The sequence below is a fragment of the Heteronotia binoei genome, chromosome 1 (genome assembly GCF_032191835.1).
Source record: "Heteronotia binoei isolate CCM8104 ecotype False Entrance Well chromosome 1, APGP_CSIRO_Hbin_v1, whole genome shotgun sequence".
In the NCBI taxonomy this organism is placed as follows: Eukaryota; Metazoa; Chordata; class Lepidosauria; order Squamata; family Gekkonidae; genus Heteronotia; species Heteronotia binoei.
Window position 1 is genome coordinate 612,430 of NC_083223.1, and position 275,782 is coordinate 888,211.

Consider the following 275,782-nt stretch of genomic DNA (forward strand, 5'->3'; position numbering starts at 1 on the left):
AATACATCAGTTCTGTGTGCAAAAGATCTCAGACTATTACGTAGACGCTAACTGGGACAGAAAAATCTGTTGGAAGCTAACAGTTAGCAGAATCTGTCGCACTTTGGAAAATAAGAAAACTCTTGTATGACAGGGAACCAAAGTGAAGAAAAATGTGGTAGATCAGGGGTGGCCAAACTGCGGCTCGGGGGCCACATGTGGCTCTTTCACACCTATTGTGTGGCTCTTGAAGCCCCCACTCTCCCCTCCACCCTAGTGGCCACACCCTAGTGGCCAGTTTGGAGAAGGCATTTGTCTCTTTAAATTCCTTCACCAAGCCAGCCAGCAGCTTGGAGAATTCATTTAAAGTTTGCTGTCTTTCCACCTCTTCCTCCCACCCACCATCTACTTATCTTCCTTCCTTCCTTCCTTCCTTCCTTCCTTCCTTCCTTCCTTCCTTCCTTCCTTCCTTCCTTCCTCCCTCCTTACCTCCCTCGCTTCCTTCCTTCCCTCCCTCACTTCCTTCCTTCCTTCCTTCCTTCCTTCCTTCCTTCCTTCCTTCCTTCCTTCCTCCCTCCTTCCCTCCCTCGCTTCCTTCCCTCCCTCACTTCCTTCCTTCCTTCCTTCCTTCCTTCTTTCCTTCCTTCCTTCCTCCCTCCTTCCCTCCCTCGCTTCCTTCCTTCCCTCCCTCACTTCCTTCCTTCCTTCCTTCCTTCCTCCCTCCTTCCCTCCCTCGCTTCCTTCCCTCCCTCCCTCACTTCCTTCCTTCCTTCCTTCCTTCCTTCCTTCCTTCCTTCCTTCCTCCTTCCCTCCCTCCCTCGCTTCCTTCCCTCCCTCACTTCCTTCCTTCCTTCCTTCCTTCCTTCCTTCTTTCCTTCCTTCCTTCCTCCCTCCTTCCCTCCCTCGCTTCCTTCCTTCCCTCCCTCACTTCCTTCCTTCCTTCCTTCCTTCCTTCCTCCCTCCTTCCCTCCCTCGCTTCCTTCCCTCCCTCACTTCCTTCCTTCCTTCCTTCCTTCCTTCCTTCCTTCCTTCCTTCCTCCTTCCCTCCCTCCCTCGCTTCCTTCCTTCCCTCACTTCCTTCCTTCCTTCCTTCCTTCCTTCCTTCCTTCCTTCCTTCCTTCCTTCCTTCCTTCCTTCCTTCCTTCCTTCATCTTGTGGCTCTTAAACATCTGATGTTTATTCTATGTGGCTCTTATGTTAAGTAAGTTTGGCCACCCAAACTATTAGCCAAGCTGGGGATTCCTTTTAGAAGCTACAGCAACTGTATAAAATGAGGCCATATCACTTTGTGGCTAAGGTCTGCATGTTTTCCACTCTCCCCTGAGGTTTTCCCATGGCCTTAGGAGATCCGAATGTCACATAGTTCTGGAACATTCTCTTCCTCCATCTCCAGAATTCTTCTCTTAGATGGCTGTTAGCGATTCCCCAAAGTTAAACAGTAGCAAACCACAGAAACGTAATACTTAAGGCAAATGTGCAATCTTTTGAGTTACACCAAAGTCAACCTTTGGCTAGATATTATAGTCTGAGCTGAGTTTAGTCTGAGCTGGTTCTGTTTTTTTGTTTGAAACCACACAAACTTTGAAATCTGCTTCAGCCCCCGCGATCTTGTGCCAGGCGTTTCTAATGTAAGTTCCTTGTAGCAAAGACAGGGTGCTGAAATAAACAATGGTGGAGTGGTACGGTGGCTGTGCACCTGCCAGAATGGAAACCGCTGCAGGCACGCACGGAGGACATCTTCACACATGACACTATATCTAGGTCAGAAGCAGTTTGTAATGCAAATGGGAGACCTAAGTTTGCTGGAATGTCACATTTGAAATGGGGGAGCATGTTCTGTATCCCAGCATTACACCAGCCATTCCCACATGGCACAAGGAGCAAAAACGCTTATTAATGAGGGTTGTGATGGTCTCTGTTCCTCTCCAGCAGGTCTGGGGTTTTAATTGGCACTTGGACAGGATGGAAAAGGAATAGAAGGAGGCTTCCTTTCTTCAGGAGAACTTGGGGGGGGGGGGGAGCCATCAATCCCCTTAGTTGACAGCACAAGAATCGAGGCCTGCTCTGTCTGTTCCGCCTCCTCTTTGCTTTTGTCAGGGGAAAAAATGAGACAGCACTACTGCAGCAATTCATTGTATACTGGCGAATCAATACTTAGCGGTGTTTATGTATGTTCTTTGGCTTGTCTTCTTTCTTCTGTGGAGTGGAGTTAATCACTGTAATCAAAGAGGTTTAATGTGCATTCATCTACAACATAAACAGTCTTTGTTTGGCCTTGGACTTCAGTGTTCCGCTGTGATGTAAGCACAAAACCAGGAGTGGAGCAGGGCCATCTTGAGTTGAGTTATCCACTTCTGAACCTGTTGGATACAATCGGTGCATGCCACTTTTGTAAGGGTCTATCTGGGAGGGCGCAGAGCACCCACCCCCGACCCCATCTTCCTTCTCAGCAAGTACCTTTTACCTGTGACCGAAGAGATGTGCAGACCCAGGCAGTATAACAAAAATAAGTTTATTGTAAGTGCACAAGAACAAACAAGTGGATTGTGACTTGGAATGCAATAGGGAACGTGGAAGCAGTAAAGGTGGTTCAAAGCAAAATAAAAAGTCCTGATGCAACTAACTATATGTTCCCTTCCTCCAATTCCAGCTGACTCACCACTCTTTGGATGAGGGAGCTCTCTTGACTGGAGCCTTCTCTGCAGTCCAGCCTTTTCAGAAAGACAACCCTCCCTCTCTAGCTGGGCCTTTTATTTCCTTCCTTCCAAGTCCAACCCCTCTGGTCTCCACTGGGCAAGTTTCCCCTCCAAACTGCTGCCTACCCAATCAGAGGGACAGAGGGCATCCTGGGAAATGTAGGCACTGTAGCTACCTTTCCCTGAAGCCTGCAGGCCTCACTAGACCTAGGATCATTACAGTGTAGAAAGATGTAATTTTGCTTCCGAGGGCTGGCGTAAAGGTGCTTGCTCGGGAGCATTTTCTAGTGAATTAAACGGGACTTCTTGATTAAATTTGGCCCTTTTCAGTTGGTTTCGGTGCACCACCCATGTGTGATGGGAGTCTCAATGAGATGCAGTCTTCAAAAGATGTGTGGTTGCCATTTTGTGTGAATTGAGCAACACGGATATTTCTTCCATGCACTTCCCCTCGAAAATCCAGCCTCCCATTCGCACGTTCCCAAAATGGAAACTATGTGCATGCTCGCAATAACACAAAATGGTGACACTGCATGTCAGAAGGATTGTGGGTAGCCAGGCTCCTCTTACGTGCAGTCTAGGCACTGGAGGCCTAGGGAAGTCTTGCTTTTCCATGGATAAGATTAAGGCAGCTGGCAAAAACTGAAGGAATCTGAGAGCTGGCAACTTCCCTCAGGGGCAGGCAACTGGTGCAGTGTCCAGAGATTGCTGGAGAGATGAAAAGGCTCTCCTTGTTTCTTACGATGTGTATGACGAAGTCCAAGGCCAAACAGATTGTTTATGTTGTAGATGAATCCCTCGGCAGCATCAGTGATGGTTATGATGGTCAACGGAGGGCCACTCTTTCGCTCTCCAATTGTCAAGGCAGTTGGTGTTCACTCTGCCAGCGTCAGTGATGGTTGATGGACAAGCTTGGGCAGTTTGGTGTCGTGGTGAAGTGTGCAGGCTCTTATCTGGGAGAACCAGTTTTGATTCCCCACTCCTCTACTGGCACCTGCCAGAATGGCCTTGGGTCAGCCATAGCTCTGGCAGAGTTGTCCTTGAAAGGGCAGCTGCTGGGAGAGCTCTCTCAGCCCCACCCTCCTCACAGGGTGTCTGTTGTGGAGGAAGAAGATAAAGAAGATTGTGACCGATCTGAGATCTGAAGTGGAGAGCGGGATATAAACCCAATATCATCATCTTCTTCTCTCTTCCAAGGCAGTTGACGTTCACTTTGTCAGTGCCGATGATGGTTGATGTACCATTCAGTTGCCATATCTTCTGGCAAGTGTGGCATTCTGGCACTCAGTCCAGGCATAGATGACCCAGGGAGATCTTTGCATGCTGCAGTGGGATAGTTCCAGCTAATGGCCCTCTTGCAAGATCCCCTAATCAGATCGTAATGAGGAGCAGAGGTGACTCGCCTGATTGCTGAAGGGGCTCTTTGCTCTGTTGGAGTCCTTAAAGCCTGCTTTAAATTCCAAGTTCTCAATTAATCATCTCTTTTTATAAAGAATATCAAAAGGTTGGGTACTCTTCTCAAGAAGTCCAAATTTGATCCTTAGCTGAAGGGTGAAATTTTTTTTTTTAAATATCACGTTACTTACACGTGGCATTTGGTTTCCTTTCAAATTCTGGCAAGGAGCAGCTAAAGCTAAAGAAGCAGGTGCAAAAGTGGGGGGAAAGCTGTGGGGGTGTGGGGCCATCAAGTTTTCTCTTGGCTCCCCAATCCTCTTGTTTGACCTGCCTGTAGACCATTTCTCTGGGGCAGCCAGCAGGAGATGAGGATTTTCTTCCTGCATCTAATAATAAAGCAGAAAAGGGGATGGGGTTTGCTGCAGATCATGAAAGCAACACGCAGAAACAAGGTCGAGTGTAGTTATGTAGGAGGGCTCTCTAGAATAGTATGGCTGTGTAAAGCAACTACAAGAAAAGAAGAACCGTATAATTCCCCCACCTCTCCTTCCAGATTGATAGCACTGAGAGTGGCTTACTCAGGTTTCAGAGAGTGGCTTACTCAGGTACCAGATGCAAAGATTTGTGTGTGTGCATTTCTAAATAGCTTGGGTTTCCCTCCCATACAGAGCAATTCTTACTCTGCTCTGGTGAGACCTCACCTGGAGTCTTGTGCTTAGTTTTGGGCACCACATTTTAAGAAGGATGTAGACAAGCTGGAAGGGGTCCAGAGGAGGGCAACAAAGATGGTGAGGGGTCTGGAGACCAAGTCCTATGAGGAAAGGTTGAAGGAGCTGGGCACGTTTAGCCTGGAGAGGAGGCGGCTGAGAGGTGATCTGATCACCAACTTCAAGTCCTTGAAGGGCTGTCAGAGAGAGGATGGTGTGGAATTGTTTTCTGTGGCCCCAGAAAGTAGGACCAGAACCAATGGGTTGAAATTAAATCAAAAGAGTTTCCGGCTCAACATTAGGAAGAACTTCCTGACTGTTAGAGCGATTCCTCAGTGGAACAGGCTTCCTTGGGAGATGGTGGGCTCTCCTTCCATGGAGGTTTTTAAACAAAGGCTAGATGGCCATCTGACAGCAATGAAGATCCTGTGAATTGAGGGGGAGGGGTTTGTGAGTTTAGAGCGGTTCCTCAGTGGAACAGGCTTCCTCAAAAGGTGGTGGGCTCTCCTTCCTTGGAGGTTTTAAAACAGAGGCTAGATGGCCATCTGACAGCAATGAGGATCCTGTGAATTTAGGGGGATGTGTTTGTGAGTTTCCTGCATTGTGCAGGGGGTTGGACTAGATGACCCTGGAGGTCCCTTCCAACTCTTCTATGATTCTACTTGTTCCCTGGGATAGCAAGACGCATGGCTGAGTGGCTACCCTGAAGGCTGCCTGGCCTCATCAGATGTGCAGAAAAAGCATCCATTTCAATTTTTTTAAACTGCCCATTGAAGATGGAGCGTAATCCTTGCCCTCAGAATGCTGACAGCTGCTCAGAACCTGAATATCTCAAGAGAAAGAAGAAGAAGAAAAACTAGAGGGAGATGAAGAAACTGACCCACTTCAAGCCTTACAAGCTGGGGTTTGGGGAGATTTGAGCTCAGATTCCTTCCACAGCTGGAGAGGACTGAATGACTACATAAAACTAGGGTTGCCAAGTCCAATTCAAGAAATATCTGGGGAATTTGGGGGTGGAGCCAGGAGACTTTGGGGGTGGAGCCAGGAGGCATTGAGGGTGGAGCCAGAAGCAAGGTTGTGACAAGTATAATTGAACTCCAAAGGGAGCGCTGGTCATCGTGTATAAAGGAAGTGTGTGCCTTCCCTCCATTGGAAATAATGAAAGATGGGGGCACCTACTCCGGGACACATAGAATAGGACCCCCGGTCCAAACTTTTTGAAACTTGATGGGTCTTTTGGGGAGAGGCACTGGATACTATGCTGAAATGTTGGTGACTCTACCTCAAAAAACAGTGCCCCCCCCCAGAGCCCCAGATACCCCCAGATACCCGTGGAGGGAATCAGTCTCCATAGGGAATAATGGAGTGCCCAGCAGGCAGTTCCCCCCCCCCACACTTTCCAATTACCGTGAAGCGGGGGAAAGGCCTCCAAACCGGGTGATCCCCTGCCCCCACCTGGAGATTGGCAACCCTAGATAAAACTGAAGCTCAGGCTCTCTTAGCCACTCAGAGTTTAACTTCAAGAATTGTTCTCGGGGATGGAAAGAGAATGTGTTCTTTAATGCATGACTGGAGACTCATTTCTTTGGAGGGGACATGAGATTAATAATTTATTGTGCAATATGCAAGAGTGTGTGTGTGCGGGGGGCATCCTGGTTCTCTTTGTGTTGCTGCCCTGCCAAATGGCTGAAGGTAGCTTTGCACATTCATATTGCTGCAAGGAACCCTGATGCGTTCTCTTTTCCAAAGACAGGACATTACAGGCACTACAGGAGGGGGTGGCGGCTACAAGCATAGCCAGCTTCAAGAGGGGATTGGATAAAAATATGGAGCAGAGGTCCATCAGTGGCTATTTTATATATATATATATGTGTGTGTGTGTGTGTGTGTGTACACACACAAACATATATATTGCCCACTGTGTGACACAGAGTGTTGGACTGGATGGGCCACTGGCCTGATCTAACATGACTCCTCTTATGTTCTTATGTGACACAGAGTGTTGGACTGGATGGGCCACTGGCCTGATCCAACATGACTCCTCTTATGTTCTTATGTGACACAGAGTGTTGGACTGGATGGGCCACTGGCCTGATCCAACATGACTCCTCTTATGTGACACAGAGTGTTGGACTGGATGGGCCACTGGCCTGATCCAACATGACTCTTCTTATGTTCTTATGTGACACAGAGTGTTGGACTGGAGGGGCCACTGGCCTGATTCAACAGGGCTTCTCTTATGTTCTTATGTGACACAGAGTGTTGGACTGGATGAGCCACTGGCCTGATCCAACAGGGCTTCTCTTATGTTCTTATGTGACACAGAGTGTTGGACTGGATGGGCCACTGGCCTGATCCAACAGGGCTTCTCTTATGTTCTTATGTGACACAGAGTGTTGGACTGGAGGGGCCACTGGCCTGATCCAACATGGCTTCTCATGTTCTTATGTGACACAGAGTGTTGGACTGGATGGGCCATTGGCCTGATCCAACATGGCTTCTCTTATGTTCTTATGTGACACAGAGTGTTGGACTGGATGGGCCATTGGCCTGATCCAACAGGGCTTCTCTTATGTTCTTCTGTGACACAGAGTGTTGGACTGGATGGGCCATTGGCCTGATCCAACAGGGCTTCTCTTATGTTCTTATGTGACACAGAGTGTTGGACTGGAGGGGCCACTGGCCTGATCCAACAGGGCTTCTCTTCTGTTCTTATTAGGCACAGAAATCCATGCATCGTTAAACACCTGTGTATGTGCCTCTGGGAATAACCTGAGCTCATCTATTCCCTACAGTGCACATATATGTTTTTTTAAGGTGGGTGCATGTATTTTTTCTCGTAACACTGGAATTCCCAACAACGATTGTAGCTTGCTGGTATGGCCTTGGTTTCCATCTCAACATCCCCTTTGTGGAACAACGGCAGTGCCACTGAAGAGGCAGGGATGCGGAGAAGGAAATGACTGCACCCAAAAGCAAACGGATGCAGGTGAAGATGCCCTGTTTAGGTCCTGTAGATGGCCACTCTTGCAAAATACAACTGGGCCAGGTGCTTATTACTAATCATCAATCCCAGCACAGAAGTGAGCAGGAGGCGCAGCCTCCTCGCTACCGCAGGGAAAGCAAAGAGGCTGATGAGAGTTGTGGGTTTAAATGCATGGAGTGGTCTTATTGTGAACCAGACAGACGGTTTGCCTCCCAAGGGCAGTATTGCCTGCTCTGACAGGCAGCAGCTCATCGGGGTCTAGGGCTGCTGGAGGGATGGAGGGAATGGGGGTGCCAGAGCCAGGTGAGGAAATTTTTAGAGATTTGGGGGTGGAGCCTGGGAAAGACAGGGACTCCCGTGGGGTACAGGGGCACAGAGTCCACCCTCCAAAGCAGCCCTTTGCTCCAGGCCAGGGAACTGATCTCTGAAGCCTGGAGAGGAACTATAGTCTTGGGGGGCCCCCAGCCCCCCGCCCCAGAGGCTGGCGTCCCTACCAGGGTCTCAGATACACAATTTGTCCCACAGTCCTTTAAACTGAAGGCACCTGGGGTTGAACCAGGGGTCTTCTGCATGCAAAGCAGAGGCTCTTCCACTGAGCCAGGGTCTCAGGTCAAGGTCTTTCCCATCCCCTCCTGCCTGGTCCTTTGAACTGGAGATGCCAGAGATTGAACCGGGGACCTTCTGCAGGCCAAGCAGAGACTCTGCCACTGAACCAGGGTCTCAGGTCAAGGTCTTTCCCATCCCCTCCTGCCTGGTCCTTTGAACTGGAGATACTGGGGATTGAACCAGGGGCCTTCTGCATGCAAACCAGAGGCTGTGCCACTGAGCCAGGGTCTCAGGTCAAGTTCTTTCCCATCCCTTCCTGCCTGATCCTTTGAACTGGAGATGCTGGGGATTGAACTGGGGACCTTCTGCAGGCCAAGCAGAGGCTCTGCCACTGAGCTAGGGTCTCAGGTCAAGGTCTTTCCCATTCCCTCCTGCCTGGTCCTTTGAAATGGAGATGCTGAGGATTGAACCAGGGGCCTTCTGCATGCAAACCAGAGGCTCTTCCACTGAGCCAGGGTCTCAGGTCAAGGTCTTTCCCATCCCCTCCTGCCTGGTCCTTTGAACTGGAGATGTTGGGGTTTGAACCAGGGGCCTTCTGCATGCAAAGCAGAGGCTCTGCCACTGAGCCACCAGGGCCCCTCAGCTACAGGGGAGTCAATCTCATGTGTTATGAAGACCGGATCAGACATAAGTGAGACCTTGCAGGGCCGGGCTAGGCAATGTCGGGCTGGGCCACAAGTGTACCCATTTAAGATTAGGTAGCTGAGATATAAACTTTATAAAGAACGCGCAAACACAATGAAAGGATTTTTTTTAAAAAAACCTTAAAATAAAACATGCTTAAAACATGAGCACTCATTGGTCTTAAAGGTGCTTCCTTTGTATCTCTCCCATGGGGTCCAGGGAACTGGGCAAAGGAAGCTCTGACTCTTTCCTTCCTTCCCCAGGGGACCAGGAGGTGGAGGAGCCTCAGCCAATAGAAGGTAGAGAGGCTTGGATCAGTAGCTCTGCAGTGCGATTGAGAGAGCCTGGCAAAGCAAGCTCTCTCTCCCCCCTTCCTCCTCAAGGGAGGAGCCTCAGTCAATGGAGAAAATAGAGGCTCTGCTGTGTGATTGTGCAAGCCTTGCAAAGCAAGCTATGATGTAGAAGGAAGCAAGAGAGAGGGAGAAGGAAGCAGAGAACAGCCAATTGCTCAGGGGCCTGATAGGAGCCCTCGGGGGTCCTGATGTGGCTCTTGGGAGGCATGTTTGACACCCCTGCCCTGGAGCAACAAAAGAGTCCTCAAAGTATGACCAAGACAGGGACCATGAGCAGAGTAGAGGAAGACTTTTGAAGCACAACTCTCGATCGTAGGTGACCTCTTGGTCCAGAAGGGTCAGTTGTCTCGTGATGCAGTTGTGGCTGAGTGGTCCACGCGGGAGGCAGGAGTAGATCAGGAGCCCCCCATCTCCTAGTCTTGCAGCCTCCGTGGTGGGCGGGGCTTGTATGTGTGGATGGCCCAGGAGGAAGTGAGGCCCGCACCAAAAGCCTTCTGGTCGTGCCTTGCCATGTCCTCAGGCGGAGCGATCTGTGTAGCCCTGGGGTCACTGCTTGGTCCCGGGGGCAGGATCCTACCATAAACTTCCCCATGAGTTAACCAGTGAACCTGCCTCTGGATGCAAGAATCACCCAGGCTTTGGAATTAACAAGCACTGCAAACGAAGGAGAGCAACTCAAAGCAGGGCTTCTTTTTGTAGCTGGAATCCCTTTGCATATTAAGCCACACCTCCCCTGTTGTAGCCAATCCTCCTGGAGCTTGCAGTAGGCCCTGTAAGAAGAGCACTGTAAGCTCTTGGAGGATAGGCTACATCAGGGGTGTGTGGCCTCATAGGCGATGGAGTTCCTGCTACAAAAAAAGCTGTGGTTGAAAGGATTCTGGTTGGTCTGATGCTGAACTCACTGAAATATTGTCAACTTTTCTGATGGGAATAGCTTTCACAAAGTTTGATATCTTGCTAATTGTCTCTTAATCAGTGGCAGTTTTCTTTCCTCAATTTTTGGAGGAAGATATTTCATAAGAACATAAGAGAAGCCCTGTTGGATCAGGCCAATGGCCCATCCAGTCCAACACTCTGTGTCACATAAGAACATAAGAGAAGCCCTGTTGGATCAGGCCAATGGCCCCTCCAGTCCAACACTCTGTGTCACACAGTAGCCAAAAAACCCAGGTGCCCTCAGGAGGTCCACCAGTGGGGCCAGAACTCCAGAAGCCCTCCCACTGTGCCCCCCCCACCCCAAGCACCAAGAATACAGAGCATCCCTGCCCCAGACAGAGAGTTCCAACAATACGCTGTGGCTGATAGCCACTGATGCACCTCTGCTCCAGATGTTTATCCAAACCCCTCTTGAAGCTGTCTATGCTTGCAGCCGCCACCACCTCCTTTGGGTGATTTATCCATTCTAACCCGACTGCTCAACAATTTCATGGAGTGCCCACAAGTTCTTGTATTGTGAGAAAGGGAGAAAAGGACTTCTTTGTCTACCTCCAAGTTCTGATGGGAAACATTGCTCAAGCTGGGAGGAGGAGGCCCAGAGAGAGAGACAGAGACAGAGGGGGAGGCAGAGAAAATAGAGAGTTTCGAGGCTGAGTTCTCTGGAACTGTGTTGACCTAGGCTTGGGGTGGGCTTGATCCGTGGGCATCTGTTGCCGCCTCTTGAAAGAGTGCCTGTTTGCTCCCATTGTGTTCTGTTTGTATGCTGAGTCATAAAGTGAACATTACAAAGACAAGGTAAGTTCTTGTTGCACTTTAATCCAAAGAAAAATAAACCTGGCCACATCCCCCGCACACACCCCCGGCACTCTCTGCAACAGAAGAAGATATTGCATTTCTATCCCGCCCTCTCCTCCGAAGAGTCTCAGAGCGGCTCACAATCTCCTTTCCCTTCCTCCCCCACAACAGACACCCTGTGAGGTGGGTGGGGCTGAGAGAGCTCTCACAGCAGCTGCCCTTTCAAGGACAACCTCTGACAGAGCTATGGCTGACCCAAGGCCATGCTAGCAGGTGCAAGTGGAGGAGTGGGGAATCAAACCCGGTTCTCCAAGATAAGAGTCCGCTCACTTAGCCACTATGGCTGACCCAAGGCCATTCCAGCAGGTGCAAGTGGAGGAGTGGGGAATCATACCCGGTTCTCCCAGATAAGAGTCCACGCACTTAACCTCTACACCAAACTGGCTCTCCAGTGGGGAACAGACAAGATTCACAATACAAAAACTTTCTGTTAAGCTTTCTCTCTGCTCTTCCCCACCTTACTGACTTGTTGCTTTTTTAAATTTAATGACATTACTTTCTGTTGAGAGGGAAGACAAAACTGTAAGTGAAAGGAGTATCCTTGTTAGTGGAGTCCTTTCCTGTCACCAGATTAGGAAAAATCTCTCATGCTTTGCTTGAAGCGACAAAAATGCCAGAATCTTTGTAAAACGAAGTTAAATCACCCTTTAGGATCTGTCTTAAGATCTAGCGAGCGCTGCAAAGTGAATCCTACAGCATCAGTCTCACTCTGTTGTTCAGGAGGGGAAGGAGAATTTGGATCTTTCTGTGCTCATTTGGATTTGGGCAAAGATCAGAAAGGCAGAGACATAACATGGCCAAAGCCAAGTAAATGGCCTGACAAAGTCAGCCAAGCTTCAACTTGGTGGGTGCCAATCGCTCAAAAGAAAGGCAGCCCACCCCAAGTAGAAACCAACTGTTGAAACAAACGGGGACTAACAATGGCTCTTGCGGGCAGGGGGATACAAACGAAAGAATTAAAAACAAATAAACACTTTGGAAATCCCCCCCCCCCCAACTGTCCATGCTTGGATTCTGTCAGTTTTCAGACTGATTCGCTCCCCCCCTGCTTTCCCCCCTCTTGCTTTTATCTGCTCTGAATATTCTGGGCTTCCAGGACTATTCCCAGTTCTTCTCAGTCTCTTATCCCGCCCCCCCCCCCTTTTCCTTTTCACTGATTTTAAAAATCATTTCTCCTGCTAAGATGGGAAGTCAGTGGAGGGGGCAAAATCCCCTGCCATGTTTGTGATTGGACTGGGCGTGCTATGCTTTTGTGTCTGGCCCAGTTTGCTGTTAGATACAGTGAGGCTGATGGTTTGTTGTAATCAGAAGAGCCCTGCTGGGTCAGACCAGGGAGGGGCCATCTAGTCCAGCCTCCTGTCTCACACAGTGGTCACCCAGTTCCTCTGGACAGCCCACAAAAGGGCAGAGAGGCTGAGGCCTTCCCCTGAGAAAAGCACCAGAAGAGCCCTGCTGGATCAGACCAGTGAGGGTCCATCTAATCCAGCCTCCTGTCTCACACAGTGGCCACCCAGTTCCTTTGGGGGGCCAACAACAGGGTAGAGAGGCCAAGGCCTTCCCCTGAGAAGAGCATCAGAAGAGCCCTCCTGGATCAGACCAGTGAGGGTTCATCTAGTCCAGCCTCCTGTCTCACTCAGTGGTCACCCAGTTCCTCCAGAGGGCCAACAACAGGGCAGAGAGGCTGAGGCCTTCCCCTGAGAAGAGCATCAGAAGAACCCTGCTGGGTCAGACCAGTGAGGGTCCATCTAGTCCAGCCTCCTGTCTCACACAGTGGCCACCCAGTTCCTTTGGAGGGCCAACAACAGGGCAGAGAGGCCAAGGCTTTCCCCTGAGGAGAACCTCAGAAGAGCCCTGTTGGTTCAGACCAGGGAGGGTCCATCTAGTCCAGCCTCCTGTCTCACACAGTGGCCAACCAGTTCCTCTGGAGGGCCAACAACAGGGCAGAGAGGCTGAGGCCTTCCCCTGAGAAGAGCATCAGAAGAGCCCTGCTGGATCAGACCAGTGAGGGTTCATCTAGTCCAGCCTCCTGTCTCACACAGTGGCCACCCAGTTCCTTTGGAGGGCCAACAACAGGACAGAGAGGCCAAGGCCTTCCCCTGAGGAGAACCTCAGAAGAGCCCTGTTGGTTCAGACCAGGGAGGGTCCATCTAGTCCAGCCTCCTGTCTCACACAGTGGCCAACCAGTGCCTCTGGAGGGCCAACAACAGGGCAGAGAGGCTGAGGCCTTCCCCTGAGAAGAGCATCAGAAGAACCCTGCTGGGTCAGACCAGTGAGGGTCCATCTAGTCCAGCCTCCTGTCTCACACAGTGGCCAACCAGTTCCTCTGGAGGGCCAACAACAGGGCAGAGAGGCCAAGGCCTTCCCCTGAGAAGAGCATCAGAAGAGCCCTGCTGGATCAGACCAGTGAGGATTCATCTAGTCCAGCCTCCTGTCTCACTCAGTGGCCACCCAGTTCCTCCAGAGGGCCAACAACAGGGCAGAGAAGCTGAGGCCTTCCTCTGAGAAGAACATCAGAAGAGCCCTGTTGGATCAGACCAGGGAGGGTCCATCTAGTCCAGCCTCCTGTCTCACACAGTGGCCACCCAGTTCCTTTGGAGGGCCAACAACAGGGCAGAGAGGCCAAGGCCTTCCCCTGAGGAGAACCTCAGAAGAGCCCTGCTGGATCAGACCAGTGAGAGTCCATCTAGTCCAGCTTCCTGTCTCACACAGTGACCAGCCTGTTCCTTTGGAGGGCTAATAACAGGGCTGAGAGGCCGCGCCCTTCTCTGATGTTGCCTCCTGGCTCTGGGATTCAGACTGCCTCTAAATGTGGAAGTTCCCATCAGTCACTGTGGCCAGTAGCCATTGAGTAGGGTTGCCAGGTCTCTTGGGCCCAATGGCAAGGGATTGGGGGAGGGATCTTCTGGGATCCCACCAGGTCTCCAGACTGCAGAGATCAGCTCCCCTGGAGAGCCTGTCTCCTTTGGAGGGGGCCCTGCGTGGCATCATGCCCTGCTGAAGTCCTTCCCTTTGCCAGCCTCTGCCCCCAAATCTCCAGGGATTCCCCAACTCCTCTCAGTTCAGTCTGGCCTTAAAGGTCTTTAAGGCGGAGGTTGCAAGTCAGTTCTGGAGCTAGAGAGGCTTGTTTTGAGGACCCTCTCCAGAACCAGTGAGCCCATGATGGTCTGTCACCTCCAAATCTGGCCCTGAAAGCTCCAGTGGTGCCTCCTGAGGGGAAAGTATCCCTAAAACCCCGGGCCCAGGCCAGTCTGTCTCTGTGTGTGCGTGCCTGTGAGCTTGGGATACTCATAGCCAGACCTGTAGCTAACCAGGGACCCATGGGCCTGGCCCCCTGACACTTTTTTGGGGGGGCTCACCCCCAGACTGCCCCTGTCCCTCCTGCACGATTTAAATTGCATGGGCAGCTGCTGCCCCTCCCATGCCACTTAAAGGGTCCACAAATCAGCTAAAGGGTCCACAACTCACGCAGGAGGGGCAGCAGGAGCAATCACCAGCCTCCTGCAGGATTTAAAAGGTCCCCTCCCACCATGCCCCCCCCCACCCGTGGTCCCTAGCTCCGCGGCTGCTCATAGCTCCTGGCTCTCTTGATCAGAGTACTTGGGAAAAGAGCGGCAGAAGTGCCAACGTAATTACCTGACAGTTGGGCTAGCACCCTGACAAAGAGAATTCTCTCTCTCTGAATCTGAAGGGAGATGTTGGCACAACCAGGTGCTAAAAAAAGGAGAACTCGCTGAACCATTTTTCTTTCTTTGTTTTTAGCCAGCCAGTTTCCTTCCCTGCCACAGCCTCCCCCCCCCCCACTCCCTTTGCTCCGTTTGCAGAAGGCTCCGAGAATTCAGCTGGGTGGTCTTTGGGTTTGGCTGCACTGAGAGGTGACATTAGCACATTAGAAGCACAGGAGCCTTCACGCTTCCTGCCCGGAACCCGCCCTCTCCACTAGGACTTACCAGCACTCGGGCACCTATTTCTCTTTTTAAAAAATCTATTTCTAAGGTTGCCAGACTTACATCTTATCTCCAGATTACAGAGGTCAGTTCCTCTGAATGAAATAGCTGCTTTGGAAGGAGCTCTCTGTGCGCACCCTCCATCCCCAAATATCCAGGAATTCCCCAACTACAGCCCATACTGTCCTTCCAGAAATGCTAAATTATGCAGGCTTCTTGGGAGAACATTTGCCTACTCAATTCGTGGTTCTAGTATGCAAATTCAGTTTAACCATCCGGAAACTGCTTGCAGTGATTGAGGGGAAAGGGCTGCGTGTTTCTGGAGGTGAGAGAGAGCTCACCTTCATGTATGTTCCTTCCCCAGTCTAAGGGATAGCGCACAGACTGAGTTATCAAGACATTCAATAAAGGGACTTCAGGGAACCTGAAAATCCTGTTGCTGTGGCGTGGAGCCCAGAAGAAGCGTGGCAACAATTGCTTCAGCGTGAATTCCTCTTGGCAAACTTAATTGACCCTTTCAATTGCAGGGGGTCAGTAATACTGGCCCTGCCTTCCTGCACGTTCCGAAAGGCCGTGCACCTTTGGCTGTTACGTCATCCAACGTTTCTAAGCAATGATTGCTTTGATGATAAGGTTTGTGCTACTCGACTGCACAGGGTTTGTAGAAGATTCCTGCAAGCTGTGTTCAGACGGAGGGCTTCCAGAAAACCTCTGTACATTTAATTGGCTTTGCCAGCAGGCTTAATTGTTAATTGAGGGGACTGGCTTGGGTCCTCTGGAGTATTCCTGCCCACAGAGCACAAATTTCTTGCCTACTTTATCCTACTGCAGCCCCATACCCCCCCCCCCTGTAGTTCCAGGAACATGTTCTGTCTCCCGCGAACAGTTTTTGGGGATATTTTGGACTGCAGTGAGAAGAGGAGGAAGCATTATGATGATGAATGGTCACAGTCAGTTATTTGACTAGTAGGTGGTGTTCTGCAGTTTGAGATCTAGCCAAGTTCTTGGGAATTGCAGATTTATCTTCTCAGGATTCTTGCTTGTAGTGTATCGAGATAACGATACAACGCAATAACGCAATGACATAAAACCAGCCAGCGTGACCTTGCGCGGAGCGACCGGGCTGTCCCCGGGCGGCTCAGCGCAGGGCGCGAACACCCAGCCAATCACCAGCTGTGGCGGGAAGTTCAACAGGCCAGGATTGGACTGGCCTGTCTGGAAGGAGGTTCCCGGAGTTGTATATAAGCGGGACCCGGCCCGCGTGTTCGCTCTCTTGTAACGTGCCTCATTAAAGCATGTTGCCCTACCCACGTCTCCTGTCTCAGTACGTTACATTGCTGTCCCAAGCAACTCTGTCTTCTGGAGCTGAGCTGGTCTTTGCTCAATGCCCAGAATGCCCAAGTGTCTCTTGAGACTTCTAGGAACCTGCTCCAAGGGCTCCAAGGACCACTGGCATGATGGTCACCTTCTTCTCCTGAAGACGTTTTAACTCTGTCTGAAGGTCTCGGTATTTTGCGATCTTCTCCTGTTCTTTCTTTCTTATTCTGCCATTTCCTGGGATTGCAGCGTCAATGATCCAAACCCTATTTATCATTCCCCACCCTCCTACAATTGTGTTATTGAATCTATATATATATGTGGACAATCAACAGAAAAACAACCTTTGATTCATTCTTCTAAACCTACGCTTAATTCAAGGACCATTGTCTTTCTTGGTCGAGTATACTGCAAACTTTGTATGTTTCATACAGAAGTGATTGCTGTTTAAACTTGGCAAACCTTGCATGTTCTTCTTAGAAGTATTGTTGTTAAAAAGTTGATTGTGGTGTTTTCCCTTTAAACGCTGTTAGCATAAATACTCAATATATTGCAGAGTGCAATTAAGCTCTGATATAACATTTGTGGAGAGTGTGTCATTCTTGTAATACGCTGTGTTACACGAGTTGTAATTGTTCTTTGCACAGTAATTTTTCACGCCCTCCTACTTTTCCCCCCATCTGGAGGGTGGCAACCCATGTTCCCTCTCAGCTGCAGAGTCTTGTGAGCAAAAATTCTACTTTGTGAGCTACTGGCATGGAAGTGGAGAGCTACTGCATCAATTGGTGTGCTCTGGGCTCAGCCTTCCTGAGCTAAGACCAAAATGTGTGAGCTGGAGGCTAAAAATATGTGAGCTAGCTCACGCTCACTCAGCTTAGAGGGAACCCTGGTGGCAACCGTAGCTTGGAAACCTCCTGCAGTTGGCAAGTGGAGTCTGCGTTGTGGATGGTTGCCAGGAAGGACCAAGAGGAAAAGCTTCATGTCAGAACTGAGAAACGCTGGTGCGTTTATCAAGCAAATCCTTGAGAAAATAATTGGACTTAGAAAACAAAGAAGGCATCCAGTAGCAATGCTATGCAATGAAGGCAGCCTCCAAGGGCACCTTACAGACCAGCACTGTTTATTTCCCTATAATCGTTTGGTGAGTGAGAGCTCATGTTGGTGGTGCCAGGAATCTTTCCTGCAAGAAGGTATCTGAGGCACAGTTTTCAGCTGTGTTTGTTCTATAACTAATGCGTTCCTTGGAGACACTCATTCCACAAATTATTTCAGGCCTGATATCCATCTATTAGGATAACCATCCGGTCGGAGCGTTATGGGAGGTCTTACAATAGACATACAGGGGTGGGAGGGGATGTTTAGCTAACATTCTTATACAGAAAAGTATGATAATAATTTCCGGATTGAACTGAAAACAATAACTTTGTTTTCTTAGAAGTGATCTGAGTACCTGTTGTATATCCAGTAGGCTTTTTTTTTTTTTTGGAGGGGAGGGTTGTATTTATATCTGTGTGCATGTGTAGGTGTGTGAATGTGTGTCTGTTTGCACCTGGAAGTCATGTTGACCTCTGGCAACTGACCTCTGCTGGGTCCATGAAGGATATTCGGGGAGGGGCTGAATAAAGCCTGCCCCGGCTTCCCACTGCTGGTATTCCAAGGAGGTCTCCTGGCCAAGTCGTCGCCAGTGTCGATCCTGATTAGCTTCTGAGATCTGACAAGTTGTACACAGAGCACATGTTGTACAAGTTGTACACAGAGCACATGAAATCTGCCCCCATGGCTGCCCTGCTGTGTGAAAGGAAGGACAACAGCCAGTCACATATAATTAAACATAGTGTCAACTTTTAGAAGTCTTATGGCTTAATATACAGCTGAGACCAATTTCCCACTACCCTTATGCTGCTCTCATGCTCCCCGGGGCTTCGGTCGGATTTTGCATTATCTGCCCTGGGCTGCAACTCACTCTGCCTCTTTCGCACAGTAAACAAGATCCTCTAAAAACCGGTTTCTGTTTGCTGCGTGAAAAAGGCGAAGGAAGTTGCAGCCCTGGGCAGAGAGTGTGAAATCCGACAGAAGCCCCACAGAGAAGAGGAGGGTGAGAGCGGCAGAAGGCGAGTGGGGAATCGGTCTCAGTGTTTCTAATATGCATTAGCAACAAAGGCTGCTGGTCTCCAGGCTCCCACTTGCAGGTTGTCACACTGAAGCCATCAGTGTCCAGCCGCCCCCCTCCCCCTCGGCCTTTGAATTATTTTACAAAACCATGAAGGGGGGTGTGTGGATTTTGCCTACTCTACAGGTGGGAAAGTGGCTACAAGGCGGAAGAGCATCAAACACCCCTATAATCACACCTCAAGGCCGGTGGCTGAGTTAGTCTCTCTGCAGGAGCAGAAAAGAGCCAGAGATCAGGGGTGGCCAAACTGTGGCTCGGAGCCACATGGCTCTTTCACACAAATTGTGTGGCTCTCAAAGCCCCCACCATCCTGTCAGCCAGCTAGGAGGGGGCATTTGTCTCTTTAAATCCCCAAGCCAACCTGCAGTTTGGAAAATGCATTTAAGATGGCTTTCTTTCCACCTCTCCCTCTCTTCCTCCATCTATTTTCCTTCCTTCCTTCCTTCCTTCCCTCACACCCTCCCTCCCTCCTTCCTCCCTAATTCCCTCCCTCCCTCCCTCCCTTCCTTCCTTCCCTCCCACCTCCTTCCTTCCTCCCTCCCTCCCTCCCTTCCTCCCTCCCTCCCTCCCTCCCTTCCTTCCTTCCTTCCTTCCTTCCTTCCTTCCTCCCTCCCTCCCTCCCTCCCTCCCTTCCTTCCTTCCTTCCTTCTTTCCTTCCTTCCTTCCTTCCTTCCTTCCCTCACACCCTCCCTCCTTCCTCCCTAATTCCCTCCCTCCCTCCCTTCCTTCCTTCCCTCCCACCTCCTTCCTTCCTCCCTCCCTCCCTCCTTCCTTCCTCCCTCCCTCCTCCCTCCCTTCCTTCCTTCCTTCCTTCCTTCCTTCCTCCCTCCCTCCCTCCCTCCCTTCCTTCCTTCCTTCCTTCCTTCCTTCCTCCCTTCCTCCCTCCCTCCCTTCCTTCCTTCCTTCCTTCCTCCCTCACACCCTCCCTCCCTCCTTCCTCCCTAATTCCCTCCCTCCCTCCCTTCCTTCCTTCCCTCCCACCTCCTTCCTTCCTCCCTCCCTCCCTCCCTCCCTCCCTTCCTCCCTCCCTCCCTCCCTCCCTCCCTCCCTCCCTCCCTCCCTTCTTTCCTTCCTTCCTTCCTTCCTTCCTTCCTTCCTTCCTCCCTCCCTCCCTCCCTTCCTTCCTTCCTCCCTCCCTCCCTCCCTCCCTCCCTTCCTTCCTTCTTTCCTTCCTTCCTTCCTTCCTTCCTTCCTTCCTCCCTCCCTCCCTCCCTTCCTTCCTTCCTTCCTTCCTTCCTCCCTCCCTCCCTCCCTTCCTTCCTTCCTTCCTCCCTTCCTCCCTCCCTCCCTCCCTCTCTCCCTCCCTCCCTCCCTCCCTTCCTTCCTCCCTTCCTCCCTTCCTCCCTCCCTCCCTTCCTCCCTCCCTCCCTTCCTCCCTCCCTCCCTTCCTTCCTCCCTCCCTCCCTCCCTCCCTCCCTCCCTTCCTTCCTTCCTTCCTTCCTTCCTCCCTCCCTCCCTCCCTCCCTTCCTTCCTTCCTTCCTTCCTCCCTTCCTCCCTTCCTCCCTTCCTTCCTCCCTCTCTCCCTCCCTCCCTTCCTTCCTTCCTTCCTTCCTTCCTTCCTTCCTTCCTTCCTTCCTTCCTTCCTCCCTCCCTCCCTCCCTCCCTCCCTTCCTTCCTTCCTTCCTTCCTTCCTTCCTTCCTTCCTTCCTTCCTCCCTCCCTCCCTCCCTTCCTTCCTTCTCTCAAACATCTTAAATTCATGTTTTGTGGCTCTCAAACTTCTGACATTTATTCTATGTGGCTCTTCCGTTAAGCATGTTTGGCCACCCCGACCTGGACCTTAAAAGACCGGCCATATCTGTGGCTTCTGGGAGGCAGTGCAGTCACTTCTTCAGAAAGATCCAGGTGGGTGGCCGTGTCAGTCTGTCTGGAGCAGCAGAAAAGGGCCAGAGTCCAGGAGCACCTCAAAAATAGGGCTTTTTTTGCAGCAGGAACTCCTCTGCATATTAGGCCACACCCACTGATGTAGCCAATCCTCCTGGAGCTTCCAGTAGACCCTGTACGAAGAGCCCTGTAAGCTCATGAAGGATTGGCTACATCAGAGAGGTGTGGCCCAGGGGTGGAATTCTAGCAGGAGCTCCTTTGCCTATTAGACCACACACCCCTGATGAAGCCAATCCTCCTGGAGCTTGCAGTAGGCCCTGGAAGAAGAGCCCTGTAAGCTCTTGGAGGATTGGCTACAGGGGTGGAATTCTAGCAGGAGTTCCTTGGCATATCAGGCCACACACCCCTGATGTAGCCAATCCTCCTGGAGCTTGCAGTAGGCCCTGTATGAAGAGCCCTGTAAGCTCTTGGAGGATACCTCAGGAGGGTGGGGTCTAATATGCAAAGGAGCTCCTGCTACAAAAAAAGCCCTGCACCTCAGGCCACACCCTCTGATGAAGCCAGTCCTCCTGGAGCTTCCAGTAGGCCCTGTACGAAGAGCCCTGTAAGCTCTTGAAGGATTGGCTACAGGGGTGGAATTTTAGCATGAGTTCCTTTGCATATTAGGCCACACCCACTGATGTAGCCAATCCTCCTGGAGCTTACAGTAGGCCCTGTGCAAAGAGCCCTGTAAGCTCTTAGAGAATTGGCTACATCAGAGAGGCGTGGCCCAGGGGTGGAATTCTAGCAGGAGCTCCTTTGCCTATTAGACCACACACCCCTGATGTAGCCAATCCTCCTGGAGCTTGCAGTAGGCCCTGTATGAAGAGCCCTGTAAGCTCTTGGAGGATTGGCTACCTCAGGAGGGTGGGGTCTAATATGCAAAGGAGCTCCTGCTACAAAAAAGCCCTGCACCTCAGGCCACACACACCTGATGAAGCCAGTCCTCCTGGAGCTTGCAGTAGGCCCTGTGCAAAGAGCCCTGAAAGCTCTTGGAGGATTGGCTGCATCAGGGAGGTGTGGCCTAATATGCAAAGGAGTTCCTGCTCCCCCCAAAAAGCCCTAAGACTAACCAATATGTGGCAGGGGAGAAGTTCTCGTGAGTCACGACTCACTGCTTCGGATACAGCCAGACTGTGAGTCCATCTGCCCTGATATCTTGGAGAGCGGAGTGATTTCCTGTCCAGCTTGGGGTGTGATGACCAGAGCTGTGCACAGCTGAAATTTCAAGCTCAGAGGCTGCGTGGCATGAAAGAGGCAGAGCCCAGGAACACGGTTGCAGCCCAGCCCCACGCTTGGAATGGCTGCACCGCTTTCTGTCTCCTTCTCTCTCTCTGCACGTGTAGATTCCTCCCCCTCCAGATGCCCGGGTTTCACTTGAGCAGGTGAGCAGCTTTGTCAACATCCTATAAAAACCAGGGCAGGGCCTAAAATTAGGCATCTGTTGCAGCAGTGCCATTTGGAAGAGGGTTGTTTTGCTGAATGCGGAGGGAGGCCGTTTCTAGGCCACGGAGCTTCTGGTATTCAAATTCTGTGGTTGTTTGATGCACTTCAGCCCCCATCCTATTTCAAGCAAGAGATCTAGTTCAAGTAGCACATCCCAGCATACTGAAAGCTGAAGAGAGAGAGAGAGAGAAACAAACATGTTTGCATCTTTTCCGTGGGGCTGAAGAGGTGTGCACCTACATGAGGGGGTGGCAATAGCAAGTCCAAAAGACAAATGAACGGAGCCCTGTCTTCTTTCTTCTGGGAGCTCAACATCCCCTTTCCAATATATTCGGGAGTGATTCTGGGCTTGGCTCAATATCCCAGCATCTCGTTCCTTCTTGTCTTGGTTGCTTCCCCCTCCCTCTACCCCAGAAGAGGCGTGTTGACTGTTTGGAAGGTGGGAGTCCATCCATTTGTCTCTCCGAGCCCTCTGTGAGTGCCGGGCTTCCTCTCCTGCCCTGAATTCTGGGGCTGAGCTGGCGGAGAGTCCTTCCTTCCCCCACAACTGTGTTCTCAGGTGAACAAAGCAGGAGTCAAGTGGGCAGCTTTAAGGCCAAACAAGTTTTATTGAGAACGTCAGCTTTCGTGTGCTCTTAAGCACACTTTATCAGATGAGGAATCCAGCACAGTGAGCAAAGCCATACATCAGCTCCTCAGATGACTTCCTGGCTGCAGCCAAGTCTATAGGTGGCAACACTAAACTTGTGTAGTTTTTAAGGTGCCAGAAGACAGTGTGTGTTCTATCTGTGGGGTTCTGTGTGGTTGCGCCTTTCTCTTGACGAGATCTTGCTTATCTTGGGAGGGGTTCGTTTGTGCTTGGACTGGGTCTTTGGTCACTGCGTTTGTTGGCTGGGTCCGTGCGTGTCTGTAACCTGATCCCTTTCATGTGGCTTGGGGGTTTAGGGCAGGGATGAAAGCTCCCTGCTCAGGCTTCTTCCTGTACGTCCTTTTCTTATGAGACCAAATGAAAACTTTTTGTTGCTATGGGTGAGGTTCAGAGACGGTGTGAATGCCCTGCATGTCTGCTGACTGAAGAGGGGTAAAAATAATTGCACAACCGGTACATTTTTATGCTCCTGATTTTATTGCTGGTATTCTGCATGATTGAATCCGGTGGGGGGGCAGGCCTCGTTTTGGGCAGGAGCTCACAGGAGTGGAGCTGTGGAACTTCTGAATTTTATTGTGCTTTTTCTTTCTCACCCCCCCACCCCGCCCAAATACTTGCTTCTGGACTCCATTGTTCAAATTGGGAGAATTTGACTGAACTCTAAGATCTGACAAACTTTCTCATATTTCCCCCCACAAAAAAAGGGCGGGGAAAGAACCAAAACCTATCAAGCAGACAGATGGAAATCTTCCTCATACCCCTTTGGCCACAGGAGAAATAATTTTAAAAAGCATGATGGGAGTCAGGATTTCTTAAGACAGTTCTAATTCAAGAAGCATTTAATGGTAGTGCTGAACTGATATAACTTAGCCCACATTCCAGTGGTGTCGGGTGTGTGGCAGATGCACGTGAGTTGTGCTAATGAGCTCCAGCACCTCTTTTTATATGAAATGACCCCTGGAGGGTATCCTTGTGTGAAAACTTTTGCTGGGATGTTCTTGTGCCTGAAGAACGTCAGGGGCTTCTCTCTTGGCCAGACTTCTTTCTGTCCTTGGAGTTTTCTCCAGAACAGGGAAAGGCCAGATGGAGTGTGTGTGTGTGTGTGTGTGTGTGAATGAGTGAGTGAGGCACAGTCCTTGCTGGTCTCATCCTGAGAAGTACCGGGAGGAAAGGGCTGTTAAACCCGCAATGTGAACTTCATCCGGGAGAGCCAAAGCCTCAAAGGTGCCACACAGAACACATGTGAGGGGTATAACTCTTAAGCAGAGTTATACCCCTCTTAGGTCACTGAAGTGTAGCTGGGGGTTTAGCTTAGATGGGGGTAAAACTGCACAGAGAGACAGTTTGGTGTAGTGGTTACGTGCGTGGACTCTTATCTGGGGGAACTGGGTTTGATTCCCCACTCCTCCACTTGCAGCTGCTGGAATGGCCTTGGGTCAGCCATAGCTCTGGCAGAGGTTGTCCTTGAAAGAGCAGCTGCTGTGAGAGCCCTCTTCAGCCCCACCCACCACACAGGGTGTCTGTTGTGGGGGAGGGAGAGAGCCAGTTTGGTGTAGTGGTTAAGTGTGCGGACTCTTATCTGGGGGAACTGGGTTTGATTCCCCACTCCCCCACTTGCAGCTGCTGGAATGACCTTGGGTCAGCCAGAGCTCTCTTATCTGGGAGAACCGGGTTCGCTTCCCCACTCCTCCACTTGCACCTGCTGGAATGGCCTTGGGTCAGCCAGAGCTCTGGCAGAGGTTGTCCTTGAAAGGGCAGCTGCTGTGAGAGCCCTCTCAGCCCCATCCACCTCACAGGGTGTCTGTTGTGGGGGAGGGAGAGAGCCAGTTTGGTGTAGTGGTTGTGCGTGGACTCTTATCTGGGAGAACCGGGTTCGCTTCCCCACTCCTCCACTTGCACCTGCTGGAATGGCCTTGGGTCCGCCAGAGCTCTGGTAGAGGTTGTCCTTGAAAGGGCAGCTGCTGTGAGAGCCCTCTCGACCCCACCCACCTCACAGGGTGTCTGTTGTGGGGGAGGAAGATTGTAAGCCGCTCTGAGTCTCTGATTCAGGGAGAAGGGCAGGGTATAAATCTGTAATCTTCTTCTTATTATTGTGATGTGTACCTGCATGCCTGCACACAGACCGACACACAGGTTGGGAGTCCGGGTGGATTCAGCTACTCTTTGGCTGGCCGACTTTCAGCCTGAAACAAGGAAATGCAACAATGCCGATTTCTTTTTTATCTTGCCGATAATCCTGTCCCTCCAAACAGGGAAGGCGGCTCTTTTGTCCTTTCTCCCTTTGTGCACTTCAAACCACCTTGTGAAGCTGCCCAGTTTGTGTTTCAGCGGTCAGGATGAGGCCTTGTTCTCTGCTGCTGCCGCCCAGAAGCGGCCTTTTGAGGACCGCCTCTCCTGCCAGCACAGAAGTGCAGTCAGGCCACGGGGTCACTGGGGAAGGGCGTGGAGGTCCACTACAAAGCCCTCCCTCCACTGTGGGGCCTCTTGCTCAGAGTTTTGCTTCACTCTTCCGCTAAGTGCTTTGCCGGATCTCTCTGCCTGGAAAGCTGAAGGGAGAAGAAAACGCTCTGCAATGGCGTTAGGGCTGCAATCCTCATGGCAGTTATTGTGCACTGAGCCCCATGGAGCTCAGCTAGAAAGAACCAAAAGCCCCCTGTGCAAGTCATTTTCAACTCCGGGGTGACATTGCTTTTCACAGTGTTTTCACGGCAAACTTTTTACGGGGTGGTTTGCCATTGCCTTCCCCAGTCATCTACACTTCCCCCCCAGCAAGCTGGGGATTCATTTGACCAACCTCAGAAGGATGGAAGGCTGAGTCAACCTTGAGCCGGCTATCTGAACCCAGCTTCCACCGGGATGGAACTCAGGTCGTGAGCAGAGGGCTCAGACTGCAGTACTGCAGCTTTACCACTCTGCACTGATGCTATTTGCAAAATATTTCCAATGGTCAAAGTCCTTCATGTGCACATGAATCCCTACACCAGCCCTGTAAGGTAGGGCAATTATAATTATTCCCTTTTGGAGAGCTGCAAAGGGAGGGGGGTCAGTGGAGAGTTCATCGTGGCATTTTCTCTGTAAAGTAGGTCATTGCATTCAGTTGCTAAATTTGGAGCTGGACGTAGTTGTTGAAACAAGAACCTGCCCTTAGCGCTGCCTGGACTACTGCAATAATGAAGGTAATCATAGGGACCGCCCAGTTATTTACTGTATACTGTATTTACTGTCCCACGGTATTATATTAACATTAGAGCACCTTTCTGTGTTTTTATTGTTTTATAATGATTTATGTTTTTGTATTGCTATTGAGCTGTTAGCCGCCCCGTCCTGCCTCAGTGGAGATGGCAGGGTACAAATCTAATGGTGGAAATATTTGGAAAATCCTTGATTTCATTGACTGCTTGTACAGAGTGGTAAAACTGCAGTCCAAGCTTTCTGCTCACAACCTGAGTTTGGTCCCGGTGGAAGCTGGGTTCAGGTCGCCGGCTCAAGGTTGACTCAGCCTTCCATCTTTCTGAGGTCGGTAAAATGAGTACCCAGCTTGCGGGGGGGGGGGGGGAGTGAAGATGACTGAGGAAGGCAATGGCAATTTGTGAGAAACCCGACACTTAGGCAAAAATATCCTAATACTAACTATATTATGAAATAATTGAGTCCAACGCAATTATAGCCTAGTCCCAAATGAAGGTCCTAGGTATTTTTTTACTTCGTTTCAATTTTTTCTTCCACAGTGGTTAGGACTCTTCAATCCATTTATATCCGGGATGTCAATTGTATGCAACTTAAGTGGTGATATTCTGCTGTTGTGCAGTATATACTACTTTTATTTGAGGTATGCTTCTCTATCTCCTACCTATTTTTTGCATGAACTAAGGAATCAAGCCTCTTTTTTTCTCTGACTTGATTCCTTAAGTTGCATACAATTGACATCCTGGACATAAATGGATTGAAGAATCCTAACCACTGTGGAAGAAAAAATTGAAACGAAGTAAAAAAAATACCTAGGACCTTCATTTGGAACTGGGCTATAAGACCACCGCGTTGGACTCAATTATTTCATAATATAATTGATAGTAGAATATTTTTGCCTAAGTCTCGGGTTTCTCACAAATTGTTTTAAGCCATCACTCCCATTTATTATTGGTTGAAGGCAATGGCAAACCACCCCGTAAAAAGTCGGTAACAACTCAGTGCTTGCACAGGGGACTACCTTTATCTCTTGTTTGCATCCCTTTTTCTTTGTACTGGTCTTTGACCATAATAAATATTGAATGAATGAATGTATGAAATCTAATAAAATAAATAAATAAGAATCATTCCCATTTGGGGAGCTACAACATGGAGCGGAGCCCCGTAAGGTAGGGGAAGAGGAATGGTTTCCATTTGGGGGACTGCGACAGCTTGTAGCTGAGAGAAAATTATTTACTTATTCAAAACATTTTCATGCCGCCTTTGTAGCCCAGAAGAGTCTGCATAAGGGTGGACATTTAAAAAAAACAACGTTTAAACATTTAAACAATTAAATACAATTAAGATTATAAACTAATTAAATTAAAAAAAAACATAAACACCACCAGAAGGAGGACCAATAAGTGTTACTGGGGTTATGCCAGATGGAACAAAAAAGTCTCCACTTGCTGTCAAAAGATACCAAATGAGGGAGACAGAATTTCTTTGGGATGGAGTTCAGAAATCCGGGTGCAACGCCAGAAAAGGCCCTTTCTCAAGTTGCCTCCTGTCTCGCTTCAGAGGAGGGGTAACCAGAGAAGAAAAAGAAGAATTGCAGATTTATACCCCACCCTTCTCTTTGAATCAGAGACTCAGAGGGGATTACAATCTCCTATATCTTCTCCCACCACAACAGACACCCTGTGAGGTGGGTGGGGCTGAGAGGGCTCTCACCCCTAACCCTAACCCTTTCAAGGACAACCTCTGCCAGAGCTATGGCTGACCATGCTAGCAGGTGCAAGTGGAGGAGTGGGGAAGCGAACCCGGTTCTCCCAGATAAGAGTCTGCACACTCACCACCATACCAAACCGGGGGGGGGGGGAGAGTGGGAGGGCTTCTGAAATTCTGGCCCAGCTAGTGGACCTGGGTTTTTTGGACCCTGTGTGACACAGAGTGTTGGACTGGGTGGGCCATTGGCCTGATCCAACATGGCTCATCTTCTATTCTTATACCTGGGGCAGTGATGCTCTGTCTTCTTGGGGCTTGGGGGACAACAGTGGCAGGGGGGCTTTGGAATTCTGGCCCCACTGGTGGACCTCCTGAGGGCTCCTGGGTTTTGGCCACTGTGTGACGCAGAGTGTTGGACTGGATGAGCTATTGGCCTGATCCAACATGGCTTCTCTTATGTTCTTATGTGACACAGAGTGTTGGGCTGGATGGGCCATTGGCCTGATGCAACATGGTTTCTCTTATGTTCTTATGAGACACAGAGTGTTGGACTGGATGGGCCATTGGCCTGATCCAACATGGCTTCTCTTATGTTCTTATGTGACACAGAGTGTTGGGCTGGATGGGCCATTGGCCTGATGCAACATGGCTTCTCTTATGTTCTTATGAGACACAGAGTGTTGGACTGGATGGGCCATTGGCCTGATCCAACATGGCTTCTCTTATGTTCTTATGTGACACAGAGTGTTGGACTGGATGGGCCACTGGCCTGATCCAACATGACTCCTCTTATGTTCTTATGTGACACAGAGTGTTGGACTGGAGGGGCCACTGGCCTGATCCAACATGGCTTCTCTTATGTTCTTATGAGACACAGAGTGTTGGACTGGATGGGCCTCTGGCCTAATCCAACATGGCTTCTCTCATGTTCTTATCTCTGGATTGAGTGGAGATTCACACCTTGCTCTCCCAGATCCAAGTCCAATATTCCAGCCACCACAGCACATTGCTTCACCATCCTTGCCCCCCACTCTACCCCCAGTCTGAAGGGCAGACCTCTGAGCGTAGCCCCACAGGATTAGGCTGCCTGCATTTGAGGCAGTTCAAAAACGGTGTGGATTGCACAAAGTGATTGTTTTCTCATTTCTGGTGAAAAGGCCGTTGGTTTCTTTATAATAGTTTTGGCCACTGGAGTTCGGTACGGAGCAGCTCTTTGATTTGCTGGAGTCTTGACTGCTTTAGCAGAAGGCTGGGAACAGAGCAGTGGTGTCTGATCTCTCGTGAGCACTGCAGATCCTTTGCCCCCCTCCTGCAGGGAAGGACTGGCACAAAAGGGGACAGGAGTTGGCATCCAGTGTTCAAACACTATGTCAGTCAGCTAGTGGCACTGGCGGCCAGCTGCATGGATTGGCAAGCAGAGCTCCTTGGCAGCGAACGCACCACGTGAGTTCTCTCCTGCCCGCCCTCTTCCAGCTCGAAATGAAACACCTTAACCTTTCTAACTCTGTGAAGTGGAGGCTGCCTCTATTAATCTGCCCTGTACGTGGTGACATTTGTGGTTGCCGTCTCCAGGATCACGTTTCAGGAACTGGAGACTTCGGCGTGATTGGCAACTGGACGGCCACCAACAAAAACTAAAGAGGGAAGCCAAGGAATTGTTCCTGTTGTTGGCAGGATCCAGCTACTCCTTGGGTGTGGGGCATTTCCACCCCGTCCCTTGTCCATGCCTGATAACACTGGCTTTGCATCCCAGGGGTAAAGCTCTTCGGCTGTGACCCCCCCCCCCCCCAGCATTACACAACAGCCAGTTTAGATTTTCTTTTGGCTGCCTTTGCAGAAAGGGCACCGCTGTGTCTCCTGTCTCTGGGCTCACCCTGTCCCCAATGAGGTATATTTATTATATGCATTAGAATGGAACGGTCTGGTATCCCTCTGGCACACGCTGAGTTTCTTTCGTTTCTGCTTATCCAAGAGTAGAGACTGTGTGCGTGGCCTTCTTCTGAAACCAGTCTTCCCCCTCCCTGTAGCTCCTTGTCAGGGCTTTTTATTTTTTTGTAGCAGGACCTCCTTTGCATATCAGGCCACACACCCCTAATCTAGCCAATCCTTGTGGAGGGCCTACTGTAAGCTCCTGGAGGATTGGCTACATCAGGGAGGGTGCGGCCTAATATGCAAAGGAGGTCCTGCTACAAAAAAAGGCCCTGTTTCTTGTTGATCAAAAAATGCTGTTTGGAACACCCCTGCTGTAAGAACCTGAGAGCAGGAGAACATCCCATTTCTGTCCTATAAGGGGACATTTCACGGTGTCAGAAGCGGTCCTGTTTCTCCACTGCTGTACAGGGACACTCCAGTCTACTCTTTTGGGACAATAATGTAGCATTTCAGTAGCAGCAGCACCATGAGGAGTCTTTCTGAGAGCCAGTCTGGCGTAGTGGTGAAGTGTGTGGACTCTTATCTGGGAGAGCCAGGTCTGATTCTGCACTCCTCCACTTGCAGCTGCTGGAATGGCCTTCGGTTAGCCATAGCTATTCCAGGAGCTGTCCTTGAAAGGGCAGCTTCTGTCAGAGCTCTCTCAGCCTCACCCACCTCACAGGGTGTCTGTTGTGGGGGGAGACGATAGGAGATTGTGAGCCGCTCTGAGTCTCTGTCCTTGGAAAGGTAGCTTCTGTCAGAGCTCTCTCAGTCCCACCCACCTCACAAGGTGTCTGTTGTGGGGGGGACGATATGATAGGAGATTGTGAGCTGCTCTGAGTCTCTGTCCATGGAAAGGTAGCTTCTGTCAGAGCTCTCTCAGTCCCACCCACCTCACAGGGTGTCTGTTGTGGGGGGGACGATATGATAGGAGATTGTGAGCCGCTCTGAGTCTCTGTCCTTGGAAAGGTAGCTTCTGTCAGAGCTCTCTCAGTCCCACCCACCTCACAAGGTGTCTGTTGTGGGGGGGACGATATGATAGGAGATTGTGAGCCGCTCTGAGTCTCTGTCCTTGGAAAGGTAGCTTCTGTCAGAGCTCTCTCAGTCCCACCCACCTCACAAGGTGTCTGTTGTGGGGGGGACGATATGATAGGAGATTGTGAGCCGCTCTGAGTCTCTGTCCTTGGAAAGGTAGCTTCTGTCAGAGCTCTCTCAGTCCCACCCACCTCACAAGGTGTCTGTTGTGGGGGGGACGATATGATAGGAGATTGTGAGCTGCTCTGAGTCTCTGTCCTTGAAAAGGCAGCTTCTGGGAGAGCTCTCTCAGCCCCATCCACCTCACAGGGTGTCTGCTGTGGGGGAGAAGATATAATAAGAGATTGTAAGCCGCTCTGAGTCTCTGTCCTTGAAAAGGCAGCTTCTGTCAGAGCTCTCTCATCGCCATCCACAGATAGCGCCTGCCTCCCGGGAAGCCTGGAGGGGGGTCGGGCCAGGGGGGCAAGGGAGGCTGCTGAAGAAGCTCCGGCCGCCGGCATCGTTGAGGCTGAGTCACTGTTGTGGCTGTTGCAGCAGCTGTTGCTGTTGTTCCCGGTGGAACCAAAGAGGGGACCCAGCCTGGCTTCATTGGGAAGCGCTGCTCTCGCGTGCCGCAGGCCCCCTCCTTCCCACGGGGCAGGAGCCACAGCAAGCAGAGGCGCGGAGGGCAGAAGAGGCAAATTTGAGCGGGCTCGCCTTGGCGGGGGCCACCACAAAGCAGCCGCAGGGCCCCCGACGGGGCTGCCGCCGCCGCCCCCCCCCCCCGCCTCTGCCCAGCGCCTGCTGCTGCTGCTGCTCGCCCCGCCGGGGCCGAGGGGGAGGGGGAGGGGCGGGGCCGCCGGCCAGAAGCCCCCGCAGCGGGGGGGGGGGGGCGCGCTCCCTCCCTCCCTCCCTCCAGCCGGGCGTCCAGCGCCGAGAGGAGGCGGCCAATGGGAGAGGAGGAGGAGGGGAGGGGAGGGGAGAGCGCCGCCCTCCCGCCGCCGGCCGAGCATCCTCCTCCTCCGCCTCCTCCTGCTGCCGCTGCTGCAGCTGCAAAGGCCGGCCGGCAGGCAGGCAGGGAGGCGGCGGCGGCGGCGGCTCGTGTTCCTCTCCGCTCCTCCTCGAAGCGGCGGCGGCGGCGGGCAGCGGGCAGGTAAGGGCGGCGGGAGGCCCCGCAGGCACGGAGGGAAGCCCCTCTCCCCCGCGCCCACCTGTGGGGGGAGGGCAGGAGCCCCCCGGGGAAGCGCGCCGAGGAGAGGCGGCAGCTGGCCTGAGCCCGGGCGGGGGGGGAGGGAGAGGGGGCCGCTCTGGCGCCCCAAGGCCTGGCCAGCAGGAGGGCAGAGGAGAGGGCCAGGAGCAGAGGGGCCGCCCAGCAGGACGCTTCACACACTCCACCCCCCCCCCCCCCCCAATGACCTCTTCATTCATAGAAGCCTAGAGTGGGAAGGGACCTCCAGAGTCAGCCAGTCCAGCCCCCTGCACAATGCAGGACACTCACAAACACCTCCCCCTAAATCCACAGGATCCTCATTGCTGTCAGAGGGCCATCTAGCCTCTGCTTAAAAACCTCCAAGGAAGGAGAGCCCACCACCTCCTGAGTTGGAAGGGACCTCCAGGGTCATCCAGTCCAACCCCCTGCACAATGCAGGAAACTCACAAACACCTCCCCCTAAATTCACAGGATCTTCATTGCTGTCAGATGGCCATCTAGCCTCTGCTTAAAAACCTCCAAGGAAGGAGAGCCCACCACCTCCCAAGGGGGAAGCCTGTTCCACTGAGGAACCGCTCTAACGGTCAGGAAGTTCATAGAAGCCTAGAGTTGGAAGGGACCCCCAAGGTCATCTAGTCCAACCCCCTGCACAATGCAGGACACTCACAAACACCTCCCCCTAAATTCACAGGGTCCTCATTGCTGTCAGATAGCCTCTGTTGAAAAACCTCCAAGGAAGGAGAGCTCACCTCCTCCCAAGAGAGCCTGTTCCACTGAGGAACTGCTCTTAACACTTAGGAAGTTAATTATTGCCTGCCCAGTTGCCAGCCGGCCTGCTCTGGCTGGGCCCTTCTGCTTCCTAAGGCAAAGAAGAGGCTGGTCTTCTCTGGGGGAGTCCCCAGACCTGGCCTGGGTGGGGAGGGGGAGCCCTGGGCCCGGCAGGTGTGCCCCCTCCACAGCATCCCCTTGCTGCTTGTGCCCAGTGGGCAGGGGCCAGGAGGGGGTGTGGCTGGGAGCAGAGGAGGGCCTTGAGGGAGGGGAGGGGGAAGCTGAGTGTGGGTCAGTCTTGGGGAGGTGGAGGAAGCGCTGGCCCTCACAGGGCATGTTGCCGTGTAAACATGTTGGCAGCTGGGTGAGAGAGTTGTGCCATGCGCACTTGGAAAAGATGGCCCCATTTCCAGTGAGGCAGGCAGCGGAAATCTGGGTTTAGTGAACCAAACACCGTCAAATCGCCCTGGCGGGAAGCACTCAAGACTTCCGGAAGCCCCCTTGCAGCCCCCCCCCCCCCCCAGGGCCAGTGGAGGGTGTCGTGGGCCCTCAAGAATTGAGGCTCTCCAGATCCCAGGGACACCAGGACAAATAGCCGCAGGAGGCCCAAGCAGTGTTGGCTGTCTGCTCTGCTGAAAATTGGCTGGTGGAATCCGTTGCTCCTCTCTGCTGGTCTGGCAGCCCATCCCTCTAAAGCGCTTCTGTGTGTGTTGTGAAAGGCTGCTTTGAGGACTGTGGACAGCAAGCGCTTCGTGTCCAGGCGATCTCAGCTGTGGCTCCAGCGTGGACACCTTAGGTTCAGATCCCTGCCACTCTGCTGTGGGGGACCGACTCACCGGGGCTGGCCCCAGCGGTGGCCACGCTTGCTTAACAGAAGAGCCACACAGAACAGACCTCAGATGCTTGAGAGCCGTAAGACATGGATGTCAGATGTTTGAGAGAAGGAAGGACGGCTGGTTGACTGGGGAGGGAGAGGTGCAAAGCACCTTTAAAATCGATTGGAGGAGGGAGAGGTGGAAAGAAAGCAACATTAACGTTAAATGCATTCTCCAAGCTGCCAGCTGGTTTGGCTTGGAGAAGTGATTTGAAGAAAGAAATGCCTTTTCCGGGCCAGCTGACCAGGCGGTGGGAGCTTCAAGAGCCACCTAATATGTGTGAGAGAGCCTCATGTGCCCCCCCCCCGCCCCAGAGCCCTTTGAAAGGAAGAGGGAGTCAGAGGGAGTCGGGAAACATCCTCTGAGAGCTCCCAGGCAGCTGCAGAGAGGGAGCAGGATTTGGGAATGCTGTTTTTTAAAAAGGCAACGCGTCCATTTCCAAACTGGATGAGATTTCGGAGAGCCACAACGGAGTGAGTTTCCTCCCGCCTCCCCGTGGGATGGATGGTGGCCCTTCCCTCTGCCTCCAGAGCTGCCCCTGATGAAAAATAGATCTGTGCCGGCGTCTGTCAAAACAGTCGGGGAGCCTTCCTTGATCACTCCACGGGTGGGGGGGGGGGGGATTCATATCTGCTTGCATAACAATGTGCTTGCTTTACAGCCGCCCTCCCACGCACACACAGGAGCCCTCGCCTTTCCTCCTTTGAAACAAAAATACAGGTTCTTTTTTTTTAAAAAATGAATCCAAAAATATTGAAGCTGTAATCCAAACAATCAGCGGGAGCGTCTGAAAATGGGAAAACCCTCTCTAGGTGGCAGGCGGGGGCGGGGGGGGGAGCTCATGACTTCCCTCCGGCTTCTTCCCTGGTTAGGCTCGTCTCAGTGCCCCCTGCCGCCCCACATCTCTGGGATGACCGCCTCGCAGGGTGTTTGCGGCCTTTTTAGCAAATGACTCCAGCATCTCCTGGACTTGACATTTACCGGTAGGTCCTGCCTTTCCCTTTGCCCTGTGTTTTGGCACCGTGGCATTGGAGCCCTTCTGGGAGCCCACCACATTCATTGGCCTCCTCCCTTGAGGACTTTCAGAGGAGTTAAAATATTTTGCTGCTTGGTGTGTCCTCGGGCGAGGACATGCACAGACACCGTCTCCTCTTCTGAAATAGTTTCGCTGCTGTGGGTGCGAGTGGGGGGGGGGGCTCGCTCGGGTGGAGAGACCATGCAGTGCTGGGGTTAGGGTGTCACCTAGGATTTGGGAGGGGGGCCGGGCTGGAAATGCCCCTTGTGGCAGAGAAGCTCCTCAGGCTGATGTTGGGCCCATTGTGCCCTTTCATGGGGGGAAAAACAGCATATAAATGTCTAAATAGGGACCATTGTGGCTTTAGAGGTTGCATCCAGCTCTCATTGGGGTTGAACTGGCCCAAAGGAGAACAGATTCGCAGCTTAGTCTCAAAAGGAGGAAACTGAATTTTCCTGTTCCTGGCTGAATGTTTTGGGGAGCTGGAAATGTTTCCGCTGGGGCCAGAAATGGCGCTTTGCTTCCTGTGCTTCTCCGAGGCTGGAGCTTCTGTTTGGCACCGGAGGCCCAAAGGCTGCCTTCAGCTCCCACCCAGGATTTCCTGCATCTCAAGGCCCGTGCCTTGGATCTGATCCGATGTGCTCTGTGCCCTCTCCTCAGAGTTCCCTCAGGCTGCAGTCCACACACACTTTCCGTCCACTTTCCAACTGGACGATACTGGATGAAGTGGCAAAACCCAGTTGGGAAGTGGGCTGAAAGGGCATTCTTGAGTGTGTGTTTGTGTGTCTCTGTGAGATCACAGCCCAGGGGGAGCGCAGGCGCTGCCGCTTCGATTCCCTTTGCTGTGTGTGGAGGAAGAGGGACTCTGTTCACTTCAAAACTGCTTTTTGTCCCCGTGAGCATGTATTCTGGGTCCCCCTCTCCCCCAAACTATATTCTTGGTTGCCCCTTTTTGAAAAACAAACGCACGTTCTGGTCATTCCCCCCCTCCTCTTTTGAAAACATTATTTATGATGCTTTGGGAAAAGCAGCTTAGAAGCGTTTCCAAGAAATAGATGCGGATGGCTGGGAAAGGTGACTTGAAAATGAACTCCATTCACATCCCAAACTTCCTCAGAGGCACTCCAGGCTGTGAGGCCAGGCTCTCCCATCCGCTGTGGCAGGGGTGGCCGGACGGTGGCTCCTTCAGACACATTGTGTGGCTCTTGAAACCCTCACTGCCTCATTGGCCAGCTTGGAGAAGGCATTGGTCTCTTTAAATTACTTCTCCAAGCCAAGCCAGCCAGCAGCTTGGAGAATGCATGCAAAGTTAAAGTTGCTTTATTTCCACCTCTCCCTCCTCCATATATTTTCTTCCCTCCCTCCCTGTGGCTCTCAAACCTCTGGCGTTCATGTCTTGAGGCTCTCAAACACCTGACAGTTATTCTATGTGTTAAGCAAGTTTGGCCACCTCTGCTCTACGGTATCTTCATGGCAGCTCTGGGAGGTGGGTTAGGCTGTAAGTGGTTCTAGTTGCCTTCACATCTCCTAGTGGGTCTCCTTGCAAGGAAGCATTTGAACCCAGACCCCTCCAAGTCCGAACCCAGTACCCTCTACTGACTCTCAGAATGGGTACAGGGCTCTGCCTGCTTGGACTGCGTATTTCTCTCGACAGGTAGAAAGGTGGACGACTTGTCCAGTTGGCTGGGAAAGCTCCAAAGGAGGGCTCGTTGGCTCCCACCGTCAAAAGGAGGCCGGCTTGTTTTTAGATTTCAGGGGACGCCTTGGAAAATGTGAAAGCTCCCCAGGAACTTGTGCTTGCACAGAGATGGCAACTGCTGTGTGGAATTAGACACCACAAATGCAGGATGCCAGTTTTGATGCCAGACTCCCTGCGTGCCCACGGTCAGGGCTTGCTTTTTGGAGTCCTTCCTGCCCCCAGGGCTAGCCCACCTGCCTCTCCCAGCAGAGACCCATGTTTTGGCCAGCTCTGCCCCCTGGGCTTCAGCTTCACCCCACTTCTGTTTGCCGCCACTTTGCAGAACAGCCTCTCTGAACATATGGAGACGGCATCGTTTCGTTGCTCTTTTGGAAAATGAGGAAGATGGAACAGCTTGACAGGGATTTTTCCAGCAAGCGGGTTGGTGGGTAGCTGGTGTTTCTTGGCAGTTCCTTCGCTTGTGGTGACCGTTTTGAATTTTAGTCTGTGTCGGTGTTGCTGTTTCAAAACAACTCTTGCCTGGAAGTCTGCCCGAGTCTGTTTGAAGAGAAAGGTGGGCGAAACAGGACCTCAGATAAATAAACGCAGACTTGCAGGAAGCATCCTAGATGTCACCCTGGAAATCCCCAGCAACATCACTAGATTTCAGGTGCACTGCAGTGGGATTTATACATCGTTCCCTGGCCCTGCTTTTAAAGCCAATGAGGCTGGTGCTCACTCGATTGTCCTGGAAAACAACAGCCAGGGCATCACCTTGCCTGCCTTCTCCTGGGGCAGCCTCCTTTGGGGCAGAAAGGACGCCTCCTTCAGGCTCTTCACAGAACAGGTGTGGCAGAGCTTTCTCCACTGTAGACGGGTGGTGAGCGGCTTGCTATTTTGCTGGGTGGGTACAGTTGCCAGGATCCGTGCTGCGTGTTTGCTGACTGTGTTTTATGGGCCCTGCAACTTGCGATTTTGTAGGAGGCACCTGTGGCTTTGGGTGTAAACCAGATGCACAATTGTGGGCTGGCTGGGTGCCTTTGGAGACCAGTCACCTTAGTGACGCCCCCCCCATCCCAGAGACAGCTGGGGCTCTCCAGGCAGCAGGATTAACTGTGGGGCTCTTGCTGCACTTGAAGGCGCAAGAACCCAGAGAGGAACAATCTGCCTGCTTGATTGATATGCGGGTTCTTTAACGACAGAGAAAGCCCGTCTATTAGCAGTATTAGAGCTGCGAATTTGGCTTATTTGCATGTCTGCTGGCTTATTTGCATGATTCTGATTGGGATGGAAACTGTGTCAACCACAGAAGCCTCTTTAATTCATTTCAAGAGATTGTTATCATACATTTGCTGCCCTCCACCCGTTTTTCTGTCCACGGATTGCATAACGTCTAAACCCGGCGCTTGGCACGAGGGCCCTCTTCGATTCTCTCCTCCTGCTCCTCTGTCTTTCTCTTAGGTCTGTTTATAGTTGCGAGCGTTTGCAGCAATTAGTGGAAGGGAATTCTCTTTCCATGCATTGAAATCGGTGAAAAGGACCTTCTGGTGGTGAGGAGATTTTTGCCTCAGCCTTGCCGGCAGCAGGGAATGTAGACTCCCTTCACAGATTTGTACGTTTGTTTTAAAACCCTTGCCCAGACTTGTACTTTCCTAATCCGGCGTAGCGGTCAAATAGAGCCCGAATAAAACTAACAACAACAGTAAAAAGCACCTTTGGCGTTGCCATGAGCTGGCCACCGACTCCCTAGGAAGGGGAGAAACCCACCAACAGTTCCATCCAGTTAGATGCAGGGAGGTGCCGTGTTAGTCTGAAGCAGGGGTGGTCAAACTTGTTTAACAAAAGAGCCGCATAGAATAAATGTCAGATGTTTGAGAGCCACAAGACAGGAAGGGAAGGGAAGGGAAGGGAAGGGAAGGGAAGGAAGGAAGGAAGGAAGGAAGGAAGGAAGGAAGGAAGGAAGGAAGGAAGGAAGGAAGGAAAATAGATGAGGAGGGGGAGGATAGCGAGGTGGAAAGAAAGCAACTTTAATTTTAAATGCTCCTCCAAGCTGGCTGACGGGGCATTTGGGGCTTCAAGAGCTGCATAATATGTGTGAAAGAGCCAGTTTGGCCACCCCTGACTTGAAGCAACAGAACAAAGTTCGAGTCCAGCCAGCCATGATGAAGTGTGCCTGGCTGGCTGTGGTGTTGTGGTTAAAAGGGGCAGAGCCTAATCTGGGGGACTGGGTTCGATTCTCCCCACTCCTCCTCCACGTGAAGCCAGCTGCGTGATCTTGAGCCAGTCACAGTTCTCAGAGCTCTCTCAGCCCCACTGACCTCATAGGGTGGCTTCTGACTACTACCTGGACTGTCAGGGCAGGGCTCATTTTGTAGAAAAATAGGTGGCAGAGCTCATTAGCATAACTCATTAGCATATGCCGCCTCCCCCCTCAGCCAAAAGCAACCCAATGTGAGAAAGGAGAGCCCCGGGCGAGCGAGGCCTGCTTGGGCTGGCTAGAGATCCAGCCAACCTAAGCAGGCCTCGCTCACCTGGGGCTCTCCTGGGTCACATTCCCCCAGTCAAAAGGCCAGCAAGCCACCTGCTGCCCAGAATCACATCAGAAGTGGAGAAAGGGTGGCGTGGCCTTCTCCAGGGGTTAGTGAGGGCTGCTGGGGGTGTGGCGAAGCCCCTGGTGACTGGCTGGCTGCTTGCTCTCCTCATCCAGGGATTGTTATGCAGCTGCACCTCCTATTAAATGGACAAGGTAGGTAGGTGGTGCGGAGGAGGGGGAACCCTCAAAAAGGTTCAGGAGCTGTGCTTTTGTGAGCTCCTGCTGCATCCGAGGCCTGGCCAGAGGTCTCTGCATGTAGAGATGGGATGTTGGCGCCTGGGGCTTCTGGGGAGGGATTGAACTGCAAGGCCTTTCCTGCTCCTTCTGGGACTGGGTTCAGGTGGTCCCCTGGACTGTGGTTTGGAGGGCCCACGGAGGACTCAGAGGCTCCAGGGCTCTTCTTCGTCCTCTGGAGGTGCCACTTCCCTCTCCCTTCCCTGCTTCACGCTGATCATCAGTGGTCAGACATTTCGGTTTTGCTGCAGATGGCGTGCATTCATAGGGTTGCCGTGTCTGACTCAGGAAATACCTGGGGACTTTGGGGGTGGAGCCAGGAGACTTTGGGGTGGAGCCAGGAGCAGGGGTGTGACGAGCACGATTGAACTCTGAAGGGAGTTCTGGCCATCCCATTTAAAAGGCTCACACTACCTTTAAATGCCTTCCCTTCGTTGGAAATAATGGCGGATGTGGGCACCTTCTTTGGGGGTTCATAGAATTGGACCCCCTGGGCCAATCTTTTTGAAACTTGGAGGGTGTTTTGAGGAGAGGCATCGGATGCTATGCTGCAAATTTGGTGCCTCTATCTCAAAAAACAGACACCCCCCTCCGAACTCCAGATACCCACAGATCTATTATTCATTATACTCAATGGGGACTGATCTCCATAGAGTATAATGCAGTGCCCAGCGGACATCCCTCCCCCCATGCTTTCTGATGACCCTGAAGCAGGGGGAGGGTCTCTAAACCAGGGGATTCCGTGCCCCCAACTGGTATGTTGCAACCAGCTAGATGGGAAATAGAGAACAGAAGCCACATATGTGTTACATGGGACCTATGGACATCTGAAGCTGCCTTCTACTGAATCAGACCCTCCTGGGTCCATCAAAGTCAGTCTTGTCTACTCAGACTGGCAGCGGCTCTCCAAGGTCTCAAGCTGAGGTTTTTCACACCTATTTGCCTGGACCCTTTTGAGTTGGAGATGCCGGGGATTGAACCTGGGACCTTCTGCTTCCCAAGCAGATGCTCTACCACTGAGCCACCGTCCCTCCCCTGCTCTCCAGGGTCTCCAGCTGAGGTTTTTCATGCCTATTTGCCTGGACCCTTTTTAGTTGGAGATGCCAGGGATTGAACCTGGGACCTTCTGCTTACCAAGCAGATGCTCTACCACTGAGCCACCGTCCCTCAGGCAGAGGGGTGTGTGTTTCTGATCCACAAGACCGTAGTTTGGAATATGACCTGCATTGTTGTTGTAAGTCTGGGTGACACGTTGTTGCTATGCAGAAAGTTGATTCAGTTAACACAACCCATAATAGTTGCAGGCTTGCACAGACATACAAGTGGTTTATTTTTGGCCTTTTGAGAAGCACTGAGCACCGGGGTCCTAACCTCTGATGTGAAAGACCCTTGATGGGAGGGGGGGGGGAATATTTTGAAACAGCCCTAATATGAAAAGATTGCAAATGTTGGTAAGTGGTCGGAAGGAGAGACCTTCATATGATATCCTCCCTTTCACAATTACCATGAGAATGAGGTTACTTGTCTTATAGTGATTTTAGTCCTTGGCATTTTCTCTAGGAAGTTACTTGATTGTCTTGCTTCAGTGTGGCACTTTCACACACGCTGAACAACGTACTTTCAGTCCATTTACCACCCACTTGGCAACTGGATTTGACTCTGTGAATTGGCAAAATTCATTCGCAAACGTTCATTGAAGTGGATTGAAACTGCGTTATTTGGGATGTGTGAAAGCAGACACGAGTGGAATTGGCAGAAACATTCCATAATGATAAGGAAACGTTGTGCAAACAAGACTGAATGAATGAGACATCCTGAAGTACGAATGTAGACTTTTGGCACTACTTACCTACTGCATGCTGTATTGGAGAAGACGGGCCTTGGAAGAAGGGCTTGGAGGCCTGAAACGACTTTTGGGCTGCTTATCTTGGTCGTCGGACTTAATTTACTGTTATTAATGGATCTGGACATGGGTCACAGAAGAATCAGTAGGAATCAGCGTATTGTGGATGGAGAACTTTATGTATGATCTCTCATAGTTTGTATATTTTGTACTGTCTTGTACTACTTTGACTTATTACAGAATACAGATGTTGTTACAATTAGTAATAAGTTGTTATATAATTTCCACACGGAGTGAGGTTGGGTGTTTGTTGTGTCCCCACTGGATCAGAGCAGAACACTTCAATGGTTTTTCTGACCCCGTGGATGAAAGGAGATGGGGATGCTTCATGCAGTGAGGCAAAGAGGAGTTTGACACTATGGGGCAAGGGGTGCAGTACAGATGTGGGTTGCAGATTCTGCATTTACCACTTGCGCTCGCTCTGTGCGGGGCTCCTCGCAATGACTCCTTTTCCCGGATCCTGCCCTGGCATCTCTGGGGAAGGGCTGCGTGTTCCCCGGTTGCTCCTTGCCCCACACAGTCTCGGGAGCCCAGAACAAGACGGGGCCAAGGCAAATGTGGGATTGGTCAGTGAAACATCTCTTAAATGCTGCCCTCCCAGGGACCTGTGTTGTGATGTGATGGTTGTGTTCCCTTCTCCCAGGACAGTGGCTGAGGCTATTCTATTGTCGCGTTGGCCTTGTGTTGTTTTTCAATGCTGTTCTTAGCCAAATTGTAAAACAGCCCCTTCATCTCCACTTTCATTTTTTTAAGCATCTGTTTAATAGGCGATGTGGATAAGAAGCATATTCTTTTAGGAATGATCCCGAATCCGGCGTGGTGTTTGAAAGAGAATTCAGTGGCTTTCCAACATTGGTCCACTGCCTTCTAAATTAATTCTGCCGGATGCTCAAGGGACTCCATGCCAATGTCTTTCTAATTGATTAATTCATGGAGATGGATGCAAGCAGAAATACGGGGCCCTCCAAGGAATCGAGACGGGACTTTTCCTCTCTGCATGTTTTGGTCCCTCCTGAGAATCCAGCGCCCTCAAGAATTCCTTGTGAGGATCCTCGGTCCACTGGGGGTGGGGGGTAGCATATTTTTATGCTTAGAGTCTGTTAATAGAAAAAAAAAGCCTTCAATGAGTTATTTGTTCTGTTTGTTGGTGTTGTAAAAATATAAACATTTAAATGCTTCTGGGAATAGTTGCAGACAGGGGTGGGATTCTAGCAGGAGCTCCTTTGCATATTAGGCCACACACCCCTGATGTAGCCAAGCCTCCAAGAGCTTACAAAAAAACAGCCTTATAAGGTCTTGGAGGATGGGCTGCATCAGGGGGTGTGGCCTAATATGCAAAGGAGCTCCTGCTAGAATCCCACCCCTGGTTGCAGGAACTAAAGGGAGGACAAGAGTCCTGCCTGTGTGTCCCATTATGCGCCTGGTGGCCATCTTGGATCCTGGTAGAATCCTCATCCTCCTTCATAGCTGTCTGGATCTTGCCTGGATCCATTCCTCCAGAGCTTTGGAAAGCCCCCACGAAGATGTGAGGAGAGCTGCTCCAGTGAGCAGCGAGTGCTGTGGCCAGTTTTGTGGATGCGAGCGTGATTTATTGACTGTGTGCTTCTCAGGATTGTGTATGGGTTTAATTGTTGTGTGGTCCATCAGGCAGGTCTCTGTGAGCCACCAGGACCCACAGTGGTCAGTAGCAAGGGCAGGTTATCAATAGCTTCCTGGAAATAAACAGGACTGGGTGACCGTGACATCATTCTAGAACAGGGGTGGCCAAACTGTGGCTCTTTCATACATATTATGTGGCTCTTGAAGCCCCAACCGCCCCATCAGCCAGCTTGGAGGAGGCATTTAAAATTAAAGTTGCTTTCTTTCCACCTCTCCCTCCCCATCTATTTTCCTCCCTTCTCTTCCCTTCCCCCCTCCCTCCAACATCTGACATTCATGTCTTACAGCAGGGGTGGCCAACGGTAGCTCTCCAGATGTTTTCTGCCTACAACTCCCATCAGCCCCAGCAATTGGCCATGCTGGCTGGGGCTGATGGGAGTTGTAGGCAAAAAAAAAACATCTGGAGAGCTACCGTTGGCCGCCACTGTCTTATAGCTCTCAAACATCTGACATTTATTCTATGTGGCTCTTTTGTTAAACCAGTTTGGCCACACGTGTTCTAGAAGATAGATCTAGGTGAGCTGAGCAGCTGTGTTGGTCTGAAGCAACCCTTTGAGACCAAACAAGTTGAATTCCGGGTAGAGCCGTTTGTGTGCCCTCCCACTTCTTCAGATACATGCCTGCCCATGAAAGCTTCTTCCCAGAATCCAGCTGTGTTGGTCTTCAAGGTGCCTGACTGAACTCAACCTTTCTGGTGTCATTCTAGCAGCTCCTTTTTTGCACTCAGGGAGAAGTAGTGCAGTGACTGTGATGTCATTTCCTCCAGGCGCTTGGGGGGGGGGGGGCGTGTGACTGGCTCATGTTTTACCAGTGAGCCTCCTCTTCCACTTGTGGTAGGCTTCCCAATCCCCAGGTCCCAGCAGGGGATCCCCTGGTTTTACAGGCTTCCTCCGCCCCCACAGTCACCATGTTCCTCTAGAGCTCCGGCGGGTTTAGAAACCTGCAAACAGGTCCGTTTTTAAAATGGGTGCCTTTAAAGTTGAGCAGGAAACAGGAAGTGCTTCATGGGGAAGGGTCAGAAGCAGTTTCCTCAGAGCACAGACCCTCCGTTTGTTTTGCTTTCGTTTTCAGAGCAAGTAAAGTTGTGGAGGAACCAGACCCAGCAAGTGTGTGTGTGTGAGAGAGGGAGGGGGCGGGGGATTCCCTGGTTTGGAGGCCCTCTAAAGCGGTGTGGGGGGGAGGGAAATGTCTACTGAGCACTCTGTTATTCCCTATGAAGAACGATTCCCATAGGGAATAATGGGGTATTGTTCCATGGGTATCTGGGGCTCTGTGGGGGGATGGTCTTTGAGGTAGAGGCACCAAATTTTCAGCATAGCATCTGATGCCTTTCCTCAAAACACCCTCCAGGTTTCAAAAGGATTGGACCGAGGGGCCAATTCTATGAGCCCCCAAAGAAGGTGCCCCTATCCTTCATTATTTCCAGTGGAGAGAAGGCATTGAAAAGGTGTGCAGTCCCTTTCAATGTGATGGCCAGAACTCCCTTTAGAGTTCAATTATGATTGTCACACCCTTGCTCCAGGCTCTGCCCCAATGTCTCCTGGCCCCACCCCCAAAGTCTCCTGGCTCCACCCCCAAAGTCCCCAGCTATTTCTTGACTTGGACTTGGCAACCCCAACTGGCGAAGGCCTTCCTCGACCAGCAGGACGCCTCAGGCTTGGCAGGTTGTCATAGCAGAGAGCAAACTGGTGTTTTGGAGACTGATTAGTCTGTGGAGATGAAGGTGGATATTTAGAATCCATCTTTCTCATGGCAACTTCAGGAGGCTTGTTATGATTCTCCCTGTTCCTTAAAGCCTGCTAGTTTGTTCGCGGTTCTGCCCTGTTCCCATCTCACATGGGCAGTCGAAGGGCATGGCCTGTCTGTTTCTTCCCATGAATGCCGTGTGCTGAGGGCAAGAGCTGAGCCTTCCCTTCTTGTTTCCTGGTTGCATAAAATGCTCCTCCCACCTGGATTTGGGGCAGATGCATCCAGAACCAGCCCAGCCGTGTCTGTGACATCTAATATGGCTCTCAGAGTGCTTTGTCAGTGCCTGGAACTGACCCTGGTTGATGCCATGATTGTATCGGAGACATCAGGATCTCGTTTGAGCTGGCCGGGTTTGCCTGGAGTTCTGCAGCTGGGGCTCATGACGCACATGCATTTTACGGCAGATTTTCAGAGCCTCGACTTCAGGTTCTGTGCCTGCCTCGTGTACCATTCTTTCCCCTCCAGTGTATTTATTCTGCAGCTACAATTTTAAAAACACACTTTTCTAAATTGGGGTGAGAATGTCACTTGTGATGTGTGGGGATTGCATCCAAAGGTTTTTTTTTTTAAATTGCACAATTGCTCTACTATAGCTGTGCAGTAAGAACGTAAGGGCATAAGAACATAAAAGCCATGCTGGATCAGGCCAGTGGCCCATCCAGTCACACAGTGGCCAAAAAAACCAGGTGCCATCAGGAGGTCTATCAGTGGGACCAAGACGCTAGAAACCCTCCCATTGTGCCCCCGCCCTCGCACCAAGAATATAGAGCATCACTGCCCCAGACAGAAGAACATAAGAGAAGCCATGTTGGATCAGGCCAGTGGCCCATCCAGTCCAGCACTCTGTGTCACACAGTGGCCAAAAAAACCAGGTGCCATCAGGAGGTCCATCAGTGGGACCAAGACACTAGAAACCCTCCCATTGTGCCCCCCCCCCCCGCACCAAGAATATAGAGCATCACTGCCCCAGACAGAAGAACATAAGAGAAGCCATGTTGGATCAGGCCAATGGCCCATCCAGTCCAGCACTCTGTGTCACATAAGAACATAAGAGAAGCCAAGTTGGATCAGGCCAATGGCCCATCCAGTCCAGCACTCTGTGTCACACAGTGGCCAGAAAAACCAGGTGCCATCAGAAGGTCCATCAGTGGGGCCAGGACACCAGAAGTTTTCACCCTGTTGTCCCTCCCAAGCACCAAGAATACAGAGCATCTCTGCCCCAGACAAAGAGTTCTAACAATACGCTGTGGCTAATAGCCACTGATGGACCTCTGCTCCAGATGTTGTTCCAATCCCTTCTTGAAGCTCTCAATGCTTGTAGCTGCCACCACCTCCTGCGGCAGTGAATTCCATGTGTTAATCACCCTTTGGGTGAAGGACTTCCTTTTATCAGTTCTAACCCGACTGCTCAGGGATTTCATTGACCGCCCACGAGTGCTCGTATTGTGAGAAAGGGAGAAAAGTACTTCTTTGCCTTCTCTATCCCATGCATAATCTTGTAAACCTCTATCATGTCACCCCTCAGCTGACGTCCAACAAGTGCCTTCCATTTACATCCTTGTGATTCAGGATTTGCACATGCATTTTGGCATGAGGGGGAACAGAAAGGAAGATGGGGGCAAAGGGGGGAACCCAATGCTGCAACGGACAAGACTTTTTTTTTAATTGACAGGCAGCCGCAAAGCCCTGTTCTCTGTATCGCCCAGTTCCAGGGGCTTCTCTGCTGTGTTATTGGCCACTGTGAAAAACGGGAAAGGGTCACATGATCTCATGATATGGGGGAACAGGTTGAGTGTACAGTGTATGTGGGCCCCTGTGTAAAGGTGGCTGCAACTCCACAGTGCTTTGCCCAGGGCTGCAGTTTGTATGGGGGAGGAGTCCTCTGGCAGAGGCTCTGGCGAGATTTTGGAGGATGGGGCCACTAAGTGGGGAAAAAATGGGGATATTTCCACCAATGTCACGAGGATATTTCCACCGCATAGTAACGCTGATTTCCTGCCCTTCCTTGCAAGTATACGTGGTTTCGTCTTTGTGATTCTCCAGTCCTGCACACTGGCCATGATCTTGGCAGTTTTTAAAAGCGTCTCCTGGGCCGATTTCACTCTGTCCTCCAAATGGATCCATCTCAAGCTATTCTTGACACTTTGCAGCAGGACCATGTGGCTTAGCCACCATTTTAATGTTTGGCTTCTGGAGACTGCCAGAATGGTTAAAAAAAACCCCAGCTTTGTTCACCAAAGCATTAAAGGGGAAAATCTTTTCAAAGCTTTAGGTATGCCATCCTAATCTCTCTTCTTTTAAAAGCTCTTGTTAATTTCATTCCATGCTAATGATTCCTCCCCCCCCCCTTTATTTTCTTTGCATCCAGCACTGAAATCCTTTTTGTCTTTGCACTGATTATACTGCCATTTGTCTCCTCTTCAATCCGCCTTTTAAGTCAATGTCAGCAGGGGACTAAAGCTTGTGTGTCTTTTAAAAAATCATTTTCATTTTTTAAATTCAGTGTTCTGAGACTTCTGGATGTGGAGCAGATGTCAGTGTGTGTGCAGAGGGGAAGGTATTTGTGAAGTTCCTACATTATGTAGGAGATTGGACTAGATGACCCTGGAGGTCACGTCCAATTCTGTGATTCTACGATTCTATTCTATGAGTAGTGATGGTCTTATGCCGCTTGTGAGAAAAATAAGCATTTTAAAACAAGGGGGGAAATGGAGCTCATATACCAGTGATAGGGGGAAGGTGGCAGAAATTGCAGAGATTGGATTTATACCCTGCCCTTTACTACCCAAAGGAATTTCAGAGCGGCTTACAGGTATCCTTTCCCTTCCCCTCCCTACAGCAGACACCCTGTGAAGTATCTGGAGCTGAGAGAGCTCTGACAGAAACTGCTCATGGGAGGAACAGCTCTGCAAGAACTTGTGACTCACTCAAGGTCATTCCAGCAGGTGCAAGTGGAGGAGGAGTGGGGAATCAAACCCAGTTCTCCCAGATAAGAGTCCACACACTAAACCACTTCACCAAACTGGCTCTCTCAATGTGGGCAGGGAAGTGACCGTGGCGGGGTGGCAAAAGGGCATGTGGGTGGGTGGGGGGTCTGTGCTTTGAATTACCTTTGGCTTGGAAGCGAAACAAGAGAGAAATTGGCAGAAAAGCCCTGTTGGAAAACCCAGAGAACCAGTGAGCAGAAAGTGACGTGAGCGTGGGAGGGAAAGCCTAGAACATGCAGGGTGAAAGCGAGGGGAAACACCCACCCATAATAAGCGTGTGCGATTTGTGTGTTTGCTAAGGAAACAGGCCTGCTCTCGGCCGGCTGCCCCGATCCATTTGCTGGCCTAATCAGGAGACAGCTGGGAAATCCCACTGTGTATCTAAGCACAGCCTATAATTTCGTTTTAAAAGGCTGGCTTTTATCTGTCCCAGCCATGGCAGAGTTTATGAACGAAGCATTGTTTCGTTGTTTGAACAATGTTTAAATTTTAATCCACTTCCTGTATTTTTTTAAAACGTGGGAATAAGTCACAAAGTAGCAATGCCATAATTTGAGGAGTTTAAGTGAGGTCAGCTGCTGTTGAATATTTTTTTGTTTGTTTGAATGAGCGTCCAAGACGTCTCTTCTTCCTTTCTGCCTTTAGGGTCTTTGGGCCTTTAACAGCCTGGCAGCAAAATACTTCCTGGTCTGTCAGAGGGAAATGTCATAACTGCAGAGGGCAACACACGAGACACAACGAGTCAACAAGATATGAACAGGGGCAGGTTGTAGACGTTGCTACGTAGGACAACAGAGATAGCAAGGATTTATGTAAATGATGGGGACACGCTTTCGGGATCGGTTTTCTCTGCTTAGACGGGGGTTAGGCTGCTGGTTCTTGGTCCACCAAAACCTCAGATTGATTATTTTAATTTTTTTTAGTGTGTGATATTAAATGGATGAGTGGGCGGGCAAAAACACTGAAGAGAGGGGGCTGCTGTTGACCTTCGAAGGGTCCCAGGAACAGCTGCTGGTTGCCTCTAAGGTTGTTGACTCCAGGCAGTGGGGTTGGAAGAGATACTGCCGGGGCTTCTTTTGCAGAAAACCCCCTGCATGAACTTATTTGCATATTAGGCCGCACCCCTGACATCAGCATTGTTTCACACAGGGCTTTTTTTGCAGAAAAATCCCTGCATGAACTTATTTGCATATTAGGCCACACCCCTGACATCAGCATTGTTTCGCACAGGGCTTCTTTTGCAGAAAACCCCTGGCAGGAACATATTTGCATATTAGGCCACACCCCCTTACATCACCATTGTTTCGCACAGGGCTTCTTTTGCAGAAAACCCCTGGCAGGAACTTATTTGCATATTAGGCCACACCCCCTTACATCACCATTGTTTCGCGCAGGGCTTCTTTTGCAGAAACCCCCCGGCAGGAACTTATTTGCATGTTCAGCTACACCCCTTACATAGCCATTGTTTCACGCAGGGCCTTTTTGTTGAAAAAGCCCAGCAGGAACTTATTTGCATATTAGGCCACACCCCCTCACATCACCATTGTTTCGCACAGGGCTTCTTTTGCAGAAAACCCCTGGCAGGAACTTATTTGCATATTAGGCCACACCCCCTCACATCACCATTGTTTCGCACAGGGCTTCTTTTGCAGAAAACCCCTGGCAGGAACTTATTTGCATGTTAGGCTACACCCCTTACATAGCCATTGTTCCACACAGGGCTTCTTTGCAGAAAACCCCTGGCAGGAACTTATTTGCATATTAGGCCACACCCCCTCACATCACCATTGTTTCGCACAGGGCTTCTTTTGCAGAAAACCCCCGGCAGGAACTTATTTGCATGTTCGGCTACACCCCTTACATAGCCATTGTTCCACACAGGGCTTCTTTTGCAGAAAGAAACTCAGGAACTTATTTGCATATTAGGCCACACCCCCTCACATCACCATTGTTTCGCACAGGGCTTCTTTTGCAGAAAACCCCCGGCAGGAACTTATTTGCATGTTAGGCTACACCCCTTACATAGCCATTGTCTCACACAGGGCTTCTTTTGCAGAAAACGCCCAGCAGGAACTCATTTACGTATTAGACCACACCCCCTGTGCGTTCCTGCTCCAGAAAAGCCCAGGGTACTTTCTGTCCCCACTCTGGGCTTGGCAAGGTAATCCCATTGGATTCAGTGGCAGCCTCCTGTAGGGCAGCTTCGTTTGCGTGACCTTAGCAGAGGGGATGGTTTAGCAAACCCGGAATGGGCACCTGCTCTTTAACTGTATGCAGCAGGGATCTCTGTCTAATACAGCTGCGCCCAGCTTAGATACTGGAACCAGAAAGACCAGATTGTGGAAGCGCTGCTGTTCGGTGTTCCTTGGAATGACGTAATAATATCCTGTTTGAAACATGGCAGCCGTTGCAGGGAGCATTAAGAGGAAAATGCTGCTTAATCCCTTAAAAAAACCACTCATTGATTCTTGCTAAACTGTGGGTTAGAGCAGGGCGAACGGATCCCTGATCTCTTTTATAATAGTGGCTGCAAGACCATCTTTCAGAATCCAAGCCAGGATGTGAATTTGGGGAGAATACAACCATCCCCAAGGACTGCGACCGTTATCTCATTGCTGCAGCCACACAGAAGAGGATAACAATGCATTGCCCGGTTGGTTCCCCTTTCTGGCTGGCAGCCCCTTACGGAAACATGGCCTTGGGGCTCTTTCACACACCCTTAATAATGGCCCTTCAGGGTGCTTAGCAATGGCATGTCGTCGTGTGAAGTGGGGAAATCCACTTGCAAGGGCATGGAGAGTGGGCTGCTCAGCATGTGGAAGAAGCACCCTTTCTGTCCACGAGGATCCAGCAGCCCCAGGCAGGGCCTTTCCGGGGGTCAGGAGCAGCTTCTGGGGGGGTGGAGCTTCTGCCTGCTTGTGGGGTCTGTTTAACGCAGCAGAAGTCATAGGGCTGACAGGTCCTTCATGGAGACTGGTGAGGAATGGGACCTTGGGGGGGGGGGATGCAGCCCTCTTAAGCAGGGGTGGAGAACCTCCGTCCCAAGGGCCGTATATGGCCCTCAAGGTCACTTGGTATGGGCCTCGGGGATTGCTGGACCAAACCAAGCCATGTGGCAGCCGCCCTGGGGCCTGGCTGGCCAGCGAGGATCGTGGGGCCCAGCTGCGCTGTGCAGCAGCCTCCCCAGGGCCAGGCAGGGATCACGGGGCCCAGATGTACTGTGCAGCAGCCTCCCTGGGGCCTGGCTGGCCAGTCAGAATTGCTGCAGGGCCTGGAAAAGTTACTGTCCCAGTTCAGTTTTCACTTGATTATCCCAGAGGGTGTGGCCTAATATGCTAATGATGTGTGACCTTATATGCTAATATTAGGGGATGTGGTCTAATATGCTACTGAGTTCGTGCTGGGCTTTTTCTACAATTAAGCCCTGGACCCATGCATTCGCCTAGGGTGGCGGGCCGTGTGTGTGCGCGTGCCAGATTAGGCTCTCCCCACATGACTTCAAATAGAAAAACAATTCTTTCCATTAATTCTGATGGCCTGAATCGTTCTCACTCGGCAGAGCACTGTTTTTTAAGTTGATAATTTTTTTATGGCCCGCGAATGATGTTCTAAATATCTATAGGGCCCTTGGCAGAAAAAAGGTTCCCCCACCCCTGCTCTAAAGTCTTCATTTTCTCCAGGGGGACTGGTCTCTGTAGTTTGGAGGTGAGTTGTGATTCTGGAGGATCCCCAGATCTCACCTGGAGGCTGCTGGGATCCATAAATCAGGCAGGACTGCTTCCACACGGAATACTTGGCCCACCTTGGTTCCCTGCCGCTCTTCCTCCACAGAGGGAAAGGGAGACCACCCCGGAAGCCCAGGGTGCAAATCACCTCTGTTTGGAAAACCTCATGAGGCATTGCTAGAAGTTGGCGTCTGCGTCTTGGTGGCAAGATGACCAGAACAAAATGTCATTTACTAGCAGAGTGGATTGCTTGAACTCTCTGTGGTGCCCAGTGATTTAAATCCATTTTCTAGTTCATATATTTCCCCAGCAAAAATACATATCGATTGTCTGCTGAAGCGGTGAATTGGAATCAATTGGGTGAAGATCGGTAGAGGCACTGGTCAGTTTTAACACTGACATCCTGATGACCGGAGATGCATTTTAATTATTTGATGGCTTGACGTGTGATTTCATGATGCCCGCCCCCCCAAGCCTGTTTGTCGGGAGGCCGGGATATAAATGGGACAAAACAAAAAAACAAGCGTTTGCTTGCAATCCGTGGGGCATAATAGTGACATTAATGAGGAACAAAACTGGAAACCTCTTGAATGCCAGAACAAAAAGGGGTGGTGTTAATAAAAAAAAAAAGGAGAATTGGGGCCACAAATTGTGGCCAGACAGGGTAATTTCTTATTGCTTGTAAACCTAGTGTGATGAGAGGTCTTCATTCTTTTTTCGTCCCATATCCCAGCTGAAACTGTTCATTTTCCTGGATGAGCTTTGGCTGTTGGTGCCCCGGTCTTTCCAGGAGGAAAGGCTGATAGATTTAGCTGGGTTGTGCTGGTCTGAAGCTTGGCATGCGAGAGGTAGCGGGAAGGGGAGCGACGATGGCTCAGTGGTAGAGCATCTGCTTGGTAAGCAGAAGGTCCCAGGTTCGATCTTCGGCATCTCCAACTGAAAAGGGTCCAGGCAAATAGGTGTGAAAAGCCTCCGCTGGAGACCCTGGAGAGCTGCTGCCAGTCTGAGTAGACAAGACTGACTTTGATGGACCCAGGAGGGTCTGATTCAGTAGAAGGCAGCTTCATATGTTCAACAGAGCAAGGTTGGAATCCAGTGTGGCACCTTCAAGACCAACAACGTTTAGTTCTGGGTAGAAGCTTCTACCCAGAATGAAACTGGTTGGTCCAATTGGTGCCACTGGACTCCAACTTTGTTCTAAGGACTGATCGACTGATTGCCCTTCCTAGAGAAACTCTGCTCTCCCAATGGCTGTGCTGTTTGGATTGACAGAATAAAGCTATTCAAGAGCTGATGCACTGATAAATAATGCATTGGACTTGGAAAATTGTATTTTTGCTTTTGTTTTGGTCTTTTTTACACGGATAAGAAGGGGTGTGAGCTCTCCTGCGTTTGATGCAGAGCGGTGGGTTCAGTTTGGAGAGGTTCCAGCCTGGGCTGAAAAGTCTGGATGTGGATTACCCAATTTCTCCTGTCTGAGGATCTTTTTGCTCCTCCAAATCAGAGAAGATCCTCCACAAGGGTGTGGAGAAAAGGAAAAGGGAAGGGAGGAGGCGTTTCCCCCACGCCCAGCTGCATGGCAGGAGCTTCAGGTCAAAGTCCCTCGGTAGATTTTAATGCTTGTTTATATGGAATTGCTCCGTGGTGCAGAGTGTTAAAGCTGCAGTACTGCAGTCCTAAACTCTGCTCACAACCTGAGTTCCATCCCCGGTGGAAGCTGGGTTCAGGTAGCCGGCTCAAGGTTGACTCAGCCTTCCATCCTTCCGAGGTTGGTCAAAGGAGTCCCCAGCTTGCTGGGGGGAAAGTGGAGAGGACTGTGGAAGGCAATGGCAAACCACCCCGTAAAAAGTCTGCTGTGAAAACGTTGTGAAAGCAACGTCACCCCAGAGTCGGAAACGACTGGTGCTTGCACAGGGGACCTTTCCTTTCCCCCCTTATATGGAAGGAGTATTTGGAACAAAGGGTTTTAAAGGGAATACAATGGGAATTAAAAATATGGTCATTTTTACCAGCAGACCAGGTCTTGTTTTGAGCAGGAACGTACAGTTCCGGCTGGCTTGGGGTCAGGGCTGTGGCCTGATATGCAAATGAGTCCCTGCTGGACTTTTTATACAAAAAAGCCCTGTGTGAAACACTGGCGAGGTCAGAGGGTGTGGCTTAATATGCAAATAAGTTCCTGCTGGGCCTTTTCTACAAAAAAAAATTGTGAAAGCCATTTTAATTTCGAGGGGATATTATGTGGTCCTTCCGCAAACTGAGTGGCCAAAAATGAAAGCGGAGTAAGGGCATATGGCAACGTGCTGGAGAAAGATACAGTCTGTGGTTTAGTTTTAAAAAAAGAAAGAAGCCCACATGGAAAACCTCTGTGGACATAAATAACATTTGGGTATCCCTTCAGAGTTGTGTATTTGAGAATTTATGACACCAGCAGCATCTCTCGGAGCCCACAAAGTGCTTCAGCAAAGTAATTAACTGTTGGTTAGAATGCAAAGAGGAAATGGAAGGCGGGTTGTTCCCTTATCTCTAGTCCCGGAGGACAGGAGCTTTAATTATTGTTCTCTTTATTTACATTAACTGTCCCGGAGATGTTTTACAATGCATTGATATTCTGCATTTTGTGTGTGTGGAGCACTACCCTTTGTTTGGAAGGTGGGTGTGGCTTTCTGCCTTCATGAGGTTTGTGTGCGGAGGTTGCGATACCAGGGACAACGTTTTCTGAGTATGTCTGCAGCAGCTGTGTGGTTTCTTAGGGGATTCTAAAACTGGAGCAGAAGGTGAAGTTGTGGAGAAAGAGAATCTCCGTTGCTGCTTGGAAGAAGAAGGAAACCCTTAAATTCAGGCGAGGGACTGAGCTTTCTGTATTCCTTCCTGTGAGACGGCTCAGTGCTTAGGGCATGCAGAGGGGTCAAATTAAACGGAGTGAAATTTCAGTAAAACTTGATGCTTCTATTCAACATAATATGGAATTGAAAACCATGCTTGTATGTAGGGTTGCCAAGTCCAATTCAAGAAATATCTGGGGACTTTGGGGGTGGAGCCAGGAGGCATTAGGGGTGGAGCCAAGGTCAAGGCTGTGACGAGCATAGTTGAACTCCAAAGGGAGTTCTGGCCATCACATTTAAAGGAACCGCACACCTTTTTAAATGCCTTCCTTCCACAGGAAATAATGAATGATATGGGGCACCTTCCTTTGGGGCTCATAGAATTGGACCCCCCGGTCCAATATTTTTGAAACTTGGGGGGTATTTTGGGGAGAGGCACTAGATGCTATACTGAAAATTTGGTGCCTCTATCCCAAAAAACAGCCCCCCCCAGAGCCCCAGATACCTACAGATCAAGGGGTGGATCTGAGAGATGATGGGGTTTGGGAAGGGGAGCGGCTTCAGCATGGGACACTGCCAGAGAGTCCACTCTGCCAAGCACCCGTTTTCTCCAGGGGAGCTGATCTCTGTCACTGGAGGTTAGTTGTGAAAGTGGGAGATCTCCAGGTCTTTCCGGAGCAAGAGGCCTGGCAGCCATGGAATGTATCCTCTGTGGTGGATGAAGGTAATTGGAGGGGAAATGAAATATATGACCCAAGCCAGTCAAGGAGACATTAATCTATGGTGAAATGAAATAAAACTGGAATAGCAACTGAGCTTCTGTTTTTTGTCTTTTAGTTATTTCATTTGTATCTTGCCTGTCTCCGCGGCAGGAGGCCTTGAGTGGCGTGCGTCCTTCTCCTTTCTTGTGTCCTCACAATCACAACCACCTCGTGAGAGAGGCGGGGCTGAGGGCGGGGCGGCAGGCCCAGGCTCCCCCAGCTGATCTTCATGGCACAAGCGGGGATGTGAACCTCTCCGGGTCAGCCACGACACCACACTGGCTGCTGGTGGGCGCAGATAGGAGAAGGAGTCGTTTGGAGTACGGGTGGGAGGATGGAGAGGGGGAAAGGCAGATGGGAAGGCCGTGGAATTTCTGTGCTTGTTCTAAGTGCAGCAAGAATTGCGTTCTGAAGTGCTCGTTAAAGTCTGGGGGGGAAGATTGTGCGGAGGTCTCCCTGCTGACTTTGGATGAGATTTAAATGCATGTTAGACTTCTGTGGAAATCTGTGGGGCTTAGAAGTGTTTACTTTTCTTTTCTTTTTTGCTGTTGGTAATATAATGAAAGCAGCCCCCTGGCTCAGAGTGGTAAAGCTGCAGTACTGCAGTCCTGCTCACGGCCAGAGTTTGAACCCGGCGGAAGCTGGGTTCAGATAGCTGGCTCAAGGTTGACTCAGCCTTCCCTCCTTCCGAGGTCGGTAAAAGGAGTCCCCAGCTTGCTGGGAGGAAAGCGTAGATGACTGGGGAAGGCAATGGCAAACCACCCTGTAAAAAGGTCTGCTGTGAAAACGTTATGAAAGCAACATCACCCCAGAGTCAGAAACGAGTGGTGCTTGCACAGGGGACCTCTCCTTCCTCTAGACTCAGACTTCCATCCTTTCGAGGTCAGTAAAATGAGTACCCAGCTTGCTGGGGGGAAAGCATAGATGACTGGGGAAGGCAATGGCAAACCACCCCGTAAAAAGTCTGCCGTGAAAACGTTGTGAAAGCAATGTCCCCCAGAGTCGGAAAAGACTGGTGCTTGCACAGGGGACTACCTTTACCTTTTAAATATAATTAATGGAGGGATATCTGTGTAGTGGCCTCACCATACATCGCAGTGCGCTGATTCAGTTGCAGTGTTGTAGCTGAGAATGTGAAGGTTCCACCTTTTCATTGCTTTTGATCCTCCTTTCTTTCTTCTTTTTTTGCAGGAAAGGGTTCAGCCGTTGACATCGGGAATCTTTAGGATGTGATCTTTATTCCAAAGGTAGGTATATCCCCTCTTTATTTTGATGTGTGAATTTAATCCCCAGTGAGACAAACCAGTCTTTCCTTGCTCATGGGAATGGAAAGAAAGAAACCCTGTTGTTCTCTTTTCCGTGTAATGAACACAATTAGGCCGGCATCCAATGTAAATGCTCTCCTTCCCCCTCGTTCCTTCGCGTTTTCAGTGTGTTGCAATTTCTAGCGATGGAGAAGTCTGCTTGCAAACCCAAATCTATATTTTTCTCCACTGATATCCGGTAGACTGTTTGTCGTATCAGAGTTGTTTCTACTGTTTCCTTGGAGTTTTACCTATCAGGCCACTGACTTTTTTTTTTTTTTACGGGGAACGGAAGATGCTTTAGCAGGTTTTCATTTTTTTAAGAAGGGTTATTTTTGCAACACACGAGTAGAAAGTCACCTAGTGGGAACACAATCCACCTTCCTGATTATTCAGTAGGGACAGACACCTACAAAACATGGCAAACGTACCTGTCCATTTGGAGCAAGGGAGGGAAATATTGCCCTCGCTCTGATTTGACTTGGTGATGCATAGGCAAAGTTAGTGGGTTGCATGCTTTGATAACATCATCATTATCTTTGTGAGTGCTGCATAAAACATGCAGAAGTTGTACCCTGGGGATAGAAGCAGCTGCAGATAGTTTGGTAATGTGCAAGAAAAGTTAAAGGGAGTGTCTTGAATCTGTTGGCCTCCCCTCCCCAGTTTTGCCCTGACTTTTTATTGGCCACAATTCAGTGCAGTAAATTATTTAGCACACACATGTTAGCAGGGACTCCCTTGTGTTAGTCATGAAAACATACTCTGGACTTTGTACAGACTGGAGTAAATTGCTTTGTACTGGTGTCTTGACACTGTATTTGGGCAGACTTCATGTTGAATGCGCAAACTGGCACCACCCATTTGCCAAAAGGACTCAGAGGCTACAATTTCAAAAGCAGCCTTAGGGGATGTTGAGGCTGGGCATTTTGGGTAAAAACAGAATCCAGGATCAGCACGGAAAACGGTACCCCCAGTTTCTCTCAGCAGCTGAAAATGCAGCATTGTTTTTTAAAAAGTTTGAGTCTTGGCCAGTCAGGATGCCTGCAAATTCCTGTCGGGGGAAAAAAAAAAAGATTGGGGGTATCTAGATTGGGGCACTGTTCCCTCTAAGCTGAGTTAGCATGAGGAAGCTCACACATTTTTGTTCTAGCTCAGGAACAGTGCCCCCAAAGCACAATAATTGCTGCAGGAGCTCACCACTTCAATACCAGTAGCTCACAAAGTAGAGTTTTTGCTCACACGACTCTGCAGCTTAGAGGGAACATTGGATTGGGGTGTGGTTATCCACTCGTTTTTCACTGGCATTTCTATGACCATTTTCAGGGGTAGATTTGGGTGGTGGTGGGGGGGGGGTGGCTGTGTTGGGCTGAAGCAGCAGATCACAGTTTGGAGTCCAGTCAGGTGCCTTAGAGATCAACCAGGTTTTTGTTCCTGGTGTCAGTGTTTATGTGCACACACAGTGTACATGCACACAAAAGCTTATACCTCGAATAAAACTTTGTTGGTCTTTGAGGTTCCCAACTGGACTCTGACTTTGTTCTGCTTTTCAGCAGTGTGATGAAGCTAATGAGAGCCAGTTTGTTGTAGTGGTTAATTGCGTGGACTCTTATCTGGGAGAACTGGGTTTGATTCCCCACTCCTCCACTTGCTCCTGCTGGAATGGCCTTGGGTCAGCCATAGCTCTGGCAGAGGTTGTCCTTGAAAGGGCAGCTTCTGAGAGAGCTCTCTCAGCCCCACCTACCTCACAGGGTGTCTGTTGTGGGGGAGAAAGGTAAAGGAGATTGTAAGCTGCTCTGAGACTCTGAGATTTAGAGTGAAGGGCAGGGTATAAATCCAATCTCTTCTTCTTAGCTGCAAGGACTCTTATCTGGGAGAACGGGGTTTGATTCCCCAGCTGCTGGAATGGCCTTGGGTCAGCCATAGCTCTTGCAGGAGTTGTCCTTGAAAGGGCAGCTGCTGTAAGAACTCTCTCAGCCCCACCCACCTCACAGGGTGTCTGTTGTGTGGGGGGGGGAAGATAGAGGAGATTGTGAGCCACTCTGAGTGGAGGGCGGGATATAAATCCAATATCATCTTCTTCCTTCTTCTAACCCTAGTGCTCAGCTGCTGCAAGATGTCTTTACACTCCATTTTTTGCGGGCAGAGACCCAAAGGTTTGTTCTGGGAGGAGGAGAAAGGCTCTTTGTCAGGCTGGCTGTTGTAGCGGTGGGGTGTCCTGTCAGGTCTGTGTTGTCTCCAGCGCTCCTTACCATAGGGAAGAGAGAGAGAGAGAGACGGTCAGCAACACAGGAGTGCTGGGAGTGTACGTGTGTGTACATTCCCTTCACAAAACATCCAGGAGTTTCTGTCTCTGTCTTCAATCAGGCTTGGGAGGCTGCGGCTGGGTGGACGAGAGCCAATCCACGGGAGCCGGCTTGCTGCTCTTGAATCACTGACTGTTTTATGATTGGCTTTAAAGACTGGCTGGCTGGGCCCGTTCGGTTGCACTGCAGGTTGCTGGGGAGGTTATAGCATTTCCCTGGGAGCTCTCCAGAGCCGTCTTGAAGTTTGCCGTGAAGCAGAAATATTAATTTGTGACATCCGTAAGAGCCTGATGAAAGAACTTCCCTGTCATACGGCAATGCACATCAGCTTGCTGAGAGAGAGCTCTGTGGTGTAGCCTTTATTTTAAAGTTCACTCCTGTTGCTAAAGAGCACCGCTATAAATAGTTGGATATTAAGGGATGCTGAAGCAGTACATTTTGTGGCTGCAATTTAGAAGAAGAAGAAGAAGACCACAGATAAGTGTCTCCACACTTAATCACTATGGCTGACCCAAGGCCATGCTAGCAGGTGCAAGTGGAGGAGTGGGGAATCAAACCCGCTTCTCCCAGATAAGAGTCTTCACACTTAACCACTATGGCTGACCCAAGGCCATTCCAGCAGCTGCAAGGGGAGGAGTGGAGAATCAAACCCGCTTCTCCCAGATAAGAGTCTTCACACTTAACCACTATGGCTGCCCCGAGGCCATTCCAGCAGCTACAAGGGGAGGAGTGGGGAATCAAACCCGCTTCTCCCAGAAGAGTCTTCACACTTAACCACTATGGCTGACCCAAGGCCATTCCAGCAGCTGCAAGGGGAGGAGTGGGGAATCAAACCTGGTTCTCCCAGATAAGAGTCTGCACACTTAAGCACTATGGCTGACCCAAGGCCATTCCAGCAGGTGCAAGTGGAGGAGTGGGGGATCAAACCCGGCTCTCCCAGATAAGAGTCCACACACTTAACCATGACACCAAACTGGCTAAGTCAAGATCTCTGGAGTGCCAAGAACCCCGACTGCAGTGTGGTTTGGAGGTGAGGCTGTCAGGACTCAGATGTGGGAGACCTTGGCTGGATTCGATTCCCCCCTCTTCCCCGGAGGTTTGCCAGGTGACCTTGGGTCAGTCACATGCAGGCTGCTGCCAAGAGCCACAGGGAAAATGCCTCCCCCAGATTCAGAGGGTGACCAGCCCCTCCCCTTTCTTTGTCATTTCTACAAGTTCTTTCCAACTTGCAGGGATCTGAAGTCTTCCTGTAATAAAGCGGAGATCATTCAGGAGCTCCGCTCTCTCAGATCTCACAGAAAAAGGGGGGAAGCAAGTCAAGGGCTGGGGTGGGGTGGGGGTTCTAGTCCATCATCCGTGTGGGCTTCTCACACCCTGCATCATGCTGAGCTGTCTCTTGGCTTTGGGGCTTCCAGTTGCTGAGATCAACAAAACTAAGCACACAGCACAGTCACGTTTGCTCTTTGTGTGCAGAAGATCCCTGTGTGTTTGTACCCTTTTTGTGTGGCCCTCCTCAGGGACACGGGTTCAGCCGTTGAGTGAAAGAGGGTGCTGAACTAGAGGGACCCCTGCTCTGCTCCTGTAGGCCTCCTCTCATGTTTGTTTTATTTTATTTTATTTCTATCCCGCCCTCTCCGCCGAAGCAGGGCTCAGAGCGGCTCACAAACATAATAGAATAACAATAAAAACAGTTAAATTAAACATTGAAATAAAAAATTTAAAACAGTTTAAACGACTTGGTGCTAATTCCGTATGATTTAGGATGGCTTTCAGTGTTCTTGGACATCCAGTTGGATCTAATGTCGCGGCGGTGGTCTTCGGTCCGTTAAAAGCTAATTGGGATAGTAATTGTCTTGCAAACCTTGCGGAACTAAAAATGCGGTGATGTGGTGGCAAATGCCATTTTGGGCTGTATCAACAGAAGTGTAGTGTCCAGATCACGTGATGTGATGGTATCGCTTTACTCTGCTCTGGTAAGACCTCACCTGGAGTATTGTGTTTGGTTTTCGACACCACATTTTAAGAAGGATATAGACAAGCTGGAACGGGTCCAGAGGAGAGCGACGAAGGTGGTGAGGGGTCTGGAGACCAAGTCCTATGAGGAAAGGTTGAAGGAGCTGGGGATGTTTAGCCTAGAGAGGAGGCGGCTGAGAGCTGATGTGATCACCATTTTCAAGTCCTTGAAGGGCTGTCCTATAGAGGATGGTGTGGAATTGTTTTCTGTGACCCCGGAAGGTAGGACCAGAACCAATGGGTTGAAATTAAATAAAAAAGTTTCTGGTTCAACATTAGGAAGAACTTCCTGACCGTTAGAACGGTTCCTCAATGGAACAGGCTTCCTCCTCGGGAGGTGGTGGGCTCTCCTTCCTTGGAGGTTTTTCAACAGAGGCTAGATGGCCATCTGAGAGCAATGAGGATCCTGTGAATTTAGGGGGAGGTGTTTGTGAGTTTAGAGCGGTTCCTCAATGGAACAGGCTTCCTCCTCGGGAGGTGGTGGGCTCTCCTTCCTTGGAGGTTTCTAAACAGAGGCTAGATGGCCACCTGACAGCAATGAAGATCCTGTGAATTTAGGGGGAGGTGTTTGTGGGTTTCCTGCATTGTGCAGGGGTTGGACTAGAGGACCCTGGAGGTCCCTTCCACTCTAGGATTCTATGATTCTGTGAACTGGGCCAGGTTCCGCAAGGCTCTGACCACCATTGGGGAGTAGCAATGGAAAAGGCTCTTTCTTGCGTTGTTTTCAGTCTTGCTTCCCTTGGCCCGGGGATTTTGTTTTCCTGATCTAAGTCCCCTCTGGGGAACATGTGGGGAAAGATAGTCCCTAAGGTAAACAGGTCCATGGCCATATGTTCTCATCATAAACATTCTGTTGAAAGTGTGCCTGAATATTAGGTGGAGAATGACCTAAAAAGGATGCACTTAAATCAAAATAATGTTGTTTCCTTTTGGTTAGAACAAATGGACCACTGGCTGATTTTTGAATTCAAGGTTACCCTGGTTAGGAACTGTGCTCTGTTTCCCAATATACAGATATCTCTGATAACGTGCTTTTTTCCTTCCAACATATAATTGGTGCTTTCCCCCAGGAAAGGAGGGTTATTGGAATGGGGAGTGAGGGGGGGGGAAGCAATTTTGTATCCATCCCTTTTGGGAAATGAGGGCTTTCGCAAAGGTTACAGTAAAATATGCTCCCAATTATGCTAATGACAGCGACTACAATGATCCACGTTTCAGCTTAATGGTTCAGAATTCATCTTCCTGTTCCTTTATGTAGTGAGTTATGAGCGATGCGTTGTTGTCAGCAAACGATGCAAAAGCCTGCACTTTTCTCCAACGATTCGTAATTCGGGTTGTAATGCAGAATTTTAAAGGCAGTTCAGGTTGATATTAATGGCAAGGAATCAACACACTGAATGCCACGTTTCTGTCATCTGCTTTCCTTCAATTGTCTTACTGTGAATATGTATCCTTGAGGTACAGCTGATTAATGTTGCCCTGTAATATATCCAGCCATTTAAATTTTTGACGGCTTGAAGTTGATGGGTGTCACTCGGTCGATGTCGCCAGGTCGCTCTGGGACTTCGTTTCTTAGCTGTCCTGCAAGGGGATAAATAACCGAAACCCAATCCCCGTGCAATGCAGAATGGCCTTAATTGGAATTTCTTCACAGCTTTGTTTCTGTGGCTCGGCAATTTTTTCTTTTCTGTTTCTTCTGCGTGGGTTTCAACATCTGGTTTGCAAGTGTGGGTTTCTGACCTGTCAAGGAAATGTGCTGTGTGGACCTGCATGTGTGTGATTTTGGAAGGTCTAACCCAGGGGTGTCAAACTAATTTATTATGAGGGCCGGATCTGACATAAATGAGACCTTGTTGGGCTGGGCCATTGTGTGCCTATTTAAGATTAGGTCGCAGAGATATAAATTTCATAAAGAACACAGAAAAACACCAATATATATTTTTTAAAAAACTTAAAACATGCTTAAAACGTTAACACTCATTGGTTTTAGAGATGCTGTCTTTGTATTTCTCCCATGGGATCCAGGGAACTGGGGAAAGGAACCTCTGGCTCTGGGGGGAGGAGCCTCAGCCAATAGAAGGAAGAGAAGCTTGGCTCAGTAGCTCTGCTGTATGATTGAGAGAACCTGGCAAAGCAAGCTCTCCCTTCCCCTTTCCTCCCCAAAGGAGGAGCCTCAGCCAATGGAGAAAACAGGTTTTGCTCTGTAGCTCCTGTGCGATTGAGCAAGCCTAGCAAAACAAGCTGTGATGCAGAAGGAAGCAAGAGAGAGGGAGAAGGAAGCAGATGACAGCCAGTTGCTCGGGGGCCTGATAGGAGCCCTCCGGGGGCCTGATTCAGTCCTCAAATTGCATGTATTACACCCCTGGTCTAACCTTACAACCAGTTTGGTTTGCACACCTTGGAATCAGTTCACACCCCAGTCAGGAACCTAGAAGGCTGAGCAGCAAATATGTAGAGCAAAATACATCTATTTATTGCAAGTGCACAGGAACTACAAATTAAAAACAAACACCCATAGAATGTAGATAAAAACAAAGAGGTAGTGGGTATTGCATCACACCCATAAAGACATCGTATATTCAGCAACAAGTATAACTTACGCATGCAATAAGCACTAAACCAAAATATTGGTTTTGGATACAATAACCACTAGACCCAACACATTTTGGCCCTGAGGGCCTTCTTCGGTGGTCTAAATAATAACAACACACACTGAAAGTATAACACCCCTGTTCCAGGCAAGGCAGAGAGTAAATGAGTCAAGGGAATCGTGGAGCTCCAGATAATAGTTATAAAGATTTGCTGTCTATCAGTCTTGAGTGTATTGGGGAGATCTCACCTGACAGAGGATAATTTTGTGCACCCACCCTGTTCTTGGCACCTACTCCGTTCACAGTGTGTGCCCATGCGTCATCGCACACAAGGTCCTCCAAGTGCAGAGAATCAGAGAATTTGGGTCTGCCACACACTATGTACAGGAGAACCTGGAAATCTAACAGACGTGTTCTGAACCTTGTTGGTGTCCTGTGAATGTACTGTAAAGATTGGGTTCCAGTGATAAATGACTGAGGAAAGATGGATGAAACGTCTTGATATCTAGAACAGACGTCTTTGGAAGGGCTTCTTTTAGTTCCACGAACTAAATACTGGAATATTGTTACTTCTTCGAAAGACTGTTTTTGAACTGTCTTCTGTGAATGTGTTTTTGCTACATGCTCTTGTCTATTTGAAGTTCTACGTGCAGGCTTTGTCAGAACACCACTCTACGTCACACTATGTACAGGCTGGCACAGGTGTGTACATCCACATTTGTGCACAAGCAGGGGTCATTTCATAGAAAAAGAGGTGCCAGAGCTCATTAGCACAACTCCTTTGCATATGCCCTACACCCCTGCCATCACCAGAAGGTGGACTCAATTCTATCAGCTCAGCATCTACCTTAAAATGCTTCTTGAATTAGAATGGTCATCAAAAAACCTCATTCCCATCATACTTTTAAAATTACTTTCTCCTCTGTGGCCGCACTGGCATAAGGAAGATTTCCATCTGTCTGCTTAATATGTTTTGGGTATTTTCCCATTTTTGTGGGGAAAAATATTACAAAGTTTGTCAAATAACAGAGTTAGCAAAATTCTCACAGGGGGGTTGAACAATGGAGCCCAGAAGCAAGTATTTGGAGGGGGGGGGAAGAAAGAAAGAGCACAATAAAACGTAGAGGTTCCGGAGCACCGCTCCTGTGAGCTCCTGCCCAAAATGAGGCCTTTGCACTAGGAATACATAGAATCCTAGAGTTGGAAGGGACCTCCAGGGTCATCTAGCCCAAGCCCCTGCACAATGCAGGAAACCCACAAACACCTCCCCCTAAATTCACAGGATCTTCATTGCTGTCAGGTGGCCATCTAGCCTCTGCTGAAAAACCTCCCAGGAAGGAGAGCCCACCACCTCCCGAGGAAGCCTGTTCCACTGAGGAACCACTCTAACGGTCAGGAAGTTCTTCCTAACGTTGAGTCGGAAACTCTTTTGTTTTAATTTCAACCCATTGGTTCTGATCCTACCTTCCAGGGCCACAGAAAACAATTCCACACCATCCTCTAGAGGACAGCCCTTCAGGTCCTTGAAGATGGTGATCATATCCCAGCAGAGGGGAGGGATGGTTGCTCAGTGGTAGAGCATCTGCTTGGTAAGCAGAAGGTCCCAGGTTCAATCCTCGACATCTCCAACTAAAAAGGGTCCAGGCAAATAGGTGTGAAAAACCTCAGCTTGAGACCCTGGGGAGCCGCTGCCCGTCTGAGTAGACAGTACTGACTTTGATGGGTCAAGGATCTGATTCAGTAGAAGGCAGCTTCATATGTATATGTATATGTAGCAGTCACATTCCAGCAACCTTTCTTTCTCTCTCACGCTGCTCTAAGCCAAGTAACTTTGTGTATGTAGGGAGATTATGGCCCCAGTGCTCATGACAACGTAAGAATGGGATCAGTGATTTGGTGCGCATCTCTCCCTTGGGCCTCTGGGAGTGCTGTGCAAGTTTGCTTATAGCCATGCTAGCTGGAACCCCCCCCCCCACTTCCCCCCTCCACAGTCTACGTTGACTGCCGTGGAATCCACGTCTAGAAGACTCAGCCTGCAGCCTGCCTTTTCCCGGCTCTTGAGGACGTCTGGATCAGAGCAGCCGTTGATTCATCTACGCTTGCCGGACTCTCTTTATTCTGAGCTCACCCCTCCCTCCTGGCAGCGAGGGCGAAATCTCCCAGAGGGGGCAGGCTGGACTGTATCATTTCACACTGCCCATGCCTGTGTTTCTCAGTTCTTCCTAATAAGAAACTACAGGGTGGGAGGAAAAGGTTTTCACGTTGCCCTCTCTCTCCGCCCCCGTTGAACTGAGCCCTTGTATGAATGAGCTCGTTATGAACAGGGACGAAATGAAATCCGCTTAATCTACACAGCAATGTCCTGATAAATACGAACAGACTCCCGGCTTCTTTTTGTTTTAATGACCCCCGTTCCAGGCAGCCATTTCTGCCCTTTTACGGTGTGTCCTTTATAATATTGCACTCGGTTTGGGGGCAGCAGCCAGCTCCTGCTCACCTAATCTTCCATGTGAGAAATGTGCTGTACTTTCGGGTAGAGACGCGAACATCTTGCTCTCTCTATTAGCTTTCAAGGGCTACTTGAGTTTTCTCCAGTTGGCTCTGGCTGTCCTGTTGGCGGGAGGTGTGTCCAACTGCAAACGGCCGACAACAGAAGGCGTCAACTCCAGACTCCGCTGAACAAGAATGTAGAACAAACTCCGACGGTCGAGCCAGGCACCTTTAAGACCAACAGAAGTTTTATTCTGGGCGTAGGTTTTTCATCTGCATGCACACCTCTTTAGATATTCTGAAGCAGAAGTCGCCAAATAATATCTAACAACATCATTGTATGTAGTGCTAAATAAAAACCAACAATGGCACCATCTTGGATTTTAGGGATTGTAATCTGATACTGTAGAAAACTATGCAATGATTTTATTGTGGTTTGCTATTAATACTGTGTTGCTTGAACTGTTGTTAGTCTGCCCTGAGCTCATCAGGGGAGGGCAGGATACAAATATAATATAATAAAATAAAATAAGTTAAGGAGAGAGAGAGAGAGAGAGAGAGAGATGGTGTTCTGAGGTTGGAGCCATCTCTAAAAACTTTGTCTGGAAATTGGTAACTGAGTGACTCTCCAAGTGTGATGTGTTGTGTAGGCTTTATAGATATCCTGTTCAAAACCAGGATCCACCTGACCCCAAGTGATGTAACCAAGCTGCAGGGCTTCGTGACAGGTTGCATGAACATGGCTAAGAAGGAGATGCAGAGAGAGGTCATTGTTCATTCCACATGCCCTCTGTTTGCCAGGGCTGAGTTGGAAAAGACCTGGAGACTTTGGGGGTGGATCTGGGAGAGGGTGTGGTTTGGGGAGGGGCGGGGCCTCGGCATGGTGCGATGCCACGGGGGTCCACCCTCCAAAGCAGCCATTTTCTCCAGAAATGTATACACACGGATAGTGCGAAGGTATTATTATTACCCAGTGATTATTTTTGTTGATTTTCTCCAGGGGAGCTGATCTCTGCCAGCTGGAGACCAGTTGTCAAAGTGGGAGATCTCCAGGCCCCACCGGGAGGCTGGCAACCCTATTTGTAAAGTGCTACCCAGTCACAACTGACTTACAGTGGCCCTGGAGGGTTGTCAAGGCAAGAGACAGAGAGAGTATCTTACAAGAACGAGGTTTAGAGTCCACATTTCGCCATGCAGGGGCCGTGGCTCAACGGTAGAGCATCTGCTTGGCGTGCAGAAGTCCCAGGTTCCGTCCCCAGCATCTCCAGTTATTGTTTTATTTTATGTTTATTTTATTTCTTTGATTCATTGCATACAACGGGGAGCTGTGACTTGAGAAAGCCCCACAAGCGGTCGAAGGTATCTGGCAGGGGTTGATGCGAAAGACCCTTTTCTGCCTCAGACCCCAGAGGCTGAGCTGAATGGACAGGTTTGGAACAGATGGAGAAGGCAGCTTCCTGGGCTCATGGAGGCCAGCCTTACCCTCCCTCAAAGGTTTGTTGTGAAAATAAAATGGAGGCGAGGATGTAATCTGTGTTATAAACTGCACTGGGTGGCCGTGGGGGAGAGGTAATGAATGAACACGTAGAAACACACAGCGTTTCTGTCAAAGGGCTGCTCTTTGTTGTAAAATGAAGCTGGCGGAGAAACATTTGTCTTCATGTGTTCTAGGCCAATTTTAAAATGGTGTCGTTCCCCCCACCCCCAATCTTTGGAGGCAAATGATTTGTGAGAACAGGCATAATCTTTTTTTTTTCCCTTTCCTTTTTAATGCCTGAGGCTTATTAACCTAATATGTTCTCTGATTCTGTACATCTGGTTTGCTGCTAAACAAGGCAGCGTGAAGTTGTCGTTAGGGGCGGAGATGCTACTGGGCAGGTTTCTGGATCTGAGTCGTTGTCCTTGCTGCAATTATGTGGAACGTTTGCGGTTTGTGGCTATTTCTCCGTTTGCTTCTTGCATCCAGAGTCCATCTTGAAAGGGGTAAAAGCCCACTCTCTGCTAATGTCTGTCTCATGCGACGATATGTGGAGGGGGTCCTTCTTGGCTTCTGAATGGCCGAACACAAGACAATGCACCTCAGTAGTCACACCAGAGTTCTGTCCTGTTTCTCTTGTGACCATCCAGATGCCCACAAAGGCTCAAGCAAGGCATCCAGGCCTTTGCTATCGCTGGCTGTTGCTCCCCTCCATGCACTGGTACTCAGAGGTATACTGTCTCTGAACATGGAGTTTCTATTCGGCCGATCACTATTCTCTGTGAATTGGTCCAGTCCAAAAGCCACCTATGGTGGGGCCAGCATCCCATAAATGAATTCTGTGTCATATGTAGGAGGGTGTGCATGAAGCAAAGCGGTGCATGAAGCAATGTTTAGTACTATGAATAACCATAAACAGGCTTCCTCCATGGGAGGTGGTGGGCTCTCCTTCCTTGGAGGTTTTTAAGCAGAGGCTAGATGGCCATCTGACAGCAATGAAGATCCTGTGAATTTAGGGGGAGGTCTTTGTGAGTTTCCTACACTGTGCAGGGGGTTGGACTAGATGACCCTGGAAGCCCCTTCCAACTCTATGACTCTATGATTAACTTCCTGACTGCGAGAGCAGTTCCTCAGAGAAGCAGGCTTCCTTGGGAGGTGGTGGGCTCTCCTTCCTTGGAGGTTTTTAAGCAGAGGCTGGATGGCCATCTGACAGCAATGAAGATCCTGTGAATTTAGGGGGAGGGGTTTGTGAGTGTCCTGCATTGTGCAGGGGGTTGGACTAGATGACTCTGGAGGTCCCTTCCAACTCAGGAGGTGGTGGGCTCTCCTTCCTTAGAGGTTTTTAAACAGAGGCTAGATGGCCCTCTGACAGCAATGACGATCCAGTGGATTTTTTTTGGGGGGGGGGGGAGGTGTTTGTGAGTTTCCTGCATTGTGCAGGGGGTTGGACTAGATGACCCTGGAGGTCCCTTCCAACTCTCTATGATTCCTCGACAGGCTTCCTCCTTGGGAGGTGGTGGGCTCTCCTTCCTTGGAGGTTTCTAAACAGAGGCTAGACAAGCATCTGACAGCAATGTGGATCCTGTGAATTAGGCAGATCATGAGGAGGGCAGGAAGGGCTGCATCGGTGCTAAGTGGTTGTTGGTTTTGTTGTTGTTGTTGTTTTTGCCATCTTCTGGGCAAGTATAACTGGGGGTTTAGGGGAGAGGTATTTGTGAATTTCTTGCATCGCACAGGGGGTGGGACTAGATGACCCTGGAGGTCCCTTCCAACTCTGTCAGTTCTAAATTGACTTGCGATTCTGCATTGACTTGGTCCTGATGAGCTTGAGCAGCCGTGTCTGTAGCCATCTGTGGGAAGACCTGCTTTCCCTTCCTCCTGGGCCATTTGCAGTTGGCACCTCAGCTCTCAATGATGGAGTCGGAACTACACATTGCCGATTTCACCTGGGTTTTAAGCCAGCAGCGGCCATGCCTTCTGAAGTGACCTGGGAGGAAAGGGATCCAGGTGGGGAGGTGTGCTGGCTTGAAGCAGCAGAACCAAGTTTGAGTCCGGTGGCACCTTTAAAACCAACAGGTATAAGCTTTCATGTGTGTGTGCACACTTTTTCAGATACTGAAGATGATGATATTGGATTTATATCCCGCCCTCCACTCCAGATCTCAGAGTCTCAGAGTGGCTCACAATCTCCTTTATCTTCCTCCTCCACAACAGACACCCTGTGAGGTGGGTGGGGCTGCGAGAGCTCTCACAGCAGCTGCCCATTCAAGGACAACTCTTCCAGAGCTCTGGCTGACTCAAGGCCATTCCAGCAGGTGCAAGTGGAGGAGTGGGGAATCAAACCCAGTTCTCCCAGATAAGAGTCTGCGCACTTAACCACTACACCAAACTGCATGCACACAAAAGCTTATACCATGAATAAAATCTGGTTAGTTTTAAAGGTGCCTGACTGGATTCAAATTTTGTTATGAATAAATAGTAATCCGCAGAGCTTTTTGTGAGGAATTCCGTTCCGGCTGGCTTGGTGTCAGGGGGTGTGGCCTAATATGCAAATATGTTCCTGCTGGGCTTTTCTACAAAAAAAAGACCTGTGTGAAACAATGGTGACATCAGGAGGTGTGGCCTAATATGCATATTTATTTAGTGAATTTATATTCCGCCCTTTCCCATAACAGGCTCTGGGCGGATCACAGCGTAAATCAGACAATAAAAACCAACAAGTCGAATTTAAAACGATGCAATAAAACCAAAACAACAGAACAATACAACGAATCACTGGCGGAAAGGGCACATTTCACAAAGTACAGGTTTTGGCCCAGGAAGAAGTGACGGTGTTAAAATCAGATTCAGCCCCTCAACAAGGCTATAAAGCATGATGACACAACAAGAGTTGTGGAACAGGTGGTGGAATAGGATGCTCACTGCCTGAACCAAAAGCCCAGGAGAATAGAAGTCACAAATGAGTTCCTGCTGGAGTTTTTCTACAAAAAAGGCCCTGGTAGTCAGATAGCAGTTTTGGTGTCGCATTTTGCTTTGCTGTCGAATAGAAGATCATCTGTTTTGCGGGTGTTATCACTGCTTCTGGCTGTTGTGCTAATTTTTCACTTTGTGTCTTCAGTCAGTCTCCCATGCATGAAGACAGCCGTTGAACTTGCTGTGGATGAGTGAGTGGTGTTAGACACGGGGGAAGAAGGTGATCCATTTCCCATACTTTTCTCAATCAGTTGTGGGTCTTGGCTAAGTAAACAAAGGCTGGAGTCCTCACTGAGGTTTCTGTGCTAATTTTCAATTTTAATTGATACTCTTAGAATACTTAATTTCAAGAACTCATTATCCCCAGATCAGAGTATGTTAAACTGTACACCTTTTATCCAGGGATACCAGTTCTATTAACTTAGTTCCAAATCAAATTTAGGCCTTATGCCCTCTTTATGCTCTAATTATCTCAGGGACCTTGTGGAATCCAGACGTGGTTGTGAGATGCATACAGAAGGTCTCTGCTCTCTCAGGACGGAGTCGTAGTGCTGTTGAGTTTCAGGTGGGCAAGGAGGAAGCAGAGAGATGAAATATCTCGGTTTCACCATGATGTAGGGCCATAGAGGAAAAACGTCCCTATTTTGGACTTACAAAACAATATCTTAGCTCTCTTATATACGATAAAGCCACAGAGCTGGTGAAACAGAGAATATCAGTTATTGCCAGACAGAATGATCTTAATAGCACCTCAAAATGGCGATCCCTTGTAGAACCGGTCAGTAGAATAGCACCTATACCATACTTATACCAGCTGGAAAATTATGAGTACAGGTGAATTTTTACCCTCATGAGGTGAGGCACCTTCCCTTCTGCAGTCTTGGAGGGGAGATATAACAAAATACCTTTGGAAGATCATAAATGCCCTGACCGTAATGAAGGGATAGAATCTTTAGTGCATGTCCTGTATGACTGCAAGGTGTACAACATTCACCGTAAAATCCTTTCTTTTCCTTTTCCTACCATCTTGCGTACCACTCTTGCGTACCAGTTTGGTGTTGGAGAGCCAGTTTGGTGTAGTGGTTAAGGGTGCGGACTCTTATCTGGGAGAACCGGGTTTGATTCCCCACTCCTCCACTTGCACCTGCTAGCATGGCCTTGGGTCAGCCATAGCTCTGGCAGAGGTTGTCCTTGAAAGGGCAGCTGCTGTGAGAGCCCTCTCCAGCCCCACCCACCTCACAGGGCGTCTGTTGTGGGGGAGGACGGTAAAGGAGATTGTGAGCCGCTCTGAGACTCTTTGGAGTGTAGGGCGGGATATAAATCCAATATCTTCATCTACCTCACAGGGTGTCTGTTGTGGGGGAGGAAGGTAAAGGAGATTGTGAGCCGCTCTGAGACTCTTCGGAGTGGAGGGCGGGATATAAATCCAATATCTTCATCTCCCTCACAGGGTGTGTGTTGTGGGGGAGGAAGGGAAAGGAGATTGTGAGCTGCTCTGAGACTCTTCAGAGTGGAGGGCGGGATATAAATCCAATATCTTCATCTACCTCACAGGGTGTCTGTTGTGGGGGAGGAAGGGAAAGGAGATTGTGAGCTGCTCTGAGACTCTTCGGAGTGGAGGGTAGGATATAAATCCAATATCTTCATCTACCTCACAGGGTGTCTGTTGTGGGGGAGGAAGGGAAAGGAGATTGTGAGCTGCTCTGAGACTCTTCGGAGTGGAGGGCGGGATATAAATCCAATATCTTCTTCATCTTCTTCATCTTCATCAAAATATGCAACAGCTGAAGGATCTTCTGAATGATAGGAACTCTATGGTTACACTCAAATTAGCTAAATTTGGCTGGCTTGCCATCAGAAATCGAAAGTAGCTCAGAAGCTATGCACTTTCTCTCTGTCTTTCTCTCTCAATTGGTAGCTTTTAAAATGTTTAATCCCATTATAAACTGTATGTATGTCTTACAGCTTTACCTCTGTCCTCAGCATAATGTATATGAGCTACTGTAACCAACACTGGTTTTATCTGTATAGTTTTTGCTGGCTTCTGCTGTGAATAAACTTGATTGAAACTTGATTGATCGAAGTATTGAACCTGAAAGCATTGTAAGGCTGGCCTGGAGTTTTGTGGGTCACACATCCCCTTTTATGCCAGGTTGCGGCCTGAAGTGGGTGGAGGTAGAGAGAAATGAGAGAATTCCTCACACTGGTTTGCAGGTTTGGTGATCCGATGGTTTGCTTTTTTTCTCACCTGCTTCCTGGTTTAACTTGACTATTTTCAAATTTTAGTTCCAAACTTAATTTGCAGTTGGCACATACGCTGCAGGACTCAGTTTGCACCTTTCGCACAAGGCTGCCCAGGCGTGGCGATGAAATCCCACTAGGCAAAGGGATTTGGATGTGATCATATCCCTTTGGGTGCATCGGTGCGTTGCCAAGAGAGCAAAAGACTTGCCTACAGAACACGGCCGCACAAATAGGATGCAAAATGTTCTTGGGAAGGAGGCGAAAACAGTGGCAGGTCATGCTGGAGACACTCTGGAAAAGAGTTCGGGTAAACTGTAGAGAAATGTGAGTGGGGAGAAATTCTGCACGGTCCCTTGCGGAAGTGGAATCTCTGAGTGTCGTTTCCTCTCTTGCTTAGTGCTTGGGCACGGCCTGGAGTGCAGCCCTTCTGCGCGTGGATGAGGCATTTTGACTGTGCAAAGGGCACCTTTGGGATGCATGCATGGGGCGTCAGCCTTCAGGCTCCATCTGCACATTGCAAAGTTGGAAAATAACGTGAGGACTTCGTGTTACACATTCAATGGTTTTCTGTTCACAACTGCAGCATTCCGGGAACTTTGGGGCAAAAAACTGTAGCTTTCTCAATCCCCTCGCCATGGAGTCACTGTGTGCATCGTTGTGAACATATGAAGCTGCCTTCTACTGAATCAGACCTTTGGTCCATCAAAGTCAGTCTTGTCTTCTCAGACTGGCAGCGGCTCTCCAGGGTCTCAAGCTGAGGTTTTTCACACCTATTTGCCTGGACCCTTTTTTGGAGATGCCGGGGATTGAACCTGGGACCTTCTGCTTCCCAAGCAGATGCTCTACCACTGAGCCACCGTCCCTCCCCTAAAACCACATGACTTATGTGCTGTCTCTAAGATTCCCTTTGGATCCACTTTCCCGAGTGCTGTGGCTGTAAGAAACCTGGGGTGCATCTTGGAGGCATAGAAGTCCCCATGTGCTATATCTGGGCCAGTGATGCTCTGTCTTCTTGGTGCTTGGGGGGCAAGAGTGGGAGGGCTTCTGGAGTTCTGGCCCTGCTGGTGGACCTCCTGATAGCTCCTGGGTTTTGGCCACTGTGTGACAAAGTGTTGGACCGGATGGTCCAATGGCCTGATCCAAAATGGCTCTCTCATGTTAATATGGATTAGCATATGGAGCACAGATCAATCAGTTGCTATTAGCCACAAGGTATAGATGGAACTCTCGGTGGCATTGATGCTCTGACTTCTTGGTGCTTGGGGGGCAAGAATGGGAGGGCTTCCGGAGTTCTGGCCCTGCTGGTGGACCTCCTGATGGCACCGGGGTTTTGGCCACTGTATGACACAGAGCGTTGGACTGGATGGGCTACTGGCCTGATCCAGCATGGCTTATTTTATGTTCTTAAGTAATGCAAAGTCCTGTGGTTCCCCCACAAAAAGAAAGCCTTGTAATATGCAAATAGACCAAGAGGGGAAAAACAATAAAATTCTCTCTCTCCCCCCTCTTTTCTCTCCAGTGTCTGTTTGTGTGTGTGTGTGTGTGTGTGTGTGTGTGTGTGAAGACACTGTCAGCTTCTTATTTGACCTTAAGTATTTTAGCTGGGCTGCTGGCTTTAGCCTTTCCCTTGTGCTTAAACCTGAGATACTTGGCAAACAACAGTTAAAAGGATGTGTTTTAAAGCTTCCTCCTTTGCATCATATTTTATTTGTTTCTACTTTCCTTTCTTCTCATAATGTGTTGGGGTTTTTTATGTCTAATAGGATGGTCTGTAAAACCAGTTAAGATGAAATAGAGGACTTTGTTTAAGGCCGCCTCTGTGCAATTGTTGTTTGTGGAAAGGATTTTGTTAACCTCTTGATAGAATGGGTTCTTCTTGCCTAGTTGTTTTCTAACAGGGCATGTGTTGTTTCCAGTTGTTTTGTATGCAGTGTTTTCTTCTTTTTGCAATTGACTACCTTTCTTCCATCTGAGGTGGTGCTTCAAATGCTCCCTGAAGCTCTTCTGAGAAACTGAAGGAACTGAAGGCGTAGAGAGAGATTCAGAGGGGTGCAGTGATTAGGGTGCTGGTTTTGCACGGGCTGGCCAAACTGCACCTTAGGGGCCACACGTGGCTCTTTCACACATATTCTGTGGCTCTTCAAGCCCCCACTGCCCCACTGGCTGACAGAGAAGGCATTTAACTCTTTAAATGACTGCTCCAAGCCAGCCAGCAGCTTGGAGAATGCATTTCAAGTTAAAGTTGCTTTCTTTCCACTTCTCTGTCCCTCCTCCATCCCCCATCTTCTTTCTTTCTTCCTTCTTTCCTTCCTTCCTTCCTTCCTTCCTTATTTCCTTCCTTCCTTCCTTCCTTCCTTCCTTCCTTCCTTCCTTCCTTCCTTCCTTCCTTCCTTCCTTCCTTCCTTCCTTCCTTCCTTCCTTCCTTCCTCCCTCCCTCCCTCACACACACACACTGTGGCTAATAGCCACTGATGGACCTCTGCTCTATATTTTTATCTAAACCCCTCTTGAAGCTGGCTATGCTTGTGGCCGCCGCCACCTTCTGTGGCAGTGAATTCCACATGTGGAGAGCCAGTTTGGTGTAGTGGTTAAGTGTGCGGACTCTTATCTGGGAGAACCGGGTTTGATTCCCCACTCCTCCACTTGCACCTGCTGGAATGGCCTTGGGTCAACCATAGCTCTGGCAGAGGTTGTCCTTGAAAGGGCAGCTGCTGTGAGAGCCCTCTCCAGCCCCACCCACCTCACAGGGTGTCTGTTGTGGGGGAGGAAGATAAAGAAGATTGTGAGCCGCTCTGAGACTCTTTGGAGTGTAGGGTGGGATATAAATCCAATATCTTCTTCTTCTCCTTCCTTCCTTCCTTCCTTCCTTCCTTCCTTCCTTCCTTCCTTCCTTCCTTCCTTCCTTCCTTCCTTCCTTCCTTCCTTCCTTCCTTCCTTCCTTCCTTCCTTCCTCCCTCCCTCCCTCCCTCCCTCCCTCCCTCCCTCCCTCCTTCCCTCCTCTCAAGACATTCATGTCCTGTGGCTTTCAGACATCTGACATTTATTCTATGGCTCTTACGTTAAGCAAGTTCAGCCACCTCTGGTCTAGTATCTGGGAGACCCAGGTTCGAATCCATACTCTGCCTGCCATGTAAGCTCACTGAGGGACTTAAGGCAAGTCGCACAACCCTAGCCTAACCTACCTCCCAAGGTTGTTGTGAAGATAAAGTGTAGGAGACGAGAACAATGTAACATGCTTTGAGTCCCCATTGAGTTGGAGTGCGAATGAAGCAAAATAACACGCCCTGCTTTTCCTGCCAAGCGGGACAGGGGTGTCTCCCTCCTGTCTTGTCCTGTTTGTATGCCAGGCCAGCCGTTTGTTCGCAAGGGGTGTGGTTTGAAGAGTCACCTCTTGGCTTCACGCTTATGGAAGTCAACAGGGAGAGCAAAGGGTTTTTAGTCCCCCCCACGTTTCCAGTGTGGGAGTGCTTCTGGCAGCCCGCCCCCCCCCCCCATGGCCTGGGCCTTCGCTGGCAAACACAAGTTGCTGGGTGAGGAAGGGACGGGAAGGGCACTGCGGTATTTCTGGCCCCGCCTTTGTTCGTTCGTCAGCTGGAAGCCAGAGAAGTCCGTGAATTTTAGCTGGGCTTCTTTAGACAACCAAGGTCTGCTGTCCCTGAGGCTGGTCTTTACCTGGTTCAGGTCATTCATGGGCTCCTCAATAGTTTTAAGAGTTGGCCTCGGAAAATATTGCTCCAGTACACAAGTTTGAGTATTCACAGGAATCTGTTAGCAATAAGAAGGAGCGTGAGGGTGGCAACTGCGTCTTTGTGCCACTATCACAAGTTGGGGAAGAACTTGGCTGGACCCCGCCCCCTCCTCCTGAAGGCTTTGGATGAGAGGACCCCCCACCCCCAAAGGGATAAAATGTGTCTCCCTCTAAAGGTGCATGTTCTCCCTCGGCCTGCCCCAAACATACCTTCTCCGGCTCCCCCCCCCCCATATCATCTGTGGTTCTAGTCATGTGCCTTTTGGGAGTCTCTAATGAAAATGTTTCCAATATCACAGGGCCAAGGGTAGCTCTCCAGATGTTTTTTGCTACAACTCCCATCAGCCCCAGCTAGCATGGCCAATGGCTGGGGCTGATGGGAGTTGTAGTCAAAAAACATCTGGAGAGCTACCCTTGGCCACCCCTGCGATATTTTGTTGGACAAAGAACTAAAAGTGGCATTCGTTTCTATTCAGAAACATTCGGAGTATGGGGACTTCAAGGAGAATAGCTTCTTAAGATCTGAAGAAGCACGTTTGCACACAAAAGCCCATTCCTTGAAGGAAACTTTGTCGGTTTCCAGGGTGCCCCTGGACTCAGACTTTGTTCTGCTGCTTCAGACCGCCACGGCTACCCTCCCAAAAGTATTGTATAAAACAAAGCTGAGGGTTACCAGGTCTGACTCAGGAAATATCTGGGGACTTTGGGGGAGGAGCCAGGAGCAAGGTTGAGACAAGCTCCATTGAACTCCAGAGGGAGTTTTGGCCTTCCCGTGCCTTTTTAATACCGTCCTTCAATTGGAAGTAGTGGGGGATGTTACTTTTGGTGCTCCCTTGGGGGCTTTTTTGAGAGGAACAGGTGTTGTGCTGAAAATCTGATGCCTCTGCCCCAACAAACAGCCCTTCCAGCAATGTTCCCTGTAAGCAGCAGAGTCTCGTGAGCAGAAATTCTGCTTTGTGAGCTCCTAGCATTAAAGCTGTGAGCTCCTGCATAAAATTAGTGTGCTCCGGGGTCAGCCTTCTTGAGCTGGAGAGTAAGGCTCATGCTAACCCAGCTTAGAGGGAACACTGCCCCCCAGAGCCCCAGATATTCACAGACCAGTTCCCCACAGGGTATAACGGGGTGCCCACCAGACATGAACCTTGCCCCCCGCTTTCTGATGAGCCTGAAGCAGAGGGGAGGGAGCCCCTGCCCCCACCTCAATGAAGCCCTTCTGCTGGCGAGAGTCATCCTTGCTTCCTTTCCTCGCTCTAAAGCGCCAAATCCGAGGGTTAATTGAGTTTTGGCACTAATGTGAATTTCACATTTTGACTGCAAGAGGATTCCGTTTCTGAGCAGGCAGTGGCGACTGACCCACAATTTTCTGTGCAGAATTCCCTGCTTTGGGGCTTTCCCTCCCACCCATTCTGCTGTGCAGAATTCCCTGCTTTGGGGCTTTCCCTCCCACCCATTCTGCTGTGCAGAATTCCCTGCTTCGGGGCTTTCCCTCCCACCCATTCTGCTGTGCAGAATTCCCTGCTTCGGGGCTTTCCCTCCCACCCATTCTGCTGTGCGTCTGACGGGGAGGCTGGCTTTGCACCGAATGACTACGTCTGGGGGGGACTCTTCCAGATAAGACTTGCACTTCCTGGTGAAAGGGCACAAGGCCTTTCTCAAGAACAAGAATGTTGGTGTATTTGCAAAGGGGGGGGGGAGAGGAATGTGTTCTTGTTGCTGAGGTAACCAAACCACCACTTGCTTGTGTTGGAATGCCTGTCCAAATATGCAGCAGGGAAGGGGGGGGGGTTATTGTAAAGAGCAGCTATGAGTATTTTCTGATTTCAAATATGGCACCATGGCCTTTAGGGGCTCGTAGTGGCCCTTACAGAAGCCCAGACAGCAGCGGCTGCCAAAAACTCAACATGCTGTTTAGAAAGTGCCAGCAATGAAATAGCGCTCTCCAAGACTGTAGTTGCTAGGCAGAAGAGACTGTCTGAATGCATCGTGGCAATACCCTAATATAGGGCTGTCAGACATGTGGCCCGAGGGCTGGATCAGGCCCTCAGAGAAGTCCTGTGAGGCCCTCAAGCAACTGACTGTCCTCCGCCTCTTTCTCCCTCTCTCTTGCTTCCTTCTGCATCACAGTTGCTTTGCCAGGCTTGCTCAATCGCACAGGAGCTACAGAGCAAAGCCTCTGTTTTCTCCATTGGCTCAGGCTCCTCCCTTGGAGAGGAAGGGGGGAGGGAGAGCTTGCTTTACCAGGCTTGCTCAATCGCACAGGAGCTACAGAGCAAAGCCTCTATTTTCTCCATTGGCTGAGGCTCCTCCCTTGGAGAGGAAGGGGGGAGGGAGAGCTTGCTTTGCCAGGCTTGCTCAATCACACAGGAGCCACAGAGCAAAGCCTCTGTTTTCTCCATTGGTTCAGGCTCCTCCCTTGGAGAGGAAGAGGCGGAGGGAGAGCTTGCTTTGCCAGGCTTGCTCAATTGCACAGGAGCTACAGAGCAAAGCCTCTATTTTCTCCATTGGCTGAGGCTCCTCCCTTGGAGAGGAAGGGGGGGAGAGCTTGCTTTCCCAGGCTTGCTCAATCGCACAGGAGCTACAGAGCAAAGCCTCTGTTTTCTCCATTGGCTGAGGCTCCTCCCTTGGAGAGGAAGGGAGGGAGGGAGAGCTTGCTTTGCCAGGCTTGCTCAACCGCACAGGAGCTACAGAGCAAAGCCTCTGTTTTCTCTATTGGCTGAGGCTCCTCCCATGGAGAGGAAGGAAGGGAGGAAGAGCTTGCTTTGCCAGGCTTGCTCAATTGCACAGGAGCTACAGAGCAAAGCCTCTGTTTTCTCCATTGGCTGAGGCTCCTCCCTTGGAGAGGAAGGGGGGAGGGAGAGCTTGCTTTGCCAGGCTTGCTCAATCGCACAGGAGCTACAGAGCAAAGCCTCTGTTTTCTCTATTGGCTGGGGCTCCTCCCTTGGAGAGGAAGGGCGGAGGGAGAGCTTGCTTTGCCAGGCTCTCTCAATCACACAGCAGAGCCTCTCTTTCTTTTATTGGCTGAACAAGAACTGTCAGTTATCAGAGACTGTTAAATAAACAAAATATTACAAGAGTGCAAATGTTTCAAGCATGTTTTAAGTTTTTAAAAAATATTTAATTCTATTTGTGTCCTTTATAAAGTTATATCTCTTCCACCTGGCATTACATTATATAGCATGCCTGGTCTGGCCTTACAAGGTATCAATTATGTCAGATGCGGCCCTCCGAACAAATGGGTTTGACACCCCTGACATAAAGCACGAGTATTAATTGAAGCTTTGGAGATGTGCTTCATGTAGTCGTAGTACCAGCAGCAGTAGCAGCAAGCTAGTTATGTGAATGCCACTTGCAGCAGGGGTGTCAAACTCATTTGTAATGAGGGCCGGATCTGGCCTAAATGAGGCCTTGCCGGGCTGGGCTCTATCAAGCCAGGCCATGCGTGGACCTATTTAAGGTTAGATAGCAGAGATATGTATTTTATTTTATTATATCAGATTTATATCCCGCCCTCCCCTAATGAGCTCAGGGCGGCTTATATAAACTTTATAAAGGACACAGACAAACACAATTAAATTAAAAAAAAAATTTAAAACATGCTTAAAGCATTAGCACTCGTTGGTCTTAAAGCTGCTTTCTTTGTATCTCTCCCATGGGATCCAGGGAACTGGGCAAAGGAAGCCCTGGCTCTTTCCTTCCCCAGGGGACCAGGGGGGAGGAACCTCAGCCAATAGAAGGAAGAGAGGCTTGGCTCAGTAGCTCTGCTGTGCGATTGAGGGAGCCTGGCAAAGCAAGCTCTCTCCCCACCCTTCCTCCCCAAGGGAGGAGCCTCAGCCAATGGAGAAAACAGAGGTTTTGCTCTGTAGCTCCTGTGCGATTGAGCAAGCCTGGCAAAGCAAGCTGAGATGCAGAAGGAAGCAAGAGAGAGGGAGAAGGAAGCAGAGGACAGCCGATCGCTCAGGGGTCTGATAGGAGCACTCTGGGGGCCTGATTCAGCCACCAGAGAGCTCCTATCAAGCTTCTGAGCAACTGGCTGTTTGACGCTCCTGGCTTAGAGCATGATCCAGCAACAGCAAAGGCTGCAAGGTTGTCTCTGGATGCTTGAATGCTAAATAAGATGGGATTGTATGTTTTCTTGGGTCCCTCTTGCAGTCTAGAATGTTGCCCATCCGACAGGCGTTCCTCCAGCTGGCAACCCTTTCCCCCCCCAAATTTAAGAGAGATGACCCATAATTGCTCTATTTGCATACCTCATCAGCTGCAGTAATTGAAATCTGAGCTGTTCCTTGGCTCAAGTGATTTGTGATTACTTGAGTTTAGCCTGTAATCTCTGTTTGTGTCCTCGTTTAAGGATGATTTATTTGAGATGGACGATGGACCCAATCAATGTCCTCTAGCTGCAGGATTGTTGATTTTCGACCTCTGGTTTTCATTGGTTCCTGCTAGTTCAGACCTTAAAACGCACTGGAGAAAGGTCGTTAAAGACCCCATCAGCAGATGTCTGTTTCCCTGCAGGACTTCTCAGCTTGATGAAGCTCTCTGCTTAATATGCAAGCTGCTGCGTGTTTAGAAAAGGAATTAGTAAACTGTAAATGCAATAGTATGAGAAACTGATGAATAATATCATTAGAGCTGGGGGGGGGGGGGGGGGTGGGATGCATGCAGAAACAAAAGCAACAAAAATATGGGGAGTTGGAGAGATGAACTCTTAGGGAGTGAGCCAGATCTCTCTCTCTCACACACACACACACAGGCAGCAGCTTTAGCCATGTGATACAGCCCAGGGACAAATTGGCAACTCGGTCAATTCATGAGGCCTCTTCCCACTGACAACAGGGATATTTTCCAACAATGCTTGCGTGTGCGGCTTCCTGACAAGGCCTTTCTTTCCTCTGGTGTGTGGCGAATGGATAAACTGATCCTACAGCAGGAGGAGAGCAGGACAAGGTAAAATGCAGGACCTTTTTGCAATGCTGCAATTGATTTTTTTTCTTTCTTTTTTTTTAAAAGAGCAGACTTTCTAATTGTTTGAAAGATGGCATTTTGGTGTTATTAATGCTGCTGGTCTCTGTAAGGAAATCAGGTATCCTTGAGGGAAGGAGGGAAATTAAATTTTACGTGTGGTCTGAGCATGTTGATTCCTTTCGATTTGGTTCTAATGAAACATTTTTTTCCCCCGGCCTGTTCTGTAAAGATTCAGAATCAGACAGCTTTGATGGGAGAACGCAGAATGGCAGCGTGTCTCACACCGAGGGCTGAGGAGGTCTCTGTGAGTCTTCTTCCCTGCCACAACTATTCCACACTGGCAAATGCTCTTCTTCTCTTGCTTTGCGTTTAGTAATCTTTAGTGCCGTGGCCCCAGTAAACATGCCTTATGAAGAAGGATGTGCTGGCACACTGGCTGTGATTTTTCCTTTTAAAAAATAACCTTTCAATGCTAAAATCTGGTTGTACACGCAGACAGAGAGGCAGTGGCATCAGCCATGGGATATAGCCTGGGGATGAATTATTATAGTTATATCTTAAATGCATCCAACCATTTTTATTGTCTGGTTGAGGCAGCTGTGGTTGCTGCTGGTGGAGAAGAGATGGGTAAAGGTTACTCTTGCATTTAGGCAACCAAGGCAGATAAGATTTAACCATTGCGCCTATCTAGCCTCATAATTTAATTGCAGAAGATGGTGTGTGTTGTTGTGTTCCTGGTGAGGTTAGGAGAATACGTCTGTCCAGGGGCTGTTTTGTAGAAAAATAGGTAGTGGAGCTCATCCAGGGATTGTTATGCAGCTGCACCTCCTATTCAGTAGACAATGTAGACAGGTGGGTAGGGAGGAGGGGGACCCCTCAGAAAGGTTCAGGAGCTTGACACCTAAGAAATTGGCAAAAATAAACAATCGAGATGTTGGAAATGTAAATGCCATGTAGGATCTTTCTACCATATGTGGTGGACTTGTGAAAAGGCGAAATGATTTTGGCAAATGATTCAGCAGGAGATTTAGAAAATTTTGGGATATAATATTAAAAAGACACCAGACATCTTTTTGTTGGGATTACAAATGGAAACATTTCCAAAACGAGATAGAATGATAATCTGGTATATGCTTTCAGCTGCACGGACATTATATGCGCAAATGTGGAAACAAGACAAAATACCAGAAATGTGGGAATGGACTTTGAAAGTTATGCATTGGAGTGAAATGGACAAACTTACAAGAATCTTAAAAGAACAAGATCTAGAGAAGTTTAAAAATGAATGGGGAAAGTTTCAAAAGTATATTGAAAAACAATGGAACGTTAAAGGACATTTGGTGATCTTTGCCAATGGTTAACTTTTAATGAGACTATATATGGATTACAGTTTTAAAAAAATGGGACTATTGGATTATACTTTTTCGTTTCTTTGTGAATGAATAAGCAGGACTATCATGGACTACAATTATAGTTTTTGGTATATTTTATGCTTTTCTATGAAGAAAGATTCTTTAATAGATAGAATTTATTACCTTACAGCAAATTAAATAAAATAGTAATAGGGAGTCGTTTGTTAAAGGGGTCGGCGCTGCCGGGGGTCATCAAAAGGGGGGGTGGGGTGGAGAAAATGTTATATATGTGTATTAACGTTTAATGACAAATGATAATATGCTACTACATTATAATAAAATTGTTTTAAGACAGAAAGGTTCAGGAGCTGAGCTCCTGCTGAACCCGAGGCCTGCGTCTGTCCTGAGTTTTAAAGTTTTATTAAGAAGAAATAATACAAGTAAAAGAAAAGACAAAGAAATAAAATGAAAAATAGACATAGAATACATAAACAATCATCTCTCGCAAACCACAAACAAGATAGATACAAACAATCAACTGTAATCTAACATCTAACAACTGACATCTACCCAACCATACACACTGGGAGATGGAGAGAGTTAAGCATCAAAAAAGACAAAGGGGGAAAAACCCCATGGTTACTCCGATCCGACACCTCTGCTTTTAACCCATTTATAAATAGGGTCCCATTCCTCTTGACATTTTTGCACATTGCCGTTTCTTAATCTTGTGGACATTAGGTCAGATTCTGCGGCTACCGGCCTGCGTCTGTCCTACTGTATGTTCCCATACGTAGAAGTTCATAACGGAGGGGCAAAGTGATGCAAAGCCCCAGTTTAGATGGAACATCCAAAATCAGTATTTCAGAGTATAGAATAAAGTCGCCATGGCCTGGTTAGAGTAGTGAAACTGTAAAGATCTCACAGAAGGGAAGATGATGCAGGTTGTAGATGGAGGGGGATAGATGAGAAACATCACCAGTTCTCTTTGGCCTATTATGCACCGGTGTTTTGCATGTCTGTCAGGTTTTCTTCGCCGCTTTACATTCCCACCACTTTCACTGTGCATGTCCATCCCCTCCCCTGCCCCCTTCTGCATTATTTCCCACCCTTCTGTCCTCAGGTCACTTTCCGTTGACTGTTTCCCTGGTTTTTTTAAGAGTTCCCTTGTGGTGGTCTTTCCCCCTGCTTCGCTTCCAAGCTGAAAGTAATTCAAAAGCACACTGATTCCCTCAGATTTTTGCCCCCTGCCCTTTTCCAGCCCTCAGAGGCCACTTTTCCGCCCACACTGAGTTGGTTCTTCCCACTCCTTATTGGTCAGTTTTGCACTGGACATGGTTTTTGAAACAGGAGATTCTTGCTAGCCATCTTAGCAGAATGTGAGGGGCTCTCCCCTTCAGCAGTATGCAAGTCCCACTGTCGCCTAGGTTTTCCATCTCTTGTTAACAAGCTGGCTTATTCTTTTTCTGCGTTCTTTGCTAATCTCATCCCACTGGAGAAATAAAGGAAGGGATTGAGCGGGCAGGTGGGCAAGTCTCGCTTGGCTTGCTTGAGTCCAAAGAAACTGTTGGCTTTCAGCAGGGACCTGCTTTTGGCACACTCAGCCCAGGGTGAAGTGGCCTAGCAGCAGCCACTGAGGGAATCCAGTTCTTGGGAGGGGGGGTTGTATTTGTGTGTGTGTCTGCACCTGGAGGTCATGGCAACTTCTGGTGACTGGCCTGTATTGAGGACTTGGAGGATATTCAGAGAGGTGGCTGAATAAAAGCTGCCTCACCTCCCGACTGCTGGTATTCTCTGGTCTATACTTCTTACCATTCTTTTAATTCTCGCTTCCTAAGGACTGCAGCTACAATACACATTTTCTTTTGCTTGTCTGTGCAGACCTTTTCCACTGTGTCCAGCTTCACAAAATGATTAAGAACCAGGTTAGTACAGAAGAGAAGCCATCTTGGATCAAGCCAGCCGTTCCTCCAGTCCAGCACTCTGAGACACACAGTGGCCAAATGAGAAGCAATATCCAATTGCAGGAATATGTGGAAATGTATTTGCTATCATTTCCCCTGCTACTTTCATATTAATTTCATATTGTCAATCACCAAAGCAAATATTTTATCACTCACAACCCTTTCTATGACTTTCTATGAATATAATAATATTTTATTAGTAATGATTTCTTCAGTGTCTCTGTTCTGTCCTGTTTCAGTACTTTTGTACTAGTTGGAAGTGTTATCACAAAATGTATAATTCCTTTTCCCTGAATGCTTGTCCATCCATCTGTAGGTACTGCAAGACACAAGAGTTCATTAGGGTTTGTAGAGTCTTCCGGGATCAAGTGCCGTGTTCTACTGGAGAAAGTTTTCCTTCCAGACGTTTCGTTCTCAGCTGCGGAGAACATCCTCAGTGGCGTTGCAGCCGGAGCAGGCGCTCTGACCTTCTTGGCTGCTGTGCATTGAGTATAGTTCATTGATTTTTTTCTCCTGCCAGACTTCATTACATGTTTATATTCACTTTCTAAAAGAGATTTGCTCAGAGAATATCTACTGACAAACAATATGATGGTCTTTATAATTCGAAATATTTCCTGCCAATTCATGTTCTCCAAGATCCGTAAAGGTGTCCCAGAGACATGGATTGTTCTTTCAAGAGCTTGGCCCTTTCCCCCCTTGGTCTTCTGCTATAAGTGAAGTTTTTCATGGAAGTTTTTTGCATGCAGTTAATGGGAGGAATCAACTCACCATCAGCAGATGAAGTTGGCTCACCAGCGCTTTGTGATAGAGACGTCACAGAAGAAACGGGGCTTCTGCCTCAACACCATTTGGTGCTAATTTCACTGATAAAAGAACATAAGAGAAGCCATGTTGGATCAGGCCAATGGCCCCTCCAGTCCAACACTCTGTGTCACATAAGAACAGAAGAGAAGCCCTGTTGGATCAGGCCAGTGGCCCATCCAGTCCAACACTCTGTGTCTCATAAGAACATAAGAGAAGCCATGTTGGATCAGGCCATTGGCCCCTCCAGTCCAACACTCTGTGTCACATAAGAACAGAAGAGAAGCCCTGTTGGATCAGGCCAGTGGCCCATCCAGTCCAACACTCTGTGTCTCATAAGAACATAAGAGAAGCCATGTTGGATCAGGCCAATGGCCCCTCCAGTCCAACACTCTGTGTCACATAAGAACATAAGAGAAGCCATGTTGGATCAGGCCAATAGCCCCTCCAGTCCAACACTCTGTGTCACATAAGAACATCAGAGAAGCCCTGTTGGATCAGGCCAGTGGCCCCTCCAGTCCAACACTCTGTGTCACATAAGAACATAAGAGAAGCCCTGTTGGATCAGGCCAGTGGCCCCTCCAGTCCAACACTCTGTGTCACATAAGAACATAAGAGAAGCCATGTTGGATCAAGCCAGTAGCCCCTCCAGTCCAACACTCTGTGTCACATAAGAACATAAGAGAAGCCGTGTTGGATCAGGCCAGTGGCCCCTCCAGTCCAACACTCTGTGTCACATAAGAACATAAGAGAAGCCCTGTTGGATCAGGCCAGTGGCCCATCCAGTCCAACACTCTGTGTCACATAAGAACAGAAGAGAAGCCCTGTTGGATCAGGCCAATGGCCCATCCAATCCAACACTCTGTGTCACATAAGAACATAAGAGAAGCCATGTTGGATCAGGCCGGTGGTCCATCCAGTCCAACACTCTGTGTCACACAGTAGCCAAAATATACATACACACACACACTGTGGCTAATAGCCACTGATGGACCTCTGCTCCATATTTTTATCCAATCCCCTCTTGAAGCTGGCTATGCTTGTAGCCGCCACCACCTCCTGTGGCAGTGAATTCCACATGTTAATCACCCTTTGGGTGAAGAAGTACTTCCTTTTATCCGTTTTAACCTGACTGCTCAGCAATTTCACTGAATGCCCACGAGTTCTTGTATTGTGAGAAAGGGAGAAAAGGACTTCTTTCTCTACTTTCTCCATCCCATGCATAATCTTGTAAATATCTACCACCTCTGCTCATGAATTTTTTTTTTTAAATTTCTGAAGAGCATTTTCTACATGTAAGGACATGTCTGGCCATCCTAGTAGAATCTGGAAATCCATTATTTCATCGGGCACTGTTTGCAGAGGACACTTTCTCCTGAGATGGACTTGAAATGTGGAGATGTTAGAAAATGGTTGGACCATTTTGCTGAAGAAGGCAGAGAGAAAGGATATTTAGTGATGCTCAGACGCACAAAACACTATAGAGTGGATGCAGCATGTAACAGGGACCTCCCCAGTAAGGCTGACTATAAACCCCTTTTCTCAGACAGCGCTGCTAAAATTAGAGTGACTTGTTTCAGAAACTATTACAGCGGTAGAAATGAACTGAATTACAAATTACATAAAACATATCAAACCACAGCGATTAAACTGTGAATACAGCTTTATATCAAACTGACAATTAATTGAAACTCTTACCTTTCACTAATCATATCTGCACAGCGAGGTGCTGTCTTCATCCTTCTGTTGGAAAGAGCTCAGTTTTCAAGGAAACTTCAGAGTTTTCCTCTGAGGCTTTGAAAAGGTCTCTTGAATTGCTCTGCTTTGCAGACTTTCCTGAACCAAGAGCCAAGACGATGCAACTCTTACTTGGTTGGGTGGTCCATTTGCTGACACAACCGCAGAATGAGGCCTGGTTAAGGCTGACAGAACTCACGAAAGGGAGGAAGAACAGGCCCTGCAGAGAGAAATAAAAGGATCGTTTGGGGCTTGTATAGACAGAGCTGTCTTCCCTCCTCCTGAGAAAAAACACACCAAAGTTTGGGTGGAAATTATAAGCCTGCTTCGGTGGGGATATAAGTCCAATAAAATAAATAATATATGCAATACTTGCTTTCCCATAAGCCTCCACCTGCTTTAATAAGAACACAGAAATGCATCTTTTGTAACTCTAGAACACATGAGAAGCCATACTGTATGAAGCCAAAGGCTCATCCAATCCAACACTCTGTGTTACACAGTGGCCAAAACACAGGGTCCATCGGGAGGTCCATCAGTGGGGCCAGAAGCCTTCCCACTGTTGCCCCCCAAGCACCAAGAAGACAGAGCATCACTGCCCCAGATATAGAACATAAGAGAAGCCATGTTGGATCAGGCCAATGGCCCATCCAGTCCAACACTCTGTGTCACATAAGAACATAAGAGAAGCCATGTTGGATCAGGCCAATGGCCCCTCCAGTCCAACACTCTGTATCACATAAGAACATAAGAGAAGCCATGTTGGATCAGGCCAATGGCCCATCCAGTCCAACACTCTGTGTCACAGAAGAACATAAGAGAAGCCCTGTTGGATCAGGCCAATGGCCCATCCAGTCCAACACTCTGTGTCACATAAGAACATAAGAGAAGCCCTGTTGGATCAGGCCAATGGCCCATCCAGTCCAACACTCTGTCACACAGTGGCCAAAACCCAGGGGCCCTTAGGAGGTCCACCAGCAGGACCAGAACTCCAGAAGCCCTCCCACTGTAGCCTCCCAAGCACCAAGAAGACAGAGCAACACTGCCCCAGACATAAGGACATAAGAGAAGCCATGTTGGGTCAGGCCAATGGCCCATCCAGTCCAACACTCTTGTGTCACACAGTGGCCAAAACCCAGGGGCCATCAGGAGGTCCACCAGCAGGGCCAGAACTTTAGAAGCCCCCCAAGCACCAAGAATACAGAGCATAAGGACATAAGAAAAGCCGTGTTGGATCAGGCCATTTGCCCATCCAGTCCAACAATCTGTGTCACACAGTGGCCAGAACCCAGGTGGTGAATGAGATATCAGACTTAGCATATCAGATCGCACTACTTGGCATATTTATAGGTATTATTTAGAAATACAAATATCTTAGTTTTCTACATGTTGAACTGCAGATATACCCAATACATAAAGATGTAAGAGAGAGAATGATGCAACGTTCCGTCTGCTATCTTAGCACGTTTCACTTGTTTCAAAAGAAATCAAAACTATTTTATAGGAATTCTTCCTAGCGCACCTGTTTTCCCCCCTAAACTTACACATCCTACGTTCCTCTTAAACTTTTTTTTAATGTAGATATCCTGGAACTTGAATTAATTTCATATCTAAACTAATTCTCACATAGGCTCATAAAGAAACGGAGCAGCTTTTCAGGAGAACTGGCCCCTTAGAGGGGAGAGCCTTTGAATTGTCTGTTTTTCTACAGAATGTTTAATATATAAAAATTGCCTTTTAAAAATGGTGGGCCAGAGAATGCTGTTATAGATATTCTCCCCCCCACCCCAAATTGCTTAGTAAGAGGCCACAGACCTTAGTTAACGATCCCCCCACCCCTTAGTAAGCTGAACTCAATGATGACAGAAATTGCTCTTCTCAGACCTTTAGTGCAAGTAATTTTCTTCATCCTGATTTTGTGACTCCTTATTAGATTCATTGCTGAAAAATTACTGCTGCTGTTGAATGTTCATTAGCTTGAGAGGTACACGGAATAAATGTTCTCCCCTCAATATCATTGGGTAGACCAGTTGCTGAATACGTTCTATGTAAAATGGAACAGAAAAGCAATCTTCTTTCTTTCTAGGTCAAGAGTCCTTTTTTGTCAGGAAATTTTTTAATGCTGCGGGTTTGGATCCTCCAGTAATTTGCCCAGATGGAACTGAGTTTCTGTCGGTGGGAGTGCCTGGATGCTCTCTGAAATACTGCCCCTGTGGGACAAAACACTGGCGGGGGGGAGTGTGTATCTCCCACCCACCAGTGGACAGCTGCTTATGGATCCAAATTATAGATGGATTGATGTCTGCAGATTGAATGTAGGTCCTGAAACCAGGACCAGAAGATACCTCTGAACTGGCACGTCCCATGTGTGTAGCATTCTACACATGATTGCCTAACCAGATCTTTAGACAGTTTCTCACAGGACACTCCATGCAGCATTACTGCAATCTAAACTTGTGGGTTTCAGTGGGCTTAGATGTAAGAATATAAGAACGTAAGAGAAGCCATGTTGGATCAGGCCAGTGGCCCATCCAGTCCAACACACTGAGCCACACAGTGGTCAAAACCCAGGGGTCATCAGGAGGTCCAACAACTGGGCCAGAACTTCCAGAAGTTCCCCCGTTGTTGCTTTCTGAGCACCAAGGAGACAGAGCATCACGGCCCCAGACATAAGAACGTAAGAGAAGCCCTGTTGGATCAGGCCAACGGCCAATCCAGTCCAACTCTCTGTGTCACACAGTGACCAAAACCCAGGGGCCATCAGGAGGTCCATCAGTGGGGCCAGAACTCCAGAAGCTCTCCCATTGTTGCCCCCCAACACCAAGAAGTCAGAGCATCAGTGCCCCAGAGAGAATGTTCCATTTGTGGCTAGGAGCCACAGATGGACCTCTGCTCCACAGATGTAGCCAGGTCTTGCATAGGTTTGCAATAGCAAAACTGAATTGATCCTTAAAGGTGGAATAACAACATTGTAGAAACAGGGTCAAGTTTTGGAGTGTTCCTGTTAGGAACACATGAAGCACAAATACTGGATATTCTAAGAAGATATTTTAATTTCTGTTTGCCTGACTTGTGTAGCTGGTTGTGTGCTGGTTAATTGCTTCGCTTCCTAATGTCTTATGTGGTTGACTTTTATAAAGGAGGTTTACGTATCTTGATATGTGGAAGCTTGCCAAGCTCTGTAAACAAGCATGGGGAGTTACCTTGTTGCCCTGTAGTGTAGATGTTATTATTAGGGGAGGTAGAGATGATAAGGAACTTTGAACCATTGTTGTTTTGATAAATAATACTGACTTCTGAGACTTAAATTTCTTAGAATTGCCCGATTCTTAACAGCACCACAAACGTGAACAGTCTTATTTGTTATTGTTGTGGTTCGTTGTAACAGCGTGTTTCGTTCTTGAACACCGGTAGCACTTTCTTAGTACTTTAGCTCTTGTTATGCATTTCTTACATCAGCTTGGGAGCCTTTTGAATGAAAGGAAGTATTAAAAGATGGGAAATAAATATTTAATCTTAGAGCCCTCATTTCTGATATGTTGAACATTTCAGCAGCACTGATAAATCAGTGTGTGTGTAAAAACCTTTTGTTTCTTTATAACAGACTGTTAGACTTGTGGCAAAATGCACTGTATTCAACAAGGGTGTTATGGATTTTGTAATAACACCAGTTTGATTTGAAAATGAATGCTTCTTTTGTGGCCACTCCGTACATCAGGCAAAACTACACCATTATTTTTCTTAACAAACACAATGAAATTCGCTGGGTTATGCCAAGGTCTTATATGGAAAGAGAAGGAGGAACAACAGGTTTGCCTGTTTCTGTGCTCAGTGCTGGATTAACAATTACGCCAAATAGACACTGGCCTATGGAACCCCAAGCCTTTAGGGGCCTCAGGGTGGCTTCACCCCCCCCCCCCGTTTCCCCCCTGCTTGCAGCCCTCCCAGCCTGCACACACAGCCAGCAACTGAGCTGTTCTTTGCCCAGGTTTGCCTCTCTGCCTGTCCCTCCGCAGCTTTGTCAAATGCTTTTGAGAAGAAGAAGAACTGCAGATTTATACCCTGACCTTCTCTCTGAATCAGAGACTCAGAGCTGCTCACAATCTCCTTTCCATTCCTCCCCCACAACAGACACCCTGTGAGGTGGGTGGGGCTGAGAGGGCTTTCCCAGCAGCTGCCCTTTCTAGGACAACCTCTGCCAGAGCTCTGGCTGACCCAAGGCCATTCCAGCAGCTGCAAGTGGAGGAGTGGGGAATCAAACCCTGTTCTCCCAATAAGAGAGCTCTGGCTGACCCAAGGCCATTCCAGCAGGTGCAAGTGGAGGAGTGGGGAATCAAACCCGGTTCTCCCAGATAAGAGAGCTCTGGGTGACCCAAGGTCATTCCTGCAGCTGCAAGGGGAGGAGGGGGGAATCAAACCCGGTTCTCCCAGATAAGAGAGCTATGGTTGACTCAAGGCCATTCCAGCAGCTGCAAGTGGAGGAGTGGGGAATCATACCTGGTTCTCCCAGATAAGAGTCCGCACACTTAACCGCTACACCAAACTGGCTCTCAAGGGGGCTGCAGCCTTCAGAAGGGGCCACAGGTGGTGAGGTGGGCGCTCTGACTCAGAGGCCCTTTGAGGTTTCAGCTGTCTGTGAGGGGCCTCCACAGGGTTCAGTCCAGCCCTGTCTGTGCCCTGTAATGAGCAGCACTTTATAAACCTCTCTTGTGTCTCTAGAGCTGTACAGGAGGTTCCCAACCCACCACCCCACACTGGGCCAGCAGGGGGAACCTCTGCGATGTCACCAGCGCGATGTCTCCTGTGAGTGATGTCATCATGCCAGCAACATTGTGCAAAGACCGCTCTAGGCGTTTCTGGGAAAACTCTATGGTTTTCTCAGACACTCTAGCAAGTTGGAAGGGAAAACTCTATGGTACAATAGGTACCACAGAGTTTTCCCCTCTCAAAATGCTAGAGTGTCTGGGAAAACCATAGAGTTTCCCTGGAACCACTTAGAGCAGCCGGCACGATGACATCACTGGCGGGTGACGTCATTGCGCTGCATGCACTTTGCACATGTGAAACAAGTGTCCCCCCACCCCGGAGGCTGTGGGGGACTTGGCCACCCTATGCGTCTCTCATGGCAGCTTTCCCCTCTGCAAATGAAACGGTCCCAAACCCAGCCGCCTGTCCTCATAAGGGAAGCCCCCAGCCACTCATTCGCACCGGAAACCCGGCTCGGGAGCAGTCTGGGGCCACGCAGGGCCTTGCACGGCCCCTTGTCCATTTCAAGATCACAGCAGTTAAAATTCTGCTCAGGATGTGATCTGTTCCCCGCAGTTTGGGGGTGTGGGGGGGGAGAGAATTAGAAGGAACGTTAAATCCAGCTCCTTAGTCATTTTATTTCCCCCTTCCCTAATAATTCTGGACACAGCAAATGTGGGACCCCTCACGCTGCAGCGTTTGCGTATGTTGCCCTTGGTTTTCCACTCCCCCAATGGCAGCAGGACCATTAGCCACCTGACAGCATCTGCGGGCACAGGCTGGTCCCAAAAAGGTGTATCCACACCCCCTGCAGGGCTTTCCGTTAAAGGAGAAGGTTGTGCCGCCACAGACGTTTCCCTTCTAGCTGGAATCCGAGACAACAGATCTTTCAGCCACCCAGTATTTATTTCACAGGCGGAAGGGATTTGAGAGCAAATTCGGCACTGGAATGGGAATGGCTATGATTCATTCAAAACAGGTCTTCTGCCCTTAGAATCAGAGAACCGTAGAGTTGGAAATGACCTCCAGGGTCATCTAGTCCAACCCCCTGCACAATGCAGGAAGCTCACAAACACCTCCCCCCACACACAACCCAGTGCCCCCTGCAGGCTCCATGCCAAGAAGATGGCAGAAAACAAGAATCTCCAGGATCCCTGGCCAAACTGGCCTGGACAAAAATGGCTGCCTGACCCCCCAACATGACAAACAGACATCCCCCGGCTGTGGTCCAGATCTCCTGTGGACATTTGCTGGTGCCCCTCATACCCCTCCAGTTTCTTAACTGATGCAAACCTAACTGGCATTTTTGCATGGCTGGCATTCATTATTAACAGATATCACAGGAAACTGCGCTTCTTAATTAATATTCTCATCAACAAAAGCATTGTGCTGTGATGAGGTGAACTTCAGAAACATGTTGGGGCAGAAGGTGTTTCAGATTGGAATCCGGACTAAATGTACGTAAAACAGGCCTGTCCCTCCCAACACATTCACTCAAACTTATGTATTTGGCTTATTTATTACATGTACTTCACGTATCCCCTGCTTTCCCCCCAGTATGGACAAAACCCCCGGCTCCCCCCACACACGGTTCCCCCCCTGCTTGCAGCCCTCCCAGCCTGTACACACAGCCAGCAACTGAGCCGGTCTTTGCACGACTTGCCTGGTGCGGCTGCTGCTGGCGTTGTCGCCAAGTTTACCTCTCTCTGCCTCTCCCCTGCAGCTTAGTCAAAGGGGCTTTTGAGAAGGTGCCTGCAGGTTGCAGTGGGGTGAGCACTCAGAGATAATTTGCAAGGGGTCCCTCCCCAGGGGTCTCCACAGGGTTTAATCCGGCACTGACAGTTGTTCCTCTCAAGTGGATATGTTGAACCCCCAAAAGTTCAGTTAAAACCTGTTTGGAACAAAATGTTAGTTGCCTGGTTCTGGAAAAGGTCCAGAGAAAGTGGCAGGCCAAAGGGGAGGGCATTTGAAAGGTAAGGGGGCAACCTCTGAAAAGGCCCTGCCCTCACGTCACCCACTTTGCTTTCACAGGGAGGAGGGCTGTGAATCTGAACTCAGGGACCAGGTAGGCCTGAGTGGGAATAAGGATTCCTCCAAGTACCTGGTGCCAAGCTGTGTAACACTTCGCATAGGTTGAAGCCAGCATCTTGGACGTGGGACTGGAAATGAACATGCAGCCAGTGCAGAACTTTCAGTCATCGATGTGAGATGTTGTTTGTAGCTCACTTCAACTAGCAATCTTGTTGATGCATTTTGGGTCAGCTGAAGTATCCGAGCAGCCTTCAAGGGCAGCCCCTGAAGAGACCGTGGCAATAAACCCTGCTTGCAGGACTTGGCTGCTTCAAGAACTTTGGACTTCAGCTTCCTCTTAAGTTTTGAAGGACGTCTGTGGGCCGGTCATGAGGACAGATGAGCGGGAGAGAAGTTTGTGCCACCTTTAACTTGGTTCAGCTCCCTACGAATTCCAGCAGAGAAGCAGCTTAAAAAAACCTCCCCTCTCAAGTGCATATTTAGGTCCCGTATGTGGGCACTGCCGTGTAGGGTTGCCAAGTCCAATTCAAGAAATATCTGGGGACTTTGGGGGTGGAGCCAGGAGAGTTTGGGGGTGCAGCCAGGAGACATTGGGGTGGAGCCAGGAGCAAGGTTGTGACAAGCATAATTGAACTCCAAAGGAAGTTCTGTCCATCACATTGAAAAGGACCACACACCTTTTCAATGCCTTCCCTCCTTGGAATTAATAAAAGATAGGGGCACCTTATTTGGGGGCTCATAGCATTGGACTCCGCGGTCAGATCTTTTTGAATCTTGGAGGGTCTTTTGAGGAGAGGCATCAGATGCTATGCTGAAAATCTGGTGCCTCTACCTCAAAAAACAGCCCCCCCCCCAGAGTACCAGATACCCGCTGATCAATTCTCCATTATTCCCTTTGGGAATCGGTTTCCATAGGGAATAATGAATGCCCAGCAGTCAGTTTCCTCCCCAGTCTGGTAAGTCACATGCTCTCTCTCGCTAGGGAGGCAGTCTTGCCTGGCTGGTTGCGATGCCTTACTGGCCTTTTTTTCCACCGCATAATGTGCTTTTAAAATTATTTACCCAGACCTTGCGTATTTGAGGTGTGCGTGCCGTGCACACGAAAGCTCATACCTTGAATAGCACTTTGCTGGTCTTAAAGGAGCCGCTGGACTCTCTAACTTTACCCGGACCTTGCAAGCGTTAAGAAAGTGGACGGCTTCCTTCTCACTCAGGAAGAAAGCAAAGAGTGCAGGCAGGCGCGGGCTTCCTCATGCCGGTTTTAGCTTTTCTTCGGGGTCGAGTTGGAAAACGGCCTGTAATTGGCAGCCTCAGACGGGGGTGGGGCTTGCATGGGGTTGTTGTTTCTCTGTTTTACCTTTCCTCCCTTTGACTTTTCTGATCGCTCCTTCCCAGCTACAGCCGCTCCTCGGACGGAAGGGCAATTGGTATTTATTGTAAAAAAAAATCTCGCAAGTCCCTCCCAGAAGGAAGGATCAAAGGGGGGGGGGAGAGGAGACCCTCTGCCGCTCTCCTCAGGCACTGGCAGCCTGTAGCTCGGGCCGCAGCCGCGGTGATGGGCCTGGGCCAGCAGCGCTTGTGGTGGCGGCGCTGCGCTGGTGTTGCTGCGGCGGCCCGGCGCTGTGAGGGGGAAGCATCGTCCCCCCCTCCCGCTTCCGAATATTTGCAGACCGGGGGAGGAGGCTCAAAATCCAGTGTTCTCCCGCCAGGGCGGGAGATTTGGGACGCCTACTGCCGTGTTTGTCTGAAGCAACAGGACATAGCCTGAGTTAAGTCAGGCACCTGGAAGACCAACATTTAATTCTGGGTAGAAACTCTGCCGCAGATAAAAAATGTAGAAATTGGTGGGCCTGCACACAAAAGCTTTATACCCACAATTAAACCTTGCTGGTCTTAAAGGTACCCCTGGACTTAAACTGGTGACATCATGCGCCAGCCGCTCTAGGTGTTTCCAGGAAAATGCTATGATATTCCCGGATGCTCTAGCAATTTGGGAGGGAAAACTCTATGGTACAATAGGTATCATAGAGTTTTGCCTCACGAATTGCTAGAATGTCTGGGAAAACCATAGAGTTTCCCCAAAAATGCCTAAAGCAGCCAACGCATGACGTCGCCAGTGCAATGACATCACTTGTGGGTGATGTCACCACGTCACATGCACAAAAAGTCCTCCACCGGAGGATGCAGGGGACTTGGGAACCCTAGTCTATAGTTAGCCCCCAGCAGAGTATAAACAACTTCTAAAATATTCTAGGCAGGGCTTTTTATATAGCACGAACTCCTTTGCATATTAAGCCACACACACACACCCCGATGTAGCCAATCCTGCAAGAGCTTACAGGGCTCTTCTTACAGGGCCTACTGCAAGCTCCAGGAGGATTGGCTTCATCAGGTGTGTGTGGCCTAAAATGCAGGGCTTTTTGTAGCAGGAACTCCTTTGAATATTAGGCCACACACCCCTGATGTAGCCCATCCTCCAAGAGCTTCCAGGGCTGCTCTTACAGGGTCTACTGTAAGCTCCAGGAGGATTGGCTACAGCAGGGGGGCGTGGCCTAATATGCAAAGGAGTTCCTGCTACAAAAAAAGCCCTGGTTCTAGGCATATGTGCATTATGAAACAAGATGGTAATACTGAAGATACCTGCTCACAGAGCATTTGGGGGTCACATAACTCTAAAACACTGGATTGCTGTGTGTGTAAATGTTTATTGAGGTGAACAGACAAAAAAATACACAAAAGCTATACCTAGAAGTCAAGTTCAAGGAATAACTCAGCTTCCTGTGGAGAGTTAACAGACCTCCACATCCTTCGTTATGTAGCGGTTATTTCCTGGCAGCTGAATACTTGCTGAGTTTCCATCAGTGGCCATCTGTGGGGGGTGGCAGCAACCCCAGGTGTGTTTGGTGATATGCTTCCACCTGGGCAGGATTGCATCTTCAAGGATGCTTTTGCTTATGGAGAGGCTGTAAAGTTGCCTGAGCAGAGGCCATTCGGAGAAATAAAGTTTTAGTTTTGATTTCTGTTGCTTGCCCAAGTGCCGTCGTTTTCTCCCAGGGAGTGCAGGAGGATTGTTCATAGCTCATTTATTTTTTTTGTAAGGGATTTTAATTGGCAGTCAGTACACATTGAAGCGCTGGCAAATGTTGCGTTGAGAATAGGAGAAAGGAGTAGTCCCAATCAGGTTGGCTTGTTTTCGGCTGGTGAAGTGAGTGTGAAATGAGGGAGCAGCCGCTGGGAGAGAAAAGAGCGCAGATTATATGGATCAGCTCTTCTTCGCTGCCCATGTGCAATCTGAAGGGGGGTGCATACACACGGAAGCTTATTATTCCTTGAATGAAACTTGGTTGTTCTTAAAGGTCTGGACTTAGACTTTGTTGAGGTGATCTGTTAAAATGGGCTTTAGAAACTGATGGGGGGGGGGAATAAGCTTCAGCCGTACTTTTGAGGGGTGAGTGTCTGTGTTGCATGGGTTGAAGACTGTTGCTGAGAGAGTGTTTGTTCATTTAGGTGCCTCATTTGCACGCCTTTGGCACAGCAGTGAATTGGATTACAGGGGTGTAGATCCAGAGGAGTTAGACTGTTGCTGCAAAATAATAAAGAGTCCAGAAACACAGCTCTCCTTGTCAGATGCATGGAGGGTCTGTAGAAACTGGCCAGAGGTATAGAGGTGGTCAGAGGAGGGAGGAGTGGATGTAGGAATGCGAATATAATATAAATGTGAAGCAGTTGCAGAAGTCATGAAGAAGGCAGAATGTGCAATCCAGGCTGAGTGTGGCCATCCTTCTAATGATGAATCTGAGTAGAGTACCTGAAAGGGAAAGACAGTGACTTCTGGTAATGAGAGAACCACCCAAAGTCTCTAGTCAGTCCAAATCTGACTGTGTCAAATTTACATCTGAATTCTGATTTCAGCGACTTCCCCTTGGATTTTGTTTTTGAAACGTTTCTGTTGCTACTGGACTGTTTACTAAATTACAGGGGGGGAACCCAAATGAAATGAGGCTTTTTCCACTTTAAAAACTAAAATTTCGCTCTGTACATGGACTCAACTAGATTAATGAGTTGCAAACCATTTTGTTCATATTGTAATTCTATAAGAAAAATGGGTCTGAAAATGGCAGGGATTGGAGCAGTAAATCAATTGCTGGTAATCCCCCATTAATTCATACGTAAGGCTACTTTGGTCACCGTCTGATTTCTGGCAGAAGAAAATATGCTGCATTGAGGAGACATCTTTCATTTGCCTCGGTTTTGTTCAGATATCAGAGAGTAAGTAAAGTGTGGAGTCTTGCAGTGCGGAGGACTGGATCCTCGCTTTTATCCTTCCACTCCTTCCAGCCAAGAGGCTTTCTTCTTTGGGGAGGGATGGTGGCTCAGTGGTAGAGCATCTGCTTGGTATGCAGAAGGCCCCAGGTTCAATCTCCGGCATCTCCAACTAAAAAGGGTCCAGGCAAGTAGGCATGAAAAACCTCTGCTGGAGACCCTGGAGAGCCGCTGCCAGTCTGAGTAGACAAGACTGATGGTGGCTCAGTGGTAGAGCATCTGCTTGGGAAGCAGAAGAGTCCCAGGTTCAATCCCCGGCATCTCCAACTAAAAAGGGTCCAGGCAAGTAGGCGTGAAAAACCTCACCTTGAGACCCTGGGGAGCTGCTGCCCGTCTGAGTAGACAAGACTGACTTTGATGGGCCGAAGCTCTGATTCAGTAGAAGGCAGCTTCATATGTTCACGTGTTCTGAGGCATCCCAAGGCCTCTCCTGCCAGCCTTAGCTCTCTCCAGCTGGAGTAAAGGGGGGGGGGGGGTTCAATAGCTGGGCTTTAGGAGGAATCTCTCCCTCCCCCTCCCCCCCTCTTTCTCTCTGCATTTGTATGTGTGTGGCTTGATACAGCCTGCCCCTGCCTCCCAGCCATGGTATTCCTTGGAGGTCTCCCATTCAGATACTTGCAAGGGTCTGCCAAGATCACTGGGCTTGAGGTGTTTGTGGGAGGACAGTCCCTCTTTGGTGGGCCCTTTCTGAGGCTCTCTTACAGACACGGACCCCTCCTTCCATGTCACTTGCATGGAATACGCTCACACCACTTTCCCTTTATAATCGCCACAAAAGAGCGGGTAGTCTGTTGTGTGTTGTGTTGTGTACGTGGAGTTCATGCTTGTGGTAGGGTTGCCAATCCCCAGGTGGGGGCGGGGGGCCCTCCCCCCACTTCAGGGTCGTCAGAAAGCAGGGGGAGGGGAGGGAAATGTCTTTTGGGAACTCTAATATCCCCTATGGAGACTTATTCCCATAGGAAATAATGGAGACTTGATCCGCGGGTATCTGGGGCTCTTGCGGGGGGGCTGTTTTTTGAGGTAGAGGCACCAAATTTTCAGTATAGCATCCAGTGCCTCTCCCCAAAATACCCCCCGGGTTTCAAAACGATTGGACCAGAAAGTCCAATTCTATGAGCCCCAAAAGAAGGTGCCCCTATCTTTCATTCTTTCCTATGGAAGGAAGCCATTTTAAAAGGTATGCGGTCCCTTTCATTGTGGTGGCCAGAACTCCCTTTGGAGTTCAACGATGCTTGCCACAACCTTGTTCCTGACTTCACCCCCAAAGTTCCCAGATATTTCTTGAATTGGACTGGGCAACTCTAGTGGGTGTTGTGGGGATTCCAGATGGGCTACTGATCCACAGGGTGTTTTGGGGTTCCTGGACCTTTTGAGGTCTTCCCCGAAGCCTCTGCCAAGTGATGAGGTCAGACCGATCTAATTTGCAGCACAATTGTTCCTTGCCTTGACGTTCAAGTTGCCTTTCAAGCAGTAATATCGGCAATTTTAATACCCTTTATTCTCCTCAGTATATTGGCAAATGACCAGAAACTAATTAACCAAGATAGTGTTCTGCAGTTACGCTACACATGAAACCATTTACATCTGTAAAGAGAAGAGGCTTGCGAATATCTTAATCCTTCCTTCCACAGATGAGGAGGGTCTGTAGCTGTCTCCAGACGGATACAAAAATATGTAAATAGTTCTGCCTTTGCTTGTGCCATTGGTACTCCTTGCATAAGAAGGGCTTCCAGTGTTTCTTCCCAGATTTAGTCGTCTCTGTTTACCTTGCATTTAGGACTATTGATGCATCTGGGTTTTTCCCTACTGCTTTTCCAGCTTATTTTTCTGGGATTGGTGAAGACCGATCTATGTGCACGGCTTGCTGTTTCCCCAGCTTTCTGCATTTTGGATTATGTTTCCATTTGGCACATGAGCAATCGTGCACATTAAAAAACAAACATAAGTAGAAAGTCATTATTTTTGCAGCGTTCAATGTTCTGTTCAAATGCATCAACATCCCTTCTGGATGTTAACTTGTATGATGGTACACATCCTATTGTGTATTGTTCCTAGGGTTGCCAATCTCCAGGTGGGGGCAGGGGATCCCCCAGTTTGGAGGCCCTCCCCCTGCTTCAGGGTCATCAGAAAGTGGGGGGATGGGGAGAGGGAAATCTCTCCTGGGCACTCCGTTATTCCCTATGGAGGCCAATTCCCATAGCATATAACGGAGAATTGATCTGTGGGTATCAGCTGCTCTGGGGGGGCTGTTTTTGGAGGTAGAGGCACCACATTTTCAGCATAGAATCCAGTGCTTCTCCCCAAAATACCCTCCAAGTTTCAAAACGATTGAACCAGGGGGTCCAATTCTGTGAGCCCTTGTCCTTCATTATTTCCAATGGAGGGAAGGCATTTAAAAGGTGTGCGGTCCCTTTAAATGTGATGGCCAGAACTCCCTTTGGAGTTCTATTATGCTTGTCACAACCTTGCTCCTGGCTCCACCTCCAACGTCTCCTGGCTCCACCCCCAAAGCCCCCAGATATTTCTTGAATTGGACTTGGCAACCCTAATTGTTCCCTTTCAAGGAGAAATTAAAACTGTTCTGGTGAACGGGGAAGAAGTTGCTTTTCCATTCTATTCTGGCTTTCTAGTGTTCATCTAGTTGTGATAGGTGTGTAGTACCGCCCCCCCCCCCCCCCAAAAAAAATAAGTTGTCATTGAAAATAGCTCAGAATCTCTATCCGCCAACTCTGGAGGTACATTGTAATGACATTTGCCTCTTAAATCAGCATTTGTGAGATCTGGTTTTATATTGTCTCATATTTCCCCCCAAGATGAATCTTTTGTGCAGTTGAGACGTTTTTAACGTTCATCATCAGAACTCAGTATTGCTAATGTAATTTCAGGCTTGGTCTCAAACGTTGCTTGAGTTTTCAGGACTGCTGCTCATTGAATCTGCCGTTGTTTCTGCCCATCTGCTCCCATGAAATAATGAAGTTTGGGAAGCTCGGCAAAGTTTGGAAAGGCCTCCCGCATTAACTGAAATGGAAGATTGCATGAAAAACGTTGCCAAAATTGCAGCAAGCAAAAAAGGGATGCAGAGGATCAGTAGAAAAAGAGGCACCGGAGCTCATTAACACAACTCCTTTGCATATGCCACACCCCCTGACACCACCGGAAAGTGGACTCAATTATATCAGCTCAGCATCTACTTTCAAATGCTTCTTGAATTACAATCGTCATAACGAAACCTGATTCCCATCATACTTTTTAACTGACTTTCTCCTCTGTGGCCACAGTGGCGGGATGAAGATTTCCATCTGTCTGCTTTATAGGTTTTGGTTCTTTACCCCTTTTTTTGTGGAGGGAAATATTAGAAAGTTTGTCAAATCTTAAGAGTCCAGCAAAATTCTCACTGGGGGTTTGAACAATGGAGCCCAGAAGCAAGTATTTTTGGGCTTGTTTGGAGGTTCTAGCAGGGGAGTGCAGTTATTGTATACCCTTGACCGAAGAATGGGACACTCCTTCTCTCTGGGATGGTCATCCTCTTCCACCGAGCGCGCAGCTTTGAGAGGGATGCACATGGAGCGGTGAGGGAGGGGACACCTGCCTAGCCAACCAGATCAGCCGAATGGGGTGACAGATGTCGCAGCCAGATCTCCCTCACATCCATATTTTACCAGATGGTGTACTTAGACAACACTTGAAGAGTCCTGGATTCAAATCCTTGGGGGGGGGGGGTTTCCATGAAGCTCACTGAGTGACTATGGGATGCTTACCCCACCCCTGCCCCACCACCTGTCTGCCTTTCTTTCTTAGAGGATGCAGCGAAGGAAAGAGCTTGCTGACCTGAGCTCCTTAGACAGAAATGCAATAAAGGCTTTCCCCAAAGCGTCATCAACCACCAGATCACCTCTGACACCAACTCATCTTCAGTGCATGCAGTTCTCATGCAGCTCTGTCCGGTTTACCCATTTTAGCATCTGGCCAATGCACATCCAATGCGGTCTTTATTGGCCCACCGTGGCAACTGGTCGGCTGCCGTGTGAAACAGCCTGCTGGACTAGAAGGACCACTGGTCTGACCCTTTTCCGGTCTGTTCTTTTTTTAGCAGTTTCACCTGTATGTTAAACTGAGTTAGATGCGGTCTAGTTGCGTGCGGCTGCTTTTTAGTCACTGCTGAGAAATCCAGGCTGTTGTCTTTGCCCCCCCCCCCCCCAAGTGGTTTTCAGATATCACAAGAGTGGTTCCTAGGCTCACACTTAGATTAAGAAGCCGCAAATAGTTGAAATAAAAATTTCTGCAAACCTGGGGCTTTCCCCTGATTTTTAGAAAGATCCATCTTTCCAGGCCTCAGATTCAGCAGGAGCTCACAGGAGCACAGCTCCTGAACCTTTCTGAGCATTCCCCCTCTTCCTCCCCACCTACCTACCTACCTTGTCGCTTGAATAGGAGGTGCAGCTGCATAACAATCCCTGGATGAGGAGAGCGGGCAGCCAGTCAGTCACCAACTAGGGGCTTTGCAAGCAGCCCTCATTAACCCCTGGAGACACCCACACCACCCTTTCTCCACTTCTTATGTGATTTTGGGCTTACTGGACTTTTGACCCACACATGGATCTCTAGCCAGCCCAAACAGGCCTCGCTCACCCGGGGCTCTCCTTCTTGCATTGGGTTGCTTTTGGCTGGTGGAGGGTATATGTTAATGAGTTATGCTAATGAGCTCCACCACCTATTTTCCTACAAAACGGCTTCTGATCTTGTCTATTCATGACTCCAGTTTAGAGACTGAAGTATCCACATGTTTGGCCACATTGCGGATTAGATCTACTGCTGCAGTGAATGTATACTAGAAAGTTGTTTATATGTGGTGTGTGACCCCCTAGGTCACGAAATCCTGTCCCCTTACTTGGCCTTTTCAGTACAGAGTTTTAGCTGCCTTGTCTCAATGCAAGGATGGGTGGCAGTCAATAAAATACCAGAAATATAAATAACTTTGAGCGTCTCTGTGGATCAAGCCCAACCAATATCCCTCTAAAGGACCATTTCCCAGAACCGTGGTGTGGTTAATCGATCTACTAGAATGTTTCAGAAAGTGTGCTCAAAAAGACTAAAAAAACATTAAAGTATCTTTGCAAAACTTTTAAAAATAGTTTTTATCCGTCTGCTTAATCCTCTGAGTTGCTAGACATGCATAAGAAACAATTTCACAAGAAGCCCTTGAAAAGCCCATACAGAGCTAGAAGTAAATTCTAGAAACTAGACCAAGTCAAACAAGACTTGTGGTGGAGGGGGGTAGGCACAGTCCCTATAGCAACAGAGTTCCAGTGGACAAAACTTTAAATAAAATCCCTCCTCCCTGAAGGTGTCCAAGGGAAGGGACTGATGGACATGTGCCTTTCAAGTAGCCCACTGAGCCAGAGACGACCTTTTGGGGAAATTATGCCTCGAAGTACAGACACGCTTTGCAAGATCAGCACATTTGTGTTCTGAGTTAGGGAACTCGGGATTCTGGCTGTGTCACTAGTTGGGAAAGGCAGACTAGTTGTGTGTGGGGAGATCTCTGAAGGCTCCTTCCAGCTGTCTGGCCCAACAAGCAAAGCGCTGCAAAAGATTTGTGGATTTTCTTGTTTCTTGCCTTTCCTTGCACTCCTGGAACAGAGAGGGCAACAACCCATCCCCGGATCAAAAGCAGCTCTGTGTAGGACTGCCAGACCCCTGGTGCGGGTGGGGGGTCCCTATCCTGGGATAGTGCTGTGTACTTCCTGGAAGTAACAAAGGGGTAGCTCTAGGAATCACCAGAATCCCTATGGTTTCACCGTAGAGTTTCCAGCTATTCCTAGAGCTACTCTGTGTCATTTCTGGTAAGCACACAAGGGTGGATGTTTGGTTTCTTTTTAATTCTCTTAATGCAGTGGGCAGCAAGGAAGATTTTGTTGTCTCGTGCACAGGATTCAGTGTGTGAAGGAACTGTTGCCATAGCCCTGTTAGACTTCTCAAACGGTTCCACCACAACTGTGCTGGGTGCTGGTGTCTTTACAGGGACCTCTTTTGTGTGCTGCCTGGAATTCCGTTGCACAAAATAAATCCTTCCGTTGTTTGCTCAGTAACTGTACATTACCAGCATACAATATAACCATAGTGCTCAGGGCGTGCACAATAGGGAATTGGAGAGAGATTGTCGTGTTGGCTTTGGCAGTGGGAAACATAAATGTTGCTCCGCTCTGATTACTGTTTTCCTTTGCCGTAATTTAATACTCAGACCTTCAGAACTATGTCAGGAAATATATACTCTTGTTTTTGCCTTTTTTGGTTTATTACTCCAAGGGCTTTGATCGTTTTAATGTTCTCGTTTGGAAGCGGGTGCGTGAGTCAAATGAGTCTGCAGCTTACAGACATTTCGTCCGACTGGTGTTGCCAGCCTCTTTTATAGAAATCTGTGGATTTGGAGTCCTGGCTACAGTCCTGAGGGTCCTTTCTCAGAAAGGCTGTCCTGGAGCTGCGAAAAACCTGCTCAAAACAATGAAGTTCCTACCTAGGAGGAAAGGTTAAAGCATCTGCAACTTTTTAGGCCAGGGGGTGATAAAGGAGTCATGGCAGAGAGCCAGTTTGGTGTAGCGGTTAAGTGTGCGGACTCTTATCTGGGAGAACTGGATTTGATTCCCCACTCCTCCACTTGCACCTGCTGGAATGGCCTTGGGTCAGCCAGAGCTCTCTTATCTGGGAGAACCGGGTTTGATTCCCCACTCCTCCACTTGCAGCTGCTGGAATGGCCTTGGGTCAGCCAGAGCTCTCTTATCTGGGAGAACCGGGTTTGATTCCCCACTCCTCCACTTGCACCTGCTGGAATGGCCTTGGGTCAGCCAGAGCTCTTGCAGATGTTGTCTTTGAAAGGGCAGCTTCCGGGAGAGCTCTCTCTGCCCCACCCACCTCACAGGGTTTGATTTCCCACTCCTCCACTTGCAGCTGCTGGAATGGCCTGAGGTCAGCCACAGCTCTCGCAGGAGTTGTCCTTGAAAGGGCAGCTTCTGGGAGAGCTCTCTCAGCCCCCCCACCTCACTGGATGTCTGAGTGGGGGGAGAAGATATAGGCCAGGGGTGGCCAAACTGGCTCGGGAGCCACATGTGGCTCTTCCACACACATTGTGTGGTTCTCAAAGCCCCCACTACCCTGTCGGCCAGCTTGGAGAAGGCATCTGTCTCTTTAAACCACTTCTCCAAGCTAAGCCAGCTGGTGGCTTGGAGGATGCATTTAAAGTTGCTTTCTTCCCACTTCTCCCTCCACCATCTATTTGCTTTCCTTCCTTCCTTGTGGCTCTCAAACATCTGAAGTTCATGTCTTGAGGCTCTCAGACATCTGACAAAACCCCGTCTGCTGCCCAAGGCCTGAGTGCTTCCCTGGGCCCCAGAAGGGCTCTAGCCAGCCCCTGAGGAGCCAGCCAGCTCCCAGCAGGAGCCGGGGAAGGAAAGCAAAGGCCGTCTGGGGCTGCTCAGGTCTTTGGGCTCCCTCTGGCCGCAGCCCAGGACAGGAACAAGTCAGGGAGACCTGGAGGGGGGAGGAGAAAATCCTTTCCCCCTTGCTGCCTTTCTCCCCTGGGAGAAACGGGTGCTTTGGAAGGTGGGCTGTACCCCAATTAAGTCCCTCCCCTCCCCCAAACCCCCCAGACTCCACCCCCAACCTCCCCCCCTCGGAATTTCCCTCCCAGGTGCTGGAAACCCCAAGGAAACGGGGGATCTGGTTAGGCCCGTGACACAACTGCAGCCCTGCGGCCGAGAGAGGTCAGACAGACGCCAGCCCTGCTGTGTTTTCAGTCCTGGACTCCACTGTTTGCACAGCTGAGCTGCTTTTTCATTGAAAGCCTCTGTTTGCATCAGACGACAAGCATCCATCACCTCCAGCCAAACCTGCCCTGCGATTATAATAGGGGAGGAAACAAAACTCCACCTAAGTAGTTGACATTGGCATATATAAGGGGAAGAACAGCATGCAATGGAATGGCCAATGGCTGGGGCTGGGGAGTTGTAGGCAAAAAAATGTCTGGAGAGCTGCCGTTGGCCACCCCTGGAATAGGTAATGGGGAAGGGAGGAAAGATGAGCAGGGGGAAAGAGAGAAGAGGAGACCCAAGGCGGAGGGAGGAGAACAAAACAGGCATTCAAGGAAAGCTGGAGGGGAGAGAAAAACAAGGGGGGAGAAAGGGAGGAAATATCTCTCTCTCTCTCTCTTTCTCTCTCTCTCTCTCTCTCTCTCTCTCTCTCTCTCTCTCTCTCTCTCTCTCACACACACACACACACACACACACACACACACACAATAAAAGCCCAAGGGGGGAAAGGTTGAAGGAGCTGGGGATGTTTAGAAGATTTTGGATTTATATCCCGCCCTATACTCTGAATCTCAGAGTCTCAGAGCGGTCACAATCTCCTCTACCTTCCCTCCCCCGCCACAACAGACACCCTGTGAGGTGGGTGGGGCTGAGAGTGCTTTTAGAGCAGCTGCCCTTTCAAAGACAACTCCTGCGAGAGCTATGGCTAACCCAAGGCCATTCTGGCAGGTGCAAGTGAAGGAGTGGGGAATCAAACCTGGTTCTCCCAGATACTCTCTCACATTTAACCGCTACAGCAAACTGGCTCTGGAGAGGAGGCGGCTGAGAGGTGATAGGATCACCATCTTCAAGTCTTTGAAAGGCTATCGTAAAGAGGGTGGTGTGGAATTGTTTTCTGTGGCCCCAGAAGGTAGGACCAGAACCAATGGGTTGAAATTAAATCAAGAGTTTCCAGCTCAACATTAGGAGGAACTTCCTGACCATTAAAGCGATTCCTCAGTGGAACAGGCTTCCTCGGGAGGTGGTGGGCTCTCCCTCTTTGGAGGTTTTTCAACAGAGGCTAGATGGCCATCTGACAGCAATGAAGATCCTGTGAATTTAGGGGGAGGTGTTTGTGGGTTTCCTGCATTGTGCAGGGGGTTGGACTAGATGTCCCTGGAGGTCCCTTTCAACTCTAGGCTTCAATTATTCCTCAGTGGGACAGGCTTCCTCCTTGGGAAGTGATGGGCTCTCTTTCCTTGGAGGTTTTTAAAGAGAGGCTAGATGGCCATCTGACAGCAATGAAGATCCTGTGAATTTAGGGGGAGGTGTTTGTGAGTTTCCTGCATTGTGCAGGGGGTTGGACTAGACGACCCTGGATGTCCCTTCCAACTCTAGGACTCTATGATCCCTAGCTTTGTTCTGTGTCTGTTTTGGTCTGCAGTTTGGGCTCTGTGTTCAGGATTAGATGTCTGCCTATTAGGAATGGTCCCAATCGGATGCTTTCCTCTGATTGATATGAAAGCGAAAAGGTTTGGGTTGTGCCTTCCGCATGTTCCCAAGACAGAAAGTCATACCTGATGGGTGAGAACACTGCACTTAGCTATGGATGGGCTATCTCTGGACCCATTCACTCCCTGTTGTCTGTGATAGAAAGTGTGGCACGTCCAGGAATTTCCCAAGTACACATCTGTGTCATATTCGTAATTGCAGATGTTGCTTTTAATGGGGACAGGGAAATGAGCGGGTGATGCTCTTCAGGGAGCAAATTTGGTCACTCCAGATGGGACCGGACTTCAGCTCTAGCCTGCCCAGTTCTAACAGCCCCGGCAGGTGCTGGTTTTATCCCCACCCCACCCCTGGGCTGGGATGTTGGGCTGCCTCATGCCCCTTCACACTTCCCTTAAACAAAGATTTCAGGTTTTCACGGCTGGCATCATCATTAGGGTTTGTAGAATCTTTCGGGCTCAAGTGCCGTGTTCTACTGGAGAAAGTTTTCCTTCCAGACATTTCGTTCTCAGCTGCGGAGAACATCCTCAGTGGCGTTGCAGCCGGAGCAGGCGTTCAGACCTTCTTGGCTGCTGTGCATTGAGTGGATCCGCACTCTTTTGAACTCTGTCCGTGTGTATTCCCTTTGTTATGCAGCTTTTAATTTTGATCCTATTGTCTTCTGGTTGTATCTTCCTCTTGAACTTCGCCTGTCCGAATCTGATCCTAGGATAATGGCATAGATGTGTTCTTATAGGTTTTTGTCTGGGGGGGAGGGGGGATTTAAAGGGTTCAGTATTTTGTGAATATTTGCACTGGTTATATATCATTTTTAAAAGTGTAGTTTTTTAAAAAGAAGATGTAAAAAAAAAAAAAGATCCTGTTTCTAAAGTGATTGTGCGATGAGCTTTGCACATTGGGAGTTTGTGAAGGTATCTTGCAGGAATTTGCAAAAATGATGTTTTGTGATGACTCTTGCTTTTTTGCAGAAAGAGAAGTGCCCCCCCCCTCCCGGCACCCGGAGAATTTATCTATCCAGATAAGGGCCGCTTGGTGAGTTTCCTGTTTCTGGGTCCTGCCTGGAACTTTTGCATTGACAAAAATACATTGTTTGGGGGTGGGGTGGGGGGGTGGGTGAGGGTTGGTTGTCTCCGTCTCCCTCAGCCTCTGCACAGACACTTTGTGCACTCAGGGGCAGCAATTACTGTCCCAGCGCCTGAACGGCTGGAGGCCAAGGGCTCCTTCCAGCTCATTTCCCCGTTTCCAAGATATCGAAGTCAGCTCACTTCAGACTTCAAGGTTGCCGAGAACAAAAGGTGTTGAGGTTTGCACCACAGGTCTTGGCCACCTTTGGGGGAAACCTCATGAGGCTGTTTTGTTTTAGCACTAATCGAGCGTACAGAGAGTTTCAAGAACTTTTCTTCTCTCCCGGTACCTCTTGGAGGAACTGTGCTTGTATACTGCAAAATCAAAAGCCAGCTGAAAAGAAGGGTCGCTTTTAGAGGGGGGTGCTCTTCTTCTTTATCAAAGGATTATCGAAAAGGAGTGTTGAGGCTAGTGATGGTTCCTGAGGTTTTTGAAATGTGGGTTCTTGGGGGGGGGGTGCGTTTCTGGTGAATCTAAAAGGGCTTTTGTTGTTAGATCCAGACGGGCAGCCGTGTTGGTCTGGAGCAGTAGAACAAAGTAGGAGTCAAGTGGCACCTTTAAGACCAACAAAGTTTTATTCAGAATGTCAGCTTTCGTGTGTGCATGCACACTTCTTCAGACGAGGAATCAGGTACAGTGAGCAGAGCTACATATAGCTGGTGGGCAGTGGTTTAGAATGCAAAATGGTACAAAGTTAAAATCCAAAGTGAGGGCATTTTGGCCTAGGCTTATAACAATAGAGTGATTAGCAGACATTTTCACATTTTGACATGTTACTGTTTTATTGGTTTCTCACGCTACCCAGACCAAACATTTGCTCAATTTGTTAATTTTACTATTCTATCATTGGATTTTAAATTTGTACCATTTTGCACCAGACTGGGAGCCAGTTTGGTGTCGTGGTGAAGTGTGCAGACTCTTATCTGGGAGAACCAGATTTGATTCCCCACTCCTCCACTTGCACCTGCTGGAATGGCCTTGGGTCAGCCAGAGCTCTCTTATCTGGGAGAAGCGGGTTTGATTCCCCACTCCTCCACTTGCACCTGCTGGAATGGCCTTGGGTCAGCCAGAGCTCTCTTATCTGGGAGAAGCGGGTTTGATTCCCCACTCCTCCACTTGCACCTGCTGGAATGGCCTTGGGTCAGCCAGAGCTCTCTTATCTGGGAGAAGCGGGTTTGATTCCCCACTCCTCCACTTGCAGCTGCTGGAATGGCCTTGGGTCAGCCATAGCTCTGGCAAAGGTTGTCCTTGAAAGGACAGCTGCTGTGAGAGCCCTCTCAGCCCCACCCACCTCACAGGGTGTCTGTTGTGGGGGGAGAAGATATAGGAGATTGTAAGCCACTGTTGTGGGGGGAGAAGATATAGGAGATTGTAAGTCTCTGATTCAGAGAGAAGGACGGGGTATAAATCTGCCGTCTCCTTCTAAACCACTGCCCACCAGCTATATGTAGCTCTGCTCACTGTACCTAATTCTTCATCTGAAGAAGTGTGCATGCACACACGAAAACTGACATTCTGAATAAAACTTTGTTGGTCTTAAAGGTGCCACTTGACTCCTACTTGGTTTTTGTTGTTGTCGTTGTTGTTGATTATGATGATGGTCTCACACTCTGCATTGTTGTTTGACTTTGTTGCTTCTGAATATCTAAAGCAGCCATGGTGTTCAGTCCTCCCAGAAGCACTAATTTAATATACTGAGAATTGCAGGAACTTCTCTCCCGGTACCTCTTGGAGGAACCAAAAGCCAGCTGAAAAGAAGGATCGTTTTTAGAGAGGATTGTTCTTCCTTATCAAAGGATTATCGAAAAGGAGTGTTGAGGTTATTGATGGTTCCTGAGGTTTTTGAAATGTGAGTTCTTGGTGTGCGGGGGTGTTCTGTTTTTCCCCCCGGTTGTTGATCTCACACTCTGCATTGTTGTTTGACTTTGTTGTTTCTGGATATCTAAAACAGCTGTGGTGTTCAGCCGTGGAGAGCCAGTTTGGTGTAGTGGTGAAGTGTGTGGACTTTTATCTGAGAGAACCAGGTTTGATTCCCCACTCCTCTACTTGCACTTGCTAGCATGGCCTTGGGTCAGCCAGAGCTCTGGCAGAGGTTGTCCTTGAAAGGGCAGCTGCTGTGAGAGCCCTCTCAGCCCCACCTACCTCACAGGGTGTCTGTTGTGGGGGAGGGAGAGAGCCAGTTTGGTTCAGTGGTTAAGTGTGTGGACTCTTATCTGGGAGAACGGGGTTTGATTCCCCACTCCACCACTTGCACCTGCTGGAATGACCTAGGTCAGCCATAGCTCTGGCAGAGGTTGTCCATGAAAGGGCAGCTGCTGTGAGAGCCCTCTCCAGCCCCACCCACCTCACAGGGTGTCTGTTGTGGGGGGGAAGGTAAAGGAGATTGTCAGCCGCTCTGAGACTCTTCAGAGTGGAGGGTGGGATATAAATCCAATATCTTCATCTACCTCACAGGGTGTCTGTTGTGGGGGAGGAAGGGAAAGGAGATTGTGAGCCGCTCTGAGACTCTTCAGAGTGGAGGGCGGGATATAAATCCAATATCATCTTCTTCTTCCTCCCAGAAGCCTGTAGGCTGGCTATTGCAAATCCATATGTGGCATTGCCCTTTCCCCCTGTCCAACACTTAACCGCGAGCGTGCCTTCTCTTCCCTTTCTCACCAGTTCCCTGTAGTCCATCTTGTCCAACACCTTTGCCCACTCGTTGTAAGAACAGAGCAAAATGCTCCTGAGACTTGGCCCAAGAAGGAGACTTTGCCAGTGGCCCATTTGAGAAAACATGATTAGCTTCTCTGGAAGTTCAGTTCACAGTGTGGGATCCCGAGACCCCTTCTCTTTCCCTTGGGAGAGCCACAGAAATTGGCAGGAAGAACTTCTGCAGCTGTTCCTCTTGAAGCTGGCTGGGAACCCCTTTTGAACAAAAACCCTGTGAAGGACAGTGCATGTGAGGAAGGACCTTGCCAGATCAAGCAGCTGTTGTTGATTTTAATGCACATCCGAAAGGATCACGGGGGACACTATTGTCTGATGGACTGAGACAGAGGGTCTGAATCAGTATGTTCTTCATATGTTCAGAATCATGGGCTAGAGAAGGCAGAAACTGAAGGACTTTCCCCCCCTTTTCAGAATGGAGGAACTTATGGGCACTCAATGAAATGAACGAGCAGTACGCTTTGAACAGATCAAAGGAAGTACTTCTTCACCCAAAGGGCGATGAACACGTGGAATTCACTGCCACAGGAAGTGGTGGCGGCTACAAGCACAGACAGCTTCAAGAGGGGGTTAGATAAACATTTGGCTCAGGGCTCCATCAGTGGCTCTTAGCCACAAGGTATAGATGGGACACTCTGTCTGGGGCAGTGATGCTCTTTATTCTTGGGGGGCAATAGTGGGAGGGCTTCTGGAGTTCTGGCCCTGCTGCTGGACCTCCTGATGACCCATGGGTTTTGGCTGCTGTGTGGCACAGAGTGTTGGGCTAGATGGACCATTGGCCTGATCCATCATGGCTTCTCTTATGTACTTCTGTCTGGGGCAGGGATGCTCTGTATTCTTGGTGCTTGGGGGGCCACAGTGGGAGGGCTTCTGGAGTTCTGGCCCTGCTGGTAGATAGACCTCCTGATGGCCCCTGGGTTTTGTCCACTGTGTGGCACAGAGTGTTGGGCTAGATGGGCCATTGGCCTGATCCACATGGCTTCTCTTATGTCCTTATGTTTGGGGCAATGATGCTCTGTATTCTTGGTGCTTGGGGGGCCACAGTGGGAGGGCTTCTGGAGTTCTGGCCCTGCTGGTAGATAGACCTCCTGATGGCCCCTGGGTTTTGTCCACTGTGTGGCACAGAGTGTTGGACTAGATGGGTCATTGGCCTGATCCAACATGGCTTCTTTTATGACCTTATGTCTGTGGCAGTGATGCTGTGTACCCCGTCTGAGCTGATTTACTTCAGCTGGCTGGGAAAGGTGTGACTCTGCTTAGCATTTCACAACTAAGGGATGTGTTGCTGGGGATGCAGCCATATCGTCTGTGTGGGTCGCGTCTCCTTTGGCATGAAGCCTCACAGTAGAGTGCCAGTGTTTCTTGGGGGTGTAAGATACTCTTGCTCTTCTGCATGTACAGCTACATCTTTTTCACAAGGTTGGGCTCAGTGGACTGCAGTGGATCTGTTTTAAAAAATAGGCTACCAGTTGGTATTTTTAAAGACATTAATCTGGCGTATGATTTTTGGGGGGCAGAATATATCTCTTGGTTTGCTGCTTGGATATATCTCCATGAGGTTTCATGGTGCGTAATGTTTCCGCCTTGCTAACTGAACTAGTTGCCACGATGGAACTCTGTGATCTGCAATGAAAGAACCTTCTTGAACTGAGCCGTGGCATCTTTCAAAGAGATCTTGGTTCTTAAATCGTAATGCTCCAGCATGCTGCTTGTGCTCCTTGAACATGGGTGTTCTGTCTGAAGACCTACATCGGTTGGTTCTTTAAGGTACTCCTGGACTCCAATTCTTTTCTGCTGCTACAGACATGGCTGTAAGGGTTGTCAAGTCTGCTACTTCCTGTAGTGGGGGATATCCTCCACAGCCGCTCTAGGCGTTTCCGGGAAAACTCTACAGTTGTCCCGGACGCTTTAGCGATTTAGGAGGTAAAAACTCTATGGTACCTATTGTACCATAGAGTTTTCCCTCCCAAATGACTAGAGCGTCTGGGAAAACCATAGAGTTTCCCTGGAAATGCCTGGAGTGGCTGCATGGCGATGTCACCAGTGTGATGACATCACTTCCAGGTGACGTCATCGTGCCAGCGACGTAGGGGGAGGTTCCCCCCGCCAGCCCAACATGGGCCATTGGATTGGGAACCTCCCGGGGGGGGGGGAATCTCCGCCTGGACCAGGGACTTGGCAGCTCTTATGGTTACCCACATTGATTTGTAACACTGATGTTTGAGAGGTTTGCTCTGAGAATTGACGTTTGGACTTGGTGCATAAAAAACCGAAGAGAATCTTGTTTCATGACCGATTTTTTAGTTGCATTAAGAGCGTCAATGTTTTTTTATAATTGGTGTTGAGGAATGCTGAAGCAAGCGTTATAGTTGTATGTGTATTTCTGTGCTTCTCCATGCATCCACACTTTATTTGATCTCTTTGTTTCCTTGATCGTGGTGGGCTTTGGCAGTAAGATTTGTACTGTAATATACCGCTGCTAAAAAAGTACACTCAACTGAGCCCAACAAAGGGGGAATAAATTTTTGCTTTTTTGTTTTCTACAACTCTGCAATCTCATCGACCTGAATGAAGTCAACCAACGTGTGGGGTTGCAGGCCAACAATAGTTTGTGAATTGCTATATGCAGGGGTGGCGTTCCACTCATTTTTGCTCCCAGTTGCATTAAATAGGAAAATGAAATGTCCATATGATGAAATGAAGAACAGGATGTTTTCTTTTCTCCTTTTGCTGGTCTTCTCTTCCTGTACTGCCAAGGGGAATGTTTAATGCAGTGTGGTCCCCCCAACCCTTGGCAGTTTGGTCCTCCATGGTTTGGTTTGGTTTGGATCTGTTCGACTTGCACGTTGGATTAGTAAAGTACTTTTTTGGGGGGGGGGAGTTTCTGAGAGTTTTGAGCATTATGCCTTCACTAGACCATACTGTTAGAAGGGTGCTCTCATCTACAAAGCTACAGATAGGGCTTTTTTCTGGAGCAGGAACTCCTTTGCATATGAGGCCACACACCTCCTGATGTAGCCAATCCTCCTGGAGCTTACAGGGCTCTTCTTGCAGGACCTACTTGGAGGATTGGCTACATCAGGGGTGTGTGGCCTAATGTGCAAAGGAGCTCCTGCTAGAATTCCACCCCTGGGCCACGCCTCTCTGATGTAGCCAATCCTCCTAGTGCTTACAGGGCTTTTTCTTACAGGGCCTACTGTAAGCTCTTGGAGGATTGGCTACATCAGGGATGTGCGGCCTAATAGGCAAAGGAGTTCCTGCTACAAAAAAAGGCCTGGCAACAGATGAACATGTTTGCAAACCTCAGTCCCCCGTCTAGAGGGCTACCTGGATTCTGGATCAGGGAGGATAGTCGTGGTGACTGGCCCGGTTAGGATACCAGAGGTCTTACATAAAACGAAACAACATGATACATCTGGTTGCCATCCATTTAGAGCGGGTACTTTCTGAGAGAGATTAATGAACGTTTTATTAGAAGGGCCTCTTTGTTTTCCCCAGCTGGCCTTTATATAATCTGATAATGCCACAAGAATTGATAGCAAAACTGCACCTAATAAAACCTTACTGTGATCCTCATCGCACCCCAGTACTGATGTCCCCAGTGCTTTGTTACCATAGAGCTGATCGGAGTCTTGGATAATTCTGGTGTTTTTGTGTGACTTAATTTGACAGGATTTGCTTAGGTTTTTAACGCTGAGAGTGAGAAATTCAGCACAGCTGGGTTCTCCTTGTTTCCGGGCCTCCCTCGGTCGGTCGGCAACTGTGAGATGCCAGGTACCCAGTCTTCTGCACTCAAACTGGTATGAGTTAGCTCTCCTTCCAGACTTCACTCAGAGAAGGTTCCCAAGGAGATTAACACTGTCAGAGAAAAGTAGTATCTGAGAGCTGCCTGCTGTTAGGTAATGTTACCCCGGGGACGCTGTTTCAGACAGAAGGCTGTAAATCGGTGGCTGTTCTGAAATGAGTGAACCGTTTGGCCCGAGGAACCGTGCGACTTCCAGAACCGGGCATGGCAGTACACAGTGGTTGTGTTATAAAGACTGTGTGCACTCTGGCTTCTGTGTGTTGTGGTCTCATTGGGTCTCTTTGCATGGCTCTTTCGGTTTGATTCTCTGCAGTAGCGTATGAATGCAAGACCTGCATTCATGGTAGTTTCCTGACTCTCATAATTTTGTTCTGAAATAAAACAAAAATGCTAAATCCTCCTGCAAACACATGCTTTAATATGGAGGGAGGATTTTAAAATGTGGTTTTTAGGTATTTGCGGTTAAGGTGTCTGGTACTGCAGTCCAAGCTCTCTGCTCCATGACCTGAGTTTGATCCCGGCAGAAGCTGGTTCAGGTAGCCAGCTCAAGATTGACTTGGCCTTCCATCCTTCCGAGGTCAGTCAAATGAGTCCCCCACTTGCTGGAGGGAAAGTGTGGATGACTGGGGAAGGCAACGGCAAACCACCCCGTAAAAAGTCTGCCGTGAAAACGTTGTGAAAGCAACCTCACCCCAGAGTCGGAAATGACTGGTGCTTGCACAGGGGACCTTTCCTTTACCTACCTTTTTAGGGTTTGATCACATTCAAGGTTTAGTCACAGGGAGGAGAGAGTGCCAAAGGCAATTCAGACTAAGTCTTTAGTCAGGTGCCGTGTTGAAAATCAGAAACACCTCATGAGGTGACCTAAACTGAAGATAGTGTTAAACACCAAATGGACAGCAGTTGGAAATTACAGGCAGAAATCTTAAGTTTTTCAAATCTGTTGTGTGTATTTTTTTTTATATCATAGAATCCTAGAGTTGGAAGGGACTCCAGGGTCATCTAGTCCCAACCCCCTGTGCAGTGCAGGAAACTCACAAATACCTCCCCCTAAATTCACAGGATCTTCATCGCTGTCAGATGGCCATTTAGCCTCTGTTTAAAAACCTCCAAGGAAGGAGAGCCCACCATCTCCCAGGAAGGAGGAAGCCTGTTCCACTGAGGAACCACTCTAAACTCACAAATATCTCCCCCTAAATTCACAGGATCTTCATTGCTGTCAGATGGCCATCTAGCCTCTGTTGAAAAACCTCCAAGGAAGGAGAGCCCACCACCTCCCAAGGAGGAAGCCTGTTCCACTGAGGAACCGCTCTAACGGTCAGGAAGTTCTTCCTAATGTTGAGCGGAAACTCTTCTGATTTAATTTCAACCATTGGTTCTGGTCCTACCTTCTGGGGCCACAGAAAACAATTCCACACCTTCCTCTAGATGACAGCCCTTCAAGGACTTGAAGATGGTGAACATATCATATATGTTGGAAATCACAGCCAGTTTCACCAGTTCACGTCTGATATAGAAACGATCGACCAGTTCTTCCTTTATGAATTCTTTCAAAGATTAAATATAATAATGAAATGTCGTCTGGGCTTTCTCTCCCTCATTTTCGGTAAGGAGGAAGCAAGGAAGATGTTCATAAAATATTTAGGGGCTTTTATGTTAATTTCTACTCAGCAACACCATGAAGGTTTTCATTTTCAGGTCCTTATGCAACCCTCGCTTCGTCGTAGCTCTGCGAAGAGGGGAGGCCCAAACGGAGCGCTGTTTCCACCAGAATCCTGATGGCAGATGCAAAAGACGAAAGGTGATTTGCCCTAGGTTAAACAGAGCATCCATGGCAAAGAAACGCTGATATCGAGAGCCCGAATGGCCATTAACCTTCTGTGCAGTAAAAAAACAAAGCTAGTCTTGTTCGTTTATGTCATGTGATCGCTTTGGATACATAACCCAGAAGAATCCAGCAGGAGATGAGACGCTGTAGCAAGATGCTTACATAACTAATATTTTTATCTTAGTTCAAAGAAAGCCATGTGACTCCAGTAAGATAACACCGTTTGGGGAGTGGAAAGGACTGGCTTGAGGTATGTAATGCAGAACGTGAAGAGACAGCGACAGGAGGAGATGCTCTAGAAAGTGCTTTTTGTCTAACTTGAAAGATATTTTATATTTTATTCAAGCTCGATTCGATTGCGAAGCACATCATACAGTGCAAAGTTTTATATACCACGAGATTCCTGACTGTTAGAGCGATTCCTCAGTGGAACTGGCTTCCTCGGGAGATGGTGGGCTCTCCTTCCTTGGAGGTTTTTCAACAGAGGCTAGATGGCCATCTGACAGCAATGAGGATCCAGTGAATTTAGGGGGAGGTGTTTGTGAGTTCCTGCATTGTGCAGGGGGTTGGACTAGATGGCCCTGGAGGTCCCTTCCACTCTAGGATTCTATTATTCTAAGTTTCCACAGGCTTTCTCGCTGAGGTGGTGTGCTTTCCTTCCTTGGAGGTTTTAAAACAGAGGCTAGATGGCCAGCAATGCAGATCCTGTGAATTTAGGGGGAGGTGTTTGTGAGTTTAGAGTGGTTTCTCAGTGGAACAGGCTTCCTTGGGAGGTGGTGGGCTCTCCTTCCTTGGAGGTTTTTCAACAGAGGCTAGATGGCCACCTGACAGCAATGAAGATCCTGTGAATTTAGGGGGAGGTGTTTGTGAGTTTAGAGTGGTTCCTCAGTGGAACAGGCTTCCTCCTTGGGAGGTGGTGGGCTCTCCTTCCTTGGAGGTTTTTCAACAGAGGCTAGATGGCCATCTGACAGCAATGAGGATCCAGTGAATTTAGGGGGAGGTGTTTGTGAGTTCCTGCATTGTGCAGGGGGTTGGACTAGATGGCCCTGGAGGTCCCTTCCACTCTAGGATTCTATTATTCTAAGTTTCCACAGGCTTTCTCGCTGAGGTGGTGTGCTTTCCTTCCTTGGAGGTTTTAAAACAGAGGCTAGATGGCCAGCAATGCAGATCCTGTGAATTTAGGGGGAGGTGTTTGTGAGTTTAGAGCGGTTCCTCAGTGGAACAGGCTTCCTCCTTGGGAGGTGGTGGGCTCTCCTTCCTTGGAGGTTTTTCAACAGAGGCTAGATGGCCATCTGACAGCATTGAAGATCCTGTGAATTTAGGGGGAGGTGTTTGTGGGTTTCCTGCATTGTGCAGGGGGTTTGACTAGATGACCTTGGGTGTCCCTTTCAGCTCTATGATTCTGAGTTGGACTGGGCTGCAGGCAAGAGTGTCTGGTGGGATTAATGAGAGAAAGGGCCTAGGAGAAGCTTGGGCCTCTCTGCTCTGCCCTGCTCTGCCAGAGACAACATGACCTGGCTGGGAGAGACACCAAAGGTCCCTTCAAGACCGCTTGCCATTTGTGATGTCATCTCCACGGACAGGGAAGGTTCTGTTGGGAAGACCCGGCTGATTTGCCCAGAGCAGCCTTCCAGAGAAGCCAGAAAGAGAAGGGAACCTTTCTGCACTCTTCTCAAATGCTCCTGAAGTAGTACATTTTTTCATGTCTGATTCCACCCCCACAGACACACTTCTTACCTTTTTGCTACAAGAGACCATACGCTCCCACTGTAATGGTGTTGAGATAGAAATGTTTGCAGATTATAGCTGAACTGTCAAGAGCATAAGGGAAGCCATGTTGGATCAAGCCAGTGGTCTAGCCAGTCCAGCATTGCATTGTGCAGTGGCCAAATCCCAGAAATTGCACTCATGGACAGCAACTTCCAGTTGGAAGGATCAGAGTGATGATATTTTGGATTTATATCCCACCCTATACTCTGAATCTCAGAGCAGTCACAATCTCCTTTTACCTTCTCTCCCCACAACCGCACCCTGTGAGGTGGGTGGGGCTGAGAGAGCTCTGACAGAAGCTGCTCTTGAGCAGAACAGCCCTTAGAGAACTTGTGACTGGCCCAAGGTCACTCCAGCAGGTGCATGTGGAGGAGTGGAGAATCAAACCCAGTTCCCCCAGATAAGAGTCAGTGCACTACACCAAACTGGCTTAACCACTACACCAAACAAAAACAACACTGAATCCCCCAAAATGTCAAGATTTTAAGGTTTAGATTTTTAAATGTTCTGACTTTTTAAAATGTTTATATATGTAGTAATATTTTAAACTCTGTTTTATTGTTTGCTGTGAGCCGCCCTGAGCCATTTTTTGGGACGGGCGGGATATAAGTCATAGAATAAATAAATAAATAAAATGTCATTTTTTGAACATGTAAGTCTTTGTTTTCCTAGGACGTGTTCTTAAATGTCTGGAGACTGGTTCAGACTGTGCCCTATTTAAAAGATGAGATGTTACTGCCGAAATCAGCAGGTATAATATAATTAGCAGCATACATAGCAGTAAATGTTCACTTTAATATTGGGTCATGTTTGTAAGAAGTCTGTTGTATTATAAAACCACCAAAGATGAACTTTATTTGAATATATTTTATCTACCTGATTTAGACTGGGGGATGAGCTGTCTCAAATGTCTCACACAGCTTTGCCGGCTGTTTGAAGCTTGTCTTGCAAATACAGCACCATTCAAATCAAGATCTCCCTTTTCCTCACCAGCTCACTTCCAGCTTGGTCTGCCAGTTATGCACAGACTCTGGGCTTATATAAATATTGATAAATACAGACACCAGGTCAAAAGCCATTTCTGTAACAGGAGTCGTCCCAATGGATCAGAAGACACTAAATACAAAATGCCGGTGGGGATTTACTTCTTGTTTTCATTGACATGCAATCAAACCTCGAAGACAAGTCTTAAAGAGAACGCGTGTAGGAACAGAACATACTGCTTGTGGAAGTCTGGAGAAGGGAATCTGGTGCTTTCCTTTGAAACGTGGAGCAGGTGCAAACTTCATTCTTGAAGTATCTGGGCAGTCTCGTGTAGGTACTATACACATGTGGAAGGTAGATACAGAGAATCTGTACCCACTAACAGCACAGAGCCAATTTGCTGTAGTGGTTAAGTGCACGGACTCTTATCTGGGAGAACCGGGTTTGGTTCCCCACTCCTCCACTTGCAGCTGCTGGGATGGCCTTGGGTCAGCCATAGTGGTTAAGTGTGTGGAGTCTTATCTGGGAGAACCGGGTTTGGTTCCCCACTCCTCCACTTGCAGCTGCTGGAATGGCCTTGGGTCAGCTACAGCTCTTGCAGAGTTGTCCTTGAAAGAGCAGCTGCTGTGAGAGCTCTCTTAGCCCCACCTACCTCTCAGGGTGTCTATTGTAGGGGAGGAAGATCAAGGCGATTGTAGACTGCTCTGAGATTCAGAGTATAGGGTGGGATATAAATCCAATATCTTCTTCTTCTTCCAGACTTGGGACCCATAAGAACGTAAGAGACGCCGTGTTGTACCCGCCCTGAGCCCATTTTTGAGAAGGGTGGGATAGGAATCTGAAATAATGCATAAATAAATATCAGGCCAGTGGCCCATCCAGTCGGAGACTCTGTGTCACACAGGGACCAAAACCCTGGGGCCATCAAGAGGTCCACCTGTAGGTCTCCAGAAGCCCCCCCCACTGTGGCCTCTCCAAGCACCAAGAAGACAGAGCATTACTGCCCCAGACATAACAACATAAGAGAAGCCATGTTGGATCAGGCCACTCCAGTCCAACACTCTGGGACACACAGTGGCAAAAAAAAACCCAAGTGCCATCAGGAGGTCCACCAGTGGGGCCAGGACACTAAAAGCCCTCCCACTGTGCCCCCCCAGCACCAAGAATACAGAGTTTCACTGCCCCAACGTATGAACATAAGAAGCCATGTTGGATCAGGCCAGCAGCCCATCCAGTCCAATACTCTTTTTCTCTCAGTGGCTAAGCCCAGGGGCCATCAAGAGGTCCACCAGCAGGACCAGAACTCCAGAAGCCCTCCCACTGTGACCCCCGCCAGCACCAAGAATACAGAGTATCACTGTGCCGGACATGCCCCATCTACAACTTGTGGCTAATAGCCATTGGTGGATCTCTGCTCCATATAAAAACATAAGAGAACAAAAGAGAAGCCATCTTGGATCAGGCCAATGGCCAATCCAGTCCGACACAAATACAGAGCATCACTGCCCCAGACAAAGTGTTCAGTATGCTGTTAGCTACCTTTCTGTAACTCCCAGGCAGCAGCACAAAGCTTGCCAGCACACATGACACCACAATCACGGGCCTTCAGCCGTGTGACAACACAGTCCCTGCTCAGGAAGAGGGGCACTGGAATCCCCTCCAGTTTTAAGGCTTGGAGCAGCTGCAGACGAGGGAGCTGGGGACAGCAAGCAGAAGCAGAGTGCCTGGAGGTGGGCATTATAAAGAGTAAGCTGTGGGAGAGGCTATGGCTTAGAGGAAGAACCTCTGCTTGGCATGCAGAAGGTCTCCGGTTCCATCCCTGACAGCATCTCCCGTTGAAAGGGAAAGGCAGTAGGTGATGTGACAGTAGAAGAAGAAGATATTGGATTTATATCCCACCCTCCACTCCGAAGAGTCTCAGAGCGGCTCACAATCTCCTTTCCCTTCCTCCTCCACAACAGACACCCTGTGAGGTGGGTGGGGCTGAGAGAGCTCTCACAGCAGCTGCCCTTTAAGGACAACCTCTGCCAGAGCTCTGACTGACGCAAGACCATTCCAGCATCTGCAAGTGGAGGAGTGGGGAATCAAACCCGGTTCTCCCAAATAAGAGTCCGCATCACTTAACCACTACACCAAACTGGCTCTCCACACCAAAGTAGGCAAGAATGATGCCAAAAAACAGCATGCAAAAGCACTATGGAGGCTTGGGGGGCAGGTGCTGAGTTCCTCATGCCCACCTGAGAATTGAGGGCCGCAGCTTCCACCGATGGATCCTTTTTGTCCACCTTGGGGCAGGATCTTTTCCTTCCTTTTGAATGGATCTTGAGAAATGGATGGTGAGCGAGTGGGCACTCCGTGGCAGCTGTGAAGTTCCCAAAGACGTGGGAGGGGTGGATTGAAGCATCCCCCAAGTAGCCTTCCAGCAGCCTCAGGAGTCTTCTTGCACCTCCACTGGCTCTTCCTCCGACAGAAGAGCCATTCAGGCTGGCAGAAGGTCTGCTCAGCTGGGCTTTGCTTTGTAGAATGGGGGGAGGGACCACCCTAGTATCTTAGTACACGACCTGCATTCTTCTTCCCCTTGTAAGAGGAACAGGTCCAGTTTGGTGAAATGGTGAAGAGCAGTAGACTCTGATCTGGGGGACCAGGTTTGATTCCCCATTCCTCCTCCACATGCAGCTGCTGATGTGACCTTGAGTCACTCACAAGTTCTCTCAGAGCTGTTCTTCTCAAGAGCAGTTTCTGTCAGAGCTCTCTCAGCCCCAACTGCCTCACAGGGTATCTGTTGTGGGGAGAGGAAAGGAAGGCAATTGTAAGCCACTCTGAAACTCCTTCAGGTAGTGAAGGAAGGAACAGAAAGGTCCCCTGTGCAAGCACCAGTCATTTCCAACTCTGGGGTGAAGGGAAGGATATAAAAACCTCCTCCTCTTTTTTCTTCTTCTCCCTCTCCCCAATAATGTACACAGGATCTAAGCCCATGATATTGCAAGCTTTAAGGGAAAAAGTTAATGTGAATTCTGCTCATACTAATATTTTTTTTTCTCTTTTCCCATTTATCATCTCATACTCTGTCTTGCTAAAGCAATTCTTATTATTATTTTTACATACGAACTAGATTTGAGCCACTCTGTAAATCCCTGCTTTAGAAATCATGGATTGAACTACGAGAGATGGGGTTGCAGGAAGGGGGGGGGGTGTGGACACAAAATCTTTTGCCACTGATGGAAGCCTCACGGCTAAGGATCCCCTTCTTCTGTTCTGTGTACATTTTAATTGCATAGTTTGCAATTCAAATCTGCAATGTCTTCGGCTGTGTTCATCCATGCGAGCAAGGAAACTATGGGTGCCTCGCCGCGACTTTCTCAGATGCTGGCTGTAGAGACTGAATACTTTAATTCCTTTGCTGTCTTCTCGTGGCATTTCTGCCTTGGGAATCTGTCGCCCCGTGGCTTCCGCGGCCTGATTGCTCTCTGGCACGGTTCCCGAAGGAGTTGAGCTGAATCATGGAAATCTGTCTGGCTTAAAGTAGCGTGGGTAATCCCCTGTTTTGCTTTCTCTTAGCATTGTTTAATTTTTGCCGTCCTCTTAATCTGGGCTTTTCTCCCTGTCGGAAGGGAAATTAGCCTTCCAAGTTTAAACATATAACTCAGAATGTGGATTGGGCTGGAGGCTCCTGAGGCTGGTCCTGGGAGAGGGGCGGGTTATAGCCTACCTGCACTTAACAGGGCTTTGGCTTGAATCCAACGAAGACGGAGGTCCTTTGCTTGGGTCGTGGTGCTCTGGGAAGGGAAATTCCTCTCCCAGTTTTCAACGGTGTGTCAATGAAAGCGGCACACCGGGTCAAGAGCTTGGGGGTTCTACTGGAGCCTTCATTGTCAATGGAGGCCCAGATAGCGGCCACTGCCAAGCCGGCGTTTTTTCATCTGAAGCGGGCAAGGCAGTTGGCTCCCTTCCTCGAGCGCCAGGACCTAGCAACAGTGATCCATGCAACGGTCACCTCAAGACTGGATTACTGTAATGCCCTCTACATGGGGCTGCCTCTGTGCCGAACCCAGAAGCTGCAGCTGGTGCAGAACGCAGTGGGGAATCAAACCCGGTTCTCCCAGATAAGAGAGTTCTGGCTGACCCAAGGCCATTCCAGCAGCTGCAAGTGGAGGAGTGGGGAATCAAACCCGGTTCTCCCAGATGAGAGAGCTCTAGCTGACCCAAGGCCATTCCAGCAGGTGCAAATGGAGGAGTGGGGAATCAAACCCAGTTCTCCCAGATAAGAGTCCATAAACTTAACCACTACACCAAACTGGCTGTCTGTGTGGTGGTCTTGTTTATGACATCCAACAGAGCTGAGAAATGGAGGCTGCTTTTCTTCTGGAATTTATTGGCCTGCTGCACAACCATAGGGGCAGAAGCATTCTTCCTGGGATTAGCAGAAGGGAGTTATAGGATCCAACACATCATGTCTACCATTTAACAATATCATACACGGGTTTTGCAGTCAAGAAGAGCAAGAGTCCAGTAGCACCAACCGTGGCCTCTGTGTGAGAACAGAGTGCTGAACCGGATTTGTGGCAGAGTGTGAGCTTTCATGAGTCACTGCCACTTCTTCAGATACAGGTAGAATGTGAGTCCATCTGCCCTTATATCTTGCGGAGTGGAGTGTTTTCTGATGATGAATGACATTAGCAGGAAGCAGGTGAATGACAATAGTGGATGTGATTGAACTAGTTGTGATATGCAGAGGGTTAGTAGGCATGGAGAAATCAGCATTGGTAACGAGACAAGAAACCTAGGTCTTGATTCAGTCCAGAAGGGTGTATTGTCTTGAGCTTCATTATTGCTTTTAATCCAGTGCTCTCTTTCTAATCTCCCTTTGAAACTCCTTTGTAAGGCAATCAATTCCTAATGCAATGATTGATTTATTGATTGTAAGAGAACTGCTACTCTTAGATCTTTCAAGATATAAGGATGGTTGGACTCACATTCTAGGTGTGTCTGAGAAAGTGATCAATGGCTCACAAAAGCTCCTCCCCTCCCATAAACCTTGAAGGTGCTCAACTTGAACCTCATGGTTGTTGCTTCATGGGCCACAGACAAGTCAGAAGAGGTGGACTTTGGCACGCCCTTCTTTGGAACTGCAGGACTTTTTTGTTGTAGTTTATGAACCACAGTTCCCTGGTGTACGGCCAGTTTAAGCAATCACCCCGCATAAATGTCCTATATTCTCTTATTTGTTTACCTCCCAGTTAATTCACATAATCTGAACCATAATGTGCTATCCAGTGAGAAGGAAGGAATAACGGCAAAAGAACGGCAAAAGTTTCCCAGTACAGTATTCAGCGCCTGTTGTCTGGCTGTATTCTAGGCCTTTTGACGTGGGCGGCCCTAAATGTGACATTGTGTGTAGAGAACCACCTTAGACTTTCATGCCTCGTTAAATAGGCTCATGACGTCCTTTCACTGGACTGAAGCGTTTCCAGCATAGTTAATGTTTGCGGGATAGATGGAGGAGAACGCTGTAAGCCGCAGCAAACTTTCTTTTAATGTTCTCATCTGCAATAATAACAAGAATGTCAACTCTATGAATTATTCAGTGGAAAAGGTGGAGAAAAGACACTAAAATGATTAAGGAGATAGAGCACCTTCCCTATGAAGAAAGGTTAAAGAGGTTAGGGGGGGGGGTTGCTTGGAGAAACGATGATTGAGGGGTGACATAACAGAGGTTTATGAAATTGTGCATAGGATACAGAAGGTAGAGAAAGATATACTTCTCTCCCTTTCTCACAATGCAAGAACTCATGAGCGCTCAATGGAATTAACGAGCAATAGTCTTAGGACAGGTAAAAGGAAATATTTCTTTTCCCAAACAGTCACTAATATATGGAATTCACTGATGTAGAAAGTGCTGACGGCTACAAGCATAGCCAGTTTCAAGAGGGGATTGGATAAACATCTGGAGCAGAGGTCCATCAGTGGCTATTAGCCACAGCGTATTGTTGGAACTCTCTGTCTGGGGCAAATGATGCTTTGTATTCTTGGTGTTTGGGGGGGTGGAGCAACAGTGTGAGGATTTCATTTATGTCCTTATGTGTGGGGTGTGATGTTCTGTCTTCTTGGTTGCTTTGGGAGGCAATTATGGGAGGGCTTCTGGAGTTCTGGCCCTGCTGGTGGACGTCCTGGTTTTTGTGGCCACTGTATGACACGGAGTGTTGGATTGGATGGGCCATTGGCATGATCCAACAGGGCTTCTCTTATGTTCTCATGTTTGGGGCAGTGATGCTCTGTATTTTTGGTGCTTGGGGGGGGCAACAGTGGGAGGGCTTCTAATGTCCTGGCCCCACTGGTGAACCTCCTGAGGGCACCTGGGTTTTTTGGCCACTGTGTGAAGCGGAGTGCTGGACTGGATGGGCCATTGGCCTGATCCAACATGGCTTCTCTTACGTTCTTACGTTTGGGGCAGTGATGCTCTGTCTACTTGGTTTTGGGGGGCAAGAGTGGGAGGTCTTCTGGAGTTCTGGCCCCTGATGGCCCCCGGATTAGGGTTAGGGTTTGTTTGGCATAACCATATTTTCAGGTTTCCTTAAGCTTCCCATGGATAGGAGTGATTAGATAGATAGATAGATAGATAGATAGATAGATAGATAGATAGATAGATAGATAGATACTTTTTATTTGTATCCCGCCCTCCCCGCCGGAGCAGGCTCAGGGCGGCTAACAGCATTATATAAAAACAAAGTTACATCCAGCATTCAAAATTCTGACAAGTTTAAAATCAATCAATCAATCAATTAAATTAAATTAATAAAAGTGCTATTGCTATTCGTTCTTTTGTGGTGGCAGTTATCCTTAGCAGCTTCTTTCTTCAGCGAAGGCCAGTCGGAAGAGGAAGGTCTTGCAGGCCCTGCGGAATTGTTCAAGGTCCTGCAGGGCCCGCATTTCCTCTGGGAGTTGGTTCCATAGGCTCGGGGCTACAGAGGAGAAGGCCCGGTTGCGGGTGCATTGCAGCTTCACCTCTCTTGGTCCGGGGGTGGTCAGCAAGTTTTTTTTTATTGTGGGCGATGGAACAGCCATTGGCTAAAGCTTGAATATTTTGATTAAGGACTCATCAGTTCCCTGATGGGACCCTTTTGCATCACTATCCATCTTCTAAGGGGTTTACAATTTGGTGTAGTGCTTAAGTCTCTTATCTGTGAGTCTCTTATCTGTGAGAATCGGGTTTGATTCCCCACTCCTCCACTTGCAGCTGCTGGAATGGCCTTGGGTCAGCCATAGCTTTCACAGGAGCTGTCCTTGAAAGGACAGCTTCTGGGAGAGCTCTCTCAGTCCCACCCACCTCACAGGGTGTCTGTTGTGGGGGAGGAAGGGAAAGGAGATTGTGAGCCACTCTGAGGGCAGGATATAAATCCAATTTCTTCTTCTTAGAGAGCCAGTTTAGTGTAGTGGTTAAGTGCGTGAACTCTTATCTGGGAGAACGGGGTTTGATTCCCCACTCCTCCACTTGCAGCTGCTGGAATGGCCTTGGGTCAGCCAGAGCTCTCTTATCTGGGAGAACCAGGTTTGATTCCCCACTCCTCCACTTGCACCTGCTGGAATGGCCTTGGGTCAGCCAGAGCTCTCTTATCTGGGAGAACCAGGCTTGATTCCCCACTCCTCCACTTGCAGCTGCTGGAATGGCCTTGGGTCAGCCATAGCTCTCTTATCTGGGAGAACCAGGTTTGATTCCCCACTCCTCCACTTGCAGCTGCTGGAATGGTCTTGGGTCAGCCATAGCTCTCTTATCTGGGAGAACCAGGTTTGATTCCCCACTCCTCCACTTGCAGCTGCTGGAATGGCCTTGGGTCAGCCAGAGCTCTCTTATCTGGGAGAACCAGGTTTGATTCCCCACTCCTCCACTTGCAGCTGCTGGAATGGCCTTGGGTCAGCCATAGCTCTCTTATCTGGGAGAACCAGGTTTGATTCCCCACTCCTCCACTTGCAGCTGCTGGAATGGCCTTGGGTCAGCTATAGCTCTGGCAGAGGTTGTCCTTGAAAGGGCAGCTGCTGGGAGAGCCCTCTCAGCCCCACCCACCTCACAGGGTTTCTGTTTTGGTGGAGGAAGGTAAAGGAGATTGTGAGCCGCTCTGGGACTCTGATTCAGAGAGAAGGGCAGGGTATAAATCCAATTTCTTCTTCTTCCTAAATTCTTCCCAGCTTTGCTGCAGCTGTATGATGTCATCTTGGGGGGAAGAAAGATCCACCAGGATGTAGACAGCAGATTTTCTCTTAATAGAAGAGAAAGGAGAGATTCCCTTTGATTGCCCAAAAAAGGCTGTCGGTTTGTACAAAAGCTGTGTGGTATAGGGTCTGTAACAGGAAGAACTGGGAAAGAAGGGGTGGAAAAGCTGGCCGGATCCAACCCAGTTTTATTGCATTATTTATTGTGTGCATTGTGTTGGTCTTGTTCTTATAATTCTTTAATTCGTCTTGAATCTAAGTGAGACATGTGAATGAGAAATTAAATAAATGTTCATTTATCAAAACCAGGGCTTTTATTTTTAGTAGGAATGTGCAGGAACTCGGTTCAAGCTGGCTTGGCGTCAGGGGGTGTGGCCTAATACGCAAATGAGTTACTGCTTTTTTTGTAGAAAAAGCCCTGATCAAAACATTTATATCTCACTTTTCCTCATGGTTCAAGGCAGGACAATCAAACGAAGTCTGAGTCCAGCAAAGGTTTTTTGGGGGTATAAGCTTTTGTGTGCCGGCACACTTCTTTAGATACACTGAAACGGAAGTCACTTATAGGTATGTGGTGGGGAGGGTGTTAATTACTAATTAGTAATTAACCAGGAAGGGCTAATTAGTGCCAAGGATGGGGAGCTAGGTGTGAGGGACCCGAGTGGTGGGATAAAATAAACGAATGACCAGTGATTGTCGGAACACACAAAAAGCCAAAAATCCCTGGGGGGGAGGGGGATTGAGTTGGAGTGTGTATTCACCCTCCCTTAGTTGTAAACATCTTTGGCAGCAGATGCTCCTGATATCTGCAGCGTCATAGTGCTGATCTCCGTGGGCCGCTCATGCCCTTAAAGGAAGATTTTTGATTGCGCTTCAAGCAGAGTTTGAGTGACAGATGAACTTAATGATGTTACTTATTCTTAGTTTAGCATGAACTCCCCCCCCCTCTCCATCCATTTCCCATCAAAGCCATCAGAATTATAATTACATTTTGAGCTTCTCCTTAGCCCAAAGAACCATCTGCTAGAAAATGAAAATTCCTTTTCAAGCCCTTGGGGATTACCAGGCAGAGAAGGAAGCGATCCACGTTTGATTGGGACGCTCCACCTTCCTGCAGAGACCACAGGCTCTATATGCTTGCGAATGTAGCACTGTGGAGGAACATCTGACTTCTAAGAAGGTTTCTCTTTCTGTGCCTCGGTCTTGCATTCACTAACTTGTGCTTTGTTTTCAGGTGGGTCTGAAGCTACAGAACAAAGCTTTAGTCCAATGGAACCTTTAAGGCCAACAGAGTTTTATTCCTGATATATTCTTTTATGTGCATGCGCAACACAAAAGTTTATACCCTCAATTAAACTTTGTTGGTTTTAAAGGTGCCACTGGACTCAGACTTTGTTCTTGTGGTTTATTTCAGGGTTTGCGTGACTATTCCCTTTTTGCACAACGCTTATATTCATTCCTTTGTCCCCCCCCCCCCCTTTCCCAGTAATGTGATTCTAGTAGGATAGGCGCTTGGCTGCACACCCGTCAAGCATTGCGTTTGTATTCTCCACACTTCAGCCCAGACTCCTGCTGGGAAACCACTGCATTTATAAGATGTCAGAAGTGTTTTTTTCCGAGTGTGCCAAGCGTGGTACTGGGCAGTGTTGTGTTCATCGCAGGTCTTTGAGAGAAAGGAGAGAGGTAGGGAAATACCAGCCAAAGGCCTGTCTTCCTAACAGGCAAACAAGCTCTACGGTGTTCAGACAGATGTAAAGACAACATGGATTATTGGGATATTTGGGTAATATAGCAGAGTTCTGATGGCAAACTGATATTTAAAAGGTAAACTTAACATTTATTCAAGTAGATCTAGTTCACATAAGAGAAGCCATGTTGGATCAGGCCAATGGCCCATCCAGTCCAACACTCTGTGTCATATAAGAACATAAGAGAAGCCATGTTGGATCGGGCCAATGGCCCATCCAGTCCAACGCTCTGTCACACAGTGGCCAAAAAAGCCAGGTGCCATCAGGAGGTCCACCAGTGGGGCCAGGACACTAGAAGCCCTCCCACTGTGCTCGCCCCCCCCCCCCAAGCACCAAGAATACAGAGCATCCCTGCCCCAGACATAAGAACATAAAAGAAGCCATGTTGGATCAGGCCAATGGCCCATCCAGTCCAACGCTCTGTCACACAGAGGCCAAAAAACCCAGGGGCCATCAGGAGGTCCACCAGTGGGGCCAGGACTACTAGAAGCCCTCCCACTGTGCCCCCCAAGCACCAAGAATACAGAGCATCACTGCCCCAGACATAAGAACATAAGAGAAGCCATGTTGGATCAGGCCAATGGCCCATCCAGTCCAACGCTCTGTCACACAGAGGCCAAAAAACCCAGGGGCCATCAGGAGGTCCACCAGTGGGGCCAGGACTACTAGAAGCCCTCCCACTGTGCCCCCCAAGCACCAAGAATACAGAGCATCACTGCCCCAGACGTAAGAACATAAGAGAAGCCATGTTGGATCAGGCCAATGGCCCATCCAGTCCAACACTCTGTCACACAGAGGCCAAAAAACCAAGGGGCCATCAGGAGGTCCACCAGTGGGGCCAGGACTACTAGAAGCCCTCCCACTGTGTCCCCCCAAACACCAAGAATACAGAGCATCCCTGCCCCAGAACATTCAGGTTTGCAGTCAGAGAGGAGAGAGAGCGCCTAATCTAAAGAGCCCTTTCCGTGTCACAAATGGCCAGCTTGCCAGCATCGTGTGTGTGGGAGTATTAGGGCACTGTCTGTACAGGAGAGACCTGCAGAGCCATGTGTCTCCATGGAAGGCCATGTGAAGTGAGGGAGAAGACAAAGAAAACAAGAGAGGAGGGGGTCAGAGGGCAGCTCTCAGGTTAAGACAAAGAGAGGGATCTCATTCAAGGAGATAATACCCAGACACCCTTAGAATGAAGTAGCACCCCCCACCTCCATGTCCAGACATACTGAGTTACTCACTCCAACACATATTGGGCAAGGTGAGGGTTCCAGGGCGGGGCATGCGGATTATGCACTTGGTTCAAGTGGATTTTTCTGTTAAGAATTTTCCTTCAATGTCATTGCAGCTTCCTCAGAATAAAACAGGAATACAACTTCCATGTTTCTCTGGCCCATGGCAAGCTATAGGGAAGGATGGTGGCTGAGTGGTAGAGCATCTGCTTGGTAAGCAGAAGGTCCCAGGTTCAGCCCCTGGTATCTCCAATTAAAAAGGGTCCAGGCAAGTAGGCGTGAAAAACCTCAGCTGGAGACCCTGGAGAGCCGCTGCCAGTCTGGGTAGACAAGACTGACTTTGATGGGCCCTGGGGGATCTGATTCAGTAGAAGGCAGCTTCATATGTTCATATTGGGTCAGACAGGTATGACCATTGTGTAAAATACATCTGATTTCCCCCAGCATATGGAATGCAAATATCTGGCACGCATCTCGTTTCCTAACTGTTGCCTCACGATGGCCTCATCATGGCGCCTTTGTAGTCCTGGTGTCTGAGGGAGGGGGTGTGCACACAAGTGCTCATCCCTTGAATAAACTTTTGTTTGCCTTCAAGGTGCCTGACTCGATGACCGCTCCAGACCAACATGGTTGCCCGCGAGGCTCCTGTTCACTGGGCCTCTTCCGCTCACTGCAGAAAGCCCAATAGTTGTTCAGCTTGACCTTGTTTTCTGTGGCCCCAGAAGGTAGGACCAGAACCAGTGGGTTGAAATTAAATCAAGAGTTTCCAGCTCAACATGAGGAACAACTTCCTGATCGTTAGAGTGATTCCTCAGTGGAACAGGCTTCCTCCTCGGGAGGTGGTGGGCTCTCCTTCCTTGGAGGTTTTTCAACAGAGGCTAGATGGCCATCTGACAGCAATGAGGATCCTGTGAATTTAGGGGGAGGGGTTTGTGAGTTTAGAGCGGTTCCTCAGTGGAACAGGCTTCCTCCTCGGGAGGTGGTGGGCTCTCCTTCCTTGGAGGTTTTTAAACAGAGGCTAAATGGCCTGCTGACAGCAATGAGGATCCTGTGAATTTAGGGGGAGGTGTTTGTGAGTTTAGAGCAGTTCCTCAGTGGAACAGGCTTCCTCCTGGGGAGGTGGTGGGCTCCCCTTCCTTGGAGGTTTTAAACAGAGGCTAGATGGCCATCTGACAGCAATGAGGATCCTGTGAATTTAGGGGGAGGTGTTTGTGAGTTTAGAGCGGTTCCTCAGTGGAACAGGCTTCCTCCTTGGGAGGTGGCGGGCTCTCCTTCCTTGGAGGTTTTTAAACAGAGGCTAGATGGCCATCTGACAGCAATGAAGATCCTGTGAATTTAGGGGGAGGTGTTTGTGAGTTTCCTGCACTGTGCAGGACTAGATGACCCTGGAGATCCCTTCCAATTCTATGATTCTTCAGGAGGCGGTGGGCTCTCCTTCCTTGGAGGTTTCTAAACAGAGGCTAGATGGCCATCTGACAGCAATGAAGATCCTGTGAATTTAGGGGGAGGTGTTTGTGAGTTTCCTGCACTGTGCAGGACTAGATGACCCTGGAGATCCCTTCCAATTCTATGATTCTTCAGGAGGCGGTGGGCTCTCCTTCCTTGGAGGTTTTTAAACAGAGGCTGGATGGCCATCTGACAGCAATTTAGGGGGAGGTATTTGTGAGTTTCCTGCATTATGCAGGGGGTTGGACTAGATGACCCTGGAGGTACCGTCCAACTCTGACCCTACTGGCCGTTTGTTGCTTCATAGGTGGGGGCGGGGGAGGCTGGGCTGCCCAGGAGGCAAAGGTTCCTTTTCCTGACTCACATGCTTGAGGGTTTTGCTTCCTCCATGGAGAAAACAGTGTGCTGTTTCTTAGGTGGCGTCGTGCAGGGGAATGAATGCTTCCCTCCGGTGATCTGGAGCCCTTTTCATGTGCTAAGGGGACTCTATCAGCAAATGAAGCTGCTATATGTGGAAATAGACCGCTGGTCCATAAAGACCAAGCAGACTCTTCCGGATGGTGTTGCCTTCTCAAGACTCCCAGCTTGGAGTCTTCTTCCCTCTGCTGCTGGAAATCCATTCATAAGGAAATGCCAGAGCTTGAATTTGGGCAAAGGTTGTACTTGTGAGCTGTAGAGCCCCTCTTTAAATTTTATGGCTCTTTCAATGGTTTGTCATCTTCATGAGGCACTTTGGAGGGTTGTGCTAGGCAATAGGCGGGTAGGTGTTTTTGAAATGGCTAAAACAATGAATAATGCAACCGGAACTATAGTGAATTGTGTTGACAAATCACATTTTAGGACAAGGCTGTAAAATAGTGTTGTTGTTTTCCGGGAGGAGGGGTATCTTGCTAGGGCAGTCCCCTTCTGGAAGAACTAAGAAGGACCTCCATGGATTTGCGTATTCAGTCTTGAATTTAGTGGGGATCTCAGCGGATGGAAGAGATGTTCATTGGTGGAACACAACACCACCACCCCCATATTGTGACCCAGAGTACCCCTACAAATGCTGCTTTCGGAGGGAAGGGGACCCCCTATTGTGAAGGGGGAATCAGAGATCTCTAGTAGGAGAAGGGGGTGGAAATGGTTGCCAACACCCCCTCTGCAGAAATCCTCTCTAAGATCTAGTTCTTAATCCTCCAAAGTGCAATTTTCCCTTTAGTTTACTTTTTATAAATATAAACTTTTAAAATATATTTTAAAGCCCTCTGCAGTGCTAGCAAAAATTAATACTAAGTCACGTTCTGCTTTAATAAAGTTTGTCTTTATCTAATGCTTCATCTTACTGGAGAGTATTACCAATGCCCACTTAAGAATGTGGTACAGAAATATGATATTTTTTTTAAAACGTAACAATTGAAGATCTGGGCCTAGTTAAAGCCTAAGGCATGGATGAGATTATCCGCGAGGAATTTTGTGGATGTCAAGGCAGGGGGGAGAGACGCAAGGATTAGGCTTGAGCTCTCTTTCAGTTGTCGTTGTTTGTTAATGTATCTATTTTCGAAACTAATTGGTTGACATTAAAACTTAAGAGAGAAAGAGGTTGCCCTCAAATGTCAATAATTTCCATTGCCCTTCTTTAAAGGTCTGAAATATTTTTCATTAGCAGGCATTTGTCGTGCATTTGTATTGGCTGCTCGTCTCCAAGGAGTTCAAAACTCCTTCGCTAACTTCTAATCTAAGTCATAATGTTGTGAAGGTCAGGAGTTTGCATAAAGCGCTCTGTGTGTCTTTATTCCTTCCCAGGAGGGAGGGGCGGGGGGGAGAGCTCTCAGTGCCTTCAGTTAAAATGTCAGTCTTAATTCTCTTCGTCATCTTCTCTTAAACCATAAAAGAACATGTTTAGATTCCGTGGGAGGTGGGAAATAAAAACCCAACCCGCCAGTTTGCACCCTGTTCTCATTTCGGTAGTTCAGGTTGCTGACTGCCAACATCGTTAATTATGATTGATTGAAACAGACGCTACTGTGAATTTTTAAATCTGTTTTTAGAGGCTTCGAACTGAAAATGGTGTTGTCTAGTAACATTTCTCGCATCATTTTGTTATTGTTGTTCACCGTGCTTGCACGGTGAGATTGCGTTTCATCAAATTATGTACGGCCTCTTTGGATTCTAGGGGTTCTGGTTTCCAGCCATGTACAAGAAAATCGTCTTTGATTTCTTTCCATCTCAAAAATTATGAGAAAAATGTTGTTTCGAGGATTTTTTATTTCTGTTGGGAAACATTCATAAATTGGAGCTCTTGTGTAGCTGAGTAGGGTTGCCAAGTCCAGCTCACGAAATATCTGGGGACTTTGGGGGTGGAGCCAGGAGACATTGAGGGTGGAGCCAGGAGCAAAGTTGTGACAAGCAGAATTGAACTCTAAAGGGAGTTCTGGCCATCACATTTAAAAATAGGGGAGGGATGATGGCTCAGTGGTAGAGCATCTGCTTGGGAAGCAGAAGGTCCCAGGTTCAATCCCTGGCATCTCCAAAAAAGGGTCCAGGCAAATAGGTGTGAGAAACCTCAGCTTGAGACCCTGGAGAGCCGCTGCCAGTCTGAGGAGACAATACTGACTTTGATGGACCAAGGGTCTGATTCAGTATAAGGCAGCTTCATATGTTCATATATGTTCACACACCTTTTAAATGCCTTCCCTCTGTTGGAAATAATGGCGGATGGGGGCACCTTCTTTTGGGACTCATAGAATTGGACCCCCTGGTCCAATCCTTTTGAAACTTGGGGGGTGTTTTGAGGAGAGGCATCAGAGGCTATGCTGAAAATTTGGTGCCTCTGTCTCAAAAAACAACTCCCCCAGATCCCCACGGATCAATTCTCCATTATACCCTATGGGAATTGGTTTCCATAGGGAATAATGAAGTGCCCAGCAGACATTTTCCTCCTTTCTGAGGACCCTGAAGCGAGGATGGGAGGGCCTCCAAAGCGGGGGATCCCCTGCCCCCACCTGGGGATTGGCAACCCTACAGCTGAGAGTACTTTCTGTTACAGTGTGTAATGGTGATGACCAGGAACGCTACCGCGGTCGGGCCCGGTAATTACTTGGATGGGAGAATATTGAAGCGTTGCTCTCCTAGGAAAGAATTTTCGTAATGTACTCTTGAAGCTCGTTGAAGCACTATGTGAAACAGAGAGAATAGCGCAACTCTGTTGCGTTCTGATGCCTTACACCATTCTGCTCATCTGTTCACCAGAAAGATCGGAGCGTTGCACTCCGTTTGAATATTGACCTTTTTTCACCGCAGCCCGGATCTTCAGTTCAAGAAATTTCATGCTTACATATGGCCCAGTCACAGCTGGATGGATTCTTGGGCCAGAGACGGTGGACTGAAGTTTTCGCCTTCTGCTCATGAATTGCCCTAAGTGACAGGGCATGCTCTTCCTTATTGCTTAACCAGATGTTTGCTTGTTTCTTTAGTTGATTTTTAGGCTGCATTCCCCCATACTGGGGGCACAGAGAGGTGTATGACACTCAAATTTATAATAACAATAGAATTTAATTAGCTAAAAACAGTAAAACAATTTTAGCAGCCACTGCAAATGGCAATTAAAACAGAGCGCATGTCCCAAGGAGAAGTGGGCAGAAAAAGAGGCCTGGCTGATTTAAAAACGTTGATGTCCTCAGCCACGTCTCTGCCTTGTAGGAGCTGGGTCCTGCTGCAGGTGGCCCGAATGTCATGTGGCAGAGAGTCCCACAGGTCGGAGCCAGGGCCAAGAAAGCCCTGGCCTATTTTTTTCCAGGGCCGGGATCTCCAGGTTTTTCTCAGCTGAGCACAATGCTCTTTGGGGAAGCATTCCAGGAGAGGCAGTACTGAAAGCACACTGGCCCCGGGACATTTAGGGCCTTTAAGGTTAACACCAGAACCTTGAACCTGATCGAGTATTAAACAGAGAGCCATTGAAGCACCAGCGGAACGTGGGCTGTTCATGGGGTTCCAGGGATGGCTGACTAGGTGGTCGCCTAGGGTGCCATCCTTCTGGGGGAGCCAAATTGGGCACCTCCCATGTGATTTAGTGACGTTGTCAGTCCTGGGGAGGGCAGAAATTAGCCGTGCCTAGGGCACCAGAGAGTCGAGGGCTGTCCCTGAGTGGAGCAGGATGCTGGACCTCTGGTCTGATCCAGCAGGGCAGTTCTTAGGTTCTTTATTGCCATTGTCTCTTTTTTGGGGGGGGAGGGAGGTATATATTTGAAGCATGGTGTGTTTTTCAAGTGCTGGTTATTTCTTTGGGGTGACTGTCACAAAAATAAATGATGGCAAGAGGAGTTCTAACAAACCACTTTATTATGGTGTATATCAAGAAATGAAACACTCACGCATGCTACTCTAGAGAAGAGCAACCATGTTGGATCAGGATAGTGGCTTATCCAGTCCAACACTGTGTGTCACCCAGTGGCCAAAACCCAGGGGCCATCAGGAGGTCCACTAGTGGGGCCAGAACTCCAGAAGCCCTTCCACTTTTGCCCCCCCCCCAAGCACCAAGAAGACAGAGCATCACTGCCCCAGATATGAACATAAGAGAAGCCATATTGGATCAGGCCAATGGCCAGTCCAAGACTGTGTCACACAGTGGCCAAAACCCAGGGTCCATCAGGAGGTCCACCAGAGGGGCCAGAACTCCAGAATCCCTGCCACTGTTGCCCCCCCCCACCAATACAGAACATCACTGCCCCACACATAAAGACATAAGAGAAACCATGTTGGATTAGGCCAATGGCCCATCCAGTCCAACATTCTGTGTCACACAGTGGCCAAAACCCAGGGGCCATTAGGAGGTTCACCAGTGGGGCCAGAACTCCAGAAGCCCTCCCACTCTGCTCCCCCAAGCACCAAGAATACAGGACATCACTGCCCCAGACATAAGAACAGAAGAGCAGCCATGTTGGATCTGGCCAATGGCCCATCCAGCCCAGCACTCTGTGTCACACAGTGGCCAAAACCCAGGGGCCATGAGGAGGTCCACCAGCAGGGCCAATTGCAGCTTCATGTTATGATAGACAGACACTAATTTATCTTACTGGTTTTGTTTCAGGGTTTTTAAAACATAATGGCGAAACCGTACGAATTCAACTGGCAGAAGCCAGTTCCGTCCTTCCTTCAAGAGGGTGCTATGTTTGACAGATACGAGGAGGTAAGGAGTCTTGCCAGATATTCCCCTGAGGTAACATGGGCTATTCTATTTATGTGTACGTTTTTGATGTTCCTGATATCCAGGAAGTTTGCTTATGTTGATGACATGGTGATTGCAGTAAGGTATATAAAACAATGATTAGTTTAAAAAAACACCTAAATTTTCACAATTTAAAACCTTGAAGACCCTGAAGACCCTCATGGTGTAAAAAAGAAAAACAAATTAAAAAACAAAACAAATTTAAAACCTCAATCAGGACTTTGTTGTTGTTCAGTCGGACAGCCGAGTCTAACTCTTTGCGACCCCATTGACTAAGTCACACCAGGCCCTCCTGTCTTCCACCATACTCTGAAGTCTGCTCAAATTTGTGTTTGTTACATCAGTAACACTGTCCAGCCATCTCCTCTTTTGCCGTCCCCTTCTTCTTTTGCCTTCTGTCTTTCCCAGCATCAGGGTCTTCTCCAGGGAGTGCTCCCTTCTCATTTGGTGGCCAAAGTATTTCAGCTTCAGCTTCAGCATCTGACCTTCCAGGGAACAGTCTGGGTTGATTTCCCTAAGGACTGACTGATTTGAACTTCTTGCAGTCCAAGGGACTCTCAAGAGTCTTCTCCAGTGAGTGCTCCCTTCTCATTGAGTGACCAAAGTATTTGAGCTTCAGCTTCAGCATCTGACCTTCCAGTGAACAGTCAGGGTTGATTTCCCTTAGGACTGACTGATTGGACCTTCTTGCAGGCCATGGGACTCTCAGGAGTCTTCTCCAGGGAGTTTTCCCTTCTCATTGGGTGGCCAAAGGATTTGAGCTTCAGCTTCAGCGTCTGACCTTCCAGTGAACCGTCAGGGTTGATTTCCCTTAGGACTGACTGATTGGATCTTCTTGCAGTCCAAGGGTCTCTCAAGAGTCTTCTCCAGTGAGGACTCCCTTCTCTTTGGTGGCCAAAGTCTTTGAGCTTCAGCTTCAGCATCTGACCTTCCAGGGAACAGTCTGGGTTGATTTCCCTTAGGACGGACTGATTGGATCTTCTTGCGGTCCAAGGGACTCTCAAGAGTCTTCTCCAGCACCACAGGACTGCCAGTAAATAAAAACCAGATTAGTGAAATGCAACAGCAAATAAAACTGCCTTCGTCTGCCTCCGGAAGCTCAAACGTGAGGGGGAGTCACATCCCCCTGGGCTGGCTAGGGATTCTTGCATGTGGCATTTTGGCCCCAGTTCCCAGCAAGGAAGCAAGCAGGAAGGGATCTTTCCAACCAAGGCAGAAATGTCCCTTTGCATGTATTGATCTGTTTGGTTTTGATACCCCCAACGGTTTTGCATGCAATGTTTTATTTCCTTGAAAAAGATGGGTTTTGAAGTGGTTCTGCAAACTGGCCCTTTTCTCTTGGTTTGGTTTCATGTTAGCTTCTGAGAGCACTTCCAGTTTGATAATAAACTTCTGCTCTTGGAGCATCTTTTGGAGTTTTTTTTTTTTTTAAATGTAATCATGCAGTAATTTGGGTATGGGTAATTTATCGGTTGCATTAATAAATTTGTGTGCATCACTTGTTGTTATGCGGTTGTCTCTAGTGTTGCCTTAACAAAACCATCGGTCCCTCTTTCCTGGTGCGGTCTGCTTCAACTGTCCCTTGACCTTTAAAGTCATGCCTTGCATTCTTCTCCACTCCGACTACATGAAATTCCTCAAACTGGAGACGACAGGGATAATCTTCTGTGGATGAAGCACCTGGGCTTTCCCTCCTTAGCTTTGGCTGATGCTCAAGTTCACCTGTCAGCCATGCAGAGCTCTTGGGATTCCTGCAGGGGTTGATAATGAAAGGGGACCTCCTCATTGTTGTGAATGAAGATGACCTTGTCCTTCTATGAGCAATGTATATTCATTCAAAAAGAGTATCAAATATTATATACCCTCAACAGTGTGAACAAGGTGCCTTATACTGAATCAGGCCCTCTTGGGTCCATCAAAATCAGTCTTGTCTACTCAGACTGGCAGGTGCTCTGCAGTATCTCAAGTGGAAGTCTTTCCCATCGCCTCCTTCCTTGTCCTTTTAACTGGAGATGCCGGGGATTGAACCTGGGACCTTCTGCATGCCAAGCAGAGGCTCTGCCCCTGAGCTACAGCCCCTCTGCATGGCTCTCCAGGGTCTCAGGCTGAGGTCTTTCCCATCCCCTCCTACCTGACCCTTTTAACTGGAGATGCCGGGGATTGAACCTGGGACCTTCTGCATGCCAAGCAGAGACTCTGCTCCTAAGCTACACCCCCTCTGCATGGCTCTCCAGGGTCACAGGCTGAGGTCTTTACGGTCACCTCCTTCCTGGTCCTTTTAACTGGAGATGCCGGGGATTGAACCTGGGACCTTCTGCATGTCAAACAGAGACTCTGCTCCTGAGCTACAGCCCCTCTGCATGGCTCTCCAGGGTCTCAGGCTGAGGTCTTTCCCATCCCCTCCTACCTGACCCTTTTAGCTGGAGATGCCAGGGATTGAACCTGGGACCTTCTGCATGCCAAGCAGAGACTCTGCTCCTGAGCTACACCCCCTCTGCATGGCTCTCCAGGGTCACAGGCTGAGGTCTTTACGGTCACCTCCTTCCTGGTCCTTTTAACTGGAGATGCCGGGGATTGAACCTGGGACCTTCTGCATGCCAAGCAGAGGCTCTGTCCCTGAGCTACAGCCCCTCTGCATGGCTCTCCAGGGTCTCAGGCTGAGGTCTTTCCCATCCCCTCCTACCTGACCCTTTTAGCTGGAGATGCCAGGGATTGAACCTGGGACCTTCTGCATGCCAAGCAGAGACTCTGCTCCTGAGCTACACCCCCTCTGCATGGCTCTCCAGGGTCACAGGCTGAGGTCTTTACGGTCACCTCCTTCCTGGTCCTTTTAACTGGAGATGCCGGGGATTGAACCTGGGACCTTCTGCATGCCAAGCAGAGGCTCTGCCACTGAGCTACAGCCCCACTTCATCTGCTTCTCCAGTCCCCTCTTGAAGCTGTCTGTGTTTGTGGCTGCCACTGCTTTCTGTGGCCGTGTTGTTTGTTGCTTTAACAGGCTGTACATAAACAGAACCTCCAGCTTAATCTGTCCAGCCCTTGATAGATTAACCGGAGGATCTGTTTAACAAGATGAGTAAGAGACAAACAAAAATAAAATTAGTCTCAATAAATCCCTTCAGTAATACTTGACTTCATTCTCTAATCTCTCAAAATGAAGAGAAGGTATTTTTGAACCTCAAGGCCTGCCAGGGCAGTGAAGATATTTGATCCCTCCCATTTGCACCAGCAGCAAGCGAGCTCAGAAAGTTAGTCTTGCTAAATGATCGTTATTTGCACGCTGGCCCATCCATAATGGTTTTTGTGTGCTACCATTCCAGGGCACTGTGGTGTGGTTCTCTGTAGGGGAATGCCGTTTCCTCCTCTTGGAGGGGTGGAGAGACCACAGCAAGCTCTTTGTGGGGAATGTGAGACCTCTCTGGCCCTCCTTTCTGTACTGGGCCAAGCAACAACCGTCTGTGTGGCCTCATGGAAGCTGGGTGAGCAGGATAGCAGTCTAGGAACCCCTGATCGGCCTCCTCTTCCCTGTAGCTGTCTGGCACACTGAGCCCAGATGCTGAGAAACTGGGCTCTGTGGTCATCGTGGTGCCCTAGGCAAGGCATTTCAACCCACAGTGTTGGAGGTGTGAATTAACTCTTCTGTGCTAGGATGACCCCTTCTGTGACCATCTGCCCCCTGGCTGGACTGCTGTTTCAGACCCATAACTCCCTCCAGTTTGGTGTAGCAGTTAAGTGCACGGACTCTTATCTGGGAGAACCACATTTGATTCCCCAATCCTCCACTTGCAGCTGCTGGAAAGGCCTTGGGTCAGCCATAGTTCTCGTAGGAGTTGTCCTTGAAAGGGCAGCTTCTGGGAGAGCTCTCTCAGCCTCACCCACCTCACAGGGTGCCTGTTATGCGGGAGGAAGATTTTCTAAGAGAGCTAGTTTAGTGTAGTGGTTAAGTGCACGGACTCTTATCTGGGAGCACTGGGTTTGATTCCCCACTCCTCCACTTGCAGCTGCTGGGATGGCCTTGGGTCAACCATAGCTCTCGCAGAGATGTCCTTGAAAGGGCAGCTGCTGTGAGAGCCCTCACAGCCCCACTTACCTCACAGGGTGTCTGTTGTAGTGGGAGAAGATAAAGGAGATTGTGAGCTGCTCTGAGTCTCTGTCATTTAAAGGGCAGCTTCTGAGAGAGCGCTCTCAGCCCCACCTACCACACAGGGTGTCTGTTGCGGGAGAGGAAGACAAAGGAGATTGTAGGCTGCTCTGAGACTCTGATATTCAGAAAGAAGGGCGGGATATAAATCCAATCTCTTCTTCTTCTCCTTCTCCCTCCCCCTCCGCTCATATGTGTACCCTACCTGGGTCTGTTACTCATTTACTTTGACAGCGTTGTCTAAATCCCAAAACCAGAGGAGCGGGCAGCATTCTTTGTGAAATGGGAATGTGTGTGAGACCACCAGGTACCCTCACAGCCACATAAAAAGGTTCGAAGTCAAGAGTCAGAGAGGCTGTAGAGGCAAGCAGAGATGCCAGAGCTCTCGATCTCTGTAGATGGCAGGGAGGGAGGTAGAGGTGGAAAGAAAGCAACTTTAACTTTAAATGCATTCTCCTTCCTATCGCGGAGCTGTCCTTGAAAGGGCAGCTTCTGTCAGAGCTCTCTCAGCCCCACCCACCTCACAGGGTGTCTGTTGTGGAGGAAGGCGATAAAGGAGATTGTGAGCCACTCTGAGATTCAGAGTATAGGGTGGGGTATAAATCCAGTATCATCTTCTTTGGCTCTGGAATCTTGGGGGAGAGTGCCAGAGGGGAGTTCCTGATCTTCTTGGTTCCTGCGGTTCGAGAACGGCGCCCTGCTGCGTCAGAGAAAGTGGGGCCTTCCCCGTAGGCTCTGGGGTGCAGGAACTCTGAGATGCATTTGGAGACCACAGCCCTTGAGGAATCTTTCTCCAAGGAGTCTTCCTCTCAAGTCGAGGCAGGGCCAAGGTGGAACCTGAGACTAGGTCCCCTGTTGTCCTCTGGAGGTTCTGAAAAGTGGGTCTGGGGTCTGAGGGGTGAAGACCACCAGCGTTGCTCCCGGGGATCGAATGCCTGCTGGCTCAAGAGCATGCAGGATACGGTGGAGAGAACATTCTTGGGTGCTCTGAAAACGGCCTGCCAGTTTGTTGGATTTGTTATTTTGGTTGTCCATTCATTTTTAGTATTACATCAGACCCCTGCACACGTCTGCTGGTTCAAGTGTCCATAGCGTTCAAAGATCTGAAAAATGCATGGGGTAATGCATGGCCTTTTAAAGCCAGTTTGGTGTAGTGGTCAAGTGCGCGGACTCTTATCTGGGAGATGCAGGTTTGATTCCCCACTATTGCACTTGCACCTGCTGGAGTGACCTTGGGTCAGCCACAAGTTCTCGCAGAGCTGTTCCTCTCAAAAGCAGTTTCTGTCAAGAGTTCTCTCAGCCCCACCTCCCTCTCAGGGTGTCTGTTGTGGGGAGGGAAAGGGAGAGGAGATTGTGAGCTGCTCTGAGACTCCTTCAGATACTGAAGGGTGGGGTATAAATCCAATCTCTGCTAAATTATTTCATGACTAGCTGACTGAATGCTTTGTATTTCTCTTTCAACAGGAATCTTCTGTGTTTGAACCCAACTGTCTTTTTAAAGTGGATGAGTTTGGCTTTTTTCTATCATGGAAAAGTGAAGGAAAGGTATTGTTCTGTGTGATTTCAAGAACATTGAAGCATTTACTGTGATTTCAAGAACAAACCCCAGTCTGAGAAGCACACACACCAGTCAAAGAGCACCAACCAGCTGGAGTGAACTTGTGGCTGACCCAAGGCCACTCCAGCAGGTGCAAGTGGAGAAGTGGGGAATCAACTTAGCCATTTTATATATTAGCCTTAACTCCTAAAGATCAGGGCCTTAATTTTTGAAAGGAAATCCAGAGCTGGGAAAGGAGTGTTCTCACATAACTTAGCTGCTCCCTGTAGAGCAGGGGTGTCAAATATGCGGCCCGGGGGTCAAATCAAGCCCTCGGAGGGCTCCTGTCAGGCCCCCGAGCAACTGGCTGTCATCTGCTTCCTTCTCCCTCTCTCTTGCTTCTTTCTTGCATCATAACTTGCTTTACAAGGCTTGCTCAATCGCACAGGAGCTACAGAGCAAAGCCTCTATTTTCTCCATTGGCTGAGGCTCCTCCCTTGGGGAGGAAGGAGGGAGGGAGAGCTTGCTTTGCCAGGCTCTCTCAGTTGCACAGCAGAGCTACTGAGCCAAGCCTCTCTCCCTTCTATTGGCTGAGTCCCCCTCCCCCTACTGATCCCCTGGGGAAGGAAGGAAAGAGCCAGAGCTTCCTTTGCCCAGTTCCCTGGATCCCATGGGAGAAATACAAAGGAAACACCTTTAAGACCAATGAGTGCTGATGTTTTATGCATGTTTTATTTAATTTTTTTTAAAAAATATTTAATTGTGTTTATCTGTATCCTTTATGAAGCTTATTTCTGCTATCTAATCTTAAATAGATACACCTAGAGCCCGGTCTGACATGGCTCAGCCCAACAAGGTCTAATTTATGTCAGATCCGGCCCTCATAGCAAATGAGTTCAACACCCTCCAGTCTCCTAGGATGGAGAAAACAGTCTAGAGCTGCTTCTTCCCGCTCCCCTCCACCCCCTTGTGCTGCAGAGAGGCATGTTTGGGGGAGGGGGCAAAGGCGTAAACACAGGAGTGACTGAATGGACCGTAGAGGTGTAGAGAATTGCATTTGGTGTATTTAATTTGCTGATGTCCTTGGAAGATGCAGGGCCTACCTGTTACTGCTCTCCTGGCCCCTCTGCTTTCCTTTGGGGTGGTTGCCAGAGTTGCTTTATGCAATTGCCCTTGTGGCAACAGCTCCTTCACCTTATCCCCTGTATTTCATGTAGCACGACCCAAATAATCAGGACGTTGTAGTCGATATTCCCTCTAAGCTGAGTTACTGTGAGCTAGCTCAAAGCTTTTTAGCTTCCAGCTCACACATTTTAGTCTTAGCTCAGGAAAGATGGCCCCAGAGCAAGCTAATTAATGCAGCAGCTCACAACTTTAATATCAGTAGCTCACAAAGTAGAATTTTTGCTTACGCTTTGCAGCTTAGAGGGAACGTTGGCTGTAGCTAATGAATATTTGTACATTCACAATTATTTCTTATGTGGTTTTCACTCTGGAGGATTAGGGGAAGTGAGGAGAATGTTTTAACCCCCCTGAACAGGGTGTGTACCACTTTGTGATTGTGTTTTCTGCTGTGAGCTTGCTTTGTTTCCTGTTTTGGTTGTGTCCCCCATGACATCAGACCCTGCACCTCACACCCTTTCTTTTGTCTTTTTCAGGAAGGGCAAGTTTTAGAATGTTCCTTAATCAACAGTATTCGCTTTGGAGCCGTCCCAAAGGTATTTCTGCAGTCCGTTTGGCAGTATTCTTTGAAACACTAAAGAGTGTTGATTTGCTATTGGAATGGGCAGAGGAGGAGATTGGGATCTCCTTTTTTTTTAAAGGCAAGCTTATGTAAATCCCACAGTAAAAGCTATAAAACCTAAAGTTTGAAGACGAAGATGTCATGAGTTCAACCGTGCCTAGCTTTTGAAAACTGCTGTTTCTTGCGGGGATTGCATCCATACATGTTAATTCTTGAACTGTACTCTTGTACCCCTTCTTTTTTACAAAAATAAAATGTCAAAGTTATTTTTGCATCCATGGGTATTGCTTACATTGGATCCAAAAACATCAAAACATATAGTTTTTAAAAAGGCCATGAAGGAAAGACATTCATGGGGGAACCACCTGCTGCAAACACGGGGGTGCGGGAGAGGGAACATAAACAAACTTTGCACAGTTCCACTTGTGCAAAATCATGAGCAACACCTTGTGCTTTCCTCCCTATATACTGTAGTGGCCAGAAATTGGTTGGACAGGATCTTGTGTAAGCAGAAATGCAATTCGGAATGTGATAAGTGTGACTTTGTGTAAGCATCTTGCATTTCTGTAAGAGCTGTAGCACAAGGAGAAATTGTGTGCTGAATCCAACCCACAGTTGGGAGAGAAAGGTTCACAACAGTAAACAAACAAACAAATGAAAAAGAGTATGATAGAGAGGGTTGGGGTTTTTTGCATAAATTGAAGGAAGGAAGGAAAATAAATGGAGGGGAGGGAGGAGGAATGGAAAGAAAGCAACTTTAAATGCATTTTCCAAGCCACCAGCTAGCTTGACTTGGAGAAGTGATGTAAAGAAATGCCTTCTCCAGGCCATCCAACAGGGAGGTGGGGGGCTTCAAGAGCCACACAATATGTGTGAAAGAGCCACATGTGGCTCCCAAGCCACAGTTTGGCCACCTCTGTGATAGAACAAATTTTGACTCCAGTGGCACCTTTAAGGCCAACAGAGTTTAATTCTGGGTAGAAGCATGCACACGAAAGCATATGCCCAGAATCAAACTTGTTGGGCATTAGTACTGTAACCTCAGTCCTCTGGAACATCTGGGTTCTGCTGTTTGAAAAAACCTTACGTAATCATTGATTGCATTTGAAAAAGTCGCTCTGCTTTCCTGGGTCAGCTCTCTGGTTCAATCAGTGGTCATGAAGGGCAGATTTTTCCAATTTGTGCGCTTGATGCATCGATGAAAACGTCAAACACGACTAAAGAGACTTGCAGGTTAAATGTATGAAAAAATGACCAGGGCCTTTCTGCTTTTTGCTCCAGCCAAGAGCAAGACTCCCAAGAGCGCCTTAAAGAAGAACAGGAGAGGAGCTTTTGTGAGTCACTAAATGAGCAATGACTCACGAAAGCTCACAGCCTGCCACAAAGTGTGTTAGCCTTGAAGGTGTTCCTGGATTCTGGCTCATTTCTGCTGCTCCAGACAGACTCACATGGCCACCCACCGCGATCTCTCTGAAGAAGTGAGCAGTGACACGCGGAAGCCCTTCGCCACAAATTTTGCTTGTCTTTTTAAGGGTCCCGCTGGTCTCCTGCTCTTTGCCACAGCTCCTCACTCAGACCCTGCTTTAGCTCTTGGGTGACTAACGAGGCCTGTATTGTCTTTAACAGGACCCCAAGATCCTAGCTGCTCTGGAAGCTGTGGGCAAAACCGAAAATGAGCTGGAAGGGCGGATCGTGTGCGTCTGCAGCGGCACGGATCTCGTGAACATCAGCTTCACCTACATGATGGCAGAGAGCACAGAAGAAGCGAAGGTACTGTGGTCTGGCAGAACATGTTCAGTTACATAAATGCCTCATGGACTGGGGGAGAATCGCAAATAGCCAGAGAAATCCAACTGAATGCAGATTGGCTGGGAGAAGCACACCCCACTGTGAGCTGTAAACAAGGCAACCGAGTAGTTTCCGTGGGTGTGAGTCAGAGCAGGGCTTCTCGAGTCCGCTGGAGTGTCCCATGTGGGAAGATGACTGAACGGCAACCTGGGAAGTGTGTAGATGCCCAATAAAGTTAAATTGCCATGAGAGATGTTATCTGTAACTCTACGAAGTAGGACAGCTTGAAGACTGTTAGGACTTTGCTTTCATCTGAGCAAAAAAACGGGGAAAAATAACACTGTGATTTTGACTCCCCTCCAAAGGCATGTGTTTCTGGAGTTCTCCTTTGCACACCATGGTGCATGAATGGAAAAATAAATCATCTGACGTTTCACCAAGTGCCAAAAAATTCTCAAAATGCTAAAGACTGCAGGCCTGGGGATTCAAGGGCATCGGAGGGACTGAGGCTGTCTCAGGAGGCCCGCCGGGCTGGGCGATGCAGTGTTGCCTTGCTCTGGCTGAGGAAGGGACCCAAGTTCTCTCCCCAGAATCCCTCCAAAGACATGCTCGTCACTGAAGGTGTCAAGAGCTGGACTTGGGACCTGGAGCACAAATAGAGCAAGTAGGGCTTTTCTTGTAGCAAGGACTCCTTTGCATATTAGGCCACGCCCCCCCTGATGTAGCCAATCCTCTTGGAGCTTACAGCAGGCCCTGTACGAAGAGCCCTGTAAGCTCTTGGAGGATTGGCTACATCGGTTGTGTGGCCTGATAGGCAAACCAGTGCCTGCTACAAACAAAAGCCCCAGGAGCAAGAGTTCTTGCTGGCTACGCTAGAGACGGTTTGGTGTAGTGATTAAGTGGCCGGACTCTTATCTGGGAGAACCAGGTCTGATTCCCCACTTCTCCACTTGCAGCTACTGGAATGGCCCTGGGTCAGCCATAGCTCTGGCAGAGGTTGTCCTTGAAAAGGCAGCTGCTGTGAGAGCCCTCTCACCCCAATCTTCCTTCCTTCCTTCCTTGGAGAGCCAGTTTGGTGTAGTGATTAAGTGGCCGGACTCTTATCTGGCAGAACCAGGTTTGATTCCCCACTTCTCCACTTGCAGCTACTGGAATGGCCCTGGGTCAGCCATAGCTCTTGCAGAGCTGACTTTGAAAGCCAGTTTGGTGTATTGGTGAAGTGTGTGGACTCTTATGTGGGAGAACTGGGTTTGATTCCCCACTCCTCCACTTGCACCTGCTGGAATGGTCTTGGGTCAGCCATAGCTCTAATAGAGAGCCAGTTGGGTGTAGTGGTTAAGTGTGTGGACTCTTATCTGGGAGAACCAGGTTTGATTCCCCACTTCTCCACTTGCAGCTGCTGGAATGGCCTTGGGTCAGCCAGAGCTCTCTTATCTGGGAGAACCGGGTTTGATTCCCCACTCCTTCACTTGCAGCTGCTGGCATGGCCTTGGGTCAGCCATAGCTCTCATAGGAGTTGTCCTTGAAAGGGCAGCTGCTGTAAGAGCTCTCTCAGCCCCACCCTCCTCACAGGGTGTCTGTTGTGGGGAGGGAGATAAAGGAGATTGTGAGCCACTCTGAGACTCTGAGATTCAGAGTATAGGGTGGGATATAAATCCAATATTATCCTCATCTTCATCTTCTCCTCCTCCTTCTTCACCATCTCTTCCTCCTCTTTGCTTTGTGTAATGTTGCTTTGTTTTTACTTTCTGTCATGCATCTGTCATGGAAATGGCCACATTTAGGACCAAGGAGTGTTTGCATATCGAGTCCTGTGCCATTTTGTGTGGCTTAGACAGCAAAGAGAGAGCCTCGTGGCTGATGGCTGCAGCTGGGGCTGACTGGAGGGGAGATGCTTTCCCATAAATACTTTGCCCCAAAGGAGGGTCTGCTCTGCTTTGACTTGCGGAGTTTAGTGTTCTGAAGCTACAAATGCACACAGCATTTCAGGGGTCTCCCTTGAAGGGGCGTTGGGATGCATTTTGTGGCAGACAAAGCAGAAAACTCGACAGAGTCGTAGGAAGGTCAAGCTATTAATAAGAACATAAGAGAAGCCATGTTGGATCAGGCCCACACTCTGTGTCACGCAGTGGCCAAAGAAACCAGGTGCCATCTGGAGGTCCACCAGTGGGGCCAGGACACTAGAAGGCCTCCCACTGTGCCCCCCCCCCCAAGCACCAAGAATACAGGGCATAACCGCCCCAGACCTAAGAGAAGCCATGTTGGGTCATGGCAATGGCCCATCCAGTCCAACACTCTGTGTCACACTGTGGCCAAAAATCCCCAGGTGCCATCAGGAGATCCATCAGTGGGGCCAGGACACTAGAAGCCCTACCAGTGTTGCCCCCCCAAGCACCAAGAATACAGAGCATCACTGCCCCAGACAGAGAGTTCCAACAATAAGCTGTGGCTAGTATTGATGGGATGGAGAGGGGGCTAACTAAATGAAGCTACATCCAGACAAGACAGAGGTTGTATTTGTGGGTTGGTAGATTTCCAGACATCAAATCTGGTGGACGACAGATGCTGGATGGTGTTAAAAGCATGTTAACCGTTGGGTGGTGGTGTAAGTTAGGCAGATGTCTACTGGTTATTTCTCTGTGGTTGTGCCCTGCTTGTGAATCTCCCCCCCTGCAAATTACTTTCACCTGGCACTCCATCTTTGTCAGTGTTTAATTCCCAGGCAAACTTGGTTTGGTTTGCTTGAGCTCTTTGGCGCCCAAAGATATTTCTGTTTGTTGAGATGCTTGTTTTGTATTCCTGACATTGTGTAATTAGTGTGTGTGTGTTGTTGTTGTTGTTTCTGTGTTTGCTGTATGGTGTCGGTTGCAGCTTTGTATCCCAGATGTCTTCCTTGGGGCAAAAAGGACATATAAACCTTCACAGCACAAATCAGCGCAGAGTGTGTGTGATTCCCTGGGATTTGTGAACAGGCCTCAGGGCCCTTCAGACTGGAAAAGGGGCTTTTTCTCCCTTACAGAGTCATTAGAGAATCTGGCCCTTGATCAGCTGCTTGCTGAGAGAGATCATTTGCAAGCCCCCCCCCCCCCCCAGCAACTGCCTTGAGGCAGCTCACAAAGGAACATAAAAAGTATCCATAACAAGGAAAAAGGAAAGGTCCCCTGTGCAAGCACCAGTCGTTTCCGACTCGGGTGATGTTGCTTTCACGATGTTTTTGCAGCAGACTTTTTTACAGGGTGGTTTGCCATTGCCTTCCCCAGTCATCTACCCTTTCCCCCAAGCAAGCTGGGGACTCATTTGACCAACCTCAGAAGGATGGAAGGCTGAGTCTAGAGATAGGAAAGGTCCCGTGTGCAAGCACCAGTCATTTCCGACTCTGGGGTGACGTTGCTTTCACAATGTTTCCGGCAGACTTTTTTACGGGGTGGTTTGCCATTGCCTTCCCCAGTCCTCTACACTTTCCCCCCAGCAAGCTGGGGACTCCTTTTACCGACCTCAGAAGGATGGAAGGCTGAGTCAACCTTGAGCCGGCTACCTGAACCCAGCTTCTGCTGGGGATTGGACTCAGATCGTGAACAGAGCTTAGGACTGCAGTACTGCAGCTTTAACACTCTGTGCCAGAGGGCTCTTTTCATAACAAAGCACACTATAAAAGGGGAATAAAACAGCAGACAACTTCTTCTATTTCCAGACCACTGTTATGTTAAAATATTTAAAGTGACTTGCAGAATATTAGGAAGGGAATAAAGCCATTAAAATAAAGCAATCAAAGCTGCACTGTAACATCACCTTCCTTATTCTGCCCCAATTGCTTGTGGGAAGAAAGCGATTGTCAACCAGAATTCTCTTCCTGCCTGTTGAGAGATCTGAGATCCAGGGATAGTCTTACCTATGTGGCAGATGGGATGTTGTTGTCGTTCATATCCACTAGTGACAGTACAGGGCAAACTTAACTTAGAGAATGCCTGGGTTTTTTGGCTGTTCCTACCTACCCTGGTTGCCTGCGCCCCAAAACTACCCACGTGCAAAGCGGAAGTTTAGTCAGACAGGGATTCCAATTAGTCGCAGGCCGACCGCCAGCTCAATTTCGGTGCGGTTATGGGCACGAGCGTCTGCATGCATATCAATTTATATGGGGAACGATAATGTTCTCGAGGAGATGGTACTTCACGGAAGGCAACCGAAGTGCAAATAGTTCATCGGGGAAAACACAAGCTTCGCTTAATGGGCAGGAGCATTTAATAGCATCTCCGAGTAGAAACATATTTTGCAGAACAGCGATGAACATTTAATGGGAGTCGCTCTTTGCTCATTGATAGGAATGTGCCACTGCAGTAGTTTGGTTAATATACTCGGCGCTGCGGAAGTGTTGTGGTTATGCAGTAGAATGCTTCTGGTTGTCTGTTCCGATGGAAAGAGTTAGCGAGGGCTTCTTTCCAATTCCAAAAGAAATTAGTCCTGGGACGATTCTCATATTGGAGGACACTAATCCAAATGGTAATTAAATCCCAAGGAGAAGCACTGGGTGGGGGAGGGGCGGGACCAAGGCATTAGTTTCATTTCCTTTGGGCACCTCTTATTTGGGGGGGGCACTTTCAGTCAACGCCCTCCCCAAGGCAGAGCCCGTTAAAATGAATCAAAACATCACTGCTGCTTGTGGCATTAAGGCTTTTGGCTTAGTTCAGATACAACACAAAACTGTGACTTAATAAGACCTGCTGTGGCTAGTGTGAATATCCAGCCCTCGACCACAACACTGTCTCTGTCTGGCCATTGTGGGAAGTTGAGTTCTTAGCTATCGTTTAAGGTTTATTAGATTTATATCCCACCCTCCCCACCGGAGCAGGCTCAAGGCAGCTAGTGAGACTTAACTATGGTTTCTCATGACATAAACTGGGGCAGTCTTCTTGGTGCTTGAGGGGGGGGCAAGAGTGAGAGAGCTTCTGTTGTTTTGGCCCCACTGGTGGACCTCCTGATGGCCTCTGGGATTTGCCCACTGCGTGACACAGCGTGTTGGACTGGATGAGCCATTGGCCTAACCCAACATGGCTTCCCTTATGTCCTTATGTCTGGGGCAGTGATGCTCTGCCTTCTTGGTGCTTGGGAGGCTACAGTGGGAGGGCTTCTGGAGTTCTGGCCCTGCTGGTGGACCTCCTAAGGGCCCCTGGGATTTGGCCACTGCGTAACACAGAGTGTTGGACTGGATGGGCCATTGGCCTAACCCAACATGGCTTCCCTTATGTCTGGGGCAGTGATGCTCTGTCTTCTTGGTGCTTGGGAGGCTACAGTGGGAGGGCTTCTGGAGTTCTGGCCCTGCTGGTGGACCTCCTAAGGGCCCCTGGGATTTGGCCACTGCGTGACCCAGAGTGTTGGACTGGGTGGGTCATTGGCCTAACCCAACATGGCTTCCCTTATGTCTGAGGCAGTGATGCTCTGTCTTCTTGGTGCTTGGGAGGCTACAGTGGGAGGGCTTCTGGAGTTCTGGCCCTGCTGGTGGACCTCCTAAGGGCCCCTGGGATTTGGCCACTGCGTGACACAGAGTGTTGGACTGGATGGGCCATTGGCCTAACCCAACATGGCTTCCCTTATGTCCTTATGTCCGAGGCAGTGATGCTCTGTCTTCTTGGTGCTTGAGAGGCTACAGTGGGAGGGCTTCTGGAGTTCTGGCCCTGCTGGTGGACCTCCTGATGGCCCCTGGGATTTGGCCACTGCGTGATACAGAGTGTTGGACTAGATGGGCCATTGGCCTTATCCAACATGGCTTCCCATGTTCTTATGTAAGGCCGGGTCACCCCAAAAAGGACCTTAGAAGATGACCCTCCTGGTAGGCCAAATATTTGTGGGTAGTCCTTAAGGTGTGGTTGTATCCTGTCCTGGTCTTGTTCCCTCCTTCCCTTACTGTGGAGCAAGGGTGACAAAAGCCAGGATTTGTCCAGGGAAACCATTATTGTACTGTCTGACTGCAAGCTGGCTCTCTAGTGTCACCAACAAGCCCTACTTCAGAAGTTTCACATGATGTCCTAGCAGAGTCTGTCAGTCGTTTGGGGGCTTTTCTGGCTTAAACGGTTGCCTGCAGTCAGTCAGAGAGGTGCCAGTACAATTGTGATGGTCTTTGAATGGCCGTTGCGTATTCTGAATGAGCAGTCATCCTGCGGGAACTGAGATTAGAGTCTTTCACAAAGCCGTGTGGGAAAAAAGAGCCATTTGGGAAAAGAGGGCCGGGTGGGGCTGAGAGTCTTTAGCTGGAAGCTGGACAAGCTGATCTCTGGGGATCCGCTGAGTGCCTATTTGTGTCCACGAGACTCTGCTTGTGTATTTGTAAATAAAGCAAGTAATATCAAGGCCCCGAAAGGCTGTGCTACAATCTCTCATCCAAAGGAAACTGAATTCTTTAGCGCTGCCGCTGGAACTTCTCCCTGCTTGAAATCGGTTTCTCCGCAACAATAGAGAGGGCTGCTGCCTGACTCTGTAAATGATACTTTGCAACTTTTCAGGCATTTATACCAAACTGGTCCATCAAGGTGGTGTTTTCTACATACACTGGCAGTGGCTCTCCAGGGTCTCAGAATGAGGTATTCTACATCGCCTCCTCCCCTGGTCCTTTTAACTAGAGATGCCAAGAATTGAACTTGGGACCTTCTGCATGCCAAGCAGAGGCTCTTCCACAAAGCTATCACTCCTCCTCTCGTGAAAGGTGATGGACTTACCTTGCATCTTGACATTTGCAAGCAATCTGCCTTTGTAACGTGAGGCTGACTTGATGTGTTTCTCTTTTCTACGTCTCTTCCCTTTCTCTTGTCTCAGCTGCTTTGGCAATAACTAAAATGGTGGATGTTGCTGAGTTGCAACCTGCTTTAAGTCAGGTTTTAGACTCAGAATCATAGAGTTGGAAGGGACCTCTAGGGTCATCTAGTCCAACCCCCTGCACAATGCAGGAAACTCACAAACACCTCCCCCTAAATTCACAGGATCCTCATTGCTGTCAGATGGCCATCTAGCCTCTGTTTAAAAACCTCCAAGGAAGGAGAGCCCACCACCTCCCAAGGAGGAAGCCTGTTCCACTGAGGAACCGCTCTGTTGGAAAACCTCCAAGGAAGGAGAGCCCACCAGCTCCTGAAGAATCCTAGAATCCTAGAGTTGGAAGGAACCTCCAGGGTCATCTAGTCCAACCCCCTGCGCAATGCATGAAACTCACCAATACCTCCCTCTAAATTCACAGGATCTTCATTGCTGTCAGATGGCCATCTAGCCTCTATTTAAAAACCTCCAAGAAAGGAGAGCCCACCACCTCCCAAGGAGGAAGCCTGTTCCACTGAGGAACTGCTCTAAACTCACAAACACCTCCCCCTAAATTCACATGATCCTCATTGCTGTCAGATGGCCATTTAGCCTCTGTTGGAAAACCTCCAAGGAAGGAGAGCCCACCACCTCCTGAGGAAGCCTGTTCCACCGAGGAACCGCTCTAACGGTCAGGAAGTTCTTCCTAAAGTTGAGCCAGAAACTCTTTTGATTTAATTTCAACCTGTTGGTTCTGGTCCTACCTTCCGGGGCCACAGAAAACAATTCCACACCATCCTCAATAGGACAGCCCTTCAAGTCCTTGAAGATGGTGATCCTATCACCTCTCAGCCACCTCCTCTCCAGGCTAAACATGCCCAGCTCCTTCAACCTTTCTTCATAGGACTCGGTCTCCAGACCCCTCACCATCTCCGTCGCCCTCCTTGACCCTGTGCATCATCTCAGTCTACCTGTTGAACATCAGCATTGCCAAGCCTTAGCTAATACTTAAAGACATCTGTATGTTGAGTTGATGTGTAGTTGAAATCAGTGTTTCCCTGATTTTCCTATGAAATTTGGTATCAGAGCAAACAATAACCCAAGAGTTCTACTACTCTCCTGCTTTCTTTCAGCCATCTCCTGATTTGATCCCTTGGCTAAATCCCCCGCCCTCCCCCCCCCCCCCAAAAAAGGAATTAGACTTGACATTTTAAGGAACACGAGCTAATGTGTTTGTTTTACAAGGCTTGAAACCAAGGAGTTGCATAATTCAAGGATTAAAGTTTAATAATAACTGTGATCTGGAACACTTGGCGATTGCTTTAACTCTGCCCGGGTAGTTAAGCAGCGATGGAGAAGAGGAAGGCAAAGTCCCAGGAGTTCTTCCTTAGATAGTGTTTAAAGAACACGTCGCATCTCTTGGTGTTGCCCATCAAAAGCAGGTGGTGGGGTGGGGATGAAGCTAATGCATCCTGCCCAATGAGTTTGATTAATGTAAGATTTGTCGGGCTCACTGCTGTCATGTTAGCCCCAGAGGCAAAATGTTAACGCATCATTTCACCGCTGACCTTGACTGGCCCTTATTGCTGTGGATCCTTACGGAGTCTTTTTCACATCCGTCGTTTCCACCTTTCCTCATAGTTTGTCATGTCCCAGCGGAATAGCTTTGTCCCAAATTCCACCATCACCCCTACAGCTAGGACAACCAACCAGGCCTCGTTTTGGGCAGCAGCTCACAGGAACAGACCTCCAGAACCTCTACATTTTATTGTGCTCTTTCTTTCTTACACCCCTCCACCCAAATACTTACTTCTGGGTTCCATGGTTCAACCCTCCCTGTGAGAATTTGGCTGAATTTGAAGATTTGACAAACTTTCTCATATTTCCCCCCACAAAACATGGGGAAATAACCAAAACATATGAAGCAGACAGATGGAAATCTTCCTCATGCCACTGTGGCCACGTAGGAGAAAGTAATTTAAAACGTATGACGGGAGTAAGGTTTTATTATAATTATAATTCAAGAAGTATTTTAAAGTAGATGCTGAGCTGATCTAATTTAATCCACCTTCTGGTGATGTTAGAGCCCCATGGCGCAGAGTGTTAAAGCTGCAGTTCTGTAGTCCAAGCTCTGGGCATGACCTGAGTTTGATCCCGGCGGAAGCTGGGTTCAGGTAGCCGGTTCGAGGTTGACTTGGCCTTCCATCCTTCCGAGGTCAGTCAAATGAGCACCCAGCTTGCAGGGGTGGGGAGTATAGATGACTGGGGAAGGAAGTGGCAAACCACCCCATAAAAGGTCTGCCGTGAAAACATTGTGATGTGACGTCACCCCAGAGTTGGAGAAGACTGGTGCTTGCATGGGGACTACCTTTACCTTTTACCGGTGAGGTCAGGGGTGTGCAGAAATGAGTTGTGCTAATGAGCTCCGGCACCTCTCTTTTTTTACAAAATGACCCCTGCAACCGACTGGCTTGCTTCCTGCCCTCCCCCCGTGGCCTCCACCTCCCTTTGGTGTTCTGTATCTTAGTGGGTTGCTGTTGCTGACTTTGTTGGCCATCTCTTCCTTGGCTTTTCTAGAGGGGAAAAGCAGGAGTCTTGAGATGTCTGCCTTGTGTGCAGACAGTCATGGCATCACCTGACCTGATCCCCTCGTCATGAGATTCTGGAGGGGCCCAGGGGGAGAGAAGCTGGTCTGTTTTGTGGGCCCTTCCATGGGTTTTTCACTGAGGCAGAAGCAATGTAAAGTTTTACTAAGCACGGGAGTAATGTTACCATGGTTATGGGCCTGCATAATTTTCCTATAGGGAGGATACGAAATTATTGACTTTGAGTCCAGTTAGGCACCAACAAAGACCAACAAAGTTTAATTCTGGGTATAAACTTTTGTATGCAGGAACACTTCTCCAGGTACCCATGCACACGTACAAAAGCTTATTGTTGTTGTTCAGTCACACAGTGAAGTGTGACTCTTTGCGACCCTACGGGCCACATCACGCCAGGCCCTTCTGTCTTCCACTGTCCTCCTACGTTTGCTCCAATTCATGCTCGTTGCATCGATAACACTGTCTAGCCATCTCAACCTTTGCCATCCCCTTCTTCTTTTCCCTTCAATGTTTCCCAGGATCAGGGTCTTTTCCAGGGAGTGGATAATCTGGAGCAGAGGTCCATCAGTGGCTATTAGCCACAGTGTATTGTTGGAACTCTTTGTCTGGGGCAAGTGATGCTCTGTATTCTTGGTGCTTGGGGTGGGGGGGCACAGTGGGAGGGCTTCTAGTGTCCTGGCCCCACTGATGGACCTCCTGATGGCACCTGGGCTTTTGGCCACTGTGTGACACAGAGTGTTGGACTGGATAGGCCATTGACCTGATCCAACATGGCTTCTCTTACGTTCTTATGTCTGGGTCAGTGATTCTCTGTATTCCTGGTGCTTGGGGGGGCACAGTGGGAGGGCTTCTGGAGTTCTGGCCCCACTGATGGACCTCCTGATGGCACCTGGGCTTTTGGCCACTGTGTGACACAGAGTGTTGGACGGGATGGGCCATTGGCCTGATCCAACATGGCTTCTCTTATGTTCTCATGAGTGGTCCCTTCTCATTTGGTGGCCAAAGTATTTGAGCTTCAGCATCGACCCTCCAGGAAACAGTCAGGGTTGATTTCCTTGAGGACTGACTGATTGGATCTTTTAAGCGTTGGCAGTCTTCAGGCTGCCGCTGGACTCAAACTTCTGTTCTGTTGCTTCAGCCCAATGCGGCTGCACACCTGAAATAATTTATTGTAAGCATTCCATCTTGGCCATGGTCTGGCACCAGGGTTAGCGTCAGGTTCCCGAGAAGCTGTTTGTATCTCAAGGGCCCAAACCCATGGGCAACCCTTGCTCCCCTGTGGTATCTCCTGGTCCCAAATCCACACGCCCAGACAGACTCCTAAGCAGACAGTTGGTGTGTTCACCTATGGCCATGTTGTGTTCTTGCTCCTTTCCTTAGAGAAGAGACTGATGTGGTCCAGCGGTTAAAGTGTCGAGCTGGGATCTAGGAAACCTGAGTTCAAATCCCCACTCTACCATGGAAGCTCATTGGTGACTTGGTGGGACCTCTGCTCTCAGCTGAGCTGGTCTCCCAGGAGTGATCAGAAGGAGAAGGGGAGACTGTGTTGGCAGCCGCTGCTTTGGCCACAACCGGAAAGGGGCTTCAGGTTCCCTGAACCAAGTCCCTCGTCTCTGTGGCTTTTCTGCATTTTAGGGAGGTTTTTGCTTTTAGAATTTGTCATTTACTAGAATCAGCAAGGCTGTATAGCTGGTTCAAACTGAAACTTGCTTGAGGGTTTCTACCGTTTGTGTTTTTTTGCTTGCTCCCCCCTCCTCCTCGTCACAATTTATGACTTCTTTGTAGTGAGGCATCTTTTGCTTCTACTGACGCCTGCTGGCCTTCTGGTAAAGTCAGGTTTTTGCATGCGCCCAACACACATTTCCTTCAGGAGCAAGTGCTGAATTGGGTGCTTTCATACACACTAAATAGCACACCTTCAGAACACTTTGCCACTGGATTTTACAGGGTGAAATGGCAAAATTCCACTGCAGACCGTTGTCAAAGTGGATTGGAATTACATTATTCAGCATGTGTGAAAACGCGAGTTGGATGGAGGTTGATTTGTAAGTGAAAGTGCCAGGCATTACATATTTGACTGAGGACTTCTTGGTGTACATTTTTATGCAGTGCATTTCCCTCAAAGAGCTCATTCTGCCCTCTTCCATTTACCCCCCTGACAACCTTGTGTAGGTAGGCTAGGCCGAGAGCGGCAAGCCCAAGGTCATTTAGCAAGCCTCATTGGAGCTGGGATTTCCAAACTGGGCAGTGACGCTCCACTGGCTTCCTGGGAGATGAACCCAAAGTGGCTAACAAAGCACTGGAAGGTAAAATGAGCAGTGTAAAAAACACAACAGAACCACCTCAGGTCAACCTAGCAATTTGTATGGGTATCAGAAGATGAAAGCTTGCACTCTCAAAACTCTAGGTTGTTTTTGGATGCCTTCTTTCCATTTCTTAAAGAAAGAGGCCATGCGGTAAAGGACTTCATCAAATTCTCCCACTTGGTTCCTCATACTTCAGAAAGAGCAGTTTCTCGATCTGGTTATGCAAGCATTTTGGGACCGTGTGTGTGTGTGTGTGTGTTCTTAGACAAGCTCTCTTGATGAAGGAGATGGAAAGCAAATGTCAGGATTTCGATGGTACTTAAATACACAGATGTGAAATGAAGGGGAACCAGCGGTGGCCGAAGGAAATCAGCACCGAAGAGCTGAAGAGAGAGAGGGGAGGGTGTCAATGAAGAATGTTCACCAATCAAAACTGAATTCAGTTGTCGTGGGATGCCTTTGGCACTCTGCCTTTGTCTCCTTCTGAAATTCTTCTTTAAAATCCTTCTTCTTCCTGCTGTGTTTATATCCCTCTTTCCTTCCAAACAGGCTTCGAATGTGGCCAGTCGTTCCCCCCGTTCTCCCCTTTTCCCACACAACAGCAACCTGGGGAGGTAGGGCAGGAGGAGGGATTGGGGCCAAGGGTTGCCAGCCTCCAGGTGGGGCCTGGAAATCTCCCACTTTAACAATTGATCTCCAGTTGGCAGAGATCAGCTCTCTTGGAGAAAATGACTGCTTTGGAGGGTGGAGTCTCTAGCATTGCACCCTGATGAGGCTCCTCCCCTCCCCAAACCCCGCCCCCTCTCAACTCCATCCCCAAAGTCTCCAGGTGCTTTCCTGCAGAAACCTGGGAGCCCTCAGGCAAGCCCAAGGCCACCTAATCAGAGCAAGAAAACAGCAGGTAGAAGAATTGTGGCTGATCTTTCAGGGGGTTCACGAAAGCTCCAGTGAGATAACAAACACAAGAACCAAGGTGCTGTAATGATGGGAGTGTCAGAAACCTGGGTCCTGATCCCCACCCCCCCACCCCCATGGGAGCTTGCTGAGTGACTCTGAGCCAGGCATTCCTTGTTGTGATGGTGGTTGTTGTGAAGATAAAACGGAGAAAGGCAGAACTGCACAAGCGTTTGGTGTCCCTGTAAGGAATAACAGCGGGGTATAAATCTCCGAATGAATAGAAGAAATGAAGCTCCCAAGTGTTGTTCATATTGGCCTGTGTCTGTTCCGTGGCTGCACTCAGCGCTTCTGGCCTTTTCCACCACTGATGATTTAATCTCTTGTTTTTCAGCAATGGGTCGAGGGCCTCCGATCAGCCATCCATAACTTTAGAGCGAACAACGTCTGTCCCATGACATGCCTCAAGAAACAGTAAGTCTTTTCTTCCCTCACCTTTTCCATTCTTGTTTTGTTTGGGAACTGGCTTTGTGTTTTTCCCAACATGCACTTTTCAAAAAGAGAATTCCTTTCCTTACTTGGTCCAGCAAGAGATAGTATCTGGGAAGCCTGCATGAGGGACATTCCCCAACAAATGCAAACATCCTTGAGAAATGTGGTGTTAATTTGCGGTTCAGAATTTTTTTTTCCACAAATAAGTTTTTTAAAAAGCATTCCCCAAGTCAAATATACTCTGGTGGTGAGAGTTCATTGGTAGATGCATAATCCGTTGAATGATTCTGCTGTAGCTCTTGGCCTGCGGTGAACTTTGGCTGGGGGGTGGGGGAGAGCGAGGAAGGAAGACGGAGAACAATTGCCCATTTATGCACAGAACAAATTTGACTCCAGTCTTAAGACCAATGAAGCACCCTTCTGCTGAAACCCATAATTGTTAGTCTTCAAGGTACTTGCCTGGACTCAAACATTGTTCTGGTGGTTTACACCAACACGGCTACCCACCTGGATCCACTGATACACAAATATTTTTCCTGGGGTGAGACTGTCCTTTGGGGTGGCCAGCAGCAGTCTCAGTCAGAGGCAAAACGTGAAGAAGACGCAGAGAAGAAGAAGAAGAAGACTGCAGATTTATACCGCACCCTTCTCTCTGAATCTGAGACTCTGTCCTTGAAAGGGCAGCTGCTATGAGAGCCCTCTCAGCCCCACGCACCTCACAGGGTGTCAGTTGTGGGGGAGGAAGGGAAAGGAGATTGTGAGCCGCTATGAGACTCTGTCCTTGAAAGGGCAGCTGCTGTGAGAGCCCTCTCAGCCCCACCCACCTCACAGGGTGTCTGTTGTGGGGGGAGGAAGATAAAGGAGATTGTGACCCACTCTGAGCCTGAGAGAAGGGCAGGGTATAAATCTGCAATTCTTCTTAAGTAGAATCTTGTAAAGCTTAACTTGCTGTTTTTAAAGGGCATTTCATAGATCTTGTTATGTGTGAAATCCATGAGTCTTGTGCATGACAGCCGATGTGTGGAATGCAGAATGGGTTAGTGGCCAGCATTTTTGCCTTCCTTCTCTGTAAGATGCGAATGAGGTCTTGTGGTTTTCCTCCTGAGAAATACTTTTTTTTTCATAATCGTTTTCTCTTATCTTTTAGCTGGATGAAACTGGTGTTTCTGACAAACACCAATGGAAAGATCCCCGTTAGGAGGTAAGTGCAGTCGCTGGTTAGTGGTGTGCCCAGCAGTAACTGGGCAGTTGTTTTGAAATGTAAGCAGGGGCTTGTGCTTACTGATTTTGGTAAGTTAAAATGTAGCAAGCAGCTCAGTGGCCCAGGAATTAGCAGCTGGAAAAAGGGGCGAGATAGATTCCAGGAGGTTAAGTCTGTCAGGGGCTAGCCCAAAATATACAGACAACGTTGAAAGGGCATGCACGGTGGCAGAGATTAAAAACAAATGGTCTAAAGATCAGACTGCATAGAACTACATGAGCTTTACATAAGCTGCAGTCATTTTGCATACAGCGTTGATGATTTCACATACACAGTTGATGAAAATATCAAATGAGCAATAGGACCATGCACACTTTGGCTATAAGTGATCAATAATACTACTATAAAGAAACACACACCTGAAAATAAATCTATGTAAAAAACAAAGCAGGAACTTTGCATTTAAGGCCACACCCCCATAATGTAGCCAATCTTCCTGGAGCTTATAGTAGGCCCTGTGCTAAGAGCCCTGTAAGCTCTTGGTGGATTGGCTATCTCAGGGGGTGTGGCCTAATATGCAAAGGAGGCCCTGCGACAAAAAAAAGCCCTGGTAAAAACTGAAGTTATGTGCTGTTTTCTCATATGTTGTGTGCTTGCTGAAAATGTATGAAGTGGGTCATGAATAACTTCTCACGGTGACTGTACATGCACAACACAATCTTCAATTACATAATTATCTGGTATGAAATTTCCTAGCTCTCTGGATGTCTCATCAACCAATTGTGCAATAAATTCTTTTCATTTTGGATTTGAAATCACTCTACTCTCCAAGTTTAAGGACAGGTGAAGTCACAGTCTAGCCACAAATTTTGTTAGCCTTTGATGCGCTGCTGGTCTCCGGCTCTTTCCTGCTGTGACAGACTGACCAACACAGCTGCCCATCTCGATCTCTCCGAAGAAGTGAGCATGGACTCACAAAAGGTCCTGCCCTGCGGCCACAAATTGTGTCAGTCTTTCCGTCTGGCTCTTTGCTGCTGCTGCAAACAGACCAACATGGCTTCCGGTCTGGATCTGTCCACGCTGAGTGGGACTGAAAGGAACGTTGCTGGGCTTGCCTGCCCACTTACAATTCCCTCCACTTATCTGTTTCGTACATACATAGCGTAAGATGTGGAGGTGACAGCGGGTCCAGCCAGGCCTGACTTTGAGAGCTTTTAAACCTTAGAAGAGTTTGGATGGTATTTACACTTTAGGATCCTGGCCCCATTATCTGGTTTAAAAAGATGAAGCAGATGTCTGCGATGGGCTTAAATAAGAAGGGTTTAGATAAAAATATGGAGCACAGGTCCATCAGTGGCTATTAGTCACAGTGTATGTGTGTATATAAAATTTTTTGCCACTGTGTGACACAGAGTGTTGGACTTGATGGGGCGTTGGCCTGATCCAACATGGCTTCTCTTATGTTCTCTTATGTTCTTATGGATTGACAATTAAGCCCTAAAGGCCTACCATGCCTTTAGGGGCCCCAGGCTGGCCTTTCCCCCTGCTTGCAGCCCTCCCAGCCTGCACACGCAGCCAGCGACTGAGCCGCTCTTTGCCCAACTCGCCTGGCGTTGTTGCCAAGTTTGCCTCTCTCCCCTGCAGCTATGCCAAAGGGGCTTTTGAGAAGGTGGCTGCAGCAGGGGCCATGGGCGGAAGGCAGGCACTTAGACTCTGAGAGAATTTGCAAGGGAGCTCCCAAGATTTCGACTTCCTAGGGGCCTCCACAGGGTTTAATCCAGCACTGTGTCCGCTGGCACCTTCCGAATGAACAGCCTGTATTCCTGCAGGCGTTTTGGTGAGAGAGAGCTCAGTGCTTCTGGAGAGGAAATCTTCTTGCTGAGTTTTATAATAAAAGCCCCAGGAAGGGGGGAAAGGGAGAAGTTGAGGCCTGTTGCGAATCCTGCCATTCACATTTCAGGTGCGACAATTCAAGCGCTTTTCATCCACTTTTCTCCACATACTGGAAATTAATTTGCAGAAACCTCCAAAGCTGTCTCTAAGACTCTGGGAAAAAATAAACCAGCTTCCAGGAAGTACCTGAAGTAGGCCACGGAGCATAGGTCAGGAAGGCTCCAAGGCCTGGAGAAGTACGGAGCTGTGTGTGGCCCCTGCTTGTCTTCAGGCCAGGTCAGGCTGAGGCAAAGTCCTCTTCTTCACACAAAGAGGGGAATTCTTCACATGAAGAATTCACTGCCACAGGAGGTGGTGGTGGCTACAAGCATAGACAGCTTCAAGAGGGGATTGGATAAACATCTGGAGTAGAGGTCCATCAGTGGCTCTTAGCCACAAGGGATAGAGGAAACTCTCTGTCTGAGACAGTGATGCTTTGTCTTCTTGGTGCTTGGGGGGGGGGGGCAACAGTGCGGGGGGGTGGTCTTCTGGCCTTACTGGTGGACTTCCTGATGGCACCTGGGTTTTGGCCACTGTGTGACACAGAGTGCTGGACTGGATGGGCCATTGTCTTGATCCAATATGGCTTCTCTTATGTCTTCTTGGTGCTTGGGGAGGCAAGAGTGGGAGGGCTTCTAGTGTCCTGGCCCCACTGGTGGACCTCCTGATGGCACCTGGTTTTTTTGGCCACTGTGTGACACAGTGTTTTACTGGATGGGCCATTGGCCTAGTCCAACATGGCTTCTCTTATGTTCTTATGTCTGGGTCAGTGATGCACTGTATTCTTGGTGCTTGTGGGGGGGCAGTGGGAGGGCTTCTAGTGTCCTGTCCCCACTGGTGGACCTCCTGATGGCACCTGGGTTTTTTGGCCACTGTGTGACACAGAGTGTTTTACTGGATGGGCCATTGGCCTGACCCAACATGACTTCTCTTTTGTTCTTCTGGCCTGGACAAAAAGAGAAAGGACAGACTTTGGTGGAGAAATGGTTATCATGCTACGAAACCAAAGTGTGTTGGGTCTATAGCAAAGGGAGGACTAGAAAGACAGTTTTGCTTCGTCCCTGCTGATGGTTTTGGTAACGTCTGTGAGGAACACCCTCCATTGTCTCTCAGTGCTCCTACTTTTTTGAAACTGTAACATGAAACAATTTCACTGAATGCTTTCTGAGAACAGTTCCTGACTTGTACGGAAAACTCCATCAATTAGGATTGTTTGTTAGAGGTCTTTTGCTAAAGTGACTTTTGTGAATGTGGTCCAGCAGGGGAAAACAATGAAGAAAACCAAACCCTGCAGCGTTCAAAGCGCCTCTCTGGATGGATTCCTCAGTGTCTTCTGAATAACTTCCCTTTCTCTTTCTTCTAGCATTACCAGAACTTTTGCATCAGGTAAAACCGAAAAGGTGATCTTTCAGGCACTTAAGGAATTGGGTCTTCCCAGCGGCAAGGTATTTATCTTTCATTTCCAAGCATGAAGGGCTTGATTAATTTTAGATCCGCGTCCTGATGCAAACATACTCAGCACTATTGGCCAAAAATTATTCCCAGTCCTCCAAAGTGTACTAATTAGTACCACCTCAAACACTAACCTTTACTCACGATTTATAATGAGGGCATTTGTAGCGAGCTGGCTATAAAGACAGCCTAAATTGAAAAGAACCAAACGGCTTAAAAAGATCTAAGTGTATAGGCCCAATAATTCTGTTAGTGAAGTTTAAAACATTAAATATTGACAGATATACAAAAATATATGTGTATTTATTGCAAAGTAATTTATATAAACACCCTAATAATCACACATAGAGTGCATTCACACTGCACTAACTAATGCATTTTACATCTGGATTTTTGCTATGCTTACACAGTAAAAATCTGGATGTAAAATGCATTAGTTATTGTAGTGTGAATGCACCCATAATGTTGTAAATGGGAACAATGCCCCCGTTCTCTTGTTTTTCTTTCTAATAATATTAGGTGAGTTGCTGAATGCTTCCCTTTTAAACACCCTTGTGTGTAAAATATTGTGGACAGGGGCAGAACCTGGCCTGTGAGCCACCCCATTCAGCTGGTGACTCTGGGCATGAACTAAGCATGGTGGTCCAGTCCTATGCTGGGTTTGGTGCAGTGGTTAAGTGTGTGGACTCTTACCTGGGAGAACCGGGTTGGATTCCCCACTCCTCCACTCGCAGCTGCTGGAATGGCCTTGGGTCAGCCTGCGCTGTCTTATCTGGGAGAACCGGGTTGGATTCCCCACTCCTCCACTTGCAGCTGCTGGAATGGCCTTGGGTCAGCCATAGCTCTCTTATCTGGGAGAACCAGGTTTGATTCCCCACTCCTCCACTTGCAGCTGCTGGAATGGCCTTGGGTCAGCCAGAGCTCTCTTATCTGGGAGAACCAGGTTTGATTCCCCACTCCTCCACTTGCCCCTGCTGGCATGGCCTTGGGTCAGCCAGAGCTCTGGCAGAGGTTGTCCTTGAAAGGGCAGCTTCTGTGAGAGCCCTCTCAGCCCCACCCAACTCACAGGGTGTCTGTTGTGGGGTAAGAAGACAAAGGAGATTGTATGCCACTCTGAGATTTGGAGTGGAGGGCAGGGTATAAATCTACAGTTGTCTTCTTCTTCTTCTAAACAGCAGTTAGATCTGGACACAGCTTTTTATGTGAGGGAATGGAGTTCCAAAACCTCTTCATGGAAACAAAATTCTCAAAAAATGTTGAAAAGTTAATGGGGGCCACCCATGTGTTTCTCTTTCATCTCTCTCTGGAGACTTCCAGCCGTTCTTTTTCCAGAAAAAAAAGGTCCTAGCTCTGCGTGTGGTCAGAAATATGATATTGGGGGAGATGGGTGAGCACAGGTTTGGCTCAGCAGATTAGACTCTTCCCAGTAATTTTGGGTTTGTTTATTCAAAATGTGAAGGGCATGTTTTTGGAGGGCTCCAGTCAAATTACCCTTTCCTTTCCAGAATGACGAAATAGAGCCTTCTGCGTTTACATACGAAAAATTTTATGAACTGACACAGAAGATATGTCCTCGCACCGACATAGAGGAACTTTTTAGGAAGATGTAAGTGGACCGGAATGTGAAATTTAATCTAATCACAATATTACCCTTTTGAATCATGATAGATGTTTTATCAGGACGCTGTACCACCTTTTCTTGGGCCGTGATTCTAAGCAAAAGTTCAGATCAGTAGTTGTCAGGAACTAACAAGGGAAGTATTGAGGAGTGTTTTTGCATTGGCTTTACTAACCTACAACATTAACCTGCTGTTTTTAAGATTATTAACATAATACGTGAACTAACTAGGTTAAGGAAGTCTTACAGTATCAAATTTCATTCACTAAGATCGTGAAATGGAAGACTTACATGTTGGTTTGTAAATCACTCGAATCTTGTAGAATAAAAATGCGGGGGGGCTGAGGGGGGGGCTGCTGTTTGTAGCAAAGCTTTTTAGTCTCACCCATCAATCATAGTTCCCGTTCCCAAAAAAGAAGTTGAGCTTAGACGAGTGGCAGGCCAACTAGATGGGTGTTGAGAATCTCCCCAGTGTCAACATGTAAATCGTACCTGCTGTAGCAACTTACATGAAAACTTACCTTTGTCTAAACAATTTCTTTTCAGCAATGGCGACAAAACTGATTATTTAACGGTAGACCAATTAGTGAGCTTTCTAAATGAAGTAAGCTTTTTCATACATTAACTACCGTACCAGTTTGTGTGCAGTGCCTTGCTTCTCTCAGTCCTCTCACCGCATGACCCCCTCCCCCCATTTGCTGTGCTTCTGGCCTCCGCTGGTCTTTCCATTTCGGCCTCGCCTGGGTGCAGAGATCAGCTCCATTGTGGTGTGCGCCCCCCCGCTTGCCTTCATGTTTGGCTTTGCAAGTGCTTGCCGTTGATTACTTGCTGTGGTGTGCAACTGTTGTGTGTCTGTTAACTGATTGTACTGTTGCTGCGCCCTGTGAAGTTTTCTCTAAAGTGGCATCAACGTTACGGGTGGCTCTTCCAGATGTTGAGTGGATAATAGAAAGGAAGATTAAGAATTGGGCTTGTTTCATGTAAAATTCCGAGAGTATGTTTTTTAAAGTTTGCAGTTAATATTTCAGTTAATGTTTTGCTTCAAGAGGGGACTGCATAAACATCTGGAGCAGAGGTCCATGAGTGGCTATTAGCTCTGTATTCTTGGTGCTGGGGGGGGCTCCTTTGCTCTGTATTTTTGGTGCTGGGGGAGGGGGCAAAGTGAGAGGGCTTCTGGAGCTCTGGCTCTGCTGGTGGACCTCCTGCTGGTACCTAGGTTTAGGCCACTGTGTTGGACTGGATGGACCATTGGCCTGATCCAACATGGCTTGTCTTATGTTCTTATGTCTGGGGCAGTGATGCTCTGTATTCTTGGTGCTTGCGGGGCAAGAGTGGGAGGGCTTCTGGAGTTCTGGCCCCACTGGTGGACCTCCTGGTGGCACCTAGGTTTTGGCCACTGTGAGACTGGATGGAACATTGGCCTGATCCAACATGGCTTCTCTTATGTTCTTATGTCTGGGGCAGTGATGCTCGGTATTCTTGGTGCTTGGGGGTCAAGAGTGGGAGGGCTTCTGGAGTTCTGGCCCCACTGGTGGACCTCCTGATGGCACTTGCTTTTGGCCACTGTGTTGGACTGGATGGACCATTGGCCTGATCCAACATGGCTTCTTTTATGTTCTTAATATATAAATGCTTCCATATGCCTTAGGAAGTATTGTACTGCCACGTTATTTCTGAAATGGTGATAGTAGAGGATAAGACTTGTAATAACAGGATTAAATTTCTAGTGAGGCGATATAGGCAGGATATCAGGGAAACCTTTTTAGCAGGTAAAAACAGTTTAGTAGTGGAACTGGTGACCCAGGAATGCTGTGTGTTCTCTTTCTCTGGAGATGTTTAAGTGCAGACTGGAAATTTGTCTGAGATGCATTAGGTCATCCTGCGTAGTGCAGAAGGTTGGACTGAATGGTCTTTAGTTCTTGTGAAGAAATGCATTATTATTATTATTATTATTATTATTATTATTATTATTATTATTATTATTATTATTATTATTATTATTATTATTTGGGGGGGGGTTGAACTAAGTTAAACCTTCCCCAGGATTCTGTACACATTTTCTCTCCAGACCGAAAACAGGCAGGGGGGGAAGTCAATTCAGTTGCTTCCCAGCTTCATTTTAGCCACCCTTTTAGAAATGCTAATAGGTCCAACAAGAGGCATTGGGATGATGGCCAGTTCCCCTGCTGCCCCAGGGAATAGAGTTGGGGGAATTAAGTACCAGCAGGCCTTGGATTCAGCAGGAGCTCACAGGAGCACAGCTCCTGAACCTTTCTGATGGCCCCCCTCCTCCTCCCCACCTACCTACCTTGTTCATTGAGTAGTAGGTGCAGCTGCATAACAATCCCTGGATGAACTCCACCACCTATTTTTCTACAAAATGACCCCTGAGTACCAGAAAGACTTCAGGAAGAAACTCCTGGAGACTTTGGGGAAAAGCTTCTTTGATCCAGCTTGACCTGGTCTGTGGGGGGAGATAGAGAGATGGTCAAACTCCAGGGAGCCGGGAGGAAGGGCTCTTTCATGCCATCTAGCCCAACAGAATTCTCACCTGAGCTCTGTGGGAGGCAGCCATTGCCAGGTGCTGTCCTGCACACCTGAAAGAGGCTTCAAGGTAATGAGAACCCTGTAGAACACCTGTAACTTTCTCAGCTAAGGAGCCTTTTTTTACTCCTTTTTAAAATATCCCTTGCTCTATCAGGTGCTCTGCTAAGAGAATGCTTGTGAACATTTTCTTTTTAATAAACGCTTTACAACTTTTGATCCTGGTTGTGGTTCTCCATGCCACGCAGACCTCCTCTGTCTTGGGCAGACTGTTTTGAAAGGAGGAAGGAGAGGGCATTGAGCTGGCAAGCGGTTATTCCCCCCATGGTGCAGAAGGCAGTAGACTGTCTCCCTCATGACCAGGCATTTGGTAGCGGGAGACGGAGAGGAAAGGCGTCGGAACATGGAAGGGAAGTGGGGAGTCTAGACCCTCCCGGGGGGCAATTCCTGAATCCTCAAAATTCTGGATGATTTACCTCCACCCTCTTCCTTCTCTTGTATGATGTTAAAAACAATGCAAACAATGCGGATTGTCTCCTCCAGTACTCTGGCGTCTGGTTGACTGAGAGAAAGTGGTTTTCATCCTCTGCCCAGAGCCCAGAACTAGTTATTAAGGGGTTGGGTTGATGGCTTTAGCTAACTATGTTGGTGGTTTGTTGGCCATAACCCCTTGAAAGGATACATTCTCAGAGGGGAAGATCCAGATTCAGCAGGAGCTCACAGGAGCACAGCTCCTGAACCTTTCTGAGGGTTCCCCCTCTTCCTCCCCACCTACCTACCTTGTCCCTTGAATATGAGGTGCAGCTGCATAGCGGTCTCTGGATTAGGAGAGTGGGCAGCCAACCAGCCACCAGGGCCTTTGCTGCAGCCCTCATGAACCCCTGGAGAAGTCCGCACTACCCTTTCTCCACTTCTTATGTGATTTTGGGCAGCAGATGGCTTGTTGGCCTTTTGACTGGGGGAGGGCAGCCCAGGAGAGCCCCAGGCAAGTGAGACCTGCTTGGGCTGGCTGGATCTCTAGCCAGCCCAAGCAGGCCTCGCTCACCCGGGGTTCTCCTTTCTTGCATCGGGTTGCTTTTGGCTGGGGGGGGGGTGGCATATGCTAATGAGTTAATCTAATGAGCTCCACCACCAATTTTTCCACAAAATGACCCCTGGGAAGATCTGTTAGGGTTTATTAACCATTACAAGTTAAATGGAACTTCCAGCTTCCGAACTGGTGTGTGCCTCTGAATTTTATGAACTATAGAAGGGACCACCTTTCTTATAAAGGTTTGCAGCTACTTTTTTGCGTGTTTCAAGGCTGTCCCAAGCAGCCAGGGTTTTATCAAGAGCTTCTAAAACTTGAATCTTCATCTCAATCTCTGAACACCTTCAGAGTTTGTCAAAAAAGGTAGCTGGCAAATGCGTTGGGACTATCAAAGCACGAGGACATTCCATCGTTGATTGCACCCTTTTTGAAAAGTGACAGTATATAATACTTGGGATATTCAGAAGTCATTTGTTTCGGCAAGCCTATTCCGATCGCTTTTGGGCCGGGCGCATTCCCCAATCGGTGATTGATGGGGTGTCTCTGCACGCATTGCTTGCCTGTGTTTTTTGCAGATGGGTAGCAATACACTTTTCACAGCCGCATTAGACAGGGGTTGGAATTTATCTGCAATAAGCTATAGTTAAAAAAAACTAGAAGAAAAGCAAATGGGTTTTCAGACAGAACTGCTGAGGTTTGCATTTCAGAATCCCTCCCCTGCCTCATCATGTTTTTGCAGAAGTAAAGCTGTGCAGGAGTTCAGCTGCCTAAACCTTGTTTCCCTCTAACTTCAGCACCAGCGAGATCCTCGGCTGAATGAAATTTTATTTCCCTTCTATGACCCTAAAAGAGCATTGCAAATCATTGAAACGTACGAGCCAGACGAAGATTTAAAAAGCAAAGGTGAGGCCGGTTTTTGAGATGATCGTTTCTGCAAACTGTTTGGTCTTGGGTGCAGCGGTTGTTCAGAGTGGAAGGCTAGGATCTGGGTTCGAATCCCCACTCCTGCCTGAGTCCCCTTGGGCCAGCTGCACTCTCTCCACCTCACAGGCTTGTTGTGAGGATACAAGGGAGGAGAGGAGAGGGGAAGGAAGTCGGCAGCTTTGCTTCTTAACTGGGGAGAAATGTGGGGGACAGAGGAATTGAAGAAATTGTCTGCAGTGGCCTGTGCGGTTTACAGGCTGCCGTGATCTTTGAGTCTGGCTAACAAAATCCCAATTCCATACCTTTATCCTGACAGTCCAGTTACACTCCTGTGAGTCGACACATCTCGGTCCTTGCAGGGTGTATTTGAGCCCTCCGCCCCCGCCCCCGCCCCGCAGCAGCTGCAGGGAATAAAGTTGTAAGAGCCTGCAAGGGCTGCTTTCCCTCCAGACAGCATTCGAGGGGGTGGGGGTCAGTGTTCCCTCTAAGCTGAGTTGGCGTGAGCTAGCTCACAGATTTTTAGCCTCCGGCTCACCCATTTTTGTCTTAGCTCAGGACGGATGACCCCAAAACACACTAATCTACGCAGTAACTCACAACTTTAATGCCAGTGGCTCACAAAGTAGAATCTTTGCTCACAAGACTCCACAGCTTAGCGGGAACGTTGGTGGGGGTGGGACCCCTCCCCACTCCCTGGGGGTGGGTCCCCTGCTGCTACTACTACTACTACTACTACTACTATTTGCACGCCACCTCTCACCACTAGCTGCTGACTAACAACAGCTAAAATATTTGCAAGTATCAATTAAAAACATAATGCCACAAAGACTAAAATAGAAAAAACAACTGCACCTGAAAACAAAACTTAATAAATAACTTATAATATTCCTATAGAGTTGATATTACAGATACAAAAGATACATAGCAAAATTCTCTTGAGAAGAATGTCTAAAGAAACTTCCAGGGGCTGGAAAATGGAGAGCTGAACTGCCTCTCATAAGGGAGGCAGCTGGAACCTCTGTGTGGGGCGTAGAGAAGGCAATCTAATGCCTACTACCTACTTTTCTCATTCAGAGAATAGTCCAAGACTTGGGAAACTTGGAGGAGATTTACTTTGGCGGAAAGGGAGCTCCGGAGGGGGCTCCTTTGAAACTTTGAAGAGTCTCCGGAGACGAGTGCGTTACATTGTCTGTAGAGGGTCTCCAGAGTCATTAAATTGACTTAAACTCACCAGGATCCAGCACCTCTATACTACAAATAACATCTGGATTACTATCAGGACGGTGTCTACTTGGATAGCCACTGCAGAAGGTATTGATTTTTATCTTTCACTCCGGGACTAAACTAAGGATTTACAAAAATAATTAAAAGGTGGCAAAAAGACTATAGACTAAAGAAGAGGAGGAGGGGTGAATTTGCAACTATTTAATATTAAAGAACAGAGTTTAAAAGTGAAAAAAACAAGAATGTTTTGCATACTTGTGGTTTCTGAAAAACACCCCCATCGTCACAGCATTGCTGGCCAATAGAATTCCACAGGAAGTGACGTTTTGTACCATCACGTGATTTGACTACCAGCGAGAACAGGACTTGGAGGCAAGAAAAGCAGGAAGTAACCATTGGAAGATGGTCAAATTGCAAGTCAGCCAGCCTACTCTAGGACTGAAAAACCATAGAAAAACATCGGCGGCCATTAAAAGAAGGGCAAAATAAAATATTTTTTTAAGTGCTTGGGACATTAAAAATTGGTGGAACTGGTATATTTGAACATCATAAAGTTAATCCTACTGGACAGTACTGTTGAAAGCAACTATAGAGGCCTAAAAAGGAAGAAAAATTTTGAAAAAAGGGGTAAGAAAAGTTGCGACCGCCATTTTGGATTTTTTTTAAAAATTGAAATATTAATATCTCGGCTTGGGCGGGCCCTAGAGCGGCGATTTTAGGCTCATTGGAAAGAGCAAGCCCTGCTCTTTTAAATCTGATACATAGTTTTCAATTTGTTGAGATCAAATTTTTGAGCATTTTTTTAATGTCAGATCACAAGCTAATACGTACAAGGGCCATCTCAATGGAAAAAATGCAGGAGCAGTTAGAGGCTATGGAAGCAAGGCTGATGAAAGAAATGAAGCTCAAGAAAGAAATTAAAAACGACATTGAAGCTAGTACAGTAGCTCTAGAGAAAAAATTTGAAGACCTTAAAAATGAAACTGTAGTAACATCAAAAAAAGTGGATGAGGTGGAGAAAAAAGTAAAATAATATGATTCCACCTTAAAAAGTGTGCAAGAGAAAGCTGTATTGCAGGACTGTAAATTGATGGAAAACCTGGTATGTCTGAGAGGGGTACCTGAAAATGAACATGATCTGAAGGACTATATAATAAAAATTATTGTGGATTTTTTGGAAGATGATTTAGAAACATCAAAATACCAATATGACTATCTGTTTAGAGTCAATTCCCTTTATGCCAAGAAGAATAAATTACCAAGAGATGTAGTAGTAAAATTTGTGACACGGAACATGGTGGGAAGAATTATAGCCAAAAGCTTTGAAAAGAACTTTGTGGTGGAAGGCAGCGTAGTGAGGATTATGAGAGCTGCCAAAGAAAGTACTGTCTGATAGAAAGACTTATAAAAAATTAACAGGGAAACTATGGGACAATGATATAAGGTATAGATGGATTTTACCAGAAGGTTTGAGTTTTGAACTCCAAGGCAGAAGGATTACAATTACAAGTGTACAAGAACTGAGAAGATTTTTGGAAGAACATAAAGAATTTGGCGACACAGCTTAAAGAAGAAAACATAATGGATTACAAATTATTATCTTGGAATGTAGATGGACTAAATTCACCTCAAAAAAGAAAAGCAACATTTCAGTGGATTACAAAACAAAAATGCAACATAATTTGTCTACAAGAAGTTCACATTAAACAATTGGACTATAAAATTTTATGGAATAAGCAATTGGGTTTGGAATTTCATTCATTGGCTAAACAAAAAAAGAGAGGTGTACTTTTTTATATTAAACAAGAATTGGAGCCAAAAGAAATTTTTAAAGACAATGATGGGAAATATTTAGCAGTGGAAGTAACATTAAATGTGAAAAAACACTGCTGCTGGGACTATATGCACCAAATGGTGCGAAAGACTCTTTCTTTAAAGAAATAATGCAACAGCTTGACCAAGTGTCATATGAACAAATTATGACAATGGGAGATTTTAATGGTACAATTAAAAATACATTGGATAAATCGGGGAAGAAAAAAAATAAGGAAGGGAAACTGCCAAAATCTTTCTTTGAATTAGTCAAACAAGAAAACTTGGAGGATTTATGGAGGAAGTTCAACTCTGAGGTACGGGACTATACCTTTTTCTCAGCAAGACATAACACTTTTTCAAGAATTGATATGTTATAGTGTACAAAAGACTTATAACCAAAAAAATAGAGATTCTTCCTAAAGTTAGAGCAGACCACAACCCATTAATGTGGTCAACAAAGTCGATTAAAAAAACCAGAAGGTGAAGGTTAAATGAAGATTTACTACAAAACAAAGAAATAGTGATATCTTTAGAAAAAGAAAATAAAGCTTTTTTTAATGAAACTGAGGACATGGACTTTTTAACGGTATGGGAAGCATATAAAGCTGTGATGAGAGGTATTTTAATTACACTGAATAATAAAGATAAAAAAACAAAAGAAAAACAAATGTTAGACATCAAAATGAAATAAAGAAAAAGGAAATGGAATTAAGGAAAAGAGCCGGGAAGAAAAAAATTATTAGGGAGATTACAATGCTACAGACACAACTGGGACATCTGTTAAACAAAGAAGTAGAATGGAACTTGAAAAGACTGCAAAAGAAATCTTTTGAAGGAGCAAATAAACCTGGTAAATATTTGACTTGGCAATTGAAAAAAAAGAAAAGAGAAGCTAAAATCATAAGCAAAATAAAGGTTGGTGGAAAAGAAATTGTAGATCAAGAAGGAATAAAAAGGGAATTTTTTAAATACTATGCCAAATTGTTTAAAAAATCGAATATAAGAGAAGTTAGAGGTATATTTGCAAAAAATTAATGTGACTCCACTGACAGAAAACATGGAAAAAGTTTTATATGATCTAATAGAAAAAATGGAAATAGAAGCAGCAATAAATGTAATGAAAATGGGGAAAGCACCTGGTCCAGATGGATTTACAACAAAATTTTATAAAGTCCTCAGAGAAGGGTTAACACCCAAATTGCATAAATTGATGAATGTTATAAGAATGGAGGGGAAAGTACCAAATACGTGGAAAGAAGCGGTAATTTCTTTGATTCCAAAGGAAGATAGAGATGTCACTGATGTAAAAAATTATAGACCAATTTCATTGTTAAATGTAGATTATAAAATATATATGAGAATACTAGCAGAAAGACTTAAATTTTTTTTTGATGAAGTTCATTAAAGAAGAGCAAGCAGGATTTCTTCCAAGGAGACAAATAAGAGATAATATTAGAACTGTTGTAAATATTGTAGAATATTATGAAAGACATCCTGAAAAAGAAGTGGCGCTATTCTTTGCGGATGCAGAGGAAGCTTTTGATAATTTAAATTGGGACTTTATGTCTGCGGTGATGGAAAAATTGAGATTGGGAGAGAATTTTATTAGAATGGTGAGAGCAATATATATTGAAGAATGGGTAAGACTTTGTATTAATACAGATTTAACGTAGTATATGATGATCTGCAAAGGAACAAGACAAGGTTGCCCTCTATCTCCGTTGCTCTTTATAATGACTTTAGAAATTTTGCTGATGCAAATACAGGAAGATAAAGAGATGGACTGAAATTGAAGGGATTTTCCTATAAATATAGAGCATTTGCTGATGATGTCATGTTCATAAATGAAAACCCATTAAAAGTAACGCCACTGCTCTTGAGTAAAATACAAGAATATGGAGAATTGGCTAGATTTTATATAAATAAAGAGAAATAAAAAATTTTGTGTAAAAATATGAGAACTGAAAAACAAAGAATTACAGAGCTCAACGGAGTGTGAAGTTACGTCTAAAGTAAAATATCTAGGTGTGGAATTTACCATGAAAAATATTGTCTTGTATAAAAATAATTATGAAAAAGTTATGGCACAAAGTGGAAGAAGATATGTTAAAATGGAATAGACTCAATTTGTCGTCATTGGGAAGAATAGCTGCAATAAAAATGAATATTTTACCGAGAATAATGTACTTGTTTCGAACTATTGTGAAGGACAATAAACAATTTAGTAAATGGCAAAGGAAGATTTCGGAATTTGTGTGGGCTGGGAAGAAAACAAGAATTAAAATGGAAGTGTTAACAGATGCTAAGGAAAGAGGTGGATTTCAACTACCAGATTTAAAACTATATCATGAGGCGGTGTGCTTGGTGTGGATAAAAGAATGGATAATGTTGTTAACTAAAAAACTTTTAGCATTAGAAGGACATAGAAATAAATTTGGGTGGCACGCATATATGTATTATGGTAAAAGTAAAATGGACGGCTTCTTCTCACACCATTATATAAGGAGAAATCTGTTAAATACGTGGATAAAATATAAAAAATATGGAAATGAGAGAAAGCCGTTGTGGATAGTGCCACTGGAAGTAATAAAATATATGCTGAAGGTGAAGAAAAGTGGCTATCATATGATCAAATATTGAAAATCCAAGGTGGTAAAATCAAATTAAAGATGGAAGAATTAAGTAACAAATATGATTGGTTTCAAATTGAACAAATTAAACACTTGGTTGAAAGTGAAGGAATAAGAAAAGAGCAAATCAAATTGGAAAAAGTTCTGCTTGGAGACAATGAAAAGTTGATTTCAAAACTATATAAACTATTACTGAAATGGTCTACTGAAGATGTAGTAAAATCTCAAATGATAAAATGGGCAATTAATGTTAATAAAGAAATACAGATGGAAACATGGGAATATTTGTGGAAGAACTCTATGAAAATTTTGACATGTTATAGTATCAAAGAAAACTGTTATAAAAGGATGTACAGGTGGTATATGACTCCTAAAAAGCTAGCAAAAATGAACAATAAGATGCCAGATAGATGTTGGAAATGTAAAGAGCATGAAGGTTCTTTCTACCATATGTGGTGAACTTGTGAAAAAGCGAAACAGTTTTGGCAAATGGTTCAATAAGAAATGTCTAGAATCTTGGGATATGAATTTAAGAGAACTCCAGAGACTTTCCTATTGGGATTACAAATGAAGAAATTTCCAAAAGAAGATAGAACTGTTATTTGGTACTTGCTTTCAGCTGCTAGGACATTATATGCGCAGTTATGGAAGCAAGATAAAATACCAGAAAAATGGGACTGGATTGTAAAAGTTATGTCATGGAGTGAAATGGACAAACTGACAAGAATCTTGAGAGACTATGAGTTAGAGGGATTTAAAAGGGATTGGGATAAATTTAGAAAGTACATAGAAAAAGAATGGAAAATAAAAGGACACTGGGTGATTTTTGAGAATACCACTTAGGTTTTCAGAAGAAGAAAGAAGATGAATTATAACAACTGGGTGGGACTTTATAAAGAATAAGAAACGGTGTTTTTTAATTTCTTTGCAAAATTATATATATATAATTACCTAAACTTCTAATATCAGTTACCTAAACTTCTAATATCAAAAGGTATCTTTAACTTTAAAAGAATCTTAATGATAAGAAATAAAAAGAACTGGATATAATTACCATATATTACCAAATAAAATTGTGTTTAAAAAAAGAAAAGAAAAGAATGTCTAAAGAAATGGGTGAGTAAAATCCATGCTTGCAATTGGTAAGATTGTCATTCGTCTTGTGAAAAAGTTTTGTTTAAGCGGAACGTGGAGCCGAATTCTGGATATTGACTCTTTATGGATTGAACTTTGGATCTTTTGTGGCTCTTATTAAAGAAGAAAACTTTGAGGAGTCACACAGAAAGAACTTCTTGTTGCTTTAAGAGACACGACCTTTGGAAGTATCGTTTTGAATTTTGCTATGTATCTTTTGTATTTGTAGTGTTAACTCCATAGGGATATTATAAGTTATTTAATAGTTTTGTTTTCAGGTTCAGTTGCTTTTTCTATTTTGCTATCACTTACCGCCTCTGGTTTGCTGTCTATGCAAAGACTAAAAGGCAGCCTCTGTCATTCGACCTGGCTGAGGAAAAGCACAAGGGAAAAGCTCCTCTTTGCAGGCCCCGCAGAACAGAGAGAAGTCCCCCTCCAAGTGCTCCTCCCTTCTTGAGGCTGGAGAGACCCCCTGTTTTCCCACACGGCTGCCCCTCAGCCCCACTGGCTCCAGCGGGCTTCTAAAGCAGTAGCATTCTCAAGAGAAGGAAGCGAGCTGGGCCCGGGAAGTTTGGACGCAGCAGCAGCCTGTGGAGGACCCATCCGTATTTCTTGGAACTAGTCCTGATGACCAATGAACTATGTTTGCCTTGGGCATGCTCTTTAAAATAGCGCTGCTCACCTTTTCTCACAGTGCAGCGCTGTAAAGTGTTTCTCAAGAAATGATGCAAATAAGGCAGAACGTTTTGTGTCCCCTCGCTGACGATCCTTTAAGGGTGTTTTCTCTTGCTTTGACTGCCTTTGTTTAAGGCCTTTGCAGAGATCCAAACCGAGTTCACACTGGGGCTTGTCCCATGTGGAGAGCCCTTTTGCCCCTGGCACTTCTCTCCATTGTCACATAAGCAGCCCCAGAGCTGGGAGTTGGCCCGCCACTTTTCCGTAGCAAGCAGAAACCGCTTGTCAGAGGATCTTGCTTGCGCCAGGAAAGCGGTGTGGCAACTTGTGTGAAAATGGAGAGAAGCGCCAGGGACAAAGGGACTATCCACCCGGAACAAGCCTAATGTGAAATTGGTCTGAGATTTCAGTCTTAGAATTTCATGTGAGTTTGCTTTTAAAGTTTTTTTATATGTGCAAGTGTGTGCATGCATATGTATGACTCTGTGTATGTGTGCGCCTGGAAGTCATGATAACCTCTGGTTACTGACCCCCTCCCCTCCTGGGGCCTTGGAGAATATTCAGGGAGGTGGCTGAATAGAGCCCGCCCCCACCTTCCAGCTCTGATATTCCAAGGAGGTCTCCCATCCAAGTACTCACCAGAGTTGACCTTGCTGAGCTTCTAAGATATGAGATCAGACTTGCAGCTGGGCTCTCCAGATCAAGGCATCCCTACCCCTTCCTGGATGTGCACACCAGAGGTCCATTTTAACGTAGAGTAGTCTTGAGATGGTCCCTGATTTTAGAACAGCACGGTTTCATAGGCAAACTGAGGCAGTTCCTTTTTTAGAGCTGCGATGGGATTTCCCTGTATCAATGCTGCATCTTCTAATTCCAGGTCTCATGTCGAGTGATGGGTTTTGCCGGTATTTGATGTCAGACGAGAACGCGCCCGTCTTCCTTGACCGTTTAGAGTCGTACCAAGAGATGGAGCAGCCGTTGGCCCACTATTTCATCAGTTCCTCCCACAACACGTATCTGACGGGAAGACAGTTTGGTGGGAAATCCTCCGTGGAGATGTACAGACAAGTCCTCTTAGCCGGATGCAGGTTGGACGTCAAGACGGCCGTTTCAATTAGTATTAAGCAAAGTCCTGTGCTAGAAAACACTTTGTCTGGTTCGCGGCTGCATTTCATTCAGTGTACGTTGGGGGCACATCACAAATGAAGAATTCTTTGAAGGTGCCAAAGTAGAATATGGTGATGGCCACTGACTTGAAAGACTTCAGAAGGGGAGTGGGCAAAGTCAATGGAAAGACAGAGCTATCAATAGCTATTGATTATTCGTGATGAATATCCACTCCCTCCAGTTCCAGAGGGAGTCTGCCTCTTTGCTGGGAAGCACAGGAGAGAGCATTGTGTTGTGGTTGTTGTTCTTGTGGGATTCCTAAAGGCTGGTTGGCCGCTGTGTGAACAGAAGGCTGGGCTTGAGGGGCCACTTATGTGCCAAGAAACGGGAGATTTTTGCAGTGATGCTTCTGTTAAAAGACATGATCAAATATATAGGAGAATCTGGATGCTTTTTGACCCCTGTTATGACATGTAAATTATATTGGAGCTGAGTGCTTTGCAGTTGCAGTTTTACAGAGCTAAGCTGCATCTAAGCTCATCTGCATTTGAATGAGGGTTATTTTACATTTTACTGATTGCAGATACGATCACTGCAGTAAATTCACATCCAGGAAAGCAAAGCAATACCGGTATGTGATGGGGGATTCTTTTCCCTCAGGTGCTCAGTGCACTCACCAATATGTTTATTAACGGAGCCTCTGTTTTGTAAGTCAAATAGTTTGCAAAGTGTTCTCTCTCTCTCGCTTTTGAAATCTTGACTGCTGATTTACCTCAGCAAAGGGACGGAAGGTTCAGGACTTTTTTACTTTGGCTTCTAGATGCGTTGAACTCGACTGCTGGGATGGAAAAGGTGAAGACCAAGAACCAATCATCACACATGGGAAGGCGATGTGCACAGACATTCTTTTCAAGGTAAACCTTAAATGCAAAAGGTTAACTGCACACAGTTTTTTTTTTTTTGCAGCAGGACCTCTTTTGCATATTAGACCCCACCCCCCTGATGTAGCCAATCCTCCAAGAGCTGACAGGGCTCTTCTTACAGGGCCTGCTGCAAACTCCAGGAGGATTGGCTTCATCAGGTGTGTGTGGCCTAAGATGCAGGGGGGGTTTTGTAGCAGGATCTCCTCTGCCTATTAGGCCACACCCCCCTGATGTAGCCAATCCTCCAAGAGCTTACAGGGCTTACTGTAAGGTCTTGGAGGATTGGCTACATAAGAGGGATGTGTGGCCTAATATGCAAAGGAGTTCCTGCTACAAAAAACAGCCCTGACTGTGCATTCTCCCCCTCCCCGCACACACACACAATGACACCTTTCTAAGCCTGTTGACTTTGGGGAGGGGTCGTGGCTCAGTGACAGAGGATCTGTTCAGCATGTAGAAGATCCCAGGTTTAATCCCTGGCATCTCTAGCTCAAATTATCAGGTGGTGGGTGATGCGAAAGACCTTGAAGAGCCGCTGCCAATCTGGATAGACTCAGCTGACCTTGACGGAGCCAGGAGGGGTCTGATTCACTATGAGGCAGTTTCCTGTGCTAATAGAGGTAGAAAGGTGGGACTCTGTTTCGGATTTCGCTGCAAGCCTTGGGTCTGTAAATTCTCCTCTTGTCTTTCCCAGAAGTGGGGGACTGGCCAAGGTGGCAGCTTGCCCAGTGGCAAGTGGGCGCCTGATGAAGTGGCCCCCCCTTAAACTTTAGACAATATGTTAGAAATGTTATTGACCTTTTAGTAGCTTGAAAATATAACAGACGTTCCAGTATTATTACTGTAATGCAACTAAAATTTATGTTGTATCTAGGGTTGCCAGCCTCCAGGTGGGGCCTGGGGATCTCCCGCTTTTCCAACGGATCTCCAGCTGGCAGAGATCAGCTCCCCTGGAGAAAGTGCAATCTGTATTTACATTTAGTATTTGCTGCATACTGCCAATAATATGTACAATATATATACACTGCAGTTACTAAAATATATATACATTTATTTTGCAGGTTTTAATTGTACCTTTTTTCCATTTACGTCTTTTTGAAAATTTTATTTCTTAGAAAAATTAAAATGATAGCCTTATAGTTGTGAGTGGGCCCCCTTTGTCTCCTGGCAACCAATTTTTTTAGACCCAGTCTGCCACTGACTGTGAATGGGGTAAACTTCCTCTTCAATGTATAGCCACTCCTCTACCCAAGTATCTAAAGCAGGGGTGGCCGAAGTTACTTAATCTAAGAGCCTCATAGAATAAATGTCAGATGTTTTGAGAGCTGCAAGACAAGGAAGGAAGGAAGGAAGGAAGGAAGGAAGGAAGGTAGATAGATGAGGAGGGGGAGAGGTAGAAAGAAAGCAACATTAAATGTATTCTCCAAGCCGCTGGCTGCTTTGGCTCAGAGAAGTGATTTAAAGAGAGAAATGCCTTTTCCAAGCTGGCTGACAGGGTATGGGGGGCCCTCGAGAGCTACAAAATATGTGTGAAAGAGCCACATGTGACTCTTGAGCTGTAGTTTAGCTACCCCAATCTAAAGGATTCTTCTTTCTTTGCCCTCCACATCCTGTTCCATCCCTTGCCTATGGTTGATCTTCGATGCACCAGCATTCAGCTTCTGCCCAGTGGTCCTCACTCCTCAGCTGCTGGGTGGAGAGGGGGGGAATGGAATGAAATATATAAGTAGAACCCCTGCCTTGGGAAGCTTGGGGCTTTCCTCCAGCTCAAGGGAGCCTTCTGCCCCTTTTGGGAAATCTCCTTGGCTGGAGAGAGGCTCAGACACTTCTAAGCAAAGTGGAGACAAAAAGGCTGGTGGTTTTTGTAATCTGCCTGATTGGCTGTTTGGCCAGTCCAAATTGTGGCGCTGAGAGGATAGTTCGGCTTTTGCAACAGTCACCTTCTCCCAGGGTTGGGATTCTAGCAGGAGCTCCTTTGCATATTGGGCCACACCCCCTTGATGTAGCCAATCCTCCAAGAGCTTACAAGCTTCTTTTTTGTAAGCTCTTGGAGGATTGGCTACATCAGGGGGTGTGGCCTAATATGCAAAGGAGCTCCTGCTAGAATCCCACCCCTGCCTTCTCCCATCTCCAAAGAGAAAGGACTTTGTGAAACACACCATCCAGGTTAATGAGGAAGGGCCAAACTGTAAAGGTGAGTCTGGGTTGGTTGTGTCTTTCATACTGCTTCAGTCTTGCCTTGACCGCACATCCTCCTCTGTCCTTTTCTCTGTATTTTGAAGGACGTGATCCAAGCCATCAGGGAAACAGCGTTTGTGACGTCGGAGTACCCTGTCATCTTGTCCTTTGAAAACCACTGCAGGTACTTTCTGAAGGGTTCTTCATCTTGTTTCCCACTGGTGAGATAAGAGAGAGACTCCGTGCGCAAGGGTCAGAGCAGAACAAGCGCTTGCCAAAAATATCCCAAGATTATTGGGCTAAGTGAAATTCAAAGTCACTTCGAGTACTTGCATTAGCAACAAAGGGCCAGAGTTAGGTTTTAAAGTGTGATGCAGTGGCATTAATACACTCGACAGTCACTTTGACAGATTTCCTTTAAGCCAATCTAATGATTGTTTTTGATTTTGCGCTCGGTTTCTGTGCATGCTTAAGCTCTTTTGATATGGTCTGTCTGCCTTTGTAGTAAGCAGAGAGCAATAAAAGCTATATTGGATATCCCACGTACTGCTTGATTCATAACTGTCCCTCTTATATCTTTACAGCAAATACCAGCAGTACAAAATGTCAAAATACTGTGAAGATATTTTTGGAGACCTTCTATTAAAACAATCCCTAGAGACACATCCAGTAGGTACCTTCCAATCAAATTTCTTTTTATTGTAACAATATTTCCCAGATGGGCAGTGAGACTAGTGAGTATTAACAGAAGAGGAAGGGGAGGAGGGCACCATGAGGGTCCCAGAAGCCACACAAAAGAAAAGGCTGATGTACTAGATTGCATGCAAACCAAATCTTAATACATGCTGTGCAAAAAGTACAGTGTGATTAACGAAAACAGCCCCTGTATACAGTAAAGAAGAAGAAGAAGATGATATTGGATTTATATCCCACCCTTAACTCTGAATCTCAGAGTGGCTCACAATCTCCTTTATTTTCCTCCCCCACAACAAACACCCTGTGAGGTGGGTGGGGCTGAGAGAGCTCTCACAGGAGCTGCCCTTTTAAGGATAACTCCTACAAGAGCTATAGCTGACCCAAGGCCATTCCAGCAGGTTCAAGTGGAGGAGTAGGGAATCAAACCCGGTTCTCCCAGATAACAGCCCACGCACTTAACCACTACACCAAATTGGCTCTGTAATACGGTGAAGTATGACCATTCAAATATTTAAAAATTCAGTGAGTTGTAACGATCAGGAAAGTATAGCCGTTGACAATCTGGTGGCTACATAAGACATCGGCCTCTTTGGTATTACACCTGCACATTCAAGACTGTCAGAACAATACAGGAGAAATTGAATCACAAATCAGTTGTTGCCAACCCATAATATGCTAAGGAGAGAGGTGAAGCACGTCGCACAGCATGCCAGACAGAGCAAAACAAACCGAAGAGAGCTCACACTGAAGCTGTTGATAATGATGCTTCTTTTCTCGGCCGCAGCTCGAACCAGGAAGGCCGTTGCCGTCCCCAAATGACCTTAAGAGGAAAATACTTATCAAAAACAAACGGCTGAAACCAGAAGTAGAAAAAAGTAAGTCAAACGCCGGTTCCTGCAGACATGGAAACTAAAACCAAAACAGACAAGCTACAGTTTGGTCTCTTCTGCTGAAAGCACTGCGCTGGCTGCCGATAATGTACTGGATTCAGTGGCAATTGGTTTGTGAGAAAACCACACTGCAGAGATTGGGGTCAGGCCATTCCATACCAAACTCGGGGGGAGGCAGGGGGGATGCGGCCGTCGTAAGAACAATACAAGTGTTCCTGCTAGCTCTTGTGTGTGTGTGCGTGTGTGTAAAGGGTCGTAATGTTGTTGCCAACTTATGGCGACTCCCAGCAAGGGGCTTCCAAGTCAAGCAAAGCGCAGAGGTGGTTTGCCACTGCCTTCCTCTGCAGAGTCTTCCTTGGTGGTCTCCTATCCAAGTACAGACCCTTTCCAGCTTCTGAGATCTGACAAGATCCAACTATCCCAGGCCATTTCCCCTCTGCTAATTCACCTTGTAGTTTCTTGGGGGTGATCTTGGTTCCATACTGTATTTTGCTTTGTATTTTGTTTTGTATCTCTCTGTGTGATTGCTTGAAACAGAACAGCTCGAAACATTGAAAAGCATGATGGAAGCAGGTGAAACAGCCGCTCCTGTCAGCATCTTGGAGGACGACACTGAAGAAGAGATAGAAAGTGGTAATGCCCCTGGGGCTCAGGGTATCCCTCCTTTCTCCACCTCACCCCACCAATCCTTATGACTGCTTGCTGGAAAGCCAGGTGGCCCACCTAAATCATCTCCTTTGTGATGTCGACTGGGCCTGTGATGTCATAGAGAGCTTCTGTTGCCAGGGAGTGCCATTGGCTGTCTCTAGTGGGAGGGGGCAGGGGGGTCCTTTTCCCTTCCGACCTCCTTGCCTGCCTGATCTCCTTTGTGATGTCAGCAGGGCCTGTGATGTCATAGATAGCTTGTGTTGCCAGGGAGTGTCATTGGCTGTCTCTAGTGGGAGGGGGCAGGGGGTCCTTTTCCCTTCTGACCTCCTTGCCTGCCTCATCTCCTTTGTGATGTCAACGGCCTGTGATGTCATAGAGAGCTTGTGTTGCCAGGGAGTGTCATTGGCTGTCGCTACTGGGAGGGGGCAGGGGGGTCCTTTTCCTTTCCGACCTCCTTGCCTGCCTCATCTCCTTGGTGATGTCAGAAGGGCCTGTGATGTCATAGAGGGCTTGTGTTGCCAGGGAGTGTCATTGGCTGTCTCCAGTGGGAGGGGGCAGGGTGGTCCTTTTCCCTTCTGACCTCCTTGCCTGCCTCATCTCCTTTGTGATGTCAGCAGGGCCTGTGATGTCCTAGAGAGCTTGTGTTGCCAAGGAGTGTCATTGGCTGTCGCTAGTGGGAGGGGGCAGCGGGGTCCTTTCCCCTTCTGACCTCCTTGCCTGCCGCATCTCCTTTGTGATGTCAGCAGGGCCTGTGATGTCATAGAGAGCTTGTGTTGCCAGGGAGTGTCATTGGCTGTGGCTAGTGGGAGGGGGCAGGGGGGTCCTTTTCCCTTCTGACCTCCTTGCCTGCCTCATCTCCTTTGTGATGTCAGCAGGGCCTGTGATGTCATAGAGAGCTTGTGTTGCCAGTGGGAGGAATCAGGGGGGTCCTTTTCCCTTCTGACCTCCTTGCCTGCCTCATCTCCTTTGTGAGGTCAGCAGGGCCTGTGATGTCATAGAGAGCTTGTGTTGCCAGGGAGTCTCATTGGCTGTCGCTAGTGGGAGGGGGCAGGGGGGTCCTTTTCCCTTACAACCTCCTTGCCTGTCTTATCTCCTTGGTGATGTCACTGGGCCTGTGATGATGTCATAGAGAGCTTGTGTTGCCGGGAGTGTCATTGGCTGTCGCCGGTGGGAGGGGCAGGGAGGTCCTTTTCCCTTCCGACCTCCTTGCCTGCCTCATCGACATACATTCAGCTTTATAGAGAGTCATAAGTGAAAAATGGGCAGCCCTTTCCCAGTCTTTGTGATGCCAGCAAGGGAAACAACAGAAGGTGGGAGAGGAGGAACAAACTACACAGAGAGTGACCAGTCAGGAGTGCACTGAGCTATCCTCCCCTCCCCCCCTAGCAACCGTCGGCATTCTGCCTCTAAACATGGAGGTTCTGTTTAGCTATTTTGGCTGGAACTGTCCGCTGCTGTCTTCCCTGTGTTTAGGTAACTCCTTTTGCAAGGCCATCTGAGTGAGGTTAAAGGTTAAAGAAAAGGCAGTGGCCATTCTTGTAACTCTGCATTATTGCTTTCCTCCAAAATGACTCCTAATATGTCCTGTTTCTCTTTGCCTCAAATCGTAGCAGACCAAGAAGAGGAAGCCCATCCTGAATACAAATTTGGAAGCGAGCTGTCTGCCGACGACTTGAGCCAGAAAGAATCCGTGGCCAACAACATGAAGAAGGTAGGAGAGGCTTTTTCTCTCTCTCTTTTTCTCTTGACTCTGTACATTTCAGTTTGGCAGCTGCCCACAAGGCTGGCTGGCTGGGGTATGACAGCTTGCTTGGATAACAACATCTGAAAAGTGTTTCTTATGCCGTTGTTGACATTTGGAATGTCTGGCAGTGTGTAGGAAAAAACACGCCACCCTTTTCCTCAGAGAGGGTTTCCCTGTCATATATCAGACGCTTGTCCCTGGGAAGGCACTGCGCAGAAACACCAAATGAGAAAGAATTAAAAACTGGGAAAGGGTTGCATCTGGCTTGGATCCCCCAAGAGCACCAGTGGGGAGTGGGGGGGGGGGGTGGATTTTGGGCTTCAGCCAGGAAGGTGAAGGGCTGAAACCCGCCTGCCCTTCAGAAATACACCAAAACCCTCTCTGTGTAGGAACCAAAATCCAAAAATTATACAAATATCTGTGTATTTAACAAATCCAAACAGCAGTTTGTTTGTTTTATGTATTTATTTAATTTATATCCTGCCCTCCCGCCGAAGGCCGGTTTAGGGCAGCTCACAGATTAAGGGTCACGCAGTCAGATTAGCATAACCAAACAAGATAAAACAACAAGAAGAACATAAAAATATAAGAACAATTATTAAAACATCAACAGGTCCTAGTACAACAGTTTCAGACAACAGTTAAAATTCCAATGGTGGTAGATGATTTCAGTAATAGACATTAATCCAGATATCATACAGTAAACAGTAAAAAAAATTCCATCCACAACACACTCCACTCCTACTGTTCTTTCTGCAACCAGTGTCCAAAATTGGTATATTTAATGAAAGTCCAATGGCAAATAGAGAACTGGTCCAAAATCATTTCAGATCAAATGGGACTGTCTTCTTGAATAATAAGTGCAGTAGGGATGGGTTGCTGGAAATCAATTACTCCAATTTTCTGTGTAAGATTCCTCCGGATTTTCTCAATTGTGTTTACAGTTCATCATGGAACATTTCTACAAATTATTTCCATGTCAGCTTTTGAAAACGCTGATGGATTTTTTTAATGTTTACTGTATGATATCCGGATTAATGTGTATTACTGAAATCAACTTCTGTTTGGATTTGTTAAATACACAGATATTTGCATAATTTTTGGATTTTGGTTCGTACACAGAGAGGGTTTTGGTGATTTATCTTCCAGCTGATCCTCCGTGGTCCCGCTAGTTTGTGACTCCAGAAATACACGGCAGCCTGCAGGTTTGAGAAGGATGGGGCCAGAGTTGCAGAGTGACCCCACGACTGTTCTCCTTGCAGACTCCTGTGCCCCCACCCCAGTAGGTGATGTCTTTGTGTGGCTTTTCCCCTTGTGTCACTGGATGTGCATGGAGTTTTTCCCCTTGCAAGTCCAGGATAATGCAGCTAACATGTAATGCAAATTGAAAGAATGGGAAATCACACTGGAAATTTGTTAGAACCGTTTTTCTGATTGCTTTGGATCAGTTCAGCCTGCTGGTCACCCTGACCGGGGTGGCGGGGGGGAGTGTGATCTCATCAGCTCTTGAAAGCTAAGCAAGGTCTGCCTCAGTTGAGACTTGGCTGGGGGACCTCCAAGGAAGTCCAGGGTCCTGACACAGAGGCAGGCAACGGCAAGCCAACTCTTTCCACCTCTTGCCTTGAAAAGCCTAGAAGGTTGCCCTAAGTTGGCCGCAACTTGAGAGCACATTCAACCACCACCAGCTTCCTGGATTCCCTTGTCCTTCCATGTTTCCATGCCTTGGCAGAAGACGCTTCAGACCCTGCCTGTCCCAGGGAAACATTCAAGCCCTGGAGCTTCCTTGGAAGATTCTGCTTCTTTCATTGCCTTCCTCCCCTTCCTTGGCTCCCTTCTGAACTTCACCCAGGCCTTGATCCTCCTTTTCCCAACTGCCTTTCAAACCCTCTTTTTTTAAAATATAGCAAACTCTCTACCAGGTGAATGACAACACTATAAGAACATAGGAGAAGACAAGTTGGATCAGGCCAAGGGCCCATTCAGTCCAACACTCTGTGTCACTAAAGAACATAAGAGAAGCCATGTTGGATCAGGCCAGTGGCCCCTCCAGTCCAACACTCTGTGTCACATAAGAACATAAGAGAAGCCCTGTTGGATCAGGCCAATGGCCCATCCAGTCCAACACTCTGTGTCACATAAGAACATAAGAGAAGCCATGTTGGATCAGGCCAGTGGCCCCTCCAGTCCAACACTCTGTGTCACATAAGAACATAAGAGAAGCCCTGTTGGATCAGGCCAGTGGCCCTTCCATTCCAACACTCTGTGTCACATAAGAACATAAGAGAAGCCATGTTGGATCAGGCCAGTGGCCCCTCCAGTCCAACACTCTCTGTCACATAAGAACATAAGAGAAGCCCTGTTGGATCAGGCCAGTGGCCCCTCCAGTCCAACACTCTGTGTCACATCAGAACATAAGAGAAGCCCTGTTGGATCAGGCCAGTGGCCCCTCCAGTCCAACACTCTGTGTCACATAAGAACATAAGAGAAGCCCTGTTGGGTCAGGCCAGTGGCCCCTCCAGTCCAACACTTTGTGTCACATAAGAACATAAGAGAAGCCATGTTGGATCAGGCCAATGGCCCATCCAGTCCAACACTCTGTGTCACTAAAGAACATAAGAGAAGCCATGTTGGATCAGGCCAATGGCCCATCCAGTCCAACACTCTGTGTCACTAAAGAACATAAGAGAAGCCATGTTGGATCAGGCCAATGGCTCCTCCAGTCCAACACTCTGTGTCACACAGTGGCCAAAAAACCCAGGAGCCATCAGGAGGTCCACCAGTGGGGCCAGGACACTAGAGGCACTCCCACTGTGCCCCCCCACAGCACCAAGAATACAGAGCATCACTGCCCCAGACAGAGAGTTCCAACAATACGCTGTGGCTAATAGGCACTGATGAACCTTTGCTTATCCAACCCCCTCTTGAAGCCATCCATACTTATAGCTGCTACTGCGTCCTGTGGCAGTGAATTCCACATGTTAATCACCCTTTGGATGAAGAAGGACTTCCTTTTATCCATTCTAACCTGACTGCTCAGCAATTTCATTGAATGCCCACGAGTTCTCGTTTTGTGAGAAAGGGAGAAAAGTACTTCTTTCTCTACCTTCTCCATCCCAGGCATAATCTTGTAAACCTCTAGCATGTCACCCCTCAGTCAACGTTTCTCCAAGCTAAAGAGCCCCAAACATTTTCTTTGCTTACTTTGCTTACTTTCTGTCATCCCCCCCCCCTTTAATTTTCAAGTTGCATCTAGTCGAGAGGGGAATTTTCCTTGTTGCACGTTACGCCAACTTCATAGCACAAGTCTCAGTGCAACTTCTTGTGGTCCGTGGGTAGGGACTTAGGTGCTCCGCTTTGTGTTCCTAACGGCCAGTGTTGTGACACATTCTCCAAGGCAGTATTTCCATAACTTAGGCTCTGGTTCCCATGCTCAGCTCTAAGAACAACACTGGACAAAAATTGTCCAGAGTATTTGACCGGGACTGTGTTTCAAACACTCCTAGAATCTCTTGGCTCAGACGAGGAAATGTGTGTTTCTCAACAACGGCTGCTATGAAACTACAATGCTCGGCAGCTTCCAACACCTCATTTTACATCCACCAGGACCTGTGACATGAACCCCCTGAGAAGGTTATGGCTTTGAATCTGGTTCCTTGTTCCCGTCTCACTTCTGCATAGAGGCCTTCCCACAGTTAACTACTGTCCCCCCACCCCACCCCCCAACCATCTACTGTTTTTCAAGCCTTTGAAAAGTTAAACAGAGACTGTGAGTTATGACTCCCACACATCGACCACATGGGAAAGTGACATGTCAGGTACATGCCCTGCGCTGTTCTGTTTTGAGTGATGACTGTGTGGAGTGGCAGTTATGTCCCTGCGATGTAATCTCTGCATTTTGTTTCCCCTCAGGTGGTGGATGACTCTGAGCAAGAAAACAATAAAAAGGTGATCCACGGGGTACATTATAAGTGGTCAAGTTTCGTTTCTCTGCATCCGCTTTGTAGAACGCCTTCTTTGCTCCCTGCACCATTTGGTCCTCCTTGACGTGTAGCTGCTTCTGTAGATGGTCCCTGCTGTGTTCTGTGGGACCACTGTCTTTTACCTCAGCGACCCCTCTTGCTGCCTCTTTCTTGCATGGCACAGCTGGGTTTGGGTTGGGCTGTAGAACTCCTCTGTCTTAGCCTAACGCAGATGTTTAGGTTGGCGGTTCAGTAGAGAGAGATGGAAGCCACGCTGGCGTCTTGCCAGCATCTTGAGGTCACACTCACTGTCTTTTGCTTTTTGGATTTCCCTGATTCCTGCCTAGAGATGCTTCGCTTTGACCTCCTTTTCCCTCATTCCTGTTCCTCTCTGCTTTCCTCTCTCTTCCTGTCTCCAGGCCTGCTTAGTATTAGACCCAGACTGTATTTTACGGGATTGCTGCCGTTATATTATTATATACAGCGGATTCCAATTTTTACGCTTTTCATACCCTACAGAGGCCTGGCATTCTGTCCACATCCTCTGTTTAGTTTATTAACAGAAACAAAGAGAGTTTTACCTTATTGATGCCATCTCAGCAGGAACACTTGTGTTTGATTGCTAAATATGTGTGAGCAGAACTGCTAAAGGAAATCATTACATATTAATTGTAAGAGCCTGTTCTTTCTTTCCATCTTATTCTATGTTCTGGGCTTTGGTCTGTCTGTCTGTTACATTTTTGCCCTGCTCAAAGAATTTGGAGTGGCGTGCGCCGTTCTCTCCCTTGAACATCTCAACAACCCTGCAAAGTGGGTGGGTGAGGCTCAGAGCGGGTGGCTGCTCCCCCCCCCCCCGGTCATCTGACGAACATCCCGGGCAGAGTAGGATTTCTGGCCCAGGACTTTCTGCCATCCCTGCTCCCACTGGGATCTGTTTCGATCGGTTATCCCGTTAGAAAAAAAAAGGTCCCCTGTGCAAGCACCAGTTGTTTCCAACTCTGGGGTGACGTTGCTTTCACAACGTTTTCACGGCAGATTTTTTACAGGATGGTTTGCCATTGCCTCCCCAGTCATCTATGCTTTCCCCCCAGCAAGCTGGGGACTCCTTTTACCGACCTTGGAAGGATGGAAGGCTGAGTCTAGAGAAAGGAAAGGAAAGATCCCCTGTGCAAGCACCAGTCGTTTCCGACTCTGGGGTGACGTTGCTTTCACAACGTTTTCAAGGCAGACTTTTTACGGAGTGGTTTGCCATTGCCTTCCCCAGTCATCTACGTTTTCCCCCCAGCAAGCTGGGGACTCCTTTGACCGACCTCGGAAGGATGGAAGGCTGAGTCAACCTTGGGCCGGCTACCTGAACCCAGCTTCCGCTGGGATCGAACTCAGGTCGTGAGCAGAGCGTTCAGACCACAGTACCGCAGTACTGCTGCTTTACCACTCTGCGCCACGGGGCTGCTATCCAGTTAGAAACCACATCATAAAATCAGCACTATTGTGACACACGCAGACACCTTCATCTGTGCTTCATGGCCCACTTGCTCAAAGAGTTATGGCAGGAAAGAGAACTGTCATGGTCAGTGGGGTTAAATGTATTTAACTGTTTGGTGTAGTGGTTTGGTGTAGTGGTTAAATGCGTGGACTCTTATCTGGGAGAACGGGGAGGTGTTTGTGAGTTTAGAGCAGTTCCTCAGTGGAACAGGCTTCCTCCTCGGGAGGTGGTGGGCTCTCCTTCCTTGGAGGTTTCTCAACAGAGGCTACATGGCCATCGGACAGCAATGAGGATCCTGTGAATTTAGGGGGAGGTGTTTGTGAGTTTAGAGCGATTCCTCAGTGGAACAGGCTTCCTCCTTGGGAGGTGGTGGGCTCTCCTTCCTTGGAGGTTTTTCAACAGAGGCTAGATGGCCACCTGACAGCAATGAGGATCCTGTGGATTTAGGGGGAGGTGTTTGTGAGTTTAGAGCGGTTCCTCAGTGGAACAGGCTTCCTCCTCAGGAGGTGGTGGGCTCTCCTTCCTTGGAGGTTTTTCAACAGAGGCTAGATGGCCACCTGACAGCAATGAGGATCCTGTGGATTTAGGGGGAGGTGTTTGTGAGTTTAGAGCGGTTCCTCAGTGGAACAGGCTTCCTCCTCGGGAGGTGGTGGGCTCTCCTTCCTTGGAGGTTTTTCAACAGAGGCTAGATGGCCATCTGACAGCAATGAAGATCCTGTGACTTTAGGGGAAGGTGTTTGTGAGTTTCCTGCATTGTGCAGGGGGTTGGACTAGATGACGCTGGGGGTCCCTTCCAACTCTTCTATGATTCTTTGATTCTATGAATCAAAATCCCCCCCAAGCCTGCTCCACTTTCACAGTGCTCTAAGCCCACCCAACCAAGGGAGGGAGAGCAGTTTTTGGCCCTGAAAGGCGAAGGAGCAGCTAGCAGCTAATTCAGCCGCTAAATTAAACAAGGAACAAAAGACAAAAGACAAAAAACATAGCTAAAACATGACGATAACGTAAGATAGAGTTTAAAAGCCCCAAAGACGGAACTCCGCCTCACCACGTCTTGTCATGTCATGTTGGAACTGGAAGCCAACCGATGAACACGTGGGGGGAGTGGCCTCGCCGAATATTGGCTGTCCATGCTTTGACCGGGCTCAACAGTGACAAAATGTTCCCTGAAACTGAGAATGCGAGAGCTGTGGGGCAAAGTTTGTTGGTACCCAAAGTGGCAATTCTGCACACTGCAGAAAGCGTAGGTTCACGGGGGTTTTGGGGGGGGGGGGTGAGGTAGGTTGCAGAAGCGGCCCCTGGATGGCCAAACCAGGTAGCAGCGTGAGCCTTGGGAGCTGGGGCAGCCGTGCCACCGGGGTGGTCCTTGGGCCTCATGCCAGGAGGGGGGAAAGAGAGGGTTCCACGACCGCTGGCTGTGTCCACAATCAAGGGCAGCCCCATAGCAGCACTTGTCAACTGCTATAACTGCAGGCAGGTCCAAACAGGAAGAATTCGGTTGTAGCGGCTGCTTCACCCAGGTGCCTTTAAAAACTTCCTTCTGCTCCCCTTCCGACTCTGATTCTTCATCAGGTGGGTTCTGTAATTCCAGGCACGTCTGTTGTGGATCCTGCAGGGGAGAATCTCAGCCTGAGGGTCAGAACTGATACGACCTAGACCCTCAGCTACAGAGAGTGGATTGTTTGAGGTGTTTAGGATAGTGAATGGAGGTGCATTTGGCAGTCGGTAGGTTTCTGGTATCAGGTGGCTTTTGTGATCCCCTGATGTCTTTGTACAATGTTGTCCAGAAGATGTGCTTACGGTCGTGTGGATGGTCGGGTGGAATTTGCTGAAGCTCGGGTGAAATAAATGCTCGAGGGCTTCCTTTCTATGTGCCCAGGTGATAAAAATGTCAGGTAGAAGAGGGGTGTTCACTGAAGGGGGCTGAGGAAGCGTTGCTCCAGGTCAGCCATGAAAACGTTGCCGTATCGTGGCACTGTGCAGGTGTCCATAGCCACACAGTTGATCTGCAGGAATAAATCATCATCAAATCTGAAGTAGTGGCAGGTGAGGACAAAGAGAAAGAGTTTGGTAGTGAGGTCGGCCATGGGGTGGCCAGAGACAGTGTTCCTGGCGGCTTGTGGGAGGTGGCGCATACTCAGCATCCAGAGTGCGCAGAACAAGGTTTCCTGGAAGACGGCAAACAGATTGTGTTTTTTTCCTCAGGAAGTCTGTGGTGTCACACACATAACTGGGGGCACTGATGGTGTAAGGTCTGAGAATTTATCCGGACACCTCTACGGTGATGGAGCCAAGACCTAAGGCACCCTGGGTTGCCAGGCTTGTGCATTTTGGGCAGAAGACAGACAGAGCTGGTTGAGGTTCTTGTGATGTCTCCATGTAGGTCTATTCCATCAGCTACATCAGCATCAGGGACTTGTATTGTTGACAAAGCACCTCCACCCCCTCTGTGCCACTTTCCATTTCTGCTTGCTTGTAGAAATTCTAACACAGCCCATCCGTTGAGATTATTGCTGGGAGGGGGGGGGGGTGCTGCCACTGACTGATCCGTTTGTCTCCATGTGCTTCCAGGGGGTGATAACTGCGGAAGATGAGCAAGCGTGGATGGCTTCTTACAAATACGTCGGTGCCACGACTAATATCCACCCCTACCTGTCCACACTGATCAACTACGCTCAGCCGGTTAAGTTTCAAGGTTTCACTGTAGCGGAAGGTAACCGAAAAAGTCGTTCGATTCATGTCAGATTTATGTTCTGCTGTTTAAAAAATACATATCCAATATCAGGATGTAAACTGGGAGGGGGGCAGGGCGCAGGACCCCCGGGATTATGCCCCCCCCCGCCGAACTGCCAGGTGTTGTCATGAAGCTGCTTAGGCTAAAACGGGGCTGTTTCAACATCTCCACTCGCACACAGGATGCCAGCATCACTTTCTTTCTCTGGGACTTTGGGACACTTAATTTGCCACACAGGGAGACCAACCCCACCCCCCTCCACTGCCTTGCCTTAGTCTGTTTCCCTGGTATCTTTGGAAGTTCTGCCAAAAGCCGCTATGTGCCACCTGTGGATCATCAAAACAGACAACACACTGGAAGCGGAGGTGTTCTGGCGGTTCTGGGAATATCTTCTCCCTCCCTCCCTCCCTCTGTTCCTTCCTTCCTTCCTTCCTTCCTTCCTTCCTTCCTTCCTTCCTTCCTTCCTTCCTTCCTTCCTTCCTTCCTTCCTTCCTTCCTTCCTTCCTTCCTTCCTTCCTTTCTTCTTCCCTCCCTCACTTCCTCCCTCCCTCCCTTTCTCCCTTCCTTCCTTCACTTCCTTCCTTCCTTCCTTCCTCCCTCCCTCCCTCCCTCCCTCCAACCCTCCCTCCCTCCAACCCTCCCTCCCTTCACCCCTCCCCCCTCCCTCCCTTCCTTCCTCTCTCCCTCCCTCCCTTCCTTCTTTCCTCCCTCCAACCCTCCCTCCCTTCACCCCTCCCTCCCTCCCTTCCTTCCTTCCTTCCTCCCTTCCTTCCTTCATCCCTCCCTCCCTCCCTTCCTTCCTTTCTTCTTCCCTCCCTCACTTCCTCCCTCCCTTTCTCCCTCCCTTCCCTCCCTCCCTCCCTTCCTTCCTCCCTCCCTCCCTCCCTTCCTCCCTCCAACCCTCCCTCCCTTCACCCCTCCCCCCTCCCTTCCTCCCTCCCTCCTTCCCTTCCTTCATTCCTCCCTCCCTCCCTTCCTTCCTTCCTTTCTTCTTCCCTCCCTCCTTCCTTCTTCCCTCACTTCCTCCCTCCCTCCCTTTCTCCCTTCCTTCCTTCCCTCCCTCCCTCCCTTCCTCCCTTCCTTCCTTCCTTCCTTCCTTCCTTCCTTCCTTCCTTCCTTCCTTCCTTCCTTCCTTCCTTCTTTCCTTCCTTCCTTCCTCCCTCCCTCCCTCCCTCCCTCCCTCCCTTCAATTCTGCTGTCCTGGACTCTTCTTCAACCAAACAGATGTCCCCATGATTTCCTGTTGGGGTATTTGAGAAGCCAGTGTTTCCTATGGAGTATTCTGAGATGCAGTTGGAGATTCCTGTTGAGTATCCTGTGTGTGAGTGATGTAAGAACACAACCTGCTTCATCGGATGGTTGTAAACAAAAGAGAGGGAGGGGAAGTATTTCCTTTTGTACACAAATGTAGTCTTTACTCACCTTGCCGCCATGAAGGAACTCATGAGGTCTTTCCTCTCACGGAGCCCTTTCTTTGACTGAGATTCAGACTATTACAGCTGAAAAAATTGTGTTTTGAAAACCACGTGATGAATTGTTGTTGGCATATATTTTTGGAAATGTGAACAGTTTCATATTTGAATAATTTAATATAGATTAGTAAGTGTAGCCTCGTGGCCCTCAACCCATTCTGAAAACTTGAGCAGTCTACACCGCTGTCCATTATTAATAAAGGGGGGGGGGACCCTGTGTGGCTTCTAACACAATACTTCTCACATTTCATTTCATCCTTTGTCCACACGGAGGCACCAAAATACGAGGATTTGGAAATCTGCGGGGCCCTGTGGAGCACAGCTCACGCGGCATTGATGCTGCTAGTCGATTCCTCTTTCTTCAGTCATGTGTGGCATAAGCCACAGTGTTTCCCTTGCAGTGCAGCTTTTTTTTTCTGCTGAAAAACAAGTGACGTGTATCTCATACCACCACAACTCTTAACTGGGCCTGCAGAGTTACACAAGAAGAAGAATCTCTATAGTTTTGTCACTTCCTACTCAAAGTTTCCTGGCAATTCTGCGTCCGCTGCCTTGAATACCACACTGAAGGTCTAAATGTAATCAATAAATAGCACTTTGCTCCCCCCCCAAAGAAGGTAATTTTACCAAAGAAGGTAATTTTACTGTTTTGTTTTTAGAACGGAACATTCACTACAACATGTCCTCTTTTAACGAGTCTGTCGGGCTCGGTTATTTGAAAACACACGCCATCGAATTTGTGAAGTATCCTTGCACTTGAGTCGGGGTGTGTGTGTGTGCGTGCGCTAATGATGATCATGAGGTTTCTCCACTGAGGAATCAGTTGCGTGGTCCGACAGTGTTATGAGGTATAGGCTAATGCAGGGGTGTCAAGCTCATCTGTTATGAAGGCCAGATCCGACATTAATGAGACCTTGTTGGGCTGGACCAGGTCAGTTGGGCCATGTGTGTGCCTATTTAAGATTAGGTAGCAGAGATATAAATTTTATAGAGGACACAGACGAAAGCAATTATATATATATATATATAATAAAACATACTTAAAACATTAGCATTAGTTGTTCTTAAAGGTGCTTTCTTTGTATCTCTCCCAGGGGATCCAGGGAACTGGGCAAAGGAAGCTCTGACTCTTTCCTTCCTTCCCTAGGGGACCAGGAAGGGGAGGAGCCTCAGCCAATAGAAGGAAGAGAGGCTTGGCTCAGTAGCTGTGCCATGTGATTGAGAGAGCCTGGCAAAACAAACTATCTCTCCCCCCTCCTCCCCAAGGGAGGAGCCTCAGCCAATGGAGACAATAGAGGTTTTGTTCTGTAGCTCCTGTGCGATTGAGTAAGCCTTGCAAAGCAAACTGTTATGCGGAAGGAAGCAAGATATAGGGAGAAGGAAGCAGATGACAGCCAGTTACTTGGGGGCCTGATAGGAGCCCTACGGGGGCCTGATTCGGCCCCCAGACTGCATGTTTGCCACCCCTGGCCTAGTAGTTGTGTGGTTGCAGAGGGTTTGTCAGTTGGAAAATAAAGATGTGAGCTAATGACCACTAAAGCCTGTCGGTTGCCCAGTTGTTTCATTTTCCTTAGCAAACAACACAGCTACAATAAGCGGCAGATGAGTCGGATATACCCAAAGGGAGGCCGGGTGGATTCCAGCAATTACATGCCTCAGATTTTCTGGAACGCGGGCTGCCAGATGGTCTCGCTCAACTATCAGACCTCAGGTTGGTAGACGTGCCCGCTCAGCCCAAGACGGGCAGCTTGCCCAGAGTGGATGCAGCAGATGCGGCCATTCCGCTCTGGGCACAACGGGGGGATGCCGGTCACGTGGTGAGACATGGACATGTGCGTCAAATCAGGCAGGAAATAAAACAAAATGCACAGACATTTGTACAGGCCCGTTCCACTGCAGGATTAATTGACACAGCACACAAAGGCTTGCTGTTGTGACTGCCGTAGAATAGCTACCCAAGCAGTGCCTTCGGATGAATCGCTTTTTGAGAAGGATCCATGTGTGCAACTTCTAAAAGTCAAGTGCTCTGAGGGGTGACAATAGGGCTTTATCTTTATGCTTATTTATTTCCATCCCTGAAAACCAGGGTGCTTTTTTTGCAGCAGGAACTCCTTTGAATATTAGGTCACACCCTGATGTAGCCAATCCTCCCAGAGTTTACAGAAGACCCTGTACTAAGAGCTCTGTAAGCTCTTCGAGGATTGGCTACATCAGGGATGTGAGGCCTAATATGCAAAGGAGTTCCTGCTACAAAAAAAGCCCTGGGCCCCACCCCCTGATGTAGTCAATCCTCCAGGAGCTTACAGGACTCTTCTTCCAGGGCCTACTGTAAGCTCCAGGAGGATTGGCTACATCAGGGAGGTGTGGCCTAATAGGCAAAGGAGCTCCTGCTAAAATTCCACCCCTGTAGCCAATCCTCCAAGAGCTTACAGGGCTCTTCTTACAGGGCCTACTGCAAGCTCCAGGAGGATTGGCTACATCAGGGGGTGTGGCCTAATATGCAAAGGAGCTCCTGGTAAAATTCCACCCCTGTAGCCAATCCTCCAAGAGCTTACAGGGCTCTTCATACAGGGCCTACTGCAAGCTCCAGGAGGATTGGCTACATCAGGGGTGTGTGGCCTAATATGCAAAGGAGCTCCTGCTAAAATTCCACCCCTGTAGCCAATCCTCCAGGAGCATACAGGACTCTTCTTCCAGGGCCTACTGTAAGTTCCAGGAGGATTGGCTACATCAGGGAGGTGTGGCCTAATAGGCAAAGGAGCTCCTGCTACAAAAAAAGCCCTGCTGAAAACTGTAGAGTTGGATTAATGCATGGTGGTGGGAACAGGCAAGCAGTCCGGGAAGTCAGTTGAGGTTCCTAATTCTGGCTTGGGAAATCCTTGGAGATTTGGGGATGGAGCTTGGGGGTGGAATTCGAGGAGGGAAGGGAGCTAAGCAGGATGTGAGTCCATAGAGGCTGCCCCCAAAGCTGCCCTCCCCTCCAAAGGAACTGTTCACTGAAGTCCTGAAATCAGTTGCAATCCTGGAAGGTCTCCAGGCCCCAGTTGGAGGGTGCCAGTCAACTGACTCTCTGTGGAGAAGGTAAATTCAGAGGGTCCTTAATGCTCTAAGTGGAGCTGAAAACCAGGTTGTATCTACCATGCAGGAGGCTGCTGAAAAACCTTCTCTGCATTTCCATATTCCACCCTATGTGTGAGCACACTCAATTCTTGTAGATGACCCAGTATAAAGTTTTGTATCCCACCTAAAATTTCCACCTGCTTGGGGAGGGGGCACAATTTAAGCCAATTCCCCCATCTCATGGCAGATCTCTGGTCCCCCTCAGCTATTTGTGGGGGTCCTCCATTACCCTGGGACAGCAGGAGGGAGAAGGTGGGAAATAAGAACACAAAATAAGCTATATTGAAACAGACCAATAGCCCACTCCACTTCACACAGTGGCCCAAACCCAGGGGCCATTAGGAGGTCCACCAGTGGGGCCAGAACTCCAGAAACCCTTCCACTTTGCTCCTCCAAGCACCAAGAATACAGAGCATCACTGCCCCATACATAAGAACAGAAGAGCTGCCATGTTGGATCAGGCCAATGGCCCATCCAGTCCAACACTCTGTGTCACACAGTGGCCAAAACCCAGGGGCCATTAGGAGGTCCACCAGTGGGGCCAGAACTCCAGAAGCCCTCCCACTTTGCTGCCCCAAGCACCAAGAATACAGGGCATCACTGCCCCAGACATAAGAACAGAAGAGCAGCCATGTTGGATCAGGCCAATGGCCCATCCAGTCCAACATTCTGTGTCACATAAGAACATAAGAGGAGCCCTATTGGATCAGGCCAATGGCCCATCCAGTCCAACACTCTGTGTCACAGAGTGGCCAAAACCCAGGGGCCATTAGGAGGTTCACCAGTGGGGCCAGAACTCCAGAAGCCCTCCCACTCTGCTCCCCCAAGCACCAAGAATACAGGACATCACTGCCCCGGACATAAGAACAGAAGAGCAGCCATGTTGGATCCGGCCAATGGCCCATCCAGTCCAACACTATGTGTCACACAGTGACCAAAACCCGGGGGCCATTAGGAGGTCCACCAGTGGGGCCAGAACTCTAGAAGCCTTCCAACTGTGACCCCTGGGCACCAAGAATACAGAGCATCACTGCCCCAGACATAAAAACATAAAAGAAGCCAAGCTGGATCAGACCAGTGACCAATCCAGTCCAACACTCTGTGTCATACAGTGGCCAACTTCTAATGCACTGTAGTTTAAGACCCGACCATTTGTGTGCGCTGAACTAAGTGGGGCAGTCGCCAGACGTAAGCCAAAGGAGAATTGGAAAGTCTGTCCAAGTGTTGGACTGGAGAACAGCCATATTGTTCTCTAGCAGCAAAACCAAGAGGTTTTCTAGCATCTTAAACTGAACTTACCGGTGGGAACAATTTTCACGAAGTAGAGCCAGAAGCAGGACGGATCTCAATGCAGCCAACGGTGTCTGTTCAGAGGTTTTAAGCCTTTATCTTTTTGCTTAAATCTGGACTGTGTCAGAAAGGGAGCTCTCAGGATGTGGGAACGTCTTTGCAACGTGTCTCTCTTCACCATCACCATTCAGCCTAAAAGATACATGGTGGTGAACCAGTGTGTTGGAACTGCAGTGTAAGCTTGCAGTGTTCTCTTTATAAGTTTTCATCATACTGGGACGTTTAACCCTTGTAAAGGTTATTAAAAATAAATCCTGCTTTAATGAAGAATCCTAGAAATAGAAGCTGATTCATCATCATCCATCTGTCAAATTTCTTGATCTGTGTGACTCTGGGATTGCATAACTTGAATATATGTTGCCTACGAAAATTCAGATTTGACTTCAGTGGGATTAAAACTTCTCAGCTGTCGGAATAAGTATTTCCACTGAGCTTGTCCTTTTTGTTAAACCGGCTCTCTTGGGCAGTTGAGCGTCTTGCGTCCTTTAGATTAAGCCTGTTCAGAGTCCTTGGTTGGGGGAGGGGGGGGGAATGAGGCACTAAACTATTTTTGTCTCTTGACAGATTTAGCAATGCAATTGAACCAGGGGAAATTTGAATACAATGGCTCTTGCGGGTGAGTAATGATTTAAACTGTTACCTTGATGTAGAACTCTCGTCACTTTTAATTATGTGCCAACGATGTGGGAAAAGGTTGCATAGGCTGAGTTTTCGTTTCCGTTTTATGAAAGGAAGCTGAAAGACCTGATCTTATTGGCACCAAGCGAGGGGGGAAAGAGTTGGAAGGAATAAGAAGGTTGTGCTCTTTGAATACAGGGAAGGGCATTTAGGAAGCGCAAGAAGGAGATGGCGTGCAGACACGCAGAATAAGGGCAGCTGGCACCTGCAGGTAGACATCTGCAGCACCCACAGACCAAACCCCACTCCAGGCTGTGGGTGGCATGCAAACAGGGCTTTGCTTTTGTAGCAGGAACTCCTTTGCATAGTAGGTCACACCAGGCCTCAGATTCAGTGGGAGCTCACAGGAACGCAGCTCCTGAGTCTTTCTGAGAATTCCACCACCTCCTCTTGAGAGTTCCGCCTCCTTCTCCATTGAATAGTAGGTGCAGCTGCATAACAATCTCTGGATGAGCTTCACCACCTATTTTTCTACAAAACAGCCCCTGGGTCACACACTCACCTGATGTAGCCAATCCTCTTGGAGCTTCCAGTAGGCCCTGTAAGAAGAGCCCTGTAAGTTCTTGGAGGATTGGCTACACCAGGGGGTGTGGCCTAATATGCAAAGGAGTTCCTGTAACAAAAACAGCCCTGTAGAGAGATATATATATATATATATATATATATATATATATATATGGCAGAGGCAGAAGAAAGATAACAGTGAATTATGCAAGAATTGGGGGTTCTGGTCTCTTTCAGACAGAATCTTTGAAGAAATGTATTTTTAATAATAATAATAATACTTTTTATTTATATCCCGCCCTCCCTGCCGGAGCAGGCTCAGGGCGGCTCACAACATTTTAGTGCAATACAGTACAATACAATATAATACAATACATAAAATCACAATTCAATAATACAATATAATACAATACAATAAAATCACAATTCAATAAATACTACATTATAAAACCATCATTTAAATCATTCCAATTAAAATTAACAGTTATGGTGCTAAATTACAGGTTTTTAATAAATTGATGGCGGAATACAACAGCAGCGAATCTATCATTAGCTCAGCATTCAGCAAAGGCCATCTTAAAGAGAGTGGTCTTGCAGGCCCTGCGGAATTGGTCAAGACTCCGCTGGGCCCGCACTTCATCCGGAAGTTGTTTCCATAGGGGTAGAGCTGCGATAGAGAAGGGCCCGATCCCTTGCGTTCTTCAGTTTGGCCTCCCTCGGCCCAGGGATGTTCAGCTGGTTCTTTCCCGCTGACCTCAGTGCTCTCTGGGGTTCGTATGGGGAGAGACGGTCCCTCAGGTAGGCAGCCCTCGACCATATTTTTATTAATCACAGTCTTTACTCTGCATAATATTTGTGACGTTTGGCATGCCGGAGTGGGGAAACTGAATCTCTACCCCCCCTCCCCCAAATTACATTTTTTATTTAAAAGGGAAATTGAACCCCGGAGTAGAAATTAGATCAAATTGCCCTCCTGCCCAAAGAAGATGCTCTCACAATCCTTTTTCAGAAGCTGTTTGTGTGTCCATCTGCTTCGCTCATCAAGAGATTTTGCAACTTCTGTTGAAAGCAAGTCTCATTGGCAGAGGACTTTGGGCTAAACCGGTGTATGATTCACACTTGTTTTCTGTTGGCTCAGCTCCTGCAGTCTGCTGTTAGTTGAGAAATTCCTCTGGGATTCTCCCAACAAGAAGGTCATGTCTGATTCAGTTCTACACAGTCAAAGTCAGTTAATCTAATCAGTTGACACTTGCTGCAAATTTGACACCTAGAGATCTCCGACTCTTAAGTTCTGTAGGGGAAACTTTGGGGAAAGAAAACCTGCCACTAATTTGTAATACCCTTGTCCTCTTGCCGTGTGTCAGGAAAGGGTGCCAGGCAGGGTTGCCTCTAAGCTGAGTGAGTGTGAGCTAGCTCACAGTGTTTTAGCATTTGGCTCACACATTTTTGTCTCAGCTCAGGAAATATGGCCCCAGAGCAAAATAAATTATTCAGTAGCTCCCAGCTTTAATGCCAGGAGTTCACAAAGTAGAATTTTTGCTCACAAGACTGCACAGCTTAGGTCGTGGTCCTGTTTGAGATTCCGAAGAGGGGAGAGGGGACAACAGAGTTTTCGTGCACAGCTTGGAGTAATCCCAATCAATACTCCCTCTAAGACTCACAGAGTCTCCTCCCCTGCCACAATCTTGGTTAGTCTTTGTGGGGCTCCTGGACTCTGGCTCTTTTCTGCTGCTACAGACAAACATGGCCACCCATCCAGATTTTCAGGGTATAAGCCTTCAGGAGAAAAAATTGCTTCCTTCGTTAGACCTAACATGTCTGCCATGCAGTTCATAACAACAGTTGATAATTCAGATGAAGAAGATATTGGACTTATATCCCGCCCTATACTCTGAATCTCAGTCTCAGAGCAGTCACAATCTCCTTTTACCTCCCCCCCCACACCACAACAAACACCCTGTAAGGTAGGTGGGGCTGAGAGAGCTTTCCCAGAAGCTGCCCTTTCAAGGACAACTCCTACAAGAGCTATGGCTAACCCAAGGCCATCCCAGCAGGTGCAAGTGGAGGAGTGGGGAATTAAACCTGGTTCTCCCAGATAAGAGAGCTTTGGCTGACCCAAGGCCATTCCAGCAGGTGCAAGTGGAGGAGTGGGGAATTAAACCTGGTTCTCCCAGATAAGAGAGCTATGGCTGACCCAAGGCCATTCCAGCAGGTGCAAGTGGAGGAGTGGGGAATCAAACCCGGTTCTCCCAGATAAGAGAGCTCTGGCTGACCCAAGGCCATTCCAGCAGGTGCGAGTGGAGGAAGGGGGGAATCAAACCCGGTTCTCTCAGATAAGAGAGCTCTGGCTGACCCAAGGCCATTCCAGCAGCTGCAATTGGAGGAGTGGGGAATCAAACCCGGTTCTCCCAGATAAGAGAGCTATGGCTGACCCAAGGCTATTCCAGCAGCTGCAGATGGAGGAGTGGGGAATCAAACCTGGTTCTCCCAGATAAGAGAGCTCTGGCTGACCCAAGGCCATTCCAGCAGCAGCAAGTGGAGGAGTGGGGAATCAAACCCGGTTCTCCCAGATAAGAGAGCTCTGGCTGACCCAAGGCCATTCCAGCAGCTGCAAGTGGAGGAGTGGGGAATCAAACTCAATTCTCCTAGGTTAGAGTCCGCACACTTCACCACTGCACCAAACTGGCTCTGTGAATATTTGGCATGACCCCTGGTACATGCAGTAAACACCAGCCATTTAGCCAACCCTGTAACTTGGCATTACATTTTTTAAAAATTCTCTCGGTGAATTCCCAAATTCCTTTTAACTTGTGTGGTTTGAAAAACAAACGCACAACGGGAGAGGCCAACTGATTGCTGAAGGAGAACTTCAGAAAGACACACAGATGGGTTTCCTGGCTCTGTCATGCCCAGGGATGTTACGTACACGAGTAAGTGTCAGAAATGATTAGCAGAGAATGTCCGTAGCTTACACTGATTACTGTGCTTTTGTTTTCCATGGTTCAGTGGTTAAAATTGCAGCAGTTCCGTACATATGTCTTGAAATGTACATTTCAGGAATGAATGCTTGGCTGCTACCGTACATTTTCAGTACGAAGCTTTGGTTGTTTAAAACATGTCTTCTATTTGTGCATTGGTGTGTGTGTGCTTTTGTTTTTGTTTTTGAAATTCAAGGTATCTTCTTAAACCAGATTTTATGCGGAGACCTGACCGAACATTTGACCCTTTCTCTGAAACTCCCGTAGATGGTGTGATTGCAGCAACGTGTTCTGTTCAGGTGAGAGGGACCCATGATGGCAATTAAAGAGGGGGAGCTCAACAGCAGACCCACATTCTTGGCTTGCGCCGGATCCCAGTTTTAGTCCAATAAAAGGGTCTCCAGGACTGAAAAAGAGATTTTTTCTGGAGCTGCAGATGAGCCTTTACTCAACCTAGAAGGCAGCTGAATGGTCTCTATTACATTACCATAAAAAAGAAATTGCTTTACCTAGAAAGGTACACAATTGTTCCATTATTCAAGGGAGCAGTGTTCCCGCTAAGCTGAGTGAGTGTGAGCTGCCTCACAGTTTTTTAGCTTCCAGCCCACACACTTTGGTCTTAGCTCAGGAAAAATAGCCCCGGAGTAAACTAATTTGTGCAGCAGCTCACAACTTTAATGCCAGCAGCTCACAAAGTAGAATTTTTGCTCATAAAGACTGCACATCTTAGAGGGAATATTGCAAGGCAGGTGTACCTGGCCTGGCAGCAAGTTATCTAGAATGAGGCCTCTAATTTGTAGTTCTGCCTGAGGTCGCAGGTTATTATTAAACAATCTTACCTTGGTCTGAGTTTAAGAAACGACTGTATCGTTGTAATGTTTTGAGCCACTCTGTAACAACATTGTTTGACCACTGAGGAAGGGCAGATGGCCAAAATGCATTTGGTCGGAGTCTGTAATAGTCTATCTTTGGGAGTAACGTGTATTTTTATTCTGAACTGAGACTATCCCTTGGGCCTTTCTTTGTTTTTATTGATTTTGCAATAAATATGATAAATAAATGTATTGGTAATATTTATGCTTCAAGTTTATAGAACTGTCGGGCCCTTATATTCTGTTTTCCTTAACCTTTTGGGTCTTAATTTGATTATTTTGAGGTTGAGTTTCTTTTCCTCCTTTCTTTGTCTTTTCTTCCGACTTATTAAAAAGACGGCTTCATGTGATCCGTATATAAAGGTCATATAAAGTGTGTTTTGGAATTTGTTTTGCTAGTTTATATCCTTGTTGCCATGTAAGTAGATAAGAGTATTATTTAGCGGAAAGGACGGCTTTCTCCCCGGCCATTGATGATCTATTGAGTATTGCATCTTGAGCGTGTTAGAATTTGCTTCTAACCTCAGAATTCAATTTATTTTAAAAATATTTCCTTTAAAGGTAATTTCCGGTCAGTTTTTATCGGACAAAAAAATCGGCACTTACGTAGAAGTGGATATGTACGGCCTGCCCACTGACACCATCCGTAAAGAGTTCCGAACGCGGATGGTGATGAATAACGGTTTGAATCCTGTTTACAATGAAGAATCGTTCGTGTTCCGAAAGGTACGATGTGGTATCCCAAACATAGGTTTGCCTTTGGCAGCCTTAATAATGAGGGATGTATCTACTTGAATCTGAGCACCCTGAAACAGGATATTATGTGAACAGGGGTGGAATTCTAGCAGGAGCTCCTTTGCATATTAGGCCACACACCTGCGATGTAGCCAATCCTCCAAGAATTTACAAGGCTCTTTTTTGTAAGCTCTCGGAGGATTGGCTACATCAGGGTGTGTGTGACCTAATATGCAAAGGAGCTCCTGCTAGAATTCCACCCCTGTATGTGAGATTCAAGTCTTGCCTAGAACATTCTGCCTTCATTTGTAGGACAAAGTGGCACCAAGGCATGCTTTTGGACGTGGTTAAGGCTATGGTTTAATGATAGGAGAGTTTTCTCCTATAAAGACAGACTCTCGTCGCTATCACATGATTTTTATTTTTTTTTCTGTTTGGCTTTTCCCTCTTCTTGCTTTCCTCCTTCTCCTCCTCCCTCGTGGAGGAGGCCAACACCTGCGGGGCTGTGCCTGTGTTCCAGGTATCCCTTCTGCTCAGAATGAGCACCACCTGGGGGAACTCTGCCTTCCTTGGAGGTCGCACCGTCTTCCCTGCCCTGGCAGTGCCTCTGCTATCTTGCACTGTTCCTTCAGCCCAGAGGGCAGGTGAGAGGCTGCATCCAAAGCTAAGGTCAATGTCATTACATGGATTTTGAGGCGGGAAGGGGGCAGCCCCCTGCATCTGAGGCTGGCTCCCTCCGCCTGTGTGCGTCATGTACATTTTTCTCACTTTCACAGAGAACCATTTTCGACACTGTTTACTGGATACGTTTTTTAAAAAGATCACGTCTTGGAGTGATGGTACACGTGTTGTTTTACAGAACTTTTCTTGTCATAGAATCATAGAGTTGGAAGGGACCTCTAGGGTCATCTAGTCCAACCCCCTGCGCAATGCAGGAAACTCACAAACCCCTCCCCCTAACTTCACAGGATCTTCACTGCTGTCAGATGTCCATCTAGCCTCTGTTTTAAAACCTCCAAGGAAGGAGAGCCCACCACCTCCCAAGGGGGAAGCCTGTTCCACTGAGGAACCGCTCTAACGGTCAGGAAGTTCTGCCTAATATTGAGCCAGAAACTCTTTTGATTTAATTTCCACCCACTGGTTCTGGCCCTACCTTCCAGGGCCACAGAAAACAATTCCACACCATCCTCTGTATGACAGCCCTTCAGGTACTTGGTGATAGCAGTAGAAGAAGTTACGCAGTTTCTGTGTTTAAACGTTTTATACAGGTGTTGCCAAACTGGTCTAAGCATGCAGCAGAGTGAAAGCTTATACAAGATTGTTATTGTTACTGTTATTATTTATCACACTTATCTGTAAAATGCACTTTGCGGTCTGCATTGGGGCTGTGAAGGGGAGAGGGTATTTAACCCTTCAACCTCCCCTTGGTTTTGCTGTTTGAAACTGGCTCCTCTATCTTGTAATTTGTAAAGGTAGAAGTATCTTTTAAAAGGATGTGTCTTTTTCTCCTTTCACGTGCTAACAGAGAAGTGGAGCTGCAAGTTTGGAATGCCCTCTCCCTTCTCTGCGTAGCTCAAGTCAAACGAAGACCAGTGTTTGGCTTTAACTGTTATTTTATACTGTTTTTAGAATTTTGTGATCCGCCCTGAGCCGGTTTTGGGAAAGGGCTCAATATAAATTGCCTAAATAAAAATAAATAAATAAAAAACCTCCACCTCCCTACTCAAAGCAGTCAGGCCTGTCCCACCCTTTGGGGATTCTGGCGCTTAATCCCAAGTCCACTCTGCTGTGCACTTAGAGAGCAGAACCGCATTTTTTGAAAAAAAAAACCGAGCACAAAATGAAAGTTTCACCACATTCGGCACAAAACGAAAGTTTCACCCTATTCAGCACATGGTTACCTGCTTAACAGCGGAAAGGTCTGTCAAAACTGCACGTGTGTTCCCTCCCTCGGGGCTGCAGTGAGCAGTGTCTCTTTGATATCCCATTCTATTTTTAATTTTTGTCAGCTGGATTTTCATCCCAAATATGTGCATTAGTGGTGCTGTCTTTGACAACGTCTCTTCAACTGTCACTTGTTCTGTCGTCCAGAATGCGGAATGATTACCTGCTTCCCCCCCCCCCTCTAATGGCAGATCTTTTTGCCTGATGATCACCTAACTTCCAAAAGGATGGCTGTGGTTTAGCATTAAATATTAGAAAATTCAGTCGTATGGCACAGGTTTTCGCTGACTGATATTGGGGGGTTATAAAATCGGGAATAGGAGGAGACTCAGTTTGGAAGGCAGCTTCCAATAATCACAGCACCAGAGCCCTGTAAAAGAAAGAAAATGTCTTCGGGATGGATCTAAACATCCTTCAAGGAATCTTCCGCCAGCCTAAGGGGTCTTCCTCCAGTGGAAGCCAGCAAAAGGCTCTTCAGGCTGTGGGAAGGCTTCAGACTTAGCTCGTCTGAGTTTTAGGGACAGGGAAGGATCCAGCCCTCTGTGAGGCAATAAGTTTAAGCTCCATTGGCCCTCCCTTTACTTGCTGCACAAACTCTCTTGCAGACTCCTAGCAGGTAATGTGTGGATTGCGTTTTATTGTCCTCCTGTTCAGAAAGAACCAATAAAGCTACCCCTGTTGTAAGACATATTCTGTGTTGTCATTCCACTGTGAGATATTGAGGAAGTGGTGGTAAATGCTATCTTTTAATGGTCATGTTGGGTCAGTCTTGGTGTAGTTAAATGTGCATGCGAATTGGGAATGTTTTTGAATAAGTCGTAGATTTTGTAACTGTAATGAAGGATTAAAATGATGGTGGAGCAGGCCACCGTCAGCAGACCAGCAGCAGCCCACGAGCGCTCAAGCTCTTGTGGGACGTGGTCCTTTGTGATTCGTGGGATGGAGGGACTCTCTAGTTAACAGACCAGCAGCAGCCCACGAGTGCTCAAGCTCTTGTGGGACGTGGTCCTTTGTGATTCGTGGGATGGAGGGACTCTCTAGTTAACAGACCAGCAGCAGCCCACGAGTGCTCAAGCTCTTGTGGGACGTGGTCCTTTGTGATTCGTGGGACGGAACAACCCTCTTCCCTGCATGGTCCCCAGGCATGAGCCGGTAGTTAGTGGAGATGCCTGAAATTTGTCTCATCTGTCCAAGCCCTCAATTGTTCCTTCAGATAGTTTCTTTAGTTAGGAGAGAACTTAGCACTAGCTGTAAAGCTTTGCCCAGAATCTACCACAAAACTTCTTCAGTAAATGCAAAAGAAGCTTTTAATGGAGAATCAGGTAGCAAACACTTGTAGCAGGCGCACACAAGATACTTATCTTGCCAGATGGACAATAAGTGAAAGTTACAGTCCAATTATAGGTTACAGGTTAACGGCTCATCATTTCTCCCGCCCAAAAGTCTTTGAATTACTTCCCAGACTGTGGTGTTGCTTTTCTCCAAAGTCACATTCCAGCTTTGCAGCCATCTTCCGTTGGTAGCTATCTTCCGTTACCCAGAAGACAAGATTAGGCCTTAGATTCCCACAATGATCTCTCCTCCACTGTGGCCTTATTTGTTACCAACACTGTTCTACATAAAAGCATTTAATGAGTATCTATGAAGGTTAGTAAAAATTGATATTATAATACATAGATTAATACAGGCATCGATACATGTGTATAACAATATATGAATACATAAAACAATATAGTTATGAATATATGAATATGCTTTGGACAATATGCTTAGGGGAGGGATGGTGGCTCAGTGGTAGAGCATCTGCTTGGGAAGCAGAAGGTCCCAGGTTCAATCCCCGGCATCTCCAACTAAAAGTGTCCTGGCAAATAGGTGTGAAAAACCTCAGCGTGAGACCCTGGAGAGCCATGAATGGGGCTGTGGCTCAGTGGTAGAGCATCTGCTTGGTAAGCAGAAGGTCCCAGGTTCAATCCCTGGCATCTCCAAAAAAGGGTCCAGGCAAATAGGTGTGAAAAACCTCAGCTTGAGACCTTGGAGAGCCGCTGCCAGTCTGAGAAGACAATACTGACTTTGATGGACCGAGGGTCTGATTCAGTAGAAGGCAGCTTCATATGTTCAATTGACCACTCAGCAGCAGTGACAATACTACTAGGAAAATCAATAGACTGTTTCTGGGCCACAAATTTAAAACAAATCCTTGTCAGGGACTGGCACCTGATACCAGTCCCAGTAAATCTGTCTGATATGGCTTGTACATAACCTCTCACTTCTTATCCATCAGTCATGAAATTCCTGAGAGAACTGGAACAAGGATAGCAATGAAGCTCCTGTGAATTTAGGGGTAGGCATTTGTGAGTTTCCTGCATTGACAGGGGGTTGGACTAGATGACCCTAGAGGTCCCTTTCAACTCTATGATTCTATGAAGGATAGTTCCCAGGCTGCCATTGTGGAGGCTGAAGGTCCTTCCACATCCCATTCAAGGGCTCCCTAAAAAGAGTGTTCACTTAGGACAGTGTTCTTTGAGGCAGTGTCCTTGGGGCTTTGGAGTTTCAGCAATTGCATAAGAAAAATGTTTGCATTCTCCATCAAGATAAGACAATCCTCAGTACAAGACTCAAGCACTGAGTCAACTCTACTTTCTAGAGATCTCAAAATCCTGTCCTGTCTCCTTTGTGTTCAGAACACATGCATGCTAGAAACAACGTGGTACACACTTGATGTCTGAAGGGACTTGTGTTTTTAGAACCATCCCAAAACCTGTATCAGAAAAACAGAGCTCTATGCCCTTGAAGGGGTTTCCCACGGGGCAGAAGATATCCCCCGAATCCACTATATCTGAAGGATTACATTTTTAGTTGCATTCACAAAGCTACGTAAACCAGCTCATCACTAGGTCAGTCTTGTCTATTCAGCTCAGCACTGGCTTTCCAGGATCTCAAAGGCAGGAGTCATTCCAAGGCATCTACTACTAACTGATCCTTTTTAATGGGAGATCTTGGGGGTTGAACCTGGGAATTCCTGCATGCCAAGCAAATATTCTGTCAGCTCCTTCTCTACATTCTCAGCATTGTCCAAGGGGATCAGCACCCTTGGGGACCTTTCACAACACCCCTAAAAAACAGCAGAATCCCTTGATAGCGAGGTGAAGCAGTGCCGCAGAACGAGGGGGGAGCACTTTGTCATTGCAGCTCCCCCCACTTTGTATTTTTAATTTTAAAATATAGTTCTTTTAATTGCTTTTTAAGGAGCTTGTAAGCATCTCGTTGGTAGAAAGCCAGGGTCTAAATACTGGAAATAAACCATGCGAGATAGTGTTGGTGGGATTTGTACAGCCGTCGTGGCCTTTCTCAGCATGGGGAATGGACGTTTAGGCCTGTGCGGACGCGGTTCTTTAGCAGGAAAGTGCTGTTAAAAATGTTGCCCTGATAGAACTCTGCCCCACCCAGAATAGCAGTGTTCTTGGTCACCCCAAGGAAAGGGCTCTTCTCCTTCTGCTGGGGGGGGGGGGGACTTGCCCTGAAAATTTCATCCTTCGTGGTGGTCCTAGCATTGGAGAACTGTTTGTTTCACCTGAGTTCCAAGGCTGAGGTGTTTCACATTGGTAGTATCCGTGAGGTTTAGGGACTCCTTCTGGCCTTTTTCATGTTCTGTTGTTTTCTATGGCCTGTTGTTTTCTATGGCCTTTCTGATTCGGATACGCCTAATATTGTTAATCATTGACTTTTTAAGAGTTTAGAGTTTTTGGCCTGCTTTGCATGCATTTTGGGAACGAGGGAGAGAAGGAGACCAGTATACGGTTCAAGCAGGCATTCAATACAATAGAACAAAGCACGAGTCGTGACACCTTTAAGACCAACCAATTTTTATTTAGAACGTAAGCTTTCATACAATAGTAATTGTACAATACAATACAGTAGTAACAATAGTAAAAATTCAAATTTAAGAACTTTTAAGGTACAGCTCCCATAATTTGAGAACTAATACACAACTTCACTTGTGATCTTAGAATTATTATCTTAGAATTATGATCTTAGAATTATTATCAGATTAATTATTATCAGCAACTTCACTTGTGATCTTAGAATTATTATCAGATTAAAAACCCCTGAAGCCTTATTTTGTTTGTGTTTAGGTAGCCAGAAGCCGTATCAAGTCTGTTAGCTTAGGGAGTCTCATGGAATCTTCCTCGAAGTATTGCAGATGGTAGCACATTGAGCCTAGCTTGCAAACAGGATCTGCATTGCCATTTCAAAATCGTCAAAACCAACCAAGTTCTTCAATAGGACCAAGTTCAAATTAGCCTCTCACTGCCTCCTGTAAGTGGTACACAGAAGAAGACACACCTGCTAAGCCTCCAAGTTGGCTTCTGGGATGCAGGCTAATATTCACCCTGTTCAGGTGACCCGTTCACAGACTATGTGGGAGGGACAACAGAGAAGAACATGCGGCTCCCCTCCCCAAAACCCCCCTGTGATTTTCAGTTCTAGAGCACAGCTTTTACATGTAGAGGAAAGTCTGTATATACGCTCCTGTCTCATGATCTTTCAACATTTGGAAATCATCAACATCTCTGACCATGGGAAAGGCACATGTGGGTGAGTTGGTCATGAGACAGTGATTGTGTAGAGACAGGGGTGGCACCATTATGTAGACGGGTAATCTGTACAGAGCTCGAGTCGAAACCCAGCTGGGGTACAATGTCCCTTTCATGACTCTGTTGGCCACAGATGTGTTTCCAGAATTCCTCCAAAGGTGAGGATTCTCAAACATCTTATATGGTGACAATCAATGACTGTCCTTATTTTTGGGTCTCTTAGGTGATCCTCCCAGACCTCGCCGTCTTGAGGATAGCTGTTTACGACGATAACAACAAACTGATTGGCCAACGAATATTGCCTCTGGATGGTCTTCAGGCAGGCTACAGACACATTTCCCTTCGGAACGAAGGCAACAAGCCCTTGTCTCTGCCCACCGTCTTCTGCAACATTGTGCTCAAAACATACGTGCCGGATGGTTTTGGAGGTAAGAGCGAACTGCTTCATAGGAACATAAGAGGAGCCCTGCTGGATTAGACCAGTGAGCATCCATCTAGTCCAGCCTCCTGTCTCACACAGTGGCCAACCAGTTCCTCTGGAGGGCCAACAATAGGGCAGAGAGGCCAAAGCCTTCATAGGAACATCAGAAGAGCCCTGCTGGATCAGACCAGGGAGGGTCCATCTAGTCCAGCCTCCTGTCTCACACAGTGGCCACCCAGTTCCTTTGGAGGGCCAACAACAGGGTAGAGAGGCTGTTGAGAACATGAGAAGAGCCCTGCTGGGTCAGACCAGGGAGGGTCTATCTAGTCCAGCCTCCTGTCTCACCCAGTGGCCAGCCAGTTCCTCTGGAGGGCCAACAACAGGGCAGAGATGCCGAGGCCTTCCCCTGATGTTGCCTTCTGGCTCTGAAATTCAGAGGTTGACTTCATCTGGATGTGGAGGTTCCCCTCAGCCTTCATGGCTAGTAGCCCTCAGTAGACTTCTCCTCCATGAATCTGTCGAATTATTCCTGTGGCCGTCACTACATCCTCAGGTAGTGAATTCCACACTTTAATCGCTCTCTGGGAGTTTGTAGTTCTGAGGATTTTAGTGAGCGTGGAATTAAAAATATGTTTTAGAACCCAAAGGTCTTTTTAGACTCCCTTGAAATGACTAATTGCCAAAAAAAAAAATCATGCTTGTGAAGATATATCTTAATGGACGTGGTTGGCCTGATGATTATGGACTAATTCCAGTTATTAATCTCTTAATCCAGAAGTGACTCACAGGCGGTGCAAGTCTTCAAAGCGAATGCTTGGTGCCTGGGGGGAGGGAGGGCTCTTGGTAGGGGTCTCGGGGGGGGGGCCTCAGTGCTGAAGAGGCTGGGAGAGCCAGGGGCTTAGCCCCGATGTCTGCAGAACGATTGTCATTCACTCACAGGGAAGAGAGTGAAATCGCTGCACTTGGGGAAGTTCTGCAGTGAAGTTGTGTAGTGAGGTCGACTCCTAATGTTGGCTGCTCAGCCCCTGTGTATTGGAGCGCCATCTCTGTTGTCGGAACGGGTTCCTTCCTAGTCCCAAGTTCTAGGCCAAGTGCACGTGTCTGAGACCTCCCTCCCCCAGTGACTGCATAGGAGACTGCATAGGGAGCAGGAGAGAGGCAACGCACAGCATTGAGCCCTCGCTAATCCCTCTAGGCCAGGGGTGTCAAACTCATTTGTTATGAGGGCCGGATCTGACATAAAGGAGACCTTGTCGAGCCGAGTCATGTTGGGTTGGGTTGGGCCGGGCCTTGTGTGTACCTCTTTAAGCTTAGGTAGCAGAGATTTAAACTTTATAAAGGACAAACACAAATAAGGGTTTTTTAAAAAAAACTTAAACTAAAACATGATTAAAACATTAGCACTTGTTGGTCTTAGTGCTTTCTTTGTACCTCTCCCATGGGATCCAGGGAACTGGGCAAAGGAAGCTCTGGCTCTTTCCTTCCTTCGCCAGGGGACCAGGAGGGAGAGGAGCCTCAGCCAATAGAAGGAAGAGAGGCTTGGCTCAGTAGCTCTGCTGTGCAATTGAGAGAGCCCCCCTTCCTCTCCAAGAGAGGAACCTCGGCCAATAGAAGGAAGAGAGGCTTGGCTCAGTAGCTCTGCTGTGCAATTGAGAGAGCCCCCCTTCCTCTCCAAGAGAGGAGCCTCAGCCAATAGAAGGAAGAGAGGCTTGGCTCAGTAGCTCTGCTGTGCAATTGAGAGAGCCCCCTTCCTCTCCAAGAGAGGAGCCTCGGCCAATAGAAGGAAGAGAGGCTTGGCTCAGTAGCTCTGCTGTGCAATTGAGAGAGCCCCCTTCCTCTCCAAGAGAGGAGCCTCGGCCAATAGAAGGAAGAGAGGCTTGGCTCAGTAGCTCTGCTGTGCAATTGAGAGAGCCCCCTTCCTCTCCAAGAGAGGAGCCTCGGCCAATAGAAGGAAGAGAGGCTTGGCTCAGTAGCTCTGCTGTGCAATTGAGAGAGCCCCCTTCCTCTCCAAGAGAGGAGCCTCAGCCAATAGAAGGAAGAGAGGCTTGGCTCAGTAGCTCTGCTGTGCAATTGAAAGAGCCCCTTTCCTCTCCAAAAGAGGAGCCTCAGCCAATGCCTTGGGCACCGGAGGGGGGAAGCCCAGTTTGGCACCCCCTGCCTCTCACACCCTAGGCAACTGCCTAGTTTGCCCTGTGTGCCCCTGAAAGTCTGGTGGAATAAAATGTTGTTAGCCTTCCAGGTGCCACCAGACTCCGATTCATTTTGAAGCAGCAGCTTCAGCTGTTGAGGAAGTAGAACTTTCCTGCTGACCGAGTGGATTGTTTGGCCAGACATCACAGCCTCTGAAGAGAGGAGAAGAAGAAGAAAAGACTGGAGATTTATACCCCACCCTTCTCTCTGAATCAGAGTCTCAGAGGGGCTCACAATCTCCTTCTTCCTCCTCCCCCACAACAGATATCCTGTGAGGTGGGTGGGGCTGAGAGAGCTCTCCCAGAAGCTGCCCTTTCAAGGACAACTCCTGCCAGAGCTCTGGCTGACCCAAGGCCATTCCAGCAGGTGCAAGTGGAGGAGTGGGGAATCAAACCTGGTTCTCCCAGATAAGAGTCCGCACACTTCACCACTACACCAAACTGGCTCCCAGACGCCCAAAGAGGTAGTCCACGTAGCTCTTGCTGCCTTTGCACCGAGTGCGTTGTGCAGAGAATCAACAGTCTGTCTTCCCACCTCTTCAGAGTATACTGTGGCTTTCCATGCCCTGCTTTTCTGCTTAAGAGGTGGGCCGTGTCTGACAAGTTTAAATATAGAGCCTTTGTAGAAATGACATGAGACTTTCAGCTTGAATGCTTATTTTAAATCTCTCATAGACATTGTGGATGCCTTGTCAGATCCAAAGAAATTTCTGTCTGTCATGGAGAAAAGAGCCGACCAGATGAGAGCCATGGGGATTGAAACAGTAAGTCCTCATTACCTATGGATACCGAAACAGTTTGCATTTCTCTCTCATGGGAGAAGTCCAGAGCATCTAACAAACAGCTTGACTAGATCCAGGTGTTATTTTAACCTATACTTTCGAGGAGACCAAAGGAACATTACATCAGACTCCAAATTTAGTACTCTTCTCCAGGGGTTGTTTTATAGAAAAACAGGTGGTGGAGATCATTAGCATAACTAATTAGCATATGATGCCCCCCCACCAGCCAAAAGCAACCCAATGCAAGAAAAAAGAGCCCCAGGCAAGTGAAGCCTGCTTGGGCTGGCTAGAGATCCAGCCAGCCCACGCAGGCCTTGCTCACCTGGAGCTTTCCTTGGCCACCCCCCACCCAACAGTCAAAAGGCCAGCAAGCCACCCACCATCCAAGTCACATAAGAAGTGGAGAAGGGGTGGACTTCTCCAGGGGTTAATGAGGGCTGCTGGAGGTGTGGCAAAACCCCTGGAGACTGGCTAGCTGCCCGCTCTCCTCATCCAGGGATTGTTATGCAGCTGCACCTACTATTCAATGGACAAGGTAGGTGGGGAGGAGGGGAAACCCTCAGAAAGGTTCAGGAACTGCGCTTCTGAGAGCTCCTACTGAATCTGAGGCCTGCTCTTCACAAATAAGAAACCTGACATACACCTCAGTCTCCAATTCTGACATGTTTATTGTCTTTGCTGTTCCTCCCCCTCCCTGTTGAACCCAAATGGCCATCGGGTTGTGTACTGGGGTCATCTCTGCTTCTGCTGAAGTTGTGTTTATTGTGTCCACACGGATAAATATTGTACACCAGTTTCTTGATCTCTGCACCGCCTTGGTTTCTGGGTTTCTCATTTTGGGATTCTTTATTTCTTGCAGAGCGACATCGCTGATGTTCCCAACGACACTTCGAAGAATGATAAGAAAGGGAAAGCGAACAATCCCAAGGCAAATGTCACTCCTCAAACTAGCTCAGAACTTAGACAAAATGCCACTTCTGGTGTTGGGCCCGGGGTGGAAGTTAAGAAAGGTAAGAAATCTGAGAGATCCCAACGGTTTCTTTCCTCCTTCACAACCACAGTGAACAAGGACTGATGTATCTATTGGAGCCTCAGTTTAAAACTCCCCTTTTAGGCTTCCTTACAGAAATCCACATAAGTTTGTCAGAGGATGCTGGTAGCTCACTAAAAAAACCCTGAAAGTGCAGATGGTCTTTGCTACACTCGTTTATTATTATTCTTTTTCCCCCCTAGGGATTGACCTGATCCCACAAGTCAGGTTAGAAGACCTAAAGCAAACAAAGGTAAGCACTCAAAGACTTAGTAAGAGATAAAACTTTCTAAAACTTTAAAAATCCTTAATTAAAAGCAGGAGCTTTCCTTGGATGCATCTCCCCAAACCGGAAGCCCTCCAAAACCTTTGTAGCCTCTTTCTAAACTGGGAGCATCAACTGCTTGTTAAGAACCTAAGAGAAGCCATGTTGGATCAGGCCAGTGGTCCATCCAGTCCAACACTCTGTGTCACACAGTGGCCAAAAAACACCAGGTGCCATCAGGAGGTCCACCAGTGGGGCCAGAACCGCAGAAGCCCTCCCACTGTTGCCCCTCCCAAGCACCAAGAAGACAGAGGATCCCTGCCCCAGACAGGGAGTTCCAACAATACGCTGTGGCTAATAGCCACTGATGGACCTCTGCTCCATATGCTTATCCAATCCCCTCCTGAAGTCAGCTATGCTTGTAGCCGCCACCACCTCCTGTGGCAGTGAATTCCATGTGTTAATCACCCTTTGGGTGAAGAAGGACTTCCTGTTATCCATTCTAACCTGACTGCTCAGCAATTTCATTGAGTGCCCAAGAGTTCTTGTAGTGTGAGAAAAGGAGAAAAGTACTTCTTTCTCTGCCTTCTCTATCCCAAGCATAATCTTGTAAACCTCTCTCATGTCCCCCCTCAGTTAACATTTCTCCAAGCTAAAGAGCCCCAAGCGTTTTAACCTTTCTTCATAGGGTAATTGTTCCAACCCTTGAATTTTTCTAGTCGCCCTTTTCTGCACCTTTTCCAAAGCTATAATGTCTTTCTTGAGGTGTGGTAACCAGAATTGTACACAGTACTCCAAATGAGGCCACAAGAATGAAATTGAAATTTCATTTGTTGGATGCAAAATGAAATGGAAATTTAATGTGGCCCATTGGCATTCCTGTGCCCCCAAATTCACGATTCTTTAATTGGGAGCTTGCATTTTCCCTCCTTTTCAGGCACCCAGCAGACAGCAGGAAGCCAGTGGCGTGGAGTTCCACAAGGAATTCCCACACGGGGGACTTCTTTGCCCCAGCTTGGGTGAACTGGTGTGTGTAATTGGTGTGTGTAATGTGTATTTCTCCCAAGACAGGGTGAGCAAGGATTCCTCCTCAGGGTGCTTATGGAACTGAGCATAGGAAACGGAAATTAATAAGTTTGTTTTGTTTTATTTGGGGGGGGACAGGCCTATATAAAGCATATGAAAAAGCAGCAAAAAGAACTGAATGCTTTAAAGAAGAGGCATGGAAAGGTATGATGGTTTTTTAAAATGATTTTCATGTTGGGGGGCTTTCCTTTTTTCATGGGGATGAGGGATCAGTGAGGGGGGAAATGTTGTGATCAGAGACAAAATGATGGAGCACAGTTGCTAGGTATCACTGCAATTCACCTTGTGCCTTCAATATTTATTTATCGAATTATACACATTTATATGCAGTTATCAAGTTTATAAAATTTGTACCCCACTTTTCATCATCTCCCAAAGTGTCATAAGCAGGGGTCATTCCGTAGAAAAAGAGGTGCCGGAGCTCAGTAACACAGCTCATTTGCATAACTCATTTGCATATACCACACACACACCCTGACACCACCGGAAGGTGGACTCAATTATATCAGCTCAACAGCTACCTTAAAAAGGCTTCTGGAATTATAATTGTCATCATAAAACCTTACTCCCATCCAGTGTTCCCTCTATGGTGAGTTAGAGTCAGCTAGCTCAGTTTTTGAGCATCTGGCTCACACCTTTTTGTCTTAGCTCAGGAAAAATGGCCCCAGAGCAAACTAATTTCTGCAGGAGCTCACTCTACAGCTTAGAGGGAACATTGCTTCTATCATACTTTTAAAATGACTTTCTCCTGTGTGGCCGCAGTGGCAGAATGAAGGTTTCCATCTCTCTGCTTGATAAGTTTTGGTTCTTTTCCCAGTTTTTTTTTTGGGGGGGGGAGAAAGGTTGTAAAATCTTAAGAGTTCAGCAAAATTCTCACAGGGGGTTTGAACGATGGAATCCAGAAGCAAGTATTTGGAGGGGGGGGGGAGAGAGAAAGAAAGAGCACAATAACATTTAGAGGTTCCAGAACTCCACTCCTGTGAGCTCCTGCAAAAACGAGGCCTGGTCATAGGTAAATACAGAGACAGGTACGATGGTTTTTTTAAAAAATGAGTTTCATGTTGGGGTGCTTTCATTTTATCCTTTTTTTTGTAGGGTGGGAAGAAGGGATCAGAGATGGGGGGAAATGTGATGAGGGACAAAATGATGGAACACAGTTACTTGGTATCACTGCAATTCAGCCTGTGCCTCGAATATTTATTTATCAAGTTATACAGATTTATGCGCATTCATCTTCTCCAGTTTAATTCTGGGTATCAGGCCTTCCACCCTGAGCTCCTCCCCACAAAAAAAGCTAGTGGACAAACATGATAACAGTTGTGCTTTTGGACAGTCTCTCTGGTTTTGCTGCCCGTGACTCTCAGTTAAACAGTAAAAGTCATGTAAAGAGAAACGTGTCACAATCACGTCATCATCAAGAAACATGCCCACGAAAGCTTCGACCCAGAATTAAACGTCGTTGGTCTTCAGGGTGCCTGAATGGACTCAAACTTGGTTTTATTGCTTCAGACCGACATGGCTGCCCCACCCGAGTCCATCTTCTGAGAGGAACGGCATCATCGCCCATCCGCCCCTCCCCTTTTTTCCAATTTCTAGTCCAAATAGATCTCCCATAATGAAATGAAATGGACAGTTTGCTAATGCTGTCTGGATAAACTTTTCTTTCAAATCCCTCTGAAATCGGAATGTGTGAGCTTTCATCTCGGAGTGAGTCACAGAGAATTGTTTTCCAGTTGTGTCATTAAAGTATTTCGGAAACCAGGTTAATTTTTTTTTTTAATGGCAGAACTTCAAAGCATTTGCTTTGAATCTGCCTCCTAACCTTCAGTCTGCTTAATGCTGAAGACAATGTGAAATTCTCCTGTTAGATTTTTGCCAGAGACTTGGAAGGTTAAAAAATAGGTGTAACGTCAAAGCTGCAGTGTGATGGGAGACCTATAAAGGCATTTGGAATAAGCAGGGCTTCTTTTGAGCAGGAACACACAGGAGCACAGTTCTGGCTGGCTGGGCAGCAGGGGGTGTGGCCCGATATGCAAATGAGTTCCCCCTGGGATTTTCCTACAAACAAGCCCCATGCGAAGCAATGGTGCATCAGAGGGTGTGGCCTAATATGCAAATGAGTTCCTGCTGGGCTTTTTCTATTAAAATAACCTCGGGAATAAGTAGAATTCAAATAAAGTGTCTGGGGCAGCAGCTCTCCTGTATCTCAGACATAGCTCTTCCACATCCTTTCCTGGGTGATTTATTTGGTGGGAAATGCTAGGGATTAAACCAGGGGTATTCTGCACGCAAAATCAAGGCCCTGTCCTAAACCTTCAGCCTGGAACACTGAGAAGAGCGACAGAGACTCACTGGAACTGCATAGCTGAAAGTGACATCATTACATCACAAGAAACTCTACAGTTTCCCTGGCACTCTATGGTAAAAACCATGGTGTTTCAGGAAATCCTAGAGCGCTCTGTAATGTGATTTGATTAGACTTTTATCCTGGTCTTCCCACAAATGGGCTCGGGCAGGTTGCACTCATAGTTGTAAGACAGAAAAACAATTTAAAAACAGTTTAAAAGATTCAACTAAGACAGTGCCTGTACCTAATATCACACTGCCTGAGGTTGTTTTTACAAAATTGATGTGGGGGGGGGGGGAGGAGGAGGAAGAGAAAGAAGATGATGATGACGATGATGATATTGGATTTATATCCCGCCCTGTACTCTGAATCTCAGAGCGGTCACAATCTCCTTTACCTTCCCCCCCCCAACAGACACCCTGGGTGGGGCTGAGAGAGCTCTCCCAGAAACTGCCCTTTCAAGGACAGCTCTGCAAGAGCTATGGCTGACCCAAGACCATTCCAGCAGCTGCAAGTGGAGGAGTGGGGAATCAAACCCGGTTCTCCCAGATAAGAGAGCTCTGGCTGACCCAAGGCCATTCCAGCAGGTGCAAGTGGAGGGGTGGAGAATCAAACCCGGTTCTCCCAGATAAGAGTCAGCACACTTGACCACTACACCAAACTGTCTCGCTAATTAAATTAAAAAGAATGACAGAACAGTGGCAGCGAATCCGTATAAGGCAAAGTCAGGAATTCTCAATCTAGGAGCGGTAGGAATGTGTAATGTCCTTGGAGTCAAGGCCAGGTTTTTCTGTTTGCATGCTGTGACATACCTTTAAATACCTAACCCAACCGGATGCCTGATAAGGCCCCTTTTTGTTGTTGTTTTGCAGGAACACAGTATTATGCAGAAGCTGCACTGCACACAGGTTGACAAAATAGTCGCGCAGTATAACAAGGAGAAGTTGGGTTACGAGAAAATCCTTGAAAAGGCCATCAAGAAAAGGGGGTAAGACCTCTCACAGTCGATGTACAACTCCCAAAGCAGTTGAGCATTTGGGGTACATCAGTTACATTCCTTCTTGATTTGTTTGTCCTTTTTTGGGGGGAGGGGTTAGCTCCTTAGGAGGACACACTGACCTCCTCTCTGGCCACACCACCTTTCTTTCCCGCACGGTTCTTGCAGCGTCTCACCTTTCCCTGCTTCCTTCCTTCCTCTCACCTGCCTTTCTCAGTTCCCCCACTAGCCCCTCATCCTTTCTTCCATTCTCCAACAGACCCCACATCTTCTCCCCTTTCCCTGGATCCTTCAGTCCCTCCAGCCCTCTCCCTCCACCTTTTGAGAGCCAGTTTGGTGTAGTGGTTAAGTGTGTGGACTCTTATCTGGGAGAACCGGGTTTGATTCCCCACTCCTCCACTTGCAGCTGCTGGAATGGCCTTGGGTCAGCCATAGCTCTTGCAGAGTTGTCCTTAAAAGGGCAGCTGCTGTGAGAACCCTCTCAGCCCCACCCACCTCACAGGGTGTCTTTTGTGGGGGAGGAAGATAAAGGAGATTGTGAGCTGCTCTCAGATTCAGAATGAAGGGCAGGGTATAAATCCAGTATCTTCTTCTTAGAGTCCCAGTGTGGTGTAGTGGTTAAGTGCGTAAACTCTTATCTGGGATAACCAGGTTTGATTCCCCACTCCTCCACTTGCAGCTGCTGGAATGGCCTTGGCTCAGCCATAGCTCTGGCAGAGGTTGTCCTTGAAAGGCAGCTGCTGTGAGAGGCATCTCAGCCCCACCCACCTCACAGGGTGTCTGTTGTGGGGGAGGAAGATAAAGGAGATTGTAAGCCGCTCTGAGACTCTGATTCAGAAAGAAGGGTGGGGTATAAATCTGCAATTCTTCTTCTCCATCACTCTTGGCTCCACTCTTCACTCCTGCCTCCCTTTGTCCTTCATTCCAGGTTCCCTTCCTCATCCTCCTTTTCTGCTTGCCGGATGATCTATTGCAGGTTTCAAAACAGAACCACAGAAACCATTTTGGAGCATAGACACAACTGTTGACAACATGGTGTCTTCAGTTTCCTAGACAACCCCAAATGGTTGCCAAGATTCAATGAAAGGAAATTGTGAGGGCCTGGCATTTTCAAACTCTAAAACAAAATCTTATCCCCTGTTTGTTTGTTTGTTTTTTAAAAAATGAAGATTGTTCTGCAAATCTGTGGGCTATCCATATTTGCACATGGCCCAGTCCATACTCAGAACAGGTTCAGAATGAGAGGCATAGATGATGGGCACGAGAGTCAGCCCTTTCTATAAATCATCCTATCATTTTGTTTAATCATCAAGTTTAAATCATGGATGTCGGTACCATTTGTTAAAGGGCCAGATCTGACATAAATGGGTCCTTGTCGGGTCGGGCCAGGTCATGTGTGTCCCTATTTAAGTTTAGGTAGCAGAGATATAAACTTTTTAAAGGACACAGACAAACACGACTAAAGAATTTTTTTTTTTTTTTTAAAAACTTAAAATATGCTTAAAACATTAGCACTTGTTGGTCTTAAAGGTGCTTTCTTTGTATCTCTCCCATGGGGTCCAGGGAACTGGGCAAAGGAAGCTCTGGCTCTTTCCTTCCTTCCTCAGAGGACCAGGAGGGGGAGGAGCCTCAGCCAATAGAAGGAAGAGAGGCTTGGCTCAGTAGCTCTGCTCTGTGATTAAGAGAGCCTGGCAAAGCCAGCTATCCCTCCCCCTCTCCTCCCCAAGGGAGGAGACTCAGCCAATGGAGAAAATGGAGGTTTTGCACTGCAGCTCCCGTCCGATTGAGCAAGCCTGGCAAAGCAAGCTGTGATGCAGAAGGAACAAGAGAGAGGGAGAAGGAAGCAGACAGGAGCCAGTTGCTCAGGGGCCTGATAAGAGTCCTCCGGGGGCCTGATTTGGCCCCCCCAGGCCACATGTTTGACATCCCTGGTTTAAATATTAGTAGTTTAAGAACCTTTTGGGGAAATCCTTTAAGGAGCATCACATGGTGCTCCTTGAGGTCACACGGGTGGCACATAGAGGCACATGCAGCACCCGTCACAGTTGAAGAAAGCGAGGAGGGGGCGGGACGTAAAGGCAGCTGGGGAGGGTGTGGGAGGAAGGCAGGCTGGTGGGGGGCAGAGGAGGGGAAGGGGCCATTGGGGCACTCTTTGCTCGAGGTGACCAAAGCCAGGTAATGGCCCCGGGAAGGAACGCTGCCATACAGAAGCAACATTTCCTCCCCGCTGTCTGCAAAGCGGCGTGAGCAAACACATCTCTCTGGGTGACTTGAAATGGCCCCTGGCAATTAATGGAGTGCACATTTTCCAAGGTGCAATAAAGGCAGAATGCAAAGTTTTCATTTCTTTGTGTTTTCCCGTGTAAGTCCTTAAGCAGATGTGAATTTTATTTCCAGAGGGTTTAGCCACATTGGCCTTCATTAGAACAGTTGAGGAGCACCTTAGGGACACCAACAAGATTTTTTTGGGGGGTGGGGTTTAGAAGATTTTGAGAGTGAAAAGCTCTCTTAACCAGATATTTTTTAAATGGCACATATTAAAAAGGGCGGAGGGGAAATCCATTTGAGAATTTGATTCTTATCCTTGAAAACATCTCCCAAGTAGGTGAGAGTAGCTAATGGAACTTCTGAAACCTTCTTTGTGTAGTTGAGTAATCGTCCTGACATGGAAATAATTGCATAATTGGACCATATTTAATTTAAGCATCACTGAGCCAACAGTAATTGGTAACTTGTGACTAATACGTGAAAGGGAATAATTTTGGTTCAATGTGTTTTTTTGGTATTTGGTGAATGTTATTAAGGGGTTTCAGAGCATTGGGGCTTGTTTTGGATTTTCCCTTTTCTTGTCCACAGGGGAAATAACTGCCTAGAGATAAAGAAAGAATTTGAAAATAAAATCCAGACGTTAACATCAGATCACACATCTAAGGTAAGAGATAAAATGGAGTGTGCTCTGTCCCTTGAAAAGTGTTGTTGTTTCTCGAGGATCCCTGAATCTCTCCTCCCCCCACCCCGATGCCAAAACCTTTTTATTCCACTTTCATTTAAATTTACATTTCTTATTCCAATTGACCTAAAAATCCAGTTTCTCTCTTGGCTTTGGGGCGGGGTGGGCAACAGAATAACAGCCTGAGCTTTGCAGGGGACGGGGGAGGTCTTCATTTATGTGCCAGACATCAGGGGACAATTCCCAGCAATTCCCTTCTCCCTCCAGGGCCTCTTTTTAACCTGTGATTAATCTGCAGCCCCGTGGCGCAGAGCGGTAAAGCAGCAGTACTGCGGTCTGAACTCTCTGCTCACGACCTGAGTTCGATTCCGGAGGAAGCTGGTTCAGGTAGCCGGCCCAAGGTTGACTCAGCCGTCCATGCTTCCGAGGTCGGTCAAAGGAGTCCCCATGAAGATTTAACAAGTTGCCTACATGTCCATAGATGCAAGAAATAACATTTAGGCCCACAAGAACTGTAGACATTTCAAACAACCCCATTGCTCTTACTGAGAAGAAAATCTCCAAAATTTGGGATGAAGCAAGACTCAAGCTTTTTAGTTGCTGGCCCAAGTACCATCGTACACCACACACATGTAAGGTAAAAAAGGTAAAGATAGTCCCCTGTGCAAGCACCAGTCATTTCTGACTCTGGGGTGACGTCGCATCATGACGTTTTCACAGCAGACTTTTTTTTACAGGGTGGTTTGCCATTGCCTTCCCCAGTCATCTACGCTTTCCTCCCAGCAAGCTGGGGACTCATTTGACCGACCTCGGAAGAATGGAAGGCTGAGTCTAGAGAAAGGAAAGGGAAGGTCCCCTGTGCAAGCACCAGTCGTTTCTGACTCTGGGGTGATGTTGCTTTCAGAGCGTTTTCATGGCAGATTTTTTATGGGGTGGTTTGCCATTGCCTTCCCCAGTCACCCACACTTTCCCCCCAGCAAGCTGGGGACTCATTTTACCGACCTCGGAAGGATGGAAGGCTGAGTCTAGAGAAAGGAAAGGAAAGGTCCCCTGTGCAAGCACCAGTCGTTTCTGACTCTGGGGTGATGTTGCTTTCAGAACGTTTTCATGACAGACGTTTTACGGGGTGGTTTGCCATTGCCTTCCCCAGTCCTCTACACTTTCCTCCCAGCAAGCTGGGGACTCCTTTGACTGACCTCGGAAGGATGGAAGGCTGAGTCTAGAGAAAGGAAAGGCCCCCTGTGCAAGCACCAGTCGTTTCCGACTCTGGGGTGACGTCGCATCACAATGTGTTCATGGCAGACTTCTTTATGGCCTCCATTTTGTGTGACCCCAGAACCATTTTGCAGACCAGGCAGTGCCCCAGAACGTGTGATTTTGGGGTGTGTTTGAAAGATGCCTGGAGTTGCTCCTTCTAGGTACCAAGTTCTCCCTGAAGAAGCAGGAGGGGTGGGGGCCAAGAGCGAAGGTTTCTTCTTTCAGGTTTCTTATTGCAGAGGTGGCCTACAAAACGGTCCTCACGACAGCTGGCCTTCAAGTCGCTTCTCGTTTTCCCCAGGTCAAAGAAATTGTGGCTCAGCACACCAAAGAGTGGTCTGAAATGATCCACACGCACAGTGCAGAGGAGCAGGAGATGCGAGACCTCCACCTTAGCCAGCAGTGCGAGCTCCTGAAGAAACTTCTCATCAGTGCCCACGAGCAGCAGACGCAGCACCTGAAGCTCTCCCACGACAGGTGAGCAGGACGGGACTGGCCTCCAGGCGCTTGGCTCAGCCTGTCTTGCAAAACTGAGTCTGCTTCCAACCCCAGACTGAGAAAGTGGTGGAGTAGAGCAAAGTGCTATAGAGCAGCGGGGTCAAACTTGCTTAAGAATAAAATAAATGTCAGATTTTTAGATGGATGGATGGACGAACAGACAGACGATGGATGGATAGACGATGGATGGATAGATGATGGATGGATAGATAGATGGATGATGGATGGATGGATGGATGGATGGACGGACGGATGGACAGATAGATGGATGATGGATAGATGGATGGATGGATGGATGGATAGATGGATGGACGGATGGACGGATGGATGGATGGATAGGTGGATAGATAGGTAGGTAGACAGACAGACGGACAGAGGCCTCAGATTCAGTGGGAGCTCACAGGAGCGCAGCGCTTGAACCTTTCTGAGAGTTCCACGTCCTTCTGAGAGTTCCACCTCCTTGTCCACTGAATAGTAGGTGCGGCTGTATAACAATCCTTGGATGAGCTCCACCACCTATTTTTCTACAAAACGACCCCTGGATGGATGGATGGATGATGAAGGGAGGGAGGGAGGGAGTGGTGGAAAAAAGCAGAGGCATTCTCAAAGTCACCAGCTGGCTTGGCTTGGGGATGTGGTTTAAAGATGTCTCCAAGCTGGCTGATGGGACGGGGGGTGGGGGCTTCGAGAGCCACACAATATGTGTGAAAGAGCCACATGTGGCTCCCAAGCTGCAGTTTTGCCACCCTGCTACAGAGCAGAGGTCCCCAGGCCTTCTTGACCCTGCAGATGCCTATGGAGTTTTGACACCCTATGATGGGCACTGTCACAAAATGACTGCTCCAGGAACCTCTTGCCAGCCACAAAATGGCCGCTGCTACAGGACCAAAGTAACGTTTAAAAAAAAAAAAAAGAGTCTGCACAGCCAATCAAATCTCCAGTGGCCAGTCAGAAGCCTTGCAGGCAAGCCCCACCCAGCCCCACCCACTTCACCAAAACTCCTGAGAGGTGCCAAGAAAGGGTACCATGGCCCCCATTGGCCCCACATTGGGGGCTCCTTCTGCTGCCCACGGATGCCCACACATGCCGCCATTTTCAATCCACATTTCGGAGAATGGGAAAATAAAGCTGCTGAATACTCAGTCCTGGTAAAATTAACAACCTATTTGAGCAACAGTTTAGCTCCAAAATTTGAGGGGAGATGGAGCATGTCTTCTGTGTATTCTGCTGGCGGGAGACAAACTCAGAAGGAGAAGCAGTCTAAAATATTGTATATAAACATATAGTAATGAAACAGAAGTAGAATAGAAATCTGTTTTAAATGTGGTATCTCAAATACAAATGAGGTGTAAGGAAGTGGACTTTAGAGAGAACATATTTTTTGAAGTGGATTCTGAGTAGATATCTCCTATTTTCTTTTTATGAAATAGATAGCAGACCTCCCTTAATGTATTGCTTATCCGTTATACGTAGAAGCGGCAAATATATGTAATCTTGAATACGCAATAGAGAAAAAGAGTGAGCTTCTGCTGGTAGGACTGAACGCCACAGTCTGGCCTTGTCCAGTCCAAAAGCAAGTCAGTAAATTAAACATTTATTGTAATCTCCTTTCTCTTTCGTAGGGAAAGCAAAGAAATGCGTGCCAACCAAGCAAAAATTTCAATGGAAAACGGTAAAGCCATAAGCCAAGATAAATCTATTAAAAACAAAGCAGAAAGAGAGAGGTAAGGACATCATATTTCTTAGCTATCTGGGCGTCAGTGCTTGTTGCCTGCTTAATAAAAGCCCATGTCCTGCATCCAGCCATACATTCTGAAAACTTAATGACATTTAGGTTTTCCTGAAAGATGGCAGCAAGTGGGGTGCAGAGCTGTGCTTGTCCTTTTACGCTGTTGTGGGGGGCTCACTGACCCTCCAGAATAAAATCTCAGGGGGCTGCATTTTTTTGGGGGGGGGGACTCTGAATTCACCCCCAGACCTTTAAGAGAAATTTTGCTCTTTGCAGTGCAATCCTGAGAGAGTTACACCTTCCCAAACTCATTAACTTCCCTGGATTTAGAAGGGTGTGACCGTATTTAGGACTATGCCACAACTCTTCGCAAGTGTGCATGCACCCAAAAGCTTAAACCTAGAATAAAACTTGGTTGGCCTTAAAGGTGCCCAGCTGGTCTCCCGCTTTCTTCTGCTGCTTCAGACCAACACAACCCGCCTGAATCTAACTTTATAGCAATATTGTGTTCCAAGTGAATGAAAGCTGGTCATCCATTGATCAGAACTGGGTGCATCCCCTTGGATCCAACATAAAACTGACATGGTGGTTGTGTTCTGCGCAGGTGGTACCAGCTGGCAATACTGGCACAAGACTATTTTGTAAAGATGAAAGCAGGTCTGTGTTGGCTTCACCAAGCAGCCATCATTAGACCAATAAGAAGTCCAAACTGCCCTCTTCTGACTCACAGTTTTATTCTAAAGGAAGCACTTTTGATAGCGTCAAACTGTCTTTTGTAGGCGTGTCCGGGAGCTGAACAGCAGCAACACAAAGAAATTTCTAGAAGAAAGAAAGCGGGTGAGTTGATAACTAGTAGTCTGTGCTGTGTGTGGTGTGGCTTTTTGTACTTCTCAGAAGTTCTGTTTTCTAAAAGCCATCCTCGCTCACGTCAAAAGCTCACCTGTTTGCTAAGGGATGACGCGGCTGATTCTGCTGCAAGATACAAGCAGTGATACAGTGGAAGACGTCTCATGTAACAGGGAACACTGCAAACAAACTGTGCAGTTTTAAAAAACAGACTGCACCCAAGAGAGAGCCAATTTAGTGTAGTGGTGAAGTATGCGGACTCTTATCTGAGAGAACCGGGTTTGATTCCCCACTCCTCCACTTTCAGCTGCTGGAATGGCCTTGGGTCAGCCAGAGCTCTCTTACCTGGGAGAACCGGGTTTGATTCCCCACTCCTCCACTTGCAGCTGCTGGAATGGCCTTGGGTCAGCCAGAGCTCTCTTATCTGGGAGAACCGGGTTGGATTCCCCACTCCTCCACTTGCAGCTGCTGGAATGGCCTTGGGTCAGCCAGAGATCTCTTATCTGGGAAAACCTGGTTGGATTCCCCACTACTCCATTTGCAGCTGCTGGAATGGCCTTGGGTCAGCCAGAGATCTCTTATCTGGGAGAAGCGGGTTTGATTCCCCACTCCTCCACTTGCAGCTGCTGGAATGGCCTTGGGTCAGCCATAGCTATAGCAGAGGTTGTCCTTGAAAGGCAGCTGCTGTGAGAGCCCTCTCAGCCCCACCTCACAGGGTGTCCGTTGTGGGGGAAGACGATATAGGACATTGTAAGCTGCTCTGAATCTCTGATTCAGAGAGAAGGGTGGGGTATAAATCCGCAGTCGTCTTCTTCAAATATCAGATCCCTGTTTTCAGTGCATTATGGTGGAGATTAGACTTGTATAAGAGAAAGGAAAAAAACCCCATACTAATATTGCTTGAAATGGGAATTCTGCATTAGTCAGATCCACTCACTGTGTTCTTCTGGAGCGTTATAATTTGCTTCATTCCAAAAGCAAGGTTGAGGGACGGGGAATGAATTTATCTTAAAGCCTGTGACATCTGAGGGAGACGACTCTGTTGCATTTTGACTGACATGTGTCTGGTTTTTGCTCACAGTTGGCCATGAAGCAATCCAAGGAAATGGATCAGCTGAAAAAAGTTCAGCTTGAGCATCTCGAAATTCTGGAGAAACAAAACGAACAGGTAATTGCATAATCATAATGCTTGATCGCAGATCATAACAAAAATAATTTAAGAGTTAGGTAAGCGTGGAAAAAAACTGGGGAGCACATAAAAACATCAGAGCACACGAGAACCCAGTGGCCTATCCAGCCCAACACTCTGTGTCACACAGTGGCAAAAAAACCCCAGGGGCCATCAAGAGGTCCACCAGCCGGGCTAGAACTCCAGATGCCCTCCCACTGTTGCCCCCCTCCAAGTACCAAGAAGACAGAGCATCACTGCCCCAGGTGTAAGGACATAAGAGAGGCCATGTTGGATCAGGCCAATGGCCCATCCAATCCAACATTCTGTGTCACTCGGTGGCCAAAATCCAGAGGCCATCAGGAGGTCCACCAGCAGGACCGGAATTCCAGAATCACCCCCACTGTTGGCCGCCTCCAAGCACCAAGAAGACAGAGCATCACTGCCTCAGATGTAAGGACATAAGAGAGGCCATGTTGGATCAGGCCAATGGCCCATCCAATCCAACATTCTGTGTCACTCAGTGGCCAAAACCCAGGGGCCATCAGGAGGTCCACCAGCAGGACCGGAACTCCAGATGCATCCAACTATTGATACTTCTACTCTGGTTTCTCTATGTCTACTTAAAAAAAAATGTCTGTTTGATTTTAGTTTAATTGGCTTTACTCCTGAAACTCAAAAGATCTATGTGGAGGAGCAAGATTATGAAACTTTATTTTGGATAAAGGTTTTCCCTCTAGGGGTGTGTTATATTCCTTTCGGTAAGCCTTTGAAGTTTTTAACAGTGTGTTCATTTAGGCAGCACAGACGCTGTACAACAGTTTCGATTAATCCAGTATGTGGAACTGGAGAAGTACCGGTAGAAACTTACCTGGTTTTTGTACAATTTTTTTTAATCTCATAATTTGTAAATTATATGGATTTTAATTTTTCTGTCACATTCGTTTCTGTGTCACCTCAGCTTTCATGCATTTTGTTTGCCTTCCTCTTGTATTATTCAATTTTGACATTTATTATTTTTGTGCAAACAGCTTTTGAAATCCTGCCACGCAGCCTCTCAGATTCAAGGTAGGAAAGGTCTTACCCTCGGCAAGCTCTTGCAGTCACTATCTTATCTGCCCTAAAATAAATCATCATACAAATGCGGCTGGACATGGGATGACAAGGGTGTGAAAAGCATAACTGAACTCCAAAGGGAGTTCTGACCATCACTTTTAAAGGGACAGCACACCTTTTAAATCCCTTCCCTCCACTGGAAATAATGAAGGATAGGGGCACCTTCTTTGGGGGCTACTAGAATTGGACCCCCTGGTCCAATCTTTTTGAAACTTGGAGGGTGTTTTGAGGAGAGGCACTGAATGCTATGCTGAAAATTTGGTGCCTTTACCTAAAAAAAACAGGGGCCCCCAGAGCCCCAGATACCCATGGATCAATTATTCATTATATCCTACAGGAATCGGTCTCCATAGGGAATAATGGAGTGCCCAGCAGACATCCCCCCCTGCTTTCTAATGACCCTGAAGCAGGGGGAGGCCTCCAAACCAAGAGATTCCTTGCCCCCACCTGGGGATTGGAAAGCCCTACCCCTGCTCAATGCTGTGTTTCTTCGTTTGGTATTGCATATGCTGTTGGCACACTGGTGAATAGAGATGCCACATCTCAGACACTCTGTCACTATGATATGCCCGGTACAGAAGTTCCTGTCACTACAAAACAATCCCTTAGACCCTCTCTAGGAGTAAAGGGTTTAACGAACCTCTGCACTTTCACCTCTTAAAGAGAGCTTGGTTTGCCAGATACTCAGTCCCAGGGGTGGAATTCTAGCAGGGGCTCCTTTGCGTATTAGGCCACACCTCCTGATGTAGCCAGTCCTCCAAGGCTTTTTTGTAAGGTCTTGGAGGATTAGCTACATCAGGGGGCATGGCCTAATATGCAAAGGAGCCCCTGCTAGAATTCCACCCCTGCTCAGTTCACATGAGCAGAAACTATTCTGACGTTCCAAGCCAGAGTGGGACTTCTGTAAGAAATGGACGTGGAAACAAGGAACCAGTGAGGACTCTGCTAATCGCAGTTCTGTGAAGGTTGCTCAAGCACCAGCCAGGTCAGGTCACGTCCTGTTCAGTGGCCCCCAACAGTGCGCTGGCTGTTTGGGTGATGGGCTCACCCGTTCATTGCCTCATTCACGGTCGTTTGCTAGGTGGCTCCACTGTATTCCTTCTTTGTTCCACCCAGCCTGATGGCGTTGTCCTAACCAGCCCGGCTGCCTTTTCTGTGTCGCTCCTCTGCCCATCAAGCGGTTGGTTAAATACACAGATCATTCACACATCTCATAAGCAACGTTCCCTCTAAGCTGCAGAGTCTTGTCAGTAAAAATTCTACGTTGTGAGCTCCTGGCATGGAAGTTGTGAGCTGCTGCATACATTAGTGTGCTTTGGGGTCATCCTTCCTGAGCTAAGACAAATATGTGTGAACTGGCTAAAAAACTGTGAGCTAGCTCACGTTAACTCGTCTTAGAGGGAACACTGGTCATAAGTTAACGGTGCGTTTCAGTCTAATCCTACCCTGTTTGTTTGAGTCATCGCTAGAGGCCCCAGCAGCTACCAACATGGCAGCGTCTTCACGCATGTCAAGCTCTGCAAAAACTCCAATGCAAACTTCCTCAGCAAGCTTTTGGAGCAGTTGGGCCCAGCTGCTGTTTGGGGATTGGCTTCTGTTTGATCAACACCTCTCAGCATAGCAGGTTTGATGGTCCAACATGCTCATCGCCAAATTCAGAGCGCCTCTAAATTATGCGCGTAATGCGCTGAATCTGCCAGAACAGTGTCAGTGTCTCAGAAAAACAAAAGTAGTTTTAACAGATACCCAGCATCTTTCGTGATTCATTGATCTACTGCACGGGGAGAGCTTACTGACGAATGAAATAGCCACGGTATTAATAACTCTCTGTTAATCCCCAGAGGAGACTAAAGCCGCAGTTAGAGAATTATACTAATACGACAGGACACTCAAACAGATGTCTGGGCATTTTGGCAAAAATTACAGGACCTGCCCTCTTGTTACCTCCGCAAACAGATGTCTCTTTACTCATATATGCTGAAGTAACAAAGAAGAAGTTTGTGGAGCGTTGTGTGGAGGGGTGATCTTTGCTTAATCCTTCCACCTACCTGCAATTTCTCCTCTGGAGATCTCTGCCCGGCTGCCTTTACCCCAGCAGGGCATTCTGATATAAACCTGAACAGGAGGACGACAACGTAAAGGGGAGGAAAAGGTTTTAAAAGGTAAAGGTCATCCCCTGTGTGAGCACTGAGTCACTACTGACCCATGGGGTGACGTCACATCGTGATGTTTTTCTGGCAGACTTTTTGTTATGAGGTGGTTTGCCATTGCCTTCCCCAGTCATCTGCACTTTCCCACCCCATAAAAAGCCATGGAAACGTCATGATGCGATGTCACCCCATGGGTCAGAAATGACCGGTGCTTGCACAGGGGACTGCCTTTACCTTTTTAAAGTTCCACGAGGCTCTTTGGTTATTTTGCTGCAGCAGACAAAATGCAGTTACCCTCTGGAATTCTTCTCAAACTACTTCCATTGCTTCAAAAGTGCCACAGGCCAAACCAAATAATAGCATATGTCAGGGGTGGCCAGCGGTAGCTCTCCAGATGTTTTTTGCCTACAACTCCCATCAGTCCCAGCCAGCATGGCCAATGGCTGGGGCTGATGGGAGTTGTAGGCAAAAAAACATCTGGAGAGCTACCGTTGGCCACCCGTGGCGTATGTAATGAGGCTGCCCCGTGATATTCTGGGAGGTCGACGTGAGCCGTTGGTTAAAACACGTTAACACAATTCAAAATATGGCAACAACATAGCAGTTCAGCTTCACTTGTGGGATGGCAAATCCCAAATTTCACAAATGCAGAATCCTGCAAATGGGAAAACAGCTGGGGGGGGGCACACTGGGACAGGGAAACAATGAGCCAGACCAAAGCCAAAAAACCCCAAAGTATTTTAATAAAATATTCAGACCTCACGTTTCCTCTTAGTTCAAGACAGTTTACAGATAATAGTTAGAATACTACACATTAAAACCAACTGAAATGCCCCAGTCTAGCCCCCTTCAGAAACCCTGGGAAAGAAGCAAGCTCTGCAGCTCCCCCTAGTGGTCCCTCAGCTTTTCAAGGAGCCTGTTCTACGTTGTTGGAAGACGCCATGTTGGAGAAGGCTCAGGCTGTGGCTGACATCAGAGGAAAATGGGTTTTCCTCCTTTCTGAATGGGGGGAATGCACACGTTCAGCCATCTTTGGTGGAACATACAGCAGTTTCTTCTTCTTTTTTTATGGACGACTCCCGTGTTCTTAGCAGGCTCAATTTCTGGTTGGAGTCCTCAGCAGTGATTTGTGCTGCCTTTCCCTTTTCCCAGTCAGGGGAGGTGGGGAGGCTTTCAGAAGGGGGGCCAGAGGGCCAATTGGTTGGGTGGGCAGAGAAACCCCAGGAATGGAGCCCCTCTAAGCACCCATGTGGGTCAGCACGAGCATTTCAAAAGAGTCTGCACTGTGTCGCATCTCCATATTTTCCACTTTTGATTTCCCACCATTCCTTTCTGAGTTGAGGTGTGTAACGACAATTAGTTTTTATGTGATAAAGCATGTTAGGATGAAAAAAAGCCACCTGCTTTCCAGAGAGAAACACAGTCCCTAGCACTTGCCTCAAATGTGAATTATTCCCTTGTGCTTCAAAGATGTTCTGCTTTAGACCTTCGTGGGGTGTATTTGCAGAGAGCGAAAGTGGTCCGTGAGTATTTTGTCCAGCCCAGAAGCACACACAAGTGTGTTCGTGCAATCCCAGTGTGACAAGAGTCACGTCAGGGAATCCAGCTGCGCCGCTACCGCTGAAAGAGGGTTCTAGATTTCCATTCTCACTTCCTGTATTACGTCCCACTGATCCCACAATGGCCTTGGCTTTGCAGGCGAAAGAGATGCAACAGATGGTGAAGCTCGAAGCAGAGATGGACCGCAGACCAGCCACGGTGGTGTGAAGCTCCAACATGCAACCTGAAGCCTGGGAATCCAACCCTTCTGTGTTTCCAAAGCAAACTCACTGAGGATTGTAAGACGCTCTCTCTCCGTCTCTCTCTGTCCGTAGTGTCAAGTGTAACAGCCAATCACTGACTCAGGGCTCCGAGATCTCTCCTGCAAATGGACCTTCAAGTTATTCTTGCCACAGTAAACCCTGTTTCTCCTACAAGGAGCCTGATTGGAAAACCCCGTCCAGCTCCCCTTTCAACGAGAGGGTGGTTTGCATTGGGATCCTTGGTGCAGAACAGGCCAACAGAGTAACACTTCCTTAGAGAGCCAGTTTGGTTTAGTGGTTAAGTGTGTGGACTCTTATCTGGGATAACTGGGTTTGTTTCCCCACTTCTCCACTTGCAGCTGCTGGAATGGCCTTGGGCTGGCCATAGCTCTCGCAGAGTTGTCTTTGAAAGGGCAGCTTCCGTGAGAGCTCTCTCAGCCCCACCCACCTCACAGGGTGTCTGTTGTGGGGGGAGAAGATATAGGAGATTGTGAGCCGCTCTGAGTCTCTGATTCAGAGAGAAGGGCAGGGTATAAATCTGCAGTCGTCGTCTTCTTCTTTCTGTTGTCAACTTATTTGCACTTGTATGTTCTTAACTTGTGGTGGCATTCCAATTTTTATTATTATTATTATTATTATTATTTGTCTGGGCTTCCTTGTCTTTTGAGAGCCGAGTGTGGGTGTCTTTTAACTCCCCAGAGCCACTCAGCCCTGGGTCAGGAGAGCCTTTTAAGGAAGAACATGACCTTTTCCATTTCTTTTTTTTAAAAAAGGTAGCTTATAATGGATTTGACACCATATACATCTTCATCGAGGGAAATTCTGTTATTGTAATTTTTTGTTGTTGTTCAAGACAGCGTGGAACTGTAGCAAATTTGTATTAACTTTACATAAACACCACTTATAAAAAACAGTGGAGCAGAGAACCATGCAGAATTAAAAAAAAACCCCTCTGTGGGTTATTTTGTTTTTCTGAATTAGGTCATCAGAAAGGGCCAATATAAGGTTGGTGTTGGCCTGTATGAATTTGACAGTCTGTGAAATGCTGCTGAAATTCTTGTCACGGGTGTGGAAAAGACTGACTCCTAGAGTCTGCGGCCCCATGCGTGTCTACTTGGCAGTAAATCCCATTGAATCCAGTGAGTCTTACTTCCAAGTAAATCTACTTAGGGCTGGGCCAACAGTATGCTAACACATAAAGGTGTTGTCTTGTAGGCACTTTTAACAGTCGCTTTGTAACTGCGGTGTTTTTGATCCACTGGACACCAATCCGAGATACTGCAGTTCATTGTATCTTAAAATTTGTTTAATATCTGTGGGGGGGGGGCGGAGTTTGTAACTGTGAAAATGTAAAGTATTTATACACATGCAATCACAATATTGTAGAAATTCACATTCCTGTGGCTACATCAACAACCGTAGTAAACAAAACCCTGTTTGCATGTGGTTAAACACCCAATTTTGACTTCAGTACCTACTGTATGACACACACTCAATCTCTTAATGCTAAGTATGGAGTCAGTGTATGATACAGAATATTTGAATTATTAACAAAACATAATATATATATATATATGTGTATATGAATTATGTGGGCATTCTTAATACTTCTAGTTGAATAAAAAAAAGAGGAAAGTATGTTAATTTAATTTTACACTATATATTTATGCAGATTTTCAGACTTTCATATCGGGAATAACCCTTTTTATGTCTGTTAGATATCCAGAAATTTGCTACAGTATTAATGTGCATGTTCTAAAAGCCAGCTGTAGTTCCTATGCAGACCACGACGCATGCCCCCCCTCCTACCTGGGAATTCTCCGTGCGACCCAAGAGAAAGGAGAGGATGAGGGAAGTGGTAGTTCTAAAGCAAATCAGAGGACTGATTTCAGGAACATGCCATACCGATCATGACATTGTATATGCCTGTACAAACTGATTCTGTGTATTCCTATAAATGACCTAATAAAGAGAGAATTATGTAACTGGCCTGCGAGAAGAAACTTTCAGGGTCTCTAATGGGAGGGGAGAGGGGGAAATGCTGATGGCATACTTGGAAAACATGGAGTGAGTTGTTCTGAAATTTGCAAAACAAAAAAGCAACCTTGTCATTTAGCGGTGATAAAATTCTCACAAGATACCAGTAGAGCAGAACATACTCATTTTCCCCCTTTAAAAATTTAGATTAGATTTAGATTTATTGGATTTATATCCCGCCCTCCCCACCAAAGCAGCCTCAAGGCGGCTCACAGCAATAGAGACATTTTGGGGTAGAAAAAGCCCAGCAGGAACTCATTCGCATGTTAGGCCACACACCACTGATGGCACATTGTTTCACATAGGGCTTTGTTGTGGGGAAAGCCCAGTAGGAACTAATTTGCACATTAGGCCACGCCCCCTGATGCCATGCCAGCCAGAACTGCGTTCCTGCTCAAAAAAAGCCCTGGGTTACAGTAAAATATCAATAGTACGGATCCAGCAATTAAAACAGTTTAAAACAATTTGGTGCTGATATCAGATTAATTTTGATGCTGTCCCGTGCTCTCGGGTGTGCTGTGTATCGCTATATTGGCAGTTTAGTTAAAGGCCAGAAGACCTTGCGGAATTGGGTGAGGCCCCACAAGGCACTTGGTTCCACCAGTGGGGGGGCGACAATTCCCCCCCCCCTTCCTCTGATCATGTCTGAGACAAGCAAAAAAAGGAGGGGGGGGGTTGGCCAGAAGTGACGGCAGAACCAAAAACACGCAAGAGAAGCCGCAGCCACTCGCAAGAAGCCCACCATCGCGAGAAACATCCTTTTAAATGAGACTTTAAATAAGAATGTGTTGCAAGGGACATTAAGAAGTCATTGTGGGCTTTTTGTGAGTGGTTGCGGCTTCTCTTGTGCGTCGTCGTTTCTGTCCCTGTGTGTGAAGCCAGAGGGTGGGGCCTGTGGTGCTTTGCGGAAGAAAAGAGGCTTCCCAGGGCTCTTTTGCTCACAACAGGCTCACCAGGTCGACTCGGTCTTCAAAGCATCGTGCAGACTGAAGCACAAGGAAGCCAGCGACTGGCAGAAACACACATTTCCCGGTGTTGACTGAGCCTCCTTCATTGACAAGAGCTCAGCGGGTGCTAAGGTTGCCAATCCCCAGGTGGGGGCAGGGGATCCCCCAGTTTGGAGGCCCCCTCCACCATTTCAGGGTCATCAGAAAACGAGGGGGGGGGATTGTCTGCTGGGCACTCCTTTATTCCCTGTGAAAACCGATTCCCACGGTATAATAGAGAATTGATCTGCGAGTAGCTGGGGATCTGGGAGGGGTCTGTTTTTCGAGGTAGAGGCACCAAATTTTCAGTATAGCTTTTGGTGCCTCTCCCCAAAATACCCTCCAAGTTTCAAAAAGATTGGACCAGGGGGTCCAATTCTATGAGCCCCCAAAGAAGGTGCCCCTATCCTTCATTATTTCCGATGGAGAGAAGGCATTTAAAAGGTGTGCGGCCCCTTTAAATGTGACGGCCAGAACTCCCTTCGGAGTTCGAATATGGTTGTCACAACCCTGCTCCTGGCTCCACCCCCAAAGTCCCCAGATATTTCTTGAATTGGACTTGGCAACTCAAGCGGGAGCTGGCTTCTTCCCTGGCCACTCTGCCCGTCTCTTTCACGCCATCCTGGCCAGCTTCAGAGGGCCTCAGGGAATCGCCAGCAGCCCAGAGCAGCCTGCCCTTGGGAAGCCCTGCCTCGTCCCAGGGGGCAGCTGCACGTTGCAGGTCAAAAGGCCCTCGGCAGGAACGACGGGAGAGTTCAACCAACCGCAGGGGGTGGAGGGCTGCTTTTGGCCACGCTCTGGCTTCGCTTCCAACAATAAGAACAAGTAATCAACACTGACAGGCAAATTCACCACCTGAGACGACTGACAGGGCCAACCTAACAGGAGAAGACAGAGCTTTTCCTAACCCTCTCTTCGCCTTCTGCTCAGGGGTCATCCAGGGTCACCTCCTGCAAGTTCCTGAGCCCCACACCAAACCTGACCCCTTCACCAGCTGCCTTTCTCCAGCAACCACCCAAATGCAGCCGGCACCCAATGCCTTGTTCCCTCCATCTGCCTCTCTCCTCTGATGGACTTGGATGCGCTCTGGGGGAAGCAGCTGCCTCCAAAACAGCCAAGGAGGACCACGGTTGCCGAGGGCGACGCCCAGGATGCTCTGGCCAGATGCTCACACAGCGGCGGGGGGAGGGGGGGCATGCTGTGAGAACCCAAAGAGCTGGAATTCGCTTCTTTCTTTCCTCGGTGATCCTTACTTAGTGTCGACTGTTTTTCCTTGTCGTCCCTCTGCTGTTGAGATAATGACTACATGGAATATCAGATAAATGTTAGGACACCCCTAGAACACTGAGGTTCAGGAGACAAAGGGTTCTGCTCCAGGGGCACAAGATGCAGTGTCTCCTTACTCTGTGAGTAACTGGATTGTAGAAGCCGCTGCCAGTGGATGCAATGATGCAGCAGAGGGGTGGCTTGAAGGGGGTACTAGTTGGAGAAAGAAGAAGAAGATGATATTGGATTTATATCCCGCCCTCCACTCCGAAGAGTCTCAGAGCGGCTCACAATCTCCTTTCCCTTCCTCCCCCACAACAGACACCCTGTGAGGTAGATGAAGATATTGGATTTATATCCCACCCTCCACTCCGAAGAGTCTCAGAGTGGCTCACAGTCTCCTTTCCCTTCCTCCCCCACAACAGACACCTTGTAAGGTAGATGAAGATATTGGATTTATGTCCCACCCTCCACTCAGAAGAGCCTCAGAGCGGCTCACAGTCTCCTTTACCTTCCTCCCCCACAACAGACACCCTGTGAGGTAGATGAAGATATTGGATTTATATCCCGCCCTCCACTCCGAAGAGTCTCAGAGGGGCTCACAATCTCCTTTACCTTCCCCCCCCCACCCACACAACAGACACTCTGTGAGGTAGATGAAGATATTGGATTCATAAGCCGCCCTCCATTCCGAAGGGTCTCAGAGCGGCTCACAATCTCCTTTCCCTTCCTCCCCCACAACAGACACCCTGTGAGGTGGGTGGGGCTGAGAGCCCCACTCCGAAGGGTCTCAGAGCTGCTCACAATCTCCTTTCCCTTCCTCCCCCACAGCAGACACGCTGTGAGGTGGGTGGGGCTGAGAGGGCTCTTAAAGAAGCTGCTCTTTCAAGTGTCCAGAGGATACTCTGTCCTTCACACTTCTTATTCCATCTTGTGTAGTGTCCAAATTCTATTCAAATCCAGGCTACAAAGGTGATGTTCCCTTTACATGCCTGTCAACTTGGATCATGTTTCACATTCAGTGCTTTCTTGGAGAGCCAATTTGTTGTACAAAGTATAACACCTAGTAATCTGCAAAATATACAAATCCTACAAAATCCTTTCCTTTTGTGAGATATTTTTGTATACCACTTTTTTGAGGTGCTCTTTCAAGGACAACTCCTGTGAGAGCTCTGGCTGACCCAAGGCCATTCCAGCAGCTGCAAGTGGAGGAGTGGGGAATCAAACCTGGTTCTCCCAGATAAGAGTCTGCACACTTAACCACTACATCAAACTGGGATGTATATGAGTGGCCACTAGCCCCAGCGAACCTTCACATTCAGAGGTAGTCAGTCTCTGAATCCCAGAGCCAACATCAGGGGAAGGCCTCAGCCTCTGTGCCCCATAGGGCAACTGGGTGGCCCCTGGGTGAAACGGGAGGCTGTCCATCATGCCTGAGGGCTGGGAAACAGAAAAGGTCCCCTCCCCCAGTTTTTAAAAGGGGGTCCAGAGAAGATCCAGGGAGTTGCAGGCTGGTGACCGTAAGATCTGTTCCAGATATGTTAGTAGGAACTCTCTTTAAAGAGAGAATTTTGAAGCACCTCCAGGAACAGAAACCCACCTGCCTTTTGCAAAGGTGAAGTCTTGCCTCACCAGCCTCCTGGAGTTCTTTGAGCATGCAGAGAAGGGCAGTCTGGCAGACTTGGACTTCTAGAAGGGTTTTGACAAAGCGTCTCAGAAAAGACTCCTGAATAAACTTTGGCAGTCCTGAAACAAGAGGACAGCTCCCCTTAGGAATGACAAACTGGCCAAAAGGCAGGCATCAGAGAGCAGGAATAAGTGGGCTGCTCTTTCCGGGGAGGGGCTTGGGTGGGGGGGGGGGCATCCCCACAAGGATCCGCATCACAGCAAGTACAGTTTAATTTTGTAGGGGGCTCACAAGACCATTAGGGTCCCACAAAAATGTTTTGATTTTTTTTAAAATCAGAAGAAGAAAAAACAGTTACAGGGTCAAAGTAAATGTTTTAAATTTTTTCCTCTCACATCAGAAGAAAGCACAGTTAGGACCCAGGAATATCTATTAAATTTTGCCTAAAACGTAAAAAAATGTGGTTTTTTAAATTTTTTTAAAAGGTTCATGACTGTAATTATACTTTCAGCTGTAATCTACTTTCAAATAATTTAAAAAGAAATCAGATCAGAGTAATATGGATGGATCGGAAGCATATCGTGTTCAACTATTGGGAGTCTACATTTCATAGAATCCTAGAGTTGGAAGGGACCTCTAGGGTCATCTAGTCCAACCCCCTGCACAATGCAGGAAACTCACAAACCCCTCCCCCTACATTCACAGCATCTTCTTCATTTGTGCAGATGAGGAAAAAATGTTGAGGCATTTAAAGTTATCTCAAAAATCATTTGTAATATTGTTGTGATTACAGTGGGAGCAGCCCATGATGTTTTGTAAGGTTTCTTAATATTGTAAGCTGCCAAGAGCCCACTCGTGGGATAGGGTGGGGTATAAATAAAAATTAAATTAAATTAGATGAGATTAGTCTTGACCAATTCCGCAGGGCCTGCAAGACCACTCTCTTTAAGATGGCCTTCGCTGAATGCTGAGCTAATGATAGATTTGCTGCTGTTGTATTCCGCCATCAATTTATTAAAAACCTGTAATTTAGCACCATAACTGTTAATTTTAATTAGAATGTTGATTTAAATGATGGTTTTGTAATGTAGTATTTATTGAATTATATGAATTTATTGTATTATATTGAATTTATATGTTGTGAGCCGCCCTGAGCCTGCTTCGGGATATAAATAAAAAGTATTATTATTATTATTATTATTATTATTATTATTATTATTATTATTATTATTATTATTATTATTATTATTATTATTATTATTAAAGTGATTGTGCAGCCCAGCTCATCCAGAGGGGAGAAATATACTGAAATCTGTCAACAAAGAGCAGTAAGGTTGGATGTACGCACTTTTGTTTCAAAGGAGACCCTCCCCCCAGACATTGGACAATTTTTTAGTATTAATCAAAAGTATTACATTTTGATAGATTAGTGGTACCTTTAGAATTAACTGGAAATTTATAACTTCGGGGAAGTCAATATTGGAGGGAGGGGGGGGTGAAATATCATATGGTTTAGTATAAGAAAAGTTAATTAAATATTGTAACCATGTGTTATTAATAAATTGGTAAAACACAAAGGAGACCCTCCCCCCCCACCTCATAAAACCTTTCCTCCTTGAGGATTGAGGGGGGGGGGCTTTCCTGAGAATGTTGTCCTTCCCACCCTCCGCCCCCTCTGCTCGCCAGAAGAGCAATGGCCTAGAGATGCAAACACTTTCCCTCCTCTTCGTCTGAAATGTGTTCTGTCAGAAGGTCTCTTTGAGAGATCCAGACCTTGACAGAGGGTCCCCCAGATAGATCCAGACGGGTCGCCCTGTCCGCAGCCGTGCTGAAGCTGTGAGCCGCAACTCACAGAGACTCCTTCCCTGCCCCCCCCCCCCAGTTGGATCCATCTTGCGCTTTTCTGCCGCCCCCAGCCCGAATCGTTCCTTTCTGCAGCTGCTCGGGGAGAAAGTCACCGCTGGGAATCCGTGGGATCCCTCTGAAGATCCAGTGGAAGCTTTCAACAAATGCAATCAAAACGAAGAGATGTTGTAGCAAGAACAGTGATGAGCAGATCCCTCGTTCAAGTGAACCGAAACCGAAACCATGCATTCCCCCCAAATTGCATCTCCGCTTGATGCAGGTGAGGGAGAGCTCCAAAATGCGCGGAGGTGATCCTCTCTGTTTGATTCCCACCTGCCCCGCGAGAAGTCAAAGGGACCTGCGTCTCACTGCGTCAGCCCAAGGCCGCCGGAGAGATTCGACTGGAACCTGGGATTCGACAGTGGCCCCCTTCCTCCCCCCCACCCTTGTCTCTTGAAATCCTCACCGCATCCTTCACACCGAGCCTGGCCTCTTGCCATTCCCTCAGACTAGTTTCCCATCCCAGATCTCTCTGACCCCAAACCCTAGCCACAAAAGAGCACAAAACCTGAGACTGAAATGAATGTTCTTTGCCTTTAAGGTGCCACTCCTTTGACCCCCCCCTCCAATTTAGCACACTGCAGTCATTAGGGGGGGGGGATTTTGCTTGCAAAACACGCCTTTCATACTTTTCCGTGGGATCTTTTGTTTTGCATTCAAACGGCTTTTGGTTCACCTATCAGGTGAGAAGTTCCGTGTGTTTGGAGAGGCATACTCGCGGGGGGAAGCAAAACAGGCCTGCGTTTGGAAACGTGGGCTGCTTTCCCCGGTCGTCGGAAAGGTGCCTTTCGAGGCGGTTTCAGCGGGCCAGTTTTTCCTTTCAAATTTATATTTTCTTGACCGTGATTTAAACAAACAAAACAGGCGTTCGGTCAAGATCTCCGCGCTGCGCAGTCATTCAGGATTCATTTGCCTCCTTTGTTAGTTACTGTGGCGGCTAATTATAATCCAATGTATTTTGGGGGGCAGGAATCAATGAGTTGGAGGCTGCCCGCGCGCTTCTCTGCAGCCGCGGACTGCGGCACTTCCCCGTTGGCTTCTGGTGCAGAAAGAGGTCCGGGGCAGACGTTTCCTCTCCGGGGCCACCCGTTTGTTCGGCCCTCGCGCAAAGATTTTTAGTTCCACGACTGGGGGGGTCTGTGGGGGCTGGCAGTGCTGCGCAGAGGGATCCCCGAACGTCCCCCCCTTTTTTCAAAAGAGCGGCCGCCTCTGTATCAACGCCGCCCCAATTCCAACCCGGGTTCCCCATCCGGATTTCACGGCCACGGAGTACAGTTTTTCCAACCAAGCTTTGAGGGCATCGTGTGGGCGAGAGGCTGCCATTGACAGAGACGACATTTTGCAGTGATCGACTTGGCGACGGTCACTGTTTTGCTCAAATCTACAGTGTCCCCCCCCCCCCTGCACCAAAACAGCGCGTCTGGCGCCGGAATGGCTGGGGGGTGGCTCGCTTGTGGACTGCGGGGTCCTCTCTCACGTCGCTCCGCAAGGCAGGGCCGCATGGGAAGCCAGAGCAATGCAGAGGGGTCGAGCGAAGACCCCCTTCGCCCTAAGCGAGCTGTAGGAATGCGGGTCCCCTTCGCGTTCTTGTCTGGCGGCCAGGGGGGCACCGAAGCGCGCAGCTTCTCTCCCCGCAGGATGTGGCTGAAGACCGGGGGAGGCGGGCGACATCCTCTTGGTGGGCCCAGCAGCTCCGCAGCAGCCGCCTTTCCCCAGCCGCTCGTTTGCCTGGCCTCCCAGTGCCTCCGGCCCGGGCCTTTGTCTCCAGGTTCCTGTGAGCCATCTGGGGGGGTGGGGGTGGGGGGGGGTGCTTCATTCCCTTCATTTGAAACTCCTTTTCTGCCCAGGCTACTTTCCTCGCGGAGGCTCGAGTCAAAGGATGCCAAAGGGCGCGCGGCGGGCGGCGGGCCCACGAAATGGCACCCTCTCCCCACGCCAAGGACCCGAGAAGCCAGCGCCGGTCCTGGCGGGCCTGCAGGTCGCGGGAAAGCGCGGCCTTTGTTTCACGGGGGCTCCCCCCAAATCCGGAATGCGGCTTCTCACACCCAAGCCTCAAATCCACGCCATTGACTGCGGACCCGGCCTCGTTTCCTCCTTGCAACCCAGCGCCTGAAAGACCGCAAGCGCGATTCTAGGCCGCAGAGAAGTGGAGATGCTCAGAACAGCTGGGAAGGGGTGTGTGTGTGTGTGTGCGTGTTGTGCGTGGGTGTGGATTCAAGTGTGTGCACTTAAGGGGGGGGGGTATCTACTGCGGGGGGAAGGGGGCTCAGACCCCTATTTGTTCCCGCCACCCGCGGGCTTCCCCCGGTTCCGCGCATCTTCGTCACGTGCCTTCGGGAATGGGTAGCAGAAGCTTGCTGTCCAGCCCCAAGAGCCAGGGGACGAGACGGGGGGGGGGTCAGGAGGGACACTGCAATGCTGCCCCCCCTGCCCCCGCCGCCGGCAGCCCAGCCTTTGCGAAGGGCGCGCCTTGGAGGAGCGCAGAGGGCCGCTTTCAGCCCCCCGCAGCCAGGAGCGGATTGGGAAGGCTTTGGGGGGGGGGGGCGGGGGGGGTGGAGAAGCAGGAGCCCGGGGAAGAGCAGCCCTTCGCCTTCCTCCTCCTCCTCTTCCTCCTCCCGCCGAGAGGCGAGGCGAGGCGGGCTGCTGGATGGCGCGGAGGGGGCGGGCGGAGGTCGGAGGGGGAGGACGGCGCGGGAGCCGCCTCCGCCGGGCAGCTGCAGTCCCCCCTGGGCGAGCGGCGGTGCGGAGCTCCGACGGCTGCAGAGGCTGGACAGCTCCTGAGCGGCCCGGCTGGCTCCAGCGGCGTCAGTTCAGCGCCGGGACTCGGCGGACAGCTCCCTCCCCCGCCCCGCCCCGCCCCGCCCGGCTGCAGCGGGAGGGCAGAGCCGCGCGGGGACTTGGGGATCGGGCGCAGCGGCGGCGGCAGCGGCAGCAGCGCTCTGAGCGGCGCCGAGGGCAGCAAGACGGACGCGCGGCGGGGAGCAGCCTCCTCTCGGGGAACCTACTCGGCGGCGGCGGCGGAGGAGAAGGAGGCGAAGGAGGCATGGGCCGGCTGCTGCTGCTGCCGCCGCCCCCGGGGCGCCGGGCCCGAGTCCCCGCAGGGCTGCTCCTTCTGCTCGGTGAGCGCTGCCTTCCCCGGACGGGGCTTTCTGCCCAGCCCCCCCTGCCCCTGTTTGGCGCAGCTGGGGAGCCGCTGGCTGCGAGGGCGGCGGGGGGGAGCGGACCGTGGAGAGGCTGGCCGGGGGGCCGGGCTGGGCGTCGGGGAAAGCCTTCCGCCCCCTGCCCAGCTCAGCCCAGCGGCGTGGTGCTTCTGCTCCCGGCAGGGGCGGCGCTGTCGGGGGGCGGCGCGGCGGCGCAAGAAGTGGAGAACCTGTCGGGCCTCTCGCCCAACCCGGAGAAGGTCATCTTCGCCGTGCGCCAGAACGAGACCACCTGCCTCATGGCCGAGTTCGCCGCCCGCTTCCTCGTCCCCTACGACGTCTGGGCCAGCAACTTCGTCGACGTAAGCGCCCCCCCTCCCCCGCCCCTCCGCTGCCTCCAACACCTGCCCCGCGCGGGGCTTTCTCCGGCGCCTCCACCGGCCCCTGGATCGCGCGCCCCCGACTCTGGGAAGGTCCACAGAAGGCCCCAGGCCAGCGCAGCCTTCGCCGTCCCGTCGGCGCCCCGGGGCTCGCCTGCAAGATGCCCCCTCCGTCACCCCCTCCCATTCTCGGCTGCGGGTTGCCAGGCAATGCGTCGCCCCCCCCCCCCCGCACCGCCTCCCACCGGATCCGCACACCCGCAAGCACACCGAGGAAAAGGCTCCGCGCCCCCACCCGTCTTTGTGAGCCCCCCCGTCTGGTTTGCAAACCTCGGAGGCGGGCGGCTCCTGGGGGGGGGGGGTCGGGAGAGGCGAGTTTGCCCTTTCTCCTTCCGCCCCCCCCCCCCCGGTTGCAGAGCTTTGCTGGAGCGGCTCCCTTCCCCGAGGGGCTGCAAACTTCGCTTTTCCTTGGGAGGGGTTTTCCCCGTGGTCCCCCCCTCTCCGGCCTCCAAGCGTTTCTGTCCAGCGCCGGTCCCGGGCGGGTTGCGGGGAGGGGGAGGGCCGGGCTGGAGGACATCTGTAGGGCGGCTGTGGGGCTAAGCGGGGCGGGGGGGGCAACGCTCCCTCTAAGGCGTGGGGTCTTCTTGGGAGCAGGAAATCCCTCTCTTGCTGCTCGCTCCTGCAGCAGTTCCTTGGCCCCGGGGCCCGCCCTTCCTGAGCGAAGACCAAAGGTGGGTGCGGGAGGCTGAGGACCGGGGAGCGGGCTCACACGCCCTCCGCTGCTGCCCGGGGTGGCGGGGCGGGGGGACGGCCCTGGTGGGTCCTCCGAGGGAGACTGACGCCCCTTCCCGTCCCTCCCTCCCTGGCCGGCAGCTGATCACGGAGCAGGCGTCCATCCCGCTGTCCCGCGGCGCCGAGGAGCAGGGGCGGTGCGGCGCCAACGAGTCGGAGCTGCAGATCTCCTGGGCCCAGCGCGCCTTCTCCCTTCGCCTCTCCTTCGTCAAGGTACCCCCCCGCCGCCCCCCGACGGGAGGGCGGGCGGGAGGAAGGCGGGAGGGCAGCGGGGGCCCCGGACGCCCACTGGGGGAGCCCTCCCAGGCCAGCAGGGGGAGGGGCAGCGGGGGCCCCGTCGAGGAAAACCAGGTCCCGCCGCCCCCTTCAAGCCCGGCCCCTGGGTAGGCAGAGAGAGGCCCCCACCCCCACCAGGCCGGTCTGGCTGACTGATCCCCTTTCTCCCCCACCCCACCCGATGGCCAGGAGGGGCGCAACAGCAGCCGGGGGGCGGAGGCCTGGTGGAAGATGAACCGAGTCCAGTTCATCTACGACAGCTCCGAGCGCACCTACTTCAAGGACCCCGTCAACCGTGAGTGGTTCTTCTCCCACCCCCGAAGGGGCCTGAGAGGGGGGCGGGGGAGGTAGGAAAAGGAGAGAGGCTGCGGCCCAGCGGGAAATGGATATGGGGACATCAGGAGACCAGAGCCCAGCTGGGTCAGAGCAGGGAGGGTCCATCTAGTCCAGCCTCCCGTCTCACACAGGGGCCAACCAGTCCCTCTGGAGGGACAACAGGGCAGAGAGGCCGAGGCCTTCCCCAGCTGTTGCTTTCTGGCTCTGGGATTCAGAGGATTCGTGACTCAAAATGTGGAAGTTTCCCTCAGTCACAGTGGCTAGTAGTCACTCACAGACTTCCTCTCCATCAGTATATCCAATCCCGCTTTAAAACTGGATGATGGGTGGGAGGAAGGCAGGGAAGAAGGAAGGAAGGAAGGAAAGAGGGAAGGAGGGAGGGAGAGAGGGAGGAAGGAAGGAAGGAAGGAAGGAAGGAAGGAAGGAAGGAAGGAAGGAAGGAAGGAAGGAAGGAAGGAAGGAAGGAAGGAAGGAAGGAGGGAGGCCTCATTCTGCCCTTTGACAGGCAGGAATAGCTCTCCTGTTTCCTGGAATATTTTGAAAGGGAAAGTGGGCACGATCCTTGTCATGCTTTTCCCTTCTCTTCCTTCTTTGGACAGCTTCACACTGCATGTCTCTGTTGCCATAGTGCCTTCAGGATCTTCAGGGAAATATTTCCCTCCCCCCTCCCCTTTCATTTCCTCTCCCCCTTTCCTTGTTTCTTTCCAGCCCTGAAACCCACGAAACCCGCCTTCCCTTTCACACCCACGCTGGCTTCCCTCTGCACCTGAGTCCCGCCCCAGAGAGGCTGAGGGAGGCCTGCTGCTTGGTGGTTTCTCTTCTGAGAAGAGGGTGGGGAGAAAGTGCTCTTCCTATTCAAGGGCAGGCAGAAGTGCTGGGGTGAAAGGCCTCATGTCCATAGGACGGTCTGAAAGACATCCATTTCATCTGTGTGGACAGTTCCATAGGATTTGGTGTCATGTACAGTAATGGCACAGCCATGTCTTTTCCCAAAGGTGTTTCTTTGTGGTGAGAAAGGCTGGGGATGGGAAGAAGTTCCTTTCATAGGAAAGTCTCTTAATGGGACGTAGCAGCAAAGTTGGGTGTTTAGAAGCCATTTATTCCAGTTGCTTTTCTGTCTGTTGGGGATCTTGCAGCTAGACTGCGTTGCTTCTAAGATTTCTGGGTACCTTCAGTCACATGAACAGCCCTGCAGATTTCCGTGGTGCATTGTCTGACTTACAATTCTGCACACGTACAGATATTTCGGAGTGTTGTGTTTCATGCCGTATGCCTTCATCCTCCCCACCCCACCCCACCCCCCAAGTCCACATTTGCTGCTTTGAGCAATACCACCCCCCCCAGGCAGGGGTGGCCAAACTCTGGCTTTGGAGCCACATGTGGCTCTTTCACACATATTGTGTGGCTCTTGAAGCCCCCGCTGTCCTGTGGGCCGGCTTGGAGAAGGTGTTTGTCTCTTTAAATCCAAGCCCGTGGCTTGGAGAATGCATTTAAAGTTGCTTTCTTTCCACCTCTCCCTCCCCCATCAATTTGCCTCCCTCCTTTCCTTGCGGCTCCCAAACATCTGACGTTCATGTCTTGTGTGGCTCTCAAACATCTGGTGTTTATTCTATGTGTCTCTTACCTTAAGCAAGTTTGGCCACCTCTGCTCTAAGCTGTGGAGTCTTGAGAGCAAAAATTCTACTTTGTGAGCTGGTGGCACGAAAGTTGTGAGCTGCTGCATAAATCAGTTTGCTCTCTGGGGCCATTTCCCTGAGCTAAGACAAAAATGTGGCAGCCTGAGTCTAAAAAACTGTGAACTGGCTCCCACTAAGTCAGCGTAGAGGGAACACTGGTCTTGAGTAGGACGAGAGGAGGGCATCGTGCAGCGGTGAAGAGTGCTAGGCTAGAATCTGGGGGACCCAGGCTCAACCTCAGTTCTGCCCTCGAAGCTCTTTGGGTGACCTTGGGAGGGCACAGCCTCTCTTCGCTTAACCCACGGCACAGTCCTGCTGTTGTGAGAATAAAAGGAAAGAGAGAAGGAACGGTGTGTTCCACCATGAGGTCTGTGGAGTCAGGCTCCAAAGGATTGTGTGGATTAATGTAGGGGAGAGGGAACAGAGCCCACAGGTCCCCACCAATCACTCAGCACCTACAGCAATTATTGCCATAGAAATGCCAGATACGCTGCACTGCCAGAGCCAGATTAACAATTAGGCCAAGTAGGCACTGATCTATGGGCTCCCACGCCTTTAGGGACCCAGGCTGGCCTTTTCCCTCCCTCCCTCCCTCCCTCCCTCCCTCCCTTCCTTCCTTCCTTCCTTCCTTCCTCCCTCCCTCCCTCCCTCCCTTCCTCCTTCCCTCCCTCCCTCCCTCCCTTCCTTCCTTCCTTCCTTCCTTCCTTCCTTCCTTCCTTCCTTCCTTCCTTCTTCCCTCCTTCCTTCTTCCCTCCCTCCCTCCCTTCCTTCCTTCTTCCCTCCCTCCCTCTTAACCACTTAACCACTTAGCAAGAGCTATGGCTGACCCAAGGCCATTCCAGCAGCTGCAAGTGGAGGAGTGAGGAATCAAACCTGGTTCTCCCAGATAAGAGTCCACACACTTAACCACTACACCAAACTGGCTAATGAAGAAAAGAAGGCCATGAATGCCAAACTTATTTGACAAGAAATTACTCAAATCAGCAAACAGCCCCCCAAAGGAGATTATAGAACACCCTCCCCAGAGAGCTGCCCTCTACAAGGGACAGCAGAAGACCAGTTTATTTTGGACTGCATTTGACTGATTTGGTGTCTTTTATTGGCAACCCTTACTGGAGTTCTAAATGTGTAACCTTTTGTGTGCCTCTAATTGTTGCTTTATCATTTAACAATTTTAAATGGTTTTATTTCTACTGTAAGCTGCTTTTAGTTCTGCAAGGGAGAAAGAAAGAAAGAAAGAAAGAAAGAAAGAAAGAAAGAAAGAAAGAAAGAAAGAAAGAAAGAAAGAAAGAAAGAAAGAAAGAAAGAAAGGAAGAAATTCTGTACATTCAAGACAATCATTGTCTCTTTTTCTGGTTAACTCCCTGGGAGAGGCCAAGAGACTTGTCCCTTCCCTCCTGCACCTTTGGGAAGAGTCAGGAAGGCCTGCTAATGCCTCTGAGGCTAGAGTGGGATTCGTCTCTGGCATCCTGTAATTTTGTTGTGCTGATGCCCTCCTTACCTAAAGTCCTTAGCCCGGGGTGAGACAGACACTTTTGACATGACCCCTGCCTAACCAAAGAAACAAGAAGTTGGTTAAATGTCGTCGACCTGCCCAAACCACTTCTTTATTCAAATATTTATACCCCACTTTTACTGTGACCCAAGGCAGCTTACAAATCATACTGATAATAGTAGGTGTGCAAAAAAAAAAAAAGATTTTTCCTGCTCCATTATAGCCTATGTGGAGCATTATAGTCCATGGGCCCCACAGGCTATGATGGAAACTCAATCTGGGAGCATTTGGGGGTCTGGGGGGACTGTTTATTAACTTTGCAGCATGGTTGCTGGTGCTTCTCCTAAAAAAGCAAACAACCCCCCCCCCCAAGTTTCAAAAATGGTTGGGCCAGGGGTTCAAAATCTGTGGACCCCCAAAGAAGGTGCCCCCAGACTCCATTGCTTCCAAAGGAGAGAGAAAGAGCTTGTGAGCTGGAAGCTAAAATCTCTGGAAAAGGGAAGGTCCCCTGTGCAAGCACCAGTCATTTCCGACTCTGGGGTGACGCTGCTTTCACAACGTTTTCACGGCAGACTTTTGATGGGGTGGTTTGCCATTGCCTTCCCCAGTCATAAGAACATAAGAGAAGCCATGTTGGATAAGGCCAATGGCCCATCCAGTTCAACACTCTGTGTCACACAGTGGCCAAAAAATTTATATACACACTGTGGCTAATAGCCACTGATGGACCTCTGCTCCATATTTTTATCTAACCCCCTCTTGAAGCTGGCTATGCTTGTAGCCGCCACCACCTCCTGTGGCAGTGAATTCCACATGTTAATCACCCTTTGGGTGAAGAAGTACTTCCTTCTATTCGTTTAAACCTGACTGCTCAGCAATTTCATTGAATGCCCATGAGTTGTGAGAAAGGGAGAAAAGGACTTCTTTCTCTACCTTCTCCATCCCATGCAGAATCTTGTAAACCTCTATCATGTCACCCCGCAGTCGACGTTTCTCCAAGCTAAAGAGCCCCAAGCGTTTTAACCTTTCTTCATAGGGAAAGTGTTCCAACCCTTTAATCATTCTAGTTGCCCTTTTCTGCACTTTTTCCAATGCTATAATATCCTTTTTGAGGTGCAGTGACCAGAATTGCACACAGTATTCCAAATGAGACCTCACCATCGATTTATACAGGGGCATTATGATACTGGCTGATTTGTTTTCAATTCATCTACACTTTCCCCCCAGCAAGCTGGGGATTCCTTTTACCGACCTCGGAAGGATGGAAGACTGAGTCAACCTCGAGCCGGCTACCTGAAAACGCAGCTTCCATCGGGGATCGAATTCAGGTCGTGAGCAGAGCTTAGGACTGCAGGACTGCAGCTTTAACACTTTGTTTGTCAGGACCCTAGCACAATTTGAGGGGACACAATTCCTCAGCCTCCTCCTCAGTTGATGCTGGACTTTTATTGGGTGCAACTTCTCATTTCCTCCCTCCCCCCCCCTCCGGTTCTTCCGTAGCTACCTGTGCCTCCCTTTGCACCTTTAGGGCCTCTTGCTGAGCTCTTCCATTTTCTTTCTTCTGGCTGCCTCCAGCTCCTGCAGGGCTTCCCTCTGGGCCAGCTGGAGTTCTTCTTGGGCTCTCTCTGCCTCCTCCCTCTTTTCCATTGCGATCTTCTCCGCTCTTTCCTGCTCCTCTAACACTTTTCTTTGAAGTTGTGAAAGTTCTTTCACGGCAGTCTCAGCTCTTTCTCTTGCTTTCATTGCTTTGTTAGCCTTTTCCTGTTCTTCTAGGCACTTTTCCTGATCCTTTAAAAGTTCTTCCTGGGCCTTTTGAGCTTTCTCTTTTGCCACTCTCTTCTCAGCCCTTTCCTGTTCTTCCAGGACATTCCTATGGCTTATTGAAAGTTCTTCCGGGGCCACCTCAACTATATGCCTTTCTTTTAGTGCTGTCTCAGCCCTTTCTTGTTCTTCAAAGGCTGTTCTCCGAATCGTTATAAGTCCTTCCTGAGCTTTTGGAGCTCCCCCTCTTTCTTTCAGCGCTTTCAGCTCAAGCTTTTCTTGTTCTTCTAAGACCTTCCTTTCAGTTTTTGCAAGTTCTTCCAGTGCTGCCACAATCATCCTTCTTTCATGCACTGCTTTCTTCTCAGCCCTTTCCTGTTCTTCTAGGACCACCCTATGAATCTTTGAAAACTCTCCCAGGGCTGACTCAGCCATTTCTGGTTCTTGCATGGCTCTCTGGGCCTTCTCCTGTTCTTCAAGGACCTTTATCTGGATTTCTGAAAGTTCTTTCTTGGCTTTTTGAGCTCTCTGGACTTCACACATTGCTTTCTTAAAAGCCTCTTCTTGTTCATCTAGAATCCTTCTCTGAATCTTTGCAACTTCTTCCAGGCCTGCTTCAGCCATCTTTTGTTCCTCCTTTGCTTTCCGCTCAGCTTTTTCTTGTTCTTCCAGGACTTTCCCCTGACTCTTCGAAAGTTCTCTCAGGGCTGCCTCAACTACATGTTTTTCTTGTAGTGCTTTCTTAGCCAATTCTTGTTCTTCAAGGACTCTTCTGTGAATCTTTATAAGCTCTTCCTGGGCTTTTTGAGTTCTCTCTCTTTCTTTCAGTGCTCTCAGCTTGAGCTTTTCTTGTTCTTCTAAGACCTTCCTATGAGCCCTTGAAAGCTCTTCCAGGGCTGCTTCAGTTGTCCTTCTTTCTTGCATGGCTTTCTTCTCAGCCCTTTCCTGTTCTTCAAGGACCTTTCTCTGAATTTCTAAGAGTTCTTCCTTGGCTTTTTGAGCTCTCTGGATTTCACACATTGCTTTCTTTTCTGCTTCTTCTTGTTCATGTAGGACCTTTCTCTGAATCTTCAAAAGTTCTTCCAGGTCTGCTTCAGCCATCTTTCGTTCCTCCTTTGCTTTCCTCTCAGCCTTTTCCTGTTCCTCAAGGACCTTCTGATGCTTCCTTGAAAGTTCTTCCATTGCTACCTTGGTTTCTTCTCGTTCTTGCAGGGCTTTCTTCTTAGCCCTTTCGTGTTCTTCTAAAACCATCCTATGAATCTTTGAAAGTTCTTGGAGGGCCAACTCAACCATTTCTCGTTCCTGCATGACTTTTTTTGCCTTTTCCTGTTCTTCAAAGACCTGTATTTGGATTTCTGAGAGTTCTTCCTTGGCTTTTTGAGCTCTCTGGATCTCATGCATTACTTTCTTTTCAGCTTCTTTGTGTTCATCCAGGATCTGTCTTTGGATCTTTACAAGTTCTTCCAGGTCTGCTTCAGCTAACTTTCTTTCCTCCTTCACTTTCATCTCAGCTTTCTCCTGTTCCTCAAGGACCTTCCTATGAGTCTTCGAAAGCTCTTCCAGGGCTGCCTCAGCTTCTGCTCGTTCTTGGGACGCCTTCTTGGCCTTTTCCTGTTCTTCAAGGACCTGTATCTGGATTTCTGAGAGTTCTTCCTTGGCTTTTTGAGCTCTCTGTATTTCACACATTGCTTTCTTTTCAGCTTCTTCTTGTTCATGTAGAACCTTCCTCTGAGTCTTTAAAAGTTCTTCTAGTTCTGCTTCAGCCATCTTTCTTTCCTCCTTTGCTTTCCTCTCAGCTTCTTCCTGTTCTTCTAGGATCTTCTGATGAGTCTTTGAAAGTTCTTCCAGGGCTGCCTTGGCCACTTCTCTTTCTTGCATGGCTTTCTTGGCCTTTTCCTGTTCTTCAAGGACCTTTCTCTGGATTTTTAAGAGTTCTTCCTTGGCTTTCTGAGTTCTCTGGATTTCACACATTGCTTTCTTTTCAGCTTCTTTGTGTTCATCCAACATCTGTCTTTGAATCTTTGCAAATTCTTCTAGTTCTGCTTCAGCCATCTTTCTTTCCTCCTTCGCTTTCCTCTCAGCCCTTTCCTGTTCCTCTAGGACTTTCCTATGAGTCTTTGAAAGTTCTTCCAGGGCTGCCTCTAATTCTTGCTTGGTTTTCTTCTTAGCCCTTTCGTGTTCTTCTAAGACTACCCTATGAATCTTTGAAAGCTCTTCTAGGGTTGCTTCGGCCATTTCTCGTTCTTGGATTGCTTTCTTGGCCTTCTCCTGTTCTTCGAGGACCTTTACCTGGATTTCTGAGAGTTCTTCCTTGGCTTTTTGAGCTCTCTGGATCTCATGAGTTGCTTTCTTTTCAGCTTCTTTGTGTTTGTCCAGGATCTGTCTTTGAATCTTTGCAAGTTCTTCTAGGTCTGCTTCAACCATCTTTCTTTCCTCCATTGCTTTTCTCTCAGCCCTTTCCTGTTCCTCAAGGACCTTCCTATGAGTCTTTAAAAGTTCTTCCTCAAGGACCTTTCTCTGGATTTCTGAAAATTCTAAGAGCTTTCTCTGAATTTTTGCAAGTTCTTCCAGGTCTGCTTTAGCCATCTTTATTTCCTCCATAACTTTCCTCTCAGCGCTTTCTGGATCCTCTAGGACCTTCCTATGAATCTTTGAAAGTTCTTGCAGGGCCAACTCAGCCATTTCTCGATCTTTCATTGCTTCTTGGACCTTTTCCTGCTCTTCAAAGACCTTTATCTGGATTTCTGAGAGTTTTTCCTTGGCTTTTTGAGCTATCTCTATTTCACACATTGATTTATTTTCAGCTTTTTCTTGTTCATGTAGGATCTTCCTCTGAATCTTTAAAAGTTCTTCCAGGTCTGCTTCAGCCATCTTTCTTTCCTCCTTTGCTTTCCTCTCAGCCCTTTCCAGTTCCTCTAGGACCTTCCGGTGAGTCCTTGAAAGTTCTTCCAATGCCGTCTCGGCTTCTTCTCGTTCTTGCATGGCTTTCTTCTTAGCCCTTTCCTGTTCTTCTAGGAGTACACTATGAATCTTTGAAAGTTCTTCTAGGGCCAACTCAGCAATTTCTTGTTCTTGCGTTGCTTCCTTGGCCTGTTTTTGTTCTTCAATGACCTTTGTCTGGATTTCTGAGAGTTCTTCCTTAGCTTTTTGAGCTCTCCCTCTTTCATTCAGCTCTTTCAGCTCAAAGTTTTCTTGTTCTTCTAAGACCTTCCTATGAGCCCTTGAAAGGTCTTCCAGGGCTGCCTCAGCCGTCCTTCTTTCTTGCATGGCTTTCTTCTCAGCCCTTTCCTGTTCTTCTACGACTATCCTATGAATCTTTGATAGCTCCCCCAGGGCTGCCTCAGCCACTTCTCTTTCTTGCCTGGCTTTCTTGGCCTTCTCTTGTTTTTCAAGAACCTTCATCTGGATTTCTGAGAGTTCTTCCCTACTTTTTTGAGCTCTCTGCATTTCATATGTTGCTTTCTTTTCAGCTTCCTCTTGTTCATCTAAGATCCTCCTCTGAATCTTTGCAACTTCTTGCAGGTCTGCTTCAGCCATCTTTTGTTCCTCCTCCATTTTCCTTTCATCCCTTTTCTGTTCCTCAAGGACCTTCCTATGCGTCTTTGAAAGTTCTTTCAGGGCTGCCTCGGCCATTTCTTGTTCTTGCGTGCCTCTCTTGGCCTTCTCCTGTTCAAGGACTTTTATCTGGATTTCTGAGAGTTTTTTCTTGGCTTTTTGAGCTCTCTGAACTTCACACATTGCTTTCTTAAAAGCCTCTTCTTGTTCATCCAGGATCCTTCTCTGAATCTTCAAAAGTTCTTCCAGGTCTGCTTCAGCCATCTTTTGTTCCTCCTTTGCTTTCCTCTCAGCACTTTCCTGTTCTTCCAGGACTTCCCTATGAGTCTTTGAAAGTTCTTTCTACCCTGGGGCTATATCCTTGTGTTGCTACATCTACTTTATGTACTATCCTATTGGCTTTCCTATGAATCTGTGAAAGCTCTCCTAGGGCTCCCTGATAGAGAGATTATCAAAAACAAAGGGTAATTTTGTGATGTCATCAGTGACATCATTGCCAGGGTGGGGGACAGGGTGAGTAGGTTAAAGGTCACCCACCCAACATATAATCCCAGGGGCTATCAGAGAGTTTGACTGCAGTACTGCAGCTTTACCACTCTGCACCACGGGACTCTTAGCCCTTCTCCAATCCTCTGGCATATCACCTGTGCACCAAGAGGCCTTGAAGATACTGGATAACAGCTCTGCCAATTCTCCAGATATTTGTTTAAGCACTCTTGGGCGTTTTCTGTGGCCCCAGAAGGTAGGACCAGAACGAATGGGTTGAAATTAAATCAGAAGAGTTTTCAACTTAATAGTAGGAAGAACTTCCTGACCATTAGAGCCGTTCCTCAGTGGAACAGTCTTCCTCCTTGGGAGGTGGTGGGCTCTCCTTCCTTGGAGGTTTTTAAACAGAGGCTAGATGGCCATCTGACAGCAATGTGGATCCTGTGAATTTAGTGGGAGGTATTTGTGAGTTTAGAGCGGTTCCTCAGTGGAACAGTCTTCCTCCTTGGGAGGTGGTGGGCTCTCCTTCCTTGGAGGTTTTGAAACAGAGGCTAGATGGCCATCTGACAGCAGTGCTAATTCTGCAAATTAAGCAGATCATGATGAGAGGGAGGAGAAGAAAGGCTTCATCGGGGCTTAGTTCTTGTGGCCTTTTCTTACACACCCAGATAAATGCTGTTCAAGCAGCGATTCTTCTCCAGGCCAATTTGGCCAGGAATCCTGGAGGTTTTTTGCCATCTCCTTGGTGTGGGGCAGGGGTCCCTTGGTGTGTGCGTGTGTGTGTGGAAGGTGTTTGTGAATTTCCTGCATTGTTCAGGGGACTAGACGACCCAAGAGATCCCTTCCAACTCTAGGATTCTATGACACCACCTGGCCCAGGGAACTTATACCCAGGCCTCGGATTCAGCGGGAGCTCACAGGAGCACAGCTCCGAACCTTTTTGTGAGTTCCCCCTCTTCCTCCTTAACACCTTGTCCATTGAATAGTAGGTGCAGCTGCATAACAATCCCTGGATGAGCGCCACCACCTGTTTTTCTACAAAACTATATCTATCTATCTATCATCTATCTATCTATCTATCTATCTATCTATCTATCTATCTATCTATCTATCTATCTATCTATCTATCTATCTATCTATCTATCATCTATCTATCTATCTATCTATCTATCTATCTATCTATCTATCTATCTATCTATCATCTATCTATCTATCTATCTATCTATCTATCTATCTATCTATCTATCATCTATCATCTCTCTCTCTCTCTCTCTCTCTCTTTCTCTCTCTCTCTCTGTCTTCTTCATCATCATCATCACCATCACCATCATCATCATTATCTATCTATCTATCTATCTATCTATCTATCTATCTATCTATCTATCTATCTATCTATCTATCATCTATCTATCTATCTATCTATCTATCTATCTATCTATCTATCTATCTATCTATCTATCTATCATCTATCTATCTATCTATCTATCTATCTATCTATCTATCTATCTATCTATCTAATCTTGACATATGATTGACGTCAGGGCTGGAATTCTAGCAGGAGCTCCTTTGCATATTAGGCCACACCCAGGCCTCAGATTCAGCAGGAGCTCACAGGAGCGCGGCTCTTGAACCTTTCCGTGGGTTCCCCCTCTTCCTCCTGCCCACCTTGCCCATTGAATAGCAGGTGCAGCTGCATAACAATCCCTGGAGGAGCTCCACCATCTGTTTTTTCTACAAAAGGACCCCTGCTTATACCCATCCAAAGCATCCAGAGACTTCTGAGTCTGTCTTCAGGATTTCTCAGACATTATGACATCAGTCCCGTGCTACCAGGAGCACAGTAGGCAGCAACAGGAAGTTAGCAGGTTCTGTGTTCCGCTTTCTTCTCTGGGCACCTGCAGATGCCCTGCTGTTATGGGGAATGGGAAACTGGGGCAGATCTCTCCTCTCCCTGTACAGTGCCCCCCTTCAACTACTCTGTGAAGGAGCTTCAGCTCAGGGACCAACCAGGTTCTTCCAACTCTGCCCTGTGGAACGCTTCTGTGTCTAGGGTAGGAATGGGCTGTGTCCTTTGTGCTCTATTTCAACTCTTCTTTATTCCATTTATTCCAATTTGCCATGCCTTTGCACAAAAACGCTTCAAGCGACTTACAAAAAGACAGGTGGGGGTCATCTCGTCTTCTAGCTGCTTGTTGTGCAAAATCTTAGAGTTTCTCCTTTCGGCAGAAGACGGTTTTGTGCCCAGCTTAGTAGCTCCTTCCCACAAAGAGTGTGCAACAATATTGGAGATGGCAACGCAAGAGCGACCTAGTTGTACAGTCCCTGATTCCAGCAACATAAGGATGGATACAGTGGCTATTGAATGCGCTCGTATGTGTGGAGTTCACATACAGCAGTGTTTCCCATTTGCAGGGTCACGACTTGGAACCGGGCCACGGAAGCCTCAATATTGGGTCACAAGAAAAGCCAAAGCTAGCCCTGTCCCCAGCAAAACATGCTTCCTTCCTTCCCCCATGTTTGTGCAGAGATAAGCTACCCTTGAAGACTGACACAGGCTGCAAAGCCTGAGCTCTGTTTTCCTCCCTTCCTTCCCCCGACTCTATGACACAATTCCTGTCTCCCAGCTCCACCTCCAAAGTCTCCTGGCTCCACCCCTGAATTTTAGTGGTCCATGAAGGAGATGTGTAAAAATATCCGGGCCATAGGGGGGGAAAGTTTGGGAAACCCTGACATAGAGGATAATGTGGAATTGTTTTCTGTGGCCCCAGAAGGTAGGACCAGAACCAATGAGTTGAAATTAGAGTTTCTGGCTCAACATTAGGAAGACCTTCCTGACCGTTACAGCGATTCCTCAGTGGAACAGGCTTCCTCCTTGGGAGGTGCTGGGCTCTCCTTCCTTGAAGGTTTTTCAACAGAGGCTAGATGGCCATCTGACAGCAATGAAGATCCTGTGAATTTAGGGGGAGGTATTTGTGAGTTTCCTGCATTGCAGGAGGTTGGACTAGATGACCCTTGAGGTCCCTTCCAACTCTATGATTCTATGACCTTTTGCAAAATGCTCAATGCATTGATTGCTCAAGACCATGCACCCTCCTGGACTGAATCAAGACTTTGGTTTCCTGTCTCATTACCAATACTGATTTCTCTACACCTATTACCCATCTGCATACCATACCTCATCCAATCACACCTCCTATTGTCATTCACCTGCTATTGTCTTTTGCCTGCTATTGTCATTCAGCATATGGAATGACTCCAGTTTCCAAGGTCAGACGGACTCGTGTTCTAGCTGTATCTGAAGAAGTGAGCAGGGAGTCACAAAAACTCCTCCCCTGCCACAAATTGTGTTAGTCTGTAAGGTGCTCCTCGACTCGGGCTCTTTGCAACTTCTGGTGCTTCCTTTTTTGTGTAGCAGGAATGCCTTTGCATATTAGGCCACGCCAAGGGTGGGATTCTAGATGGAACTCCTTTGCCTATTAGCGGGGGCGTAGACTTTTCAATTTCTCAGGGCAGGGGCTGGGGCCAAGCCAGAGACATTTGATCCAGTGACATCATAGGGAGGAGCCAGTGACATCACAGGGAGGGGCCTCTATTATCACTACCTATGAATTTATGGAGAAGCTCCCTCCCCATAAATTTAGGGCACACCTCCCCCCAACAATGCCCGTGGACGGGGCCAAACCCAGAAAAAGGTGGGAGTTGGACAGTGGTTATAGTGGTATCTCAGAGGTCTCTTGCTGTGTCCTGTTTTTGAAATTCACTTTTAGAAGAGTCACTTTAAGATCTGCAAATATACTTATCATGTGCATAGGACAAACCAATGGTCACAAATTTGACAGTAAAAGGCAATACAGAAAAGCTTTAAGGGAGCATTTCCCTTCCCCCCACTGTTTTCTGATGAAGCACAATCTCCTTTACCTCCCCCCCACAACAGACACCCTGTGAGGTAGGTTTGTTTATTTGTTTATTTATTTATTTTATGATTTATATCCCACCCTTCCCACCAAGTGGCTCAGGGCGGCTTACAGCATAAAATCCCACATAAATTAAGTTTAGGTATTTAATACAGTTAAAGTATTTAAAACATTTAAAACATTAAAACATTAAGAGCAAGGCTGGGCTAAGAGAGCTCTTACAGCAGCTGCCCTTTCAAGGACAACTCCTACAAAAGTGATGATTGACCCAAGGCCATTCCAGCAGTTGCAAATGGAGGAGTGGGGAATCAAACCCGGTTCTCCCAGATAAAAGTCCGTGCACTTAACCACTACACCAAACTGGCTGTCACCAACTACATGTTGGGTTCAGTATATGCTACAGTTTACAGCGGCTGTTGATACCTAAATCATTCGGTTTTCACTTATACTCAGAAATCAAACTTTCATTTCATTTCATGTGTTCAACATATCCTGCCCTACCCACAAAATGGGCTCAGGATGCTTCACATCATAAGACCAACAGCAGCAAAACAATAAATAAGATCAGTGATTAATAGCAAAAAAAAAAAGGCTCATGGCAGATAAAACAAGGGTGTGCGCAATCTAAATGAAACAGTGGACATGCACACAAAAGCTGATGCCCAGAATAAAACTTGTTTGGTTCTTAAAGGTGCCGCTGGCCTCAGATTTTGTTCTTAAAGGCCTCTGATCTTCATGGCCACACCCAATCTCACTTTCCCCCAAAATGTAAATTGGAACCAAGCAAGTACTTTGAATCCACCAACAATGTTCCCTCTGAGCTGCAGAGTCTTGTGAGTAAAAACTCGACTTTGTGAGCTCCTGGCATTAAAATTGTGAGCTCCTGCATCAATTATTGTGCTCTAGGGCCATTTTTACTGAGCTAAGACACAAATTTGTGAGCTGGAGGCTAAAAATCTGTGAGCTTGCTCATGCTAACTCAGCTTAGAGGAAACATCCACCCAAGAGAGCCTGCAGTCTGACTTCCGGTGCATTAAAAGTGGAGGGGGAAGGAGTGTCACTATTATCTTGACCATTGCTGCCCTATCCAAGGCTGATCGGTCCCTCGTCTTTTCCACGTCATGAGACTTTCACGGCAAGAGACAAGCAGAAGGGGTTTGCCACTGTCTTCCTCTGCACAGCAGCCTCAGCTTTCCTCCAAGCACTAACCATGGCCATTCTTGTGTAGTTTCCAAACTCTGATGAGATCTGGCTAGTTTGGGATATGAGGGCTGCGACTTCAATTAGCATTTCTAAGGAGTTAAGCTTGGGTTGTAAAGTCATTCATAAAGTCATTCACTGGCTTTGAAGCTCAGAGGGAAAATCACACACAGCCTTTCATACCTTTGAAGCCCCAAGTCCTTTGTTGATTGGCCAGTGGGGGCTTAGCCCCGGGTGGGAAAATCCGGGTGGGGGGGGACTGCAGCGTCCCAGTCCCCCGCATACTTTACGCCTATGCCTATTAGGCCAACCCCCCTCTCCATGTAGCCAGCTTCCAAGATCTTACAAAGCTCTTAGTACTGGGCCTATTGTAAGCTCTCGGAAGATTGGCTACATCAGGGGTGTGTGGCCTAATATGCAAAGAAGCTCCTGCTAGAATTCCACCCCAGGCCACACCTCTATTACAGGGCCTATTGTAAGTTTTCAGAGGGCTAGCTACATCAGGGGTGTGTGGCCAAATATGCAAAGGAGTTCCTGCTACAAAAAAAGCCCTGCTCCCTACCATGAGATATGGCTTAGATTGGTTTAAGAAGAGGCTGGAGATATTGATGGAGGACAGAACTATTGCTGGCTATCGGGGGGCTTTGGTTTGTCAGATGGTGGGGAGGAGTCAACCGGGGCAGACTTTTGCTAGTCAGATCCTTTTCTGGGTCACCCCCGGTGGAAACCGGCGGCTGGACTAGATGGACCATTGGTCTCCTCCAGCTTGGTGACAAGGTGTTTTCTCAGAACCTCAAGCATTCGAAGTGGCCCCCCTTGATTGCCATTTCTGCCCTCTTGGCAGCTGGGAAGCACACCGCCACCACCCGCCACCTTTCTGCTTTGGTCACCCCTGCCGGGAAGTCCTACGAATGCCAGGCTCAGCAGACCATCACCATGACGTCCAGCGACCACCAAAAACCAGTCGTCCTCCTGCTGTCGGAGCTCCGCCTCCAGCCCTTCGATATCAGCTCGGATTTCGAATACGGGGAAGGTGAGTGTGATGTGGGTGCTGCTGGGAAGGGTGTGGGCACCATCTGGAAAGAGGAGGCAGCAGGAGTTCTTGAACAGGAGGGGAAGAGGCTTCAGGGCAAAGATGGGACAGGAAAGGAACACAGTACAGCTTTTTGGGGGGTATTTTTTGAATTCTGTATGTGTGTGTGTATTAGGGTTGCCATGTCCCCTGCGTTCACCAGTGGGGGACTTTTGTGCACGTGACACAATGACGACATCCAGATGACACCCAGGCGACATGACATCATTGCACTGGAGATGGTACATGCGGCTACTCTAGGCATTTCCGGGAAAACCTATTGTACCATAGAGTTTTCCCTTCCAAATGGCTAGAGTGTCTGGGAAAACCATAGAGTTTTCCCTGGAAGACCTAGAGTGGCCACCGCACGATGTTGCCGGCACGATGATGTCACTTCTGGTGATGTAGCGGGAGGTTCCCCCTGCCCAGACTGGGGTCTTGGCAGCCCTAGTGTGTGTGTGTGTGAGTGCGCGCACACACCTGGAAGTCATGGCAACCTCTGGTGGCGACCGGCCCCTCGTGGAGAGGTCTTGGGGGCCTGGAGGCTATTCAGAGAGGTGGCTGAGTAAAGCCTGCCCCTGCCCCCTGACTGGGCAGTTGTCACCAATGAACACTCCTTCATTGAGTCAAGATGCTTATTAAGTGATTAGGCAGCTACAGCACAAAGGATACTTTCTGCTGAGACTGAGGCAAGAGGCCTCAGCTCCCATAGTTATAGGTTCAGGTCCTTCCGTTATGCATTCAAAGTGCAAAGCCCCAAAACTCTGCTCTGGTAAGACCTCATCTGGAGTCTTGTGTTCGGTTTTGGTCACCACATTTTAAGAAGGATCTAGACAAGCTGGAACAGGTGCAGAGGAGGGCGACGAAGATGGTGAGGGGTCTGGAGACCGAGTCCTATGAGGAAAGGTTGAAGGAGCTGGGGATGTTCAGCCTGGAGAGGAGGCGGCTGAGAGGTGATAGGACTTGAAGGGCTGTCATATAGAGGATGGTGTGGAATTGTTTTGTTGCCCCGGAAGGTAGGACCAGAAATTAAATCAAAAGAGTTTCTGGCTCAACATTAGGAAGAACTTTCTGACCGTTAGAGCAATTCCTCAATGGAACAGGCTTCCTTGGGAGGTGGTGGGCTCTCCTTCCTTGGAGGTTTTTAAACAGAGGCTAGATGGCCATCTGACAGCAATGAAGATCCTGTGAATTTAGGGGGAGGTGTTTGTGAGTTTAGAGCGGTTCCTCAGTGGAACAGGCTTCCTCCTCGGGAGGTGGTGGGCTCTCCTTCCTTGGAGGTTTCTAAATAGAGGCTAGATGGCCATCTGACAGCAATGAAGATCCTGTGAATTTAGGGGGAGGTGTTTGTGAGTTTCCTGCATTGTGCAGAGGGTTGAACTAGATGATCCTGGAGGTCCCTTCCGACTCTATGATTCTATGAAATCTACCAATCGTTTCCCCCCTCCATCTCCACCAACATTCCAAGCCCCCTTTGCAAGAGAGATGAAAGCATACCTTCTCTGGGAATAAGATAACAGACATTGGCCCTGGTGCCATGGCAACCTCCCCACCCACCCCGTTCACTCAGTAAACAGTCCATTGGTTCCAAATGGTTCCATTTCTTAAGGCATCAGGTAGGTATAGAACCACATTCAGGGTCTGAGTCGAGACTGGAGAGGTCTTGACTCCAAGGTACAGTTATACTTTGCCAAAAGCAAAAGTGGGCCAGAGCTTAGCCCCCCGCCCCTTCCCAGTCAGTTCTCACGGAACCTTTGCTTTGAGAACGTGATGTGTAAACACCCAAATTCCCAAGGTTTCATTCTTTTTTACAGCATTGCTGTAAGGAAGCAGCACTGAACCGAGACTAAATACCAGGTGCCATGCATATCAAGAAGAGCCCCGTGGTGCAGAGGGGTAAAGCTGCAGTACTGCAGTCCAAGCTCTCTGCTTATGACCTGAGTTCAATCCCGGCAGAAGCTGGGTTCAGGTACCTGGCTCGAGGTTCACTTCTGAACCTTCTGAAGTTGGTAAAATGAGTACCCAGCTTGCCGGGAGGATAGGGTTGCTAATCCCCAGGTGGGGGCAGGGGATCCCCCGGTTTGGAGGCCCTCCCCCCATTTCATGGTGATCAGAAAGCGGGGAGAGGGGAGGGAAATGTCTGCTGGGAACTCTATTATTCCATATGGAGTATTATTCCCATAGGAAATAATGAATTGATCTGCAGGTATCTGGGCTCTGGGGAGGGGCTGTTTTTTGAGGTAGAGGCACCAAAATTTCAGGATAGCATCCAGTGCCTCTCCCCAAAATACCCCCCAAGTTTCAAAAGGATTTGACCAGGGGGTCCAATTCTATGAGCCCCAAAAGAAGGTGCCCTTATCCATTATTTCCTATGGAAGGAAGACATCTTAAAAGGTGTGCCGTCCCTTTAAATGTGATGGCCAGAACTCCCTTGGAGTTCAATTATGCTTGTCACAGCCTTGCTCCTGGCTCCGCCCCCAAAGTCTCCTGGCTCCACCCCCAAAGTCCCCAGATATTTCTTGAATTGGACTTGGCAACCCTACAGGGGAGAAGGTGTAGATGACGGGGGGGGGGAAGGCAACAGCAAACCACCCCATAGCAAAAAGTCTGCCAAGAAAACGTCATGATGCGACGTCACTCCAGAGTTGGAAATGACTGGTGCTTGCACAGGGGACTACTTTTCTTAAAATAAATAAAAATGCTTATCAGCACGTGGGAACGGGAAGGGAAAGATGGAGAGAAATCATAGCATTCGAATTAACAACAGTCAGAAGAATTAACCCCTTAGTGGCCAGGGTACTTGACATGCCATTAGGTTCACTCCTATTCCCAGGGTAGAAACAGTTGCATTGTAAGGCAGAGACATAACAGGCAGAGAAAGCTCACAAGAGCAAAGTAGGACCCTGAGGGGTTACATAGAGTCATTTGTACGAGTGGAAATTAAATCACGGCAAGACTGACATTGAGAAGCAGGATCAGAAGCAGGGGTGGAATTCTAGCAGGAGCTCCTTTGCATATTAGGCCACACCCCCTTGATGTAGCCAATCCTCCTGGAGCTTACAAGGCTCTTTTTTGCAAGCTCTTGGAGGATTGGCAACATCAGGAGGGTGCGGCCTAATATGCAAAGGAGCTCCTGATAGAATTCCACCCCTGGTCAGAAGCATTAAAAACAAAAAAAAACCAACCCCCAACCCAGCCACCCGAGAGAGGCTGCCTTCCTTCCCCTTGTCAACTGCACTGTGGAGGATTCTCTGGCTCTGTAGCAGCGATTAATCACTGCTCTGGCAAAACAAAAGGACTCTGCTAAAAATGCTTTTTATAGCAGTCTTTGTTTCACCTACTCCATTTCTATACTCGCTCTTTGGAGTAGGAGCATTTTCTGGCTTGCTCTGGCTGTGGAAACTGATGCAGACTCCTGGCTTTCTTGCACGTGTGGCTCTAGCTGTGGGAATATTGGATGTTTAAAAATGGTTGGCATACGGCTACCGCAATCCTCAACATAAGTGCCTAACAGAAGAAGACGCTAGTCCAGCGCCTTGTTCCTAACCACGGCCAGCTGCGAAGCCTCCCAGCAAGGAAGGAAGCCAGCATCCCTTCTCAGTTGTCCCCTTCCAAGAACCAACAACATAAACCCAAAAATTACTGTGTCCAAAATTACTAAAATGTATGCATAATTTATTACAACAAGGATGGGCAAACCATAGAAATAATGTTCACAAAAAGGAATTCTTGATCCAGTCCTTGTAAATGCATGTCACAGTACTCCTGTAGAATCCGCAGTATTCCTGAAGATATCACTGTATCCCATGCATGTAATGCTCCATCTCTATAAATCCCATGAAAATATAATGTGTGCAACAGGACAGCCGGTATTTCAATTCCTGTTTCAAGTTGCCTTTGAGCCAAAGGAGCATTTTGCCCGTGGGAAGTAAGTAGGAAGAGTCATTGTCCAACATAAGGTTATGTACTGAATTTGTATCTTCAAGGATGTTATGGAAATAATCTTATAATCCTGTAGCTGAGGGAAAACATTATTGAAACAAGAATTGAAATACCGATTGTCCTGTCACACACATCATGTTTTCATGGGATTTATGGAGATGGAGCATCACTACATGTATGGGATACTTGATCTCATCAGGAGTACTGTGAATTCTACAGGAATTTACAAGGATTGTACCGAGAATACCTTTTTGTAAATATCATTTCTATGATTTGTCTGTCCTTATTGTAATAAACTATGTCTGCATTTTAGTAATTTTGGTCACAGTAATTTTGTTGTTGAACAAAGCAGGAGTCAATAGCACCTTTAAGACCAACCAAGTTTTATTGAGAACGTCAGCTTTCGTGTGCTCTCTAAGCACACTTCCTCTTGGATCTATCTTATGTTGTTGGTTTCCTGTGTAACCTCTCTCAGTGTGTGTTGTTCCTTCCAAGAACCAGCATTTAGAAATACTCTAGCAGGGGGCTGATCTTCTCCCAAGGGGTCTTCCTCCAATTAAAGGAGCATCCCTCCTGGTCCCTTGGGGAAGGAAGGAAAGAGCCAGAGCTTCCTTTGCCCAGTTCCCTGGATCCCATGGGTGAGGTACAAAGAAAGTACCTTTAAGACCAATGAGTGCTAATGTTTTAAGCATGCTTAAAGTTTTTTTTACAGTTAATGGTGTTTGTCTGTGCCCTCTGCTACCTAATCTTAAATAGGTACACACATGGCCCCAAGGTCTCATTTATGTCGGATCTGGCCCTCATAACGAATGAGTTCGCCACCCCTGCTCTATGAAGAAAGGGCAGCAGCTGCAACTGCTGACAAAAGGGAAGTTTAACCATGCTCATCAATTTTGATTTTTAAAAAAAATATTTTTCAAATTTATATTCCACTCTTCCCACAAGTAGGGAAGAGCCCCATGGCGCAGAGTGGTAAAGCTGCAGTTCTGCAGTCCTAAGCTTTGCTCACGACCTGAGTTCGATCCCCAGTGGAAGCTGGGTTTTCAGGTAGCCAGCTCAAGGTTGACTCAGCCTTCCATCCTTCCGGGGTCGGTAAAAGGAGTCCCCAGCTTGCTGGGGGGGAAGCGGAGATGACTGGGGAAGGCAATGGCAAACCACCCTGTAAAAAGTCTGCCGTGAAAACATAGTGAAAGCAACGTCACCCCAGAATCGGAAACGACTGGTGCTTGCACAGGGGACCTTTCCTTTCCTTTCTCTAGACTCAGCCTTCCATCCTTCCGGGGTCGGTAAAAGGAGTACCAAGCTTGCTGGGGGGAAAGTGTAGATGACTGTTGAAGGCAATGGCAAACCACCCCGTAAAAAGTCTGCCGTGAAAACGTTGTGAAAGCAACCTCACCCCAGAGTCGGAAATGACTGGTGCTTGCACAGGGGACCTTTCCTTTCCTTCCCACAAGTAGGTTTAGGGCAGATCATAGACAGTAGTCAGGCCGTTCAACAAGCATGAACAGATTTATTTCTTTAAAGCTATGAATATGCATAATAAAAAGGGTATAGAGATCTTTGCCTTCTGAAGACACAAATAGGTCCAGTTCTGAAAGCAAGCAAGCAAGAGAGCGTCCACACATCCAGTCTGGTTTCGGAGGACAGACTTGGCGCATAAAGCGGAGTAGAGGAAGGGCAGTTTTTAAACATCATTGATTTCCAAAAGAAGAAATTAAAATTTCTTTTGCATCTGGAATGTGATTTTTTCTCTCAAAGAAGAGTCTTATTTGTGATCTCTCTCTCTTTCTCTCTCTTTCTGTCTCTCTGTCTCTCTCTGCCTCTTTCTGTCTCTCTCGGTGTGTGTCTCTCTGTCTCTGTCTGTCTCCTGTCCCTCTGTCTCTCTCTCTGCCTCTCTTTCTCTGTCTCTGTGTGTGTCTCTCTGTCTCTGGGTCTCTATGTCTGTCTCCTGTCTCTCTGTCTTTGTCTCTCTCTCTCTCTCTGCCTCTGTCTCTCTCCCTCCCTCTCCCCCTTTCTCTCTCTGTCCCCCCCCCCCCCCGCCTTGCATTACAGAGCATAAATGCCCCGTGGACCAAAGGGAACAACTAGAAGAAACCCTCCCTCTTGTTCTGGGCTTGATTTTGGGACTGATTATTGTGATAACTCTGGGGGTCTACCACGTCCATCTCAAAATGACTGCGACTAGTCAAGTTCCAATTCCACGCGATAGATCGGAGTATAAGCACATGGGTTAGCTGGTCTGGAGACAGTCAGGTAATTGAAGCAAAAGCACCTTCCCCCCAGTAGGTCAGGGGCCCACATTATGGAACGATCTCTTGTTTAATGACCAAATGGAGGAGGGGGGGGGGTGAGGAAAGCAGCCATTTCTCAAGAGTTTCACATCGAGAGTCCAGGGAGACGTTTTCTTCCCTGGGAAATCATCATTGCAATTGAATCTTTTCCTGCGTTTGTCAGACTCCTCCCTGCTCCCTTTCCCAGGGACGTGGATGGGATTTATTTAGATATTTACCACCCTCTTTTCTCCCAACTGGGGGCTCAAAGCAACTGACACCACAATCATTATTTTATCTTTGTAACCACCCTCTTTGGGTAGGTTAGCCTGAGAGAGAGAAGGACTAACCCAGCCCCACCCAACGAACTTCGTTGGCAGAATGGAGATTCGAACCTGAGTCTTCTAGCTCCCAGTCTGACGTTCTAACCACAGCGCTACACTGGCTCTCACATTTTCCTCAGAAGCAAAGTTTGAGTCCAGAGGGTAGCCGGTCTTAAAGGTTCCACCGGTCTCAAACGTTGTTCCATTGCTTCCGATCAAGACGGTGATCCACCTCCATTTTGCTCTGAGAAACTGGTTGTGGGAATGACAAAGGCCCTGTATCTTCAGGACACCAAAAAGGGAAGGGGGGCATCCCAAGCAAAGAACGCGGGGCTGCCCCCTCTTCCTCCTGTCCCCTAAGGAATAACGCCATTTTGAAGAAACACCAGCCAGGCCCTGCTCACCTGACACGGTCCCCTCCACCAGCAGATCCCAGCTGTAATTCTTTTTCCAGCCGTTGGCAAACAAGGCTCTGCAATTTTAGCTTGAGGGCTTTTTTTCATTTGCTTTTCGGGAACGCTCTGGCATTGGAGCAACTTTATGCCACTGATGCTTTTATGGGCTCTCTTTCTAGCAGGAGCTCCTTTGCAAATTAGGCCATGCCCCCTGGTGTAGCCAATCCCCCAAGAGCTTACAGTTGGTCCTGTAAGAACAGCCCTGTAAGAAGAAGAAGACTGTAGATTTATACCCCGCCCTTCTCTCTGAATCAGTCTGAGAGCGGCTTACCATCTCCTTTATCTTCCTCCCCCACAACAGACACCCTGTGAGGTGGGTGGGGCTGGAGAGGGCTCTCACAGCAGCTGCCCTTTCAAGGACAACCTCTGCCAGAGCTATGGCTGACCCAAGGCCATTCCAGCAGCTGCAAGTGGAGGAGTGGGGAATTAAACCCTGGTCTCCCAGATAAGAGTCCACACACTTAACCACTACACCAGACTGGTTCTCACAGAAGCTGCCCTTTCAAGGACAATGTGAGGGCTATGGCTGACCAAAGGCCATTCCAGCAGGTGCAAGTGGAAGAGTGGGGAATTAAACCTGGGTCTCCCAGGTAAGCGTCCACACACTTAACCACTACACCAAACTGGCTCTCTATTAGAGCTTTGGCTGACCCAAGGCCATTCCAGCAGCTGCAAGTGGAGGAGTGGGGAATCAAACCCGGTTCCCCCAGATAAGAGAGCTCTGGCTGACCCAAGGCCATTCCAGCAGCTGCACGTGGAGGAGTGGGGAATCAAACCTGGTTCTCCCAGATAAGAGTCTGCACACTTAACCACTGTACCAAACTGGCCCTCACCAAACGGAGCTCTGACAGAAGCTGCTCTTTCAAGGACATCTCTGCGAGAGCTATGGCTGACTGCTCACTTAACCGCTACAGCAACCTGTAAGCTCTTGGATGACTGGCTACATCAGAGCTGTGTGGCCTAATGTGCAAAGGAGCTCCTGCTAGAAAGGGAGCCCATAAGAGCATCATGCTATCTATCGCAAGCCAACTGAGAAATGCTTCTGGGCTGAGGCCCCTTGCATGCACTGGGGTTGACAAACAAGCGCTCGCTGCACCACGATGATTGCACAACGCAACAGGATATTCACATGACTATGCAGATATCTTCAGGTGTTATAAATATATCTGTGTGTATATATATAAATATATCTATGGGGAAGGGAAGCAAAGAGTCCCAAGCGGTGTGGATGAGCACTTTTAAAACAATGTATGCAAATCTACAGATATATAAGAATTATTTTGGTGACATTCACTCGGAAACAACCTCAGCTTCTCTACAAATGATGAGCTATTAATAAAATGTTTGAAGGTTCTGCACAAGCGTCTCCTTGCCCTTCTGCGCCTCAAGGCATGGGAGGTCGGGAGGAAGGGGTCCTGATCCAGGCCATGTCCTGCTTCATTTCGTGAAGGTTCCTGACGCTTCAACAGCCGCTGGTGTGGCCTATTCTCTGCTCACCTGTGGTAGAGAAGGAGCTGCTTTTTCAGTGGCCTGGCCACGGTGCCGGGCTAAGCCTTGCGGAGGCCCCTAGGAGGCAGTCAAAAGCTTGGGGGCTCCCTCACAAATTATCTCAGAGCTGGAGCACCCACCCTGCCACCCCCAGCCCCCACTGCAGCCTGCAGGCCCCTTCTCAAAAGCTCCTTGGACAAAGCTGCGGGGGAGAGGCAGAGAGAGGCCAACTTGGCGACGGTGCCAGGCAGGTTGGGCAAAGAGCGGATCAGTGGCAGGCTGGGAGGGCTGCAAGCAGGGGGGAAGCCAGTCGGGCCATCTAAGGTGTGGGCGCCCATAGGCCAGTGCCTCCTTAGCCTAATTGTTAATCCAGCCCTGCCCGGTCATCTGTCTGTTGGCTGTTATGTGCCCATTCAGGAGATTGCTTTGCTTAGGGTTTTTCTTGAGCAGGAACACGGTTCCGGCAGGCTTGATGTCAGGGGGTGTGGCCTAATAGGCAAATGTGTTCTTGCTGGACTTTTTCTACAGAAAACCCATAGTGAAACAATGATGGTGTCAGGGAGTGTGACCCCGGCTTTGTGGTATCCTTTCCTTACAGTGTGTGTAGTTCCACACGCACAGAGCGTTTAGTTCTGCACGCACACAGCCTGCACACTTATTCTCGCACCCCCCAGTGGAGCTCTACTCTGCTTCTCCTCACCATCCCACTGCTCCGCTTAGGCAATTGCTTAAATACACAGTTACATCAGTCACAGATGAGTGTTGCATTAAACAAAAATACCTACAATTCCCTGTTCATCTAGGTAGCTTTTTGCAACATGCGTGGCTACCAGTCTCTTTGGATTGGCAACATTTTTGTGCATGTGCAATTTGGGAAAAGAAGAAGAACAAGAAGATATTGGATTTATATCCCACCCTCCGCTCCGAAGAGTCTCAGAGTGGCTCACAATCTCCTTTACCTTCCTCCCCCACAACAGACTCCCTGTGAGGTAGATGAAGATACTGGATTTATATCCCGCCCTCCACTCTGAAGAGTCTCAGAGCGGCTCACAATCTCCTTTACCTTCCCCCCTCACAACAAACACCCTGTGAGGTAGATGAAGATATTGGATTTATATCCCGGTCTCCACTCCGCAGAGTCTCAGAGCGGCTCACAATCTCCTTTACCTTCCTCCCCCACAACAGACACCCTGGGAGGTAGATGAAGATACTGGATTTATATCCCGCCCTCCACTCTGAAGAGTCTCAGAGCAGCTCACAATCTCCTTTACCTTCCCCCCCCCCCACAACAGACTCCCTGTGAGGTAGATGAAGATATTGGATTTATATCCTGCCCTCCACTCCGAAGAGTCTCAGAGCGGCTCACAATCTCCTTTCCCTTCCTCCCCCACAACAGACACCCTGTGAGGTAGATGAAGATATTGGATTTATATCCCGCTCTCCACTCCGAAGAGTCTCAGAGCGGCTCACAATCTTCTTTACCTTCCTCCCCCACAACAGACACCCTGTGAGGTAGATGAAAATATTGGATTTATATCCCGCCCTCCACTCCGAAGAGTCTCAGAGCGGCTCACAATCTCCTTTCCCTTCCTCCCCCACAACAGACACCCTTTGAGGTAGATGAAGATATTGGATCTATATCCCGCCCTCCACTCTGAAGAGTCTCAGAGCGGCTCATGATCTCCTTTCCCTCCACCCCCCCAACAGACACCCTGTGAGGTAGATGAAGATATTGGATTTATATCCCGCTTCCCCTCCAAAGAGTCTCAGAGCAGCTCACAATCTCCTTTCCCTTCCTCCCCCACAACAGACACCCTGTGAGGTAGGTGGGGCTGATAAGACTCTCACAGCAGCTGCCCTTTCAAGGACAACCTCTGCCAGAGCTATGGCTGACCCAAGACCATTCCAGCAGGTGCAAGTGGAGGAGTGGGGAATCAAACCCGGGTCTCCCAGATAAGAGAGCTGTGGCTGACCCAAGGCTATTCCAGCAGGTGCAAGTGGAGGAGTGGGGAATCAAACCCGGTTCTCCCAGATAAGAGAGCTGTGGGTGACCCAAGGCCATTCCAGCAGGGGCAAGTGGAGGAGTGGGGAATCAAACCCGGTTCTCCCAGATAAGAGAGCTCTGGCTGACCCAAGGCCATTCCAGCAGGTGCAAGTGGAGGAGTGGGGAATCAAACCCGGTTCTCCCAGATAAGAGAGCTGTGGCTGACTCAAGGCCATTCCAGCAGGGGCAAGTGGAGGAGTGGGGAATCAAACCCGGTTCTCCCAGATAAGAGAGCTCTGGCTGACCCAAGGCCATTCCAGCAGCTGCAAGTGGAGGAGAGGGGAATCAAACCCGGTTCTCCCAGATAAGAGAGCTCTGGCTGACCCAAGGCCATTCCAGCAGGTGCAAGTGGAGGAGTGGGGAATCAAACCCGGTTCTCCCAGATAAGAGAGCTGTGGCTGACCCAAGGCCATTCCAGCAGGTGCAAGTGGAGGAGTGGGGAATCAAACCCGGTTCTCCCAGATAAGAGAGCTGTGGCTGACCCAAGGCCATTCCAGCAGGGGCAAGTGGAGGAGTGGGGAATCAAACCCGGTTCTCCCAGATAAGAGAGCTCTGGCTGACCCAAGGCCATTCCAGCAGCTGCAAGTGGAGGAGAGGGGAATCAAACCCGGTTCTCCCAGATAAGAGAGCTCTGGCTGACCCAAGGCCATTCCAGCAGGTGCAAGTGGAGGAGTGGGGAATCAAACCCGGTTCTCCCAGATAAGAGAGCTGTGGCTGACCCAAGGCCATTCCAGCAGGTGCAAGTGGAGGAGTGGGGAATCAAACCCGGTTCTCCCAGATAAGAGTCCACTCACTTAAGCACTACACCGAACTGGGTGTTCACCTGGACACCAGACAAACCTGTTGGGCATGCGTCCGAGATGTTTGGCACCCCGCTGAACAGACCCGGTGATCTTGTCCCATCTGACTATCACAGATGAACAAGGCAAGCTCAGGTGCTGAATGTGTTCCATGCACAGTCAGACGTGGTGGAAACCTCAGAGGGTGCTGAAGCCGATGGGTATTGGTCATCACCAACAAATGGAACGGGAGTCCCAGGTGAGCCTCCCCTGTTCACTCCTGTCCTCTCCCTGGGTGGGTCGGGTGACGACTTCCCTTCCTCAGAATTTTGTTGGGTTAGGAGCCAAATTTCGATGGATCCTGACAACGTACTCAGGAAAGCCCCTCCCTTGAGGCCAGAAATTGTTTGAGTCTGGAAGGTTTTGCTGCACTCTGGCTCTTTCCTGCTGCTACAGACAGAATAACGTGGTTACCACATCTTAATCTGTCTGAAGAGGTGAGCAGTGACTCACAAAAGCTCCTCCCCTGCAACAAATTGTGTGAGTCTTCCAGGTACAAGTGGACTGATTCTCCACTAGGCTTGTTCCGTTGTCAGAGCTCCCCCCCCCCCCGATACTTCCGTCTGATTTTGCACAAGCTGCCCAGACTCGTATGGAGCAGAGGTCCATCAGTGGCTCTTAGCCACAGCTTATTGTTGGAACTCTCTGTCTGGGGCAGGGATGCTCTGTATTCTTGTGCTTGGGGTGTGTGCTTGAGGGGGCACAGTGGGAGGGTTTCTAGTGTCCTGGCCCCACTGGTGGACCTCCTGATTGCACTTGGTTTTTTTGGCCACTGTGTGACACAGAGTGTTGGACTGGATGGGCCTTTGGCCTGACCCAACATGGCTTCTCTTATGTTCTTATGTCTGGGGCAGTGATGCTCTGTATTCTTGGTGCTTGGGGGGGGCACAGTGGGAGGGCTTCTAATGTCCTGGCCCCACTGGTGGACCTCCTGATGTCATCTCGTTTTTTTGGCCACTGTGACACAGATGTAGGACTGGATGGGCCATTGGAATGATTCAGCATGGCTTCTCTTATGTTCTTATGTCTAGGGCAGTGATGCTCTGTATTCTTGGTGGTTGGGGGGCACAGTGGGAGGGCTTCTAGTGTCCTGACCCCACTGATGGTCCTCCTATGGCACTTGGGTTTTTTTTGGCCACTGTGTGACACAGAGTGTTGGACTGGATGGGCCATTGGCCTGATCCAACATGGCTTCTCTGATGTTCTTATGTCTGGGGCAGTGATGCTCTGTATTCTTGGTGCTTTGGGGGGGCACAGTGGGAGGGCTTCTAGTGTCCTGACCCCACTGATGGTCCTCCTATGGCACTTGGGTTTTTTTTGGCCACTGTGTGACACAGAGTGTTGGATTGGAAAGGCCACTGGCCTGATCCAACATGGCTTCTCTTATGTTCTTATGTTTTTCACAGAAGGAGACATGAGAGTATCAATGGGAAAAAGAGAGATGAAAGATACACAAGAGCAAGAACATTCTCAGGTTTTGTATGATGTCAGGGCTTTTTTTTTGTAACAGGAGCTCCTTTGCATATTAGGTCACACCTCCCTGATGTAGCCAATCCTCCCAGAGCTTACAGGGCTCTTCATACAGGGTCTACTGTAAGCTCCAGGAGGATTGGCTATATGAAGAGGGTGTGGCCTAATATGTAAAGGAGGTCCTGCTACAATAAAAGCTCTGTGAACAAGTCATACGTGAGGCCTGCAATCTGCAGAGACAATTCCTTCATGTGCTGATCTAAATTCTAATGTTTGTTCTTTCACGTATTTGAAATGGAGCAAAAACGGTTTATTACCAATGGGAAATTTGCCTGGAATCAGCACCACGGGGACTTCTGGTTTTTCTTCCTCTTTTATTACATTAAATAATGACCAACTTATTTATGGGGGAAGAGCAAACAAAATTCAACTCCATAATGCAAAATGTTCTAACGTGATATGTCCAATTCCAAGTCAGACATAATTTTTCAAGTGAGATTAATAATTACAAAAAAAAGCTGGAAAAGACATGGCTTTCATATTATTAATCTTTTTTTTTTTAAAAAAACCCCAAAATATTATTAAATCAAGTCTTCCATTGCTGAAATAATTATGG

General features: G+C 48.3%; 3 protein-coding genes and 1 non-coding gene across 5 annotated transcripts; 3 read left to right on the forward strand and 1 right to left on the reverse strand.

Annotated features, from left to right (window-relative positions):
* Positions 1-107,680: 107,680 nt before the first annotated feature.
* On the forward strand, positions 107,681-234,489 carry PLCB4 (phospholipase C beta 4). Of its 2 annotated transcripts, XM_060261738.1 has the most exons (38): positions 107,681-107,707; positions 136,587-136,685; positions 142,330-142,410; positions 144,061-144,120; positions 145,773-145,916; positions 158,909-158,988; positions 160,154-160,207; positions 163,503-163,584; positions 165,097-165,197; positions 165,756-165,813; positions 169,578-169,686; positions 178,063-178,273; positions 179,113-179,206; positions 181,498-181,577; positions 181,978-182,062; positions 182,874-182,964; positions 183,517-183,612; positions 185,238-185,338; positions 189,281-189,316; positions 193,388-193,529; positions 195,682-195,766; positions 196,609-196,733; positions 200,057-200,108; positions 203,849-203,951; positions 205,086-205,250; positions 212,022-212,226; positions 215,084-215,172; positions 216,050-216,200; positions 216,424-216,473; positions 217,650-217,715; positions 220,791-220,906; positions 223,772-223,847; positions 225,424-225,599; positions 227,243-227,344; positions 228,129-228,186; positions 229,277-229,363; positions 230,395-230,431; positions 234,328-234,489. In XM_060261738.1, exons 2-38 carry the CDS (start codon positions 136,602-136,604, stop codon positions 234,414-234,416), a joined length of 3,621 nt encoding a protein of 1,206 aa, XP_060117721.1. In that variant the 5' UTR covers positions 107,681-107,707; positions 136,587-136,601; the 3' UTR covers positions 234,417-234,489. The 2 variants fall into 2 exon arrangements, with proteins under 2 accessions (XP_060117721.1, XP_060117804.1); XM_060261821.1 differs by lacking the exon at positions 230,395-230,431.
* Positions 209,117-209,188, forward strand: TRNAT-GGU (transfer RNA threonine (anticodon GGU)). Its single transcript has one exon. It is a non-coding gene; the product is annotated as a tRNA-Thr (tRNA).
* A 10,410-nt stretch (positions 234,490-244,899) lies between the features above and the next one.
* Positions 244,900-268,588, forward strand: LAMP5 (lysosomal associated membrane protein family member 5). Its single transcript, XM_060257288.1, has 5 exons — positions 244,900-245,754; positions 246,646-246,777; positions 247,030-247,135; positions 262,108-262,296; positions 268,330-268,588. Exons 1-5 carry the CDS (start codon positions 244,900-244,902, stop codon positions 268,509-268,511), a joined length of 1,464 nt encoding a protein of 487 aa, XP_060113271.1. The 3' UTR covers positions 268,512-268,588.
* LOC132571007 (trichohyalin-like) lies at positions 251,872-255,927 on the reverse strand. The gene has a single exon (XM_060237642.1). It carries the CDS (start codon positions 255,925-255,927, stop codon positions 251,872-251,874), a length of 4,056 nt encoding a protein of 1,351 aa, XP_060093625.1.
* Positions 268,589-275,782: the final 7,194 nt, after the last annotated feature.

Excerpts from the sequence above, each read along its gene's own strand:
- LAMP5 (XM_060257288.1), top strand. The coding sequence starts at position 244,900 with ATGGCGCGGAGGGGGCGGGCGGAGGTCGGAGGGGGAGGACGGCGCGGG. Across the intron at positions 247,136-262,107 it reads CTTCAAGGACCCCGTCAACC|CTGGGAAGCACACCGCCACC; the intron begins GTGAGTGGTTCT and ends CCCTCTTGGCAG. Across the intron at positions 262,297-268,329 it reads GGATTTCGAATACGGGGAAG|AGCATAAATGCCCCGTGGAC; the intron begins GTGAGTGTGATG and ends CTTGCATTACAG.
- LOC132571007 (XM_060237642.1), bottom strand. The coding sequence starts at position 255,927 with ATGGCTGAAGCAGACCTGGAAGAACTTTTGAAGATTCAGAGAAGGATC.
- PLCB4 (XM_060261738.1), top strand. The coding sequence starts at position 136,602 with ATGGCGAAACCGTACGAATTCAACTGGCAGAAGCCAGTTCCGTCCTTC. Across the intron at positions 142,411-144,060 it reads CATGGAAAAGTGAAGGAAAG|GAAGGGCAAGTTTTAGAATG; the intron begins GTATTGTTCTGT and ends TGTCTTTTTCAG. Across the intron at positions 203,952-205,085 it reads CAGCAACGTGTTCTGTTCAG|GTAATTTCCGGTCAGTTTTT; the intron begins GTGAGAGGGACC and ends TTTCCTTTAAAG.